Source organism: Oncorhynchus tshawytscha, unplaced genomic scaffold (assembly GCF_018296145.1).
Source record: "Oncorhynchus tshawytscha isolate Ot180627B unplaced genomic scaffold, Otsh_v2.0 Un_scaffold_7589_pilon_pilon, whole genome shotgun sequence".
Classification (NCBI taxonomy): Eukaryota; Metazoa; Chordata; class Actinopteri; order Salmoniformes; family Salmonidae; genus Oncorhynchus; species Oncorhynchus tshawytscha.
In genome coordinates, this window is record NW_024609826.1 from 476,940 (window position 1) to 762,977 (window position 286,038).

The following is a 286,038-nucleotide window of genomic DNA, read 5'->3' on the forward strand; positions in this document are numbered from 1 at the left end:
CGGACGAAAAATCCCCAAAGTTATATTACAGGTCGTAGAAACATGTCAAATAAAGTATAGAAACAATTTTTAGGATGTTTTTATCAGAAATCTTCAATAATGTTCCAACCGGAGAATTCCTTTGTCTGTAGAAAATCAACGGAACGCAAGCTAACTCTCACGTGAACGCGTCACGAGCTCGTGGCAATCTGCCAGACACCTGGCTCAATCCCCTCTAATTCGGCCCCCCTTCACAGTAGAAGCATCAAACAAAGTTCTAAAGATAGTTGGCATTTAGTGGAAGCCTTAGGAAGTGCAATATGACCGATATCCCACTGTATCTTCGATAGGCTATGAGTTGAAAACCTACAAACCTCAGATTTCCCACTTCCTGGTTGGATTTTTCTCAGGTTTTCCCCTGCCATATGAGTTCTGTTATACTCACAAATCAAATCAAATCAAATGTATTTATATAGCCCTTCGTACATCAGCTGATATCTCAAAGTGCTGTACAGAAACCCAGCCTAAAACCCCAAACAGCAAGCAATGCAGGTGTAGAAGCACGGTGGCTAGGAAAAACTCCCTAGAAAGGCCAAAACCTAGGAAGAAACCTAGAGAGGAACCAGGCTATGTGGGGTGGCCAGTCCTCTTCTGGCTGTGCCGGGTGGAGATTATAACAGAACATGGCCAAGATGTTCAAATGTTCATAAATGACCAGCATGGTTGTATAATAATAAGGCAGAACAGTTGAAACTGGAGCAGCAGCACAGTCAGATGGACTGGGGACAGCAAGGAGTCATCATGTCAGGTAGTCCTGGGGCATGGTCCTAGGGCTCAGGTCCTCCGAGAGAGAGAAAGAAAGAGAGAATTAGAGAGAGCATATGTGGGGTGGCCAGTCCTCTTCTGGCTGTGCCGGGTGGAGATTATAACAGAACATGGCCAAGATGTTCAAATGTTCATAAATGACCAGCATGTTCGGATAATAAGAAGGCAGAACAGTTGAAACTGGAGCAGCAGCACGGCCAGGTGGACTGGGGACAGCAAGGAGTCATCATGTCAGGTAGTCCTGGGGCATGGTCCTAGGGCTCAGGTCCTCCGAGAGAGAGAAAGAAAGAGAGAAGGAGAGAATTAGAGAACGCACACTTAGATTCACACAGGACACCGAATAGGACAGGAGAAGTACTCCAGATATAACAAACTGACCCTAGCCCCCCGACACATAAACTACTGCAGCATAAATACTGGAGGCTGAGACAAGAGGAGTCAGGAGACACTGTGGCCCCATCCGAGGACACCCCCGGACAGGGCCAAACAGGAAGGATATAACCCCACCCACTTTGCCAAAGCACAGCCCCCACACCACTAGAGGGATATCTTCAACCACCAACTTACCATCCTGAGACAGGGCTGAGTATAGCCCACAAAGATCTCCGCCATGGCACAACCCAAGGGGGGGGGCGCCAACCTAGACAGGATGACCACATCAGTGAATCAACCCACTCAGGTGACGCACCCCTTCCAGGGACGGCATGAGAGAACCCCAGTAAGCCAGTGACTCAGCCCCTGTAATAGGGTTAGAGGCAGAGAATCCCAGTGGAAAGAGGGGAACCGGCCAGGCAGAGACAGCAAGGGCGGTTCGTTGCTCCAGAGCCTTTCCGTTCACCTTCCCACTCCTGGGCCAGACTACACTCAATCATATGACCCACTGAAGAGATGAGTCTTCAGTAAAGACTTAAAGGTTGAGACCGAGTTTGCGTCTCTGACATGGGTAGGCAGACTGCTCCATAAAAATGGAGCTCTATAGGAGAAAGCCCTGCCTCCAGCTGTTTGCTTAGAAATTCTAGGGAGAATTAGGAGGCCTGCGTCTTGTGACCGTAGCGTACGTGTAGGTATGTACGGCAGGACCAAATCAGAGAGATAGGTAGGAGCAAGCCCATTTAATGCTTTGTAGGCTGCTATGAGTTTCAATGTGTAATTTGAGTGTGACTAAAGTATTTTAGTGATTGGACAATGCAGGACTGGTTTGTTTACTGGTTTGTTTACTGATTTGTTTACTCACAGACATCATTCAAACAGTTTTGAAACTTCAGAGTGTTTCCTATCCAAATATATCTGCATATATATTATATTATATGCATATTCTTGCTTTTATGGCTGAGTAGCAGGCAGTTTACTCTGGGCACCTTATTCATCCAAGCTACTCAATACTGCCCCCCAGTCACCAAGAAGTTAATTAACTGACTTGCCTAATTTAATAAAGGTTCAATAAAAAAATATATATATTTGAAAAAATATATATAAACTCAGCAAAAAATTAAACGTTCTCTCACTGTCAACTGTGTTTATTTTCAGCAAACTTAACATGTGTAAATATTTGTATGAACATAACCAGATTCAAAAACTGAGACATAAACTGAACAAGTTCCACAGACATGTGACTAACAGAAATGGAATAATGTGTCCCTGAACAAAGCGGGGGTCAAAATCCAAAGTAACAGTTGTTATCTGGTGTGGCCACCAGCTGCATTAAGTACTGCAGTGATTCTCCTCCTCAAGGGCTGCACCAGATTTGCCCGTTCTTGCTGTGAGATGTTACCCCACTCTTCCACCAAGGCACCAGCAATTTCCCAGACATTTCTGGGGAGAATGGCCCTAGCCCTCACCCTCCGATCCAACAGGTCCCAGATGTGCTCAATAGGATTGAGGTCCGGGCTCTTCGCTGGCCATGGCAGAACACTGACATTCCTGTCTTGCAGGAAATCACACACAAAACGAGCAGTATGGCTGGTGGCATTGTCATGCTGGAGGGTCATGTCAGGATGAGCCTGCGGGAAGGGTATCACATGAGGGAGGAGGATTTCTTCCCTGTAACGCACAGCATTGAGATTGCCTGTAATGATAACAAGCTCAGTCCGATGAAGCTGTGACAAATCGCCACAAACCATAACCGACCCTCTACCTCCAAATCGATCCCGCTCCAGAGTACAGGCCTCGGTGTAACGCTCAGTCCTTTGACGATAAACGCGAATCCGACCATCACACCCGGTGAGACAAAACCGCGACTTGTCAGTGCTGTCTGGTCCAGCGACGGTGGGTTTGTGCCCATAGGTGACATTGTTGCCGGTGATGTCTGGTGAGGACCTGCCTTACAACAGGCCTACAAGCCCTCAGTCCAGCCTCTCTCAGCCTATTGCGGACAGTCTGAGCACTGACGGAGGGATTGTGCGTTCCTGGTGCAACTCGGCAGTTGTTGTTGCCATCCTGTACCTGTCCCGCAGGTGTGATGTTCGGATGTACCGATCCTGTGCAGGTGTTGTTATGTGTGGTCTGCCACTGCGAGGATAGTCAGCTGTCCATCCTGTATCCCTGTAGCGCTGTTTTAGGCGTCTCACAGTACGGACATTGCAATTTATTGCCTTGGCCACATCTGCAGTCCTCATGCCTCCTTGCAGCATGCTTAAGGCACGTTCATGCAGATGAGCAGGGACCCTGGGCATCTTTCTTTTGGTGTTTTTCAAAGTCAGTAGAAAGGCCTCTTTAGTGTCCTAAGTTTTCATAACTGTTACCTTAATTGCCTACCGTCTGTAAGCTGTTAGTTTCTTAACAACCGTTCCACTGGTGCATGTTCATTAATTGTTTATGGTTCATTGAACAAGCATGGGAAACAGGGTTTAAACCCTTTACAAAGAAGATCTGTGAAGTTATTTGGATTTTTATGAATTATCTTTGAAAGACAGGGTCCTGAAAAGGGAAGTTTCTTTTTTCATGGGTAGACGTAACATAGTAAAGGTAAATCTGTCTCCCTCCATTAAGTATGATATGTTACATTTCGTATGGTATGTATTAATTTGTGGATGTCAATAATCGATTTTATATGATATGTTACAAATTCCAATTTATTGTGGCTAACCTAGGTGGCTGTCGTTAGCTAGTCTTGCGGTTACGGTTAAAGGGTAGGTAGCATAAACGTAACATGTGGATTTGCATTAGAATACACATTAAAAGTTCCAATGCCAAGTTACTGTTACAGTTTTCTAGGTGTGAAGGAGAGTCGGACCAAAATGCAGCGTGTAGATTGCGATCCATGTTTAATCAAACAAACGTAACACGAATACACACAAAACACTACAAAACAATAAACGTAACGAAAACCGAAACAGCCTATACTTGTGTCAACTAACACAGAGACAGGAACAAAGACACTAAGGACAATCACCCACGACAAACTCAAAGAATATGGCTGCCTAAATATGGTTCCCAATCAGAGACAACGATAAACACCTGCCTCTGATTGAGAACCACTCCAGACAGCCATAGACTTTGCTAGATAACCCCACTAGCTACAATCCCAATACATATACACCAAAACCCCAAGACAAAACACACCACAATACAAAAACCCCATGCCACACCCTGGCCTGACCCAATACATGAAGATAAACACAAAATACTTATACCAGGGCGTGACAGAACCCCCCCCCTAAGGTGCGGACTCCCGAACGCACCTCAAAACAATAGGGAGGGTCCGGGTGGGCGTCTGTCCATGGTGGCGGCTCCGGCGCGGGACGTGGAACCCACTCAGTCAATGTCTTAGTCCCCTCTCCTCGCGTCCCTGAATAGTCCACCCTCGCCGCCGACCATGGCCTAGTAGTCCTCACCCAGAAACCCACTGGACTGAGGAGCAGATCGGGACTGAAGGACAGCTCCTCGGGAGTGAGAGAAAGCTCGGGAGTGAGAGAAAGCTCGGGAGTGAGAGAAAGCTCGGGAGTGAGAGAAAGCTCAGGAGTGAGAGAAAGCTCAGGAGTGAGAGGAAGCTCAGGCAGGTAGGTAGATCTACCAGATCCTGGCTGGCTGGTGGTTTCAGCAGATCCTGGCTGACTGGCAGATCCTGGCTGACTGGCAGATCCTGGCTGACTGGCGGATCTGGCGGATCCTGGCCGACTGGCGGATCCTGGCCGACTGGCGGATCCTGGCAGATCCTGGCCGACTGGCAGATCCTGGCAGATCCTGGCCGACTGGCAGATCGTAGCAGATCCTGGCCGACTGGCAGTTCTGGCAGATCCTGGCTGACTGGCGGATCCTGGCCGACTGGCAGATCCCGAAGAGTCTGGTTGACTGGCAGATCTGGAAGAGTCTGGCTGACTGGCAGATCTGGAAGAGTCTGGCTGACTGGCAGATCTGGAAGAGTCTGGCTGACTGGCGGATCTGGAAGAGTCTGGCTGACTGGCGGATCTGGAAGAGTCTGGCTGACTGGCGGATCTGGAAGAGTCTGGCTGACTGGCGGATCTGGAAGAGTCTGGCTGACTGGCGGATCTGGAAGAGTCTGGCTGACTGGCGGATCTGGAAGAGTCTGGCTGACTGGCGGATCTGGAAGAGTCTGGCTGACTGGCTGATCTGGAAGAGTCTGGCTGACTGGCGGATCTGGAAGAGTCTAGCTGACTGGCGGCTCTGGCTGCTCCACGCTGACTGATGGCTCTGGCTGCTCCATGTAGGCTGACAGCTCTGGCGGCTTCTTACAGACTGGCAGCTCTGGCGGCTCCGTGCAGACTGGCAGCTCCTTGCAGACTGGCAGCTCCTTACAGACTGGCAGCTCCTTGCAGACTGACAGCTCCTTGCAGACTGACAGCTCCTTGCAGACTGACAGCTTCGTGCAGACTGGCAGCTCCTTACAGACTGACAGCTCCTTGCAGACTGACAGCTCCGTGCAGACTGACAGCTCCGTGCAGACTGACAGCTCCTTGCAGACTGACAGCTCCTTGCAGACTGACAGCTCCGTGCAGACTGGCAGCTAATTGCAGACTGGCAGCTCCTTGCAGACTGGCAGCTCCTTACAGACTGGCAGCTCCTTACAGACTGGCAGCTCCTTGCAGACTGACAGCTCCTTGCAGACTGACAGCTTCATGCAGACTGACAGCTCCTTGCAGACTGACAGCTCCTTGCAGACTGACAGCTCCGTGCAGACTGACAGCTCCTTGCAGACTGACAGCTCCGTGCAGACTGACAGCTCCGTGCAGACTGACAGCTCCGTGCAGACTGACAGCTCCTTGCAGACTGGCAGCTCCTTGCAGACTGACATCTCTGGCTGCTCCATGCAGACTGACAGCTCTGGCTGCTCCATGCAGACTGACAGCTCTGGCTGCTCCATGCAGGCTGGCAGCTCTGGCTGCTCCATGCAGGCTGGCAGCTCTGGCTGCTCCATGCAGACTGACAGCTCTGGCTGCTCTATGCAGACTGACAGCTCTGGCTGCTCCATGCCGGCTGGCAGCTCTGGCTTCTCCATGCAGGCTGGCAGCTCTGGCTGCGCTGAACAGGCGGGAGACTCCGGCAGTGCTGTAGAGGAGAAAGGCTCCGGCAGCGCTGAACAGACGGGAGACTCCGGCAGCGCAGGAGAGGAGAAAGGCTCCGGCAGCGCTGAACAGACGGGAGACTCCGGCAGCGCAGGAGAGGAGAAAGGCTCCGGCAGCGCTGAACAGACGGGAGACTCCGGCAGCGCAGGAGAGGAGAAAGGCTCCAGCAGCGCTGGAGAGGCGAGGCGCACTGTAGGCCTGATGCGTGGTGCTGGTACTGGTGGTACTGAACCGAGAACACGCACAGGAAGCCTGGTGCGGGGAGCTGCTACCGGAGGGCTGGAGTGTGGAGGTGGCACAGGATGGGCTAGACCGTGAAGGCGTACTGGAGATCTTGAGAGCAGTGCTGGCACAGGACGTGCAAGGCTAGGGATGTGCACAGGAGGCCTGGTGCGTGAGGCTGGCACCAACTTCACCAGCCGACTAACACGCACCTCAGGACGAGTATGGAGCGCTAACCCAGGTGCCATCAAATCCCGACACGTTCCGTCGGGCGAATTCCATGCAAAAAGCACCAACACAACAACTCCCTCATTTCTCTCTCCTCCAATTTCCCCATTAACTCCTTCACAGTCTCTGTTTCGCTCACCTCCAACACCGGCTCTGATTCTGGTCTCCTCCTTGGCTCCTCACGATCAACAGGGAGAGTTGGCTCAGGTCTGACTCCTGACTCTGCCACACTCTCCCTGAGCCCCCCCCCCCCAAGAAATTTTTGGGGCTGACTCACAGGCTTCCTTCCGAGTCGCCGTGCTGCCTCCTCATACCGGCGCCTCTCCGTTTTCGCCGCCTCCAGTTCTTCTTTGGGGCGGCGATATTCTCCAGGCTGAGCCCAGGGTCCTTCTCCGTTTAGGATTTCCTCCCATGTCCAGAACTCCTTATAGCGCATCTCCTCTTTGGGCTGCTCCTGCCTGTTGACACGCTGCTTGGTCCGTTGGTGGTGGGTGATTCTGTTACGGTTTTCTAGGTGTGAAGGAGAGTCGGACCAAAATGCAGCGTGTAGATTGCGATCCATGTTTAATCAAACAAACGTAACACAAATACACACAAAACACTACAAAACAATAAATGTAACGAAAACCGAAACAGCCTATACTTGTGTCAACTAACACAGAGACAGGAACAAAGACACTAAGGACAATCACCCACGACAAACTCAAAGAATATGGCTGCCTAAATATGGTTCCCAATCAGACACAACGATAAACACCTGCCTCTGATTGAGAACCACTCCAGACAGCCATAGACTTTGCTAGATAACCCCACTAGCTACAATCCCAATACATATACACCAAAACCCCAAGACAAAACACACCACAATACAAAAACCCCATGCCACACCCTGGCCTGACCCAATACATGAAGATAAACACAAAATACTTATACCAGGGCGTGACAGTTACGCATCACTGTAAAAACAGTTATTACATAAAACCGTTCAGAATTCCGAAAAATGCCGTAGTCATGTCGGAAATGGTTTTTCTGGGGTGTGATGTAATATGGAGGATCTAGCAAGCAGGCCTATTCCCTATAATATAAACAGAAATAACTTCAAATATACAACTTCAAATTAAACCAAATAGTTTGCACTCATGACTACTCTTTTCAATAAAATCTTCAGCCAATTCACAAGCAAATAGTTTATTAATTTATTTTGACAAATCAACTTGCAATGTTACTAGCCAACTAGCCTGCTAACGTTAGACCTACCAGCGTGCTAATGTTACGTTTACACTGAATCAACTTGCAAGGTTACTAGCCCACTAGCCTGCTAACATTTGTCCTACTAGCCTGCTAACATCAGCCCTAATAGCCTGCAAATGTTACAATAGCACTGAATGAGTCACCCAGTTGCTTTCAACACCTAGCTTGCAGCTACATTAAAGTAAACCAACGTTTTGGAAATATATAATGCCATCTAACTGTCACGCCCGGAGCTGTTTCACCTGTCCTTGTGCTTGTCTCCACTTCCCTCCACGTGTCGCCCATCTTCCAAATGATCCCCTGTGTATTTATACCTGTGTTCTCTGTCTGTTCGTTGCCAGTTCGTCTTGTTTGTCAAGCTTATCAGCGTTTTTTCTGTCTACTCCTGTTTTTCCCAGTCTCTCATTTTCTCGTCCTCCTGGTTTTTCACCCTTGTCTGTCCCTGACCCTGAGCCTACCTGTCGTCCTGTCGTTTGCCTGCCCCTGTGGTTACAATAAACATGGTTACTTCACAAAGTCTGCACTTGGGTCTTACCTTGATACCTGATACTAACCAGTTATCAAATAATATTAGCCACATGCAGTTATCTTAGCCAGAAAGCTAGCCAATGTTAGCTATGTCCATGGAGAATAAGAACGCCTCCTCCCAGCTGCCCACTGCACTGAAGATAGGAAACACTGTCACCACTGATAAATCCACCATAATTGAGAATTTCAATAAGCATTTTTCTACGGCTGGCCATGCTTTCCACCTGGCTACTCCTACCCCGGTCAACAGCACTGCACCCCCAACAGCAACTCGCCCAAGCCTTCCCCATTTCTCCTTCTCCCAAATCCATTCAGCTGATGTTCTGAAAGAGCTGCAAAATCTGGACCCCTACAAATCAGCCGGGCTAGACAATCTGGACCCTTTCTTTCTAAAATTATCTGCCGAAATTGTTGCCACTCCTATTACTAGCCTGTTCAACCTCTCTTTCGTGTCGTCTGAGATTCCCAAAGATTGGAAAGCAGCTGCGGTCATCCCCCTCTTCAAAGGGGGACACTCTTGACCCAAACTGCTACAGACCTATATCTATCCTACCGTGCCTTTCTAAGGTCTTCGAAAGCCAAGTCAACAAACAGATTACCGACCATTTCGAATCTCACCATACCTTCTCTGCTATGCAATCTGGTTTCAGAGCTGGTCATGGGTGCACCTCAGCCACGCTCAAGGTCCTAAACGATATCTTAACCGCCATCGATAAGAAACATTACTGTGCAGCCGTATTCATTGATCTGGCCAAGGCTTTCGACTCTGTCAATCACCACATCCTCATCGGCAGACTCGACAGCCTTGGTTTCTCAAATGATTGCCTCGCCTGGTTCACCAACTACTTCTCTGATAGAGTTCAGTGTGTCAAATCGGAGGGTCTGCTGTCCGGACCTCTGGCAGTCTCTATGGGGGTGCCACAGGGTTCAATTCTTGGACCGACTCTCTTCTCTGTATACATCGATGAGGTCGCTCTTGCTGCTGGTGAGTCTCTGATCCACCTCTACGCAGACGACACCATTCTGTATACTTCCGGCCCTTCTTTGGACACTGTGTTAACAACCCTCCAGGCAAGCTTCAATGCCATACAACTCTCCTTCCGTGGCCTCCAATTGCTCTTAAATACAAGTAAAACTAAATGCATGCTCTTCAACCGATCGCTACCTGCACCTAACCGCCTGTCCAACATCACTACTCTGGACGGCTCTGACTTAGAATACGTGGACAACTACAAATACTTAGGTGTCTGGTTAGACTGTAAACTCTCCTTCCAGACCCATATCAAACATCTCCAATCCAAAGTTAAATCTAGAATTGGCTTCCTATTTCGCAACAAAGCATCCTTCACTCATGCTGCCAAACATACCCTTGTAAAACTGACCATCCTACCAATCCTCGACTTTGGCGATGTCATTTACAAAATAGCCTCCAATACCCTACTCAACAAATTGGATGCAGTCTATCACAGTGCAATCCGTTTTGTCACCAAAGCCCCATATACTACCCACCATTGCGACCTGTACGCTCTCGTTGGCTGGCCCTCGCTTCATACTCGTCGCCAAACCCACTGGCTCCATGTCATCTACAAGACCCTGCTAGGTAAAGTCCCCCTTATCTCAGCTCGCTGGTCACCATAGCATCTCCCACCTGTAGCACACGCTCCAGCAGGTATATCTCTCTAGTCACCCCCAAAACCAATTCTTTCTTTGGCCGCCTCTCCTTCCAGTTCTCTGCTGCCAATGACTGGAACGAACTACAAAAATCTCTGAAACTAGAAACACTTATCTCCCTCACTAGCTTTAAGCACCAACTGTCAGAGCAGCTCACAGATTACTGCACCTGTACATAGCCCACCTATAATTTAGCCCAAACAACTACCTCTTTCCCAACTGTATTTAATTTTTATTTATTTATTTATTTTGCTCCTTTGCACCCCATTATTTTTATTTCTACTTTGCACATTCTTCCATTGCAAAACTACCATTCCAGTGTTTTACTTGCTATATTGTATTTACTTTGCCACCATGGCCTTTTTTGCCTTTACCTCCCTTCTCACCTCATTTGCTCACATTGTATATAGACTTGTTTATACTGTATTATTGACTGTATGTTTGTTTTACTCCATGTGTAACTCTGTGTCGTTGTATCTGTCGAACTGCTTTGCTTTATCTTGGCCAGGTCGCAATTGTAAATGAGAACTTGTTCTCAACTTGCCTACCTGGTTAAATAAAGGTGAAATAAATAAATAAATAAAATTTAGCCAACTTGCTATTAGCCTAGCCAGCCTAGCCAACCACCACGGTTATGGTCTGCAAGCTAGAGCCCAACTACAGTAGACCAGCTTGAACACAACTAACACAACACAACTAAAATATAATCGCAGATTAAAAGCGAAGAGAGAGCAGAGATTTACAGATTGATGGCTCAGGCCCATTCGATGGTAAAACTTTTAAAAGAGTGCAGGCTGAGTTAGATACCAAAGCGAGGGGGAGCTTGGCGCTTCACCAGGCCGAGGGAGAGTCAGGGACATCCAATAGCTATATAGAGAGAAAAATCAAAAGCAAATAGATTCTGCTAAGGTGGAAAAAGTTACAAAACTCCCGTAGCCTACTTCACAGAGAACATGTCGAAAAGTTGACAAAACAAAAAGGAGAACAGGCACGGTACTACACAATTACAGCCAGCATGTATGATTTTCTCTTTCGTTTTGAGCCCACAGCAAGATGACACCAGAGCCTGCCGTGCTAACGGGTTCCCACTAGATAAAACAGCCACAAAGTCTGTGAACAGAATGAGATGTGGGTAACGTTAGCGAGCTTGAGCTAGCTACCGCGCTAGCATACAAACTCGGTAGCACTGAGTAGATCCTCCATATGACATTGAGAAATAGTTAATTGTGGGTAGTTAAGAAGATATCCAGAAACAAATTAATAAATATGTAATAACCCAAAAACATAACTACGTTTGTATAGGTAACCAGATCATGGCTACAACTAAGTTACTAAGTCTTTGAGCACACTGTGTTGTTACATTGATGTCATTCATACTACCCTTTAAGGTTAGAATTAAGATTAGGGTAGGAGTTACGTTAAAGGGTTAAGGTTATCATTAGGGGAAGGGTTAGCTAAGTAGTTGCAAAGTAGGTAAAAATGAGTAAGTAGTTGCAAAGTTGTTAACTAGCTAAAGTTGAGATTCGAATATGCAACCTTTGGGTTGCTAGACATTCGCGTTATATGCCCAACCGTCCACCATGACCAATCTCCTTTTGTTTTTGCCTTAAGTAACCTTCTGTATTATGTTACAATACCAAACATAACATATCATACTAATTTGAGTAACTCAAATTTACATTTACTATTTTACGTTTAGTCTATGAGATCAGGCTGGTGTTACCCCCAATTAACATTAGGGTTCAGTGAATATAAATTATGAGCAAGAAAAAGGAAGATGAAGAATGTCTACAACACAAGTGCCTCTTCCTGATTCCACTCGGCTGTGAACAGTTAGTCACGGACTGTGTCTAGAAATAACAGAGGCAGAGCCGATCACGCTCCTCTCAGCAACACACACACGGTGGTCTGGTCTGTTTGTCTCAGACGGTGTCATGGCTCGGTTCAGAGCAGCCTAAGAACTTAAATTTAGCGTTCTTGGCTCAGTTCCATCATTTTCACTCAAACATGACATTTTCTTGGGGTGAAAAACAATCTGAAAAGCATGGGGGTTTATCCAACTGGTGTCTGTGATCTCCTTGTGACTGATGTTCCATGTTTTCTCAAACATGAATAGTCAGAATTGTCAAAACATTTAAGCAATCCATGCTATATAATGTAATAAAGTATTACATAGCAACAAATCTTTTTCTGGTGCTATCAACGTGTGTCCAAACCCAATATACGACTCCATCTATGTTCTGCCAGAGAGACCTCTCCTTGCCATGTAGCCATATTGACTTATACCACCTCAAAGAATACTGCAGCATATGTTGCACATTTCTCCTTTTAAATTCTACTCTAATGCTGTTTCCACACTGGTGTTCCAGTCCAACTCAAGCTGTTTCATTTTACCACACTGCATGATGGGAGTGAGACAGATGTCCTGCCAACAGGCATTCTGGGTAAAGAGCTCATGTTGTGGGAACCATGCAAAGCTGCTGCTCTCTGGGTCTGCCTTTGATTTACATATATTTGCCTTCCAGAATTGGAAGGACCACAACAAGGTGTTCTGCCTTAGGAGTGAAGAGATGCTTCATGGGAGAGCCGACATGTCACGGATCCCTCTGGAACTTTCATTGCGCACACCTTGCCCTTATTCCCACTGATTGTATTTGTAAACTCAGCAAAAAAATAAACATACCTTTTTCAGGACCTTGTTTTCCAAATAAATCCAAATAACTTCACAGATCTTCATTCTAAAGGGTTTAAACCCTGTTTCCCATGCTTGTTCAATGAATCATAAACAATTAATGAACATGCACCTATGGAACAGTCGTTAAGACACTAACAGCTTAGAGATGGTAGGCAATTAAGGTCACAGTTATGAAAACTTAGGACACTAAAGAGGCCTTTCTACTGACTCTGAAAAACAGCAAAAGAAAGATGCCCAGGGTCCCTGCTTATCTGCATGAACGTGCCTTAGGCATGCTGCAAGGAGGCATGACACCTGCGGGACAGGCACAGGATGGCAACAAGAACTGCCCGAGTTACATCAGGATCGCACAATCCCTCCATCAGTGCTCAGACTGTCCACAATAGGTTGAGAGAGGCTGTACTGAGGGCTTGTAGGCCTGTTGTAAGGCAGGTCCTCATCAGACATCACCGGCAACAACGTCGCCTATGGGCACAAACCCACCATCACTGGACCAGACAGGACTGGCAAAAAGTGCTCTTCACTGACAAGTCACGGTTTTGTCTCACCAGGGGCGATGGTCGGATTCTGGTTTTATCGTCAAAGGACTGAGCGTTACACCGAGGCCTGTACTCAGGAGCGGGATCAATTTGGAGGTGAAGGGTCCGTCATAGTCTGGGGCGGTTTGTCACAGCTTCGTTGGACTGAGCTTGTTATCATTGCAGGCAATCTCAATGCTGTGCGTTACAGGGAAGAAATCCTCCTCCCTCATGTGATACCCTCCCTGCAGGCTGATCCTGACATGACCCTCCAGCATGACAATGCCACCAGCTATACTACTCGTTCTGTGCTTGATTTCCTGCAAGACAGGAATGTCAGTGTTCTGCCATGGCTTGCTAAGAGCCCGGATCTCAATCCCATTGAGCACGTCTGGGATCTGGCGGATCGGAGGGTGAGGGCTAGGGCCATTCCCCCCAGAAATGTCCGGGATCTTGCTGGTGCCTTGGTGGAAGAGTGGGGTAACATCTCACAGCAAGAACTGGCAAATCTGGTGCAGTCCATGAAGAGGAGAATCACTGCAGTACTTAATGCAGCTGGTGGCCACACCAGATACCGACTGTTACTTTTGATTTTGACCCCCCCCCCTTTGTTCAGGGACACATTATTCAATTTCTGTTCGTCACATGTCTGTGGAACTTCAGTTCAGTTTATGTCTCAGTTGTTGAATCTTGTTATGTTCATACAAATGTTTACACATGTTAAGTTTGGTGAAAATAAACACAGTTGACAGTGAGAGGACGCTTCTTTTTTTGCTGAGTTTATATATGTCCTTTGTTTACCATGGTGCTGTCAATTATTGTTACAATGTTCTTCGGTGCGTGTGAGTACCTGTGCTGTGTGTTTGGGCTTTCGTGCCATTGTGGATTGCGCAGATGATTACAGGTCTCGTCCCGTGTGATAATCATTGTGCGCCAGTGTTATCTATTCAAGGTACTCCTCGCTCTTTTGTTTGGGTTTCAACCCTGTGTTTTTGTTACTTGTTTGTGTGGTCTTCGTCCCGTGCCTTTACACAGCACGCCGTAATTTGGTGCGTAATAAAAAAAAACTATTACGCATTCCTGTGCCTGTCTCCCAAATAATTTATATCAGCGTGACACTATATTTCTGGAATACTAGAACTGACAAAGTTTGTGAGGGTTCATACGCCATGACACCTGCAAAGAATGTTGTGCTCTAACCTGATTGCAGGACAATATGCTACTGGCCAATATTCCTGAGCTTGTCATTCATACAAGTCTGCGTCATGTAAAGAGACCAGGGGCTCTATTCAATCTGCATTGCAGAATTTCTGCTTTACAGCGTGATTCAAATTTAAAGGCAATGTTCTCGCTTTAGTGGAGACTACATTCACGGTAAAAGTTGCATATGTTGGCTCAATCTGAAACAACCTTTAGATTTCTATTGAGGAATCTGCAACACTTCAGCCATACAGACTGAATAGAGCCCCAAGTCATGAGATCATTGGGCGCTAAAGTAGGCTATCATTTATTTTTTTACATTCACTTTACATTTTGTTTTGCCTAGCTATATCCAAGCTCATTTGATTTGACTTTGCTTACATCTGATTTTGCCTTGAACTATTTGCAACTTCCCTCACCCCATCAGAAGATGATGTATTTTGTGAATGTGCTCTGTTGTGTTCAGTGGAGATTTATTTTAGCTTTGATCACCATGGAGATTTGGGTGTGATGGGGTGAGATTGTGTTGGGCTGAGCCTCCTGGTCCAGGGGGAGAGGAGAGGAGAGAATGAGAGAATGAGAGAAGGAGAGGAAGGGAGAAGACATGAGAGGAGGATAAAGGAGGAGAGGAGGAGAAATGGGAGAGGAGAGGAAGGGAGAGGAGTAGAGGGGAAAGGAGGGGAGAGGACACGCCCTCCAGCTGCTTGGCCTTTGTACCCGTCTGACTCTGCTCCTCTCTAGGGGATTCAGGATGCTAGGAGCAGTGGGAGGACACAGGCAGTGTGTGTTTGAATGTATGTATATGTATGTGTGTGTATGTATGTACGTGTGTGTGTGTGTGTGTGTATGTATGTACGTGTGTGTGTGTGTGTGTGTGTGTGTGTGTGTGTGTGTGTGTGTGTGTGTGTGTGTGTGTGTGTGTGTGTGTGTGTGTGTGTGTGTGTGTGTGTGTGTGTGTGTGTGTGTGTGTGTGTGTGTGTGTGTGTGTGTGTGTGTGTGTGTGTGTGTGTGTGTGTGTGTGTGTGTGTGTGTGTGTGTCCATGTCCGTGTGTGTTTAATTCCAGGGATGCGTTCTGCTGATACACTCCTTTTGGGAGATTCCCTTCTTTGCTGTGTCAGCAGTCTGTCAGAGTCTTAAAGACAGCCGAAGCTCCAGTGAGGCCACTGACCTCCTGTAAGTGTGCACTGACTTGCTTCTGTGTGTGGGAACAGAGAACGATTTGTTAAGAAGAAAAGAAATCACAAATCCCCCATTGACAACCATACATAATTGATGCATAAGTTAACCATGCTTAGCCATGTGTGCATATGGAAGGTAAGGCCGGCAGACAAAAAGCCCAGTGTAACTGCAGCGGCTCAGGGGGAAACCCTGCCCCCTAAAAGCTGTTTGTCCATATAAGGCATGGAGCAGCCCGAGCACTGTGATTTGCTGGCTTACAGACACAGTGAGGGAAGAGGGGAAGGTTAATGCAGGGGGTGTGTGTGTGTGTGTGTGTGTGTGTGTGTGTGTGTGTGTGTGTGTGTGTGTGTGTGTGTGTGTGTGTGTGTGTGTGTGTGTGTGTGTGTGCGTGTGTGCGTGCATGCATGCGTGCGTGCGTGTTTGTATTTGTGTTGCGATGAGGGAAGTAGCTGAGGACCAAAAACAAACATCAATAATAAATTGATGATCAATATAACAGTGTGTACGTATAGTGATAGCAGAAGTTATGTGAAATCAACTCCACCATGTACAGCAGCATGTGGATTTATGGGAATGTGTGTTAACATGCAGTAGTATATATGGCCTAAGTGTATATGGTAAGTGTCTGTGTGTGATTCCAGGCCAGAGGGGATTTATGGGGCCTGGGATAGCTATAGAATGCATGATGACAGAGTTATGTAACTGCAGTGGACAATGCCTCCATATGATCAGAGATGCTGACTGATGAAAGAGTCCATCAGCCACCTGACAAGGCCATGCTCTATACAACCTCTCTCTCCTTATCTATCTCTTTCTCTCTCTCTCGCTCTCTCTCGTTTCTCTCTCTCCCTGTTTCTGTCCTTCTCTCTGTTTCTGTCCTCTCTCTCTCTCTCTCTCTCTCTCTCTCTCTCTCTCTCTCCCTCTCTTGCCAGACAATGTTAAGTGGTGCTTCCTCCCAAACTGGACAACAATGACAGATCTAATGTCTGCGCTATTGTGTGTGGCTGTGAATTATTCAACAGCAGGCAGACAGCCTTAACCCTCATCAGCTTTCAAACAGTAGTATCGCAGTGTGGTAATGTTCTTTTCAGTAAGCATTTCTCAAAGACACAATCCATTGTCTTTCTGCTAGTGTAATGTGTTTTATGGATTATTATAGATTATAGTTTCCAAATATGCTACTATAAACTCCCCTTTCAAAAGGTGTTGGGGTGACATATTCTGATATATTCTGATATATAAAATCTATAAATTGTTGTGTATTGTGATAACATTCTGATTGAGTGTGATCTCTTGTGCATGTGATCATCACACAGTATCAACTTCAAACAGCTCCCTCAAACAGTCCACAGAGCGTCATTCATCATATCACTGAGTAATGATACCCCTGGATGCCTCCACTGAATGAAGTGGCCTCTATTGCCCTTGGAAGTGCCCCAGTGGAGCCCTAAATGGGGGCACTTGTGCCCTGGTGATCTGCCCACCCCTGCATGGCCCCAGGCAGGAAACATGGAGGCTCAGGGACAGGGGTGGTGAGGGGTACTGACTGACCCTGACATTGGCCATGCCATGGGGGGAGTCATCCTGGAGGTCACCCTGGGTCACCTTGTGGAGTCTGCTTCTCTCTGCTGTTACAGTGCCTTCCTCTGTCCAGTCCACTGATGATGCAGTGTGTCTGACGGCTAGGGAGACAGAGGGTAGGGAGGTGGTGGAGGAGGGAGGGAGGGAGGGAGGGATAGCCCAGCAGATGTTACACGCAGACTTGACAGACGCTTTTGTGACTCTGGAATGCGTTCAAAAGCGCGATGACTTATGATCCCCGGCAGGATTGGGCGCTGGGCTGGCTGAATCCCTCCGATGAGCAGGGAGAGGAAGAGACGGGTGGTATGTGATTTGGCGCAGGGCAGGCCGAGGCGGCTGGTGGGTGAGGAGGCGGTGGCTGGTTGGTGAGGAGGGAGGGGATGAGGGGGGAAATCTCTCATCTTGCTGATGAGCGGTGCTGCCCGGGGTGAGCCAGCCGTGGTGGGACATGCCACCTTTTAGTGTGGTGCCCTACTCGGATCGCTAAGCTACTCTGTCTGTCACTGCCAGCCACAGTTCACCTCAATACACTGGGCTTTGATCCCTCTGGCCTGGGTATTAGGTCCCATGACCTAGCTTTTGTTGTACTGGGGTGGATGTACAGTATTAACAGATGTTGAGACGGATCACAGAACACCACCATTATCGGACTATGGAGGGGCCAGGGATGATGATAGCAGATAGCTACACAGCATTACACAAACAGGACTAATCAGTCATATGCTTTTAACTAACGAAATCCTGCTGATTTAGTATTTAGTATTTAGAGGCAGTGGGTACTCTTCCTGGTGTTCAAACAGGAAACAACACAACAAATAATATACATAGTTTAAAGTTTTCAACTATACTACTATAAACTCCCCTTTCAAAAAGTGTTGGGGTGACATATTCTGATGTACACTGAGCGCACAAAAGATAAAGAACACCTTCCTGAAATTGAGTTGCACCCCTCCACCTTTTGCCCTCAGAACAGCCTCAATTCTTTGGGGCATGGACTCTACAAGGTGTCAAAATGTGTTCCACAAGGATGCTGGCCCATGTTGACTCCAATGCTTCCCACAGTTGTGTAAAGTTGGGTGTTCGTCCTTTGGGTGGTGGTCCATTCTAAATACACACGGGAAACTGTTGAGAGTGAAAAACCCAGCAGTGTGGCAGTTCTTCACACAAACCGGTGCGCCTGGCACCTACTACCATACCCGGTTCAAAGGCACTTCAATCTGTTGTCTTTCCCATTCATCCTCTGAATGGCACACATATACAATCCATGTCTCAATTGTCTCAATAATTAAAAATGATTCTTAACCTGCCTCATCCCCTTCATCTACACTGATTGAAGTGGATGTAACAAGTTGCATCAATAAGGGATAATAGCTTTCACCTGGATTCACCTGGTCAGTCTACGTCTGGAAGAGCAGGTGTTCTTCATGTTTTGTATACTCAGTGAATATAATATTATATACAGTACCAGTGTAGTGGAAATTTCCTGTATTTACCAAACCATGAGAGCAAACCACACACAAGTCAGAGTTATCATAAAGTCCATCTTTAATTATATGAGCTCCATCACAACCCTGTGACTCTCAGATCAATTTAGTGTCTATAAATGAATTCTCTGAGAGTGCTTACAAAACAATTCTTAGTATCATTTATAGCCAAGACACACCCCTCTCAACTCACATGACGAATAACAGATCTTAGGAACATTACAAAGGAAGACTTTACTTGAGAGAGGAGTATCCCATAGCCAGACAGGGGCGGCAGGGTAGCCTAGTGGTTAGAGCGTTGGACTAGTAACCAAAAGGTTGCAAGTTCAAACCCCCAAGCTGACAAGGTACAAATCTGTTATTCCGCCCCTGAACAGGCAGTTAACCCACTGTTCCTAAGCCGTCATTGAAAATAAGAATTTGTTCTCAACTGACTTGCCTAGTTAAATAAATAAAAACAAACAAAAATATTTGCTATAAATTATCGCTCAGTTTGCTCTCCTAAAATGAGGTTCTACCAAGACATTAGGATATATATCAATAGTCATTTTAGACACTCTCATTCTGGACAAGCTCACGGAGACACAGTGACTGGCACACAGACATTGTGGAGCCAAGAGATAATTGGTTCCCCCTCAATCACCCCTTCACATGGTTTAAAAGAGATGTTTACATATGAAGACAAGCCTGACCTCTCCCCTCTCTGCGGCGCAAGTAACTGAACCCTGACAGAGAACAGAGAACTGCATCCGGCAGTTATCCAAAAATAGACATTCTAATGACATGTCTCACAATATCTCTCATAATATCTCTCATTATTTATAAATGTTACCTAAATAATTCTGATTCTGCCACGACACCAGTCAAAAGTTTGGACACACCTACTCATTCAAGGGTTTTTCTTTATTTTTACTACTTTCTACATTGTAGAACCGTCTACAACCATCTCAATTGATTGAGGTCGGGTGATTGTGGAGGCCAGGTCATCTGAAGCAGCACTCCATCACTCTCCTTATTGGTCAAATAGCCCTTACACAGCCTTGAGGTGTGTTGGGTCATTGTCCTGTTGAAAAGCAAATGATAGTCTGACTAACTGCAAACCAGAAGGGATGGCGTATCGCTGCAGAATGCTGTAGTAGCCATGCTGGTTAAGTGTGCCTTGAACTCTAAATAAATCACAGACAGTGTCACCAGCAAAGCACCCCCACACCTCCTCTCCACCATGCTTCACAGTGGGAAACCCACATGCGGAGATCATCCATCCACCTACTTTTCGTCTCACAAAGACATGGCGGTTGGAACCAAAAATCTCAAATTTAGACTCATCAGACCAAAGGACAGATTTCCACCGGTCTAATGTCAATTGCTGGTGTTTCTTGGCCCAAGCAAGTCTCTTATCCTTTAGTAGTGGTTTCTTTGCAGTAATTCGATCATGAAGGCCTGATTCACACAGTCTCCTCTGAACAGTTGATGATCTCCGTGAAGCATTTATCTGGGCTGTAATTTCTGAGGTTGGTAACTCTAATGAACTTATACTTTGCAGCAGAGGTAACTTTGAGGTACAGGTGAACCTGTAGCCATATTACTTCAACAGTATTTTACATGAGATCCTCTCTAGGCTTTATAGGAATATGACTCTGAATATCAATAGCAAGACCTCTCTTGCCGTTCCTGTCTCTTCTGTAGATGTTATTACCATATATTGCTACCACTGTATCATCAAAGGAATTATCTAAGTGAGTTTCAGATATAGCCAGTATATGAATGCTTTCTGTTGTTAGCAAGTTGATTTCATTAACCTTGTTTCTTAGTATACATATGTTAATGTGGGACATTTTTTGCACTTTTCTGGGAATCTTGAATGTTTGCATTGCTTTACTGGGATTCTTATCAGAGGAAGACATGACAGCGATATTTATATTAGAACTGATAGCGCAGGGTTCACTGTTCAGTGGGCTTCTTGCTATGGCAAAATGTCGCAGTGCTAACAGTATAACTCAGGTTCATAGGCACATGATTACTGCTGACAATAGCTGTCGGATTGACAGAAGCATATAGAGTAACATAAATTTGGTTACTTACATTGTGACTGCCAACACCCCTGGGAAAATGTACATTTGCAGCAGCACTACGACAACTCAGCAACACAATAGTAGGGATTATCTGAGCAGGGCTTGGGTCACTGATAAGTCACTGTCAACGCAGCCTTGAAATGCGAGAGAAAGGGCCCAGGCACCAAGATGACATGGATGGCCTCTAACTTTCCTGTAGAGCATCTTCTCCCTCCAAAAGTTGTGTATAAAAGTTATGCCAACAAAGCTTTTATACTGTAATGCCAGTAGCCTGCTGAATCGTTTGCTGCCGCAGCCCAGCGATGGCACTGGTCCTGGAATAACCACACGCTTTTTGCAGTCTTTCAGAGTTGAAATGAGTTCTTTTAAAATCCAGTTTCGGCAGTTCCAAGCTAGCCCTCCTAATGTTGTTTGACCCCCCCCCATATGATTGTCTAAAACACAAAATCTGATTTTATCAAAACAAACAAATCTGTGCCGTGCAACATGAAAACAATGGAACAATCTTCCTGTGGTTTGGTAAAAAGATGACACCGGTTTCAGAATGTACTTTTTTTTACTGCTCTAATTACTTTGTTAACCAGTTTATAGTAGCAATAAGGCACCTCCACCTAACAGCCCTTAGTGGTATATTGGCCATATACCATAACTCTGGCCTTATTGCTTAAATATAACTTATGACTCATGAGCTTAGTTCAACTGTCATACCCATCAGAACCCAAAATAGCTTGTTTTTCAATGCTTATTAACAAAACTATATTAGGATATTATGGATGATCCTTAGCTTTGTATGAATTTGAGGTGTGACATTTCTCCAACCCCATCCCTCAGCTTTTTACCAAAACAAGGGGAGTGCATTGTTAGCTTCAAATGCTGATTGCTACTTAAAACGTAAAACCAAATTTAAAAAAAATGACCTGATTAAAATTACAGCTAGCTATGTTCTTTAAAAAAATATATATATTTGGGGCTTTTAGGTTTCATTCAGCACCCAAATCCAATGCAAAACATAATGAAGTGTCAGAGCTGAATGTTGCCAGGGTTGAGGTTTCTGGGCCTTCAATGTTAAACTGCAGGCTATAGCACCACCACCTGGTTCATGTCTTCAACTGGCCTCTCTTCAGAGTTCAGACCTACTGGTGGGTTACACATCCATTAGATATCGGAATAAAACTGACCCGTGACCAGAAACACTGTTATTAATCTGGAGGGTCAAAGTTAGTACTACACCCATTAAATAACTTGATGGAAAAAGTTAACAAGAATTGACAGAATTAATTTTTTTATTTAAAAACACTTCAGAAGATTAATTAACATAAATTCCAAAACATGACTTTCTCAACAGCTGAGGCCAAAAAAATAAACCAAGGTTGAGCGTCGGGGTCTGAAGCTTTACATCCTGACACGTGCTTTGTGTTTATTAAAAAAAAAAAGGACAGATATTGCATGTTAAAAAAACACAAAAAAACAAGCAAATACTACACAGAAAAGATAAAAGGTCTATTTACATAGTCATCCAAGTTAAAAAATCTTTGCACAGTAAAACCATAAAACAAAAAGGAGACAGAAAAGGTTTTTTTCTCCATTGGGATATGACAGAAGTCCAGGGTACCAAGTTGGATTCAGGACAGAAGAGACTATTAACTGTGTTCCTGCTTATCACCAGGTCCTTCTGAGAGATTGGGTCCACCTGAGCTTTAGAATGTGACTAAACTGGTCCAAAATTACCTCCATGTAGCCTGAATACGAATTACCTCCTCAAACCCACCTCTAGGGCTTCTTTGATGACGATCAGAGCTAGAGTAAGAGACCTGAAAACTACATTACCCAGAGATGTGAAAACTACATCACCCAGAGTTATCTGCAGCCCTAGCACAATACATAATTATTTTTAAAAAAAAAAATTTAAACTTACAAATCGGCGGTTTGTGGAATTAAAAGTGAATTGATGACACCGCGATCGGACAAACTTTAAAGGTATCAAATCCCAGGTCCTAAACAAAGTACTTAGGAAACAGTCAGCAATCCCTACAATACAGCGCGGGTAGGGTACATAGTGTAGGTGAACAGATAGGAGGGGCTAACGACTCACTAAGGTTCCTTTTTGCCCGGGCCACTGTTAAACAGTACTTGTTGGCCACGTGTAAACCAGTGGAGGCTGGTGGGAGGAGCTACAGGAGGATTGTAATGGCACAGAGTCAAACGTGTGGTTTCCGTATGTTTGATGTGGTTGATACCCGAGTGGCACAGAGGTCTAAGGCACTGCATCTCAGTGCTAGAGTCGTAACTACAGACCGTGGTTCAATTCCAGGCTGTATCCCAACCGACTATGGGAGTCCCATAGGGCGGTGCACAATTGGCCCAGCATTGTCCAAGTTAGGGGTTGGCCGTCATTGTAAATAAGTATTTGTTCTTAATAACCGACTTGCCTAGTTAAATAAATGTTACATTTTAAGCCATAACAATGAGCCTGTCCTCCTATAGCTCCTCCCATATAAACCTTACTATGAGCCAACCAGACAGCACATGGAGCTTTTCGCTTGACAACTAAAGTCTTGGGAGAACATGGCATAGGAGACAATCACAACCAGATGGACTTGAAATGGGCCACTACAACTTCTCACCAGAGTTAAACATCACCTTGTCTGAATGCTATAGCCCCTACCCACATGTCATGTTTCAAAACCACATTCCATTTTATAATTCCAACCCGCTTTTCTTTTTGTATGGAACATTTACAAAACAAATTAAACATTTAGATTCTACAGTAATATCTATGGTATACAAAAAAAATAATTCACAAACTATTTCCTGTTCCTGTTGTTCTAGCCTAGTTGTGATCCCATGCTCTCTTACAGGAGGGGCTAGTCATCATCTCCATCGCTGTCATCTCCCTCGTCCTCTGCATCCCTCTTCCTTTTCTCTCCCTGGACTCCTACTCCATCCTCTTCCTCCTCCTCTTCAACATAGTCATCATCATCTTCCTCATCCTAGGGCCAGAGAACATTTCAATCAACATGACTAGGATCTCTCTTTTCCTGTAGGCCTTTTAGACCCAACATACCAACGGCTAGAAAGCAGCAGGTGGCCGCGGTAATCCCCTAACCGAACGTAGCAGGTGTAGAAATATACCTGAGCAGAGTCCCTACTTCTATGTTAAGGGGAAACGGAACATAGGTTGAAAATACTCCAACCCTGAAAATCTGAAACATCCTTTCTGTCAATCAATAGCTTTCTATCAACGTGTAGAATCAGGAAATAAATGGTGTGTATCCTCTAAGAGACTTGGACTATACACTGTCTCGTGTATATCCTCTAAGAGACTTGGACTATACACTGTCTCATGTATATCCTCTAAGAGACACTCAGCTGCACAAGGGTTTGATGAATGATTACCTGAATGCCATCCTTCATCAGGTAGGACAGTCCCACCTCTTCGCCCTCGGAACCCTCATCATCCTCATCATCGTCGTCCCCATCTCTGGTGGGGCCGGCTGTGTGCTCGTCATCTGTGGGGAGGACAATATTGGGTTAATTATTTGTAGAGGTCTAGGACAAAGGCACATGTCTTAAGTTTATCCTCCCAGCCTTTCCTCAGTCCGTCCCCTCCCAGCCCTGTGTTGCTCACCATCATCAGCCTCTGAGTCTAGCCCCTCGTTGTCATCTGTGGGGAGGACAACATTGGGTTAATTCTCTGTAATGCTCTAGGACAAGGGCACACGTCTCAAGTCTTTCCTCCGTCCCTCAGCACATCCCAGCCCCGTCGTTGCTCACCATCGTCAGCCTCGGAGTCTGGCACCTCGTTGTCTTCGTGGTCATAGCCGTCCAGGAAGGTGACCTGGGGCAGCAGCTCAAAGACACTCTCCCTGTAGTCCTCCAGAGTGGTGATCTCACAGCTGTACAGGTCCAGACTCTTCAGGTTCTTCAGGTTTTTCTGCAATCACAATGTGATGCTGTTAAGATTCTGTAATAATGACTGTGATTGGAATCCATTAAATGGAATGTATTTTGTTGGGTCTACCAGGTGTGTTTATGGGGGTTCCCTTACCAGAGGCTTCACAGTGCTGAGCTCCTTGATCTTGTTGCCGCTCAGGTTGAGATACGTCAGGTTGGGACACTTCTCAGACAGCTGGTCCAGACCTCCAACGATCATGTTATCACTGATCTCCAGCTGAAGAGGACAGATATGGATTCATCTGAAAAAATACTACGATGGCAAGTATCATATAGTACATAGACAAAGAAAATTCTAATATCTTATGTGTCGTCCACTTGTCTACTATAGTATGTGGCTAGACGGATTAATACATTTTTACTTGCATTACATGTTTATTTTTTATGTGGGTGAACCATCGCGACCTCTCCATGACCAGTGGCAAAATAGGATCTTGGACCGAAGATGATGCTCACCTTGAGCAGTTTTGGCAGGGAGGGCAGCTTAGCCAGGGAGGTGAGCCCCACGTTGACCATGCTGAGGAACTCCAGCTCCTTGTAGTCATCTGACAGCCCTTCCACCTCTCCATCACTGGACCGACAGTTGTCCACAACCAGCTCAGCCACCTGTGGAACAATTTGAATTACTGGTAAATGATACAGAATCGTTGATTTTGTTTTTATGAACTTGTTGCTATATTGTGCAAGAAATAGAGAATATGAATAAATTACGTAGCATACTAGTATTCGTTTTGAACTACGCTAGAGAATGTCAACATCCTTCCTGCCTGCAACTCCCCCTCATCATACTAAAGTTAGCTCATGATCAGAGTGCCCGCGGCCACTATCCCCAGCCAGAGAAGTCATTAATTGTTACTGTCGCGGGAACTATAGCTAACTAACGTTACAAAGTAACACTAGCTACTAGCGGACGTAGTTCGCTAACCATAAACTAGCGTATCTTGGTGAGGTTTAAATTGATCATGTGCTATTCATACCCCTTACAAAGTCAACGGCTCAGCGTAGCAATTGGCCAACACTTTCATAGAACTTAAAATCAACCGATGCAACATTTGATGCACGAAGAAGTGTTAAAGAACACAAGGCTACAAAGTAATTATCCCCACGATGGGCGGCATTTTGCACAACTTTACCTTGCAAAACGCCACGCGGGCGCATAGGTTGCATGAAATGCATTCCAAAGATGGGTAGTTACAATATGTACCTATGTGATTGATAACCTTGTATTTGCGGAGAAGGTAAACTCAGTTAGCTCGCTGTTTAAAATACCAAATAAACACTACTTTCACACAAGCCACTGCTATTCAGTATGCGCAAACAACTACATTGTGTTTTTCACAACAACTCGTGGAGCTGGTCGGCTCTACGCTAGCAAATCCAAGGATAATTTATTATAGGGCATTGCTGGCTAACTAGCTAGGCTACTAAAGTCCATATAGGCTACCAATAGTGTTTGATAATTCTTAACATCGCCATTATTTGGGTTGGGAAAACTTGAACTCCATTAACTAACTAACGTTACCGGTTAGGAGTCTAGCTAGCCAGCATTGGCGCTAGCTACATGTAAGCTAGCTAGCTGATGTCCTTGGTAGCGCTAGCTCAGCCAGAGCAAGTCGCGCCACCATCCAAGGTTCTGATCCCATTTTATTCCGAATCGATTTCTATCGCATCCTCCTTGTGGTAACCACCCATATGTGATTTATTATCAGATATTTCTTTGGCACATCAGTTGTATACTATAAGTTAGCAAGCTAAAGAGTATCGAGCTTCGTCATTTCGCATCCACCATGGTTGAGTCGTCATCCTTCACAAAATGCATTGGGAAATAAATAAATAAAGACGTAATACTATACCTCGGCTGGGGTCTTGTTCCTCAACTCCAAACTGATCCTCTTCTCCATCTCCATTTTGAAGACAAACGAAAGCACAAAATCAAAGGAAAAATGAAAATAAAAAGCCGACCACTCAAGCGTTCAGTCACTCCAACCTTCTTCTGTCTATGGCTGATAGGCGATAACCAAACCACCATGTTACCTCGCACCCAGCCCCCTTTCTAAGACACGCCTTCGTCAACATGAATATTACGTTTTTCTGTTTTTAATCATGCTATTGGGCCAGCTATGCGCCATTCAACAGGGACCGCCCTAATTTACATAATATGGCTTGGTGGTAGTTGTAATTGGTCAAGATTGCGTGGTCATTTAATACAAGTTAACCAATGAGATGATTAATACCGCACTTTTAAACTTAGGATACGCCCCCTCTTTGTTCTCATTGGCGCCATTATCAAGTATCGACAGTTGATATAATGCTGTGTTCATAACCAAGTGGGGAAAGTGGTAATTTCTAGTTGAGTAGTATCAAATCAAATTGTATTTGTCACATGCGCCGAAATGCTTTACTTACAAGCCCAAATCAACAATGCAGTTAAAAATAATAATAATTACAGAAAAATATACAGAAAAAAAGAATACGAATGAAAGTTAGAAATAATTAAAGAGCAGCAGCAAAATAACAATAGCAAGGCTATATCCAGGGGTACGTACTGGTACAGAGTCAATGTGTGGGGGCACCGGTTAGTCAAGGTAATTGAGGTACTATGTACATGTAGGTAGAGTTATTAAAGTGACTATGCATAGATAATAACAGAGAGTAGCAGCAGTGTAAGGAGGGGGGGGCAATGAGTCTGAGTAGCCATTTGATTAGATGTTCAGGAGTCTTATGGCTTGGGGGTTGAAGCTGTTTAGAAGCCTCTTGGACCAAGACTTGGCGTTCCGGTACCTCTTGCCATGCGTTAGCAGAGAGAACAGTCTATGGCTAGGGTGGCTGGAGTCTTTGACCATTTTTAGGGCCTTCCTCTGACACCACCTGGTCTAGAGGTCCTGGGTGGCAGGAAGCTTGGCGCTGCGTCAACCATAAACTAAAGTACAGGTATCATGCTCGCACACAAAATATAGTGTTCAAAAACCATATTAATAGATTGCTTTTTATAAATAATATTTTTTGTTGTTGCATTAAACTGCTGATGCTGGTGATGTCAAAGATCCTTAAGTGGGAGAAGTTGGTGCTCAGGGATGATATAGGAGTTTTCACCAATTACCAGTTCGAGGGGCGTTCAAGTGTACTGAACAAAAATATAAATGTAACATGCAACAATTTCAATAATTATACTGAGTTACAGTTCCTATACGGAAATCAGTCAATTTAATTAAACAAATTAGGCACTAATCTATGGATTTCACATGACTGGGCAGGGGTGCAACCATGGGGAGCCAGGCCCAGACAATCAAAATAGTTTTTAGAAAAATTAGCATTCAATTCTCTGGCAACAGCTCTGGTGGACATTCCTGCAGTCAGCATGCCGATTGCACGCTCCCTCAAAACTTGAGACATCTGCGGCATTGTGTTGCGTTTTATTGTCCCCAGCACAAGGTGTGCCTGTGTAATGATCATGCTGTTTAATCTGCTTCTTGATATGCCACATCTGTCAGGAGGAGAAATGTCCACTACAGGGGTGTAACCAAATTTGTGCTCAAAATTTGAGAAATAAGCTTTTTGTGCATATGGAAAAATTCTGGGATCTTTTATTTCAGCTCATGAAATATGGGTTTATATTTTTGTTCACTATAGAGTTTTCCCGGTATGTGGTAAATACTACCTTCCCAATTGGTTATAAACACAGCGTTAGAGTGTTCGCTATAAAAAATGTAATGTATATAATCCACATTTTGACTCTATGAAAATGTTCAATATAAAATACATTAGCATTTTGATAAGTTACCAGAAGCTCTTATCCAGAGCGACTTTACAGTCAGAGCATTCAAGACAGGTCAGACAACCACACATCAAAGTCATTGCAAGTGAAACTTTTCTCAATAAAGCATCTATCAGCAAAGTCTGTGCTAGTAAGAAAATACAAGTATTTTATATTATTACATTTTTAAAAATGTGGTCCTCTGTGGCTCAGTTGGTAGAGCATGGTGGTTCGATTCCCAGAACCAATCATATATAAAAAATGAATGCATACTGTAAATTACTTTGGATTAAAGCGTTTGCTAAATGGCATATATTATTCGAAATGTAATTAAAAACTAAGTAATCAACCCAACTTTCAAAACAAAGTCATTGAATGCTAGGCTTGGCAAGCCAGGCTAGCCTGGTCCCAGACCTGTGTGGGCTATTGGCTATTCCATTCTTACATGCATGACAATGAGTGGCAACTGCGAGGAGTGGCATGATGGCACAAAAAGACTGAAACACAGGCTAAAACCAAGCTTATTATGCTGATTTCCCTCCAGTGTGGCAAAAGTGTCTATTGAGCTTCACTATCTTCCTTCATAGTTCCCTGTGACGCCCCCGACCATTTCAACACTAGCCTAGTTCCCAGTAGGAACCGATGCATATAAATTATAACTACACAATTTACTAGATGAGGTATGGCATCTCTTCCTTATATCAATACTGCTATTATACAATATTCATTCCATTTTACCCCATGTATCTCTATTTGATGATGTGTTGTACTGTGTTTATGTTGTAGTATCAGTGATGCTCACTAGATGTCAGGCAACACAATGTAGTGGGCTGATGGACTAAACTGTCTGATGGTCATCTAGATATCAGGCAACAGATAATATTAATGACATTTTACCCCATGAATCTCTATGTGATGATGTGTTGTACGGTGTTTATGTTGTAGTATCAGTGATGCACACTAGATGTCAGGCAACACAATGAGGTGGGCTGATGGACTAACCTGCCAGAAGGCCATCTAGATGTCAGGCAACACAATGTAGTGGGCTGATGGACTAATCTGCCAGAAGGTCATCTAGATGTCAGGCAACACAATGTAGTGGGCTGATGGACTAAACTGCCGGACGGCCACGGTCTGCTGACCTTGAGTTCAATGGCTTGCCTCTAGAGGCCTCTGCTTACTCTTTTTTCCACTCAGACAAACTTGCTGAAAGGTTCTATTAATCAGAAGAATCAGACAGAAGCTCAGACGGCCGAACATTTGATTCATCTCCCAAAAATCGGTTTGGGGCTACAGCTGTTGGTGAGTTTAGATGTCTCACTTTTCAAAATTCAAAAGGCACTCGCACATCTGAGCTATCTTTGTTGCAGGTGCCTGGTAACAGATGAATAAGATTAGAAAAAATAAGAAACCAGCACACTGCTCTTGATAGTGTCACTGCTCTTCATTAAGCTTTACGTATCGACCTCAAGGCTTTCGTCAGAGCTTAATAAAGAGCAGTGATACTAGCAAGAGCAGTGAGCAGGTTTCTTATTTTGTCTCACTTTTGACATGCTTTACGTTTTGAACTGTTCCTATACATTTACAGCCTTGTGTTTACATCACTTTAAAATATCTGACAGCTTCCGACACCATCCCCCATCTATGACTGTGCCTTAGTCCCGATTCTACACACTTTTCCGTGGGGGGGTGCAAGAACACTTTGAGAAGTGTGGAGAATCAGGGACGCACAGAGCTTGACCCCTAAAGGGTCAACGACAGGTCATGGGTATGCCTGACGATGTAATGATAGGCCCTTGAATTACATTAGAAAGGGGAATCCCACTGTCTATGGACTGGAGTGGGAGGTACTGTATGTAACATTTAGACAGCCCCGAGTCAAGCCAGTCTTGAAACACGTCAGGCACATGAAGCAAGCTTCTCATGACCTGGCTTTGCCTGGTAATACCAAGCAAGGGAGGGGTTATTTTACAGCGTAGAGCTTTTTCAACACTTTCTTTTCCTGAAGATAATGTGTCTGTCCATAAATTGCTCTGTCTTGTATCTCACACAGAGAGATGAGAGTGTCAGAGCCCTGGTTAATGCCACAGTGAATACAGTGCTGCATCCAGGTCACTTCTAGAATATACTTTATCACCCCTCCTTTGTAACACATAGCAGCCATTAGGAAATGAATAAGTAGCTGAAGTCATAACTTTGTTAAAAAACACAAAACACCATCAGAAAAATACAACAGGTACACACACGACACACACACGCTCACACACACATTTTCCTACTCAATTGATGGCTTGTTTTACTCCTCCCATAGAGACTGTTTCCCAGCACCTGGGTGTCGTTTATGCCATGACCCCTGCCCCTTTGACCCCCAGGCCATTTCCATCAGTGTGACTCCTTCCAGATGTGTGTTACAATGGCTGCGGTGGTTTTCATGGACTGTGGTTTTCATAGAGGGAGCTGAACACACTGCTCATGGTTTACTGACGGAACAAACATCTTTGTCAACAGAAAATCCCACTGATGACAGGATTCAGTGTGAACTGTGTACTTTCCTTTGGGAACATAAGGGATACCTGCGAGTGCAATATTTTTCCATCGGATAGGGTCCATGGAACAGCAAGGTTTGATGGTTAATTGTGCAAAGCATTTTTTGTTTCTGTTGCTGTGGTCCTTGCCTGAGACATGAGTGCAGACGTTAGCCATCAGTGCAAGTCGCTAGCCTTTAGCTTGACATGTTAACACTGTCTCCTTCTGAGCACATTGCACTGCTGAGCCGTGTTTGATTCCTGGTCAGTTACAGGATGAGCTTGAAGAGCACTGGGTCCAGTATGGGAGAGACATTGCATTGCAATTCCAAAGACACAAACTCCTATGTAATCCCAGAGAATATTTGTATTTTTGTACTGTGGTTTCTGAGCCAAAGATGAACATTGAACACACAGTGCATGTTTGAGCACCGTTTGTTTGCTCTTTTGCTCCAGACGCAGATTTAGAAATCTACAAATTCTGGCGTGGATTTGAGTGTTTTACCCCAAATCTTGGTCTCGGAGTCTATTAAGACCACATAGAAAGTGTTACATAGTCAAAGGCATATGTCTGTGGAATTGCAGTTAATGGGAAGATAAATACTCACGTCACTGTGCATCAACATAGACATGCATCTGAGGGGAGGCGTTCTCAGGGCTCAGATGCCGGACCAGATGTGTCAACATGTCCCACATCAACTGGTCTAGTAGGGAGTGAAGGTAACAGAACCCAGCCGTGCTTCAAGCAAGGGCAGAGGCTAAGGGGGAATGAGCCTATCTACACTGAGTGTACAAAACACATGCCTTTGAGCGGGGTATGGTAGTAGGTTCTAGCCGCACCGGTTTGAGTGTGTCAAGAACTGCAATGCTGCTGGGTTTTTCATGCTCAACAGTTTCCCGTGTGTATCAATAATGGTCCACCACCCAAAGGATATACAGCCAACTTGACACAACTGTGGGAAGCATTAGAGTCAACATGTTCCTAGTGTTTTGTACACTCAGTGTATATTGTCAAGAGCTCCCTAATCATAGACCTGTCCACAGGAGCTGCTGAAGACGGCAAATGACCCGAGCGCCACCACCCAATACCAGTGGAGGCTGAGGGGAGGACGGCTCATAATAATGGCTGGAATGGAGTGTAAGGGAGTGAATGAATGAAAACCATGTGTTTGATACCATTCCATTCACTCCATTCCGCTGTGACTGAGATAATAAACCTGTGGGATGTGGTAGTTGATGCTGTATATTTTAGTGTGACGTGTGTTCATTTATCAACGTGGAGACAGTAATAATGTACCTTATGGGTTGATCATCTCTCCCCTTCATTCTGCACAGTTTTTGATATGGTACATGTGAGTAATGTAGAAGTGTATGTAAACCACTTACATGCTAGGATATTGGAACTCAAATGGTGTCCATAGCAACATACAGTGTGTGTTCTTTGACCTCAGTAATGCTTCCCCTGTTCCCATTAGGCTGCATTGTCATTATTAATTTGCAAGATGCTGAACAGAGATGGTGAAGAGAGAGAGAGAGAGAGAGAGAGATGAAAAGCAAAGGCCCTAGGACAGAAAGATTTCCAGGACGGTGGAACAAGTCTTTCTCCAGTAAATCATACAATTAGATGTCTCATTGGGGGACTGGTGTGAATGTTTCTGCTGCAGCATTTAGTGCACTCCTTGTCCAGGGATGTGTGTGTTTAGTAGGGTGGTGATTTAGGTGGTTGGATATTAGCTGTAATGTGGGAGTATGTTGGCTCGCAGGTGTTTGAAAAGGGAAAGTCCATCATTCTCAAAAAAGTGCAAATCCAAGTAGTAAAACTGCTGTAGATTATATTTATCCTTTATTTTAGCAGGGAGTCCCATTGAGACCAAAGCCTCTTTTTCAAATGTATAAAATGCTCAACATTCAAACATACAACGTCATACAAACATACAATACAATGAGTAATTTAAGAAGCAAACAATAAAAAGATTGAAAGATGAATACGAACAGTAAGACCAATAGTCCATCATAAGGCGGTTTGGCATGGAGCAGTTTAGTACTTCCTGTTATATTTCAGATTCTATACTGGACTAAGACTAAGAGAGGTCCTGTATGGATATACAAATAATCATCAATGCACTATTGTCCCTCTGCCAAGTCAGAAAGCACTACAGACATACTTTTTCATAGGGTAGTCAATGAACAGGCTCAAGTTGGGAAAATTCCATCACATGACAGATTCTAAATGATTTAGGCTACCAAATCAGCCCTCCACCCTCTCTTAAATTCAATGCAAACAATCTATCAGTTTGTCAATAAGGTCTTTCATATTGCATGGCATGACCGATTCCTCACCATAGCCGCAGGCCTAGCTAACACCGTTTTGGCATAGATTCATCTGCCTTCAATGACTCATATTCCCCAACAACTAGCCCCGTAATGGCAGTACTGGCCCTCTTTGTAGAGAGTGATTTCAAAGACTTGTTGAGACAGAGCCCTGTTTGAATAACAAAACCATGTTGCCTGTTTGGCTGAGGCTTGTCAAATAGAGATTCAATGATAAAGCAGAGAGAACTACGGTCACTGATGGGTCTGCTAACCACCAAAGACTGAATCTGGTCAAGTGGTTACGACCCTTATCACAAAAAGCCTACCAATAATGCAGTGACACAGACCATGGCATGGAATGTTATGGGAGGGCCAGGAGGGGCAGGAGGAGCAGGAGGGGCAGGAGGGGAAGGAGGAGCAGGAAGGGCAGGAGGGGCAGGAGGGCAGGAGGGGCAGGAGGGCAGGAGGGGCAGGAGGGGCAGGAGGGCAGGAGGGGCAGGAGGAGCAGGGGCAGGAGGGGAAGGAGGGCAGGAGGAGCAGGAAGGGCAGGAGGGGCAGGAGGGGCAGGGAGCAGGAGGAGCAGGAGGGGCAGGAGGGGCAGGAGGGCAGGAGGGGCAGGAGGGGCAGGAGGGCAGGAAGGGCAGGAGGGGCAGGAGGAGCAGGAGGGGCAGGAGGAGCAGGAGGGGCAGGAGGAGCAGGAGGGGCAGGAGGAGCAGGAGGGGCAGGAGGGGCAGGAGGGCAGGAGGGCAGGAGGGGCAGGGAGGGGCAGGAGGGCAGGAGGGGCAGGAGGGGCAGGAGGAGCAGGAGGGGGCAGGAGGGGCAGGAGGAGCAGGAGGAGCAGGAGGGGCAGGAGGAGCAGGAGGGGCAGGAGGGGCAGGAGGAGCAGGAGGGCAGGAGGGCAGGAGGGCAGGAGGGGCAGGAGGGGCAGGAGGGGCAGGAGGGGCAGGAGGGGCAGGAGGCAGGCAGGAGGGGCAGGAGGAGGGGCAGGAGGAGGGGCAGGAGGGGAGGAGGAGGGGCAGGAGGGGCAGGGCAGGAGGGGCAGGAGGAGCAGGAGGGGCAGGAGGGGCAGGAGGAGCAGGAGGGGCAGGAGGAGCAGGAGGGGCAGGAGGAGCAGGAGGGGCAGGAGGAGCAGGAGGGGCAGGAGGAGCAGGAGGGGCAGGAGGAGCAGGAGGGGCACTTAAGTAGTAACATAATCCAGAGCCTTTCCACATGTGTAACAAAAGGAAAGTCATTTTTAAATGTACCCATTTGTGTTCTGTGTATCAGTATCTGTCAATTGTTTTTGAGGCAGAGAGAAAGAGGAGAGACAATGTGTCCTTAGCTTACCTGTGATGTAATTTACACCAATGATCGATTGGCCGGCTACAGAGATGAATATGCCTTCATGCCACTGTTCACGCTTCAACGATCTCATGACAGATGTTCATCACAATAGTAAGGTTGTCTTGGAGAAAAGAATAGAAAGAGAATGTGAGAAAGAGAAAAAGAAAGAGGGAGCAGAGTTCAAAAATCAACCAGCTGTTAAATGTTACTTTGACTTGATGAGCAGTTTTCCACTCAGCAAGTGAAAGACAGATGTCTGGTCATACTGTATTTCTCTCTGTTATGACAATATCTTTATTGTCTCCAACCAAACCCATGAAATACCAACTCTCAACACTATTTGAATGAGATCATACCAAATTTGCCTCAGCCTGTAAGAATACATTTTGAGCAGGTTGACATTCATTGTCATGAGTCTTGCCCTGGAAGCAGAACTGAGCAATTTCCCGCTAGATGGGGCAGCTGCAAAATTGTCTATATTGTGAAAAATGATGGAAACCAAAATTAGCTTTTAGCTCTTAATTTAAGATTAGGGTTAGAAGTGTGGTTGAGGTTAGGGTTAGTCATTAGGGTTAGAAGTGTGGTTAAGTTTAGGGTTAGTCATTAGGGTTAGAAGTGTGGTTAAGGTTAGGGTTAGTCATTAGGGTTAGAAGTGTGGTTAAGGTTAGGGTTAGTCATTAGGGTTAGAAGTGTGGTTAAGGTTAGGGTTAGTCATTAGGGTTAGTCATTAGGGTTAGAAGTGTGGTTAGGATTAGGGTTAGTCATTAGGGTTAGAAGTGTGGTTAAGGTTAGGGTTAGTCATTAGGGTTAGTCATTAGGGTTAGAAGTGTGGTTAAGGTTAGGGTTAGTCATTAGGGTTAGAAGTGTGGTTAAGGTTAGGGTTAGTCATTAGGGTTAGAAGTGTGGTTAAGGTTAGGGTTAGTCATTAGGGTTAGAAGTGTGGTTAAGGTTAGGGTTAGTCATTAGGGTTAGAAGTGTGGTTAAGGTTAGGGTTAGTCATTAGGGTTAGAAGTGTGGTTAAGGTTAGGGTTAGTCATTAGGGTTAGAAGTGTGGTTAAGGTTAGGGTTAGTCATTAGGGTTAGAAGTGTGGTTAAAGTTAGGGTTAGTCATTAGGGTTAGAAGTGTGGTTAAGGTTAGGGTTAGTCATCAGGGTTAGAAGTGTGGTTAAGGTTAGGGTTAGTCATTAGGGTTAGAAGTGTGGTTAAGGTTAGGGTTAGTCATTAGGGTTAGAAGTGTGGTTAAGGTTAGGGTTAGGTTTCAAATCAGATTTGATGACTTTGTGGCTGTGCCAGCTAGGGACCACTCTGCAGAGCTGCCTCCAGGGCAAGATTCATGACAATAAATGCTGACCTACACATTTTGAGGGTGGAATGAATGTTGTGAATAATAAGAACCATAAACCAGGGCATCAAACGGATACATTTTGTACTGTTTTCTCTTTGTTATCAATGTGCCTTGTGTTAAGAACACAACAACAACATGCAGAAAAACGCAGACAAGTTGAGACTGTAACTCTGGTGTCATCACTTCTTACTGGAAACGGTTGGCACCAGTTTTGCAACCCAGCCTTGACATCCCCGGGACACCGAATTCTCCTCAACTACTCTTTATACCTTCCACGATGGCTGCTGTGTCAACGGTACAGATAGACATAGCACCCATGAGGCTTTTCCCTCAGCAGCTACACAGATTACATTAGATACATTTAGTAGTCACAGGGAGCTGCCAAGTGGTGGCTATTCAGCGGCCTGATGGTCTGGGGGTAGAAGCTACTGGCCAGTCTGACAGTTTTTATCCATGATGCTCCTATACTGCCCACGTCTGAGTGATGGAAGCGGAGAGAAGGGTGGCTGAGGACTAAGGTCCTAGAGGATCTTTTTGCCCTTCCTGCGACACGTGGTGTTGTAGGTGTCCTGGAGGGCAGGCAGTGAGCCCCCAGTGGAGAGCTTTGCGGTCAGCGGTGAGGGAGTTGCCGTAACAGGCTGTGATGCAGCCCAGCAGTATGATGTCTATGGTGCTCCTGTCGAACACTGTGAAGGCCCTCGGGGACGGAACACATTTCTTCAGCCTCCTGAGGTTGAAGAGTGGCTGTTGTGGTTTCTTCACCACGGTGTCTGTGTGATGAAAACATCAGAACTGGCAGCGTCTTGGCTGAGGCAGCTTTATCATGGTCATTTTCCATAAGCAGAGATGACGTCTCGGAGGCTTATTGTTTTAGCTGTCAGTGGGGATTTACTTTAGGATGGAATTTCAGCCGGGCTCGTAGAGCTGTAGCATGGCCAGCCCAGGTGTCATAGAGCTGCAGGTCATGCTGGTGGTTTAAGCCTGCTGTTTAGCTATTAGCAGCAATTAGGCTGGCACAGTGAGGATTCAGGTTACCAGCCCCTCATGTCATACCACACCACTCTGCATGGTCTTTCTCCCATGATGAGGGTCCCCACTGTTTGGTTAGTACTGCTGTCGGCCGGGGGTCTTATCTGTTCATGGTCTAACTGCATGAGAAGGATTTTGTCTCCCTGGGGCCTTGGATTTACCAGTTATAAAAATATAGATTGGTACAAAAAATGTTTTATTCATCATCCTGTGCTGCAGAGGGCAGAGAGAGGAATTAAGATATAATTTCATATCAAGTGATAAACCCTAACACAACCTTCCTGTAAAGAGATAAACAATACCACCACCTCCATGAAGAGAGATAAACCATACCCCCACCTCCCTGTAGAGAGATAAACCCTAACACAACCTTCCTGTAAAGACATAAACAATACCACCACCTCCATGAAGAGAGATAAACCATACCACCACCTCCCTGTAGAGGGATAAACAATACCACCACCTACCTGTAGAGATATAAACCATACCACCACCTCCCTGTAGAGAGATAAACCATACCACCACCTCCCAGTAGAGAGATAAACCATACCACCACCTCCCAGTGGAGAGATAAACCATACCACCACCTCCCTGTAGAGAGATAAACCATACCACCACCTCCATGAAGAGAGATAAACCATACCACCACCTCCCTGTAGAGATATAAACCATACCACAACCTCCCTGTAGAGAGATAAACCATACCACCACCTCCCAGTAGAGAGATAAACCATACCACCACCTCCCTGTGGAGAGATAAACCATACCACCACCTCCCTGTAGAGATATAAACCATACCACCACCTCCCGTAGAGATATAAACCATACCACCACCTCCATGTAGATATAAACCATACCACCACCTCCCGTAGAGATATAAACCATACCACCACCTCCATGTAGAGAGATAAACCATACCACCACCTCCCTGTAGAGAGATAAACCATACCACCACCTCCATGAAGAGAGATAAACCATACCACCACCTTCCTGTAGAGATATAAACCATACCACCACCTCCATGAAGAGAGATAAACCATACCACCACCTCCCTGTAGAGATATAAACCATACCACCACCTCCCTGTGGAGAGATAAACCATACCACCACCTCCCTGTGGAGAGATAAACCATACCACCACCTCCATGAAGAGAGATAAACCATACCACCACCTTCCTGTAGAGATATAAACCATACCACCACCTCCCTGTAGAGATATAAACCATACCACCACCTCCCTGTGGAGAGATAAACCATACCACCACCTCCCTGTGGAGAGATAAACCATACCACCACCTCCATGAAGAGAGATAAACCATACCACCACCTCCCTGTAGAGATATAAACCATACCACCACCTCCCTGTAGAGAGATAAACCATACCACCACCTCCCAGTAGAGAGATAAACCATACCACCACCTCCCTGTAGAGATATAAACCATACCACCACCTCACATAGAGATATAAACCATACCACCACCTCCCTGTAGATAGATAAACCATACCACCACCTCCAGTAGAGATATAAACCATACCACCACCTCCCTGTAGATAGATAAACCATACCACCACCTCCCTGTAGAGAGATAAACCATACCACCACCTCCATGTAGAGATATAAACCATACCACCTCCCTGTAGAGATATAAACCATACCACCTCCCTGTAGAGAGATAAACCATACCACCACCTCCCTGTAGAGATATAAACCATACCACCTCCCCGTAGAGAGATAAACCATACCACCACCTCCCTGTAGAGATATAAACCATACCACCTCCCTGTAGAGATATAAACCATACCACCTCCCTGTAGAGATAAACCATACCACCACCTCCCTGTAGAGATATAAACCATACCACCACCTCCCTGTAGATAGATAAACCATACCACCACCTCCCTCTAGAGATATATAAACCATACCACCACCTCCCTCTAGAGATATATAAACCATACCACCACCTCCCTCTAGAGATATATAAACCATACCACCACCTCCCTCTAGAGATATATAAACCATACCACCACCTCCCTCTAGAGATATATAAACCATACCACCTCCCTGTGGAGAGATAAACCATACCACCACCTCCCTCTAGAGATATATAAACCATACCACCACCTCCCTCTGAAGAGATATATAAAGATACACCACTTCCCTCTAGAGACCATACTAAAGATACCACCACCTCCCTCACATGTCCTCCCTCTAGAGATATAGGAAACCATACCACCACCTCCCTCTAGAGATATATAAACCATACCACCACCTCCCTCTAAGATACCATAAACCATACCACCTCCCTGTGGAGAGAAAACCACCACCACTTCCCTGTGAACCAGGAGGACTTCCAGCCTGTCTGTACTGAAAAACACCAGGAAGGACTTCCAGTACATTTGAAAAACACCAGGAAGGACTTCCAGCCTGTCTGAGCTGTCTGACTGAAAAACTGCAGATGGGGACAGTGTACTGAAAAAAAAACACAGGAAGAGAGGGGGCCATGTAAGACACATGTCTGACTTCCAGCCTGTGTAGAGCAGAAGGACTTCCACTGGGCCAGGCAGGAAGGACTTCCAGCCTGTCTGTACTGAAAAACACCAGGAAGGACTTCCAGCCTGTCTGTACTGAAAAACACCAGGAAGGACTTCCAGCCTGTCTGTACTGAAAAACACCAGGAAGGACTTCCAGCCTGTCTGTACTGAAAAACACCAGGAAGGACTTCCAGCCGGTCTGTACTGAAAAACACCAGGAAGGACATCCAGCCTGTCTGTAGCTGAAAAACACCAGGAAGGACTTCCAGCCTGTCTGTACTGAAAAACACCAGGAAGGTTGGTATGTCAGTGACTGCATATCTTATTACGACCTATGATTGACAGAAGGGAATTAGGTCCCTTTAAAAAAAAAGGATGAAGTATTGTTTACTCCTCCAAGACATCTCTTTTGTCCCTCAATACTGGTCGGCAATAGGTATATGAACATGTCCAGGCAGGCTTAAGTGTACTGCAGGTAGGGATTAGTGTACACATTTGAAGCCTTGTCCTGTTTTCCCTTGGGTACACATGAACACCTGATTGAATAATACCAGCAGATTGAATCTGTTAAGATGGTAAATACAGGAACATGGTCACGTTGGCCACCCATGGTTTACAGTCTATGGTTATGATTGACAGGCAGCATAATGAGAAGCAGGTTTCCACCGGTAAAGGTGAAATAATGGACTGTTTATAGCTGGGAGGTAGAAGGAAGAAAACATAAGAAACCTTCTGGGAACATTGACTCTCCTGGAATGAGGGATATTCTGAATATGTGTGTGTGTGTGTGTGTGTATGTGTGTGTATGTGTGTGTGTGTGTGTGTGTGTGTGTGTGTGTATGTGTGTGTGTGTGTGTTTGTGAGGGTGTGTGTGTATGTGTATGTGGGTGTGTGTGTGTGTGTGTGTGTGTGTGTGTGTGTGTGTGTGTGTGTGTGTGTGTGTGTGTGTGTGTGTGTGTGTGTGTGTGTGTGTGTGTGTGTGTGTGTATGTGTCCAGCACATCCTCCCTGACCGTCTCCCAACACCCACGGTCCAGCTCTCACAGCCCCAGCACACAGCTGGGACTAGTTAGGATGTAGAGAGGTAAGTTAGAAGAGCTGGGGATACAGTATTGTCCCATATATCTGCCCTTGTTTATTCAGAACACTGGGAAGAGGGAGTAGAGCGGGGGAGGGATAGGGAGTAGGGAAGGGGGAGTGTTATCTGACCCCCTGGCTTTTTTCTTGACCTTTCTCTCCTCCTCCTCTCATCACTCTTTCTCTTTCTCTCCTTCTCCTCCTCTGACCATTCGTCAGCACAGAAGGGATCGTCAAAACAAGGCTGCCAGACACACACACACACACACACACACACACACACACACAGGCGATAATACATTCTAGACAAAAATGTAAGACAAAATTCTTAAGTTGTCCTTGCCTCGTTGTTCTGCAAACAATCAATCAAATGTATTTATCAAGCCCCTTTTACATCAGCAGTTGTCACGAAGTGCTATACAGAAACCCAGTCTACAACCACAAAGAGGAAGCAATGCAGATGCAGAAGCACAGTGACTAGGGAAAACTCACTAGACAGGCAGGAACCTAGGACGCAACATAGGTTCCTCTTCTGACTGTGCCTGTAACAGTGACCATACAGTATAACAAATCAGGAAACAAGATAATCAACTATCTAGTTTTCAGTTTAGTAATAGAGTAATTGTAATAATTAGTCTTATGATATGCGAGTCAAGTTGACATGTTGGGAAAATCCTGTCATTCCTTTCAGACAATGAGGGCCCCTGATAAAGATGAGAAGAGCACAAACGACACAAATCAACCGTTGCCTGTCAAGATCAAACTGTAGACTATACAACAGCCAACATTTCAGGATCTGTCGGCTGGAGTTGAGTTTCTTTGTTAGTTCCCTCTTACCTCTAAAATAAGAAGAACAAGATACTGGGAGAAAGTATCCTATATGAAGGGAGTACTTCCCTCTGGGCTTTCTTTTAGCCTGCCCTCCCTGCCACAATAGCGTGCTCAAACTCACACTCACACACACACGCATCCCTATTCACACACACTTACACACACCCCTACTCAGACACACTCACACACACCCCTACTCACACACCACATTGTCTGCGTTCGGCTCTCCCTTCCCACTCTGCCTCCATCTCCCTTCCAGGATGCACAGACGACTGCTCTCTCTCTGGGTGACCGGGGCGCTGCTGCTACCCTTGTGCTGGGGTGAGTATTCACTGATCTTTGAACTTTGTACTGGCTAGAGCACTGGCGGACCTAAGGGTAATCTCTCAATGGTGGATCAAAGAGGGCACCACTTACCCCATGCAGGGGTGTTTAAACAGGACACCAAAAGGGATTTTTGTTGTCATCTGAAGCCGGTGCCCGAAGTGAGGATGGCTGAACTGTCAGACAGAGTCAAGGTTAGGATGGGGACATTGTGCCCCGGGAATTCCTAGAAACAATATCTAGTGCACTGTGGAGCAGTTTGAAATAGCCACGTACAGTGTTGTTGTAACCCTACTGTGGAGCAGTTTTACATAGCCACGTACAGTGTTGTTGTAACCCTACTGTGGAGCAGTTTTACATAGCCACGTACAGTGTTGTTGTAACCCTACTGTGGAGCAGTTTTACATAGCCACGTACAGTGTTGTTGTAACCCTACTGTGGAGCAGTTTGAAATAGCCATGTACAGTGTTGTTGTAACCCTACTGTGGAGCAGTTTTACATAGCCACGTACAGTGTTGTTGTAACCCTACTGTGGAGCAGTTTTACATAGCCACGTACAGTGTTGTTGTAACCCTACTGTGGAGCAGTTTGAAATAGCCATGTACAGTGTTGTTGTAACCCTACTGTGGAGCAGTTTTACATAGCCACGTACAGTGTTGTTGTAACCCTACTGTGGGCAGTGATGACTTTCTCAGGCACCAGCGGAGAAGGAGCTCTGTGGATTCCCTATGGACTCGACCCGGCTGGTTGTTCTGTGGATCCCCTATGGACTCGACCCGGCTGGTTGTTCTGTGGATCCCCTATGGACTCGACCCGGCTGGTTGTTCTGTGGATCCCCTATGGACTCGACCCGGCTGGTTGTTCTGTGGATCCCCTATGGACTCGACCCGGCTGGTTGTTCTGTGGATCCCCTATGGACTCGACCCGGCTGGTTGTTCTGTGGATCCCCTATGGACTCGACCCGGCTGGTTGTTCTGTGGATCCCCTATGGACTCGACCCGGCTGGTTGTTCTGTGGATCCCCTATGGACTCGACCCGGCTGGTTGTTCTGTGGATGAACTTTTTTATCCAGCCAGAGAGTTTAGATTTACAATGCTGGGAAAGACCTCTTCACCAAACCACCTTCTGGTTGCTTTGTCTTATTATTTCTTGTTGTGTGTCTTCTTTCGCCTGCTTGTCTCTGGGAGTTTGTCAGATGCAAACATTTGTCTTCATTGGTTTGTGGAGTTTGCGACAAGAACGCGTCTAGCGCTGTGAGAGTTTCGTTCCATGCTGGTCGTTAACTGTTCTGTTGGGTGATTCCTACTGCTGTAAGAAACAGACCAGATGACAGCGCAGAGGAATTATTACATTTGCTAGCTATAGCTTACCATAGCTTTTAGCAGTGATGCATGTTTTACAGTCTGTAAATACCCCAGGAAGAGTAGTTTTATCGCTTGATATTAAAAAGCATGGTAGACAGGCCACTTGATTTTTTATTTACTTCAAAGAAAAGATCTCTACTGCAATATGATATATCAAGAGGACGTCCACCTGCTAGTCTCGCCGTTCTGTATCCTATCTGAGACACCGGTTCATGGAGCATAAAGGACCATAAACAAAGTGAACCTGAGGAGATGCAAGTCCTCAGAGAGAGAGAAAGATACTGTACATGGGCAGGGGTCATTCAAAGGTCCACCACACTCCATTCAGAATAGAGCCATAAGATGTTTTCTGGGAGTATATAAGTTTTCCCCAAGCCTTGCTATTCAAGGAGACATGGGATGGGAGCCCTGTGAAATAGGACCGAGGGGTGAAATTATTAGGTTGTGGAACCATCTTGTCAATATGCCAGAAGACTGAATAACAAAAAAGGTTTTCAATTGGGATAAAACACACAATTACCCTTGGACAAAGCATCATATTTAAGGAAGCTGATGTACAACACATATCTAGAATTAAGTAATGATGCAATGTCAACGTGATCAAACACAAGTTAACCCTTAGCTACAAAGACAAATGGTAGTAGTGAATAAAGCTCTACCTATGGGAGTAGTGAATAAAGCTCTACCTATGGTAGTAGTGAATAAAGCTCTACCTATGGGAGTAGTGAATAAAGCTCTACCTATGGGAGTAGTGAATAAAGCTCTACCTATGGGAGTAGTGAATAAAGCTTTACCTATGGGAGTAGTGAATAAAGCTCTACCTATGGGAGTAGTGAAAAAAGCTCTACCTATGGGAGTAGTGAAAAAAGCTCTACCTATGGGAGTAGTGAATAAAGCTCTACCTATGGGAGTAGTGAATAAAGCTCTACCTATGGGAGTAGTGAATAAAGCTTTACCTATGGGAGTAGTGAATAAAGCTCTACCTATGGGAGTAGTGAAAAAAGCTCTACCTATGGGAGTAGTGAAAAAAGCTCTACCTATGGGAGTAGTGAATAAAGCTCTTGAAGGTCGTCCTCATATGTAGCCAAATAAGAGAGTACAAAGGCTATTTATTGGCTATTTTCAAAGGCTATTTTGTTGTCGAGACAAGAGTATACAGGCTCTCCCTATCAAAAAAAATTGATCATCAGGGCCTCCTGAGTGGTGCAGTGGTCTAAGGCACTGCATCGCAGTGCTAGCTGTGCCACTAGAGATTCTGGGTTCGAGTCCAGGCTCTGTCGCAGCCAGCTGCGAGCGGGAGACCCATGGGGCGGCGCACAATTGGCCCAGTTTCGTTAGGGGAGGGTTTGGCCGGTGACACGGTGTTTCCTCCGACATGTTGGTGCGGCTGGCTTCCAGGTTAAGTGGGCATTGTGTCAAGAAGCAGTGCGGCTTGGTTGTGTTTCAGAGGACACATGGCTCTCGACCTTTACCTCTCCCGAGTCCGTACGGGAGTTGCAGCGATGAGACAAGACTGTAACTACCAATTGGATACCATGAAATTGGGGAGAAAAAAAAATATATATATGATGATCAGGTTCCTGGGATGAGTCAAAACCAACTTACCCACAGAGACAAAGCATTGAGATGGGCTCTTGGTAATGTCTGGAGCGGAATCAATGGAATGGATCCATACTTGCAGGACACTGGAGGAATCTATTGGACTTTTCCCAGAGACATGGTGACTGGATTAGAAGCTCATTATTATTAGATTGCTGGAACGTCCATTTTGTTTTTGTGTAGGGGCTGTCCGATTTCTGGAAAGAGCTGGTTTCCTTTAAGTTACTCACCTGGAAAGTCCAATCATTGTAAGATTATTACTTTATCCCACTAAGGTTCCATCCTACGATTGTGATTGAGACCTGTGATCAAGAGAGAGAGAGGTCAGGAATTCCCCCTCACATACTTCACATATGACTTTGTGAGAGTTCCCATCCCCAACTTTCAGCTAAACCCTCCTCTTTGCTACGTCCATATTGTGTATGTCTGGCATTGGTAACAGTAGCAGCAGCCATATCCACCTTTTTCCCCTTCAATTCCCCATCAGGACTGTCCCCACTTGACCCACCACTGGATATTTAGCTCTGAAGGGCAGACATTTCCTCTTTTACGTTCATTCAAGCTTTTTTCATGAAGGTTAGTCATACAGGCCATGTGGTTGAATGAGATGGTGGTAAAGCCCTAAAGTATGGTCAACTTCTCATTTCTTGAGCATGTTTGTCAACCAACTCTCCATGAGCATTTTATTCCTCTGCAATTATTGAGAAATTGTTTGATATATCACAAGCTAAATATGTGGCCCTAAATCAAATGACAGGAAAACGCTGTCTCTAGAACATATCCAAAAGTTAATACGGTCATTCACATGTGGCCTTGCTCAACCAAGCATTTCACAAGACATGTGACGGTTCATTTCGCTAGCTGAGGAGATTCCACCAGGGAAACCTGATGCTCATTGTTTCACACCAGTCCACTCTGCATCGTGTCCCACTGTAGTTCACTGCTCTGCAGTTTACTCTTGGCTGTCCTCTACTGGTATAGAGTCTGATGGATGGAGTTCCAGATACTCTGTGTATTGTCCTGCTGCCAGCTCCATGATGTATCCCCCTGGGGGCCAGACCAGCTCCATGATGTATCCCCCTGGGGGCCAGACCTCCCTCCTGCCTCCATACGGTTCCATTGTTCTCCTCTGTTTGTCTTTGCTCCATAACTCATAGGAGAAGTCTCTATTTGTCTCTGCTCCATAACTCATAGGAGAAGTCTCTATTTGTCTCTGCTCCATAACTCATAGGAGAAGTCTCTATTTGTCTCTGCTCCATAACTCATATGAGAAGTCTCTGTGTGTCTGTGCTCCATAACTCATAGGAGAAGTCTCTGTGTGTCTCTGCTCCATAACTCATAGGAGAAGTCTCTATTTGTCTCTGCTCCATAACTCATAGGAGAAGTCTCTATTTGTCTCTGCTCCATAACTCATAGGAGAAGTCTCTATTTGTCTCTGCTCCATAACTCATAGGAGAAGTCTCTGTTTATCTCTGCTCCATAACTCATATGAGAAGTCTCTGTGTGTCTCTGCTCCATAACTCATAGGAGAAGTCTCTGTGTTTATCTCTGCTCCATAACTCATATGAGAAGTCTCTGTGTGTCTCTGCTCCATAACTCATAGGAGAAGTCTCTGTGTTTATCTCTGCTCCATAACTCATATGAGAAGTCTCTGTGTTTATCTCTGCTCCATAACTCATAGGAGAAGTCTCTGTGTGTCTCTGCTCCACAAGTCATAGAAGTTTCTGTTTATCTCTGCTCCATAACTCATAGGATAACTCTCTATTTGTCTCTGCTCCATAACTCATAGGAGAAGTCTCTATTTGTCTCTGCTCCATAACTCATAGGAGAAGTCTCTGTTTGTCTCTGCTCCATAACTCATAGGAGAAGTCTCTGTGTTTGTCTGTGCTCCATAACTCATAGGAGAAGTCTCTGTGTGTCTCTGCTCCATAACTCATAGGAGAAGTCTCTATTTGTCTCTGCTCCATAACTCTCTGTGTTTATCTCTGCTCCATAACTCATAGGAGAAGTCTCTGCTCCATTTGTCTCTGCTCCATAACTCATAGGAGAAGATTTGTCTCTGAAGTCTCTAGGAGAAGTGTCTCTGCTCCATAACTCATAGGAGAAGTTTCTGTTTATCTCTGCTCCATAACTCATAGAGAGAAGTCTCTATTTGTCTCTGCTCCATAACTCATAGGAGAAGTCTCTATTTGTCTCTGCTCCATAACTCATAGGATAAGTCTCTGTTTATCTCTGCTCCATAACTCAAATGAGAGTTTATCTCTGCTCCATAACTCATAGGATAAGTCTCTATTTGTCTCTGCTCCATAACTCTTAGGAGAAGTCTCTGTTTATCTCTGCTCCGTAACTCATAGGAGAAGTCTATCCATACTTCATAGGAGAAGTCTCTGTGTGTCTGTGCTCCATAACTCATAGGATAAGTCTCTGTTTATCTCTGCTCCATAACTCATAGGAGAAGTCTTTCTGTTTATCTCTGCTCCATAACTCATAGGAGAAGTCTCTCCATTTGTCTCTGCTCCATAACTCATAGGAGAAGTCTCTATTTGTCTCTGCTCCATAACTCATAGGAGAAGTCTCTATTTGTCTCTGCTCCATAACTCATAGGAGAAGTCTCTGTTTATCTCTGCTCCATAACTCATAGGAGAAGTCTCTATTTGTCTCTGCTCCATAACTCATAGGAGAAGTCTCTGTTTATCTCTGCTCCATAACTCATAGGAGAAGTCTCTATTTGTCTCTGCTCCATAACTCATAGGAGAAGTCTCTATTTGTCTCTGCTCCATAACTCATAGGAGAAGTCTCTATTTATCTCTGCTCCATAACTCATAGGAGAAGTCTCTGTTTGTCTCTGCTCCATAACTCATCTGTTTATCTCTGAGAAGTCTCTGTGTTTATCTCTGCTCCATAACTCATAGGAGAAGTCTCTATTTGTCTCTGCTCCATAACTCATAGGAGAAGTCTCTGTGTTTGTCTCTGCTCCATAACTCATAGGAGAAGTCTCTCTGTGTTTATCTCTGCTCCATAACTCATAGGAGAAGTCTCTGTGTGTCTGTGCTCCATAACTCATAGGAGAAGTCTCTGTTTATCTCTGCTCCATAACTCATAGGAGAAGTCTCTTTGTCTCTGCTCCATAACTCATAGGAGAAGTCTCTGTTTATCTCTGCTCCATAACTCATAGTGAGAAGTCTCTGTTTGTCTCTGCTCCATAACTCATAGGAGAAGTCTCTGTTTGTCTCTGCTCCATAACTCATAGGAGAAGTCTCTATTTGTCTCTGCTCCATAACTCATAGGAGAAGTCTCTGTTTGTCTCTGCTCCATAACTCATAGGAGAAGTCTCTATTTGTCTCTGCTCCATAACTCATAGGATAAGTCTCTATTTGTCTCTGCTCCATAACTCATAGGAGAAGTCTCTATTTGTCTCTGCTCCATAACTCATAGGAGAAGTCTCTATTTGTCTCTGCTCCATAACTCATATGAGAAGTCTCTGTTTATCTCTGCTCCATAACTCATAGGAGAAGTCTCTATTTGTCTCTGCTCCATAACTCATAGGATAAGTCTCTGTTTATCTCTGCTCCATAACTCATAGGAGAAGTATCTATTTATGTCTGCTCCATAACTCATATGAGAAGTCTCTGTGTTTATCTCTGCTCCATAACTCATAGGAGAAGTCTCTGTGTGTCTCTGCTCCACAAGTCATAGAAGTTTCTGTTTATCTCTGCTCCATAACTCATAGGATAAGTCTCTATTTGTCTCTGCTCCATAACTCATAGGATAAGTCTCTATTTGTCTCTGCTCCATAACTCATAGGAGAAATCTCTGTGTGTCTGTGCTCCATAACTCATATGAGAAGTCTCTGTTTATCTCTGCTCCATAACTCATAGGAGAAGTCTCTATTTGTCTCTGCTCCATAACTCATATGATAAGTCTCTGTTTATCTCTGCTCCATAACTCATAGGAGAAGTCTCTATTTGTCTCTGCTCCATAACTCATAGGATAAGTCTCTGTTTATCTCTGCTCCATAACTCATAGGATAAGTCTCTATTTGTCTCTGCTCCATAACTCATAGGAGAAGTCTCTGTTTATCTCTGCTCCATAACTCATACGAGACGTCTCTGTGTGTCTCTGCTCCATAACTCTTTGGAGATGTCTCTGTTGGTCCTGGGCAGGGAAGATAAGGTTTATTTCTCCCCTGAGGCATACCAAACAAATGAGGTGGGGCTCTCCAAACCCAGAATCCACATTTAATGGAACAATGGCTTTTGTTTTCTTGCAAATAACATACTGCGTAATCCTCATGTTGGGTGTATCTGATAGGTTTGTAATAGGAGATGTTGAGGAGCACAATGACTTGGAGTGTAGTTCAGTGAAAGACATGGTGGGATATGAGGTATGATATAGATGGCTTTTAGTTTCAGGGCTGACCAGGTTTTTGGTCATAGCATTTCTTTCTCTTCCCTTTTTCCACAGCAAACAAAGAGGACTATGAGGAGGAATATGATGACTATTCTACACAAACACCAGACTATGACTACACCGCCACCTTCGATTACACCTATTTCAGTAAGCCACTTAACCAGATATGTTAGTTCAAGTGTTAGTGTGGCCTCACTTTGTGGTTCTCCTCACCAACATCGTTGATGTCTGTCATCTTTTAAGGTAACACCACCGGCCATGAGGACTATAATTCGTATGTAAAGAAGAAGAATGTGGAGGAGAAGGATCTTGAGAATAAGGTACAGTATGTTTGGCGTTATGGCTGCTTCCTATCTCAGCACACACCACTAATTGACAGCCTGGCTTCATACATCTCCCCATCAATGTATAAAATGAAGGAAAACCTGTGCAGACTGAAAGCAAATCTATTCTGTTTTTATTTGTCAGTATGTCCGGTTCTGTCTAATGTCCCTAATGCGTCTCATCTAATATGGCAGCTTCTTCATGTCATACAGTGGTGTATTACTGTATTTTAAATGTGATGATGTCATACAGTGGTGTATTACTGTATTTTAAATGTGATGATGTCATACAGTGGTGTATTACTGTATTTTAAAGGTGATGTTGTCATACAGTGGTGTATTACTGTATTTGAAATGTGATGATGTCATACAGTGGTGTATTACTGTATCTTAAATGTTATGATGTCATACAGTGGTGTATTACTGTATTTTAAATGTGATGATGTCATACAGTGGTGTATTACTGTATTTTAAATGTGATGATGTCATACAGTGGTGTATTACTGTATTTTAAAGGTGATGTTGTATAACCAAATGTAATCGTTAACGTCCATGGACTCCCTCATCCTGTGTCACACCCTATACATCCTATACACATCCTGGATCAGTTGTGGGTCTTGTCATGCCTCCACGACATGAAAAATTGTGTTTGACCAAATGCAATGCTATTTCTCTGTAAACAAATTGACAACAGACTTTCAGCATGCTTAAAGAGAAGGGCACTCAACAGGACACAAATGACTGATTGACTGGTTGAAAGAAATTGATAAGAAGAAGATTGTGGGAGCTGTACTGTTAGATTTCAGTGCAACCTTTGATATTATTGACCATAACATTTTACTAGGCAAGTCAGTTAAGAACAAATTCTTATTTTCAATGACGGCCTAGGAACAGTGGGTTAACTGCCTGTTCGTGGGCAGAACGAGAGATTTGTACCTTGTCAGCTTGAGGGTTTGAACTTGCAACCTTCCGGTTACTAGTCCAACGCTCTAAGCACTAGGCTTCCCTGCCACCCTGTGAATTAAACAAAGTCTGTATGTCCATGTATGCTGATGATTCAATATATATAAGTGGCAGCAACCACAGCTAATGAACTCACTGAAACCCTTGTCCTGAACATCTCTAAAACTAAGAGCATTGTATTTGGTACAAATCATTCCCTAAGCTCAGCTGAATCTGGTAATGAATGGTGTGGCTGTTGAACAAGTTGAGGAGACTAAATTACTTGCCGTTACCTTAGGTTGTAAACTGTCATGGTCAAAACATATAGATTCAACGGTTGTAAAGATGGGGAGAGGTCTGTCTGCAATAAAGATGTTCTGCTTTTTTGACACCACACTCCACAGGCTCTAGTTTTGTCTTATGTTGATTATTGTCCAGTCATATGGTCAAGTTCTGCAAAGAAAGATCTAGTTAAGCTGCAGCTGGCCCAGAACAGAGCAGCATGTCCTGCTCTTCATTGTAATCAGAGGGCTGATATAAATACTATGCATACCAGTTGTTACATCTGCTCCTGCCACACCCTCTACTTCTCATGCTGTGTCTCCCTAACCTGCCGCCACTCCCCCAGTGCTCTCTCCGTCTCTGTGCGTGTGTGATTGTGTGGATGGAGACAGGTGTGCTGGAGGCAGAGCAGATCCCCACCAGCTGCAAGCTGTTCCATAATCAAGACCTCTACAAATGCTGCCTGTCCTTGAGCTGTTCTTGTCTATTAATGTTCTGTATTATGTCATGTTTCATGTTCTGTGTTGGACCCCAGGAAGAGTAGCTCCGGCTAATGGGGATCCTAATAAAATGCCAAAAATACCAAGATCATTGTGATCCCTCAACGAACACAAACGTGTCTTTGTGGGCCTCCGTATTTTAGATTTGTCACGTTTGAGCAGGAAAAATGTGTTTCAGTAAACACAAGGGGTAAATAATGCTGAAGTGTCACATACTGTAGTTCCAGCATTCACAGAGACAGGAGGTCAGCGATGAAACATGCAAACACTAACCCCAGTGAAGAATGTTCTTAGAACACTTCCATTCTGCAGCTTATCATGTTCTAATGACCTTTTACCGACCCCTATTCAGGCTTTAGCGATTGGCTCCCCATGCCCAGTGCTACTCCTCGGATTGGCTGCTCACCAACTCCATCAATTACTGTGAATGAAACCGAGCACTGCAGAACATACACAGGTACATCTACTTATTGACCAAAACTTTCTTTAACATGTCTTTGTCTTTCTTTCTCCCTTCTCCTATTTCTCCTCAATACTATACAGGTTGCAGGACATAATGAATGTGGAAAAGTGCCATGCATTGATAGCACACAGTGGTACACAAGTACACACTAGGACTAGGAAGTTAACCCAGGACCTTGAGGTCAAAGGTTAAGTACCCTGACCACTTTATTTGCGACTCCCATCATTCATAGGCTCATAGCCATAAAGATATCTCTCTCTAGACGATATCTCTCTCTCATGTGAAGGCCCCAAATGGGATGAACGCCGAAGGGCACCTAAGTAACCATCATTTTTCACCCCGTCTAGAATTGAAGTTAATTGCTGACAATGTCCCGTGAAAAGGCTTTTTTAATGATTTGGAGACAGGGTCATAAACCTCTTGTTTATTTTCTCCACTAATATGTGTTTCTCAATTCTCACAGATATACAGGACCCTGAACTGAGCAGAAAGTTACCCAATATTCTGGAATTGGACTGAGGAGAAAGTTACCCAATATTCTGGAATTGGACCTTTTTAAGGATAAAATGGACACAGCATGAGATTCTCCACCACTGACTTTCTATACTATAGTTGGAAAAACTCATAGTGACTCCTGAATCCTAACTTATGAAAGAACCCCACAACTTGAATTCATAAACATCTCCCATAATAATATTTGCATTGTATGCACGTCTCAAGTTGTAAGATCAAATCAAAATCAAATTTATTTATAAAGCCCTTCTTACGTCTGCTGATATCTCAAAGTGTTGTACAGAAACCCAGCCTAAAACCCCAAACAGCAAGCAATGCAGGTGTAGAAGCACGGTAGGAAAAACTCCCTAGAAAGGCCAGAACCCAGGAAGAAACCTAGAGAGGAACCAGGCTATGAGGGGTGGCCAGTCCTCTTCTGGCTGTGATGTGTCCCTTAGAGTAATAATAACACAAAGCCAATATACCCCACATATTCCATCTTGTTTGGACTTCATACAAACTAATATGTATATTATACATGCTGTTTATCTTTTAACACATCTTTTCCAGTATGTTCTGTTTCTGTTTGATATTCTGTTGTGAAAATATAATGCTTTCTACAACCATAGTACATGTTTTCTCTTCTTTATGGTCAATGGTTAATAGTCTATGGTTTAATGACATGCAGATGTGAAATGAGGCAACCCATGTATTAGTTATAGGGTTCTAATTTCCTTCCCTGCCCTAGAAAAGCATTTAAAAGAGAATTATATGTTAACAATAAAACAGAGAAATCCCCAATGAGGAGCAAGGAGGCTTTAGAGCCATTTACAGAGGGGTAGAGGGATGCGACTGGGCCTGTACAGGGGTAGAGGGATGGGTCTTACTGAGATTAACTGTCAGGGTCCAGGTCTGGTAGAATCTGTGCAGAAGATCTAGGTGCTGCTGTAGGCCCTCCTTGGTTGGAGACAGAAGCACCAGATCATCAGCAAACAGTAGACATTTGACTTCAGATTCTAGTAGGGTGAGGCCAGGTGCTGCAGACTTTTCTAGTACCCACGCCAATTTGTTGAAATATATGTTGAAGAGGGTGGGGCTTAATTAAGCTGCATGTCTCACCCCACAGCCCTCTGGAAAGAAATGTGTGTTTTTTGCCCATTTTAACCGCAAACTTCTTGTTTGTGTACATGGATTTTATAACATTGTATGTTTTTCTCCCAACAACACTTTCCATCAATTTGTATAGCAGACCCTCATGCCAAATTGAGCCAAAGGCTTTTTTGAAATCAACAAAGCATGAGAAGACTTTGCCTTTGTTTTGGTTTGTTTGTTTCAATTAGGGAGTGCAGGGTGAATATGTGGTCTGTCGTATGGTAATTTGGTAAAAAGCCCATTTGACATTTGCTCAGTACATTGTTTTCACTGAGGTAATGTACGAGTCTGCTATTAATGATAATGCAGAGGATTTTCCCAAGGTTGCTGTTGATGCATATCCCACGGTTGTTATTGAGGTCAAATTTATCTCCACTTTTGTGGATTGGGGTGATCAGTCCTTGGTTCCAGATATTGGGGAAGATGCAAGAGCTAAGGATAATGTTAAAGAGTTTAAGTATAGCCAATTGGAATTTGTGGTCTGTATATTTTATCATTTCATTTAGGATACCATCAACACCACAGGCCTTTTTGGGTTGGAGGGTTTGTATTTTGTCCTGTAGTTCATTCAATGTAATTGGAAAACCAGTGAGTTCTGATAGTCTTTAATAGTTGATTCTAAGATTTGTATTTGATCAGCTATATGTTTTGCTGTTTGTTCTTTGTTATAGGGCCAAAAAGATTGGAGAAGTGTTTTGTCCATCTCCATTTTGGATAGATAACTCTTTGTGTTGTTGTTTGTTTAGTGCTTTCCAATTTTTCCCAAAGTGGTGTTCTATGGATTCTTCAATTACTTTGAGCTGATTTCTGACATGCTTTCCCTTCTTTTTCATTAGTGTATTTCCGTATTGTTTTAGTGATTCACCACAGTGAAAGGCTCAGCTTTTCTGGGTCTCTATTTTTTGGGTTTGATAGGTTTCTTAATTTATTTCTTAGGTTTTTGCATTCTTCATCAAACCATTTTCAGCTTCCCTATTAGATTTGATAGGGAAGCTGAGAGGTCAAATATACTATTTAGGTTTTCTACAGCCAAGTTTACACCTTCAGTTTTACAGTGAAACATTTTGTCCAGGAAGTTGTCTAAAAGGGATTTAATGTTCCTTCCATTTACAGTATTTCGACTTTATTAATGACCAAAGGCTCGTATTTCGGTGTGTTATTATGTTATAATTAAGTCTATGATTTGATATTTGATAGAGTTGTCTGACTGAGCGGTGGTAGGCAGCAGCAGGCTCGTAAGCATTCATTCAAACAGCACTTTCGTGCGTTTTGCCAGCAGCTCTTCGCAAGCATAGCGCTGTTTATGACTTCAAGCCTATCAGCCTGATGGCTGGTGTAACCGATGTGAAATGGCTAGCTAGTTAGCGGGGTGCGCGCTAATAGCGTTTCAATACTAAGTTAACTACAACCTAAAACTTCTTACCTGGGAATATTGAAGACTCATGTTAAAAGGAACCACCAACTTTCATATGTTCTCATGTTCTGAGTAAGGAACTCAAATGTTTGCTTTTTTACATGGCACATGTTGCACTTTCACTTCTCCAACACTTTGTTTTTACATTATTTAAACCAAATTGAACACGTTTCATTATTTATTTGAGGCTAAATTGATTTTTATTGATGTATTATATTAAGTTAAAATAAGTGTTCATTCAGTATTGTTGCAATTGTCATTATTACAAATACATTTAAAAAATCTGCCGATTGATCAGTATCGGATTTTTTTGGTCCTCCAAATAATCGGTTTCAGTATCTCATAATCGGTCATAATCGGTCGACCTCTAGCTTGAACTATAATATTAGTGCGGAATTTCTTACAACTTCTGAATAGAAAAAAACTTCCAGATGCATGTGGTACGATACTGTCGTGTTCCGCCCAAAGCCGTCCCTGTAGAAAATGTGTGGGTTAAATTAGTGTTCCGCGTTGCCACTGTCTAATAACGGATGTAAAAAAAGAACGATAGCAAAAATGAGTTATGTCAAAATGATTTCATACTCCACATTTAGGGGGGCCACAAGGGGGTCCAAAATTGTTGTCACAGGAGCACTGGCCCACGCCCCCCCAGAACCACTAGTGCAACACGGATATAAAATGTCCGATGTGAAGTGGTGTCGTATGTATGATATATTTCCAAGCCATGAGAGGAATAAGGCACACAGAGACTGCTACTTGAAGTGGAAGAATTTGCAACAACCTGTAATGGCAGTTGGTGGCATTGACTGTCAGTTGCAGAAGCAGATACAAACAGAACCTGAGAAAAATAGAGCTCTCTTGCAGAGAATCCTAGATGTAACACTGCACTTGGCATCAAGGAACTTACTTTTCAGGGGTAAAACCAAAGTCCCAGATGACATCCACAATGGTCATTTCCTAGGCACACTAGAGCTCATCTCATTACAATCCACTGCTGAATCAGCACTTACAAAAAATCAGGGACAAAAAAAGGAACCAGGCTGACACGTTATCTGAGCTCTGACATTCAAAATGAGTTCATTGAATTATGTGGCAGAGGAGTTTTGAAAAGAATTCTAAAGGAAAGGGAGGATGCTATTTATTATTCAGTCATATGTGATGCTACACCAGACATTTCCCCAACTGAGCAGAATGTTGTGCTCAGAAGATATGTGAGTTATAACAAAGAAACAGAAGACTGGGAGATCACTGAACGGTTTCTTGAATTCAAGGACTTTCACAAAAAGACAGGAAGTGAGATGATTGAAAATGTGCTTCATGACCAAGGGGTAGACATTGGAGATGGCAGAGGGCAGGGATATGACAACGGGGCAAAACCATGTCAGGGAAAGTCAAGGGAGTCCAAGCCCAAATATTAAAGACAAATCCTCCGGCTCCATTTTCACCTGGTGCCTCCCACACCTTAAATGTTGTAGGTGGTCAGGCTGCAGAGTCAAGCCCAGAAGTATCAAAATGTTTTGGCTGCATCAATCGCCTTTACACACCTGTTAGTGCCAGCCCAGAGCGATGGGCCATCTACAAAGAGAAAACAGGCTGCTCTTTGTATCACCTCTCCAATGCCTGCTGGAGTGCAAGGATCGATGCTGTTAAACCCTGTAGTAAAACACCTACCTTGTGTCATCAAGACCCTTGATAGCATACTCATGACATGCAGTCTCAACAGTGAGGCCAGATCAGAAGCTAGTGGTCGGAATGAACTACTTCATGTCATTCAACGCTATTGTCCTCCTCTGGCTGAAAGTACTGCAATGCATTGAGGACAGGAATGTGATTCTCCAGTCATTAAAAATCTCACTTGACACAGAGGCAGCCAATATCAGCCTTAAAGGAAGAGGTGCCGGCTCTTAGAGATGGATGGGAGTCTCTCCTGTCTGTGGAAACACTGACTGCTACGCAAATGGATGTTGCTCCTTAATTTAGCAAGGAACACAGCTGCCAGAGGAAAAGGAAGAGATTCCATGGAGAGACCTCTCAAGAGGAGACAGCTCAGGACAGTGTAGCAACGGTGTTTCGGACACAGTGTTTTTTACTAATATGGGCAACATCATAAGTGACTTGGACACTGGGTTCCACACCACTGCAAAAATTGTTATATAATTTTCTGTTGTTCTGAAAGTTGGTCAGATTAGTGAGGGTAAAGTCCCTTCTGTGTGCCATCCACTGATCATGAAGTATTCCAGAGATCTGACACCTGAGTTTCAATATGAAGTAAGACAGATGAACACTGTATATGCTGACACTTACCCCCCCTAACTTGTTCCCTCTTGGTCTTTTGACACCTGAACACTGTATATGCTGCCACTTACCCCCCCCCTAACTTGTTCCTTCTTGGTCTCCTGAATGCAATTTTTCAGATGCAGCTGCAAAGCATTTTTGGAAAAGTGTGCATTGCTTTACGTATATTTTGCACACTGCCTGTGACTGTTGCTGGTGGCGAGAGAGCTTTCAGTAAGATAAAACTGATTCAAAAAACTATTTGAGGTCCACTATGTCCCATGACAGGCTTTGCAGTCTTGCCATGCTGTCCATTTAAAGTCAGTTAGCTAGAAAGCTGGACTTCAAAGACTTGATCAGGGACTTTGCTAGCAAGAAGGCAACCCTATAGAGATTTTACCTGGAATTTTATGACGTCATGACATGGAACTCCTCGGATGGTACATGTACGAGATCCTCGCCCTCTGACGTTACCGAGGTATTTAATCCATCTAAATAAGGAAAAGATTACATCAGGGGAGTCAAGAGATTAACTGGGGTGTCTTTTTGTCATATTATGTAACAGGACTACAGCATAGGCGGACTGGCCATCTAGCATTTCGGGCAAATGCCAGATGGGCTGGTCCATTTTTAGCCCAGTGGATCTGTTTTTTGCAAAGTTATCATTATCTGGCTAATAATAGGGCCGATGTGGGAGGCTCAAGGAAAAGGATGGGCCGATGTTGGGGGCTCAAGGAAGAGAATGGGCCAGTGTGTTAGAAATTCCAGGGCAGATTTTTGGTCCCAATCTGCCCCTAGCCTGCAGCAATAATAAGGTGATATGCTATATTTAGAGAGACGAATGCAATGTCATCTCATTCACAAAATTGTGCCACTTTCCCACGGTCACAGTGGGGTTGGACCACAAAGAGCCAAAAAGTCTCTGTCAACACGTTTAAAAACATGCCTTTCAGCTCACATGTATACGTATTCGTCATTAGGAGTCTACCTTTGGGAAATCCATGCAATCCAATTAACTCAAACAACTAAGACACAGAATGAAAACAAACATGTTGTCCTCGCATCTTCCTCGTGGTATGTTTCTGTAGCCTACTAGTCTGCTATATGGGGATTAATGACATAAAGGGATGTGTGTGTGACTTCTTTATTAGATGGGTGTCTGATAAAGGAGCTAAACCAAGATGACTAAATCAACCCAGGGGTTTCTATTCAGCACCTTGGACAGCACCTTCCACTACAAGCGCAGTACATAGGTTATCTGCCTCTCTCTTGACTGAACAGTAGATTATCCGTTCCGCCTAGCCCTAGGTGGAAAACACAACAATTACAAACAGACATGGCAAAATCAGCAGCTATCTTGCTGGTGTTCATTTCCTTTTTGTACATCCTACCTCAATCAGCCCATGTGGTTGCAGGATGGACAGACGAAAGGCTACCAAAGGCTGAAGTTATAGAGGACTCTAGAGAACTGGTGAGTAACCTGCTATAGTAATAAGTATTAGTTGAGGTTACGATACAATTAAAGAATGCTATTGACACTATTTGATCATATAGGCCAAATGTACTGTACATTCATAGTGAGTCATTGCAATTAACCAATAAACATGGTCTATTGTGAGGCGACAGATTTGATGTAGGGCCTTTTCAATACAGAAGAGTTTTTCTCTGTGTGTGTTGCAGCTGGGTGTCCTTCATAACGTCCTGGAGAAACTCCAAAACAGAAGAATGGCTGTGTGGGAAAGAAGGCAAAGCCACCTTCCTAGTGTAAGCAAGCTATTTCAGACACCACAGGTGAATAGCTGATAGGTAGTTGAATAGGTGATCGATTTCCCAAATGTGTGGGTCAGACCCTCTGGTGGGTTGTGGGTGGCACCTTTTGGATTGCGGGTCAAGACTACATTCTTGCTAGAGCATGTTCTGGGGAAAATAAATAAACACTCCAAAAGCTTATGCTGTGTCCTTTTTTTGAAGATGACTGAAAGCTACTAAAGAAACAAAGTCTCAAAGGATTCTATTCAGAACTGATTTAGATTATACACAGCCTTTTGAGTAACTAATGGGTACATTTAACCCCACGAATAGATGGAGTTTTTCCCACTGAATGAATACTATTCTGTAGAAAAAACTATAAAATAAAATGAGGAATAAAACATAAATGTAATAAACAGATGGAACTTTGAGCTTTGTTTATGTTATGCAGTTCATAGAAAGAGTTGTGCGGTTGCAAAAGACAGACCATCTTGTTGGCTGCCAACAAGGATTGTGATGGGAAAAGTAGTCTTATGGCGACATCTAGTGGTCAAGGTACTTAAAAGGACTGTCAACTTTTCCTTCCTTGTGAATATCTCATTTGTAAAATTCTACCATAACATTTTTGTTCTATTTTCTTTCCAGTGTATTGTCGGTGACTACTGCACAGTGAAAAAGGGACCACGGTACGGCCAACTATGTGACTGTCCAAGAGGATCAAAGTGCAACCTCTTCTTCCTCAAGTGTTTGTGATTTATTTTTGTTATGGTATTAGTTCATTTATTTCTGTCTGAAATATAGTAGGATTTGAAATTTCGCTTCGCTAACTTCTAATATATATCCTTCTTCTGACCTGTTCCATCCATGTGTTCTTTAATTTGCCTCTCATTCTACCATTCTGGTTGTTGTGCGTTCAGCACAGATATGAAGGTAAGCTCTGTAAAAATGAAAAAGAGAGGCTCTTTTTAAATAAAAATGTTGATTAATAAACTGTCCAATTCCTTTCACAACTTAAGCAGAAAAAAAGCAGAACTATATTTACTAACAAAAAACTACATTGTGCACATACCCTAACAGTTTATTTTTATTGGTCATAAATAGAAAGTGCAATAAACTGTACAATTTGCTACACACTTACAGCAATGTAATAATTAGGAATAGTGTTAACAGTGCTGTAAATACATAAATACTGTAAGAAATCAGAAGAACCATGGTTTTACAAATAGTGTGTAACCAAAATTGAAAAGGCACTCACACATGTGAGCTATCTTTGTTGCAGGTGCCTGGTAACAGATGAATAAGATCAGAAAAATGTAGATACCAGCACACTGCTCTTGATAGTGTCACTGCTCTTTATTAAGCTAGTGTGTAACCAAAAGGAAACGCTTGTCAAACGACACCATAAATAAATAGATATGTATAGTTTAGACAGACCTGAATTTCACACAAACGTGAATAACCAATCATTGGTAAATACACCGTAAGCACATTGATCACAGACCAAAAACTGTAATCTATCGTATCGCATTAAATGTAGCTGGTAATACCCATTTTTTGGAAATCAATCTTTAAAGGAGAATAGGGTACATATTCAAAAATAACACATAGGCCTAGATATTTGTAGTATTCGTCTCTCTGGCTGGACCAACTCCGTTATTATGGTGACAATGCAGACAATGTCAGGAAGTGAGACCAAGTTGACATGTTCAAATCCCCAAAACTGACACATGGAATAGTTAAGCAGGACTATACTCTAATCACAGACACAGAAAATATCTCAACTATGACAACAACATAAAGGCTGCAATATTATTAACTATACTGCAGTAATGACTTGGAACATATTGTAAGATTAGTTCAAACCAATAACTATTGTGCAGTGTATGGGTCATACTTACACATAGACATTTCACAAATAAGGCCACAACAAAACATGGGATCAAAATGGAAATAGTTCTGCCATTCAAGTCCTTCAAACATTTGATTGGTCAAGCACTGGACAACAGCACCCAGTCTCTATATGGACAGGATCTGCCTGCGGACCTTTTCAGAAGCCAGGTGGTCCAGGGTTCTCTGACGAGCTATAACCATCAGGACCAAGACTACCGTCAGGCACATCATGATCCCCTCAAACCTCCAGAATAGGCGCTCATCAATCCAAGAGGAACGGCAGCTGAGAAAAGAGAAATATAGAATTGCAGTCGGACCTGAATTGGCGGTTGCATCAATTTAGGAAAATACTATAATAAAAATATACAAAAAAGGGGGTAGGCTACCTCTTGTATTCAACTTTGTTGTTTTTTGCACAGTTGATCTTTTCTATGAATCCAGTTCGGGCGCAAGGTGCCCATGATTTCTAGAGGAGACAGACACGTGAGGGGATGCCATAATTAAGATGTTATTGATCAGTATTACGGTGTTCAAGAAAATAGGAATTATTTTAACCCTCACCATCTGAAAGGGGTTGCACCTTGTACACTCTGTCAAAATCGAAAACTCATCCTCTTGCCAGCAATGAAGGGATGTTGTGCTTATCGCTACAAAATAAAGAGATTACAATAGCTAGAAACTTCAATTTTAGGGTCTACAGCTACCCGATCTGTATTTAAGTGTTATTTAACTAGCTAGGGTCTACCTGTAGTAGAGTACTTCTCTCCTGAAATAGCACCATGGACACTAGAAGAAAATTATAGAATGGTTTGGTTTACACATTCACAAAAGTCAGAGGTTTGACGACAGCTCAGTCAGTGACACAGCACACTCACCTAATTGACGCAGGTACTACCAGGAGCAGTGTTAAGATCGAGAACATTCGGGAATCGCTCATTGTGCTGGTAAGGGGGCACGAACTCTAGACTAACGTTAGACTGTCAGTAACTTCTAATGAGATGGCTAAATAACGTAGCTTCTGTAACGTTTGGCTTCAAGCTGGCTACATATTAGCTAAGGTTAGTTATCGGTTGAGTTCCAGAAGTATATTTACAGCAGCTAACCCACTACGGAATACTCAAGTGTCCCCGTAAGCATCTTTAAACGTTAGTTATTCCATTATAAAATGTTTTGTCTTGGCAGAATTGTAGCCATCTTGAATCCTCGAAGTTCCTCCCCATGTCACCTGACCTGAGTAACATGCTTGAAGTGCTCTCCCCAGCCCTAGCGGTGACAAGGCATTTAAGTTCGTTGGTAACTTTCTGGCTCATGTCTATGCTGTGAGTGACAATTACATTTATACTGAAGGTCAATCAATAATGAACTGCCGCCATGTTTCCAGACATGTCATGATAATGTTTATATCATTGGGTAGCAACAGCTTTAAATATTTTTATTAAAACAATGTTGAGCATATCAAAACTCTTAAGAATATTTGTAACAGTTGGACCATTCATTCTCAAAAAAAAAAAAACATTCTCTGACAGGAACTGGTTGGATAACTAGTCCTCTTACTACAAATGGTGGCAATTTCTCTCAGCTAAATAAAATCAACATTCCTATATAAATCCACAATGCAGCCAAACCTGGCTAGCTGAGGTACATACAATACAGTCTGTCACAAATAAATGACACAATAAAAAAATAAACTCAGTTTTGAAAGTAACATTGTAGCAAAAACATGACATCTATAATCTATAGTGTACATCTATAGTGTGAAGTGTCTTGGACAAACCCACAATGTACCTGAGCAAAGAGAATTGGTTGGCTTGTGATTTTACTGAACAAGTAATTATTTTCTTAGACAAGTCCTGCAGACCTTCATACTTCTTTCTTAGGCAATGTTTTAACCCACCCTGCTCAGCACGGAGCTAAGCTTATAAATGAATAAATGATGAAAAGAACATAACAGTTCAAGTATGACTCTAGAGAGCTCCAATTCAGCCACATAACACAGGCTTCTGGGCTTGTGTGTGTACCACCACATATTTGTTCACAAATAGTTCTGAGTACGCCAGAGACCCTGGTTGTCACATCCATCTGTTTCCAGTGAGGGGTAGTTCTACTAATGAATCACCCCTGGACAGCCTCAGTGCATTTGTTGATGCTGCCTACCAGTCTTCCAGCAGGGTTCTACTCCATGTAGTCGGAGCCTGCCATGGCCATGTAGGAATCCAGCTCTGCGTCTAGGTGGCTCTTGGTCATTGACATGTAGTTGTCTAGTTGGTTGTCCAGCTCCTCTTTGGTGGGGATTTTTTCAGGTTTGCCCATGCTTCGGAACCATCCCCGGCCCCGCAGGCCCAGACCAGCTCCTCTGCCTGGTAGGGATGACAAGATATGAGCGAGGGCAGTGGGAGAAGGGAGGGCAGAGTACACACAGTTAAGAGAGTACTCTCACCTCTTCCTCTCAGGCCCAGTTCATTCCTGGCTCCGCAGCTAACCAGCACTCCAGCATTGTTCAGCTGGCCACCTTGCAACCTCAAGCCCTGACAAAACCTAAGCTTAGTCACCCCTCCCCGGGCATGCATCTGATTCACACCTGAACGAGAGAGGGATACAAAGTTAAACTGGCTCCAACTGGGCTACAGTTGAAAAACAGTACACCCACCTCTGAAAGCATAGCCACCTCTGAAAAAGCCCTTTCTGTTGTTTCCACACACTCCGAAACCTCCTCGATGCATTCCTTGCAGTCCCCTTACAGCAAACCCTTGGCTTCTGGTGGCCCCCCGCATCAGGGTCCCCATGGGCCGACTTAGCCTTGCCAGGACATCGCCCTTCCCCAGGCGCTGCTTCAGGCTCTGTGGGACATTGGAACGTACCAACAGAGTTTGGGTGTATTCCATTTCAATTCAATAGATGAACTGAAAGTCAAGACATGACCAGGGGGTGGCGCCCTTGGTTTCAAAATTCAAATGAATTTTTCAATGCTTCTAATCTAGTCCACTTCTTAATTTCTCTGATGAAAAAGGAAAATAAATAGTGATGCTGGGGGTAGTTCTGATCTGGGGTGCATTCAGCTTTTAATTCAATGGAAACGACAAGTTGAAGAACAGTGTGATTATGGTGGGGCAGAGGGAGATAACTCTACAGACATGTACATATCACCTCAACTAACCGGTACCCCCCCCTGTATATAGTCTACTGTTATTTTACTGCTGCTCTTTAATTACTTGTTACTTTTATTTCTTTATTTTTTTATAATTAAACTGCATTGTTGGTTAGGAGCTCATAAGTAAGCATTTCACTGTAAGGTCTACACCGGTTGTATTCAGAGCATGTGACTTATAATCAAATCAAATTGTATGGTCAGATGGTATGGTGTATGCTGCACACGTTTTGTGATTTCAAAATGGCCACACCCATATTAATCATGCCACACCCACCAAAGTGATGCGCACCATTTTGGGGAAACGTGCCCTTCAGTACAAACTGTCATGGAATGTTACACTGAACTGAATGCAGCCCTGGACTAGTGACACTTTAACTAACTAACCTAGAGAGGTTGAAAAGTGGATGGTTAGTTCCCTCACCTTGGGCTGCAGGGCAGCCTGCACAGAGGTCCTGTTCTCCATCTGCAGAGCCAGTCTCCTGTTGCGGACACTGGCCACTTGCTGCTGCTGCATGTTGACTCGTACAGCCACTGGCTCCAGCTGCTTGTTGTTCAGCATGGTGGTGAAGCTTGGAGGAGCAGGGGTTGAGGGATAAAGGAGGACAGAATGGGGCAGGGGTGTCAAACTCATTCCATGGAGGGCCGAGTGTCAGCTGGTTTGTACCTTACCTTTGAAATAAGTCCAATTAAGACCTAGACAACCAGGTGAGGGGAGTTCCTAAATGATCAGTGACTTTACTTGATCAAGTACATGGCAGTGAACCTGCAGACACATGGCCCTCAGTCGAATAGGGTGATATAGGATAGGAGATGGGAGGGTTTAAGAACCACAGGAGGCTGGTGGCAGTGTAATTGGGGAGAGCAGGCTTATGGTAATGACTGGAGTGACATTAGTGAAATGTTACTAAATACAGCAAACACCTGGTTTCAAGGCATTTGATGCCATTCGCTCCGTTCCAGTCATTGTTATGAGCCGTCCTCCCATCAGCAGACTCCTGTGTTAATTAAGAACATACTGCTTAGCATACTACTGTATCCATGTAGTTGCGTTCCCCTGCCCTTACTGCCTATACCAGGGGTGGGCAACTCCAGTCCAGGGCCTGATTGGTGTCACACTTTCTCCATCCCTAGCAAACACAGCTGATTAAATCAAATGTCATTCTAAACTGAAGACCACGATTAGGTGATTATTGAAGTCAGGTGTGTTCGCTGGGGCAAAACTGACACCAATCAGGCCCTCCATATACAATGCACATGTGTACATGGGTGAAGTCCCCCAATTATCCAGCTGTAGCTAGTAGTCTAGCAAGCAGACCAGTTTGGCCTTGGACTCTGGATGTTGTATCAAGGGGGAAGAAAGACTGATAAGAGAAAAGACACTTAGTCATAACAGGGTTTGCAATGAGCAAGATATGGAGTACGGGAGGTGGCCTCTGCAAACTCATCACTACTGGCTAATGGTTGTCTCACCGATCGTTGAGGGAAATTGTTGATGTGCTTTTCAGCACGATTTTCTCTGTTGGTGAAGTCATTGCGTCTGTTTGCTGATACATTCCTGTGGAGACACTCAATAGGGAGACCGATATATTGCAATGGAACAAAAGCATAACTTTAGTTGGTAGTTATAGTGACAATTTAAGAATGACCTAATGTTAAGATAGGAAACTACCTTGTAACATAAGTTTCAAACAAAGCTGTTCATTCGTTTGACATGCTGGCTTGGTCGGTAAACTTTTGCTAATTTGCTGCCATGTGAGATGGTAGCAAAACCTCAAACTAGATAAACCTACTAACTAGCTTTTAATCAAGTTGACCACGCTAACGTTAGTCTTACTCACTTTAAAGAACAGCACTGGCAGATGGGGAAGATGCTAGCAAAAAAATTGGTTAGCCTCCCCCTCTTGACTGACCACACCAAAGATGCACCTGCACACCATAAAAAAAAGTTATTCTCAACTAAGGAAAGCCTCAAGTTTCATACTGTAGTTACCGCCCAAAATATAGACGCAAGAATCCAATCAAACTCGCACATTGATTCGAACACATGCGGAAAACTACAAATGCACGTTTACAAATCAAGAACGGATGAAAAGTTGCATTTTTGCAGTATATAGATCATTAATTTGACTAAGACCCCAAATACACAATCACTTTTTGAAAAGTTGGTAAAAAAAAGAAAGTTTAAAACACTGACCAAGTAAGATTTCAAAACGGTACCCATATATTTTGCTGCATGACAGTGGAATTGAGGAACAGAGGGCTAAGCAGCAATGGAGCTACCGGAGATATGTACAAACATGTGTGTGTAAAGTATCACATGTGCAGAAGGTACGGATGTATTATGCTATCGGGTAGAGGTGTCCAGAGAGTATGGTAATGAAGCGACTCCGTTCCCTATTTAGTGCACTTATTTTAACCAGAGAGCCATTTGTGACTCAAATTCAATCCATGTACTAGTGTGTGCCCGAATAGTCTAGCTGGGAGAGACGGAGGTACAATTTACAAGAAACCCCCCTTTTCCTGGTAAAGTACCTGATAAACTATCCACCTACTGCTATCTTAATATTCTAGCCTGGTGTATTTATTGTAAGTTCAACACTACCCTTCTGAGTTCCCATAAGGTAAATGCAACACATACTTGAAACAAATCATCCACTTTGTGTAGAGAGCAGATTATCTAAAACACCATTAGTCTATAAAACACAAACTGTGGATTTTTTATATATAGTAATGAGAAAAAAGTGACAATATACTCTTCTATGCAAAGCCTAACTGGCTTTTGTGTAGCCTACCAAAAATAATACATTACAGTAAAAAACTATCAGCCACTAGAGGGCAGCACAGTCTCATATTTAACAGTCATGGAAATCTACCGTTATTTGCGGTATTGTCAGATTTCTTTTGCAGAAATGTCACTGATCAATAAATGTACAAGACAATGGTCATACGATGTGTGTTAGATGCGTATGTTTGTATGCATGCTTGTTTTGGACTATAGCTAGCTATAACAAGGGCAGAATATCCAAGCCATAAATACAGCCTCATGATGATGTTGGCTGTTGTGCTTTTCTTCCTGGTTATTTTCATGAAATTTGAGGTCCATTATTGCGTTACTGTGCTCAGTATTGATGTGTTTAACTACTAATGTGTATTATTTCACATATTGCCTTGGTGAAATACACTTATTATTGCGGACCTCTTCATTGGTGTGGACCATTGTGAGATTCTTTCCAGCTAGCTACGTTTCTTTGACGTCAGAAATTAATGCGGCTGATGCCCAACCATAGAGAATGATAGAGGCCTAGAAGTGGCCGAAATGCTTTATTAGCATGGGCAGCGCCATTGAGGGCTTCCACCACTTTAATGTAGTCTACTGGGTGGGACTTCTAACTTCATGGACATGATTCCAACAGGGTCACCAGGAGGGATCAGTCAATCGTGAAGAAGAAACTGACTACTTTAAAATGGAGAGAGTCTCAATGGTGCTGCCCATGCTGTCACATACCCTACAATGGCACAGATACAAACATTAGTCTTCCATCTATCTCTATGCGCCCAACACACTTACGGCGCCGCCGCAACCGTTTCTGGGAGGAGAATGATTCGACGAGAGATGCAATTCAATCCCAGGAACGTTGCAATGCCTTGTTTCACTGATGAGGTTTGGGCATAGGCACCGTGTAAGTGTCATTGGTAATCGCAACAGAGGAGGATAAAATTAGCTAATAATAAACTTTATCGGGGGTAGAACGAAGGACATTATTTATCATCCAGTGTACTAGCTAGCTGAAGATTTCGGCTTGATGTTTACTGGAGAGAGAGTGGTAAGTCCGACCAGCCGTTGTTAGCTTGCTAGCTTGTAGCTAGGGTTAGTTAGTTATCAGTATATTTGAGGTTACGTTAGCTAAACTCACGTTAACCAACGTTCGTTCATACAATTATTTGAGGAAATTACAATTAAATCGGCGCCGCAAGATGAGTTTATCCAACGTCAAAATGTTGTTACCCAGTAATACCTAGCTAGTTAAGTAACTAACGTTTGCTAGCTACTGTTGTTAGATAGCTAACGCGTTACTCGGTGAATGAACGAGGCACTAGTACGGTAACGTAGCTAACACAGGCCTATCAAGCTGTTTCTCTGTCTCATGTGATGGAAGCTTACGCGTTAGCTAACTAGCCAACTGCTTTCATGGACTAACTAACTTAAACATTAGTTAGCCAAGTATAAGCCAAGTATCATGTTAAATAACTTTTAGCTACTTGAAATTGGCTAACTAGCTAGCTAAGTTAGTGAGCTAGCTACTGTACTGTATCTTGTCATGACAACCAGGTGTTTGACCTGATCCCATTTAGCAATTGTGTGGTAGTTAAAATAATGTTACATCACTAAATTCTTTCCTATATGTAACTAGTAGTCATGTTCCCTGTATGCATGCATTAGTAGTACAGTATTGGCTTCAATTCATAGCTACATTGTCATTGTAGCTAGCTAGGTATTTAGTCATATGTGGTGTATGTTATGGCTACATTTTCAAGAAGGAAATACTGTAGCGTCCATTGATTATGAATGATGGAACGTCTTTGACTAATAACCCACGTGGGGTTAATGGCTACATTAACTAAATCCTACCAGTTGAACCTGCAAATAAGCTCAACACAATTCTCCTGTCAGTCCAAATTCCTTGCAACTTTGAAACTCAGTGGGTCTGTAAGGCTAAACGTTACATATATTAAATCAACCCGTTTGTAAGTTAATTTGGTGTTTTTCTTCATGTATCTACGAGCTTCACTGCTAGACCCGTGGCTTTGTTTTTGTTGAACAACAGAAACTCAGGGGTGTAATCATTACTCCAAACAGTTGCAAAACGTTCTGTTTTGCAATGAAAACTAGCGTTTCTACTGGACAGATCTACTGGACAGGTAGGGCCCTAACTGTTTGCTGAACCTTCCCAATAGAAATGGTCATTTCTGTTGCAAAACAGAATGTTTGTCAACTGTTTGAAGTAATGATCACAACCCAGTACAAATCTGTGAGATGTTCCGCAATGAAGGTTTGAGTCAGGCGGTAGGCCTCATTTCCTTCAAGTCACTTTTAAGTGAAGATTTGTTCTGTTGAAATTCTGATGTAATTTTCTCTCATTGTTACTCTTAGGAAGTGGACATCATGGGCACGAAATTAACATCCAACGTGTTGAAGTAAAGTGGACCCACGAAACTGCTTAAAACCCATCCACAGCCATGGCAGGCTTCAAACGAGGGTATGATGGCAAGATTGCAGGGCTTTATGACCTGGACAAGACGCTGGGCCGGGGCCACTTCGCCGTGGTCAAACTGGCGCGCCACGTTTTCACTGGGGAGAAGGTGGCGGTCAAGGTCATCGACAAGACCAAGTTGGACACGGTTGCCACGGGTCACCTGTTCCAGGAAGTGCGTTGTATGAAGCTGGTACAGCACCCCAACATTGTCCGGCTCTACGAAGTAATCGACACGCAGACCAAGCTCTACCTGATCCTGGAGCTGGGCGACGGAGGAGACATGTTCGATTACATCATGAAGCACGAGGAGGGCCTCAGCGAGGAGCTGGCCAAGAAGTACTTTGCCCAGATCGTCCATGCCATCTCCTACTGCCACCGGCTGCATGTGGTGCACCGTGACCTCAAGCCGGAGAATGTGGTGTTCTTTGAGAAGCAGGGAGTGGTGAAGCTCACTGACTTTGGCTTCAGCAACAAGTTTCAGCCAGGGAAGAAGCTCACCACTAGCTGTGGCTCGCTGGCCTACTCTGCCCCAGAGATCCTGCTGGGAGATGAGTACGATGCTCCGGCCGTAGGTAAGACATCTAAGCTTGTAGGCCTGGATACATTAGATGGATGACATTTGACGCTGTCTGCCGTAGATTTTTTATTTTATTGAACCTTTATTTAACTAGTCAAGTCAGTTAAGAACAAATTGTTATTTACAATGACGGCCTAAGAACATTGGGTTAACTGCCTTGTTCAGGGGTACAATGACAGATTTTTACCTTGTCAACTTAGGGATTCGATCTAGCAACCTTTCGGTTACTGGCCCAACGCTTTAACCACTAGGCTATCTGTTGCCCCAGATAGTCTATCTCTTAGAGTCATAGTTTGATTGTATTGACCTGGGCTGGCTGTAATCTTTGGCACTTAGTCTAATAGGCATGTGTTGAAACCCCTTCAAGGTAATGGCCTCATATCAGCAAGCTCACAACCCTGTGTAATGGGGCCATGGTGATTCTGTGAGATTGTTGCATGGACTAAGGGCTGAGGGCTAAGGATCGCAGAGTCTAAAAAAAAATGGAGTTGTATGCTGACCTTTGACATTGCCTTACTGTAGCCTAGAAATTATTACTTATATGTATGTATGACGGTTTAGTCTGGTTTTGAACTTGCAATTTCAGAAGTGCAAGGTTATGTTGTAGCTAGGGAAGCAAGTTACTGCTATGTGTTGCTATGATACACAAGGCCAGTTCTCCTGGTGTTGGTGCCTAGAGTGTTTCATTGCACTTAATTAACTGGCTCATTGATTTCCTGTGTGGACTGACTGACTGTAGTGCATACAGCAGCAGCACTGACTTCTCCAATAACCTCCTGTGTGCCAAACCAGGCATTTACATATCCGATTATTTGTAAGTTGATTACTTATATTCTATGATACAACCTATTTCTTTAACATTTCACTGTCCCAGACATTTGAAAGGAGAGTCTGCAATACTCCAATGTTATAAACACGTACATCTCTAAATATAGGCCCTAGGCATGATAATGTCTCTCGATAAGCATTTGTGTTAGCCATTATTGCTTCCCCTATTTGACTATGCCTGTCACACTTGTAGGGTGTAACTGTAACCTGAGGAAACTGTGGTCACTCTCTCACATACACACACACACTGTTTATTTGCAAAGAATGACAGAGCATCTTACAGTAATGGGTCTGGGGCTGTGTGCAGCCTGTGTTGTGTTGTAATTGTCGTGCATCAGATGAAGGTCTCTAGAGAGGAGAAGAGAGAAGGCTGACTGCTGTTAATTGCAGACCGGTTACAATCGCCGGCTCTAGGCAGAACAGTTAATCCATCCTTTGTTTGTACTGAACATCTAGTGCTGAAGCCCTGATTTAAATATTTTACTATTGACATTGTGGGGTTGATTAAAATATATTTCTACATGATAGCCAGTGGAAGCCTCGCACACAATTTATATGGTTTCCAGCATAGCCCTGCCAAATCAATATTCCATCCTGCAGCCTCTCTGTCCAGAGCTGTGTCACAGGCCATCTCACTGGCTCTAATCCATCAATTCACCCTCTCACTGAACAAACATTGAGCCAGCAGCAGTGTTGCCTGGCCCTGGACTGGTGGGATGGATGAGCACTCCGAGTGTAAGTGTGAGATTAGAGCTTACCTATGACCCAGGGCTCTGCTCTGCTGTCTCAGGGCTCTGCTCTGCTGTCTCGGGGCTCTGCTCTGCTGTCTCGGGGCTCTGCTCTGCTGTCTGCTCTGCTCTGCTGTCTCGGGGCTCTGCTCTGCTGTCTCGGGGCTCTGCTCTGCTGTCTCGGGGCTCTGCTCTGCTGTCTCGGGGCTCTGCTCTGCTGTCTCGGGGCTCTGCTCTGCTGTCTCGGGGCTCTGCTCTGCTGTCTCGGGGCTCTGGCTCTGCTCTGCTGTCGGGGCTCTGCTCTGCTGTCTCGGGGCTCTGCTCTAGTCCGCTGTCTCGGGGCTCTGCTCTAGTCCGCTGTCTCGGGGCTCTAGGCTTGCGTACTATTACGTTTTGGTGACTCTTGTCTGGGGATAATTAGTCAGAACTCCTGGGAGAGAGCCTGGCAAAAAAAAGAAAATCATCTTTTCTCTCACCCCCTCGCCCTCCATCGCCTATGATTGGTGACGGAGGGCCAGGCAGAGTGAGCATCCTAAATGGCATCCTATTCCCTATATTGTGCACTACTTTTGATCAGAATCCCATAGGGCTCTATGCACAATCTAGGGAACAGGTTGCTATTTGAGATGCAGCCAGTGTGCAGCAGATGTTTCTGTAACTGCTCAGAGAACACCAGAGGTAGCATGAGGCCAGGAATGTGAATGAGCAAGAGTCATTGTACAAAAAGAGAGGAAACTGTTGGGCATGTGGGTGTATGTTATGATGAACACTTTTCTTGGAATGTGCCCAATGAGAGAGAGACACACTACAGTCTACTGCCAGCCCTGTGGCTGTTTGTTGTCACGCTGCCATGTTTGTTCCTATGTAACGAGAGAACAGGGTGCTGGTGGTGTCAAGGAGGATTAGGTCAGTCTGACAGAACATGGTGCTGGAGGTGTCAAGGAGGATTAGGTCAGTCTGACAGAATAGGGTGCTGGAGGTGTCAAGGAGGATTAGGTCATTCTGACAGAACAGGGTGCTGGTGGTGTCAAGGAGGATTAGGTCAGTCTGACAGAATAGGGTATTGTATGGGCTGTGGTGCTGGAGGTGTCAGGGAGGCCCAGTCTGAGGATGATGCCACATGGTAGGTGCTATAGTAGGGTGGGATTTGGCCCATACATCTGATGGAACAAGCTGGTGTTGGTGACCTTGTGCCACTCACTCATGGTTAGACAATGTTCCTCAGAAATAACCTGTTGCATAAAAATGTTGAAAGAAAAGAAAATGAAAGACATTTACTGTGACTATCAGCTGAAAGTATTTATATTCAACCTCTCTTTGAAAGGCAACACACTGCAAATATTGTCTCCTGAAAAATGCACTAAATGTTGTGAGAATGCTTACTATGCAATGAATGTGCAGAGCCCAGTTACAGTGAAGTGGAGGAACAGGCTTGTTTAATTTTATGGCTGAAGAGGGACAAATCGTGTGAGTTATAATCAGAATGTTTATGGTCCCTCCCTGATGCACACTCGGCATGTTTTCAGACTGTTCTAATCCCATTAATGCAGGTTCCACTAATGCTGTGAGGAACTTTCAGGTCTGGTGTATTCTAGCAGCTCTGCTCAGGATGATCTGGAAAGCCCAGCAGTATAGAACGAGACGAAGGTGTGTCAATAGGTTCTTGACATTGAGCTTCCCAGTTACCACTGCGTCAAGTCATACAAGTGACTTAGCCTTCATACAAGCTATTTTCAGGTCCGTGCGTCTGTACCCTCTTTGCTTTGGCCCCTTGGATCTAAGTAGAGCCTTGATTTATGTCAGTGTCTCAGGTTCAATGGTATTTCTCACTTCCTAAAACCTTAACAACACCCTTTCTCTCTGAGACCCTGAGCAGCAACCCCTCTCTCCATTCTGCCTGTCTGTGTGGCCAAGTTGGCAGGTTGTACTGTACACACGTCATGGCTTGATGGATATAGACCTAGAACTGACCAGCCACCAGACCAGCCTTCTATAAAGCTCTGTTGGTCAGAGAGCATCCATGCCAGAACTCAGAAAGAACAGAGCTCTTTGATCGCTCTCTCTCTCTTTTTGTGTGTGTGTAGTGTTACTGTTGAACGCCTGCCGCTGTGGATGTTCCCAGCTTCTCTCTCCACGTGATCCGTTCAGCAGGCAGCTCCACTTGACAGCTCAGGTTCACATTGCCTGCCGCTGTGGATGTTCCCAGCTTCTCTCTCCACGTGATCCGTTCAGCAGGCAGCTCCACTTGACAGCTCAGGTTCACATTGCCTGCCGCTGTGGATGTTCCCAGCTTCTCTCTCCCTGTGATCCGTTCAGCAGGCAGCTCCACTTGACAGCTCAGGTTCACATTGCCTGCCGCTGTGGATGTTCCCAGCTTCTCTCTCCCTGTGATCCGTTCAGTGATCCGTTTCAGGCAGCTCCACTTGACAGCTCAGGTTCACATTGCCTGCTCAGCTGACAGGTTCACATTGCCTGCCGCTGTGGATGTTCCCAGCTTCTCTCTCCCTGTGATCCGTTCAGCAGGCAGCTCCACTTGACAGCTCAGGTTCACATTGCCTGCCGCTGTGGATGTGACACTTCTGCTATTAATACAGGTGTGGGACTTTTTCCAAAAGTTCAGCCTTTCTACTTTGGGCCCTGTGTCTACTGTACCAACCACATAGCTACTCAATTAATAGCCTCATTAAATGAAGTCATCACCACTTCATCTTATAGGCTACGTATTAAAATGCAATGTATTACTACTTTGATTCAATCAGGACGAGGGCTGGGAATTGCCAGGGACATAACGGTACTGTCAAGATACTTCGGTGGCGATACGATATTTATTGCGACTCTCACAGTTCTATATGTATTGCGATTCAATACTGCTTTTAATATATATATTTATGATTTGATATTCCAGACATATTGCTCACTATTTGTCTAAGCCGAGAGCATTAGAAAAGTCATGGAAATGAAAGTGCTGAAAAGATGTTGGCTCACTTTAAAAAGATGGATTTATGATTTATATATTTTTATTTTACAAATGGATAGTTGTAAGTCAAAATATTGATATAGTATTGTCCATTTTTAATATTTCGATGTAACTGGATCCATTTCCCCATCACTAATCACAACTGACCTTACATCATGATTCCCAGCTCTTCCATATTTTCATACATTAATGATTATCACTAATGAAATTTCAGTGTATAGTGTTGAAAATGACCCTCTCTCTCGCTCTGTGTTATTAACTAAGGAAGAAGGCTGTCCTGGTGTGACCAGAAGAATACCCAGCTGACTGAGTGAACCAGTTCCACACTGTGATTGCACAGGGAGGGAGGGAGGGGAAGAGTGAGGGATGGAGGGATACAGATGATTAACAGTAATTATTATTTTCACTGACCTGAGCAAAATGACTGGGAATGACTTTAGTTGCATCCCAAATGGCACCCTATTCCCTATTTAGTGCACTCCTTTTGACCATTGCCCATAGGATTCTGGTCATAAGTAGTGCACTATTCAAGAGAATAGGGTTCCATTTGGGAAGCACACGTTGAAGCACGAAGCACACGCTGAAGAACGAAGCACACGCTGAAGAACGAAGCACACGCTGAAGAACGAAGCACACGCTGAAGAACGAAGCACGGCAGCAACCCTTTCCAATCGCCACCTGTCCGTCAGCTTCCATGGATTTTTTTTCCATCAGTGGTGAATCCCACATTTGACCTCCAGATGAACCTTCTGTTGAATCTGTGTTTAGCACTGTGTGATGTGTCATGGGCAATGTGAAATGAGCCTTACGTTGGGGGCATTCAGAATGTTATAGCCTACACTGAGTATGCTATTACTTCGGCGTTCTGTAGTGGGAAACTAATAAATGTTTTTTAGTTTGTTGTTTTTACACTGTCTCACGTTAAGACATTCCTCTGTGTCTGTAGTATTATCAGCCTGCATACCAGACCTGTTTGCTATCATTCCACTCCTTGCCACTCCTTGTCATATGCCAAACAAAAATGTCCAAACTAATTCATTGCCTACTTCAAGTAACTTGTGATGCATTAACTTTTTAAAATAAGTCCTGTAAAATGTAGGCTAATGGGGACCATTGACTGAAGTACACAATATATACAAAAGTAAGTGGACACCCCTTCAAATTTGTGGATACGGCTATTTCAGCCACACCCGTTAGTGACAGATGTATAAAACCGAGCACACAACCATGCAATCTCCATAGACAAACATTCGCAGTAAAAGGGCCTTACTGAAGAGCTCAGTGACTTTCAACATGGCATCGTCATAGGATGCTGCCTTCCCAACAAGTTAGTTCGTCAAATGTATGCCCAGCTAGAGCTGCCCTGGTCAACTGTAAGATATTATTGTGAAGTGGAAATATCTATGCATAACAGCGTCTCAGTCGTGAATTGGTAGGCCGCACAAGCTTACAGAACGGGACTGAGTGTTGGGCGTTAAAAAATCTGTCCTCGGTTGCAACACTCCGGACCAAGTTCCCAACTGCCTCTGGAAGCATCGTCAGTACAAGAAATGTTAGTTGGGGAGTTTCATGAAGTGGGTTCCTAAACCAGGCTTTATCTCCATCAGGAACAGCGTTGCTCCTTGCCATTGCAATAGCAGTGACCATAATATCAGGGTCGTTCCATGTCATTTCAGCAAGCCATGTCAACAGCTCAGATTGTTCTGAGATCATCTCTGTAGTTAGGAACATAAGATTAGCATTCCTGCAACATTATTTTGTTGAAATATCATCTTTGATCTCTGAGATTAATATTCATTAACTTCATAGCAAAGGATTTCCTTTGATTTGACGGGTGCATGTGCGCAGTTCGGTGTGAGATGACCTTTAGACCCAATAACGTGTTTCTGCACATGCGCTTAGCTAGCCAACGTCACCATGACTTCGCCTACAAGTGTTATCAGGGACCACTATGGAAAGATGACTCTCATGAACACAATGGCGTTTTCCGGTTTGCTTGACGATCCCTGTGTGCAACTGGCAAAGCAATAGATTTCTCAGGACATACCAAAAGCAGTAGGCCTAATTCTGGTATAGCAGCAGGCAGTGTGTTCTACTGACCTGTAAATCACTCAACTGAATATCTATTTTAACCAAAGATTCCTACCATAACTTGGTCAAAGCAAGGAAATTAGTTCTCCCACTACTTTCACTCCATTTTTGTCCACAGCCACATCTCCCTGTTGTACCTCTGTTCACACTGCACCTTAGCCCAGGGCTAAGAGCTTCCCTGGGCTCAGGGAGATTTTAACCTGGGGCTGAGATCACACTTGCACATTCTAAAGTGGGCTAGCACCAATCTTATCCTAGGACTAGCTGGCTCTGCTCTGGAGCAGGGTTAGCACTGACTTTTCAGGGTTCGCCCCAGAAACACGGTGCCAAAATAGCCAGTATGAAACGGGGTCAAGAACAACGCCTAGAATCCTCACTGTCCAATCACAAAGCTGCACTGTCACTTAATTGACATGCCTGTAATCTGTTCTGAATATTATTTTGATAAGTAAATTCATACAATTTCATCCTTCCATTTTTGAGGACAAAAAACAACAAATGCTTTCAACAGTGCAAAAACATTTTGTTGCTATGCCTAACAAAAATGGTTGCTATGCAGCAGACTGGCTAACATCTTCTCTAAAGCTGCAAACACTAAAGCTGCAAACTCTACAGCTGGAAGGGCAGCAAACGCTAAATTTGTCTGTTTTCAGAGCATTTTATTTACATTAAAATTGGCTATATCCATGATGCTGATTAATATTGTTGTGATTTTTGCCTGGATCAGAAAAGTTTGTCGTTCATGCACAGCATTCTCTGCACAGTGGCAAGATACAAGTTTTGGTACAGTGCTTGGAATACAAGTGTGAATCCTTAGCCCAGGGCTAAGAAAGGCTTGTGTGAACACAGGCTAAGCTAGCCCAGGACCAGTCTTGTCATAACATAGCCTGGTGCTAAGAACAATGCAGTTTGAAAAGGCCTCTTGTGAACCTGTCCAGAGAGGCTTGGATACCAAGCTAAACTCCTGGGTAGCTGCCTTTCTGCAGCAGTTTGTTAGTTCACTAATCTACCACAATATAACTCCTGATGTGCTCAACTGCACCTCAGGACCTTGTTTGGCTGAATCAGCTGTAAGGCTGTGGAAATCTCCATCAACGGCGGGGTCACCATTTATAGAGGAGTATATTTTCCAGCCATTATGTTGAATATAATAATAAACTGCATTCATCAATCTGACTCCCAATATTATGTGAATAAATGCAACATGCCCTGTATGCCTCTGGAGGAATCTAGTCAATGTAGCAAGCATTACATCACCTCTCAGTATGACTATAATCAGCATGTGTTTAACTTGCACCGTTTATACAATTAATTAATAGACTAGATACAAACAGCTAATCCTGGTGACCAATGTTCTAGTGTTATTTATTGAGGCAAGCCGATCAGAGATGTCAAGTTGGTACCCAAGCATGTGCTATGCATAGTGTATATAACTACCAATAGACCTAAATGATATAGTCAAATAATTACCCTGTAAAACGAGGAATGTGTTTGAATCAATTAAACTAATATCATTTATTAGTCACAAAATAATTAAGACTCAAATAATTGGTGTACTTGAGATACATGGCACATTACAGAATGAGACAGTCATTTACTCTATCACCAATAAGATAAGACTTCACATGGTTACAGCTGTCTTCAGTTCAGAATAATCTCTAAGAGAATCTCTGTCTGATACGCACAGGAGTTTGGTAGCAAGTTCTGAAAGTATAAACAGTCCCTGCCCAAATTCACTGCTTATACTTGCATAACTTATACTTGAATAACTTTATGAGCTGGATTTCCTGTTTTGTCATTTAGTTTCTTTTCTTTTCTGCTCATTAGCATATTTCGCTATCAGCCTCTATTGAAATTTGCTATTAGTTTATGCTAGTTTTGTTAGCATTCTTATAATAGATGACCAGTGGGATTTTTTCTGTGTTTTTAGCTCCCCTTGTGTACCAAGATGGGAATACCGTTCATCCCTGGATGAGAGAAGGACATGAAGGTTGTGAGGATTCTCGATACCATACTGTCTAGCGAAAACCATGTGGTGTGATTTGTTAACGTAGCTAGAACAAACTGTGGCTCAAAGCAGCCTCCTAAATGTTTTCAGTCAGACATTCACACTTGCCATACAGACTTCAAATATCTAGCCAATACAGTTTGAATCGAATAACATTGCTTGTGAACTTCAGAGCTGTAATGATTTGATGCTTTGGTTCTTGGCAAATACAAACGCATATTAGTAGTATTCATCGCTCCTGCTTGAGTCTATACATTCTGGGTGATGCGATATGTCTTCATTGGCTTTTTCTCTGGCAAGCTCTCATTTGGCTATTGCTGATTGTTCTAAAAACTAGTTGTTGCACATCTCACTACAAGAGCATTGTTGGTTTTTATCTGAACAAAATCTGCGTGTTTGAAAATATCGGGACGTCTGGGACTGCTCAAAGGACTTGGATCGGTAGCTCGCATTAAACGAGGGTCAGTGACGTCTGCGCACCGGAGTAGGCAACAACGTGCGGATTTTGTCTCCGATCTCAACTTGCCTGGGACAGCTAAATCAGGAAGAAAATTGTGCAGTGTGCACCCGGATTTAGGGCTGGCCGCCTCTGGCTCATATAGGAACTGTGGGGTTAGAGGTCCGTGCTCTGTCTCCTCCTGTGAAGACCTTATTTACGGTCAGATTCCCATGGCGTGGCACCATATTTCCTGTATAGTGCACTTAATAGGGAATCGGGTGCCGTTTTGGGATGCATGTGTTCTAATGGCTCAGACCTCAGGTCAAACCGACTGACGTGCCCTGACGTGGTGAGGTCTTCCTTGGCTCTCAGTCAGTCTGGGGGGTCAGTGTTTTACAAGCGTTCCATCCCGAGAATAAATTATTTATTCTCCTGATTTAACCTGGTATTTCCTGCCCAAACCAGAAGTGTTATTCAATAGCATTATAAAGTATATATATATATATATTTTGCCTTTACCTCCCTTATCTCACCTCATTTGCTCACATTGTATATAGACTTATCTTTCTACTGTATTATTGACTGTATGTTTGTTTTACTCTGTGTAACTCTGTTGTATGTGTCTAACTGCTTTGCTTTATCTTGGCCAGGTCGCAATTGTAAATGAGAACTTGTTCTCAACTTGCCTACCTGGTTAAATAAAAAATATACATAAAATATACAGGCCTATGTCTGCATTTGATTAGAGCATTGTTCGAAAATGAAATCCTGACGCTACCGGAGCCTGATGAGCCGGTGGCTACCCTGCCGGGGCGGCAGGGTAGCCTAGTGGTTAGAGCGTTGGACTAACCACTAGGCTACCCCAAATCCCCGAGCTGACTAGGTACAAATCTGTCGTTCTGCCCCTGAACAGGCAGTTAACCCACTGTTCCTAGGCCGTCATTGAAAATAAGAATTTGTTCTTAACTGACTTCCCTAGTTAAATAAAGGTAAAATTAAAATTAAAAAATAAACATTTTGAACCCTACATTAAAGACTTTTTCATGAGCCTTAGCCCAAAAAAGCCCAAATGATTGTACCGTTAGCCTATATCATATACACTGCTCAAAAAAATAAAGGGAACACTTAAACAACACAATGTAACTCCAAGTCAATCACACTTATGTGAAATCAAACTGTCCACTTAGGAAGCAACTCTGATTGACAATAAATCTCACATGCTGTTGTGCAAATGGGATAGACAACAGGTGGAAATTATAGGCAATTAGCAAGACACCCCCAATAAAGGAGTGGTTCTGCAGGTGATAATGTGATAATCACAGACCACTTCTCAGTTCCTATGCTTCCTGGCTGATGTTTTGGTCACTTGAATGCTGGCGGTGCTTTCACTCTAGTGGTAGCATGAGACGGAGTCTACAACCCACACAAGTGGCTCAGGTAGTGCAGCTCATCCAGGATGGCACATCAATGCGAGCTGTGGCAAGAATGTTTGCTGTGTCTGTCAGCGTAGTGTCCAGAGCATGGAGGCGCTACCAGGAGACAGGCCAGTACATCAGGAGACGTGGAGGAGGCCGTAGGAGGGCAACAACCCAGCAGCAGGACCGCTACCTCCGCCTTTGTGCAAGGAGGAGCACTGGCAGTGCCCTGCAAAATGACTTCCAGCAGGCCACAAATGTGCATGTGTCTGCTCAAACGGTCAGAAACAGACTCCATGAGGGTGGTATGAGGGCCCGACATCCACAGGTGGGGGTTGTGCTTACAGCCCAACACCGTGCAGAACGTTTGGCATTTGCCAGAGAACACCAAGCTTGGCAAATTCGCCACTGGCGCCCTGTGCTCTTCACAGATGAAAGCAGGTTCACACTGAGCACATGTGACAGACGTGACAGTCTGGAGACGCCGTGGAGAACGTTCTACTGCCTGCAACATCCTCCAGCATGTCCGGTTTGGCAGTGGGTCAGTCATGGTGTGGGGTGGCATTTCTTTGGGGAGCTGCACAGCCCTCCATGTGCTCGCCAGAGGTATCCTGACTGCCATTAGGTACCGAGATGAGATCCTCAGACCCCTTGTGAAACCATATGCTGGTGCGGTTGGCCCTGGGTTCCTCCTAATGCAAGACAATGCTAGACCTCATGTGGCTGGAGTGTGTCAGCAGTTCCTGCAAGAGGAAGGCATTGATGCTATGGACTGGCCCGCCCGTTTCCCAGACCTGAATCCAATTGAGCACATCTGGGACATCATGTCTCGCTCTATCCACCAACGCCACGTTGCACCACAGACTGTCCAGGAGTTGGCGGATGCTTTAGTCCAGGTCTGGGAGGAGATCCCTTAGGAGACCATCTGCCACCTCTTCAGGAGCATGCCCAGGCGTTGTAGGGAGGTCATACAGGCACGTGGAGGCCACACACACTACTGAGCCTCATTTTGACTTGTTTTAAGGACATTACATCAAAGTTGGATCAGCCTGTAGTGTGGTTTTCCACTTTAATTTTGAGTGTGACTTCAAATCCAGACCTCCATGGGTTGATAAATTTGATTTCCATTGATAATTTTTGTGATTTTTGTTGTCAGCACATTCAACTATGTAAAGAAAAAAGTATTTAATAAGAATATTTCATTCATTCAGATCTAGGATGTGTTATTTTAGTGTTCCCTTTATTTTTTTGAGCAGTGTATGTATTGGATATCTATACTGCACAACAGAAAAACATAAAAGCCTATAGATGTAGCTAGCTATATGATCTGTTAAATAATAAATGAACCTAGCTCCAGTAGGCCAATCCTTTTTTAGTGTGAACAGTTACAATAGAGTACAGTATTTTATGAACTGGAATTACGCACATCGTTCAAACCATGATAACGCAGAAAGGAACTTGCGGTTCTGTAACAGCACAATGTGGCCTACAAAGTTACAAGTATAGGCTAGTGAATTCGATTTTAATTTAGAAATATAATCGAGCCTATTTGTATAATTTGTAGGCTGACGCATAATACCTGTTATTAGCCTGTCTCTTTTTCTAGAGTTGCTTCATTCCTTCCTTGGTTTCAACAGTTCAGTTAAATACACTTTGTTGTCCTTATCTTCATCATTCTAATGACATCTGTTGTATAACACAGGACTAGTATTAGATGCAGAAGACTTTCTTATCTCTTCATGAAGATTGAGTGGTTATGGGTCTGAATAAATAACTGCTATAGCCTACCGCCATCGCGTTCGCTCTTCTTTCAAACTACCCATGAGTTCTATTTGATGCTGTGTTTAACATTCAGCAAACAAGCTTGTGTTCCTCTTCCTTCAAATTGCCTATTGGTATGAGAAATGCTAAAAAAATATGTCCAGCAAGCTATTCTAGTCTGGTTTTTCCTGCATGGCACTCCAAGAGCTGAGGAGTGTTTTTAAGGAGAGAGGCCAGGGGAGCCCAGGTACGTGAGTATTGTGCGAGCAACAGAGAAAGGCTATAAATTAGAAGCTTATTATGCATAACCCATCATTAATTAGCTAAATATAAGCCTAATACTGCATTGAATTTATTACCTGAAATAGATAAGCCAGGACATCTAGACAATCTAGCCTTCCTGTGACAAAAGAAGTTACCATGATGAGGTCTACATGCATTGTGAACTGCCCTCCATACTGAGACGGACTGTCTGTCCCCATCCGGAGCGTTGATGAGTCATCATGCGGAGGCCGCAGAGAAGACACATTTAGTCACCGCATATCATTTAACAGTTCCATTTCACACCATGCAGTTCATATACACTTCTCTTATATACACCTGTTATTTGTCCCGGGAAAAGGGAGTTGTTTTGGGCGGTAAATCTCAGTAACTGGTCAGTGTTGCCCCTAGGCTTGATTCACCAACCTCCCTGTCCATGAGCTGCAGCTCCTACTCTGGTGATGGGCCTGGTTGGTTGGTTGGACTTGCTTGACAGGGGATGAGGTGGGGAGAGAAGTTCCGTCATGGCTGCTAATAGTGGCTGTTCACGTCTTCTGTGTGCTTCTTACACTTGGGCAGTATCCAGATTGTCATACCTTCATTCCAACCTCTGCCATAATCTGATATTTGGTATCCTATTCAGTAATACCACCACTGAACACAAGGGGCGCTGTTTTCAAATCCCACTGATACTAATCTGAAGGTTAGCAATGCTAACAAGTACACGTAAAATCCCATGTAGAATACTAACTAAATGCTAACCAGCGCATTGCGAACATTTTAGTAGTTTCTGACATAAACTATACACGTAACAAAAACAAACATTAGACAGCAAGGCTCTTGATCCAGGAGGGGATTCTCTGCTGTTACCAAGCGAATGCTTGATTTTTTTTTTTTTTTTGGAAGAAGCTAACTAGCTAATAAAATAGCAAACCAAATGCACAACTGCAGAGCATTTAGCACATTTTAGACCGTTAACTTAATAGCTGTAAGATATCTATCTGGCAAACACTTTAGTGGTGGAACTCCATAATGTAATTAAATCACCTGGCGCATGCTGCACAACAGTGAGTGACTCCCAAGGCTCTCACCGCCCAAGCCTAATTCTTCTACTCACTGCCAGTGATGACTTGCCAAGTTTGTCGTCTTTTATGCCAACTCAGTTGGATGCACTTAAACACCAACCACCACGTTGTACACCAGGAACATTTGTGCTCAAGATAAGTGATCTCTCCACATCCCCTGGGGTGACTGCTCTCTCTCTCATCAAGACAAGTGATCTCCACATGTCCTGGGGTTACTGCTCTCTCTCATCAAGACAAGTGGTGAGATCTCCACATCTCCTGGGGTCTCTGCTCTCTCTCATCAAGACAAGTGATCTCCACATCTCCTGGGGTCGCTGCGCTCTCATCATACTCATCATACTGATTATCTACATGAGCTCTACTGATGCATAAGTGTGTGTGAGTGTGCGTGTGTGTATGTGTGAGAGAGAGATACGTGGCTGTCTGCATTAATCAGGTTACTCTGTTTTTTTGCCTCGCTCCTCTCAACATCTGTTACTCTTCATGTCACTCGCAGGAGGCAAACTACACACCCCAATGCCCCTATTAACATTGGCACAGAAATCCTCTCCATAATCACTGCCTGCTGCTGTTTCTGTGCCTTGTTGTGATAAATCCTTTTGAGTGCTTGTCAATCATCACGTTGAAATGGAGCCAGGAAGATGTACAGTACATTTAAGTATTCATCCCCTTTGGATTTCTTCACATTTTATTGTTACAAAGTGGAATTAAAATGGATTTAATTGTCTTTTTTTTGTAAACAATCAACATAAAATACTCTAATGTGAAAGTGGAAGACATTCTAACATATGAAAAATTAAATACTAAACTAATATAGCTTGATTAGTTAAGTATTCACCCCCCTGAGTCAATACATCTTAAAGACCTTTTGGCAGGCAGGTATTACAGCTGTGAATCTTTTGGGTTAAGTCTCTCTTAGAGCTCTGCATACCTGGATTGTACAATATTTAGACTTCAATTCTTCAAGCTCTGTCAAGTTGGTTGTTGATCGTTACTAGACAGGTATTTTCAAGTCTTGACATAGATTTTAAAGCAGATTTAAGTCAACTGTAATTGGGCCACGCATTAACATTCACTGTCTTGGTAAGAAACAGCAGTGTAAATTTGTCCTTGTGTTTTACGTTATTCTCCTGCTGGAAGGTGAATTAATCTCCCACTGTCTGGTGGAAAGCAGTCTGAATCAGGTGTTCCTCTAGGATTTTGCCTGTGGTTAGTTTCATTCTGCAGGGTTTTATTCCTGAAAAATCGAGAGTCCTTGCCAATGACAATCATACTCATAACATGATGCAGCCACCACCATGTTTGAAATATATAGAGAGTAATAATCAGGAATGTGTTGTTGGATTTGCCCCAAACAACATGTTGTATTCAAAACAAAAAGTACATTCCTTTTGGCAAATGTTTTGCATTATTACTTGTTTAGTGCCTTTTTGCAAACTGGATGCTTTTTATTCTGAACAGACTTCATCCTTTTCACTCAATCATTTTGGTTAGTATTGTGGAGTAAATACAATGTTGTTGATCTATCCTCAGTGTTCTACCATTCACAGCCATCTGTTAATGTTTTAAAATCACTACTGGCCTCATTGTGAAAACCCTAAGGGGTTTCCTTCCTCTGCTGGCTTCTCTGTTAGGAAGGACGCCTGTGTCTTTGTAGTGACTGGGTGTATTGATACACCATCTACAGTGTAATTAATAACTTCACCATGCTCAAATGGATATTCAATGTCTGCCTTTTTACCCATCTACCAATAAGTGCCCTTTGCGAGGAACTGGGGGGGGGGTGGGTGGTCTTTGGTCGAATCTGTGTTTTGAAATGCACTACTCAACTGAGGGACCTTACAGATAATTATGTGTGTGGGGTACAGATCATGTTGAACACCGATTTCCGATTGTTATGAAAACTTGAAATCGGCCCTAATTAATCGGTCATTCCGATTAATCGGTCGACCTCTAGTATCTTGTGAAGATTACTACTAGTCTGCCTCAAAGCTCTGACTCTGACGTGTTCTGACAATCCCGGTCACCATGTATGTACGGTGCTGGAGGGTTGGCAATGGGATCATTTGCTTATTTCAGAGACATGTAAGGAGAGGGGGAAACACCCCATGGAACTCAGCCTATTTCATTTCTACATTTTTAAAAGATGTCACATCACGTTTTGCAATCCTGTCTCTCTGCATGCACATATGACCCTGAGATAAACAAGTTGAGTTGTGAGCACCGAGGAGAATGTGTTGGTGTTCTACTTCAGTGGTTCCCAACCAATGTTCCCTGTAAGCTGTGAGTGTGCACGCAGCAGTCAGAGCGCGCTGAAGACATATCGGCCCACAGTGACAAGCACGAGATTGAACTTCACTCAACTCTCTAGAGTTTTCCCTGTTAATGCTATCAATGTTTCTCTTCTACTGTTAACACTGTCAACATTTCCCTTGACTGTGGCAATCAACGTTTCCCTTGACTGTGGCAATCAACGTTTCCCTTGACTGTGGCAATCAACGTTTCCCTTGACTGTGGCAATCAACATTTCCCTTGACTGTGGCAATCAACGTTTCCCTTGACTGTGGCAATCAACGTTTCCCTTGACTGTGGCAATCAACGTTTCCCTTGACTGTGGCAATCAACGTTTCCCTTTAATGTGATTTGAATCAGCCAATATTAGCCACTTTCAATGCAACAAAACAAAGTATTCAAGAGATTTTGTTGTAGGTAGGATTCTATTGGGCACAACTCCGCTTGTACTCTACACAGACCGGTGTGACATAATCACATCTGCAGTAGGCCTATATGCAAATAGACCATTGCCATATATGGATCTGTTTTTACGACTGTTGTCGTGAGTAGATGTGCTTGTTTTGAGATCAAAGCAAGAGCTGCATGTAGCCACGTGTGCACATTTTGTTCATATCTTTTGCTAGTTAGTGAGTTATTAGCCCAGTTAGAGAGAATTTGTAGTCTGCAATAGGGGAGTGATTTGCTTCCTACAAGAGCACAGAACGTGTACATTTCTAGACATCTTTAAAAACAAGTCGGATTTAAAGAGTTATTCTTTTATTTTGTCTATTTTATTTAACTAGGCAAGTCAGTTAAGAACAAATTTCTTATTTACAATGACGGCCTAACCCGGACGACGCTGTGCCAATTGTGTGCTACCCTATGGGACTCTCAATCACGGCCAGTTGTGATACAGCTGGAATCGAACCAGTGTCTGTAGTGACACATCTAGCACTGAGATGCAGTGCCTTAGACTGCTGCGCCACTCGGGGGCATAGTTGAATTTTGAGACATGCTTGAATAAGCTAAGTAACCAATAGGCAGAGGGTAGCATCATTTGTCTGATTCTCTGTAATAATGGTATGGGAATAATAATGCATTTTATTTTGTAAACTGGTTACTTGCAACAAACTACATTTTCAGTCACCTCCTTTCTCTGAAGGATAAACAGGTTAATATCAAGCCCGTCATGTTTTTTTCAAAAGCCTCATGGAATGTAGGTCTACATTGAACACCACACATTGGCTACTACTGTAGGCTGAATGATAGAACAGCTATTTCCATGTAAAAATGTAATGGGATACACTTTCTCCATGGTTTCTGATGGTAGGCCACTCTCATAGGCCTACATTATGATCACATGACCACAGCAGCCTACTTGGCCACTGTTAGAACTGTAACTTAAAGCGGAGACAGCCTCAGTGTCACAGTTAACACGTGCTGGAAGTTGCACAGAATTTTCACAATGTTCAAGTTTGCGCTCAGAAGACCTGAAATTTGCTCAGGACCGGAAAATATTTGAGGGTTATTCCCAACCCCGGTCCTCCAGTACCCCCAATAGTACACATTTGTTATTGTAGCCCCGGACAAGCACACCTGATTCAACTTGTCAACGAATCATCAGGCCCTCAATGAGTTGAATCAGGTGAGTTTGTCCAGGGCTACAATGTGTTCTGTGGGGGTACTGGAGGACCGGAGTTGGAACCACTGCTCTACTTGAATAAGCATTGATAAGGAGCTTCACAATACGGCAGCACCGTATCCTATTTCAGTGTTAAAGGACAGGTCCACATACCTTGCTGGCACACTGAATGATTGTCTGTCTGACTGGGGATATTTGCACAATTCTCAAGGTTATTGATTGACAATACTTAGGCTAAGACCAGATGCAAATACTGAAAATCCCACTGCCTCTTCAGACCGCCTACATTCAACTAGGCCTGTTCTTTAGAGTTTAATGTCAACAGTCCCCTTAGACAGGGCTGTGTTAGAATGGCTATTTTTGAGACCGAAGCCTGATATGGAAACACGCTGGAGACGACAAGGAGAGGTATTGTGGCAGGGACAGGCTAGCAGGCTGTGGTTGACTTCAAGTGTCTCAGTAAGAGACGTGGGCCAGCAACAGCTCTGGATTTGTCACCAACAGGTCCATTTCTAGCAGGGTCATTGAAGGGGTAATACTGAAACTAAAGTGTTCTTCCAGTTGACACCTTGTGTGCATGTGTAGCAGACAGACAGTAAATGCTGACTTCGGGAAGTTAATACACAACCTTCTACCTGACTCCATTCAGTTGAACCCGCATTGCAGTATTTATGCAATAGTGTGTAGCCTAAACATAGAACTAGCTTTTCCCCCCCATGGTCAAAATACATTCACAGAAGGGTTTTGGTTACTGTGGAAATACCAGGTACTCTTCCTACAGGTACTGATACCCACAGTTTTTGGTAAAATAATGTGTGCGCCTTCCTGCGGGACCCAGCTAGTTTGTAGACAGGCAGTATAAACAGTGGCACGGCAGGTTGGATTGAATCTGGCGCTCCTCCACGGTCAGAGATGGGAGAGTTGCAGGGAGTTATTTCTGGGCTCAGTCTGGGCTCAGGATGTCTGATCTGGGTCACATGGAAATATTCTCTTTTTGATGATGGGGAAAATACAGTTGACTGCATGTGTGATTGGCATGATGTGAAGTCAAGCACGGCTTTAGAACGTTGTGTTCTATTTGCTGTGATGAAGCAATGGGCCTCCTGATTGCAATGCATGGCTTTCCTGCAAATCCCATTGGAGCTCATCACTGTTGCTACTGTTCTCGCATCTCACGACTAATATATATATACATACACACACACACACACTGAGAAATAAACATTGCAGAGGCATCAATGCCCCCCAGAAGGTTCAGGGTTGTTTTTTTCTCTCTCACTATACAGTAAATGTAACCACAGGCTAGTGGGTTGCATGCAGAATGACAGATATGCTGAAGCTAGGTTAGCATATAGGCTATTGTCTGATTTTTAATCAGAAAAACAATATCCTTGGTAAAAGTTTGAGCAAAAAAAAACATTTTACTGCACTCAAACTAGCAGCCTGGTTTGCTGGGACGGGGTCTTTAAACTGGCCCGCTAGTGAGTCTTGGTGGTGACATACAGAGAGCCTGCGCTGATTCACAGAGAAGAGAAGGAGAGAACGTAGTACACCAGCCTATTAGAGGAGGGGGAGCCAACACCACCACCGTCTAGGCTCCGCCCAGTCCACAACAACTAGATGTTCTGCTGTTCAGGGGAAATAGAAAAGACAGCCAGCGACTTCCGTCCATCTGAACTCCTCCACATTTTACTAGATTGGTTGAACAGTGCAGAAGATAACCTCTCAGCAGTTACAATATATATATATATTTTTTTATTTTATTTTATTTGTCGGTACCAGTATGTAGGGGATCAGGTGTTTATTTTACGCCTGCTACATTAGGTTACCGCTGTCTAATAAAGCACACTAGCTGCCATGTAGAAAATCCTCCTCGTTGTGAGAACCCCAAAGCAGCGTTTGATTTAGGATTTGTTGACACGGGATGCCATTGAAACACTGAGTACTCATTGACACCGTGGGAACATTCCCCTTAAAACGCCATGGTAATATTTCATCAGCCAGGCTCGTGGCAGAGCTGCAAGTGGTGGGGATGGAGGTGTGATGTGCATCATGGCTACTGCAGACTGTATCCCTCATCTCCGACTGTCTGTACATACGTCGGTCTCCTCCGTCCGTCCTTCCCTCCCTCCATCCCACTGCAGACTGTATCCCTCGTCTCCGACCGTCCGTACATACGTCGGTCTCCTCCGTCCCTCCATCCCACTGCAGACTGTATCCCTCGTCTCCGACCGTCCGTCCATCCCATGCAGACGTATCGGTCTCCTCCGTCCTTCCCTCCCTCCATCCCACTGCAGACTGTATCCCTCGTCTCCAACCGTCCGTACATGCAGACGTCGGTCTCCTCCGTCTCCTCCCCCTCCCACTGCAGACTGTATCCCTCGTCTCCGACCGTCCGTACATACGTCGGTCTCCTCCGTCCTTCCCTCCCTCCATCCCACTGCAGACTGTATCCCTCGTCTCCAACCGTCCGTACATACGTCGGTCTCCTCCGTCCCTCCATCCCACTGCAGACTGTATCCCTCGTCTCCGACCGTCCGTACATACGTCGGTCTCCTCCGTCCTTCCCTCCCTCCCACTGCAGACTGTATCCCTCGTCTCCAACCGTCCGTACATACGTTGGTCTCCTCCGTCCTTCCCCTCCATCCCACTGCAGACTGTATCCCTCGTCTCCAACCGTCCGTACATACGTTGGTCTCCTCCGTCCTTCCCTCCCTCCCCTCTGCAGACTGTATCCCTCGTCTCTCCGACCGTCCGTCCATCCCACTGCAGACGTTGGTCTCCTCCGTCACGTCGGTCTCCTCCGTCCTTCCCTCCCTCCATCCCACTGCAGACTGTATCCCTCGTCTCCGACCGTCCGACCGTCCGTACATACGTTGGTCTCCTCCGTCGGTCTCCTCCGTCCTTCCCTCCCTCCATCCCACTGCAGACTGTATCCCTCGTCTCCGACCGTCCGTACATACGTTGGTCTCCAGACTGTAACCGTCGACTGTGGCCCGTCGGTCTCCTCCGTCCTCTCTCCTCCCTCCATCCCACTGCAGACTGTATCCCTCGTCTCCGACCGTCCGTACATACGTTGGTCTCCTCCGTCGGTCTCCTCCGTCCTTCCCTCCCTCCATCCCACTGCAGACTGTATCCCTCGTCTCCGACCGTCCGTACATACGTTGGTCTCCTCCGTCCTTCCCTCCCTCCATCCCACTGCAGACTGTATCCCTCGTCTCCGACCGTCCGTACATACGTCGGTCTCCTCCGTCCTTCAGTCCCTCCATCCCACTGCAGACTGTATCCCTCGTCTCCAACCGTCCGTACATACGTCGGTCTCCTCCGTCCGTCTCCTCCGTCCGTCCTTCCTCCCTCCATCCCGCTGCAGCTTGCTGAGGTGGAATAGGAGCTCCTGGATGCCCCTCTAGGGGCAGCAGTAATAATATGACCGCAGCTTTAACAGAAATAAGCAGGAGCCCTGTGGACTAGTTTCACCTTCCTCCCTGGAGCTGCTGGCATCATACATCAACAGGAGATGTGAATGATACAGCACATCACAGAAGACCCAGCAGATACACAACTACAAGCGGCCTCTGACACCTTTTATTGTTGGGCAGTCAACCCTCCTCAGTGACACATGGACCTCTGCAACATTCCTACATCCTGTGACCTAGTTAACAGTTCCATTACATGACACTTTCAAATCCTCCGATGAACAGGTTGTTGGACCCCAGGAGGATTTGAAAGTGTTTTGTGGGCTAGCTACAGTTATTTTTCTTTTTGTATCTTTAACTGGCACTGTTTGTGCAATGAGTGTTAGGCTATAAGCTGCGACTTAGTTCAGTTTTTGAGGGCATCTAGGCTTAATGAGAATTATTTAAAATCCTCACTGTAATTGTAATCTGTGTTTTAAGTGCTTTTTGCAAGTATCTGACTGACTAATTCTGAGACAAGCAGGGCATTAAAGATAGTATGTGTTTATGTAATAATGAATTCCTTATTCTGAGTCGGGCTGAATCACAGCTGCACTTAAATAACTGACTTCAGTATCAGCTATGACAGGCGGATTTCAGAAGTCCCTATGGGCCCTAGTCAAAAGTAGTGCACTATATAGGGACTAGGGCCCTGGTCAAAAGTAGCACACTATATAGGGACTAGTGTCATTTGGAAAGCCATCTCTAAGTTTACTGCTGCCTAGCAGAGCTGATGATACATCTCTACGTTTACTGCTGCCTAGCAGAGCTGACGATACATCTCTACGTTTACTGCTGCCTAGCAGAGCTGACGATACATCTCTACGTTTACTGCTGCCTAGCAGAGCTGAGTGTTTTGTGGGATACATCTCTATCGTTTACTGCTGCCTAGCAGAGCTGAGGCGATACATCTCTACGTTTTTACTGCTGCCTAGCAGAGCTGACTGTAATACATCTCAACGTTTACTGCTGCCTAGCAGAGCTGACGATACATCTCTACGTTTACTGCTGCCTAGCAGAGCTGACGATACATCTCTACGTTTACTGCTGCCTAGCAGAGCTGACGATACATCTCTACGTTTACTGCTGCCTAGCAGAGCTGACGATACATCTCTACGTTTACTGCTGCCTAGCAGAGCTGACGATACATCTCTACGTTTACTGCTGCCTAGCAGAGCTGACGATACATCTCTACGTTTACTGCTGCCTAGCAGAGCTGACGATACATCTCTACGTTTACTGCTGCCTAGCAGAGCTGACGATACATCTCTACGTTTACTGCTGCCTAGCAGAGCTGATGATACATCTCTACGTTTACTGCTGCCTAGCAGAGCTGACGGTACATCTCTACGTTTACTGCTGCCTAGCAGAGCTGACGATACATCTCTACGTTTACTGCTGCCTAGCAGAGCTGACGATACATCTCTACGTTTACTGCTGCCTAGCAGAGCTGATGATACATCTCTACGTTTACTGCTGCCTAGCAGAGCTGACGATACATCTCTACGTTTACTGCTGCCTAGCAGAGCTGACGATACATCTCTACGTTTACTGCTGCCTAGCAGAGCTGACGATACATCTCTACGTTTACTGCTGCCTAGCAGAGCTGATGATACATCTCTACGTTTACTGCTGCCTAGCAGAGCTGACGATACATCTCTACGTTTACTGCTGCCTAGCAGAGCTGATGATACATCTCTACGTTTACTGCTGCCTAGCAGAGCTGACGATACATCTCTACGTTTACTGCTGCCTAGCAGAGCTGACGGCACATCTGGAACTCTAGTTCAGGTTTATTTAGCTAGTGATCAAATATAATTTTATTAGTCATATGCGCCGAATACCATAGGTGTAGACCTTACAGTGAAATACTTACTAACGAGCCCCTAACCAACAATGCAGATTTAAAAAAAAATAAGAATAAGAGATACAAGTAATTAAAGAGCAGTGAAATAACAATAGTGAGACTATATACAGGGGTACTAGTACAGTCAATGTGTGTGTGGGCACCGGTTATTTGAGGTAGTATGTACTTGTAGGTAGTTATTAAAGTGACTATACATAGATGACAACAGAGTAGGGGTGGGGGGGTGCACTGTAAATAGTCTGGGTAGCCATTTGACTAGATGTTCAGGAGTCTTATGGCTTGGGTGTGGAAGCTGTTTAGAAGCCTCTTGGACCTAGACTTGGCGCTCCGGTACCGCTTGCCGTGCGGTAGCAGAGCGAACAGTTTTGAGGATCTGGGACCCATGCCAAATCTTTTCAGTCTCCTGAGGGTGGAATAGGTTTTTGTCGTGCCCGCTTCACGACTGTCTTGGTGTGCTTGGACCATGTTATTTTGTTGGTGATGTGGACACCAAGGAACTTGAAGCTCTCAACCCGCTCCACTGCAGCCCCGTTGATGAGAATGGGGACATGCTCTTTCCTCTTTTTCCTGTAGTTCACAATCATCTCCTTTTGTATTAATCAAGTTGAGGGAGAGGTTGTTGTACTGGCACCACACGGCCAGGTCTCTGACCTCCTTCCTATAGGCTGTGTCATCGTTGTCGGTGATCAGGCGATACATTTACTGTTGTCATCGGAAAATGGAATGATGGTGTTTGAGTCGTGCGCGGCCACGCAGTCATGAGTGAACAGGGAGTACAGGAGGGGGCTGAGCACGCACCCCTGAGAGGCCCCCGTGTTGAGGATCAGCATGGCGGATGTGTTGTTACCTACCCTTACCACCTGGGGGCGGCCAGTCAGGAAGTCCAGGATCCAGTTGCAGAGGGAGGTGTTTAGTCCCAGGGTCCTTAGCTTATTGATGAACTTTGAGGGCACTATGGTGTTGAACGCTGAGCTGTTGTCAATGAATTAGCATTCTCACATAGATGTTCCTTTTGTCCAGGTGGGGAACGGCAGTGTGGAGTGCAATAGACTTGCATCATCTGTGGATCTGTTGGGGCGGTATGAAAATTGGATTGGGTAACCACAGTGGTGTGATGTGAAGGTTGAGCTGGGGTGTTTGGGGTCTGCGTGGTTAATTCCTCCCCACACACACACTACAATTTGATTTTGAATCACCAAGGTAGTTGCAGCAGGGGGAATCCAGACTGTGTTTAGCCCAGGCCAGCAGAATCCCAGGGCTGACAGAACACAGTGCTCTGAACCTGCAGATGGTTCTACAGTACCCAGCCAGGTTATAGTGTAGCAGAATGATCCATTCACCTTCTCTCTCTCTCTCCTCTTCCTCCTGTTAGATATCTGGAGTCTTGGTGTGATCCTGTTCATGCTGGTGTGTGGACAGCCCCCCTTCCAGGAGGCCAACGACAGCGAGACCCTCACCATGATCATGGACTGTAAATACACTGTACCCACCCACGTCTCCAACGCCTGCAAAGAGTGAGTCCCGCATACACACACGCAGACATTTACATGCATCCTAATTAACAAGTGTTCTCCAGAACAGATGCTGACCTCTGTCTTTCAGCCTTGGTTATGTAACAGATGAGCTGTAAACATCTGAATAGGAGCCAGACCTCTGACTACCACATCTCTCCTTTGTGTTAAGCCTGAACGTCTGTCTGGACGCCAGTCAACACTCTGTGGTCTGGAAGGTTGCCAGTCAGATCTGTGCACATCCAATCATTGGCAGTTCACTTTTCTTCAGGCACTTCTCTGAGCATCCTGAATCAGGATGGTCCTAACAGATACATATGCCTGCTGCTATTCCCATAGCTTTGGATTGACCCCGGGGTTGATGCTTATCGCTCTAGATTGAGTTCTAGTTGAGTTCAGGGAGGGGGGTAATAAACGGAGCCAGTGTTTGACTCCAGTAAAAGGTCATGTCTCTACTAGCTACTCTCATTGTTTATCTTTCCATCTCCGTATTTTTAGACTCAGGAAATGTGCTGCTGCTATCTTTTTCATTTGAACAAATGATCTACTGTGATTTATACTGTGGGCTAAATGAGGATTGCACAGCCACATAGAATATAGGCCTGACAGCCCTAGATTTACTCTCTGAATTTGCTGTCTCTTTCTAGCAAGGCATGACAGCAGTTTATTTGTCATATACACATAACAGTGTAGGGGACAGTCCATCTGCTCCATTTGAACTAGACCGTAGTCTGTAAAGACCAGGCCTGGTTCTATGTTCCCCAGCAGAACAGACAGTCTATAAAGACCAGGCCTGGTTCTATGTTTCCCAGCAGAACAGACAGTCTGTAAAGACCAGGCCTGGTTTCTGTGTTTCCCAGCAGAACAGACAGTCTGTAAAGACCAGGCCTGGTTTCTGTGTTTCCCAGCAGAACAGACAGTCTGTAAAGACCAGGCCTGGTTCTATGTTCCCCAGCAGAACAGACAGTCTGTAAAGACCAGGCCTGGTTTCTGTGTTTCCCAGCAGAACAGACAGTGTGTAAAGACCAGGCCTGGTTCTATGTTCCCCAGCAGAACAGACAATCTGTAAAGACCAGGCCTGGTTCTATGTTCCCCAGCAGAACAGACAGTCTATAAAGACCAGGCCTGGTTTCTGTGTTCCCTAGCAGAACAGACAGTGTGTAAAGACCAGGCCTGGTTCTATGTTTCCCAGCAGAACAGACAGTCTGTAAAGACCAGGCCTGGTTTCTGTGTTCCCCAGCAGAACAGACAGTCTATAAAGACCAGGCCTGGTTTCTGTGTTTCCCAGCAGAACAGACAGTCTATAAAGACCAGGACTGGTTCTATGTTTCCCAGCAGAACAGACAGTGTGTAAAGACCAGGCCTGGTTTCTGTGTTTCCCAGCAGAACAGACTGTGTGTGTTTTGTCAAGCCGTGACTGATGATGATATTTTGGCTCCTTGAACATCCAGTTCCTTTCCTCCCGGCTCTGCTGTACTAAATGTTTATATGAGTGTCCTCCTTCCTTGATTGTTCAGATGTCTGCCTTGATTCAATCTTCACAGTCAAATGAAATGAACAGAGAGGGGGGAAATAACGCTCACAAGCCCCAAATGGAATTGAATATGGAACATGTTGTGTTACCTATCATTAGAGTTGAATATGGAACATGTTGTCTATAGAGTTGTGTTACCTATCATTAGAGTTGAATATGGAACATGTTGTGTTACCCATCATTAGAGTTGAATATGGAACATGTTGTGTTACCTATCATTAGAATTGAATATGGAACATGTTGTCTATAGAGTTGTGTTACCTATCATTAGAGTTGAATATGGAACATGTTGTCTATAGAGTTGTGTTACCTATCATTAGAGTTGAATATGGAACATGTTGTGTTACTCATCATTAGAGTTGAATATGGAAATGTTGTGTTACCCATCATTAGAGTTGAATATGGAACATGTTGTGTTACCTATCATTAGAATTGAATATGGAACATGTTGTCTATAGAGTTGTGTTACCTATCATTAGAGTTGAATATGGAACATGTTGTCTATAGAGTTGTGTTACCTATCATTAGAGTTGAATATGGAACATGTTGTGTTACTCATCATTAGAGTTGAATATGGAACATGTTGTGTTACCCATCATTAGAGTTGAATATGGAACATGTTGTGTTACCCATCATTAGAATTGAACATGGAACATGTTGTGTTACCCATCATTAGAGTTGAATATGGAACATGTTGTGTTACCCATCATTAGAATTGAATATGGAACATGTTGTGTTACCCATCATTAGAATTGAATATGGAACATGTTGTGTTACCCATCATTAGAATTGAATATGGAACATGTTGTGTTAACCATCATTTGAATTGAATATGGAACATGTTGTGTTACCTATCATTAGAGTTGAATATGGAACATGTTGTGTTACCCATCATTAGAATTGAATATGGAACATGTTGTGTTACCCATCATTAGAGTTGAATATGGAACATGTTGTGTTACCCATCATTAGAGTTGAATATGGAAAATGTTGTGTTACCCATCATTAGAATTGAATATGGAACATGTTGTGTTACTCATCATTAGAATTGAATATGGAACATGTTGTGTTACCTATCATTAGAATTGAATATGGAACATGTTGTGTTACTCATCATTAGAATTGAATATGGAACATGTTGTGTTACCCATCATTAGAATTGAATATGGAACATGTTGTCTATAAAGTTGTGCTGCCTATTGTCGTGTCTTTACTATCATTAAATTGAAGACTTATTGTTTTTATCAAAGATTCTCTGTAATTAGTATTACACGATCAACTGATTAATCATGTAACTGTAATTAACTAGGAAGTCAGGGCACCAAGGAAAAATATTCAGATTACAAGGTTATAATTTCGTAATATAACCTTTTTCAGATATTTTCATATCTGATCCATAGTCTTCTGATTTATGAATTATTTACTTTACCTCACGTTAGTCTCATTACAAACGTCGTAAATTGTTGGTTATCTGCACGAACCCAGTCTTCACTGAGTCATCCAAACATCAATCGTCTTAAATCATTTATTTATTACTTAACTAAGTAATTCACAGAAATACATAAACAAACAAACAAGGTAAATGTGGTTACGAGAAATGATAGGAGAATGTGCCCTAGTGGGCTAAACCGGCATCGTGGCTTGTTAGACAAAAGGGAAGTGGGGTTCGACTGAGAAGACAACATACAGTTGATAATTCTAACAATTGAAATGCTAATCCTTTGCACATGAACGCTCACTCATTCGGGAACAATTACAATCAATACATATATTTACGCTCAGTGTGTCGTCTTGATCGCTGGTCAAAAGTTGTTTATTTTGTAGAATTGTCCGTCTCTCTCCCTCGCTCTCTCTGTCGCGGTTATAGTGGATAGTTCAGAGTGACATTCATTAGTTTTGTTACAGAATGAATGTTTTGGCGGTTGTCGTTCTTCGCGTTCAATGATACCGAATTCCTAGCTGCAGACTAGTAATTAATATCAAAGACTTGTTCTTATTCTGTCGGTATCGATTGTCTAAGAGTTTAACCACGTGGTATGGTTAAAAGATTCAGCAATGGTCTACAACCTTTGTCCTTCTAATGGAGTAAAACATGGTCTGGTGATAATTTCCCAAAGTTGGGTTTTATTCGGAATTGCAGAAAAGGGGCTATTTTGGAAGATATTATATCGATACTTAGACTTTTTTTTGTTGCTAGGTGGCGTTAGCTAGTGCTAGTCGGCTGTACTTGCGTCAAAACTCAGGTATTTTTCAACCTATAGCTTGTTCTCCTTTTTAAACAGTGAGCCAACAAGTTTTCAATACTTTTATTTCCATGTCTGATCAAAACGTATTTTCTCAGCCTCTCATCTCTCTGCAACAGACATAGTGAGCAATATGTTTAGAATCGGATCGTAATACAATAGAATTATGAGAATCGCAATACATATCGTATCGGCCCGTAAGTATCATAATTATATTGTATCAAGAGGTCCCTGGCGGTTACCAGCCCTAATGTATCGTCTATTACATCCACATGTTTATCTAAACAAACCGTTGTTTGTTACAACTTGTCACAATTTGACTAATGTGTTTTGATATTCAGTGTCTTTGACTTTTTTACCAAGGAATGTATCTCATGTCAGAGCAGACATCTATCTAACCAGGGCCATTCATACAGCTCTCACTATGCACAGTCACACATACCACATCTGCATGTGCATTAGCCGTTCTGTGTGTCAAATCTCATTTTGTCACATGCTTCGTAAACAACAGGTATAGACTAACAGTGAAATGCTGAACTTACAGGCCCTTTCCAAATATGCAGAGAGAACATTTTAAAACATTCTAGAAAGATAATACCACAAGGAATGAATACATCCACAATGAGTTGTGTACACGTGTTACCAGTACAGTGTGTTGTCCTCATTCTACACACCAGAGAGTTTATTATGATGATGAATAGGCCTGTATTGCAGTTATCTTTGGTCTCTACAGAAAACAACTACAAGCCACACCTCATTTTAATGGACTAAAGCCAATTTAGGTAGCCTAGTGGTTAGAGTGTTGGACTAGTAACCGATAGGTTGCAAGATCGAATCCCTGAGCTGACAAGGTAAAAATCTGTCGTTCTGCTCCTGTACAAGGCAGTTAACCCACTGTTATTAGGCTGTTATTGTAAATAAGAATTTGTTCTTAACTGACTTGCCTGGTAAAATAAAATAATAATCTAGGTCTAACTTTCTGGGGTCAGGATTGTGATAACGAGGTCAAAAAAATAAGTTAGTCAGTGTTGGCTGATTTTAATGAACAGACCTGTACTGTGAGGTGAGTCAGGCTGTTAGCATTATGCGAATTAGCCGTTGGCAAGTGAACTTTCTGTGAGTTGCCGCCCCTATGGAGGATGAGAGGAGAGTGAAGAGATTGGACTGGGGAGGCTGGTTGCTTCAGGGCTTAGCACAGCAGACTACACAACATTGACCCTTCCTGACTCAGTCACAGAGGGGGAGCAGGTGTTGTCCGGGAAGAGAGACTGAAACCACCAAAACAGCCTTTAGCCCATTTAGGCTCAGCCAGTCAGTCCCCTATCTCTCTCTCTCTCACTCCTCTCTCCTTTCTCACTCTCCTCTCTCTCCTCTCTCTTGCTCTCTCTCCTCTCTCTCTTGCTCTCTCCTCTCTCTCACTCCTGTCTCCTCTCCTCTCCTCTCTCTCTCACTCCAGTCTCCTCTCCTCTCTCTCTCACTCCCATCTCTTCTCCCCTCTCTCTCTCTCTCTCTCTCACTCCCGTCTCCTCTCCCCTCTCTCTCACTCCCGTCTCCTCTCCTCTCTCTCTCACTCCCGTCTCCTCTCCCCTCTCTCTCACTCCCGTCTCCTCTCCCCTGTCTCTCACTCCCGTCTCCTCTCCCCTGTCTCTCTCTCCCGTCTCCTCTCCCCTGTCTCTCACCCCCGTCTCCTCTCCCCTGTCTCTCACCCCCGTCTCCTCTCTCTCTCTCTCTCACTCCCGACTCCTCTCCTCTCTCTCTCACTCCCGTCTCCTCTCTCTCTCTCTCTCACTCCCGTCTCTCTCTCCTCTCTCTCTCACTCCCGTCTCCTCTCCTCTCTCTCTCTCACTCCCGTCTCCCCTCTCTCTCTCTCTCACTCCCGTCTCCTCTCCCCTCTCTCTCTCTCCTCCCGTCTCCTCTCCCCTGTCTCTCACTCCCGTCTCCTCTCCCCTGTCTCTCTCTCCCGTCTCCTCCTCCCCTGTCTCTCACCCCCGTCTCCTCTCCCCTGTCTCTCACCCCCGTCTCCTCTCCCCTCCCTCTCTCTCTCTCCCGTCTCCTCTCCTCTCTCTCTCACTCCCGTCTCCTCTCTCTCTCTCTCTCACTCCCGTCTCCTCTCCTCTCTCTCTCACTCCCGTCTCCTCTCTCTCCCCCCTCTCTCTCTCACTCCTGTCTCCTCTCTCTCTCTCACTCCCATCTCTTCTCCCTCTCTCTCTCTCTCTCTCACTCCCGTCTCCTCTCTCTCTCACCCCCGTCTCCTCTCCCCCCTCTCTCTCTCACCCCGTCTCCTCTGCCCTCTCTCTCACCCCCGTCTCCTCTCCCCTCTCTCTCTCACTCCCGTCTCCTCTCACTCCCCCCTCTCTCTCTCACTCCCGTCTCCTCTCCCCTGTCTCTCTCTCCCCGTCTCTCTCTCCCTCCCCTGTCTCTCACCCCCCCTCTCTCCTCTCCCCTGTCTCTCACCCCCGTCTCCTCTCCCCTCTCTCTCTCACTCCCGTCTCCTCTCCTCTCTCTCTCACTCCCGTCTCCTCTCCTCTCTCTCTCTCACTCCCGTCTCCTCTCCTCTCTCTCTCTCACTCCCGTCTCCTCTCCCCTGTCTCTCACTCCCGTCTCCTCTCCTCTCTCTCTCACTCCCGTCTCCTCTCCTCTCTCTCTCTCCCCCCGTCTCCTCTCCCCTCTCTCTCACCCCCGTCTCCTCTCCCCTGTCTCTCACTCCCGTCTCCTCTCCTCTCCCCTGTCTCTCACTCCCGTCTCCTCTCCCCTCTCTCTCACCCCTCCCCTCTCTCCTCTCTCTCTCTCTCTCCTCCCGTCTCCTCTCCCCTGTCTCTCACTCCCGTCTCCTCTCCCCTGTCTCTCACTCCCTCTCTCTCCTCTCCCCTCTCTCTCACTCCCGTCTCTCCTCTCCCCTCTCTCTCTCTCTGTCTCCCGTCTCCTCTCCCCTCTCTCTCTCCTCCCGTCTCCTCTCTCCCTCTCTCTCTCACTCCCGTCTCCTCTCTCCCCCTCTCTCTCTCACTCCCGCCTCCTCTCCCCTGTCTCTCACCCCGTCTCTCCTCTCCCCTGTCTCTCACTCCCCCGTCTCTCACCCCCTCTCCCCTCTCTCTCTCTCTCCTCCCGTCTCCTCTCCCCTCTCTCTCTCTCCCGTCTCCCGTCTCCTCTCCTCCCTCTCTCTCTCTCTCTCCCCGTCTCCTCTCCCCTGTCTCTCACTCCCGTCTCCTCTCCCCTCTCTCTCTCACTCCCGTCTCCTCTCCCCTCTCTCTCTCTCTCCTGTCTCCTCTCCCCTCTCTCTCTCTCTCTCTCCCTCTCTCCCTCTCCCCTCTCTCTCTCACTCCCGTCTCCTCTCCCCTCTCTCTCTCACTCCCCGTCTCCTCTCCCCTCTCTATTTCTCACTCCCGTCTCCTCCTCTCCCCTGTCTCTCACTCCCGTCTCTCCCGTCTCCTCTCCTCTCTCTCTCACCCCCCGTCTCCTCTCCTCTCTCTCTCACCCCCGTCTCCTCTCCTCCCCTCTCTCTCTCACTCCCGTCTCTTCTCCCCTCTCTCTCACTCCCGTCTCCTCTCCTCTCACTCCCATCTCCTCTCCCCTCTCTCTCTCACTCCCGTCTCCTCTCCTCTCACTCCCGTCTCCTCTCCCCTCTCTCTCACTCCCGTCTCCTCTCCCCCCTCTCTCTCTCTCACTCCCGTCTCCTCTCTCTTCCCGTCTCCTGATGGAAAGAGATCAGTAAGAGGCTTTAGGTTTAGGATGGGGCCTGGGCAGTGTGTTTTTCGTCCTAGATAAGCAGGTCCACCTGGGATAGGGCTGTACTGCCAAGCTGCTAGATTCCTGTTTTTTTCTTCTTCCTCATTAGCATATTTCCTGTCTCTGTTCCATTCTTTCTCCCATGCTTTGCCAAAATGTGTTTACTTGCCACAATTGATAATTCAGGAAGTCTTTTGCATTTTATCCCCTTGAGTTGTTTGATTTTGTCATTCCTGGTTTTAATAAATATGCATTTTTTTTAGGGGATTAGATTTTAAAATGCTGAGTTTCTCAGCATGACGTGGAAATGCTCTTCATATTGAGCCAATCACAGAGGATGAAACACTGTACTTTTCAGTTGTTTTGTTCATTGATCATGTGCATTGTCTGTTTGTCTGGAATCCATTTCACTCAGTCTTTGATTGCTGTCCTCGTCAACTCCTATCACGTTGATATCTGTTGTACCTTCCTACTTCTGCAGGCCTACTCCGAAGTAGTTGACGTTGTGTCTCGGGGAGCTGAAATCATGACCATTTTCTAGAAATATGGAGTAACGTGCTTCATCTCTTTTCTATGGCAACATTATCATTTTATTCAATAGACTAGGCCTAGCCTTTGTTGTGCGTGATGTCACATTATATATGCTATAAAATGTCTTCATATGCAGAGGAATGTGCAATTAATAAAATGACATACCAGCACATTACTCCCTTCTCTCTCTTTCTCTCGGTCTCTCACTTCCTGCTTTCTTTTCTTTGCTTCTCTCTCCCTTCTCTCTCTCTTCTCTCTCTTTCTCTCGGTCTCTCACTTCCTGCTTTCTTTTCTTTGCTTCTCTCTCCCTTCTCTCTCTCTTCTCTCTCTTTCTCTCGGTCTCTCACTTCCTGCTTTCTTTTCTTTGCTTCTCTCTCCCTTCTCTCTCTCTTCTCTCGGTCTCTCACTTCCTGCTTTCTTTTCTTTGCTTCTCTCTCCCTTATCTCTCTCTTCTCTCTCTCTTCTCTCTCTCTTCTCTCTCTCTTCCTCTCTCTTCTCTCTCTTTCTCTCGGTCTCTCACTTCCTGCTTTCTTTTCTTTGCTTCTCTCTCTCTTCTCTCTCTCTCTCTCTCTCTTCTCTCTCTCTTCTCTCTCTTTCTCTCGGTCTCTCACTTCCTGCTTTCTTTTCTTTGCTTCTCTCTCCCTTCTCTCTCCCTTCTCTCTCTTTCTCTCGGTCTCTCACTTCCTGCTTTCTTTTCTTTGCTTCTCTCTCTCTTCTCTCTTGCTGTTGCTCTATCACAGGTCCTCCTCTTCCCCCCTTTCTCCTCTCTCTCCATGCCTGCCTGCTGTTAGAGTACGGTAGCCAAGCCTCCATTCTCCAGGAGAGCGGAGATACTGCATGCATGACTAGGAGGTTACTATAAATATCCCCATAGCAGTTTCCTGTCTTCTTCCCCTGAGAGAAGAGTGAGGCTGGAATGTCAAATCATATCAAATCAAATTTTATTTGTCACATACACATGGTTAGCAGATGTTAATGCGAGTGTAGCGAAATGCTTGTGCTTCTAGTTCCGACAATGCAGTAATAACCAACAAGTAATCTAACTAACAATTCCAAAACTACTGTCTTATACACAGTGTAAGGGGATAAAGAATATGTACATAAAGATATATGAATGAGTGATGGTACAGAGCAGCATAGGCAAGATACAGTAGATGGTATCGAGTACAGTATATACATATGAGATGAGTATGTAAACAAAGTGGCATAGTTAAAGTGGCTAGTGATACATGTATTACATAAGGATGCAGTAGATGATATAGAGTACAGTATATACGTATGCATATGAGATGAATAATGTAGGGTATGTAACATTATATTAGGTAGCATTGTTTAAAGTGGCTAGTGATATATTTTACATAATTTCCCATCAATTCCCATTATTAAAGTGGCTGGAGTTGAGTCAGTGTCAGTGTGTTGGCAGCAGCCACTCAATGTTAGTGGTGGCTGTTTAACAGTCTGATGGCCTTGAGATAGAAGCTGTTTTTTAGTCTCTCGGTCCCAGCTTTGATGCACCTGTACTGACCTCGCCTTCTGGATGATAGCGGGGTGAACAGGCAGTGGCTCGGGTGGTTGTTGTCCTTGATGATCTTTATGGCCTTCCTGTAACATCGGGTGGTGTAGGTGTCCTGGAGGGCAGGTAGTTTGCCCCCGGTGATGCGTTGTGCAGACCTCACTACCCTCTGGAGAGCCTTACGGTTGTGGGCGGAGCAGTTGCCGTACCAGGCGGTGATGCAGCCCGCCAGGATGCTCTCGATTGTGCATCTGTAGAAGTTTGTGAGTGCTTTTGGTGACAAGCCGAATTTCTTCAGCCTCCTGAGGTTGAAGAGGCGCTGCTGCGCCTTCTTCACGATGCTGTCTGTGTGAGTGGACCAATTCAGTTTGTCTGTGATGTGTATGCCAAGGAACTTAAAACTTGCTACCCTCTCCACTACTGTTCCATCGATGTGGATAGGGGGGTGTTCCCTCTGCTGTTTCCTGAAGTCCACAATCATCTCCTTAGTTTTGTTGACGTTGAGTGTGAGGTTATTTTCCTGACACCACACTCCGAGGGCCCTCACCTCCTCCCTGTAGGCCGTCTCATCGTTGTTGGTAATCAAGCCTACCACTGTTGTGTCGAATGTGTAGAGAACAGAGGACTGAGTGAGGCTGGAATGGGTAGAGACAGGAGGACTGAGTGAGGCTGGAATGGGTAGAGACAGGAGGACTGAGTGAGGCTGGAATGGGTAGAGACCGGAGGACTGAGTAAGGAATGAGTAGAGATCGAGAGAGACAGGAGGGGTGAGCTGGGATGGTTAGAGTCTGGAATGGTTAGAGTCTGGAGGGGTGAGTCTGGAGGGGTGAGCCTGGAATTGGTCGAGGCTGGATGGTTGAGGCTGAAGGTGTGAAGCTGGAATGGGTAGAGGCTGGAGGGGTGAGTCTGGAATGGGTAGAGGCTGGAGGGGTGAGTCTGGATGGGTGAGGCTGGAGGGTTGAGGCTGGAATGGGTAGAGGCTGGAGGGGTAGAGGCTGGAGGGGTGAGGCTGAAGGTGTGAAGCTGGAGGGGTGAGGCAGGAATGGTAGAGGCTGGAGGGGTGACTCTGGAATGGGTAGAGGCTGGAGGGGTGAGTCTGGAATGGGTAGAGGCTGGAGGGGTGAGACTGAAGGTGTGAAGCTGGAGGGGTGAGGCAGGAATGGGTAGAGGCAGGAGGGGTGAGTCTGGAATGGGTAGAGGCAGGAGGAGTGAGGCTGGAATGGGTAGAGGCAGGAGGGGTGAGTCTGGAATGGGTAGAGGCAGGAGGGGTGAGGCTGGAATGGGTAGAGGCAGGATGGGTGAGGCTGGAGGGGTGAGTCTGGAATGGGTAGAGGCTGGAGGGGTGAGACTGAAGGTGTGAAGCTGGAGGGGTGAGGCAGGAATGGGTAGAGGCAGGAGGGGTGAGGCTGGATTGGGTAGAGGCTGGAATGGGTAGAGGCTAGAGGGGTGAGTCTGGAATGGGTAGAGGCAGGAGGGGTGAGGCTGGAATGGGTAGAGGCAGGAGGGGTGAGGCTGGAATGGGTAGAGGCAGGAGGGGTGAGGCTGGAATGGGTAGAGGCAGGAGGGGTGAGGCTGGAATGGGTAGAGGCAGGAGGGGTGAGGCTGGAATGGGTAGAGGCAGGAGGGGTGAGGCTGGAATGGGTAGAGGCAGGATGGGTGAGGCTGGAGGGGTGAGTCTGGAATGGGTAGAGGCAGGAGGGGTGAGACTGGATTGGGTAGAGGCTGGAATGGGTAGAGGCTAGAGGGGTGAGTCTGGAATGGGTAGAGGCAGGAGTGGTGAGTCTGGAATGGGTAGAGGCAGGAGTGGTGAGACTGGATTGGGTAGAGGCTGGAATGGGTAGAGGCTAGAGGGGTGAGTCTGGAATGGGTAGAGGCAGGAGTGGTGAGTCTGGAATGGGTAGAGGCAGGAGTGGTGAGTCTGGAATGGGTAGAGGCAGGAGGGGTGAGGCTGGAATGGGTAGAGGCAGGAGGGGTGAGGCTGGAATGGGTAGAGGCAGGAGGGGTGAGGCTGGAATGGGTAGAGGCAGGAGGGGTGAGGCTGGAATGGGTAGAGGCAGGAGGGGTGAGGCTGGAATGGGTAGAGGCAGGAGGGGTGAGACTGAAGGTGTGAAGCTGGAGGGGTGAGGCAGGAATGGGTAGAGGCAGGAGGGTGAGGCTGGATTGGGTAGAGGCTGGAATGGGTAGAGGCTAGAGGGGTGAGTCTGGAATGGGTAGAGGCAGGAGTGGTGAGTCTGGAATGGGTAGAGGCAGGAGTGGTGAGGCTGGAATGGGTAGAGGCAGGAGGGGTGAGTCTGGAATGGGTAGAGGCAGGAGGGGTGAGGCTGGAATGGGTAGAGGCAGGAGGGGTGAGGCTGGAATGGGTAGAGGCAGGAGGGGTGAGGCTGGAATGGGTAGAGGCAGGAGGGGTGAGGCTGGAATGGGTAGAGGCAGGAGGGGTGAGGCTGGAATGGGTAGAGGCAGGATGGGTGAGGCTGGAGGGGTGAGTCTGGAATGGGTAGAGGCTGGAGGGGTGAGACTGAAGGTGTGAAGCTGGAGGGGTGAGGCAGGAATGGGTAGAGGCAGGAGGGGTGAGGCTGGAATGGGTAGAGGCAGGAGGGGTAGAGGCTAGAGGGGTGAGTCTGGAATGGGTAGAGGCAGGAGTGGTGAGTCTGGAATGGGTAGAGGCAGGAGTGGTGAGTCTGGAATGGGTAGAGGCAGGAGTGGTGAGGCTGGAATGGGTAGAGGCAGGAGGGGTGAGTCTGGAATGGGTAGAGGCAGGAGGGGTGAGGCTGGAATGGGTAGAGGCAGGAGGGGTGAGGCTGGAATGGGTAGAGGCAGGAGGGGTGAGGCTGGAATGGGTAGAGGCAGGAGGGGTGAGGCTGGAATGGGTAGAGGCAGGAGGGGTGAGGCTGGAATGGGTAGAGGCAGGATGGGTGAGGCTGGAGGGGTGAGTCTGGAATGGGTAGAGGCTGGAGGGGTGAGACTGAAGGTGTGAAGCTGGAGGGGTGAGGCAGGAATGGGTAGAGGCAGGAGGGGTGAGGCTGGAATGGGTAGAGGCAGGAGGGGTAGAGGCTAGAGGGGTGAGTCTGGAATGGGTAGAGGCAGGAGTGGTGAGTCTGGAATGGGTAGAGGCAGGAGTGGTGAGTCTGGAATGGGTAGAGGCAGGAGGGGTGAGGCTGGAATGGGTAGAGGCAGGAGGGGTGAGGCTGGAATGGGTAGAGGCAGGAGGGGTGAGGCTGGAATGGGTAGAGGCAGGAGGGGTGAGGCTGGAATGGGTAGAGGCAGGAGGGGTGAGGCTGGAATGGGTAGAGGCAGGAGGGGTGAGGCTGGAATGGGTAGAGGCAGGAGGGGTGAGGCTGGAATGGGTAGAGGCAGGAGGGGTGAGGCTGGAATGGGTAGAGGCAGGAGGGGAGGCTGGAAGGAGGCAGGGGGTGAGGCTGGAATGGGTAGAGGCAGGAGGGGTGAGGCTGGAATGGGTAGAGGCAGGAGGGGTGAGGCTGGAATGGGTAGAGGCAGGAGGGGTGAGGCTGGAATGGGTGGAGGCAGGAGGGGTGAGTCTGGAATGGGTAGAGGCAGGAGGGGTGAGTCTGGAATGGGTAGAGGCAGGAGGGGTGAGTCTGGAATGGGTAGAGGCAGGAGGGGTGAGTCTGGAATGGGTAGAGGCAGGAGGGGTGAGTCTGGAATGGGTAGAGGCAGGAGGGGTGAGGCTGGAATGGGTAGAGGCAGGAGGGGTGAGGCTGGAATGGGGAGTGAAATAATACATGTAGGTATGCATCAGACTCTTAACGTGCTCAGACAGAAGTAAAGCTTATGTTTAGATAAATATTGTACAGAAAGTTGAACCTTTGACGGATAGAATTATGATGGATAGGCCTAGTCTTGGGCCTAGTCAGAAGCTCTCCTATCATGTGTGTGTGCGTGCGTTTGCCATGCGCACGCATTTCTGTGGTTTGGTCACGCAGTCTGCGTCACAGCTGGCAGAGGGAAATGGAAGCGGACAGCGGTTATTAAAAAACGGGTTGGATTCTTTTTATCAGGGGTCTGCCTGGCCTGCCACTCTTTAGATAGGCATACTGCTCCGCTCCGGCTCTACAGGAGCCCAGAGCTGACAAATCCCTGGCCAGACAGACAGACTGCACACCGACTGGGCTGAGACACCATGCAGAAGATGGCACAGCTCACAGGAGGAGTACAGCACACAAAACTCAGCTAACCCACATCTGCTTCTCTCTGTGTAGGCTGTAGCTAGTCTGCGCGAGTGTAGGCTGTAGCTAGTCTGCGCGAGTGTAGGCTGTAGCTAGTCTGCGCGAGTGTAGGCTGTAGCTAGTCTGCGCGAGTGTAGGCTGTAGCTAGTCTGCGCGAGTGTAGGCTGTAGTCTAGTCTGCGCGAGTGTAGGCTGTAGCTAGTCTGCGCGAGTGTAGGCTGTAGCTAGTCTGCGCGAGTGTAGGCTGTAGCTAGTCTGTGCGAGTGTAGGCTGTAGCTAGTCTGCGCGAGTGTAGGCTGTAGCTAGTCTGTGCGAGTGTAGGCTGTAGCTAGTCTGTGCGAGTGTGTGTGTGTGTAGGCTGTAGCTAGTCTGTGTGTGTGGGCTGTAGCTAGTCTGTGTCTGTGCGAGTGTAGGCTGTAGCTAGTCTGCGCGAGTGTAGGCTGTAGCTAGTCTGCGCGAGTGTAGGCTGTAGCTAGTCTGCGCGAGTGTAGGCTGTAGCTAGTCTGCGCGAGTGTAGGCTGTAGCTAGTCTGTGCGAGTGTAGGCTGTAGCTAGTCTGCGTGAGTGTGTGTGTGTAGGCTGTAGCTAGTCTGTGTGTGTGGGCTGTAGCTAGTCTGTGTCTGTGTGTGTGTAGGCTGTAGCTAGTCTGTGTGTGTGGGGGGCTGTAGCTAGTCTGTGTCTGTGTGTGTAGGCTGTAGCTAGTCTGTGTCTGTGTGTGTAGGCTGTAGCTAGTCTGTGTCTGTGTGTGTGGGCTGTAGCTAGTCTGTGTCTGTGTGTGTGGGCTGTAGCTAGTCTGTGTGTGTGAGCTGTAGCTAGTCTGTGTGTGTGTGTGTGTGTGTGTGTGTGTAGGCTGTAGCTAGTGTGTGTAGGCTGTAGCTAGTGTGTGTGTGTGTGTGTAGGCTGTAGCTAGTGTGTGTAGGCTGTAGCTAGTGTGTGTGTGAATGTGTATGTGTGTAGGCTGTAGCTAGTGTGTGTGTAGGCTGTAGCTAGTGTGTGTGTGTAGGCTGTAGCTAGCATGTGTGTGTAGGCTGTAGCTAGCGTGTGTGTGTGTAGGCGGTAGCTAGTCTGTGTGTGTAGGCTGTAGCTAGTCTGTGTGTGTATGTGTAGGCTGTAGCTAGTGTGTGTGTGTAGGCTGTAGCTAGTCTGTGTGTGTAGGCTATAGCTAGTCTGTGTGTGTAGGCTGTAGCTAGTTTGTGTGTGTGTAGGCTGTAGCTAGTTTGTGTGTGTGTAGGCTGTAGCTAGTGTGTGTGTGTGTTTGTAGGCTGTAGCTAGTGTGTGTGTGTAGGCTGTAGCTAGTGTGTGTGTGTGTAGGCTGTAGCTTAAACTGCTGTTTTAGGTCTCGTTCTGACAGTCTTTTGATTTTCCAGCATCTAAGAGAAAGGAAGGGGCAGAGACAGGATGTTGTGTTGATTACTTGGTCATTGTCCACTGTACAATATGTCATTTAGCAGACGCTTTCATCAAAAGCGACCTTCAGTCATGCATACATTTATAGAGTGGGGCAAAAAAGTATTTAGTCAGCCACCAATTGTGCAAGTTCTCCCACTTAAAAAGATGAGAGGCCTGTAATTTTCATCATAGGTACACTTCAACTATGACAGACAAAATGAGAAAAAAAATTCCAGGATTTTTAATGAATTTATTTGCAAATTGTTGTGGAAAATAAGTATTTGGTCACCTACAAACAAGCAAGATTTCTGGCTCTCACAGACCTGTAACTTCTTCTTTAAGAGGCTCCTCTGTCCTCCACTCGTTACCTGTATTAACGGCACCTGTTTGAACTTGTTATCAGTATAAAAGACACCTGTCCACAACCTCAAACAGTCACACTCCAAACTCCACTATGGCCAAGACCAAAGAGCTGTAAAAGGACACCAGAAACAAAATTGTAGACCTGCACCAGGCTGGGAAGACTGAATCTGCAATAGATAAGCACCTTGGTTTGAAGAAATCAACTGTGGGAGCAATTATTAGGAAATGGAAGACATATAAGACCACTGATAATCTCCCTCGATCTGGGGCTCCATGCAAGATCTCACCCCGTGGGGTCAAAATGATCACAAGAACGGTGCGCAAAAATCCCAGAACCATACAGGGGGACCTAGTGAATAACCTGCAGAGAGCTGGGACCAAAGTAACAAAGCCCTACCATCAGTAACACACTACGCCGCCAGGGACACAAATCCTGCAGTGCCAGACGTGTCCCCCTGCTTAAGCCAGTACATGTCCAGGCCCGTCTGAAGTTTGCTAGAGAGCATTTGGATGATCCAGAAGAAGATTGGGAGAATGTCATATGGTCAGATGAAACCAAAATATAACTTTTTGGTAAAAACTCAACTCGTTGTGTTTGGAGGACAAAGAATGCTGAGTTGCATCCAAAGAACACCATACCTACTGTGAAGCATGGGGGTGGAAACATCATGCTTTGGGGCTGTTTTTCTGCAAAGGGACCAGGACGACTGATCCGTGTCAAGGAAAGAATGAATTGGGCCATGTATCGTGAGATTTTGAGTGAAAACCTCCTTCCATCAGCAAGGGCATTGAAGATGAAACGTGGCTGGGTCTTTCAGCATGACAATGATCCCAAACACACCGCCCGGGCAACGAAGGAGTGGCTTCGTAAGAAGAATTTCAAGGTCCTGGAGTGGCCTAGCCAGTCTCCAGATCTCAACCCCATAGAAAATCTTTGGAGGGAGTTGAAAGTCCATGTTGCCCAGCAACAGCCTCAAAACATCACTGCTCTAGAGGAGATCTGCATGAAGGAATGGGCCAAAATACCAGCAACAGTGTGTGAAAACCTTGTGAAGACTTACAGTAAACGTTTGACCTCTGTCATTGCCAACAAAGGGTATATAACAAAGTATTGAGAAACTTTTGTTATTGACCAAATACTTATTTTCCACCATAATTGGCAAATAAATTCATTAAAAATCCTACAATGTGATTTTCTGGATTTTTTTTCTTCTCATTTTGTCTGTCATAGTTGAAGTGTACCTATGATGAAAATTACAGGCCTCTCTCATCTTTTTAAGTGGGAGAACTTGCACAATTGGTGGCTGACTAAATACTTTTTTTGGGGGGGGTAAAACTCAATTTTAGGAAGGTGTCCTGAATGTTTTGTAAACTGTCTTCATCCATAACTGTTGGTTATATGGTAGTTGTGCCAACACAGGGGATGCTGTGGTCGTTTGCAATGTGACTAACATGGTGCCCTCTCTTTTCTGCCTCTCTTTTTGCCTCTGTTTCTCTCTCTCTCATTGCAATTCAATGAGCTTTATTGGCATGATAAAACACCTTACATTACCAGAGCAAACCTATAAGAGCAATTTCAGTCAATGATGACAAAAACAATGAGTAGTTTTTCCTCTCTCTAGTCTGGTAGGCCGGATGCTGCAGCGGGACCCAAAGGGCCGTGCGTCTCTGGAGGAGATAGAGAGCCATGCCTGGCTGCAGGGGGTGGACCCGTCCCCAGCCACCAAGTTCAACACCCCCCTGGTGTCTCATAAGAGCCTGTCTGAGGATGAGCACAACGGGATCATACAGCGCATGGTGCTGGGGGACATCGCAGACCGAGAGCCCATAGTAGAGTAAGTCAACACACATACATGGACATAAACTCAGCAAAAAAAGAACTGTCCTCACTGTCAACTGCTTTTATTGTCAGCAAACTTAATATATGTAAATATTTGTTTGAGCATAACCAGATTCAACAACTGAGATATAAACGGAATATAAATTGAATAATGTGTCCCTGAACAAAGGGGGGGTCAAAAGGGGGGGCCAGTTCTTGCTGTGAGACGTTACCCCACTCTTCCACCAAGGCACCTGCAAGTTCCCGGACATTTCTGGGGGGAATGCCCCTAGCCCTCACCCTCCGATCCAACAGGTCCCAGACGTGCTCAATGGGATTGAGATCCGGGCTCTTCGATAGCCGTGGCAGAACACTGACATTCCTGTCTTGCAGGAAATCACGCACAGAACGAACAGTATGGCTGGTGGCATTGTCATGCTGGAGGGTCATGTCAGGATGAGCCTGCAGGAAGGGTACCACATGAGGGAGGAGGATGTCTTCCCTGTAACGCACAGTGTTGAGATTGCAGGCAATGACAACAAGCTCAGTCCGATGATGCTGTGACAGACCATGCCGGACCCTCTACTTCCAAATCAATCCCGCTCCAGAGTACAGGCCTCGGTGTAATGCTCATTCCTTTGACGATAAAACCAGAATCCAACCATCACCCCTGGTGAGACAAGACCGCGACTTGTCAGTGAAGAGCACTCCTGTCTGGTCCAGCGACGGTGGGTTTGTGCCCATAGGCTACACTGTTTCTGGTGAGGACTTGCCTTACAACAAGCCTTCAAGCCCTCAGTCCAGCCTCTCTCAGCCTATCGTGGACAGTCTGAGCACTGATGGAGGGATTGTGCGTTCCTGGTGTAACTCCGGCAGTTGTTTTTGCCTTCCTGTACCTGTCCCGCAGGTATGATGTTCGGATGTACCGATCCTGTGTAGGTGTTGTGACACGTGGTCTGCCACTGCGAGGACAATCAGCTGTCCGTCCTGTCTCTCTGTAGTGTTGTTTTAGGTGTCTAACAGTACGGACATTGCAATTTATTGCCCTGGCCACATCTGCAGTCCTCATGCCTCCTTGCAGCATGCCTAAGGCACGTTCACACAGATGAGCAGGGACCCTGGGCATATTTCTTTTGGTGTTTTTCAGAGTCAGTAGAAAGGCCTCTTTAGTGTCCTACGTTTTCATAACTGTGACCTTAATTGCCTACCGTCTGTAAGCTGTTAGTGTCTTAACGACCGTTCCACAGGTGCATGTTTATTAATTGTTTATGGTTCATTGAACAAACATGGGAAACAGTGTTTAAACCCTTTACAATGAAGGTCTGTGAAGTCATTTGGATTTTTACGAATTATCTTTGAAAGACAGGGTCCTGAAAAGGGAAGTTTCTTTCTTTATGTATAGGTATACAAACATGTACCTATACTAGGGCTGTTATGGTGACCGTATTACCGCCACACCGACGGTCACAAGTCGTGACTGCAGTCAAATTCCACATGACCGTTGAGTCTCAGGAACTAGGCTTTTCTAAAACTGTGCTCTGATGCTGTTGATGGTCATTAGTAGCCTACCAAACTTGCTAATGGCCTGATACTCAGGGCTCTATGGCCCTCCATCAGGTCCTAATGGCCTGGTACTCAGGGCTCTACAGTCCCTCCATCAGGTCCTAATGGCCTGGTACTCAGGGCTCTACGGCCCCTCCAACAGGTCCTAATGGCCTGGTACTCAGGGCTCTACAGTCCCTCCATCAGGTCCTAATGGCCTGGTACTCAGGGCTCTACGGTCCCTCCAACAGGTCCTCAGGGCTCTACGGTTCCTCCAGGTCCTAATGGCCTGGTACTCAGGGCTCTACGGTCCCTCCATCAGGTCCTAATGGCCTGGTACTCAGGGCTCTACAGTCCCTCCATCAGGTCCTAATGGCCTGGTACTCAGGGCTCTACGGCCCCTCCAACGGGTCCTAATGGCCTGGTACTCAGGGCTCTACAGCCCCTGCATCAGGTCCTAATGGCCTGGTACTCAGGGCTCTACGGTCCCTCCAACAGGTCCTAATGGCCTGGTACTCAGGGCTCTACGGTCCCTCCATCAGGTCCTAATGGCCTGGTACTCAGGGCTCTATTGTCCCTCTATCCACTCTGACACCAATGCAAATGCAATGGAAAATCATGAGCTCGTGTTGCGCAACATTTCTATAGGCTATTCAAACTGAGATTTAATGGCCTCTTAAGATGATCCCATCAGCTTTCTATAGGCTTACTATATTTAATTCTCAACTTCCCTGATATTAAGCACATTGCTTCTCTTTACAACAGGAGTAGCCTATCTGGCTGGCATGAAAATGGACCGTGGGAAAAGCATCCTCCAGTCGCTATTTATGTGATGACATGTATTTTCCCCCTGTCTTCAGACAGGTGCATGATAATGGTCCATTCTAAATCTAAATGAATTTCCTACTTATATTATTTAATATATGTAAAGACAAGATTCAATTGAGAATAGTCTAATGGGTGACAATATTATCACTTGTAAATGATACCCAGTGTGTGCCGTCTAAGGCACATGATTTTTGCAACTTTTTCAAATCCCATATGTTTTGATAAAGCTTTTATCACAACTAACGTGGCCAAATAACTCTAAGCCTAGTCTATAGGCCTAGGAGCCCTGCAACATGGTTGGTGAGCACATAGCCTAGTCTATAGGCCTAGGAGCCCTGCAACACGGTTGGTGAGCACATAGCCTAGTCTATAGGCCTAGGAGCCCTGCAACACGGTTGGTGAGCACATAGCCTAGTCTATAGGCCTAGGAGCCCTGCAACACGGTTTGGCATAGAGCACATAGCCTAGTCTATAGGCCTAGGAGCCCTGCAACACGGTTGGCGAGCACATAGCCTAGTCTATAGGCCTAGGAGCCCTGCAACACGGTTGGCACATAGCACATAGCCTAGTCTATAGGCCTAGGAGCCCTGCAACACGGTTGGTGAGCACATAGCCTAGTCTATAGGCCTAGGAGCCCTGCAACACGGTTGGTGAGCACATAGCCTAGTCTATAGGCCTAGGAGCCCTGCAACACGGTTGGTGAGCACATAGCCTAGTCTATAGGCCTAGGAGCCCTGCAACACGGTTGGTGAGCACATAGCCTAGTCTATAGGCCTAGGAGCCCTGCAACACGGTTGGCGAGCACATAGCCTAGTCTATAGGCCTAGGAGCCCTGCAACACGGTTGGTGAGCACATAGCCTAGTCTATAGGCCTAGGAGCCCTGCAACACGGTTGGTGAGCACATAGCCTAGTCTATAGGCCTAGGAGCCCTGCAACACGGTTGGTGAGCACATAGCCTAGTCTATAGGCCTAGGAGCCCTGCAACACGGTTGGCGAGCACATAGCCTAGTCTATAGGCCTAGGAGCCCTGCAACACGGTTGGTGAGCACATAGCCTAGTCTATAGGCCTAGGAGCCCTGCAACACGGTTGGCGAGCACATAGCCTACAGAGCACATAGAGCACATAGCCTACAGAGCACATAGCCTACAGAGCACATAGAGCACATAGCCTACAGAGCACATAGAGCACAGAGCCTACAGAGCACATAGAGCACATAGCCTACAGAGCACACAGAGCACATAGAGCACATAGCCTACAGAGCACATAGAGCACAGAGCCTATAGAGCACAGAGCCTAGTGAAACGTGTTCTTATAAGCTCAGTTATTGCGCAATCTTGTGTGTGAAACCAGTTTTGACTGGCCACTATTTAAAAGAAGATCCCAGCTTTCTCCTGCTGCTAGGTTTATTGCTCAGTTCTTAAAATAAAGTACATTAATACTCTTTCCAACCGGTGTAGTCTACCTGGTGTACATAGGAGTGGTGTGAGTAGCACATTCATCCACTTTCCAACCGGTGTAGTCTACCTGGTGTACATAGGCGTGGTGTGAGTAGCACATTTTCACCATAAAAGTGCACCTTTATAATAAAGCATCATTGCATTTGCAGACTTATGTAAGATGCCTATTATTCATAATGTGATGAGTGGATAGTCATAGGCTAATAATATAACTCCATCACTGTTTGCAAAAAAGACAGGTTAAATGCATGGCTGAGTGCATATAGTGTAGAGTAGACCTAGGCTCTATCAGATAGGTTTCTTCTTTGTATGGGAAAAATGTGGTCTTTTATGAACACATTTTATGCAATTTTATTACACTTCATATGACTGGAGACATTAGCAGAATCTTTTTTAATGACAAATTACAGAGTAGCCTATTCTGCTGACACTGAGGAACAATCAATTAAAACGACGTTGTCCATTATCAGGGGAGACAAATAGAATATGACCTCCATCTAAACTGGAGCAGGAAACTGTTGTCCAATAACTAACTTTAAAGTAGCACTGACCCGACAATGATAAATAGTCAATCTGCACAATGTGCACTCACCGGACATATTGCTCTGTCTCTGCTGGTGCCAATAAAATAGGCTCTACTGTTGTTCGCTCAATTAAGTTGAGAATTTTGATAACTAAAGGACAAATTAGTATTTTCCTCATCTTCTCTTTACAGCAATAACAATTTGTTTTCCAATCTGTTTTCCCGCGATTGTATTTTGAATATTGCGATATGTCTGGCTTGGCCTCTCTACTTTTCAGACAGTCGCAACTCAACAATAATCTGCCCAAATTGCGCACGCTGCCTTTCCTTCCAACTGTAGGCAATGCGATTTAGAACAATCCACAATTATTATTTTTTAGCTAATGATCCTCTTTGGCCAAATCATGATTTCTTTTTTTAATTTCACCTTTATCTAACCAGGTAGGCTAGTTGAGAACAAGTTCTCATTTACAACTACGACTTGGCCAAGATGAAGCAAAGCAGTGTGACAGTAGCCTATTTTGAATGATTTTATTTATTTCTGTATAGACGAGGTAAGGCTAATTAGGCTATGTAGTTTTGGCCATTTTATTTACTTTAGAGAAAGCCTCCCCGAGCCTTATGGACGCGCTGCACGTAACCTCCATTCCACTGTTCCAGTGCAGGCTACGGATTACATTTAGGTTTTTTGTGTGCCATTCTGAATCAAAAAGAATATTAGTAGGCTGTATGTAAAGACCAGATTAAATTGAGAATAGTCTGATGGGTGAGAATATTATCAAGAGCTTGTAAAATGGTGAATGAGAGACTGATGAAGTGTGTGCAGCCTGTGGAAGAAACAGAACAGAGCTCATGCCTTTCATGCAACTTTTTTCAAATCCTTAGTCGCATCATGCAGTCTTTAAAATGTACCAACATTAGGCTCTATGTTTAGATGTTTTATATCACAGCTAAAGTCTCATAAATAACTCTAAATGAAGCATATAGCAGGACCAGTTTCTTTGTTAACCGGTCAACACAGAACAGCAGCATGACCACACACCCTTGGAAAGGTTTGGAGAAAATATCCCTTCTATTTTATTCAGCTAAACATGTTTATGTTAATTAACGGTCAGTTACCATGAGACCAACAATTATTTGCATGACAATCACCAGATGACAAAATTGAATGACCGCCACAGACCTAACCTATACACACACACATAATTGCAGATGGCCGTTAATCTTCTGCAAGTGACGAGGTATTTGACAGAATGCATTTTGCCTTGACCGACTGTGCCATTTGCTGTGGAGGCATGAATGATGTTCCTTAGTCTGCTCTTCTTTTGTCCTTTTCATATTGCGGGTTCTGCAACCCACCAAACCTGTTTCTGTGTCATGCTCACCACTGACATCAGTACTACTAACGCATATAACTGAACCTGAACATCTGAGGGGACTCAGTCAGCAGATAAGAGTGTTGAACTGTAGCATGTGAACCCAACAGCAGCCCTCCCTTAGCCTCCTACCCTGAACATGAATCATGGATGTGATTTGAAACACACATACTGGCTCCACTTTAAAGCAGCAGGCCCGCTGCCAGCCAGTCTTTCACAGACACACACTGGCCTTCTTTATTAACCCTGTCTGAAGGAAGGGCTTTACTGATGATGAGGAGAGAGCAGAGGGATATTAACCCTGTCTGAAGGAAGGGCTTTACTGATGATGAGGAGAGAGCAGAGGGATATTAACCCTGTCTGAAGGAAGGGCTTTACTGATGATGAGGAGAGAGCAGAGGGATATTAACCCTGTCTGAAGGAAGGGCTTTACTGATGATGAGGAGAGAGCAGAGGGATATTAACCCTGTCTGAAGGAAGGGCTTTACTGATGATGAGGAGAGAGCAGAGGGATATTAACCCTGTCTGAAGGAAGGGCTTTACTGATGATGAGGAGAGAGCAGAGGGATATTAACCCCCTGTCTGAAGGAAGGGCTTTACTGATGATGAGGAGAGAGCAGAGGGATATTAACCCTGTCTGAAGGAAGGGCTTTACTGATGATGAGAGAGCAGAGGGATATTAACCCTGTCTGAAGGAAGGGCTTTACTGATGATGAGGAGAGAGCAGAGGGATATTAACCCTGTCTGAAGGAAGGGCTTTACTGATGATGAGGAGAGAGCAGAGGGATACAGGGAGTCTTGAGTAAACACCAGAGGATTTATCCCCACTTCCCAGGCATTCAAGAGATTGTCCCGCTGAAGCCCCCACCTCCCACCTGACAGACAGACATTTACATTCTCACACACACACCACAGCACTTGGCTGAGGATTTCACTTGATTGTTCAATAGCACAGCGTAGCGTAATCCCAGAGGCTGTTGAGGGACGTGAACCAGCCACCTACTGTCATTGACTCCAGAAGGGTTAGAGGGCAACGAAAGGTTAGAACCTGTTATGTTGCTTTGTTTACATTTTAGATACGTCAAATGCCGACGTGATTGGGTTTGCTCTGTGGTGACTTGCCTGTTGACATACCGTACTTGTCTCTCGTGTGTGGGTGTGTAACCCTCTCTTGGCCTTCACTCCCAGCCTGTCCTAACATGTTCTGTCCATGGTGTTTGTTCTAGAGCCCTGGAGACCAACAAGTACAACCACATCACTGCCACCTACTTCCTGCTGGCTGAGAGGATCCTGAGAGAGAAACAGGAGAAGGAGGTCCAGACACGCTCCTCCAGCCCCAGCAACATCAAGGCCCAGTTCAGGTGACACACACACATGCAACACATACAGTTGAAGTCGGAGGTTTACATACACTTAGGTTGGCGTCATTAAAACTTGTTTTTCAACCACTCTACAAATTTCTTGTTTAACAAGCTATAGTTTTGGCAAGTTGGTTAGGACATCTACTTTGTGCATGACGCAAGGAATTTTTCCAATTGTTTACAGATTATTTCACTTATAATTCACTGTATCACAATTCCAGTGGGTCAGAAGTTTACATACACAAAGTTGACTGTGCCTTTAAACAGCTTGGAAAAGTCTAGAAAATGATGTTATGGCTTTAGAAGCTTCTGATAGGCTAGTTGACATCATTTGAGTCAATTGGAGGTGTACCTGTGGATGTATTTCAAGGCCTACCTTCAAACTCAGTCCCTCTTTGCTTGACATCATAGGAAAATCAAGACATCATCAAAGACCCCAGAAAAAAATTGTAGACCTCCACTAGTCTGGTTCATTCTTGGTAGCAATTTCCAAACGCCTGAAGGTACCACATTCATCTGTACAAACAATAGTATGCTAGTATAAACACCATGGGACCACGCAGCCGTCATAACGCTCAGGAAGGAGACGCGTTCTGTCTCCTAGAGATGAATGTACTTTAATGTGAAAAGTGCCAATCAATCCCAGAACAACAGCAAAGGACCTTGTGAAGATGCTGGAGGAAACAGGTACAAAAATATCCATATCCACAGTAAAACAAGTCCTATATCGACATAACCTGAAAGGCCGCTCAGCAAGGAAGAAGTCACTGCTCAAAAACCTCCATAAAAAAGCTAGACTACGGTCTGCAACTGCACATGGGGACAAAGATCGTACTTTTTGGAGAAATGTCCTCTGGTCTGATGAAACAACAATAGAACTGCTTGGCCATAATGACCATTGTTATGTTTGGAGGAAAAGGGGGGAGGCTTGCAAGCCCGAAGAACACCATCCCAACCGTGAAGCACGGGAGTGGCAGCATCATGTTGTGGGGGTGCTTTGCTGCAGGAGGGACTGGTGCACCTCACAAAATAGATGGCATCATGAAGAATGGAAAATGATGTGGATATATTGAAGCAACATATCAAGATATCAGTCAGGAAGTTAAAGCTTGCTCACAAATGGGTCTTCCAAATGGACAATGACCCCAAGCATACTTCCAAAGTTTTGGCAAAATGGCTTAAGGACAACAAAGTCAAGGTATTGGAGTGGCCATCACAAAGCCCTGACCTCAATCCTATAGACAATTTGTGGGTAGACTTGAAAAAGCGTGTGTGAGCAAGGAGGCCTACAAACCTGACTCAGTTATACCAGCTATGTCAGGAGGAATGGGCCAAAATTCACCGAACTTATTGTGGGAAGCTTGTGGAAGGATACCCGAAACGTTTGACCCAAGTTAAACAATTTAGAGGTAATGCTACCAAATACTAATTGAGTTTGTCAACTTTTGACCCACAGGAAATATATAAAAGCTGAAATAAATAATTGTCTCTACTATTATTCTGACATTTCACATTCTTAAAATAAAGTGGTGATCCTAACTGACCTAAGACAGGTAATTTTATTCAGATTAAACATCAGGAATTGTGAAAAACTGAGTTTAAATGTATTTGGCTAAGGTGTATGTAAACTTCCGAATTGAACTGTTCATACATGCAACACACACACGCGTGTGACGCATACACACAACACCAAATCTATCCCCTCCAGATGAAACCCACCAGATCCAACCACTCTAACTGCAATACCAATGCCTGTTTAATAGCCTGCTACACACACTCATCCATTTATTGGGGCCATTCAGATTGTCATAATGACGACGACTCAATAACTAGGAGGAGGAAGCAGCCAAGGCTCTGACGGTAATTGACCTCTTATGCTTCAGTAGCTATGGGTGCTGCTCTGCTTGGTGTCGTTGACCGTGCCTGGCATTAGGAGGAGAACCCATGCTGTCCTTTCCTCATGGTCTGGTTCCCATCCCGCCCCCTCTGGTCATGTGATCCCTCAACGTGGTGACATGTGTTGTTAAGGCTGACTGCAGTAAAGGCTTTGGAGTGACCTAGAAAGGGGAAGTCTGGCTTTGATATTCTGAGAGAGAAGCAGAGAGAGGGAGCCACTCCTTTTGGAGGAAGAGGAGAGATCAAACACATGCAGGCTAAAGCTGCTCCCTCCTGGCCTGCTCGCTGTAACCCATTTGGCCAGAAACCCATTGCCAAACAGGTGCTCGGAGGGAAAAGGCCCAATTTTAGCTCCTGGGTCGTGGCCCCCTGGGTGCAGGAGCAGAATGTGATGTATAGTGCAGCAGTACAGGTTTCTACATCTACTGTTTCTACTGGCCTGCGCTCCTCCATTCACCACTTAGTTTTTGAGGGTTGTTCTGTATTTTAACACAAACACTGTCAGCGTGTGGCATCAGGCAACATGGCATCATAACAGAAATAACATTCTGATAGTGGTTCAATTATTTTTAGGAATAACAACAGTCTACTGTGTATCATGCATGCCAGTTTATATATGCCCAAAACGGTGACCTGGACAAGAGGGCGAATACTAAGTGTGTTAGCATAGTGCCCCCGCGCTCTCTCACTCTCTGTGCCATCGTGGGCTGAAGCTGAGCTTCATCAGGTAGTAGGCTTCAGGGATTGTCTGTAGAGTCTGTCAGGGTCGTCTGAGGATGAGAGTGAATGGAGTCTGAGCAGTGTCACACAGCTGAGGTGTGTGTCTGAGAGATTCTACTGTAGTTACGCCTTTTGAAAGCCTGGTTGAATTAACTAGGATGGCGGCAGACAGCACTAAGGGCCCTGTGGTGACCCGACCCAGCCTCCACCGCCATGCAGCAGCGTGGAGGGTCACACATGCACCCGGCAGGCAGGACTACCATGGGATTAATTGTTAGATTGCGTGCCGCTGGGACATGCCCGGGCTCCGTGGAGAGAGATCCCCAGTGCTCTGTTCTGTTTGTTTTCTCACTCTGCCATGTCAACAAGGACCTTCTACATTAGAAGAATGTTGACTCACTGAGTTGTTCAGTCAGGTTCAGGACTGGATTACACATGAATCATCTGACCTCATTCTAAGATCATACTGTTTATTTTATCTTTGTTTATTTTCTCCTCTGACTCTATATAAAGTCATTGCAGTGTATACTAACCAGGGGAATAGTTTGGGTAACTCTGGTCTGCTCTCTGCCCTTCCAGGCAGTCCTGGCCGACGAAGATTGACATGCATCAGGACATCGAGGACAGTCTGGCAGCCTCCTCCATCTGCCACGCTGGTGGTCCCCAGTCCCCCGCCCGCAGCGCTGAGAGCCTTCTCAACGGACACCGCACCAAAGGCCTGCTGGAGCTCCGCAGGGACGAGAGCAACGCAGGGGCCTCCGGTGCCCCTGCCCCCGTTTCTGGGCCCCCTAGAGCTGGGGCCACGGCCCCCACACCCTCCACCTCCTCAGCCAAGCAGCGCAGCTGCCTGTTCAGGGTGGAGGAGGATGAAGAGGAGGAAGAGGACCAGTCCCCTCTGTCCACCCAAGTGATCCTGCGTCGCAAGGCTCCATCTATCACCAACCGGCTGACCTCCAGGAAGAGCGCCCCAGTCCTCAACCAGATCTTTGAGGAGGAGGGTGAGTCAGACGACGACTTCGACATGGACGAGGGCCTGCCACCCAAACTCAGCCGGCTAAAGATGAACATCGCTGCTGCAGCGGCCGGGTCGCCGGGCACCACTCAGAAACGCTATCACCGCCGCAAGAGCCAAGGCCGCGGCTCGTCCTGCTCCAGCTCAGAGACCAGCGACGACGACTCCGAGAGCCACCGCCGGCGTCTGGACAAAGACACAGGCTTCACCTACAGCTGGAACCGCAGGGACAGCAGTGAGGGCCCGCCTGGAAACTCAGGGGGAAATGGTGGAGGGAGCAGTGGAGGGCAGAGTAAACCCCCCGGGGAGGGGGGCAGTCCTCCTGGAGGGGGAGGTGGGGGGAGTAGTGACAATGGAGGGAATGGTAGTAGTGGGGGGGGAGGTGGTAAGGGACAGGGTTCCCCCTCAAGTTGTTCTAACGGCAGCAGTAACCACTCGTCTTCAGGCTCAGGGTCCACGCGGAGACACTGTGCCTCCCGCAGCCCCGGGGCAGCAGAGCTGGTGGAGAGCCTGAAGCTCCTGAGCCTGTGTCTCAGCTCCCAGTTACAGCACAGGGGGAGAAGTGGAGGCCCCGGCCTGGCAGGGGGGATGGGCCAGTTCATCATAGACCCTCAGAACCTGTCCAATAGTCTGTCCAGCAGCCTGTCAGCTGGGAGCGTCAAGACACAGGAGAGGTCCTCTTGGAAGATGTGCATCGGCTCCAACGGCAGCTTGGACCTGGAGTTAGACACCATCGCTCTGCCCACCACCGCTGTCAACACTCCAAGGTCATACACAGACCAAACGGCAGCAGCACTTAGCGAACTGGCCCTGGCCACCAAGGAGAATAACAAGCTGAACAACCTGAAAAAGAATGTTCTCCAGCTACCTCTGTGTGAAAAGAGCATCTCTGTGAACATCCAGCGCAGCCCTAGAGAAGGGCTCCTGTGCACCTCTCAGGCCAGCTGCTGCCAGGTCATATGACACACACTCCCTGGCGCCCTCTGACACCACTCTGCCAGTCCAATCTGTCCAACCACAGTCACCGCTGTAGCATACGTCTGACCTCAGAACACCTCCCCATCACAACCTGCCTTCTGCTGTTGTCTTAAAAGATGACTTGTTATTGTTTTTGTTTGTTCACTAGGACCTATGAGCTGCATGCTGCAGGGGGTTCTTTTGTTTTGTTTCTGCTACATCACTAGCTCCCCCTGGAATGAACCGAGGTAACAGAACTTAACTCAATTCTAAGGTGAGTTGGGGTGTTGATGTAAACATAAATATGGATGTTGGTTTGATTTTAGATGAACTATATTTTGGGGTACAAAATACCAAACTTTTAACAGTGGGTAAGTAGTAGCACCTGATAGTTAAAGGGTAAGCACTTAAATTAGATTATTGGTCTACTGTCTACTATGTAAAGGGTATGCTAGGAGAGGTAGAGGAGGACAGGACAGAGATACCATACATATGGGAGAGGTAGAGGAGGACAGGACAGAGATACCATACAGCTGGGAGAGGTAGAGGAGGACAGGACAGAGATACCAGTCACCATACAGCTGGGAGAGATGGGAGGACAGGACAGAGATACCAGTCACCATACAGCTGGGAGAGATGGGAGGACAGGACAGAGATACCAGTCACCATACAGCTGGGAGAGATGGGAGGACAGGACAGAGATACCATACAGCTGGGAGAGGTGGGAGGACAGAGATACCATACAGCTGGGAGAGATAGGAGGACAGGACAGAGATACCAGTCACCATACAGCTGGGAGAGATAGGAGGACAGGACAGAGATACCATATAGCTGGGAGAGATAGGAGGACAGGACAGAGATACCAGTCACCATACAGCTGGGAGAGATAGGAGGACAGGACAAAGATACCAGTCACCATACAGCTGGGAGAGATGGAGGAGGACAGGACAGAGATACCAGTCACCATACAACTGGGAGAGATGGGAGGACAGGACAGAGATACCATACAGCTGGGAGAGGTAGAGTAGGACAGGACAGAGATACCAGTCACCATACAACTGGGAGAGATGGGAGGACAGGACAGAGATACCAGTCACCATACAGCTGGTAGAGGAGGACAGGACAGAGATACCAGTCACCATACAGCTGGGAGAGGTAGAGGAGGACAGGACAGAGATACCAGTCACCATACAGCTGGTAGAGGTAGAGGAGGACAGGACAGAGATACCAGTCACCATACAGCTGGGAGAGGTAGAAGAGGACAGGACAGAGATACCAGTCACCATACAGCTGGGAGAGGTAGAGGAGGACAGGACAGAGATACCAGTCACCATACAGCTGGGAGAGGTAGAGGAGGACAGGACAGAGATACCAGTCACCATACAGCTGGGAGAGGTAGAGGAGAACAGGACAGAGATACCAGTCACCATACATGGTCCTGGAGGAAGGGAAGTAACCTGTAACCTTCATGTTGATATAAGCTCCTGCCATGCAGTCACATGGCAATGACCAACTGAGACAGAAACTTGGTAACCTCTAGAGATGTTTTAATTTGATTCATTGATTAACCTCATTTTACAGTGACCTACTGTCTGAAACGTTATTTCACTTTGATATTGCACACAGACAATCTGTTTTATGTTTGTATTTTTTAAGTGTATGGAATTAAAGGTGCATTTTAGATGGCTATACAGCTCACTGAATTGATTTTGAAGGCAACATGAATGATTGTTTCCAAACCGCTGTTTAACAAGTGCTACTTCAACACATGTGGTTTACTTTGGTGTTACTGAGAGCCAGTAACCTGGAAAATAAGGCTTCAGCTTCCTCTTTATTCCAAGCTCAATGCACTCGTCTTCAGGCACAATAAATTAACCTATTTGGGTCAAATACTACTATACTTACTTTTGTATAGTGAATACAGGTAGGAAAGGGTCATTCATCTGTAATTATAACTACTGCTATTCAGTAGCTACTGCTATTCATTTGCAAATTGGGCAAACTCCTGAAATGATTCAAAGTTCATGACAACGTGTCAAACTGAATGTAAAGTACACTGGTAGACGAGTAGTGTATTTTTCTCCTGTGCTGGGCCTCAAGGTAGCAGGCAAGCAGACCACACAGATGTGATGTGGTCCCGTTCACATGTTGGTCATGGCCTTGGTTGACCACCTGCCATGTTGACGTAACATCTTAGAAAATGCATTTTAAGATCAATAGAAGAGCATGAGAATTGAAAAGAAAAACGTACTAATGAATTGAAAACTGCATTGGGTCTCTGTATTCCAGTGGACCCACACACGTCTTTGCTTTGTTAGACTGTTTCACTTTCTGTTACTGTAACTGACTGGTCTTCTGACTGGCCTGGCAGGCTGGTCTTCTGACTGGCCTGGCAGGCTGGTCTTCTGACTGGCCTGGCATGCTGGTCTTCTGACTGGCCTGGCAGGCTGATCTTCTGACTGGCCTGGCAGGCTGATCTTCTGACTGGCCTGGCAGGCTGGTCTTCTGACTGGCCTGGCAGGCTGGTCTTCTGACTGGCCTGGCAGGCTGGTCTTCTGACTGGCTTGGCAGGCTGATCTTCTGACTGGTCTGGCAGGCTGGTCTTCTGACTGGCTTGGTAGGCTGGTCTTCTGACTGGTTTGGCAGGCTGGTCTTCTGACTGGTCTGGCAGGCTGGTTTTCTGACTGGTCTGGCAGGCTGATCTTCTGACTGGTCTGGCAGGCTGGTCTTCTGACTGGCTTGGCAGGCTGGTCTTCTGACTGGCTTGGCAGGCTGGTCTTCTGACTGGCTTGGCAGGCTGGTCTTCTGACTGGCTTGGCAGGCTGGTCTTCTGACTGGCCTGGCAGGCTGGTCTTCTGACTGGCCTGGCAGGCTGGTTTGTTTGTTTGTTTTTAAAGGGTATATGTTGAGTATGTATATATGTTTTAAAAAGTTATATTTTTGAATGATCTGCTGTTTTTAAAATTATTCTATGTTGAAGTGGGCGGCCCGTGAGTCTTTCATTGGGGACTAACATCGCAGTGTGTATCACACACACCCACACCTTACTGGACACTGCAGGGTGAAGGTTTTACATTCAGGATTAGTGGTTCAGTAGAGCACATGCACCTTTCAGGAGAGATTCCTGTCTGTAAGCTTTAAAGGACTGGGCTTAGTAAAGAAGGAAAGAAATGGGGTTGTAGGGAGATGTGGGGTATATTTTAAGGGCATTGGCAATAAGCTACATGTTGCAGCTATCTGTAAATCAACATATTTTTGTTTTATATTTCAACCCTGTACAGCCTTAGATTGAAAGGCACCTCGGACTAAAAACTAACAGAGAAAGATATCTTGAGTATTTTTTTTCTTTTGAAACAAATTGTCTGTAAATAGAGATGTAAATATGGTGCTCTATATTTAGAGACGGCAGAGTGAACCTCTTGGTGCAGAGCTGTAAGTATAGCCTTATTAGGAATGGGTGTCTCCAAGAAAAGAACATGACTTTATTCATGTCAGCCAGTCTGACCGTTGTCTTACCCAGATGTAAACAGCTGAATGACATGTGCATGTGTTATATGTTTAACATTATCGATTCAAGGACATCGAGAGAGGAAGAACCATCCACTGAATGTTACTGGACCAAACCATGTACTGGCTAAATGAAAATATGAAATGGCAGAATTATTCAATGTATTATTCTGTAGTTGATACCTGTTGTGAACAGTTACATATAGCTATGGTAATATCCAAAATAAAATGTTGTGGGAAATGACGTCTTATAAACGAGTCTAGTCTTTTCTGTGCTTGCGATGCATTGATGACACGCCTGTCTCCCAAGTGGATCTGTGTTCTGTCAGATGCAACTTCGATCACTTGTTGCTAAAGGAATTGACAGAAAATAATCCATTACACTGTACAGTGTCGATCCCCAATGTTGCACCATAACTTTATCTTGTCAACTATTTACCTCAGAGCTTCATCCAAGAGGTGGATCACTGTTCAGTGTGCTGGTAGTTTACCTGGTGGCCTTGCTTTTAAGATTAATCATCAGCCTAATCTCTGTTAATGTCCCAAATGGCACCCTATTCCCTATATAGTGCACTAGTTTTCATGGGCAAAAGTAATGCACAATGTAGGGAATAGGGTGCCAGTTGGGGCACATGACTTAGGAGAACTCTAATTAGAACAATCATGGTGCATCACCATGATCAGACTCCAGAGACTATTCCCTCCAGGGTAGAGACCAGTTAAATATGCAGGCCACAGAGCCCCTCTGCTGAAAGGTATTCTGCCAGGATTTACAACTCCTTATGCTGCTGCCAGAAGACACCAGTAACCCCTAAAGAGCAACTTATATAGAGCCTTCACCTCCAGTGCCTTCAGAAAGTATTCAGAACCATTTTGTGTTGCAGCCTGAATTCAAAATGTAGTCAATATTTCTTCTGTCACTCATCGACATAATAGCCCATAATTTTATTAAATGGTAGCAAATGTATTAAATGAAATGCAGAATTAGGTCTGTATCAGCTTTTTATTTTTTTATTTTACCCCCTTTTCTCCCCAATTTCGTGGTATCCAATTGTTGTAGTAGCTACTATCTTGTCTCATCGCTACAACTCCCGTACGGGCTCGGGACAGACGAAGGTTGAAATTCATGCGTCCTCCGATACACAACTCAACCAAGCCTCACTGCTTCTTAACACAGCGCGCATCCAACCTGGAAGCCAGCCGCACCAATGCGTCGGAGGAAACACCGTGCACCTGGCAACCTTGGTTAGCGCACACTGCGCCTGGCCCGCTACAGGAGTCGCTGGTGCGGATGAGACAAGGATATCCCTACCGGCCAAACCCTCCCTAACCCAGACGACGCTAGGCCAATTGTGCGTCGCCCCACGGACCTCCCGGTCGCGGACAGTTATGACAGAGAGGTCTGTATCAGCTTTGAGTTGTCTTGGCTAGGTCTGTATCAGCTTTGAGTTGTCTTGGCTAGGTCTGTATCAGCTTTGAGTTGTCTTGGCTAGGTCTGTATCAGCTTTGAGTTGTCTTGGCTAGGTCTGTATCAGCTTTGAGTTGTCTTGGCTAGGTCTGTATCAGCTTTGAGTTGTCTTGGCTAGGTCTGTATCAGCTTTGAGTTGTCTTGGCTAGGTCTGTATCAGCTTTGAGTTGTCTTGGCTAGGTCTGTATCAGCTTTGAGTTGTCTTGGCTAGGTCTGTATCAGCTTTGAGTTGTCTTGGCTAGGTCTGTATCAGCTTTGAGTTGTCTTGGCTAGGTCTGTATCAGCTTTGAGTTGTCTTGGCTAGGTCTGTATCAGCTTTGAGTTGTCTTGGCTAGGTCTGTATCAGCTTTGAGTTGTCTTGGCTAGGTCTGTATCAGCTTTGAGTTGTCTTGGCTAGGTCTGTATCAGCTTTGAGTTGTCTTGGCTAGGTCTGTATCAGCTTTGAGTTGTCTTGGCTAGGTCTGTATCAGCTTTGAGTTGTCTTGGCTAGGTCTGTATCAGCTTTGAGTTGTCTTGGCTAGGTCTGTATCAGCTTTGAGTTGTCTTGGCTAGGTCTGTATCAGCTTTGAGTTGTCTTGGCTAGGTCTGTATCAGCTTTGAGTTGTCTTGGCTAGGTCTGTATCAGCTTTGAGTTGTCTTGGCTAGGTCTGTATCAGCTTTGAGTTGTCTTGGCTAGGTCTGTATCAGCTTTGAGTTGTCTTGGCTAGGTCTGTATCAGCTTTGAGTTGAGGTCTGTATCTTGAGTTGCTAGGTCTGTATCAGCTTTGAGTTGTCTTGGCTAGGTCTGTATCAGCTTTGAGTTGTCTTGGCTAGGTCTGTATCAGCTTTGAGTTGTTTGAGTTGTCTTGGCTAGGTCTGTATCAGCTTTGAGTTGTCTTGGCTAGGTCTGTATCAGCTTTGAGTTGTCTTGGCTAGGTCTGTATCAGCTTTGAGTTGTCTTGGCTAGGTCTGTATCAGCTTTGAGTTGTCTTGGCTAGGTCTGTATCAGCTTTGAGTTGTCTTGGCTAGGTCTGTATCAGCTTTGAGTTGTCTTGGCTAGGTCTGTATCAGCTTTGAGTTGTCTTGGCTAGGTCTGTATCAGCTTTGAGTTGTCTTGGCTAGGTCTGTATCAGCTTTGAGTTGTCTTGGCTAGGTCTGTATCAGCTTTGAGTTGTCTTGGCTAGGTCTGTATCAGCTTTGCACAACTAGATTTGGGGATTTTCTCCTTTTCTTCCTTGCAGATTTTCTCAAGCTGTGTTAAGTTAGATGGAGAGCGGCGGTGAACAGCAGTCTTCAAGTCTTTCCACAGATTTTCAATGGTATTCAAGTTTGGTTGGATCACTCAGACTTTGACATTGTTCTGAAGCCATTCCAGTGTTGCTTTGGCTTTATGCTTGGGGTCGCGTTCTGATAAAGGATTTGCCTGTATTTGGCGCCATTCATTGCTCCCTCCATCCTTAACAGTCTCCCAGTCCCCTACTGCTGAAAAGCATCCCCATAGCATGATGCTGCCACCACCATGCTTCACAATGGGATGGTGTTAGACTGGTGATGAGCTGTGCCTGATTTTATCCAGACAGAGCTTTGCATTCAGGCCAAATAGTTTTTAAAAATGTACCTTTTTGAAAACTCCTGGCATGCTGTCATGTTCCTTTTTCTCAGGAGTGGTTTCCTTCTGGCCACTCTCCCATAAAGCCCAGATTGAAGTGCTGTAGAGACTTGTCCTTCTGGCAGGTTCTCCCATCTCAGCCAAGGACAACTTTGTAGTTCTGAGTGATCATTGGGTTCTTGGTCCCTTCCCTGACCAAGGTCCTTCTTGCCTGTTTGGTTGGCGGACAGCTCTTGGCAGAATCTGGGTAGTTCCATTTTTTTTATTTCCCAATGATGGAGACCACTGTGCTCTTGGAAACTTTCAACACTCTAGAACTTGTTCATGCTCTTCCCCAGATATATGCCTCATCACGGTTCTCTCTCTGAGAGTTACGGACAGTTCCTGGGACTTTATGGTATAGTTTCTGCACTGTCAACTGTGGTACCTTATATAGATGTGTGTTTCTTTCTAAATCCATTGAATTGGTCACAGGTGTCACTACAACTTGGAGTCCATCTCAAGATCAAAAGAAATTGGATGCACTGGACGTCAATTTGGAGCGTCAAAGCATAGGGGTTGGATACTCATACACATTATTGTAGATTTCTCTATTTCATTGTCAATAAATGTGCAAACATTTCTAAAAACATGTTTTAACTTTGTCATTATGGCGTGAAGGGTGAGATTTTTCATATTTTAAAATTTTGAATTCCGGTTGTAACAACAAAATATGTAATAAGGCAAGAGGTATGAATATTTTCTGAAGGCCCTGTACCTCTGTCCTTACATAGTTAGAACATGTAGACAGGACACCAGAGGGATCATCAACTAGATTCAGCCACAGGCTGAGTGGATGGTCAGGGGGCCGGAACATAATTACCAATCTGTCCTTACAGAGGTAGAACATGTAGACGGGACACCAGAGGGATCATCAACTAGATTCAGCCACAGGCTGAGTGGATGGTCAGGGGGCCGGAACATAATTACAAATCTGTCCTTACAGAGGTAGAACATGTAGACAGGACACCAGAGGGATCATCCACTAGATTCAGCCACAGGCTGAGTGGATGGTCAGGGGGCCGGAACATAATTACCAATCTGTCCTTACAGAGGTAGAACATGTAGACCGGACACCAGAGGGATCATCAACTAGATTCAGCCACAGGCTGAGTGGATGGTCAGGGGGCCGGAACATAATTACCAATCTGTCCTTACAGAGGTAGAACATGTAGACAGGACACACCAGAGGGATCATCAACTAGATTCAGCCGAGGGACAAATGTTCTGGAGTGGATGGTCAGGGGGCCGGAACATAATTACAAATCATTTGTAGACTGCAAATTTACCGCTAGAAGCCAAAACAGATATTTGACTAAACGATCATTTCAAACCTTGTTTACAGTTGATAAACGATAATGTCTCTACTGTCTAAATAACAGACTGGGGAGAAGATTTATGTTCCAACAGGACAATGACCCCAAGCATACAGCCAAAGCAATGCTGGAATGGCTTCAGAACAAGAAAGTGAACATCCTTGAGTGGCTCAGCCAAAGCTGATACAGACATACTCAAGACGATCAGGGTGTAATTGCCGCCGAAGGTGCTTCTACAATGTATTGACTCAGGAGTGTGAATACTTATAGAAATTAGGTATCTGTATTTCATTTTCAATACATTTGGAAAAACTTGTCACTTTCTCATTATGGGGTATTGTGTGTAGATGGGTGGGGAAAACCTGAACTAGAGAATGGAGACACTTGTAAGCATATATGAAAGAGTTTTGTATAGATTTATTTGAGGAAAGGGTTTGGTTTCAATAATGCTGTTCTGAACCATTTTTAAACACTTGGTGATATTGTGATGGCAAACTGTAGTGAGTGTAGGTACAGTATATAGCATATAAAACTAATCTTGACAGCATGTCATGTCAAAGGCACAAGCCCGCTCTGAGGGGGGTCTTCAAGAGCACATGGACTAATAGCATAAACTTTTAAAAAATCAATGAATTTCCACTCACATACATTCTAAGTATCACTACTATTGATTGATAGTCATTGATTAGACTGAGTAACAATGACCATGATGGTTGCAGGCTGTGAGGAGTATTTAACATTACGTAGCATACCATGCTTCAGTATGATACAGAGGAGGCTGGTAGGAGGAGCTATAGGAGGATGGGCTCATTGAAATGTATGGAATGGAATCAAACATGGTTTCCATATGTTCCATTAATTCCATTCCAGTCTTTACAACTTCTCTGTAGCATACTGAAGCATCACCATGGATAATTAGATCTTTCCTATCTCCATGTGTAGTACCACTATGGATCAGATAACACCCTGGCTGTGTGGCTCAGTTGGTAGAGCATGGCGCTTGCAACGCCAAGGATCCTGGGTTTGAGTCCTGCTGGAGCCATAAATACACCATGATGCATGACTAAGTCAATTTGGATAAAAGTGTCTGCTTAATGGCATATATTATACTCTGGCAACACTATGTAAACGTTTCAAGGATCTCAATGCTAGAGCACATAATTATGCCAGAATTCCTAAGACTTCCATTTTGAAAGCAGTTCTACTTAGATAACGTCTCTGACAGACCTAGTGATACTAGATGGAGCCCTACCCCATAACTGACTATAGTGGCTTTTAAGCAAAGCTGTTGGTCTAAAACGCTTGTCTAATGTGAATACCTATTTTTGAAAAGTAATTAATGTCATCTGTTGATGGAATACTGTCTGGATATAATTACCGTAGGCCATCTATCTCAAACTGAACCACCTCCACCAATTCTATAATGGCCACATGAACATGAAAAGCCTATGTAACACAGCATACTACCCTCAACCGCATCCATACACCTTCAATGACCTATTATCTAACACCTTAACCAGGGCCGGACATTCAGGGCTGCCCGCTGGCCCGGGGAGGTTTTGGAAACCCTCCGGGCCAGTTGAGGAAAATAAATATTGTAAAAATGCTATATTTAATCTAGGCTATATAATAAAGAATTCCTGAAGCTGCGAGTTCGTTATGTTATTTATCACACGCGCCATAAACTACACATTAAGCCTAGCTTGAGATTGTTGTGTGGAGCAGCTCACTGAAGACCGACATCGGTAGGGAACATCTTCAAAGTTCTGATAAATACCAATAAATGCTAAGGCAAATATGGGTATGCAAACCTGCAATAAAACGTTCCGTCTTCGTAGAATATTTGCTTTGCGCAATTGTCATCATAGAATAGCCTAACTTGATAATCAGAAATTTTTCGAGGCTATTTGGTCCTAGAAAAGTCATTGAGAAGGTAACCGATTTAGAAGTTGCACTGCAATATAATTATTCCTTGATTTAATTTCTGATCAGTTTTTATGAGATCGATCCGCTTTCATTTGTTTCCCGCGCAGGTCTGTTGCCATTTTTGCGGTAAAACCACGTGCAGTGATTATGAGCAAGACAACCAGTGGAATGTTGGCTTCAACTTGGTTTTCCATACACATCGTTCCGTTACAAAGGGAACCCGGTTTTTACTGTTTTAAAACATGATACAATAAACCCTCAACATTTCATGCCACAGACATCATTAGTGTGTTTGTGTTGGGAGCATCTACATACAGTCTATTAGTCAGGCAATGTCCGCTTTATTCTGACACGTTTTAGAATGTAAAATATGTTTATGTCATTGCATAATGCCATTTGGAAGGCTTAATAAAACATGCATTATTCTCTAAGTTGTTCTGCATACTTTTTGCTTACTAGTTTTGGGGGAATTTTTTCGATAGGCTACGACAATTCAATATAAAATGTAAGTCCTTGAAAATTACAATTAATTGCTTGAAAAATCATTGAATTTGACTTCGCAATGTCTGTATGAATCCTGTAGGCTACTTGCTCAGCCCAAATGAAAGATAAAATCACTAGCTGCTGAATTGATGCTCATCATTGACTTGCCTGCCAGATGTTGACTGGTGCCAGTATTTCTTTCATTTGGCCTTGTGTGCCATTGGCAAATTGACCTGAATGTCAAGCCCTGCCTTAACATTACATTTGGTACGTAGCAATGCATTTCCATCAGTGGTTTCCGGAGGACATTAACATAAAGTCTTGTTCTCTGGTCAGATCTGAATCTTTAGTTTAGAGGCTAGTCTTCATGATTGTTTTACATCACATCCAGTAGTGTTCTATAGACATCTGCAGGTAATACACTACACTCAGCCAAACAAACAGAAAGACCTGGCAACAGTGCAGAGGTTAAGAGCATAAAACCAGGTTTAACAACCAACCGTTTATATATATAAAAAGAAAATGACTTTTGGATATTTTATACATAAATAATCTTTGAGCTAATTGAGGTGTTGTAAAGAAAAGCGTCTGTGAATCTTCTCCGTTGGGAGGCATGTTCCATCTGGAGTTTAGTCCATCTTCCTCTGGTCAGTATCTGAACCATCGGCCTCTCCTCTCCTCATCACTTATCAGTCTTTGGGATCCCCGAGGCCTCCAGCATTTTCTGTAACAGTGTAAAATGTGATTAATATCTCTTATGTTCTACCTAACTGCCACATGAAATACAGGCTAGCTGTTAGGCCTATTATTGGGGATATATATAAACAGAATACACCTTCCACTGAAGGAATACATTGTTCTCTGTAGCTCAGTTGGTCGTTTTTGAAGCTGCAGTAAAAGTACAATAACTTGTCGGCTGTGGTATTTTGGATGCAGTATTTGCAAGAATAACTGCACTGTAATGCTTCGATCACACCGACAGCGTCATTACATTTTGGTAATGTTGGTACACCAGAGTTCCATTCCTTTCCAAGGAAACGTTTGCCTTGCAGTTGCAGTACGTTCGGTGTGGTGCTGATGTTGGATTTACCGACCGCATGCGTCATACTGTATGTGTAGATGGCTTGACAGGAATGGTAGCAGAAGGTGAATGTTGAACTTTGTTACATACGTATCCAGGTGACGCTGTGTTGGCAGCGTAACTGCAGTTACAATGCAAAAGTACTGCAGTAAAAAAAAGATGTGATTTTGGACACAGTATTTGCAGCATACTGCAGTTATACTGCACTCTGATTGCAATCTGTTTCCATAAGGGAGAGTATGGCGTTGTAACAAGGTAGTGGGTTCCATTTCTGGGACCACCCATACTTAAAATACATGCACGCATGATTACGTCGCTTTGGATAAACGCGTCTGCTAAATGACATATATTATAATATATAAATATTAACGCTTTTCAGTGTTGGAGCAGCTTTTTAAAATAAAACAATCAAATCAAATCAAATTTTATTTGTCACATACACATGGTTAGCAGATGTTAATGCGAGTGTAGCGAAATGCTTGTGCTTCTAGTTCCAACAATGCAGTAATAACGAGCAAGTAATCTAACTAACAATTCCAAAAAAAACTACTGTCTTATACACAGTGTAAGGGGATAAAGAATATGTACATAAGGATATATGAATGAGTGATGGTACAGAGCAGCATAGGCAAGATACAGTAGATGATATCGAGTACAGTATATACATATGAGATAAGTATGTAAACCAAGTGGCATAGTTAAAGTGGCTAGTGATACATGTATTACATAAGGATGCAAACAAACATAAGCACACTGTTAGCTTGCTTTAACAAATATACAGAGTTCTCCTCTCTCTCTCTCTCTCTCTCTCTCTCTAAATGACATTAAGCCTCCCGAGGAGAGGAAACCAGAGCTTTAAAACAGCATTACATCTCCAAATTACAGTGGTTCTGGAACCTCTTAACAAGACCTGGAGATCTTCACCAGATGGAGTTCTTATTTTAAAATAGAATACTTTTGTACAACACAGGCCTTCTCCCCAGACTCTAATCTCAGATGAGTTTAATCAATTCATTCCACTGCCTCCAGCGCACCCGAGCAAATTACATTCTGGGTTCAAATGTGTTACGTGCAATTAACGTTTCAATCCAACACACGGATCAATGGGAGAGTTTCTTTGCTGATGGAGGTCTTTTTATTCACAGTGGATTCCATAAGGGGAGAGCAGGATTACATACATAGACCTCCGGTTCCCCACAGGGAGAGAGTGTGGCGGATTGTACTCAACACCCCGCCCAGGCTAATCTACTGCAGCTACTTGTTCTGGAAAACCAAACAGACAGTCACATTAATAGCGTGTCATGGTCTGTAAATGCAGTCTACATTTATGCTGTTGTTTGCACTTGCCGGAACATTCTGAGGTTGTCCTTCTGACAGACTTGTTTGCACTTGTCGTTGTAGTTGCCATAACTACAGTGCAACGAAACACACTCGGGCCACAGAGGATATTCATCTCATTTGTAATTTCAGCAGTAACAGAAATCAAACTCCTCTTGCTCAGAGACTTGTTCAATGGCTGCCAGGATCCTGCCGGGAGCCATACAAACTCCTCTTGCTCAGAGACTTGTTCAATGGCTGCCAGGATCCTGCCGGGAGCCATACAAACTCCTCTTGCTCAGAGACTTGTTCAATGGCTGCCAGGATCCTGCCGGGAGCCATACAAAGTCCTCTTGCTCAGAGACTTGTTCAAAGGCTGCCAGGATCCTGCCGGGAGCCATACAAAGTCCTCTTGCTCAGAGACTTGTTCAATGGCTGCCAGGATCCTGCCGGGAGCCATACAAAGTCCTCTTGCTCAGAGACTTGTTCAATGGCTGCCAGGATCCTGCCGGGAGCCATACAAAGTCCTCTCTGAGGGAAGCCCATGGCAATAAATGATGCCTTCACAGCTCACACCACTTATCGAGAGAGAGAGAGAGAGAGAGAGGAGGGAGGAGAGGGGCCGGCAGCGAGGTAGAGAGGAGGGAGGGGCAGGCAGCGAGGTAGAGAGAGAGGGAGGGGCAGGCATCGAGGTAGAGAGAGAGGGAGGGGCAGGCATCGAGGTAGAGAGAGAGGGAGGGGCAGGCAGCGAGGTAGAGAGAGAGAGAGGAGAGGGGCAGGCAGTGAGGTAGAGAGAGAGAGAGAGAGGGGCAGGCAGCGAGGTAGAGAGAGAGGAGAGGGGCAGGCAGTGAGGTAGAGAGAGAGAGAGGAGGGAGGAGAGGGGCAGGTAGCGAGGTAGAGAGAGAGGCAGGCAGTGAGAGAGAGAGAGAGACAGAGACAGAGACAGAGAGAGAGAGAGAGACAGAGAGAGAGAGAGAGAGAGAGAGAGAGAGGGGCAGGCAGCGAGGTAGAGAGAGGAGGGAGGGAGGGGCAGGCAGCGAGGTAGAGAGGGAGGAGAGGGGCAGGCAGCGAGGTAGAGAGGGAGGGAGGAGAGGGGCCGGCAGCGAGGTAGAGAGAGAGGAGGGAGGGGCCGGCAGCGAGGTAGAGAGAGAGGAGGGAGGGGCCGGCAGCGAGGTAGAGAGAGAGAGAGAGAGAGAGAGAGAGAGGAGGTAGGAGGGGCAGGCAGCGAGGTAGAGAGAGTAAGGAGGGAGGAGAGGGGCAGGCAGCGAGGTAGAGAGAGGAGAGGAGGGAGGAGAGGGGCAGGCAGCGAGGTAGAGAGAGAGAGGAGGGATGAGAGGGGCCGGCAGCGAGGTAGAGAGAGAGAGGAGGGAGGAGAGGGGCCGGCAGCGAGAGAGGAGGGAGGAGAGGGGCAGGCAGCGAGGAGAGAGAGAGAGAGAGAGAGAAAGAGAGAGACAGAGAAGGAGAGAGAGAGGCCGGCAGCGAGGTAGAGAGAGAGGGAGGGGCAGGCAGCGAGGTAGAGAGAGAGGGAGGGGCAGGCAGCGAGGTAGAGAGAGAGAGGAGGGAGGAGAGGGGCAGGCAGCGAGGTAGAGAGAGAGAGAGGAGGGAGGAGAGGGGCAGGCAGCGAGGTAGAGAGGGAGGAGAGGGGCCGGCAGGGAGGTAGAGAGAGAGGAGGGAGGAGAGGGGCCGGCAGCGAGGTAGAGAGAGAGGAGGGAGGGGAGGGGCAGCGAGGTAGAGAGAGAGGAGGGAGGAGGGGCAGGCAGCGAGGTAGAGAGAGAGAGGAGGGAGGAGAGGGGCAGGCAGTGAGGTAGAGAGAGAGAGGAGGGAGGAGAGGGGCAGGCAGCGAGGTAGAGAGGGAGAGGAGGGAGGAGAGGGGCAGGCAGCGATGTAGAGAGAGAGGCAGGCAGTGAGAGAGAGAGAGAGAGAGGGGCAGGCAGCAAGGTAGAGAGAGAGAGGAGGGAGGAGAGGGGCAGGCAGCGAGGTAGAGAGGGAGGAGAGGGGCCGGCAGCGAGGTAGAGAGAGAGGAGGGAGGAGAGGGGCAGGCAGTGAGAGAGAGAGAGAGGCAGGCAGTGAGAGAGAGAGAGAGAGAGAGAGAGGGGCAGGCAGCAAGGTAGAGAGAGAGAGAGGAGGGAGGAGAGGGGCAGGCAGCGAGGTAGAGAGGGAGGAGAGGGGCCGGCAGCGAGGTAGAGAGAGAGGAGTGAGGAGAGGGGCCGGCAGCGAGGTAGAGAGAGAGGAGGGAGGGGCAGGCAGCGAGGTAGAGAGAGAGGAGGGAGGAGGGGCAGGCAGCGAGGTAGAGAGAGAGAGGAGGGAGGAGAGGGGCAGGCAGTGAGGTAGAGAGAGAGAGGAGGGAGGAGAGGGGCAGGCAGTGAGGTAGAGAGGGAGAGGAGGGAGGAGAGGGGCAGGCAGCGATGTAGAGAGAGAGGCAGGCAGTGAGAGAGAGAGAGAGAGAGAGAGAGGGGCAGGCAGCAAGGTAGAGAGAGAGAGAGGAGGGAGGAGAGGGGCAGGCAGCGAGGTAGAGAGGGAGGAGAGGGGCCGGCAGCGAGGTAGAGAGAGAGGAGGGAGGAGAGGGGCCGGCAGCGAGGTAGAGAGAGAGGAGGGAGGGGCCGGCAGCGAGGTAGAGAGAGAGGAGGGAGGAGGGGCAGGCAGCGAGGTAGAGAGAGAGAGGAGGGGAGGAGAGGGGCAGGCAGTGAGGTAGAGAGGGAGAGGAGGGAGGAGAGGGGCCAGCAAGGTAGAGAGAGAGAGAGGGAGGAGAGAGGGGCAGCGATGTAGAGAGGGAGGAGAGGGGCCGGCAGCGAGGTAGAGAGAGAGAGGAGGGATGAGAGGGGCAGGCAGTGAGAGAGAGAGAGAGAGAGAGAGGCAGGCAGCGAGGTAGAGAGAGAGAGGAGGGAGGAGAGGGGCAGGCAGCGATGTAGAGAGAGAGGCAGGCAGTGAGAGAGAGAGAGAGAGAGAGGGGCAGGCAGCAAGGTAGAGAGAGAGAGAGGAGGGAGAGGGAGAGGGGCAGGCAGCGAGGTAGAGAGGGAGGAGAGGGGCCGGCAGCGAGGTAGAGAGAGAGGAGGGAGGAGAGGGGCAGGCAGTGAGAGAGAGAGAGAGGCAGGCAGCGAGGTAGAGAGAGAGAGGAGGGAGGAGAGGGGCCAGCAGCGAGGTAGAGAGAGAGGAGGGAGGAGAGGGGCCGGAAGCGAGGTAGAGAGAGAGGAGGGAGGGGCCGGCAGCGAGGTAGAGAGAGAGGAGGGAGGAGAGGGGCAGGCAGTGAGGTAGAGAGAGAGAGAGAGAGAGGAGGGAGAGAGAGGGGCAGGTAGTGAGGTAGAGAGAGAGAGAGAGAGAGAGGAGGGAGGAGAGGGGCAGGCAGTGAGGGAGAGAGAGAGAGAGAAGGGAGGAGAGGGGCAGGCAGTGAGGGGAGAGAGGAGGGAGGAGAGGGGCAGGCAGTGAGGTAGAGAGAGAGAGAGAGGAGGGAGGAGAGGGGCAGGCAGTGAGGTAGAGAGAGAGAGAGGAGGGAGGAGAGGGGCAGGCAGTGAGGTAGAGAGAGAGAGAGGAGGGAGAAGAGGGGCAGGCAGTGAGGTAGAGAGAGAGGAAGAAGAGGGGCAGGTAGTGAGGTAGAGAGAGAGAGGAGGGAGGAGAGGGGCAGGCAGTGAGGTAGAGAGAGAGGAGGGAGGAGAGGGACAGGCAGTGAGGTAGAGAGAGAGAGGAGGGAGGAGAGGGGCAGGCAGTGAGGTAGAGAGAGAGAGGAGGGAGAAGAGGGGCAGGCAGTGAGGTAGAGAAAGAGAGGAGGGAGGAGAGGGGCAGGCAGTGAGGTAGAGAGAGAGAGGAGGGAGGAGAGGGGCAGGCAGTGAGGGAGAGAGAGAGAGAGGAGGGAGAAGAGGGGCAGGCAGTGAGGTAGAGAGAGAGAGGAGGGAGAAGAGGGGCAGGCAGTGAGGTAGAGAGAGAGAGGAGGGAGAAGAGGGGCAGGCAGTGAGGTAGAGAGAGAGAGGAGGGAGGAGAGGGGCAGGCAGTGAGGTAGAGAGAGAGAGGAGGGAGAAGAGGGGCAGGCAGTGAGGTAGAGAGAGAGAGGAGGGAGGAGAGGGGCAGGCAGTGAGGTAGAGAGAGAGAGGAGGGAGAAGAGGGGCAGGCAGTGAGGTAGAGAAAGAGAGGAGGGAGGAGAGGGGCAGGCAGTGAGGGAGAGAGAGAGGAGGGAGAAGAGGGGCAGGCAGTGAGGTAGAGAGAGAGAGGAGGGAGAAGAGGGGCAGGCAGTGAGGTAGAGAAAGAGAGAGAGAAAGAGAGAGGAAGAAGAGGGGCAGGCAGTGAGGGAGAGAGAGAGAGAGGAGGAAAGAGAGGGGCAGGCAGGGAGGAGAGAGAGAGAGAGAGAGGAGGGAGGAGAGGGGCAGGCAGTGAGGTGAGAGAGAGAGAGAGAGGAGGGAGGAGAGGGGCAGGCAGTGAGGTTGAGAGAGAGAGAGAGGAGGGAGAAGAGGGGCAGGCAGTGAGGTTGAGAGAGAGAGAGAGGAGGAAAGAGAGGGGCAGGCAGGGAGGAGAGAGAGAGAGAGAGGAGGGAGGAGAGGGGCAGGCAGTGAGGGAGAGAGAGAGGAGGGAGAAGAGGGGCAGGCAGTGAGGTAGAGAGAGAGAGAGGAAGAAGAGGGGCAGGCAGTGAGGTAGAGAGAGAGAGGAGGGAGGAGAGGGGCAGGCAGTGAGGTAGAGAGAGAGGAGGGAGGAGAGGGACAGGCAGTGAGGTAGAGAGAGAGAGGAGGGAGGAGAGGGGCAGGCAGTGAGGTAGAGAGAGAGAGGAGGGAGAAGAGGGGCAGGCAGTGAGGTAGAGAAAGAGAGGAGGGAGGAGAGGGGCAGGCAGTGAGGTAGAGAGAGAGAGGAGGGAGGAGAGGGGCAGGCAGTGAGGGGAGAGAGAGAGAGGAGGGAGAAGAGGGGCAGGCAGTGAGGTAGAGAGAGAGAGGAGGGAGAAGAGGGGCAGGCAGTGAGGTAGAGAGAGAGAGGAGGGAGAAGAGGGGCAGGCAGTGAGGTAGAGAGAGAGAGGAGGGAGGAGAGGGGCAGGCAGTGAGGTAGAGAGAGAGAGGAGGGAGAAGAGGGGCAGGCAGTGAGGTAGAGAGAGAGAGGAGGGAGGAGAGGGGCAGGCAGTGAGGTAGAGAGAGAGAGGAGGGAGAAGAGGGGCAGGCAGTGAGGTAGAGAAAGAGAGGAGGGAGGAGAGGGGCAGGCAGTGAGGGGAGAGAGAGAGGAGGGAGAAGAGGGGCAGGCAGTGAGGTAGAGAGAGAGAGGAGGGAGAAGAGGGGCAGGCAGTGAGGTAGAGAAAGAGAGAGAGAAAGAGAGAGGAAGAAGAGGGGCAGGCAGTGAGGGGAGAGAGAGAGAGAGGAGGAAAGAGAGGGGCAGGCAGGGAGGGAGAGAGAGAGAGAGGAGGGAGGAGAGGGGCAGGCAGTGAGGTTGAGAGAGAGAGAGAGGAGGGAGGAGAGGGGCAGGCAGTGAGGTTGAGAGAGAGAGAGAGGAGGGAGAAGAGGGGCAGGCAGTGAGGTTGAGAGAGAGAGAGAGAGGAGGAAAGAGAGGGGCAGGCAGGGAGGGAGAGAGAGAGAGAGAGGAGGGAGGAGAGGGGCAGGCAGTGAGGGAGAGAGAGAGGAGGGAGAAGAGGGGCAGGCAGTGAGGTAGAGAGAGAGAGAGGAAGAAGAGGGGCAGGCAGTGAGGTAGAGAGAGAGAGGAGGGAGAAGAGGGGCAGGCAGTGAGGTAGAGAGAGAGAGGAGGGAGGAGAGGGGCAGGCAGGGAGGGAGAGAGGGAGGGCCTCTCTCTCACACTGCACTGCTTAGGTTGTGGCCTATGTACTAGGATATACCTCCCACTCACTGCACTGTAGAAACAGATGCGACGCATATCCATATTCACCACTGCTCGTATGACCCATTTTCATCCCATCTTTTATTCCTCTCTGCACTGGGCCCCAACTTCCCTGGACTATCAGGCTGCAGTAACAAGCCTCTCTGCACTGGGCCCCAACTTCCCTGGACTATCAGGCTGCAGTAACAAGCCTCTCTGCACTGGGCCCCAACTTCCCTGGACTATCAGGCTGCAGTAACAAGCCTCTCTCCTGATGATGAACTTCCCTGGACTATCAGGCTGCAGTAACAAGCCTCTCTCCTGATGATGAACTTCCATGGACTATCAGACGTCAGTAACAAGCCTCTCTCCTGATGATGAACTTCCCTGGACTATCAGGCTGCAGTAACAAGCCTCTCTCCTGATGATGAACTTCCCTGGACTATCAGGCTGCAGTAACAAGCCTCTCTCCTGATGATGAACTTCCATGGACTATCAGACGTCAGTAACAAGCCTCTCTCCTGATGATGAACTTCCCTGGACTATCAGGTGTCAGTAACAAGCCTCTCTCCTGATGATGAACTTCCATGGACTATCAGGCTGCAGTAACAAGCCTCTCTCCTGATGATGAACTTCCATGGACTATCAGGTGTCAGTAACAAGCCTCTCTCCTGATGATGAACTTCCCTGGACTATCAGGCTGCAGTAACAAGCCTCTCTCCTGATGATGAACTTCCATGGACTATCAGGCTGCAGTAACAAGCCTCTCTCCTGATGATGAACTTCCATGGACTATCAGGCGTCAGTAACAAGCCTCTCTCCTGATGATGAACTTCCATGGACTATCAGGTGTCAGTAACAAGCCTCTCTCCTGATGATGAACTTCCATGGACTATCGGGTGTCAGTAACAAGCCTCTCTTCTGATGATGAACTTCAAGTCAATCCCATAGAGAGAGAAGTTTAGTTGGACTGCAGCTAGCAGCTTCTCTCTGAGCTGGCCTGTCTCTCTGAGTGTCTGAGGTGACAGAGGTCTTCGATGGCTCAGCCATCCTCCCACATAACCACTCCTGTGTCTGTGACATCATGCCTGGCCAGGCTCACACCAGACAGAGAGATGCAAGCAGGCTCAGGAACACAAGAACACACACACTCACCACTGGACTCCTCACACTCAAAATACACATACACTGACAAGGTGCTCTGCCCTGGACTAAACCTGGACTAAGGGTCTTCTGTACAGTATCTGTCTTTGTGGCCTTCTGTCTCTATAGTACAGTTTCTGTCTCTAGCTCTTTCTATAGTACAATATCTGTCTCGCTATAGTACAGTATCCGTCTCTCTAGTATTCATCCCTCTTGGCGTTTTTCCTATTTTGTTGCATTACAACCTGTAATTTAAATGGATTTTTAAATATACACAAAATAGTCCAAATTTGTTAAGTGAAATGAAAAAAATTACTTGTTTCAAAAAATGTTTTTAAAAAATGTAAAAAAGGAAAAGTGGAGCGTGTTTATGTATTCACACCCTTTATGTATTCACACCCTTTATGTATTCACACCCTTTATGTATTCACACCCTTTATGTATTCACACCCTTTATGTATTCACACCCTTTATGTATTCACACCCTTTATGTATTCACACCCTTTATGTATTCACACCCTTTATGTATTCACACCCTTTATGTATTCACACCCTTTATGTATTCACACCCTTTATGTATTCACACCCTTTATGTATTCACACCCTTTATGTATTCACACCCTTTATGTATTCACACCTTTATGTATTTATGTATTCACACCCTTTATGTATTCACACCCTTTATGTATTCACACCCTTTATGTATTCACACCCTTTATGTATTCACACCCTTTATGTATTCACACCCTTTATGTATTCACACCCTTTATGTATTCACACCCTTTATGTATTCACACCCTTTATGTATTCACACCCTTTATGTATTCACACCCTTTATGTATTCACACCCTTTATGTATTCACTTTATGTATTCACACCCTTTATGTATTCACACCCTTTATGTATTCACACCCTTTATGTATTCACACCCTTTATGTATTCACACCCTTTATGTATCACACCCTTTATGTATTCACACCCTTTATGTATTCACACCCTTTATGTATTCACACCCTTTATGTATTCACACCCCACCCTTTATGTATTCACACCCTTTATGTATTCACACCCTTTATGTATTCACACCTTTATGTATTCACACCCTTTATGTATTCACACCCTTTATGTATTCACACCCTTTATGTATTCACACCCTTTATGTATTCACACCCTTTATGTATTCACACCCTTTATGTATTCACACCCTTTATGTATTCACACCCTTTATGTATTCACACCCTTTATGTATTCACACCCTTTTGTATTCACACCCTTTATGCCCCTAAATAAGTATTCTGTATTCACACCCATGTATTCACACCTTCAGAAGCCCCTAAATAAGATCTGGTGTAACCAATTACCTTCAGAAGTCACATAAATAGTTAAGTAAAGTCCACCTGTGTGCAAACAACACACACACACACACACACACACACACACACACACACACACACACACACACACACACACACACACACACACACGACCCTATGATCACTCGGCTACACATGCCTATCCCTAATGTAAATATGCCTTGTCCACTGCTGTTTTGGTTAGTCATTTTTGTCTTAATTTACTGTAGAGCCTCCAGCCCTGCTCAATATGCCTTAGCTAGCCCTTATGTTCCACCCCCCACACATCCAGTGACCGCACCTGGCTTAAATGGTGCCTCTAGAGACAAAACCTCACTCATTGTCACACAATGCCTAGGCTTACCTCCACTGTACTCACATCCTACCATACCCTTGTCTGTAAATTATGCCTCAACTATTCTTCCACACCCAGAACCCTACTCCTTTTACTCTGTTCCAAACGCACTAGACGTCCAGTTCTTTAAGCCATACTTTATTCTACTCCTCCTTTGTTCCTCTGGTGATGTAGAGGTTAACCCAGGCCCTGCAGCCCCCAGCATCACTCCCATTCCCCAGGTGCTCTCATTTGTTGACTTCTGTAACCATATAAGCACTGGTTACATGCATGTTTAACATTAGAAGCCGCCTCCTTAAGTTTGTTTTAATCACTGCTTTAGCACACTCCGCCAACCCAGATGTCCTAGCCATGTCAGAATCCTGGCATAGGAAGGCCACCAAAAATCCTGAAATTTCCATCCCCAACTATAACATTTTCCAACAAGATAGAACTGCCAAAGGGAGCGGAGTTGCAATCTACTGCAGAGATAGCCTGCAGAGTTCCGTCATACTATCCAGGTCTGTGCCCAAACAATTCGAGCTTCTACTTTTAAAAATCCCCCTTTCCAGAAACCAGTCTCTCACCTTTGCCGCTTGTTATAGACCCCCTCAGCCCCCAGTTGTGCCATATGTGAATTGATCACCCCCATCTATTTTCAGAGTTCGTACTGTTAGGTGACCTAAACTGGGACATGCTTAACACCCCGGCCATCTTACAATCTAAGCTAGATGCCCTCAATCTCAATCAAATTATCAAGGAACCTACCAGGTACAACCCTAAATCCTTAACCATGGGCACCCTTTTAGATATCATCCTGACCAACCTGCCCTCTAAATACACCTCTGCTGTCTTCAACCAGGATCTCAGAGATCACTGCCTCATTGCCGGAGTCCGTACTGGGTTCGTGGTGAAACGACCACCCCTCATCACTGTCAAACGCTCCTTAAAACACTTCAGCAAGCAGGCCTTTCTAATCGACCTGGCCCAGGTATCCTGGAAGAATATTGACCTCATCCCGACAGTAGAGGATGCCTGGTTGCTCTTAAAAAGTGCTTTCATCTCCATCTTAAATAAGCATGCCCCATTCAAAAAATGTAGAACTAAGAACAGATATAGCCCTTGGTTCACCCCAGACTTGACTGCCCTTGACCAGCACAAAAACATCCTGTGGCATTCTGCATTAGCATCGAATAGCCCCTGCGATATGCAACTTTTCAGGGAAGTCGGGAACCAATATACTCAGTCAGTTTTTTCAAACAGAAATTTGCTGTAGCACAAATTCCCAAAAGTTTTGGGACACTGTAAAGTCCATGGAGAATAAGAGCACCTCCTCCCAGCTGCCCACTGCACTGAGGATAGGAAACACTATCACCACCGATAAATCTACGATAATCGCATTTTTCCACAGCTGGCCATGCTTTCACCTGGCTACCCCTACCCTGGCCAACATCTCAGCACCCCCTGCAGCAACTTGCCCAAACCCCCCCGCTTCTCCTTCACCCAAATCCAGACAGCCAATGATCTGAAAGAACTGAAAAATCTGGATCCCTACAAATCTGGACCCTCTCTTTCTAAAATGATTCGCCAAAATTGTTGCAACCCCCATTACTAGCCTATTCAACCTCTCGTGTCGTCTGAGATCCCCAAAGATTGAAAGCTGCCGCGGTCATCCCTCTCTTCAAAAGGGGAAGACACTCAACCCAAACTGTTATAGACCTATATCCATGCTGCCCTGCCTTTCTAAAATCTTCAAAAGCCAAGTTAATAAACAGATCACCGACCATCTCGAATCCCACCGTACCTTCTCCACTCTGCAATCTGGTTTCCGAGCTGGTCAGGGGTGCACATCAGCCACGCTCAAGGTCCTAAACGATATAACCACCATCGATAAAAGACAATACTGTGCAGCCGTCTTCATCGATCTGGCCAAGGCTTTTGACTCTGTTAATCACTGCATTCTTATCGGCAGGCTCAATAGCCTTTGCTTCTCAAATGACTGCCTCGCCTGGTTCACCAACTACTTCTCAGATAGAGTTCAGTGTGTCAAACCTGTTGTCCGGACTCTGGCAGTCTCTATGGGGGTGGCACAGGGTTCAATTCTCGGGCCGACTCTTTTCGAGGTATATATCAATGATGTCGCTCTTGCTGCTGGTGATTCTCTGATCCACCTCTACGCAGACGACACCATTCTGTATACATTTGGCCCTTCTTTGGACACTGTGCTAACAACCCCCCAAATGAGCTTCAACGCCATACAACACTCCTTCCGTGGCCTCCAATTGCTTTTAAAAAAGCTAGTAAAACTAAGTGTTTGCTCTTCAACCGATTGCTGCCCACACCCTCCCACCCGACTAGCATCACTACTCTGGACGGTTCTGACCTAGAATATGTGGACAACTACAAATACTTCGGTGTCTGGTTAGACTGCAAACTCTCTTTCCAGACTCACATTAAGCATCTCCAATCCAAAATTAAATCTAGAATCAGCTTCCTATTTCGCAACAAAGCCTCCTTCACTCATGCCGCTAAACATACCCTCATAAAACTGACTATCCTACCAATCCTTGACTTCGGCGATGTCATTTACATAATAGCTCCCAACACTCCACTCAGTAAACTGGATGTAGTCTATCACAGTGCCATCTGTTTTATCACCAAAGCCCCATATACTACCCACCACTGCAACCTGTATGCTCTCGTTGGGTGGCCCTCACTACATATCCATCGTCAAACCCACTGGCTCCAGGTCTTTGCTAGGTAAAGCCCTCACTCGCTGGTCGCCATAGAAACACCCACCCATAGCACGCGCTCCAGCAGGTATATTGCACTGGTCTCCCCCAAAGCCAACACTTCCTTTGTCCGCCTTTCCTTCCAGTTCTCTGCCTGCTGCCAATGACTGGAACAAATTGCAAACTTTTCTGAAGCTGGAGTCTTAGATCTCCCTCTAACTTTAAGCATCAGCTGTCCGAGAAGCTTACCGATTACTGTACCTGTACACAGCCAATCTGTAAATAGCACACCCGACTACGTCATCCCCATATTATTACTTACCCTCTTGCTCTTATGCATCCCAGTATCTCTACTTGCACATCATCATCTGCACATCTATCACTCCAGTATTAATGCTAAAATGTAATTATTTTCATCTCTAGGGCCCATTTATTGCCTACCGCCCTACATTTGCACACACTGTACATCGATTTTTCTATTATTTTGTGTTGACTGTACGTTTGTTTATGTGTAACTGTTGTTGTTTGTGTCGCACTGCTTTGCTTTATCTTGGCCAGGTCTCAGTTGTAAATGAGAAATTGTTCTCAATTGGCCTACCTGGTTAAATAAAAGGTGAAATAAATAAATAAGAAAGGCAACAAAGAGACCAAAGAACCCTGAAGGAGCTGCAAAGCTCCACAGCGGAGATCGGAGTATCTGTCCATAGAACCACTTTAAGGCATACACTCCACAGAGCTGGGCTTTAAGGAAGAGTGGCCAGAAAAAAAGCCATTGCTTAAAGAAAAAAATAAGCAAACACGTTTGGAGCCAAAAGGCATGTGAGAGACTCCCCAAACATATGGAAGAAGGTACTCTGGTCAGATGAGACTAAAATTGAGCTTTTTGACCATCAAGGAAAACGCTACGTTTGGCGCAACCCCAACACCTCTTATCACCCCGAGAATACCATCCCCACAGTAAAGCATGGTAGTGGCAACATCATGCTGTGGGGATGTTTTTCCATCAGCAGGGACTGGGAAACTGGTCAGAATGGAAGGAATGGCGCTAAATACAGGGAAATTCTTGAGGGAAACCTGTTTCAGTCATCTAGAGATTTGAGACTGGGACGGAGGTTCACCTTCCAGCAGGACAATGACCCTAAGCATATTTTTGCATATTCAAAGTGGTAGGCATGTTGTGTAAATCAAATGATACAACCTAGAACAAATTGATTTTGGGGTTTGTAAGGCAACAAAATAGGAAAAACGTCAAGGGGGTGAATACTTTCGCAAGCCACTGCTTATAAACTAAGCAAAAAAAGAAACACCCCTTTTTCAGGACCCTGTCTTTCAAAGATAATTTATAAAAATCCAAATAACTTCACAGATCTTCATCGTAGAGGGTTTAAACACCCATGAATGTTCAATGAACCATAAACAATTAATGAACATGCACCTGTGGAACCGTCGTTAAGACACTAACAGCTTAGTGTAGGCAATTAAGGTCACAGTTATGAAGACTTCTACTGACTCTGAAAAACAACAAAAGAAAGATGCCCAGGGTCCCTGCTCATCTGCGTGAACGTGCCTTAGGCATGCTGCAAGGAGTCATGAGGACTGCAGATGTGGCCAGGGCAACAAATTGCAATGTCCGTACTGTGAGACACCTAAGACAGCACTACAGGGATACAGGGTGGACAGCTGATCATCCTCCCAGTGGCAGACCACGTGTAACAACACCTGCACAGGATCGGTACATCCAAACAACACACCTGCGGGACAGGTACAGGATGGCAACAACAACTGCCCAAGTTACACCAGGAACGCACAATCCCTCCGTCAGTGCTGACTGTCCGCAATAGGCTGAACTGAGGGCTTGTAGGCCTGTTGTAGGCAGGTCTTCACCAGCCACACCGGCAACAACGTCACCTATGGGTACAAACCCACCGTTGCGGGACCAGACAGGACTGGCAAAAAGTGCTCTTCACTGACGAGTCGCGGTTGTGTCTCACCGGGGGTGGTGGTCGGATTTGCGTTTATAGTCGAAGGAATGAGCGTTACACCGAGGCCTGTACTCTGGAGCGGGATCGATTTGGAGGTGGAGAGTCCGTCATGGTCTGGGGTGGTGTGTCACAGCATCATCAGACTGCCTGCAATGACAACAAGCTCAATCTCAACGCTGTGCGTTACAGGGAAGACATCCTCCTCCCTCATGTCGTACCCTTCTTGCAGGCTCATCCTGACATGACCCTCCAGCATGGCAATACCACCAGCCATACTGCTCGTTCTGTGGGTGATTTCCTGCAAGACAAGAATGTCAGTGTTCTGCCATGGCCAGCGAAAAGTCCGGATCTCAATCCCATTGAGCACGTCTGGGACCTGTTGGATCGGAGGGTGAGGACTGGGGACATTCCCCCCAGAAATGTCTGGGACCTTGCAGGTGCATTGGTGGAAGAGTGGGGTAACGTCTCACAGCAAGAACTGGCAAATCTGGTGCAATCCATGAGGAGGAGATGCACTGCAGTACTTAATGCAGCTGTTGGCCACACCAGACACTGACTGTTACTTTTGACTCCCCCTTTGTTCAGGGACACATTATTCCATTTCTGTTAGTCACATGTCTGTGGAACTTGTTCAGTTTATGTCTCTGTTGTTGAATCTTATGTTCATACAAATATTTACACATGTTAAGTTTGCTGAAAATAAACGCAGTTGACAGTGAGAGGATGTTTTTTTTATGAGTTTATATCTCCTCTCTATATAGTACAGCATCTGTCTCTCCTCTGTATTAGAGGTCAACCGATTAATCGGAATGGCCAATAACAATCGGTAATCTGCATTTTTGTCACCGATTATGGCCGATTACATTGCACTACACGAGGAGACTGCGTAGCAGGCTGTCTACCTGTTACGCGAGTGCAGCAAGGAGCCAAGGTAAGTTGCTAGCTAGCATTAAACTTATCTTATGAAAAAAATTGAATCAGTCTTCACATAATCACTAGTTAACTACACATGGTTGATGATATTACTAGTTTATCTAGCTTGTCCTGCGTTGCATATATCCGCTTAACGGGTGATGATTTAACAAGCGCATTTGTGAAAAAAAGCACTGTCGTTGCACCAATGTGTACCTAACCACAAACATCAATGCCTTTCTTAAAATCAATACACAAGTACATATTTTTAAACCTGCATATTTAGTTAATATTGCGTGCTAACATTCATTTCTTTTAACTAAGGAAATTGTGTCTCTTCTCTTGCGTAACGGTTCCGTATTTCACTGAAAGAATAAACGTTTTGTTTTCGAAATGATAGTTTCCGGATTTGACCATATTAATGACCTAAGGCACGTATTTCTGTGTGTTATTATAATTAAGTCTATGATTTGATATTTGATAGAGCAGTCTGACTGAGCGATGGTAGGCAGCAGCAGGCTCGTAAACGTTCATTCAAACAGCACTTTCATGCGTTTTGCCAGCAGCTCTTTGCTGTGCTTCAAGCATTGCGCTGTTTACGACTTCAAGCCAATCAACTCCCGAGATTAGGCTGGCAATACTATAGTGCCTATAAGAACATCCAATAGTCTAAGGTTAATGAAATACAAATATTAGAGAGAAATAGTCCTATAATTCCTATTATAACTACAACCTAAAACTTCTTACCTGGGAATATTGAAGTCTCATGTTAAAAGGAACCACCAGCTTTCATATGTTCTCATGTTCTGAGCAAAGAACTTAAACGTTAGCTTTTTTACATGGCAAATATTGCACTTTCACTTTCTTCTCCAACACTTTGTTTTTGCATTATTTAAACAAAACTGAACATGTTTCATTATTTATTTGAGACTAAATTTATTTTATTTATGTATTATATTAAGTTAAAATAAGTGTTCATTCAGTATTGTTGTAAATGTCATTATTACAAATATATTACAAATAATTAAAAATAATAAATAAAATTTAAAAAAATATATATAATATAAATATATATATATATATATTTTTTCCCATCTCAAATAATTACAAATAATAAATACATAAAATATATATATACACACACACACATTGTAAAAAAAAACAAGTTATAAAAAAAAATATATATAATATTTTTAAATCGGCTGATTAATTGGTATCAACCATAAATCGGTCAACCTCTACTCTGTATAGTACAGTATCTGTCTCTGTGGCCTTCTCTCCAGTGGGTCACAGTCACCTCTGGCAGTGGTGGCTAGTGCTGGTGGACAGCCAGCGACTAAGGTGTTGATAGGGGGTTTCCACCGGTGAGGCACCTGCTCTGATCACGACTACATTCCTCCTGTGCCAAAGGAAGGAAGGGATTTTCCCCAGGACATTGGCTGCTCCCTTCAGTGATAGATACATACTGTACAACTAGCTAAGTGTATGTATCTCTATGGCTTCCCTCCCCTTGCTGAAGTAGTGGAAAATGCTGGATTTTAGCCCATGCACCTGCTCTGATCAGTTCCCCCTGTGCCAGAGGAAGGAAAGGGTTTTCCCCAGGCCACAAAGCCCATTAGCTTATTCGCCTCTGCCTGCTGAAGCGGTGGAAAACGTTGGATTGACTAGGCCAGATGCAGACAGACACAGGAAGATGGCCGTCCCTCCGTCCTCCTCTCACAACTGACCCCGGACAGAACTCCAGTGGAATAAAGGCTTTCTTTCCGTCAGCTCTACTCCTAATAAAACTCCAGTGGAATCAAGGCTTTCTTTCCGTCATCAGTAGACACTGCAGTACAAGGTGATGCATGATGACATATCCAGTGGAAGGCTGTGGTTCTGACTGATTACCTGACATGATACAACACCTTGGGCTTGACTGAAAGGTCCATCAACTCCTGTCACTCAAAGACTCAATGCCTGTCTGGCTGGCCGACTGCCCGCCCGCCCGCCCGCCCTGTCTGGCTGGCCGACTCCCTGTCTGGCCGACTGCCTGCCCGCCCGCCCTGTCTGGCTGGCCGACTGCCCGCCCTGTCTGGCTGGCCGACTGCCCGCCCGCCCGCCCTGTCTGGCTGGCCGACTTCCCGCCCGCCCGCCCTGTCTGGCTGGCCGACTGCCCGTCCTGTCTGGCTGGTCGACTGCCCGCCCTGCCGAATGCCCGGCCGAATGCCCACCTGCCTGCCGACTGCCTGCCCGACCGACTTGCTGACTCACTGCCTGCCTGGCTGGCTGGCTGGCTGGGATCATTAGTGATATAGAGAAAAGGCCAAAGGTGGAGTGAATTAATTTCATCAAGAATGTTTAACCTGATGAAGCAAAGGCCATGTCAAACTTGAGAATATCTGTAATGATTAGGAATCAAGATGGACAGCCACAAGATGATATTAATTGGGTTTTGATGGTGGGATGAGGAGAAGGACAGTGCTAGAGGGAGATTAAAATGAATGACTTAGGTAGAGGTAGAGTTATTAAGACAAACGGCAAGACGTTCAATAGCCATGGTAGCAGGGGCACTACTCATGTGCCTGGGACTGGGTTGAAAACAGTCAGTTCAACACAAGGCAGTAACCAAGTACCATCACAACACATACCATACACAAACCTCACCACAAGACCAACTTGGGCAAGACACAGACATTATTAAGTAGCTTATCCATCTCTATTCACACGATTAACATCAGGCATTAGGTATTATAGGTGAAGCTTTCAATTCAAACCATAACCAGACAAACTCACAACCTGCATAGCAGAGTTCAGTCAGACGACCCAAAGCAACTTACCGCCCATGGGCCTGGCTCTGCACAAACAAACCAAGAAATCAACCAATCCTGTTAAAATCTGCTTAAATTCAACATTCAGCTGGACAAGAATAAGAAGCATCAGAAATACCACCAATCAATGAGATGTATTTCATGGCCCGCCCTTCTTTCTGCAGTGCTGAGAGAAATGATAGCTAGCTAAGACATGCTAGCTTATTGCTGAAGCACTCAGCCTTAATCCAGTAAATGACTGCAGTGCCAAGCTGAGGCAAGCTACTGCTCAACAGCATACTCATATCAATACCATTAACCTAACTCCTGTCATTTATCTTTACCGAAGTGCTCTGGGAGATGTATTGAGGGACTGAATACATTACATGAAGCTGTTATGGAGAGAGATATGGGTCTGTATTATGGTGTTATGGAGAGATATGGGTCTGTATTATGGTGTTATGGAGAGATATGGGTCTGTATTATGGTGTTATGGAGAGATATGGGTCTGTATTATGGTGTTATGGAGAGATATGGGTCTGTATTATGGTGTTATGGAGAGATATGGGTCTGTATTATGGTGTTATGGAGAGATATGGGTCTGTATTATGGTGTTATGGAGAGATATGGGTCTGTATTATGGTGTTATGGAGAGAGATATGGGTCTGTATTATGGTGTTATGGAGAGACATGGGTCTGCATTATGGTGTTATGGGAGAGATATGGTCTGTCTGTATTATGGTGTTATGGAGAGATATGGGTCTGTATTATGGTGTTATGGAGAGATATGGGTCTGTTATTATGGTGTTATGGGTTAGAGAGATATGGGTCTGTATTATGGTGTTATGGAGAGGGTCTGTATTATGGTGTTATGGAGAGAGATATGGGTCTGCATTATGGTGTTATGGAGATATGGGTCTGATTATGGGTCTGTCTATTATGGTGTTATGGAGAGATATGGGTCTGTATTATGGTGTTATGGAGAGATATGGGTCTGCATTATGGTGTTATGGAGAGATATGGGTCTGCATTATGGTGTTATGGAGAGAGATATGGGTCTGTATTATGGTGTTATTATGGGTCTGCATTATGGTGTTATGGAGAGATATGGGTCTGCATTATGGTGTTATGGAGAGATATGGGTCTGTATTATGGTGTTATGGAGAGATATGGGTCTGCATTATGGTGTTATGGTTAGAGATATGGGTCTGCATTATGGTGTTATGGTTAGAGATATGGGTCTGCATTATTCTGTTATGGAGAGAGATATGGGTCTGTATTATGGTGTTATGGAGAGACATGGGTCTGCATTATGGTGTTATGGAGAGATATGGGTCTGCATTATGGTGTTATGGTCAGAGATATGGGTCTGCATTATTCTGTTATGGAGAGAGATATGGGTCTGCATTATTCTGTTATGGAGAGAGATATGGGTATGCATTAATGTACTATGGAGAGAGATATGGGTCTGCATTATTCTGTTATGGAGAGAAATATGGGTCTGCATTATTCTGTTATGGAGAGAGATATGGGTATGCCTTAATGTACTATGGAGAGAGATATGAGTCTGCATTATGGTGTTATGGAGAGAGATGGGTATGCCTTAATGTATTATGGAGAGAGATGGGTCTGCATTATGGTGTTATGGAGAGATATGGGTATGCCTTAATGTATTGTGGAGAGAGTTATGGGTCTGCATTTGTGTGTTATGGGGAAAGATATGGGTCTGCATTATGGTGTTATGGGGAGAGATGGGTCAGCATTCATGTGTTATGGGGAGAAATATGGGTCTGCATTATTCTGTTATGGAGAGAGATATGGGTCTGCATTATGGTGTTATGGAGAGAGATATGGGTCTGCATTATTCTGCTTTGGAGAGAGATATGGGTCTGCATTATTCTGTTATGGAGAGAGATATGGGTCTGCTGTTATGGAGAGAGATATGGGTCTGCTTAATGTATTCTGTTTATGGAGAGAGATATGGGTCTGCGTTATTCTGTTATGGAGAGAGATATGGGTATGCCTTAATGTATTATGGAGACAGATATGGGTCTGCATTATGGTGTTATGGAGAGAGATATGGGTATGCCTTAATGTATTGTGGAGAGAGATATGGGTCTGCATTATGGTGTTATGGAGAGAAATATGGGTTTGCGTTATTCTGTTATGGAGAGAAATATGGGTCTGCATTATTCTGTTATGGAGAGAGATATGGGTCTGCATTATTCTGTTATGGAGAGAAATATGGGTCTGCATTATTCTGTTATGGAGAGAGATATGGGTCTGCATTATTCTGTTATGGAGAGAGATATGGGTCTGCATTATTCTGTTATGGAGAGAGATATGGGTCTGCATTATTCTGTTATGGAGAGAGATATGGGTCTGCGTTATTCTGTTATGGAGAGAGATATGGGTATGCCTTAATGTATTGTGGAGAGAAATATGGGTCTGCATTATTCTGTTATGGAGAGAGAGATGGGTCTGCATTATTCTGTTATGGAGAGAGAGATGGGTCTGCATTATTCTGTTATGGAGAGAGATATGGGTCTGCATTATTCTGCTAAATAATCTGTTGTTTTGTCCTTAATTATACATGGTATGTAAGCCGTTTATAGACAGGTTCTTTCTGGTGCTGGGAAATCAGATGATGGTGTCCTCTGTGTGAGTGTGTGTGACCTGCTTCTGAGCTACATGCAAGGTGATAAACATCTGCCAAAATAGCAGAGCCTCATTAACGCATTACAATATTGCACACGCACACACAGTTTGTTAGTTAGCTGCAGCGTGAACAACCTTCTGCATGGATCATTAAACCATCGGACCTAGATGATAAACCTGATGGGTGTCTCAGAGAGAGTCACGTCAGCCGTACACCTCATATACCCAGCTTATCCACACAGAAGTCTGTGGCTTTCCTTCATCTAGGGTTACTTTATACATTTTATTCACCTTGAAGTCCCTTCATGTTATTTTTGGGAACTTCATAGTTTTTTGGTTTATACACACCCCAAAGAGTTTAAGGTTGAGTGATGGTACCTGCTTTTTTTCACCTTAATAGACTCAAGTTAGGTCAAACCACTCTGTATGTCATGCTAGCGTTATTCAACACACCATACAGTTGAGGGGTTCAGTCAGTCAGTCAAACTTACCCTTTTCTTCAGAGCCTCCAGGGACTCAAACTCCAGACGTGACAGTTTGATCTGGATGTGTTTGGGGACGTCTGGGATCACAAAGGCCAGGATGAACTTGGAGGCCAAGAGGAAGTGCTGCAACCACAACAGCAGACAGAGGAACAACAGGGAAGTATGGGGACACTTTAGGACATGTAACAGGAAAAGTAGACATGTATTATGATGTTATATTGGACTGAGAAACTAGATTTCTCTATTATCCTAGAATTCAGAAACAGAAATATATATATAGTTGATATAATTAATAGTTTTAGACTGATTGAACAGATGCAACGTGATACGCTGCTGAAGTGAAACATCACAACACAATCTAAACTGCTCTGGAGACAAACACCATCAACGACCGGTGTCCAATCATTGACATTGACTCGTGTTTTCACGTGAAACCTGCGTCAGGTAAAAGAACCCGTACAACCATAAACAAGCCAAACCACAGAATCATTATTTAGATTTAATTTTTTATTGATCCGTTATTTTACCGGATATAATGCTGAAAGGGTTACCATTTAAGAGATCACGCCTCTTAACTAAGGACCAGATAATCAAAGAATGTCTTGAAATACTGTAAGCAAAACAGGAGACTACAGGGTGACAAACATGCAGTAAGACCCTGCTGATTATTCTGTGAGAGAGTTAAGAAGCTGAAGACCCTTCTGGACCCTAACTCTTTAAATCAGCCCCTAAGCAGTTCACTGGAGCTCAATATTAAACTGTAATGGTAAAGACAGGCAAGAGGGCTTTGCTGAAAATACAATCCCAATCTCTCAAAAGGAAGAGAGAAGAGAGTGCTGTGAATACAGAAAGAGGCCCCCCAGTACAACACTGGCCCACCCTCCTCCCTCTGAGGTGATTGGAAGAGACAGATGAACAGCAGACAAAGGGGAAGTGGGGTGAGGAGGACGACTCGTGGCAAAGAGCACACCTGTTATCTTCACAGCCCCTCTGAGGTGAGGTAAGATAAGGTGTGAGAGAGAGCGGTAGCAACCTGACCAATATCCAACACATACATCATTTTTTTCTCAATACATTTTTTACGGCCGAGAGAAGTGTACTTCGAACTGCATGACCAGAAACCAGCTTTATTACTCTGAATCGATGCCAACACACTGCTATGCAAAGCAGGTCTGTCATTGCTGGAGAATTGCCAGCTGCCACAACACGCTGTACCTCATCAGTATGTGCCAGCCGAAATTCCATCGGATTCAGCCACCGCTTTCATCGCAGTAAAAGGCTTCATACATGTTAGGCCTGACAAATGTTGTCGACTGAAAACTTCCAAACACTGTTATTACAGGCTGTTTTCTCCTATGGAAAGTGTTCTTCAGATAGGTGGTTTGGGCTAGAAGGATGGGGAGGTGTGTGTGGCGCTCCCTCTCTCCTTCAGCCGTACACTACTTTATTACAGACAATTGTGTATCCCAATTGGCAACATAATACCTTTATAGTACACTACTTTTGACCAGGGCCTCTCAGGGGTAGTGCACAATGTAGGGAAAAGGGGGCCATTTGGGATGCAGAAAATGTGAGCTAAGTAGTAGAATTTACAGTATAGCGAATGTAAAAGGGCGAAGGGAGTCCAGTCTGTCTGGCCTCAATGCTGACTGAGGTTGTTACACTGATTGATATGCAACATTAAAAACACCACAGCCTTTTAGCTGATTGGTACTTGACAATAGGAGTTTATGGGCATTTAGAGAGATAAGGTTGGCTTGGCACACGTTGGAAAACCAAAGAACATTAACAAATGCAAATGTTAGTTGAAAAGGGTACATTTCATCTTGAGGCCCTGACTCAATATCAAACTACTTCTCTATGATGCTCTAAACAGTGCAGAAGTGTGAATTGAGACAGTACCTGTAAGTGCTAGCATGGCAATCTGTGGCCTTTTGTACCACAATCCCCTCTGCTCAGTATTCACCCCATGTAGCTGGGGCCAGAACTGCACTGCCTAGTTCATTTAGCAAATTAGCATTTCAATCCACTTTGATTCCAACTGATCGGGAGTCATTTTTTACCATTTATTCTGTGAAGCAGCACGAACAGAATTTCTTAATCTAACTTTTCAGGTCGGGGGTTTGTGAATAGATCTCGTCTGAAAGGCGGCCATTGGTGGCTTGCCATAAACACTTCGACATGTTGCGGAGACATGGTTCTACAGTAACCCTTGGGACAGCCAACTGCAGAGTGAGAATGAGCCTCATGGAGCACCGTGCATTCACACAATGTGACAGGCCAGAGTCTGGCAGCAGACTGTGTGTTCTATAAGGATATGAGACTAATGCAGAAAGAGGTGGCACGTCTCCCACATGAGAATGAATGATTACATCAAGATGATTCATACCAAGTTACTTCAGCTCGATCCAATTTCCGTTTATTGATCTCTCGAGGCAGGTACTGTTTCCTCTACTGTTCCTCGATGTACCGCAAGGTCGGTGTGAGACCTGTTCCTCTGGGCCCTGGTCAAAAGTAATGCTCTATATAGGGAACATGGTGCTATTTGGGATGCACCCAAGGCATTGATGGGCAGAGGAGACAGGAAGGGTTGTGGAGAGGTCTCCAGGCCTGCAGAGATTATTCAGTACAGCAGGCAGGTAGCTTCAATAAGACTAGACTGGAGCCATATATAGTAGAAGAATAGCATTGAACAGGACTACAAAGGGCTGTAAATAGAGTTGCCAGTCAGCAGGGGGGCACAGCTTCACACAGAGCTGATGCACACTACATTAATACACAGGTTCAGTCCCAAATGGCACCCTATTCCATATATAGTGTACTACTTTTGACCTGTGACCTATGGGCCCTGGTCAAAAGTAGTGCACTAAATAGGGAATATGGTGGGATTCAGGGCACAGTATCTGAGTCAATGCACAGATATGACTAGAGCTACCACTAGGCTGATCGTGCTCTACAGAATAGAAAAGGAGACCACAACCATGTTGACAGAATCAGACATTCAGTTACTGGGTACAAAGGGTTCTGGTCTTCAACAACACACACCACAGACTACATCACAGTGGCTTCAGAGGACAATAGCTGATTTCCCTTTGGCAAAGCAAACCGTGAGGGAGAAAGATAGACAGCGTTGTTAGGAGCCAAACAAATAAAGCCAGCTGCATTATACCAGGCAGTGTTATCATATTTCAGCATTATAAAGGACCAAGGCAAGAAGGGACGGCTAAGGAACGGTCTATTTTGTTGTTGTCATTTAGCAGATGCTCTTATCCAGAGCGACTTACAGGAGCAATTAGAGTTAAGTGCCTTGCTCAAGGGCACCGACAGATTTTTCACCTAGTTGGCTAGGAAATTCGAACCAGCAACCTTTCGGTTACCTCCCTATACATTCTGACATCTCTTGACTCTGTCATAGTACTAAACACTTCCTAATAACCATCTTTAAGGGCCGCCCTCACCTAGGACGATGACTATAACAAAAACTATCAAGATACAAATCTAAAATTATCATTCTAGTTCATGTCCTAGGTGTGGACGGCCCTTAACACTGCAGTGAATATCAAGCCCACTTTATCTACAGTGCGAGTTCAATTTCAGTTCATCCCCATGAAAATAATAGCCCCTCTCCCACTTCCCATACCTACAGTAGATACATGCCCACCGTTCATTATGACTCATGTTGTGAAATACCAACCATATGGGGTTTTGCGGCACGATTTCAGAGGCACAATTCAGATATCGTCAGCACACTAGTGTTATGGATCTGTGACACCCTCCTGCTATTCTGGCTGTTACACCAATGACACAGTAAGAGTGGTTAATAAGACCATACACAGTCTGCAGTAGAGTTGGGCTGCATACACTCCCATTATGTCCCATCTTAAGAAGTCGTCTCCACCTGCGTCCTTGATCGTCAGCAGGCTAAACGGACATCTTCACTTCACCTCTGCAGTAGCGGTGTGCCAGCCCAGCTTCTGTGTCCAGACAGAGGTACTTACTACTCCACCATACATCACAACTCCCCTTCCTCTCTCCTCTGTGTCAACCTTTATTTGAGATAAATCACCAGGACAGACAGAGCAAACCGAGTGAGTGACTGACTGACCGTCCTCTCCTCTCCTCTCCCAGACATCCTCTATGCATCCCCCAGACAGGTCATTAGTATTTCATCCTGGGTTGTGAGTTACAGGACAAACCTCTGTGAGAGTTGTCACTGGATGTTCTGTTTCTGTCCACACACACACACACACACACACACTTCCATTAGCTGGCTTTCGGGATAAAAAAAAAAGAAAAGCCAACAAATAAAATTGGAAAGGCCAATTTTACATTTTTCAGCTAAATGTTCTGGTCTGTTGCATAAGATTCATTGCTTTTTAACATTTTTTTTTATTGTCCCAAAACTGTCCCAGGGTCTGTTTGGGCTATTTTGTTTCTCGACAAGCTGACCAATAGAATAGGTCAATTATTTTTACTATGGGGGATAGTAGATTGACATAGGCGGTGAGCCCATAATGCTAGGGGAAGCTAAGCTTTCCCTAAGTAAATTGAAATAAATTGCCAAAATGATAGCCTAATTAGCCTAGAATTACAGAAATAAAATCATTCAAAATAGGCAACTAAATCATGATTTAGCCACAGAGGACCATTAGCTTCCCCTAGTCTTGTTGTTTTAAATCTCATTGACTACAAGTCGGAAGGAAAGGCAGCTCACGCAATTTAGGCTGTGCACGTTGCAAATATCAAATAGATGATTGTTGAGTTGGGACTGTCAAGGAAAAGTAGAAGACCAGCAAGCCATATCGCAATAATTATAAATTAAATTGCGGGGAAACATAGTTTGGAAAGCAAATGGCTATTGCTGTAAAAGAAGACAATGAAAATACTCAAATCTGTCTTTTAGTAACAACAGTAGGCCTATAGTCTATCTTATTGGCACCAGTACATCCCTGGTGAGTGCGCACTGCGCATATTCACTCTATCAGTGCTACTTTAAAGTTAGTTATTGGACAACAGTTTCCTGCTCCAGTTTAGATGGAGGTCATATTCTATTTGTCTCCCCTGATAGTAGGACCATTATATGGACAACGTCATTTTAATTGATTGTTTATCAGTGTTGGCAGAGTTTGTCTGATTAAAAAAGATTTTGCTTCGGTCTCCAGCAGGGCCGGTGTTGTGCCTAAAATCCCCCCCCCCCCAACACCTCTTCGCGTGAACACGCACACACTCAATTCTTCATTGCTGCGACTTGAGATTTCTGATCACATTAGGCTGTGTTTCATTTGATTTTTTATGTCAGTTTGATCGTGGGGGAGAATCTAGTAATGTCTGCAGTTTTCGGTTTGGCTATTTGTTTCAAGTGTATTAGTCTATAAATAAATATCTTTGCCAAAATTCATCATCTCTCCCACGTCTTATTCAACTAGTAGTTGCTCTGAAATGTTTGTTGCTTGACTACATTTTACTCCCTTGTCTGTAATATACTCCCTTTACTCCCTTGTCTATAATATACTCCCTTGTCTGTAATATACTCCCTTTACTCCCTTGTCTGTAATATACTCCCTTTACTCCCTTGTCTGTAATATACTCCCTTGTCTGTAATATACTCCCTTTACTCCCTTGTCTGTAATATACTCCCTTTACTCCCTTGTCTGTAATATACTCCCTTGTCTCCCTTGTCTGTAATATACTCCCTTTACTCCCTTGTCTGTAATATACTCCCTTTACTCCCTTGTCTGTAATATACTCCCTTTACTCCCTTGTCTGTAATATACTCCCTTGTCTGTAATATACTCCCTTTACTCCCTTGTCTGTAATATACTCCCTTGTCTGTAATATACTCCCTTGTCTGTAATATACTCCCTTGTCTGTAATATACTCCCTTTACTCCCTTGTCTGTAATATACTCCCTTTACTCCCTTGTCTGTAATATACTCCCTTTACTCCCTTGTCTGTAATATACTCCCTTTACTCCCTTGTCTGTAATATACTCCCTTTACTCCCTTGTCTGTAATATACTCCCTTTACTCCCTTGTCTGTAATATACTCCCTTGTCTGTAATATACTCCCTTTACTCCCTTGTCTGTAATATACTCCCTTTACTCCCTTGTCTGTAATATACTCCCTTTACTCCCCTTGTCTGTAATATACTCCCTTGTCTGTAATATACTCCCTTGTCTCCCTTGTCTGTAATATACTCCCTTGTCTGTAATATACTCCCTTTACTCCCTTGTCTGTAATATACTCCCTTTACTCCCTTGTCTGTAATATACTCCCTTTACTCCCTTGTCTGTAATATACTCCCTTTCTCCCTTGTCTGTAATATACTCCCTTGTCTGTAATATACTCCCTTTACTCCCCTTGTCTGTAATATACTCCCTTGTCTGTAATATACTCCCTTTACTCCCTTGTCTGTAATATACTCCCTTTACTCCCCTTGTCTGTTCTTCCTTGTCTGTAATATACTCCCTTTACTCCCTTGTCTGTAATATACTCCCTTGTCTGTAATATACTCCCTTTACTCCCTTGTCTGTAATATACTCCTTTACTCCCCTTGTCTGTAATATACTCCCTTTACTCCCTTGTCTGTAATATACTCCCTTTACTCCCTTGTCTGTAATATATCTCCCTTGTCACAAAATATACTCCCTTTACTCCCCTTGTCTGTAATATACTCCCTTGTCTGTAATATACTCCCTTTACTCCCTTGTCTGTAATATACTCCCTTGTCTGTAAAACTCCCTTTACTCCCTTGTCTGTAATATACTTTCCCTTGTCTGTAATATACTCCCTTGTCTGTAATATACTCCCTTGTCTGTAATATACTCCCTTTACTCCCTTGTCTGTAATATACTCCTTTACTCCCTTGTCTGTAATATACTCCTTTACTCCCTTGTCTGTAATATACTCCCTTGTCTGTAATATACTCCTTTACTCCCTTGTCTGTAATATACTCCCTTTACTCCCTTGTCTGTAATACTCCCTTTACTCCCTTGTCTGTAATATACTCCCTTGTCTCCTTGTCTGTAAGGGGTCCCTTTACTCCCCTTGTCTGTAATATACTCCCTTGTCTGTAATATACTCCCTTTACTCCCTTGTCTGTAATATACTCCCTTGTCTGTAATATACTCCCTTTCCTTGTCTGTAATATACTCCCTTTACTCCCTTGTCTGTAATATACTCCCTTTACTCCTTGTCTGTAATATACTCCCTTTACTCCCTTGTCTGTAATATACTCCCCTTGTCTGTAATATACTCCCTTTACTCCCTTGTCTGTTATATACTCCCTTGTCTGTAATATACTCCCTTTACTCCCTTGTCTGTAATATACTCCCTTTACTCCCTTGTCTGTAATATACTCCCTTGTCTGTAATATACTCCCTTTACTCCCTTGTCTGTAATATACCCCCTTGTCTGTAATATACTCCCTTTACTCCCTTGTCTGTAATATACTCCCTTGTCTGTAATATACTCCCTTTACTCCCTTGTCTGTAATATACTCCCTTTACTCCCTTGTCTGTAATATACTCCCTTGTCTCCCTTGTCTGTAATATACTCCCTTTACTCCCTTGTCTGTAATATACTCCCTTGTCTGTAATATACTCCCTTGTCTGTAATATACTCCCTTTACTCCCTTGTCTGTAATATACTCCCTTGTCTGTAATATACTCCCTTTACTCCCTTGTCTGTAATATACTCCTTTACTCCCTTGTCTGTAATATACTCCCTTTACTCCCTTGTCTGTAATATACTCCCTTGTCTGTAATATACTCCCTTTACTCCCTTGTCTGTAATATACTCCCTTTACTCCCTTGTCTGTAATATACTCCCTTTACTCCCTTGTCTGTAATATACTCCCTTGTCTGTAATATACTCCCTTGTCTGTAATATACTCCCTTTACTCCCCTTGTCTGTAATATAACACACATTAATTATTAATTTTAGTTGCCTATCCTGACGTGACGTTTGTTCTATAGAAAGTATTTGACTGTTGTGAGCCACAGAAAGTATTTGACTATAGCCACAAAATTAAGGAAATTAGAAAGGGGTGGGGAATTTCGGCCAGAAAATACACTTGAAACAAATAGCCAAACGAAAACTGCAGATAATACTAGTGCCCCCCCCCCCGGGATCAAACCGACATAAAAAATCAAATGAAACGCAGCCTAACTGATCAGAAATCTCAACTAGCAAGCAAGTCGCAGCAATGAAGAATTGAGTGTGTGCGCGTTCACGTGAAGGGGGTGTGTTCTGGCAGGGGGCAGGTTTTCGGCACAACACCGGCGCCAAAACTAATCAGTTGGATGGCCTTTGATAGACATACGCGGGCACGGGACCTCCTATGTCTGCACGCGCTTGCTCATTCACAAATATGTTGAATGTGTGTTATAGTAAAGCACACAGGCAGCTCCTGAGTTTCACGTTTGGGGAAGTTTACAATCTATCCTACCATTTCTACCGACCTGCGTGACAGTTCTGATTATTTTTATATGCACATTTTCATGGAACAGTTTCATTTCAATACTACAATTGTAATTTCTCTAAATCATTGTCACGTGGTTAATCATAGAAATCTGAAGTAAAATGTTAAATATGTAAAAAGGCAAGAGTGCCAGCCTCCGCCACATGGACACACTGTGATCCATTGGTGGCTAAAGAAGAGCGCATTGAACTCAGAGATAGGCCTACTGCTACATTTGGCCTATATCTTCCATCATCAACTAAGTACATTACATAGGTCTAAAGCTGACAAATAAAAACAGTAGAAAATATCCTGATTAAAATGTTGGTTCTTTCAATCACATTCATCTCTGCTCCGCCTGTCTGCCTCCCTTTCTGTCTGTCTTGACTTCGGCTATTGGTAGAGAAGTTGTATCAACATTGTATCAAATCATCAACTGGGTCTGGCCAAAAGCTGTTGATAGGGAACTTACAACACTGTATCAACTAGCCTATTCCAGCCCCTTGAAGTTTCTGTGCCAGTGAACTCTGGACAGACAGCTGTTGATAGGGAACTTACAACACTGTATCAACTAGCCTATTCCAGCCCCTTGAAGTTTCTGTGCCAGTGAACTCTGGACAGACAGCTGGTTTTAATGACGTTTCCACTAGCTATATGGGATCATCAGATCATGATATTTCTCTTTTTCACACCAACGCTTGGTGATTATCGAGGCTGGGAGTGTTGGAAAGATCTTTCACAATGGATGTTTAAAAACAAACAGACTTCGTTGACAATGTGAGGCGAAGAAAACATGACTGAGGAGCTCAGCTTATTATTTAACAACTTCAAACTATATACTAGTGATTTTGCTGTTGGTCAGTCGTCGTTGGCTGAGAAAAAGTTAAATGTGGACAGTTATTCTAACGTATTCAAAGTGCGCGATAAGGACGCACGTCATTGCATCCTCCACCTACATGTTCTGTTAAAATGAATTACCATCATCTAAAATGTGATTTCTGTCATTCTGAGCACTGTGGGCAGACACCCTAATCATATTGGACCAGTACATTTCTCAAATGTCCGTTAATTAAATGAAAATGCTATAGGTCAAATGTCTGGCACCACCTTTTCATAACGGAAACCCTGACACACACACACACACAGAGAGCTTAGGTAACATTTTCTAAAAATGTGTCACTGTTTGATAGCGAGAAATAAATTTTCATATTTAAATCAAACAGCAAAGTAAAAGCCACACTAGATGCAGTGTTCAGGGATTAAGTTGGTAAACAGCACACATCCCAAATGTCACCCTATTCCCTACATAGTGCACTACTTTTTGACCAGAGCACTATGGGCCCTTGCCAAACCTAGTGCACTAGCTACTGTATATAGGGATTAGATTGGTTGGTACAGGGAATGCCAACTGTCAGTGCCCAGGGTCTGGGGCATGGCAAACCTGCTGCTGGATTCTAATCTGATTATCTGAAAAACACCTTCAAATGGGATTGGCTCTCTGACTTCCTGCCTTTTTAACCCTCATGGAGAAAGTGACAACAAAGACTACTGATGTGTTTCACTAGCACAAATCGTATAGGCTATATCTGGGAATAGGATGGAAGGTCAAATATAAATATTTCCTCCCAATTTCTCCTTGTTCCGTGGAATGTTTATTTCATCTAATTTTTAAAAAGTATAGTCAGTCTGTGCTTTGGTCAATGGATAATGCATGAAAGGGTAGGTTAACATCTCACAAAATGCATGAACTATAACTCTATTACATAATCGGTGCAAATGTACAAACACATTCAACTTGACAATGACAACAGCATTTTAGTGTGTGCAAACTTGGTGTAATAATCTTTACATGTCGGCTAATCATTGCATCTAGGAATGTTCCATCAATCCAATGTCTAGTGACCGCTTATACTGGGATCAGTGCATCAGAGAGGCTGAGGTTGGAGAGAATGCCTGGCCTGGATGCCCTGACTGCCAAGGCATCATCAAGTGTTTCAATTACTCCTGATCCTTAGCCTTCTCTTCTCTCTCCCCTCCTTCCGACCGTCTCTGTGTCCGTGGCTGGGCTACGCTGTTGCCTGGTTACTGCTCTGTGAAGTATGCCATGCTGTACAGTAATTACCCAGGTATCACCTGCTCAACAATGAGCCCTGTCCCAGCCAATCACAGACAGGACAGAGGAAAAACAGCTAGCCAGGAGAGCGAGAGAGACAGAGCCGAAGGGCCCTCGTAATATTTTGCATTGACTAGACTGAGTCCATGGCCTTTAAAACACAAACTTATGCAAGATAGGCTAACTTCCATGCATGTGATATATCAATGCGCCATTATATGGTGGTGAAGAAATCAAATTCCACAATATACATTTTTATCATTTGATGCTACAGATGTTTTTTTTAAATGGGGGTGGGGGGGGGGGGGGGGGGCGTCAGTATTTTCCCCACTCTCCTCCTATATGATCCAGTGGTCTGGTCCCACAACAAGTCACTGCATTATAGTACTGTCTGCACCTCAAAGGTGAAATGAGGTATTGTACAGCAGCAACATATCACTCTGTGTCGTAGAGCTGGATTGACTCAGAAAGACCTGTTCTCTGTATCTTAGAGCTGGACTGACATCCCTGACAGAAGGCACTAGAGGCCCTAATAGCCATATCCTGCTCTGCTTCCTGTAACTGGCTTGGTTATTATGGCAGCATTCTAAATGGTACCCTATTTCCCTATAGTGCACTACATTTTACCATGGCCCATAGGGGAGTATATGGAATAGGGTGCCATTTGGGATGTAGGCTATATGTGCGCAACATTGACTGCCTCTGTAGCACTACTCATAGAATAGAATCTAGATATTCATAGAATAGAATCTAGATATTTATAGCCTCTGCCACAGTGTATCATGTGGATCAGTGATTCATGAATATTTCTCAAATCGTTTCTGGCAGATATTTTGCGGTGATTATGTATTGACAACGTTCAATGAATACATAAACAAACAATGCATCCAGAAAGGATCAGTGTGTGTGTACCCTGTCCCTGCATGCTGAATAGCAGGGCTGGTTCTGCTGCTCCAGTCTGTAATGGACTGAATCATCTGGCAGGGAGACGCCAACCCACAGATCTACAGGAAATGTGCTGCTTGGCAGCAGTGTGAAACGTGCCTGGATGTACAATAAGCTAGTGAGGTAGGTTCATCTCTCTCAGCTACTACCCTCATTTCTCCTTCTCTCACAACCTTGTGCTCTTTCCTATTTCTCTCTCTTGTTTTCTTTATCCCTCCCTCACGATCCCTCTCTCTTTTTCTTGTGCAGACAACTAGACAGTAATCCAGTGTGATAACCCCCGTGCTGTAGATGTGTGACATCACATGTTCTACAGAGTGAGGTGGATTGCAGACAGAGAAAGAGAAAGAAAATAAGCCCTGATCCACCCTGCTCTCTGCAGCAGCTCACCTCCGTGCCAACTTCAGCCTGAGCCACTGAGGTTAGAGGTCACGGCATTATATTACCACACAGCATCAAGGCCTGAGCAGCCGAGCACAGAGCCCAGGCACAGAGTATACAGGCCACACACGCTCTTCATTCTCACAGGGTGGTCAGGGCAACTCCCTGGGCGCTGGAGACATACAGTATGTGCAGGAGCAAGTGTGTTGTATTTACTGCTGCCTATCTGGATGTCCATGATTCTGTCTGTATTGCTGCTGGTCTGTATTAGCTGGTGCAAAGACAGGAAATCAATAAATGCACAAATCTGAAATGTTTGAACCGCAGCAAAGGGATTGTCATACACAGTTAGTATTAAGAGAACTGGTTTACTTGCTCTGCAGCAGTTCTGTAGACAAATACAAAAACTATTTTCAACAAAACATGCACCCATGACCTCGTTTCAAATCCATAAAAATACAATGTTGTTTAGCATATAGATAAAACACACTAGAATGGCCTCTAAAGACTAATAAAATAAGTGTATTCTATTCTAATGAACTACCTCTCCTCTGCTTCAGGCCCCCCCTCTGCTCTTTTTTGTCTTAGTTATTTGAAGCATTTTCTCTCGAGGGCTGGAGGTGCATGCGGAGGATGTTGCACAACGAGCTCCCCCAATTGTGATCCTAACAAACGTGGACTGACTGGAGTTATTCTGGGTCTGGAAGCTCTAACAGTGCATCTTCCACACATATCTCCCCCACTAACACAGGTCCTATCTATTGGCCTACCCTCTGTACTCTTACCTGCTTACAGCTGCACTCAAAGACACAGTGGAGGAGACGAGACAAGACCTACAGTACAGCCAGGACATAAACACCCTGTCATCATCATCTTTACACACGCTACCAAAGCAGCAAGGATGGAGCTCTCATTCTATGACTCTCTGGCACCATCTGCTGGCCAGCCTGCTTCAACTCTATTCTGCTGGCCAGCCTGCTTCAACTCTATTCTGCTGGCCAGCCTGCTTCAACTCTATTCTGCTGGCCAGCCTGCTTCAACTCTATTCTGCTGGCCAGCCTGCTTCAACTCTATTCTGCTGGCCAGCCTGCTTCAACTATATTCTGCTGGCCAGCCTGCTTCAACTCTATTCAAATCTATTTAGGCGCAAGAAGCACCAAAACAGACACAATCTTGCAAATAAGTTTAATTCGATTTTAAAATGAGTAGGAAATGATTGCATACATGTCTAGTCAGATTGTGTGTGAAGAGTGAGAGGTGTGAAAATGGTACAGTACCTCGAAGCCCACCACCCACATTATGAGCTGTGTCTCCGACTCTGGGAAATAGGACTTGACTTGGGGGGACATGCCAATCAAGGCACAGTTGGTCACCACGGCGATCACACTCATGGCCTCAAAGGCAAGCTGGAAGAAAAGAAAACACAGGAACTTCCCCCTCTGACTGGTCTCCCTTTCCTTCCTATCCACCACAGTTCAAAACAATCATCACAGTTCAAAACAATCATCACAGTTAGACATTAACCTTTTTATCCTTGAAAACGTATCTCCTTTAATTATCAAATAAAGTCAATCAAACCAACCAACCACACTAAATGTACTATAGACAACTAAACAGAGTAGAAAGAGCTATTAGGTCAGCCTTACCTGCCACACCCCTATATTGGCTGCAGGCTCAGAGAAGGGTCTTTTGAACACCTTGCACATCTTGAAGGCATCCGAGTAGACCTCTGTGACGTTGTTGAGCACCACCAGCACCGCGGCCAGAGGGTAGACACAGGAGAACAGACTGACATAGCCAAACAGCAGGAACAGCTCCAGGTAGTCATCAAATGTTCCCTTAATAGAACACAACAGAGTTTATACAGATTCATGAGGTTAGACTAGAGCATTACAATACCCACTTCAGCCACTGGACTCTTCATCTATGTCTGTCTAAACACTGCAGTAACATTTCACTTGATGGGGGTATTCTGTGCATAAGGCAAGCATCACAGCATAACCAATCAAGACAGTGGTTAAGAGCGTTGGGCCAGAAACCGAAAGGTTGCTGGTTCGAATCCCCAATCCGACAAGGTGAAAAATCTGTCGATGTGCCCTTGAGCAAGGAATGAACCCTAATTGCTCCTGTAAGTCGCTCTGGATGAGAGCGTCTGCTAAATGACTCAAATGTATTGTAAAGATACTGCAACGAACATGAAGGTATCATTCACATTCATCACAACCTTCCTAGTTACACATTCATTCCCCCATAACTTGAGTCCTGCAACTCACCAGGTAGGTGCTCATGTCTGCCTCCAGCTTGACCTGCTCAGAGAGGGGCAGCTCCTTGTCTTCCATGGTTTTTATCATCCTCTTATGAGCCTTCTTGTTCCTCCTCCTCTGGAGCCAGTAGGGCAGGAAGGCCTCCATGATCTGGTTCAGGATCTGAGACGTTATCAGCAGCGTGGCCAGACTCTGAAAGGAAATAAAAGAGGATATTGATAGTAGATAGTAGTAGCAGCAGTAGTATGAGTAGTAGCAGTAGTAACAGTAGTAGTAGTATGAGTGGCAGCAGTAGTATGAGTAGTAGCAGTAGTATGAGTAGCAGCGGTAGTATGAGTGGCAGCAGTAGTATGAGTAGCAGCAGTAGTATGAGTAGCAGCAGCAGTATGAGTAGCAGCAGCAGTATGAGTAGCAGCAGTAGTAGCAGCAGTAGTAGCAGTAGCAGCAGTAGTAGTAGCAGCAGTAGCATGAGTAGCAGCAGTAGTAGCAGTGAGTAGCAGTAGCAGCAGTAGTAGTAGCAGCAGCAGTATGAGTAGCAGCAGTAGTATGAGTAGCAGCAATAGTAACAGTAGTAGTAGCAGTAGTATGAGTAGCAGCAGTAGTAGCAGTAGTATGAGTAGCAGCAGTAGTAACAGTAGTAGTAGCAGTAGTAGTAGCAGTAGTATGAGTAGCAGCAGTATGAGTAGCAGCAGTATGAGTAGCAGCAGCAGTAGTAGTAGCAGTAGCAGCAGTAGTAGCAGTAGTATGAGTAGCAGCAGCAGTAGTAGTAGCAGTAGTATGAGTAGCAGCAGTATGAGTAGCAGCAGTATGAGTAGTAGTAGTAGTAGCAGCAGCTGTAGCAGCAGTAGTAGCAGTAGCAGCAGTAGTAGTAGCAGTAGTATGAGTAGCAGCAGTAGTATGAGTAGCAGCAGTAGTAGTAGCAGTAGTATGAGTAGCAGCAGTATGAGTAGCAGCAGTATCTGTAGTAGCAGCAGCATTAGTAGCAGCAGCAGTATTAGTAGCAGCAGCAGTACCAATAGTAGTAGCAGCAGGATAAGTAGTAGCAGCAGCAGTAGCATTAGTACCAATAGCAGTAGCAGGATAAGTAGTAGCAGCAGCAGTAGCATTAGTACCAATAGCAGTAGCAGCAGGATAAGTAGCAGCAACAGCAGAAATAGTAGTCTCTCTCTCTCTCTCACTCACTCACTCACTCCTTGCTGTCCCCAGTCCACCTGGCCGTGGTGCTGCTATGGAACCCTGACCTGTTCACCGGACGTGCTACCTGTCCCAGACCTGCTGTTTTCAACTCTCTAGAGACAGCAGGAGCAGTAGAGATACTCTGAGGGATCGGCTATGAAAAGCCAACTGACATTTACTCCTGGGGTGCTGACCTGTTGCACCCTCGAAAACCACTGTGATTATTATTAGTTGACCCTGCTGGTCATATATGAACATTTGAACATCTTGGCCATGTTCTGTTATAAACTCCACCCGGCACAGCCAGAAGAGGACTGGCCACCCCACATAGCCTGGTTCCTCTCTAGGTTTCTTCCTAGGTTCTGGCCTTTCTAGGGAGTTTTTCCTAGCCACTGAGCTTCTACACCTGCATTGCTTGCTGTTTGGGGTTTTAGGCTGGGTTTCTGTACAGCACTTTGTGACATCAGCTGATGTAAGAAGGGTTTTATAAATACATTTGATTAATTGATAGCAGAAGCAGCAGCAACAGAAGTAGCAGCACCAGCAACAGAAGTAGCAGCACCAGCAACAGAAGTAGCAGCAGGAGTAGCAGCAGTAAACAACTCTGGTTGCATCCCAAATGGTTGGCTCTCCCCAGTGGGAGCAGTCCTCTATAGGAATGAATGGAATTCTACAGTGTTGAAATTCAATAGGACAGAATTACATGTATTTAAGATGTTTTGTTGTTGTAGTAGTAGTGGAGACAGTAACAATAGAACTAATATATATATATATATATATATACACTCTTAAGATGTTTTTTTTTATATCTTTGTTTTGTTTTATGTTTTGCTAACATATAATATAAAATGATGCATTTGTGTCCGTAATAGAATATACATGTCAAAAACATTAACATTAACACATGCATTTCTATAGCTTCCAAAATCTTGTTTACAATGAAGGAGGGTTATCAAGATGGCTGCGCGGTGGCTTCAATACAGCACCCCTGTTAGTCATCCAGGGTATATACACATCATTGGTAGTGACCCACCTGTCTGAGAAGCACCATATCCTGCATCACAAAGGCAATGTAGAATAGGGAGGCAAAACAGTTGAAGAAGTTGAACTGGGGAGAGAAGATGACAAGTAAACTGTTAACAAAAGGATTTTCAAAATCAATGGTAACTTGAAATGATCATGGAAACAAACCAATTTCATGTATGACTCACCACCAGTACTTTAAGGACCAGGTGATTTTGAAATGTTGACTCAAGCCTGTGGTTTTCTAAAGCAAAAATAACATTGACTTCATAAACAGTGTGTCTTCTATCAAGTCAACAACTCTCCCTACAGTCAGCAAAAGAACAAGAGGAACACAGGAAACACCACTGTAGCATTAAGACAATGTATTTTTAGCCTGAATGATTTGTGTGTTCTGTTGTTTTCTGCATTGTTAAAACAACATTGTATGCATTATAAAATATGAGCTAAAATGCATTCATCCACCCACCCACCCATCCAATCCCACTCACCCCAGCCAGTGAGGAACTCTGCCGCATAGCGGTATATGAGGTTCATGATCTCTATAACCACAGCGTAGATAATACTGGGGATAAAAAGTAGCAGTCCTGTCCAGAAGGTAGGCTCCTCATCATGGATCATCAAGGCCCAGCCCTCCATGTCAAAGTAGATCATCATGACGTACAGAGACAGGTAGAGGCACAGCAGCACAAAGGGAACCGACACCAGGTAGATCCTCAGCTGACGCTTGGCGTTTGAGTAGAGTGGCTCCGCCCGCCCCGTGACGGGGTTGACGCCCAAGACGCCGTGGAAGCCCGGCCTCGGCTCCTCGAAGGCTTTCTTCCTGCTCAGGGTGCCCCATCCGTATGCTAGCGAAGCGCTGAGGCGCTTCCACAACTCCAGGATCACCGTGCACCACACCAGGTTGAAGCCGGCGAACACCGTGAACTTGTCGTAGTCCTCCCAGTCGAAGAGGTAGTATGGTATGCCTATGAGGGCCATGGGGATCAGGGCCAAGGTGAAATACTCCAGGAAACCAAAGTAGAGTGCCATACCCTCACCAAAGTAGTGCCTGATGTCATCTGGATGGACCATGGGGAATCATGGGGAGGATTTAGTCACAAACAAGCTATTAGAAGGTTCTTAGAATGTTCCATGTCTTGTCCATGGTGATAGCCTAATCATTTGATATACTCCAGTGAAGTTCATATTGAAAGAGATGAAGAACACTAAGATAATACTGTGTAGCCATAGGATTCAAAGGGCAAAATGATCAAGCCATGGCAACTGTAACTTACCAAGAGGCTGGAAGGACAACTTGATCTTTTTGAACCAGGAAAAGGAAAGCCTTTTGAGTTCCTCCTTCTCATGCAGAGGGAAAACTTGGACAAGGATCCCCTTTGATTGCATTCTGCGTACTGAGATGACATTAAAAACAGAAGAGTCAGTCCATTCACCCCCCCCCCCCAGTCTCCTGACGCTATCTGTCATGTGATTCTAGACATCTTTATTAGATAAACATAATGAAACTTGAACTAGTGGCCCATGTCAGTGTTTCCCCAACTCCAGTACCTCCAACAGAACATGTTGTTACAGCCTCAGACAAACTCACCTGGTTCAACTCATTGAGGGGTTGATGATTAGTTGACAAGTTGAATCAGGTGTGTTTGTCTGGGACTACAATAACAAATGTATACTGTTGGGGGTACTGGAGAACCGGGGTTGGGAAAAGCTGGCCTATGCAGGCCGATGCTCTTTTGGTGAGAGATAATTCCCGAGTTAAGTTGCTGAAGTGCTAAAAATGACTCTGAGAACATTGGCTACTTGAGAGCAATGAAAACAGTTGAGTTTGAACTGTTAACTTTCCTCATAATGAGAGAAAGCTTAGTTTTCTGAAACAATAACATACAGACAATGGTGGGGACCCACATATGTACTAGTATATTTGTATAAAAATAAAAAGCTTTAATTTCACGTCATTTCTTGACAAAATTATTTCCAAAACGTTGCATTATTTTTCTAAACAATTGGTTAAGCTGAATACCAGTCTATCTGCTCAGCAAGAGCATTGCCTCCTTATCTCGTATTTGAATAATCCACTGACATTTGCATATTTATTGTCCTTATTGCTGACTCTGATGGGGAGACAATGTGAGGATTATGTATGTTATGTTTCAAATATGGAATTGGCTGCAGACCTGGGTTCAAATAGTATTGGTTTTCATGTGTGCTGAACTTGACTGAGCCATACAGAAGATCTATACACCTGACTGACATCAGCATGATGGAAAAGGAACAGGGATTCATTGGGCCAGGTGATGTTTTTACACTTCTCAATTGTCCAGTATTGGTGATTGCATCCCAACTGGAGCTGCTTCTTGTCTTTAGCTGATCGGAGTGGAACCCAGTGTGGTTGTCTGCTGCAATAGCCTATCCGTGACAAGGACCGACGAGTTGTGCATTCCGAGATGACGTTCTGTGCCGTTATTTGCCTGTTTGTGGCCCGCCTGTTAGCTTGTACGATTCTTGCTATTCTCCTTCGACCTCTCATCAACGAGCCGTTTTTACCCACAGGACAGCCGCTGACTGGATGTTTTTTGTTTGTCGTACCATTCTCGGTAAACCCTTGACACTGTCATGCATGAAAATATACTGGAACCGGCACGCCGGGCACCGACGATCATACCACGCTCAGTCGCTTTGCCCATTCCAACGTTCAATCGATCAGTAACTGAATGCCTCGCTGCCTGTCTGCCTGCTTTATATAGCAAGCCACGGCCACATGACTCACTGTCTGTAGGAGTGCACTATTTTGGTGAACGGAGTGGTGTACCTAATAAACTGTCCACAGTGTTAATGGCTCTGAGCTTCCCTAGCACAATAGAACCAATGGAATAGTCACAAAAGTCCAAACCCTGCCCATCTGGCATTCCAATCCAGGCAGCAGGCTCAGAGTATTTGAAAGAAAATGTATACTATTTGAACCCAGGTTTGATGACTGTGCACCCAGTGTTTCAGTGTGGCTGAGGTCATAGGGTCAGTGGTGTACTTACTGACTGACTTCCCTGGATACAGTTTCATCTTCGGATATCCAGGCACGTGGGCCTCATCCTTGGCCCTCAGGTTGTCCAGTTCATGTTTTATGATGTATTGACACTCTGCCATGCTCAGAAAACCATCCCCATCACCTGTAGTATACAGACACAGACAATTAACAAAGTTACAGTCACTTTACAATACAATAACGTGCTCTTACACTAGTGTAGTAATGATGTTTATTTAAACACGCTGTATTTACATATCAATCTAATTATTGTGTTGTATTGTATAGTAATATAGTTGTAATAATATAATACAGAACATTTAAAATACTATTCATCATCTATAGTACATTCACAGTTTACTATGTATGCATCACTAATGGCACCTATGCGATAAGGAATAGGGCGCCATTTGTGACGTACTGTACCCTAGATTACCTTGGAACTCTTTGAAGTTGTGCTTGTTGGCATACGTGAAGCCTCTCATGGAGCCGTCGTTGAACTCCTTGAAGAGGCCCACGTCCTCAGCTCCGTATAGGAGCCTTTGCCAGGAGGCCCCCACCACATACACATTGGGGTTGTCCTTCTCCGTGCCCTGAGCCCCTGGAGTCAGCTGCTCCACCAGCAGCTCAGCCCCTAACACAGCAGAGGAATCAGGATAGGTATGAAGGCATCAATAGACTAGGTGTTCATCCCAAATTACACCCTAATCCCTTTATAGTGCACTACTTTTGACCAGGGCTCAGGTCAAAAGTAGTGCACTATGTAGGGAATAGGGTGCCATTTGGGGACGTAGCCTAGGACAACCATATTGTATCAACAGAGCCAGACTGACTGGTTAATAGATACAGTAACTAAAAGGGACTTTCACACTATTGTACCGAACCGTGCTCTTTTCAGTGAGTATTTCACGATATAAGTGATAAGGTCAGCCTGCTTTGTTTTCACATAGTTTATCGCAGGTGGCATCAGGGCCCGTATTCATAAAGGGAGTGCTGATCACTGGGAGTGCTGATCTAGGGTCAGTTTTGCTATTTAGATTATAATAATATTTTATAAACAGATCCTAGATCAGCACTCCTACTCTGAGACGCTTTGTGGAAACGGGCCCAGATATGTTATCGGATCAGTTTCGCTCACTTTCAGAGAGCACGATAGAGTGAAAGCCAAAAGAGAGGAAGCAGAGGCAATTTGAAAAGCGATGGAGAGAAGACTGTTTCAACTGTTGGGAAGCTTCAAATCTCTGTTCCCAATATACAGTAGGTAAGCTAAGCTCAATGTACTGTACCTCCATCTTGCTGCTTGTCTCTGACCCTGTTTAGTAACCATGCGATGGCTTCCTCTTTGGTTTCCGAAACCAACTCGATGACCACCAGAGGTGCAAATGTTGAGCCATCACTGTCATACACTGACAAGCTTTTTTGCATTTTCCCCTCTCCCTGTGAAGCCTGGGGAGAGACAAGATAGGAAACAAATGAATTAAACATGACTGCCTACAAGGACCAAAAGGACAAGGCCAGAATAGCATTCTTCAGTTTTGAACATCCGAGTATCGGTGTACAGTGACAATATGTTTTACATAGCCTAAATACATAAACAACATTGGCTATTTAAATCTATAAAATAAAATATCAGTTGTTGCACATACAAATGTTGCTATAGGTAACCAAATTACTTATTGCTCCTCTTGCAAATGTGAGTTGCAGCACCTTCACCTGGCCTAAAACAATCTTATATTACCTAACAAGGTGAGGTATGTTCAGGGGTTCAGCCTTGAGGCGTTTTACTAGTCTGAGTACCAGTCTCTTTAGCGAACATTCCACTCCTTGCCACTCCTTGTCATTGCCAAAAAAGCTGGCCTTTCAGCAATCTCAACGTTCAATAGAGAGAAATAGTAATGGCGTCTTTTTGTATGCACTAACTCCGCCATAGTTCGCTGGACAAAGCGAATGGGAAAACGAATGAAGTTTTGTAGGTTTTTTGGGCTAAAGAGACTGGTCTGATTCAGACGGGTTGGGTTAAATGCAGAAGACAAATTTCAGTTGACTGGATTCAGTTGCACAACTAACTAACTAGGTATCCTCCTTTACCTTTCCCAGGCTAGCTTTTTACAGTCTGAAGTCGTTAACTTCTGAAGTTGCCTTCATATTCTGAAACGCCTTCTCTTTAAGTCATTCTTATGGCTTGGGTTCAGCCCAACTGATTGATGTCATTCGACTGTTTACTTTAGACGTTGAATCCCAACGGCCTCAAAAAACAGATTTCCCATGTATTAAAGAGGTTCAAATGTAATTTGCTCCTAAATCTGATTCTGAATATCAGCTAAAGCTGGCTAGTGACAGTGACAGCTGAGTGTTTTGGTGTGAGAGAGGGCGGGGCATGAACCGCACGTTCGTTGCAGTATCGATGGGTGGCTATAAACACTGTTACAGGGTATACTCATGATTGCTTTACTCTGAAGAAATGTGTTGAGCTTTGACGTAACATTGTCACGTACAACTGGGGAAACATTTGACGCAAATCGGAAAAGTAGATACCGGTAGGCCTTTTACATCAACAAATCTCTATAAACAAGGCTACTCACCACGTGCTTCGTTCGCTGGCGCAATAAGGTCCACTTTTAAAGGTTGCCCGCGATGCCAAGTCGACAATAAATACCTATTTCGAATCTTCTATTGTCTTGAGAAATCAGAAGAGTTGCTTGACTTCTGCCTCTCCACGTCACTGGCACTGACAGGCAAGCGCCGCTGTAGACTTCAGCCCGCAGTTATCACACCCACCAACGTGCTTTGCTGTGTGTGTAGGCCTACACAGCATAGAGATAGTTAGAGGACGCAACATTGTATCTGTCCTATTATGGCGTCTGTGAGAGCATGGGCAGTGTAGTCACTTTTGTTCTTCTGCTACTTCTATGAGATAGTAAACGAACTGAAAGGGTGCATACTGCCACCTGGAGTGTGTTGTTTGAAAAGGTACAAAGCCAAGGTTGGTGATTGAATGCCACCTGCAGTTATGGAATGTTTGCTCACAAATATAATTCATTGGCTGATCCCTCCTGATGATCTGGATGGAATTATGTGTTCATTCCTTAACCCATAAGAAGTCCCACCCCAATGAATACTTCAAAATAGTGAAAGTCTTCAAATGCGCTGCCCATGCTTAGACCGGTTTTTGGGCACTAGAGTCCTGTATCTATCTCTATGGAACAGAGGCAAGTAAATCACGACAAGAACACTTTCAATGGGGCTTCCTCATTTGAATAGGATTCTAACACGTTTTTCTAGTAGGACAGGCATACGGCATATGTCTTTATTATGAAAAAAAAATACAGTAGTTATAATGTTGACAATATTATTTTAACCTTTATTTAACTAGGAATGTCAATAAAGAACAAACTCTTATTTACAGTTAACCCACTGTTCCCCGGGTTAACTGCCTTGTTCAGGGGCAGAACGACAGATGTTTACCTAGTCTGCTCAGGGATTCGACCCAGCAACCTTTCGGTTACTGGTCCAACACTCTAGTGGTTACCTGCCTTGTGGTTAGACTAAACCTCACCAGACAATCAGGTGAGGGTTATTATGATTATGGTCTTGCTCCCAGGATACAAGTATTGGTTCTTGTTAGTTTGGTTTGGCTAGTTTATTATTAATATTGAGGTTGTCATATAAAACACAGAATCCATAGCATTGTCTCTGATAAGAGCCTATCGAATACGACTACCAATTTTTGTGTAAATAATTGTATTTGACCATACCAGAGTTCATTTGTGGCGTGTGTGTGTATCTTCCGCAATATCACGTCCCAAAGCGTCAGTAAAAAAAAAAGTTGCGTTCTTCTTCAGGGGTGTATTACTGAAACCGTTTACTTCAAACGGAAAACGTTTTGCAACGAAAACGAGACTTTATTGGTCAAGTTGATCAAAACTTGGGAGTTTATGTAGGTAGGTCCCTCCCCGTCTCGTTCGCTCAGAGGAAGAGACGAAGTGAGAAGTTTTAATCGTCCCAAAATCTGGCTACGAAAATAAACCAACTAGGTAAATCATTTTTGTATGGAGGTCAGTGAGTGTCGAATTTAGTAAACAAAAATGGTAATTTCTCATTTGCTACTTGATGCTTATTTTATTTAATAGGACGTTTCGTAAATCTTAGGTGTTATGTGTGTGTGTGTATGTGTATAAAGTGGACGCTTGTGGCATTTCGGCAAAAAATGACTTTATATCTTAGTTGTGCCTGTTGTCAGAGCTTCTGTCCCCAGCGAAGGAGGGCATACAGCAACACCTAGATATTCTCCGCAGATTCTGTCAGACCTGGGCCCTGACAGTGAATCTCAGTAAGACATAAATAATGGTCCTATAAAAGGTCCTGTTTCCAGGACCATGAATATAAATTCCATCTAGACACCGTTGCCCTAGAGCACACAAACCTATACCTACCACGGCCTAAATATCAGCACCAAAGGTAACTTCCGAAAAGCTATGAACGATCTGAGAGGCAAGGCAAGAAGGGCCTACTACGCCATCAAAAGGAACATACAATTTGACATTTAGGATCTGGCAACAAAAAAAAATACTTGAATCGGTTATAGAACCAATTGGCCTTTATGGTTGAGGTCTGGGGTGCGCTCACCAACCAAGAATTCACAAAATGGGGAAAAAAGAAATTGAGACTCTGCATGCATAATTCTGAAAAAACATCCCCTGTGTACAACGTTAAACACCAAATACTGCATGCACGGCAAAATTAGGATGATACCCGCTAATTATCAAAATCCAGAAAACAGCCGTTAAATTCTACAACAACCTAAAAGGAATTGATTCCAAAACCACAATAAGACCTAACCAAATCATGAGAATACAAAAAGGTAATTTCTTGACAAATTTGGAAAGAATTAACTAAAAAATAGAGCAAACTGGAATGCTATTTGGCCCTAAACAGAGAGTACACAGAAGCAGAATACCTGGCTACCATGACTGACCCAAAATGAAGGAAAGCTTTGACTATGTACAGACTCAGTGAGCATAGCCTTGCTATTGAGAAAGGCTGCTGAAGGCAGACCTGGCTCTCAAGAGAAGACAGGCTATGTGCTCACTGCCCATTAAATGAGGTGGAAATTGAGCTGCACTTCCTAACCTCCTGCCAAATGTATGATAATGTTAGATAAACATATTTCCCTCAGATTACACAGACCCACAACGAATTTAAAAACAAATCAAATTTTGATAAACTCCCATATCTATTAGGTGAAATACCACAGTGTGCCATCACAGCAGCAAGATGTGACCTGTTGCCATAAGAAAAAGGCAAACAGTGAAGAACAAACACCATTGTAAATACAACCCATATTTATGTTTATTTATTTTCCCTTTTGTACATTAACTATCTGCACATCATTAGAACATGGTATATAGCCATAATATGTTCTCAGTGTAATGTTTACTTTTAATTTCTGATTGTTTATTTAACTTTTGTTTGTTATCTATTTTACTTGCTTTGGCAATGCAAACATGTTTCCCATGCCAATAAAGCCATTTGAATTGAAATTGATAGAGAACTCATCGTGGATATTATCCAATTTGTCATGGACATTGCCATTGAGGGCTTTCACCATTTATACATTTTCAACTGGATGGGGATTCCTATGAGTTGGTAGCAATCAGCCAATGAAGGAAAAAAATGACTACTTTAAAATGGAGATAGCTTTAATGGGACTGCCCAAACTGTCACAGACGTTATAATGGCACAGATACAAAGATGAGTCCTCCATCTCTATGGCCTGTTGTTCACACGCGTATCGGCCCTCTCATTGGCTAAGGCACTGCATCTGAGGCACTTTATCTTGGCCAGGTCGCAATTGTAAATGAGAACTTGTTCTCAACTTGCCTACCTGGTTAAATAAAGATAAAATAAATAAATAAAATCTCAGTGCTAGAGGTGTCACTACAGACCCTGGTTTGTTTCCAGGCTGTATCACAACCGGCCGCGATTGGGAGTCCCATAGGGCGGCACAGAATTGGCTCAGCATCGTCCGGCCGGGTTAGGGTTTGGCCGGGGTAGGCCGTCATTGTAAATAAGAATCTATTCTTAACGGACTTGCCTAGTTAAATAACTATTTTTTTATGGTCCCACCTGATCTCACCTCCTGCCTGCCTTCCATAGTTGAGGACATGTGTTTTGATTGTTATCTTATCAATACAATAGACACTCTTTGGTTTGCTTCCGTTTAGATCCTTAAGTATGGTAAAGGGTTTCCATTGCAAAAGTTTTGCAACGGAAACCTCCTAATGAATACACGCCAGGTGATGTCATGTTTTGTGGATCATGTGATTTTGCTGTGTGAAGAATGGCTGACCAAGCGGTGACTACTGAGAGAGGGTGAGTGTGTTTTTTTATAAACAAACTTAGAACCGCTCTTTTAAATATAACTATATTGATAAAAGCGACCCACAAAAAGTTAATCATGATACAATATGTTTCCCTTGTGTGTCTTGTTATTAGCTAGTCCTACTAGCATGTTGATTGTTCTTGTTTGTCGTCAAGCACCTGTAGACTGAAGTTAATTTTCAGTTGATTTAACACACTCGTGGCAACAATGTTGCATGTTTATAGTTTATGCCGGGTTCAGGTGCATGTCGGAGCTAGGAAACGCGGACATTTCGACTTGCTAATTAGTTGAACGCGGTAGGTGATTGACAACAACAAGTTAGAAAGTCGGACATTTCCGATGTTCCTAGTTCCGACTAGCACGTGAAAGCGGCATTGGTCCGCGTTAAAAAGTCATGAAACCGACGGAGCGGTTTAAAGCTTGAAATGAACAGCTGTGTTGGAATGCGAACAATATGGGTGTCAGTTCTGACTGTATGGTGCGGGAGGATGACGGGAATGGTCGGTAGTGGAAAGACATAGGAAGAAGAGAGATAATGATACAGAAAGCAGTGAAGCGTCTAGTGAAGAAAGCATGAAGAGGGCCAAGGTATGAAGTAAGGGTAGTGATGTGTTGGAGTGGAAAGCGGTGATAGTGTTTGATGAGACCACGGGGCCTCACTTACACCCTATCTGACTAACTCATGCCGTAGAGAAAAAGGTAGGTGAAGTGAAATTAGCTCGATTCATTGGAAATGGTAGATTGTTAATATAGTGTGGTAGCCAGGCTCAGCAAGAGACTATTCTGAAAATGGAAAAGCTTAACGTTAATGGGAAGAAGATTAAAAGCTATGTCCCTGGTTCTTATGCTAGATTGAGGGAAGTCATCACTGTGGTCCCAGTATCTATGTCCATAGATGATGTTAAAGACAATGTGACGGGAGGCAGAGTAATTGAGGCCAAAAGGTTGATTGGTAGGAAAGAGGGTCAAACAAATGACAGCTTATCAGTGGTGGTGAGGTTTGATAAAGTCTTGCTGAGAAAAGTACAGATCCGATTCCTTAGTTTCAATGTTAGAGAATTTGTCCCATATGCACTGCAATGTTTTAAACGCCAAAGAATGTAGCGGCTCAGTGTAAAGGAAAGAAACGATGTTCCAAGTGAGGAGGGACACGTGGTTACGGTGAATGTGGGAGCAATGTGAAGGTTAAGTGCTGTGATTGTGGGGGAGAACACTGCAGCATTTGGTGGATGCCAAGTACAGAGAGAGGCTCGGAGATATAGGATCAGTCGTGATGTATCGTATACAGAGAGAGGCTCGGAGATATAGGATCAGTCGTGATGTATCGTATACAGAGAGAGGCTCGGAGATATAGGATCAGTCGTGATGTATCGTATACAGAGAGAGGCTCGGAGATATAGGATCAGTCGTGATGTATCGTATACAGAGAGAGGCTCGGAGATATAGGAACAGTCGTGATGTATCGTATACAGAGAGAGGCTCGGAGATATAGGAACAGTCGTGATGTATCGTATACAGAGAGAGGCTCGGAGATATAGGAACAGTCGTGATGTATCGTATACAGAGAGAGGCTCGGAGATATAGGATCAGTCGTGATGTATCGTATACAGAGAGAGGCTCGGAGATATAGGATCAGTCGTGATGTATCGTATACAGAGAGAGGCTCGGAGATATAGGATCAGTCGTGATGTATCGTATACAGAGAGAGGCTCGGAGATATAGGATCAGTCGTGATGTATCGTATACAGAGAGAGGCTCGGAGATATAGGAACAGTCGTGATGTATCGTATACAGAGAGAGGCTCGGAGATATAGGATCAGTCGTGATGTATCGTATACAGAGAGAGGCTCGGAGATATAGGAACAGTCGTGATGTAGTATACGTCGGAGATATAGGATCAGTCGTGATGTATCGTATACAGAGAGAGGCTCGGAGATATAGGAACAGTCGTGATGTATCGTATACAGAGAGAGGCTCGGAGATATAGGAACAGTCGTGATGTATCGTATGCAGAAGCCGTGAAACTGATTGGTAGAACTACAGAGCGGACTGGTGGAGCTTACATGGATGTACTTGAGGTAAGTGGACCTACTGTCGTGGCTGGTGCTTCTGATGGTTTGGAGGCCTGTAAAGAAATCTTGTGCTCATTCGTGCGTGGTGTCAAAGGACACTTTGATAATGAATAAAGTTGACCTCATAGCTTTTATTGGTAAGGTTATTAATGCGACTCGGGTTGTGAAAAGCAGGAGGTTATTGTGGAGACGGCAAAAGAGATATTGGGGGTAACAGATGTTACTGTTGAAATGGTTGTTGACATGTTGAACAATCCTAAGGGTGGAGTGTTTCAGCATGATACAGATACATTTTAATGGTGTTAGTGAGGGTTTGGGAGGGCAGAGTGGAGGGTTTTGGGGGGGCAGAGTGGAGGGTTTGGGGGGCAGAGTGGAGGGTTTTGGGGGGGGGCAGAGTGGAGGGCAGAGTGGAGGGGGGGGTGGAGGGTTTGGGGGGCAGAGTGGAGGGTTTTGGGGGGCAGAGTGGAGGGTTTTGGGGGGCAGAGTGGAGGGTTTTGGGGGGCAGAGTGGAGGGTTTTGGGGGGCAGAGTGGAGGGTTTTGGGGGGCAGAGTGGAGGGTTTTGGGGGGCAGAGTGGAGGGTTTTGGGGGGCAGAGTGGAGGGTTTTGGGGGGGGGGAGGGGTTTGGGGGGCAGAGTGGAGGGTTTTGGGGGGCAGAGTGGAGGGTTTTGGGGGGCAGAGTGGAGGGTTTTGGGGGCAGAGTGGAGGGTTTTGGGGGGCAGAGTGGAGGGTTTGGGGGGCAGAGTGGAGGGTTTTGGGGGGGCAGAGTGGAGGGTTTGGGGGGGGCAGAGTGGAGGGTGTCTTTGACAGTGTCATATCTCAAGATGTTTCAGGTGTGTGTTTACATGTACTTAGACTACTTAGACTACTCATAGGCCCTTTTAAAGGTCCGTGTTTCTATTTTCTGATCTTAATTTAGGACAATTCTATGGTCATGGAATTTTGCCCAGACTCAGAATTTTCACTTTAAAATGTATACCAAACAAAAAAACATTGATTTCAAAGTTTAACAAACCATATAACTCTATGCAAAAGGACTTAACCATTTCCACAGAAAATATACAGTAAGAACTGTGCAGATACAAAGTTTGGTAACAGAATATCAGAATAATCGCTCTCGTTGGCTGGCCCTCGCTTCATACTCGTCGCCAAACTCACTGGCTCCATGTCATCTACAAGACCCTGCAAGGTAAAGTCCCCCTTATCTCAGCTCGCTGGTCACCATAGCATCACCCACCTGTAGCACACGCTCCAGCAGGTATATCTCTCTGGTCACCCCCAAAACCAATTCTTCCTTTGGCCGCCTCTCCTTCTAGTTCTCTGCTGCCAATGACTGGAACGAACTACAAAAATCTCTGAAACTGGAAACACTTATCTCCCTCACTAGCTGTCAGAGCAGCTCACAGATTACTGCACCTGTACATAGCCCACCTATAATTTAGCCCAAACAACTACCTCTTTCCCTACAGAATTTATTTTATATTATTTATTTATTTATTTTGCTCCTTTGCACCCCATTATTTTTATTTCTACTTTGCACATTCTTCCACTGCAAATCTACCATTCCAGTGTTTTACTTGCTATATTGTATTTACTTTGCCACCATGGCCTTTTTTTGCCTTTACCTCCCTTATCTCACCTCATTTGCTCACATCATATATAGACTAGTTTATACTGTATTATTGACTGTATGTTTGTTTTACTCCATGTGTAACTCTGTGTTGTTGTACGTGTCGAACTGCTTTGCTTTATCTTGGCCAGGTCGCAATTATAAATGAGAACTTGTTCTCAACTTGCCAACCTGGTTAAATAAAGGTGAAAAAATAATAATAATAAAAAAATAAAACCCAGGGAGATTTTACCGTAATTCTGTTACCAAATGTAGCATCTGCACAGTTTTTCCAGTAAATTGTTCAAAGTAGTCATTGTGCTTAGAGTTGGTTTGTTAAACTTCTAAATCAATATTTTTTTGATTGGCATACAGTGTAATTCAGCTACCGTGGAAATGCCATATTGACAATGCCTAAAGTAAAATGTTTTAGGAAGGCTTGAAAGCTTTGTTCAAGTGTTTTTGTAAGCCTATAGGCCAGTACACTACAACCTTCTCCACTACTGCAACCCAATTTCAAGAACCAATTATCCAATACTTTCTGTTTTATAATTTAGTATGTAACTAAGTCCAATGCAGCGAATCCCATCCCAACACTAACTGCATTTCCCCATTCAATTAACACAAGCACATGTGATTAATAAGGCTATTACATGTCGTCCCTGGCATATAACATCCCCTTTTCCACTCTGTTTTTTAGTTTGTTTTTTGGCTGCAGACTGGCTCAGCGAATACTGATGTTTCTTGGTATTCATAGTCTTTTCTACAATTTGTTGAGTGTCCTGGACAGAACGTTGAGGTAACTTACCTACCGGTGTGATTGTCAGACTAACTCCACCTCCCCGGCTGCACCCCACTCATATGCTGTTAGTGCAGCTCTAACTTCCTGCTGCATGCAGTGCTTGAGGCAGGAAGTAACATCCCTGGCAGTTCAATCAGTTAACAGACCCTGCATGTCATTTTATTTTCACCTATCCCCGAAGCATGTTTACAAGTTGTTGTTTTTTACATTTAATGTCTCGTCTCCTTTTTGCTGTGAAATATTACAACCAGCAACATGACTCCTGACTACCAATGTAATCCCAGACCGTATAGGCTATAGCCTAGGCTGGTTGATGAGTTGTGTCTGTGTCTATGCAGGTCCTGGACTTCCACGGCATGGATCACCAGCTGGCTGCCCTCCTGGTGCCCCACCTCCCAGAACCAGCTCAAGACTGCAGAGGAGAAGATGCTGCAATGTAAGGAATTCCTCTCTCCTTTACCATCAAACTGTATTTCCAGCCATGGCCAATTTGTGGATTATTATGTGTGGATCCTTCTCATCCCCAGGCATCACAGGCAAGGTGTCCCAGAAGTATGTCCCAATCTCGGATGGTAACATGCTGTGGACCCTCACATTGAATGGAAACACGAAGAACCAGACTCCCCTGGTGCTGCTGCATGGCTTCGGTGGAGGGGTGGGCCTGTGGGCCCTCAACCTAGACGCCCTGGCCCAACAGGTTAGTCTCTGAAGCACAGGCTTCTCTTGTAGCGTTGGAAAGCCTGAGGAAGTTCTCCTCAGAGAGACGATGTAAAGGGGTGTAGTATGGCAGAGTCTAGATAGAAACTAGTGCACATTGCCATATATCAAACCACTGCAGTATTTTGTATGGTTGCGGCTCTGAACATGTCGTTATAATCATATTTCTGATGTTTATGCAAGGATGAATAAGGTACGTAACTAACGGTTCATAGGCTACTACAAGGTAGGAAAAGAGACACGAAAAACAAGGAAATGCCTCTTCGGAGGGGAAACTTCATTTCTACTCACAGCCAATCACATACTGAATTTCTCCAGACTTCCAAAAGAGATTTGGAGGATGGTCACAGGAAACTACCAATAGGTCAACTGGTCAACCACACCTGCTATATATAACTAGCTCTAATTGTTGTCTGACTGCTATATATTTAGTGTATGCTTTCTTTTTAACACTGAGTTCTATTTTTAGTAAGTTTTATCATGTTGTGTAGTGCCTTTATAAATAAAATGACATTTCATTATTATTATTGTTAATAATAGAGGCCCGTCTATGCCTTTGACCTGCTGGGCTTCGGCCAGAGCAGCAGGCCCTACTTCAGCTCCGACGCCAAGGAGGCTGAGGCCCAGTTTGTGGACTCCATCGAGCAGTGGAGGGCTAAAGTCGGCCTGGAAGCCATGGTCATGCTGGGACATAACTTTGGAGGTTATTTGGCAGCTGCTTATTCGCTCAAGTATCCCACCAGGCAAGTATCACCTGACACCACCCAACACTTTCCCCAGTTCAGAACCATAGACAGGTTTCAATATGAATGGTTGTTTTATTCCTTAGTAATTAGCCACCTCCTTGGTTAAAGATAGAATACTACATGTATTTAGCCAGTCCTTGGTTCACCCTCCTATGCTTGACTAATACTGTACACCCCAGACCTCACGGGATGTTGGTATGCAGGTGCTAACCTCTGATAACAACATGAATGTCCTTAAAAAGTGTCCCCTCTGTGCTGTATCTCAACTGAATCATCTTCTCTCACTGTGTTGCTAAGATTTCAGCAGGAACCTAACTCATTATAAATGTCTCCAAAACCTCATCACACTCAGATCAGAATAGCTTAAAGCAGCCAGCCACATCCTGTCCTTCTAGTATTAAAGCAGCCAGCCACACCCTGTCCTTCTAGTATTAAAGCAGCCAGCCACATCCTGTCCTTCTAGTATTAAAGCAGCCAGCCACATCCTGTCCTTCTCTAGTATTAAAGCAGCCAGCCACATCCTGTCCTTCTAGTATTAAAGCAGCCAGCCAGCCACATCCTGTCCTTCTAGTATTCAAGCAGCCAGCCATCCTGTCCTTCTAGTATTAAAGCATCCTGTCCTTCAGTATTCACATCCTGTCCTGTCCTTCTAGTATAAAGCAGCCAGCCACATCCTGTCCTTCAGCCAGCCAGCCACATCCTGTCCTTCTCTAGTATTAAAGCAGCCAGCCACATCCTGTCCTTCTAGTATTAAAGCAGCCAGCCATCCCTGCCAGTATCCTGTCCTTCCTAGTATTTGGCTCCTGTCCTTCTAGTATTAAGGTATTCAACAAAATGCTTCTTCATCTGACTGGGGCACTTTGGCTATCCTGTTTAGTATTAAAGCAGCCAGCCATCCAGTATCCTAATTGGCTCTGAATTAAGGACAAAATTTTCATCTGACATTGCAGTCTGTTATTTTTTTGTCTTTTGACCACTGATATTTTCACATCAGATTTTTTTCAGAGCTGATCTGATTCGTCAAAAGACCAATTAGGGGGACAAAATATCAGAATTGGTCTGCCTGTCTAAATGCCGCCTTTATTTCCCCTATTCAGTTCACCGATGGACAGATCACTTAATAAACTGTGCCCTAGTGGTTTAGATTATTTCCTATCCAGATCTTTCAATACGACCTCAACTTATTTTGTTCACCACCATAGAGGCGTTTCAGTTATTTCAGATTGGTGTTGATGGTGTATGTTATTTCCTCTTCACTGTCCTGTAGGGTAAAGCACATGGTGCTGGTTGAGCCGTGGGGCTGACCTTTCCTCTTCACTGTCCTGTAGGGTAAAGCACATGGTGCTGGTTGAGCCGTGGGGCTGACCTTTCCTCTTCACTGTCCTGTAGGGTAAAGCACATGGTGCTGGTGCTGCTGACCTTTCCTCTTCACTGTCCTGTAGGGTAAAGCACATGGTGCTGGTTGAGCCGTGGGGCTGACCTTTCCTCTTCACTGTCCTGTAGGGTAAAGCACATGGTGCTGGTTGAGCCGTGGGGCTGACCTTTCCTCTTCACTGTCCTGTAGGGTAAAGCACATGGTGCTGGTTGAGCCGTGGGGCTGACCTTTCCTCTTCACTGTCCTGTAGGGTAAAGCACATGGTGCTGGTTGAGCCGTGGGGCTGACCTTTCCTCTTCACTGTCCTGTAGGGTAAAGCACATGGTGCTGGTTGAGCCGTGGGGCTGACCTTTCCTCTTCACATGGTGCTGGTTGAGCCGTGGGGCTGACCTTTCCTCTTCACTGTCCTGTAGGGTAAAGCACATGGTGGTGCTGGACCTTTCCTCTTCACTGTCCTGTAGGGTAAAGCACATGGTGCTGGTTGATGGGGCTGACCTTTCCTCTTCACTGTCCTGTAGGGTAAAGCACATGGTGCTGGTTGACCTTTCCTCTTCACTGTCCTGTAGGGTAAAGCACATGGTGCTGACCTTTCCTCTTCACTGTCCTGTAGGGTAAAGCACATGGTGCTGGTTGAGCCGTGGGGCTGACCTTTCCTCTTCACTGTCCTGTAGGGTAAAGCACATGGTGGTGCTGGACCTTTCCTCTTCACTGTCCTGAGGGTAAAGCACATGGTGCTGGTTGAGCCATGGGGCTGACCTTTCCTCTTCACTGTCCTGTAGGGTAAAGCACATGGTGCTGGGTGCTGTCCTGTAGGGTAAAGCACATGGTGCTGGTTGAGCCGTGGGGCTGACCTTTCCTCTTCACTGTCCTGTAGGGTAAAGCACATGGTGCTGGTCCTTGAGCATGGTGCTGGCCTTTCCTCTTCACTGAGCACATGGGGCTGACCTTTCCTCTTCACTGTCCTGTAGGGTAAAGCACATGGTGCTGGTTGAGCCGTGGGGCTGACCTTTCCTCTTCACTGTCCTGTAGGGTAAAGCACATGGTGCTGGTTGAGCCGTGGGGCTGACCTTTCCTGGGGCTGACCTTTCACTTCACTGTCCTGTAGGGTAAAGCACATGGTGCTGGTTGAGCCGTGGGGCTGACCTTTCCTCTTCACTGTCCTGTAGGGTAAAGCACATGGTGCTGGTTGAGCCGTGGGGCTTACCTGAGCGTCCAGACACAGAAGACCAGGACAGGCCCATCCCCGTGTGGATCAAAGCCCTGGGAGCCATGTTGAGCCCGTTCAACCCCCTGGCAGGGCTACGTCTGGTGGGGCCACTGGGTAAGACTGGCAGCCTGTCTGACTAGATGGATGACAGACATAGAAATACTACTGTAAATTACATTTCAATTACATACCTGTCTGACTGGATGACTGCATTGTTTATGGGATGGAGTTTTTACCAGCATTCAAAGCCACCTCCTTTGTTCTTCAAGGTCCCACACTTGTTTCAACTCTAAGACCAGACTTCAAGAAGAAATACTTGTCCATGTTCAACGACGACACGGTCACAGAGTATATCTATCACCTGAATGTCCAGACTCCCAGGTTAGTCCCTCTCTCTCTCTCTCTATTTAGTTCCTGTTTGAGTTCACTGGCTTTTTATCTCCACTTACTCTGGGCCTGTATTTACAGTCTCAGTCTGAGTGAGTTTCAATACAGTTCAATTCCAATGTTTTCCTCTTAGACCATAATGAAGATGTTATGATTCAATTCTGAAATGCTTTTGTAATATAGGCTGTGATTTTCATTTCTCACACCCTTATTTCAGTGATAATGTTAGTTTTACTCTGTTGTAGTGGTGAGTTCAAAGTAGCTGCTTATTAAGGATTATTCTGAGAAGATCAGATTATCGTATACCTTACTGCTGTACTTCTCCCTCTTAAGTAATAATCATGTTTGTTTACTCTGTTGCAGTGGTGAGACAGCCTTCAAGAACATGACCATCCCATACGGGTGGGCCAAGAGGCCTATGCTGCAGAGGATTGGCCTGCTCCATGCTGACATCCCTATTACTGTGATATATGGGTCACGCTCCAGCATCGACGGTAACTCGGGCAACGCTATCAAAGAAATGAGGCCAAACTCTCATGTGGAGATCATAGTACGTTTCAATTCCTTTAAGCTGAACACTTAAGATACTGTCTGTGTGTGGTTGTCTAGTAATGTGTGAGACAGCTGGCTCAGCTTTTATATTCCCATTTACACTTAAGATGCTGTCTGTGTGTGGTTGTCTAGTAATGTGTGAGACAGCTGGCTCAGCTTTTATATTCCCATTTACACTTAAGATGCTGTCTGTGTGTGGTTGTCTAGTAATGTGTGAGACAGCTGGCTCAGCTTTTATATTCCCATTTACACTTAAGATGCTGTCTGTGTGTGGTCTAGTAATGTGTGAGACATCTGGCTCAGCTTTTATATTCCCATTTACACTTAAGATGCTGTCTGTGTGTGGTTGTCTAGTAATGTGTGAGACATCTGGCTCAGCTTTTATATTCCCATTTACACTTAAGATGCTGTCTGTGTGTGGTTGTCTAGTAATGTGTGAGACATCTGGCTCAGCTTTTATATTCCCATTTACACTTAAGATGCTGTCTGTGTGTGGTTGTCTAGTAATGTGTGAGACATCTGGCTCAGCTTTTATATTCCCATTTACACTTAAGATACTGTCTGTGTGTGGTTGTCTAGTAATGTGTGAGACATCTGGCTCAGCTTTTATATTCCCATTTACACTTAAGATGCTGTCTGTGTGTGGTTGTCTAGTAATGTGTGAGACATCTGGCTCAGCTTTTATATTCCCATTTATTCAGCAGGTGGCAGGAACAAAAGTGAATTGAAGTGTTAAATCCTAGATGAATATGATTTTCCAGAATGTGTATCTGATCTCATATTTCTATTCCTCCTCTCTCCCAGGCTATCAGAGGGGCGGGCCACTACGTCTATGCTGACCAGCCAGAGGACTTCAACCACAGAGTGCTTCAGGTGTGTGACGCGCTGGGCTGAGGGGGACACTAGTTAACCTGCGGAGAGTGACGTGTTATACCTGTCATGCCCAGAGCTTGTCCTCTCAGTGAGCATGTGATCTGTGAGGATCAGAGAGGACTGGGCAGACAGCTCAATAGGGCTTTATTTTACCTCTATCATCCTCACTTTAGGTCCTCAGTAGTAGACCCACCAGCACAGCAGACCTGATAACTAGGGAAGGACCCCGTGTTGGAAAGATGATTCTCCTGGATTGTTTGGTTTGACACTTTTGTATTCATTCTACTGACTAAAGAGAATGGCTCAGTTGTTACTGCTTGTCGGGATTTTGGTCATTTTGTGATGAGTGTGTCAGCTTTTAATCTGCTGTTTTAAGAAATGTGATTCTCAGAACGATACAGACTACTACTTGTGGATTATTCTCATTCTGTCAAAGATCCTTCGTGAGATTATTTAGAAATGTTTCATTTGCGTCATAACAGCTCATGTAAATATGACCACAGACCATAGAGTTTTGATTTAAATACACATGATTGTGGAACTTCTAGACCTCTGGTTTTGCTGATGCGCTCCTGAGTGGCACAGCGGTCTAAGGCACTTAATCTCAGTGCTTCATCTCAGTTCCAGGCTGTATCACAACCGGCCGTGATTGGCAGTCCCGTAGGGCGGCACACAATTGGCCCAGCGTCGTTAGGGTTGGGCCGGGGTAGGCAGTCATTGGCAGTCCCATAGGGCGGCACACAATTGGCCCAGCGTCGTTAGGGTTGGGCCGGGGTAGGCCGTGATTGGCAGTCCCGTAGGGCGGCACACAATTGGCCCAGCGTCGTTAGGGTTGGGCCGGGGTAGGCCGTGATTGGCAGTCCCGTAGGGCGGCACACAATTGGCCCAGCGTCGTTAGGGTTGGGCCGGGGTAGGCAGTCATTGGCAGTCCCATAGGGCGGCACACAATTGGCCCAGCGTCGTTAGGGTTGGGCCGGGGTAGGCCGTCATTGGCAGTCCCATAGGGCGGCACACAATTGGCCCCCGTTAGGGTTTGGCCGGGGTAGGCAGTCATTGGCAGTCCCATAGGGCGGCACACAATTGGCCCAGCGTCGTTAGGGTTGGGCCGGGGTAGGCCGTCATTGGCAGTCCCATCGGGCGGCACACAATTGGCCCGGCGTCGTTAGGGTTGGGCCGGGGTCGTTAGGGTTTGGCCGGGGTAGGCCGTCATTGCAAATAAGAATTTCTTCCTAACTGACTTGCGTAGTTAAATCAAGGTTAAATAAATACCAAATATAAAAAGATTTCCCCATGACAACCGAAGTGCCTTTTTAATGACCTAGTATGTGACCAGGGACTACAGTCATTGCTGCTGCTTTTTGGTCTTGTCTTTTTATGGGTCCTTTTGCAAGTGGTCGTTTTCACTTCAAGATGTTCTCATTCATAGTGTTTTGGCTCTTGTTGTGGTCTAGTGTTAAAATAACCCACTTATTAATAGCTAGCGTGTGCAGGTGCAGGAAAGCAAAGCATCAGAATCTAGTAATTGAAGATAACTACTCCATTCTTCTCAGCTGCCATTGTGGGGAAAGAAGGTTCGGCCTCAATAAATCCCATTCATTCATTGCAACATTATTTGATAGTATTATTAGGCACCTGTCCAGGGTGTCTGGAAAAGCACAGGTCTAATATCAGTTAGCATAGCTATAGCAGCCTGTCCTCTTATACCATATAGGTGACAGCTAATATCTCTTGTGTGTGAAGTTGCAGATTGGGTGGGTTACTTAGACTTTTACAGCCACTTTACCCAGTGCAACCTTTAAAAACAAATCTAAAGCACCGTTTACTAGATGTGCTGAGCCCAAGGATAAGGTTTGATTAACTCCTGAACATGTGGATGCCTTTGTATTGTTGTCCTGCATATCATTGTAAGTCTCCAATCACAAGTCAATTACCGTGGTGCTTCTCTATTCATGTATTGTAAAATACCTGTAAATAATAAAGATTATATTATGATTTTGGTGGCCTTTGTTGTGACATGTATATTTAGACTTGTGAAGATCAACAATATTTCAGTCTTAAACACTACAACTCTCATAGGCATTCTGTCTGAAAACCACCTTTACAAAAAAAGATTGCAGTAAAAGTGGAGTAACTGCAGTAATTGCGGAGTAACTGAAGTGTACTGCAGTCAGAGTGCAGTATAACTGCAGTTACACTTCAAAATTACTGCAGTAAAATAACTTGTCACGGTGACTTTATCAAGCATTTTTTATCCACACTGATTTCTGTTCAAAGAGGAGAGCTAATCTCAACCACTTTCGTTCCTATGAATTGTTCCTTTGAGAGAGATGATCCCCACTGTGTGAAATGTGGTCGTCAGAGCTCCAGAAGAAGAACATGGGAGCTTTTTAGTCCCCATAAAAGTACAAAACTGCAACATGGACATCAGTATGACGTTCAGGGGTAGACTTTACATCATTCTGGGTTATTTGTTATTGTGCTCTAAAATGGAGCAAAGCAAAGGTGAACATTTATCAATATTTCCTCCAACCCCGTTGACATGTCAGAGCTGCCAACTGTCGGTTAGTAAGAGTAATGGTTCGTATCTGTGATGAGGGCAGGCCTTGTATTTCAGTACATGACCACTAGAGGGAAACCTCCCTCAGATCAGGAAGGGAATGGAGGGAGCCTGCCTTGCTGAAGTGCAGTTAGCGAATCATCAAGGTCAATGTTACATCATTCAGTTCTGCTTCTCATCCTATGACCACTTAAAATATCAATAGGCTGTGTAAAAGGCAGAATGGTATTTTTCTGCATTAGGGTCTATATATATATATATATATATATATATATGGCTGCCATAGGCTGAAGAAGAAAGGGCTGCAGCGTTGCATTTTAACTTGCTCCATTACAGTGAGCAGGTTGACGTTTATTGGGATGAGTCTTGTCCTGGAGGCCCAACTGAAAGATTTCCTCGATGGGCCAGCTGCAAAGTCAAATTGGCAATATTGTTAAAATGTATGAAAACAAAAATGAGCTATCTGGGCTTCATTTCAGGTTAGCAGTATGCTTAACGTTAGGTTTAAAATCAGATTTTATGACTGGCCGTGCCAGCTAGTGACCACTCACAGCAGAGCTGCCTCCAGAAGAAGATTCATGACGACAACGCTAACCTGCTTACAATGAGGGTGAATTAGGACAAGGGAGAGGCAGAAGCTCTGAGGGAGGGTAGAATGTGGTGCTGAAAATGTGTCTGGACAAAGACGTTTACAATGTTAACAGTGATATCTATATCAACGACATCCTATCCTTATTGGTTCAGCCCCGGATCAATTGTCCATGAATGCTGTATAAAAATGTGCAAACTCGTATGGAAATAGTACAGACTTCTAAGGAAAGAGCCGATGGTATAGGATACTGTACTTCCTTAGGTGAAAGCTAAGATGCAGAGTGGTGCAGTGTGCACTTACAGTAATGTATACAGGGTGTGTGTGGGTGTAGGGCGGCATGCCTAGCGGTTAGAGCGTTGGGTCAGTAACCGAAAGGTTGCTGGTTCGAATGCCCGCGCTTATAAGGTGAAAAATCAGTTGACGTGCCCTTGAGCAAGGCACTTAACCCTAATTTGCTCCAGGGGCATTGTACTACTATGGCTGATCCTGTTAATCAACACATTTCACTGCACCTCTGTGACAATACAATCATTCTCTTTGCTTATTTGAGCTGTTCTTGCCATAATATGGACCTGGTCTTTTACCGAATAGGGCTATCTTCTGTATACCCCCCTACCTTGTCACAGCACAACTGATTGTCTCAAACGCATTAAGAAGGGAAAAAAATTACACAAAGTAACTTTTAACAAGGTACACCTGTTTAATAGAAATGCATTCCAAGTAACTACCTCATGAAGCTGGTTGAGAGAATGCCAAGTGTGCAAAGCTGTCATCAAGGTAAAGGGTGGCTATTAGAAGAATCTCAAATATAAAAGATATTTTGATTTGTTTAACACTTTTTTTGGTTACTACCTGATTCCATATGTGTTATTTCCTAGTTGTGATGTCTTCACTATTATTCTACAATGTAGACCATAGTAAAAATAAAGAAAAAAACATTGAATGAGTAGATTGTAGGTTTGTCCAAACTTTTGGCTGGTACTGTATGGAAAGAAGGTATTTGTTGAATTTTTTTTTTTTTACCTGTTTTTGCTTTGTCATTATGGGATATTGTGTGTAGATTGATGGACATTTAAACATATATATTTTAGAATCGGGCTGTAACGTAACATTTTGAAAAGTCAGGGTCTGAATACATTCCTGAATGCAATATGTATGAACCTGGATTACAGTAAAGGGTCTAGAACTGCAGTACTATGTAGTGTAGCTACAGTGCAGTATGTATCAACCTGGTTTACAGTAAAGGGTCTAGAACTGCAGTACTATGTAGTGTAGCTACAGTGCAGTATGTATCAACCTGGTTTACAGTAAAGGGTCTAGAACTGCAGTACTATGTAGTGCAGCTACAGTGCAGTATGTATGAACCTGGTTCACAGTAAAGGGCCTAGAACTGCAGTACTATGTAGTGCAGCTACAGTGCAGTATGTATGACATGGGGCTAGAGGAGGCCACTTACAGAGCAAACAGGCCAGACGGGGTGCGGGCGCGGTTGCTAGGAAACCAGCGTGGCGCCTATATTAGATCGAATTTATTATATTCTGCCAGTCGTCATCCCCCCCCCTCTCTCTCCCCCTCCTTCCTCTCAGACTACATTGACAGACAGAGAGTGTACACTAAGGCTCTGCAGCAGCTAGCGTTTCCACTGCCACCCCCATATCTCTCACACACACACACGGTACCATGAGTCCTACCCTTAGGCAAGACCTTCTCTGACTTCCAGGGCTTAAATCTGCGCTCTGTCTAGACACCAGGTTGCATCACACGACTACCCAATCTGCACCACTAGTCTTATCGCCTGCATCTGTTAGTGCCTCATACTTTCTCTAAATGTCAAGATTTGTTTAGTCTCTAAACGAAGACAATCCATGAAGCAGTATCCATTCATCCACCAGAAGGATGTGATAGTTGTTAAATAAAAATGCTACTGACATATACCTCTGTTTGCAGAAGGACATTCTACATCAATATGTTAAGTACTGTATGAGGTGTACGGAACTTTCAATTCACTGCATACAAGCACGATATGTTTTGACAGGTGATATCACAGTATTTGGTTACAATATTCACCCTTATGTCATATCTTATCATATGTCATCTCACATTTATAAAAATGCTTTTAATGTTTGGTTTTAATTAGCTATCTTTTTTCATTATCCTTCATCTGTTTCATTATTTTATGTCCAGCACTTAGTTAGAAACAAAGTGTTATACAAATCGTTACGACTTTATGTAATTGTTGAGCCAGTACAAACACCAAAAGGAAGACGGAACGTCAGATGAATATCTAAATTGAAACATTCTCCCCCTCTGCTCTCCTCGTTCAGAATGGAGATGATGTCGCTGTACTCTTCATAGTTCAGGACAGGTCACATTCAATGAAAGCCATGGTTTGAGCATGACACATCCATTTGACGCAGAGGCTTTGAAAGCTCCCTCCTATAGGGATGTTATCTGGCAGTGTGAATACAACTACAAGGCAGCTAAGGAAGCACTGCATTCCACTGCTGAGAAGACTCGTGGACTCCTGGGAAATGCACTTGTTTGTGTCATCGAGGGAGTAGCCACGTCATCGAGGGAGTAGCCACGTCATCGAGGGAGTAGCCACGTCATCGAGGGAGTAGCCACGTCCTCGAGGGAGTAGCCACGTCATCGAGGGAGTAGCCACGTCATCGAAGGAGTAGCCACGTCATCGAGGGAGTAGCCATGACCTCAACACAATAAGCTCAGTGTCACTGTCCCTATATCTGTAAGATGACCTGATTTCAACACTGACTTCAAGAGAAGTGATGTACCGTTGGTAAAAAGCATTTGAGGGCAATGCAGGGACGTCTCTCTGTTTGTCTGTCAGGAGGTTATAGAAGCCCTCTTTTAGAGTAAGTCCTCTACTATTTGACCATGTAAGAAGATGTGACTAACCATGACTTGTCAGACGTGTGTTTCAGAGAGAGAAGTCTAGAGATCGGGGGGAGAGAATAAAGCTAAATGGGCGTCGACAGTAGAGGAGGAAGAGCAACCACCTCTTCCTCTGTCCTATCGCTCTTCTCTTCTCTCATTGTCATTCCCCTGTTAGACCTGCTGATTATCCAGAAAACTGACATCCTGATTAATGAATTGGTTCACCTGCAACACAAACTGCTTTCCAGAACTTATTTGTTTTTTTCATTGAAGGATGAATGTGAAAAGGAGATGAAAGGTATCAGTGGAAAAGTACTGTGTGTCTGTAGCCCTGCAGATGCTGCCTCTTAGCTACAGCAGGCCTGTCTTCTCTTTTCTTCCACACTGGGAGACTCCATGTCTTCCCTCTCTTTACATGTCTTGTCTTCCACACTGGGAGACTCCATCTCTTCCCTCTCTTTACCTGTCATGTCTTCCACACTGGGAGACTCCATGTCTTGTCTTCCACACTGGGAGACTCCATGTCTTCCCTCTCTTTACCTGTCTTGTCTTCCACACTGGGAGACTCCATGTCTTCCCTCTCTTTACCTGTCTTGTCTTCCACACTGGGAGACTCCATGTCTTGTCTTCCACACTGGGAGACTCCATGTCTTCCCTCTCTTTACCTGTCTTGTTTTCCACACTGGGAGACTCCATGTCTTGTCTTCCACACTGGGAGACTCAATGTCTTGTCTTCCACCCTGGGAGACTCCATGTCTTCCCTCTCTTTACCTGTCTTGTCTTCCACACTGGGAGACTCCATGTCTTGTCTTCCACACTGGGAGACTCTCTTTATGTCTTGTCTTCCACACTGGGAGACTCCATGTCTTGTCTTCCACACTGGGAGACTCCATGTCTTCCACACTGGGAGACCATGTCTCTCTTTACCTGTCTTGTCTTCCACACTGGGAGACTCCATGTCTTGTCTTCCACACTGGGAGACTCCATGTCTTCCACCTTCCACACTGGGAGACTCCATGTCTTGTCTTCCACGCTGGGAGACTCCATGTCTTCCCTCTCTTTACCTGTCTTGTCTTCCACACTGGGAGACTCCATGTCTTGTCTTCCACACTGGGAGACTCCATGTCTTCCCTCTCTTTACCTGTCTTGTCTTCCACACTGGGAGACTCCATGTCTTGTCTTCCACACTGGGAGACTCCATGTCTTCCCTCTCTTTACCTGTCTTGTCTTCCACACTGGGAGACTCCATGTCTTCCCCTCTTTACCTGTCTTGTCTTCCACCTGTCATGTCTTCCACACTGGGAGACTCCATGTCTTGTCTTCCACACTGGGAGACTCCATGTCTTGTCTTCCACGCTGGGAGACTCCATGTCTTGTCTTCCACACTGGGAGACTCCATGTCTTGTCTTCCACACTGGGAGACTCCATGTCTTGTCTTCCACACTGGGAGACTCCATGTCTTGTCTTCCACACTGGGAGACTTCCTCTCTTCCCACACAGATCACGACTCACAGCACAGCTCTGCTTCTGTTACAGGCCACATGGAGAGATGGAGGGAGACAGACAGAAATATTGAGAAATAGACAAAAATATACTGTGTACAGAGGAGGAATATAGAGAAAGATGTAGAAATAGAGAGAGATAGCAAGAGAAGGATAGATAAAGAGAAGGAGGAATATAGAGAAAGAGATGTAGAAATAGAGAGAGATAGCAAGAAGAGAACGACAGATGGAGGGAGAGAGTGAGTGAAATCAATCCGCTGTGCAGGGCCGGTTGTGTCAGATTCTTCCGGAAGCACGACTAAAAATACAAGCGACTGGAGACGATGTGTGGGGGAGCGTAAAACAAAAGAAACAGGCCTGTGAAAAATCCATAAAACATGATGGTACAGTAGATGTGTGTGTGTGTGTGCACATGCTTCACGGTGTGTGTGTCACAGTGTGTGTCACACGCGGGGCATTAAGTTGACATTTATAACACTTAAAACACACTTAGGTATCCGTGGCGACAAAGCTGGGAGTTGTGTCTCGCTGTGTCTCAGAACACCTGCTGGCAGTGTGGAAGTGTTCAGGTGAGGTGACCGCGTGCTAACGTCGTCATTATTGACAATGAAAACCCTAGACGTAAGCTGAAGTAGACAGCTTGACAGCCTGGCTGTGAAACATTATATATACAAAAGTATGTGGACACCCCTTCAAATTAGTGGATTCGGCAATTTCAGCCATACCCGTTGCTGACAGGTGTATAAAATTGAGTACACAGCCATGCAATCTCCATAGACAAACATTGGCAGTAGAATGGCCTTGCTGAAGAGCACAGTGACTTTCATCGTGGCACTGTCACAGGATTCCACCTTTGGGGGCGGCAGGTAGCCTAGTGGTTAGAGTGTTGGACTAGTAACCAAGAGGTTGCAAGATCAAATCCCCGAGCTGACATGGTAAAAACAATCTGTTGTTCTGCCCCTGAACAGGCAGTTAACCCACTGTTCTTAGGCCATCATTGACAATTCTGTGCTTCAAACTTTGTGGCAACAGTTTGGGTAAGGCCCTTTCCTGTTTCAATATGACAATGCCCCCATGCACAAAGCGAGGTCTATTCTGAAATGGTTTGTCGAGATCAACCTCATCAAACACCTTTGGGATGAATTGGAATGCCAACTGCGAGCCAGGCCTAATCATCCAACATCAGTGCCCGACCTCAAGCTCTTGTGGCTGAATGGAAGCAAGTCCCTGCAGCAATGTTTCAACATCTTGTGGGAAGCCTTCCCAGAAGAGGGGAGGCTGTTACAGCAGCAACGGGGGGACCATCTACATATTAATGCCCATGATTTTGGAATTAGTTGTTTGACAGGCCGTGTCCACATACTTTTGGCCATGTAGTGTATCTGCAGAGGGAAAGAGATAGCGAAATGAGCTCAGGTAAAAGTGTTTTTACTGACTTGAAAAACTCTATTCAACACTTCATATTGCTACTCTCTCCTCTCTTCTATAGTCTGCCATAACCCCCAGCTACCAAACGCTGACTCGGCTGCTGCACAGGAATCAGCCATTAGACTGGAGGGGCACACAGCCATAATAATAAGTGAATCTCAAGTCTACATGAAGAAGTTGAACTGATGCATCTAAACAGCTTGACCCTGTGCTTGACTCATCACACAGTCAGGCAGTTAGTCAGTCAGTCAAACACACAAACACTCGATTCCCACAACCTGTCAGGCGTGAGTTAATTGCCAGAGGCTGGCCCATCAGTTGTGCGGACGGGGGGCTGCAGTCGGCTGTTTTTCCAGTGTCGTAGCTCCCGTTAGCCCACCCTGCTGTATGTATCACCCCTGCTTGGAGTGCTGACCCCACAGCATGAGGAGGCCTTGGCCCCCACTTCTTCCTCTCACTGGGCTAGCAGACATGCTGCACACCACCACCACCACCACCCTGCAGCCGTTGCAGCCGTGGCCCATAAATATCCTGCCAGCTCTGCACTAATAGTCCTAATGGTTCCTGAGGAGCTGCCCGGAGCTGCATTAGGCCTGGATGGTCCATTGATTTAAAGCAAAGAGGCCGGCCCTGCCCTGCCGCCCGCTGCTCTATATGGGCCGGCTTCCAGTCACTGACCCACAGGGTTATCTCCCAAATGCAATTAAGACGCTTAAAAGTGCTTTTTCAGGAAGACACTGGGAGTAATGAGGGAGAGGCAGGCTGGACCGGGCCGATCCTATGCTGAGTGGGTGGGTGTAGGGCCCCAGCCCTCCCCCAGCCGCGCACTAGCCGGGAGGGACCGGCTCAAGTGAGGAAATGAAAGGAACCCTGGCTATGATTTGTAATATCACCAGGAGGTGCAGCTCTGAATGGATGTCTCAGGGAGAGGAACAGAGCAATGTTTTGTAGCCCCAGTGACCAACATAGTGTCTGTGTCCCAAATGGCAACTTTTTCCCTTTATAGTGCACTATAAGCACAGGGCTCTGGTCAATAGTAGTGCACTATAAACACAGGGCTCTGGTCAATAGTAGTGCACTATAAACACAGGGCTCTGGTCAATAGTAGTGCACTGTACAGGAAATAGGGTGCCATTTGGGACACCCCCGGGGAAAGTCATACTCAGAGGATGTGGGAACATTAGTGTTTAATGGGGTAATTATGTCAGCTGTTTTTCGTCTCGCTGTGTATGCTGGGCCTTATGCAATTCTGACTGGATGCAGACAATTGAGTTTCATCATTGGACACTCAGGGAAAATGGGTGATGGTCCCGACCTCGCTGCCCTAAGTACCTCCACAGCACATAATAACATACTGGCATTTGTCTGTAATGCAAAGTTTTATCATGGATACTTGTAATTCCATTTTTTATCTACCCAGGAATGTGAACCATATAGATTGTGTTTTGATGTTGTTGCATTAGCTATAGTACAGCAAGCTGTCCTACATTCTGTGGATGTCTGCACTAAATGTAGAGTATGATTATTGTGTATATGTGAGAGAGGGGGAGAGAGAGAGAGTGTGTGTGTATGTACGTGAGAGCTAAAGAGCGAGAGGAAGAAGGAAGGAGAGAGAGAGAGCAGTCTGATGCCCTAAGGCCCAAATTAATCATAATGGCTTTTTCATATAAAGAGACAAGAAAAAGGGAGATTTGTATAAGAGTGGTTGGGAATAAAATAGAGAGGAGAGGAGGATGGGAGGAGATGGAAGCTAACGCACTAAAATAATGAAGAGGGAGAGAGAGAGAGAGAGGGGTGGGGGAGAGATAGGGATCGAGAGATGGGATGGAGTGAGAGAGATGGGAGAGAGAGAGAGAGATGGGGAGAGAATGGGTGTATGGGGAGAGATAGAGAGAGGGATGGGGGAGAGAGGGATGGGGAGAGAATGGGTGTATGGGGGAGAGAGAGAGAGAGGGGATGGGGAGAGAGAGGGGATGGGGAGAGAGAGGGATGGGGAGATGGAGAGAGAGAGTGAGTGAGAGAGGGGATGGGGAGAGAGAGAGAGAGAGAGAGGGGATGGGGAGAGAGAGAGTGAGGGTGGATGGGGAGGGAGGGATGGGGAGAGAGAGGGGGATGGGGAGAGAGAGATGGGATGGGGAGAGAGCGATGGGATGGGGAGAGAGAGTGGAAGGAGAGAGAGAGAGGGTGGATGGGGAGGGAGGGATGGGGGAGAGAGAGAGGGATGGGGGAGAGAGAGGGAAGGAGACAGAGAGGGAAGGAGACAGAGAGGGAAGGAGACAGAGAGGGAAGGAGACAGAGAGGGAAGGAGACAGAGGGAAGGGGAGAGAGAGGGAGGGGGATGGGGAGAGAGAGGGATGGGGAGAGAGAGGGAAAGAGAGAGGGAGGGGGAGAGAGAGAGGATGGAGACAGAGAGAGGGAAGGAGACAGAGAGGGATGAGAGAGAGGGAGAGAGAGAGGGAGGAGACAGAGAGGGATGGGGGAGAGAGAGAGAGAGAGGGATGGGGAGAGAGGGAAGGAGACAGAGAGGGAAGGAGACAGAGAGGGAAGGAGACAGAGGGGGAAGGAGACAGAGGGGGAAGGAGACAGAGGGGGAAGGAGAGAGAGAGGGATGGGGAGAGAGAGGGATGGGGAGAGAGAGGGATGGGGAGAGAGAGGGAAGGAGACAGAGAGGGAAGGGGAGAGAGAGAGAGAGAGAGGGATGGGGAGAGAGAGGGAGAGAGAGGGAAGGAGACAGAGAGGGAAGGAGAGAGAGAGGAGAGGGATGGGGAGAGAGAGGGAAGGAGGGAGGGAGAGAGATGGGGAGAGAGAGGGAAGGAGACAGAGGGGGAAGGAGACAGAGGGGGAAGGAGAGAGAGAGGGATGGGGGAGAGAGGGATGGGGAGAGAGAGGGAAGGAGACAGAGAGGGAAGGGGAGAGAGAGGGATGGGGAGAGAGAGGGATGGGAGAGAGAGAGAGGGGGAAGGAGACAGAGGGGGAAGGAGACAGAGGGGGAAGGAGACAGAGGGGGAAGGAGACAGAGGGGGAAGGAGACAGAGAGGCATCACGAGGGCTGCAGACTGCTGCTGTTGTGCTCAGCTGCATCCAATACAACTCCACCGTTTCTTCATCAACAGCCTCATAACTTCACCCAAATCACTGGGCTTACCGTTGTCGTGAAATGGCAACAAATCACTGGGCTTACCGTTGTCGTGAAATGGCAACAAATCACTGGGCTTACCGTTGTCGTGAAATGGCAACAAATCACTGGGCTTACCGTTGTCGTGAAATGGCAACAAATCACTGGGCTTACCGTTGTCGTGAAATGGCAACAAACCACTGGGCTTACCGTTGTCGTGAAATGGCAACAAACCACTGGGCTTACCGTTGTCGTGAAATGGCAACAAACCACTGGGCTTACCGTTGTCGTGAAATGGCAACAAATCACTGGGCTTACCGTTGTCGTGAAATGGCAACAAATCACTGGCACCGCAGCCGACATAAAACTTGGTCTGCTAAGCTTGACGACGAGACAAATATTCAATTTATCTTTATCAAGATCAGTAATTATGAAGTGTCAATGGGATTCTGAGGGATGTAAGCTAAGAGTGCAGGAATCTGACTGAGTACACAGGAGTGCAGGAATCTGACTGAGTACACAGGAGTGCAGGAATCTGACTGAGTACACAGGAGTGCAGGAATCTGACTGAGTACACAGGAGTGCAGGAATCTGACTGAGTACACAGGAGTGCAGGAATCTGACTGAGTACACAGGAGTGCAGGAATCTGACTGAGTACACAGGAGTGCAGGCATCTGACTGAGTACACAGGACAAGGCAATGAAGCAATAGACTAACTGCTAGTAAAAATGGTCCTTAAAATAAATGAGGCTTTATTTGATGCCCACGTACTGGAGATTTGTTAGTTTGCAACAAAGGTGTCTATTTTGTGTTTGATAAAGGCCTGGGTAGTGTGTGAACAGAACATGTGTTTGTTCATCTCCAATACCCTGGTATGTTCAGAATCAAAAGCCTTATGCAGGAGTTGAAATAAAACCCCACTGTGTCACGAGCTAACATGACAAGCCTTGAAGAAGAATCCCATCAACCCAGTCTGCTATGTTGGGTTGGGAGAGAGTGGATCCATATGCATGCAGGAAAAGATTGTGTCCCAAATGACACCCTATTCCCTAGATGGTGCACTACTGGGTATGCATCAGGTGGAAATCACAACTATAAATGCCACAGTGGAATGTGTGTGTGTGTGTATTGGGCCTTTAATGGCTCTATATGGAAGAGTGCTAGAACAGAGGAGAAGTTTTTCAGAGTGTCATTACTCTCTGTGGTGGTACGGATCATATCTAAAGAGAGGAGGAGTTTTTCAGTGTCATTACTCTCTGTAGTGGTACGGTTCATATCTAAAGAGAGGAGGAGTTTTTCAGTGTCATTACTCTCTGTAGTGGTACTGTTTATATCTAATGAGAGGAGGAGTTTTTCAGAGTGTCATTACTCTCTGTAGTGGTACTGTTCATATCTAATGAGAGGAGGAGTTTTTCAGTGTCATTACTCTCTGTAGTGGTACTGTTCATATCTAAAGAGAGGAGGAGTTTTTCAGTGTCATTACTCTCTGTAGTGGTACGGTTCATATCTAAAGAGAGGAGGAGTTTTTCAGTGTCATTACTCTCTGTAGTGGTACTGTTCATATCTAAAGAGAGGAGGAGTTTTTCAGTGTCATTATCTAACAGTTCATATCTAATGAGAGGAGGAGTTTTTCAGTGTCATTACTCTCTGTAGTGGTACTGTTCATATCTAAAGAGAGGAGGAGTTTTTAAGAGTGTCATTACTCTCTGTAGTGGTACAGTTCATATCTAAAGAGAGGAGGAGTTTTTCAGTGTCATTACTCTCTGTAGTGGTACTGTTCATATCTAATGAGAGGAGGAGTTTTTCAGTGTCATTACTCTCTGTAGTGGTACTGTTCATATCTAAGAGAGGAGGAGTTTTTCAGAGTGTCATTACTCTCTGTAGTGGTACAGTTCATATCTAAAGAGAGGAGGAGTTTTTCAGTGTCATTACTCTCTGTAGTGGTACTGTTCATATCTAATGAGAGGAGGAGTTTTTCAGTGTCATTACTCTCTGTAGTGGTACTGTTCATATCTAATGAGAGGAGGAGTTTTTCAGTGTCATTACTCTCTGTAGTGGTACTGTTCATATCTAATGAGAGGAGGAGTTTTTCAGTGTCATTACTCTCTGTAGTGGTACTGTTCATATCTAAAGAGAGGAGGAGTTTTTCAGTGTCATTACTCTCTGTAGTGGTACAGTTCATATCTAATGAGAGGAGGAGTTTTTCAGTGTCATTACTCTCTGTAGTGGTACTGTTCATATCTAATGAGAGGAGGAGTTTTTCAGAGTGTCATTACTCTCTGTAGTGGTACTGTTCATATCTAAAGAGAGGAGGAGTTTTTCAGTGTCATTACTCTCTGTAGTGGTTCATATCTAAAGAGAGGAGGAGTTCTGTAGTGGTAGTGGTACTGTTCATATCTAATGAGAGGAGGAGTTTTTCAGTGTCATTACTCTCTGTAGTGGTACAGTTCATATCTAATGAGAGGAGGAGGAGTGTCATTTTCAGTCTAAAGAGAGGAGGAGTCATTATGTTCATATCTAATGAGAGGAGGAGTTTCTCTGTAGTGGTACAGTTCATATCTAAAGAGAGGAGGAGTTTTTCAGTGTCATTACTCTCTGTAGTGGTACAGTTCATATCTAAGTGGAGTTCATATCTAAAGAGAGGAGTTTTTCAGTGTCATTACTCTCTGTAGTGGTACAGTTCATATCTAAAGAGAGGAGGAGTTTTTCAGTGTCATTACTCTCTGTAGTGGTACAGTTCATATCTAAAGAGAGGAGGAGTTTTTCAGTGTCATTACTCTCTGTAGTGGTACAGTTCATATCTAAAGAGAGGAGGAGTTTTTCAGTGTCATTACTCTCTGTAGTGGTACAGTTCATATCTAAAGAGAGGAGGAGTTTTTCAGTGTCATTACTCTCTGTAGTGGTACAGTTCATATCTAAAGAGAGGAGGAGTTTTTCAGAGTGTCATTACTCTCTGTAGTGGTACAGTTCATATCTAAAGAGAGGAGGAGTTTTTCAGTGTCATTACTCTCTGTAGTGGTAGTTTTTCAGTTCATATCTAATGAGAGGAGGAGTTTTTCAGAGTGTCATTACTCTCTGTAGTGGTACAGTTCATATCTAAAGAGAGGAGGAGTTTTTCAGTGTCATTACTCTCTGTAGTGGTACTGTTCATATCTAATGAGAGGAGGAGTTTTTCAGTGTCATTACTCTCTGTAGTGGTACGGTTCATATCTAATGAGAGCTCTTCATGTTCACTGTCCTTACTTTGTCTCAGTCCTGATGTGTAAACATAGACACACACACACACACATGATAAAAAGATGGAACATACTGTATGTAAATGACAGACATACAGATGTAGCCTACTCTGTGATACAAAGTGATGTTTGTTACATACTGTCTGACAAGCTTGTGGGACTCATCTGTCACAGACTGTTCTTTTCTGAGCTGTTTGGCTTTTTCTCTGAGGAAAACCTGCAATTTTCAGACATCCAGCCTACGCACTGCACAGCCAGCCTCAATACATTGTCCCCAGACACCACAGTGATGGTGGTTATAATCTTTAATACCATCGCATTGCAGTTGACCATTATTGTGTTCTTTCAGGGGGGGGGGGGCAAATGAATATTTGCATTACCAAAGATGTCATTTGGATTTTTTTCTCTCTAATTCAACCAATTTTCTCCATGACAGAGCAGGGGTCCATTTTGATCGTTTCCAAACAACTCTGTGGAGATATTGAGGATATAAGAGCCGCCTCCCATCTCATGACTTTTTGCATTCCAAAGTAATGTACACTGGGTTAAATTACCTATTGAAATATTCATGTATTCAGCCCAGCTCTATGTGAGCGTTTACGCCTACACAGAGCTGGTGACAGCCAGACAGTTTGTTTTACAATGAGCTCTCTCCCTCAGGAGAGACGTGCTAAAGGCAGGAATTGAAATCTGAAAAAGCAACATTAAGAAGGGCTTTTTCCCCTCACGATGAGTGTGTGATTGAAGGCTGGAAGGCTGAGGCTGGGCTGTTAAGGATGGAGCCAGGGGATAATGAATACAATACAGGTGCTGGGGTTTAGCTCAGGTTATGATGAGGTGTCAAAAAAGCACATTACAATGGCAGGGGGTTCTCTCCCCTTCTTTCTCTCTGGAACACACAGATACACACAGTCATGCAGGAACATAGACACACACACAGGCACACACAGATACACACAGATACACACAGCCATGCAGGAACATAGACACACACACACACAGGTATACACACACACACACACACACACACACACACACACACACACACACACACACACACACACACACACACAGGCACACACAGATACACACAGTCATGCAGGAACATAGACACACACACACACACACAGATACACACAGATACACACAGTCATGCAGGAACATAGACACACACACACACACACACACACACACACACACACACACACACACACACACACACACACACACACACACACACACACACACACACACACACACACAGGCACACACAGATACACACAGTCATGCAGGAACATAGACACACACAGGCACACACAGATACACACAGCCATGCAGGAACATAGACACACACACACACAGGTATACACACACACACACACACACACACACACAGGCACACACAGATACACACAGTCATGCAGGAACATAGACACACACACACACACACACACAGCTAAGCATGTTGTCTTTCACACACACTCTCTCTCTCTTCTCACTCTCTCTGCTGGGTCAGCAAAGTAATGTTGAAGTGATACGGACCAGTGCATTGCGGAGGTACATGATTTGTAATAAATGAATTAATCAATTCTGTGAAATATCACAGTATGTCATTTGGCCGTCATGTACAATTAAGAATTTTCTCTTTAAAACGAGGGCTATAATATCTTAATATGTCCCAGCTACTTGCATTTCTGACAATCACTGTAGCAAAAGTAGCTCATCCATCACTACGTTTCAGATGATACAGGACAGCTATGGTGTGGTGCAAGTTATGATGTCTGCATCACTAGCCAGCATCCTCTTAGCTTGTCTTTGTTGTGTTGTGTTGAGGGTGGGGTTGTTTCACAAGCTGTTTCTGTCTTTGTTGTGTTGTGTTGAGGGTGGAGGTTGTTTCTGTCTTTGTTGTGTTGTGTTGAGGGTGGAGGTTGTTTCTGTCTTTGTTGTGTTGTGTTGAGGGTGGAGGTTGTTGGAGGTTGTTTCACAAGCTGTTTCTCTTTGTTGTGTTGAGGATGGAGGTTGTTTCTGTCTTTGTTGTGTTGAGGATGGAGGTTGTTTCTGTCTTTGTTGTGTTGAGGATGGAGGTTGTTTCTGTCTTTGTTGTGTTGAGGATGGAGGTTGTTTCTGTCTTTGTTGTGTTGAGGATGGAGGTTGTTTCTGTCTTTGTTGTGTTGAGGATGGAGGTTGTTTCTGTCTTTGTTGTGTTGAGGATGGAGGTTGTTTAACAAGCTGTTTCTGTCTTTGTTGTGTTGAGGATGGAGGTTGTTTCTGTCTTTGTTGTGTTGAGGATGGAGGTTGTTTAACATGCTGTTTCTGTCTTTGTTGTGTTGAGGATGGAGGTTGTTTCTGTCTTTGTTGTGTTGAGGATGGAGGTTGTTAACATGCTGTTTCTGTCTTTGTTGTGTTGAGGATGTTTCTGTCTTTGTTGTGTTGAGGATGGAGGTTGTTTCTGTCTTTGTTGTGTTGAGGATGGTGGTTGTTTCTGTCTTTGTTGTGTTGAGGATGGAGGTTGTTTCTGTCTTTGTTGTGTTGAGGATGGAGGTTGTTTCTGTCTTTGTTGTGTTGAGGATGGAGGTTGTTTCTGTCTTTCTTGTGTTGAGGATGGAGGTTGCTTCTGTCTTTGTTGTTTTGAGGATGGTGGTTGTTTCTGTCTTTGTTGTGTTGAGGGTGGAGGTTATTTCTGTCTTTGTTGTGTTGAGGGTGGAGGTTATTTCTGTCTTTGTTGTGTTGAGGATTGAGGTTGTTTCTGTCTTTGTTGTGTTGAGGATGGTGGTTGTTTCTGTCTTTGTTGTGTTGAGGGTGGAGGTTATTTCTGTCTTTGTTGTGTTGAGGGTGGAGGTTGTTTCTGTCTTTGTTGTGTTGAGGATGGTGGTTGTTTCTGTCTTTGTTGTGTTGAGGATTGAGGTTGTTTAACATGCTGTTTCTGTCTTTCTTGTGTTGAGGATGGGGTTGTTTCACGTGCTGTTTCTGTCTTTGTTGTGTTGAGGATGGGGTTTAACATTCTGTTTCTGTCTTTGTCTTGTTGAGGATGGGGTTGTTTAACATGCTGGGTGGTGAGGAGGGAACCTGAGGAGAGAGAGAGAGGCTCTATCTCAATTGCTTAAAATCCTCTCTCTTATCTTCTGGTCAGTTCTTTCAGAACCGAACAGAGATAGCATGCTGCGGTAAGGTGTGTGGTACTGTGTGTGGTATAGTGTGTGCAGTACAGGTGGTGCAGTACTGGGTGTGGTATAGTGTGTGGTATGGGTGGTGGATGCTTTGTTCTGTAACAGCAGCGGCCCTCTTGCTAAGGACACTGGGAGTGTCAGAGGCAGTTCCAATCTGTCAGGCTATTAATCCATCTACAGGGGCCAGGGAGGAGAAGACTAACAACATGTTGACTACCCTAACAGAAGAGACTAACAGCATGTTGACTACCCTAACAGAAGAGACTAACAGCATGTTGACTACCCTAACAGAAGAGACTAACAGCATGTTGACTACCCTAACAGAAGAGACTAACAGCATGTTGACTACCCTAACAGAAGAGACTAACAGCATGTTGACTACCTTGACAGAAGAGACTAACAGCATGTTGACTACCCTAACTGAAGAGACTAACAGCATGTTGACTACCCTAACAGAAGAGACTAACAGCATGTTAATTAACTACCCTAACAGAAGAGACTAACAGCATGTTGACTACCCTAACAGAAGAGACTAACAGAAGAGACTAACAGCATGTTGACGACACTAACAGAAGAGACTAACAGCATGTTAACTACCCTAACAGAAGAGACTAACAACATGTTGACTACCATAACAGAAGAGACTAGCAGCATGTTGACTACCCTGACAGAAGAGACTAACAGCATGTTGACTACCCTAACAGAAGAGACTAACAGCATGTTGACTACCCTAACAGAAGAGACTAATAAAACTATAACAGACTACAAAGGGAAGCACAGCCGTGAGCTGCCCAGTGACACAAGCCTACCAGACGAGCTAAATTCATTCTATGCTCGCTTCGAGGCAAGCAACACTGAAACATGCATGAGAGCATCAGCTGTTCCGGACAACTGTGTAATCACTCTCTCCGTAGCAGGGCCAGACGGATTACCAGGACGTGTACTCCGATCAAGCGCTGGCTAACTGGCATGTGTCTTCACTGACATTTTCAACCTGTCCCTGACTGAGTCTGTAATACCAACATGTTTCAAGCAGACACCATAGTCCCTGTGCCCAAGAACACTAAGGTAACCCCCTAAATTTCTACCGACCCGTAGCACTCACGTCTGTAGCCATGAAGTATTGTGAAAGGCTGGTCATGGCTCACATCAACACCATTATCCCAGAAACCCGAGACTCACCCCAATTTGCATACCGCCCCAACAGATCCACAGATGATGCAATCTCTATTGCACTCCACACTGCCCTGTCCCACCTGGACAAAAGGAGCACCTATGTGAGAATGCTGTTCATTGACTACAGCTCAGGGGTCAACATCATAGTGCCCTCAAAGCTCATCACTAAGCTAAGGACCCTGAGACTAAACATCTCCAACTGCAACTCGATCCCGGACTTTCTGACGGGCCGCCCCCAAGTGGTAAGGGTAGGTAACAACACATCTGCCACACAGATCCTCAACACGGGGGCCCCTCATTGGTGCGTGCTCAGTCCACTCCTGTACTCCCTGTTCACTCATGACTGCATGGCCAGGCACCATTCCAACACCATCATTAAGTTTGCCGATGACACAACAGTGGTAGGCCTGATCACCGACAACGATGTGACAGCCTATAGGGAGGAGGTCAGAGACCTGGCCGTGTGGTCCCAGGACAACAACCTCTCCCTCAACATGATCAAGACAAAGGAGATGATTGTGGACAACAGGAAAAGGTGGACCGTGCTTGCCCCCATTCTCATTGACGGGGCTGCTGTGGAGCAGGTTGAGAGATTCAAGTTCTTTGGTGTCATGTTAACCAAATTAGTATTGTTTTGTTTTCCATAAATCATACAGATCTGTATTAATTCCATTGTTAACTTGCTTTTTACATGAATCACAAGTAATTATCCAATTTGATTCATCTAAAATTGGGGGAAAGGGCAACATTTTGTTGGTCTCGTGTCAGCTTGAACATAGCTGATTTGGGGCGCGCTCAGCACGACACATTGATTTGGAGCGTTCAGTTAGAAATAGGTAGAACAAACATGACTCTCTGACATGTAGAATAAGGAATCATATCAACTCTATTCATGGCATTTCTATCTGCATTGTTCAATAACCTTTGGCAACTGAACATGGCCTTGTTTCTGGGTGCTGAGATTAGACATAGAGAATAAACAATAAGTATTTGTATCATTTCATAAGTGTAAATATACATGAATATAAAAAAAATATTGCGCTTGATATTCTAAAATCATCACAGTATTGCTGTTCATTTAGCTTTTCTTATTTTCTTTCATTTCATTCTAACTACTAAATCTAAACTATGAATTGTGTTTTGTTGTTGTTTCTGTCAGACATTATAGGGCCTAAATAGTATTGATAAATTCTGTATTTTTGTGACAGTGATGAGATTCATGCTTAAAATAGCTTGTCCCTCCTGGATAACTATTACAGGAAATGAAATCTCCTGCAGGAGATGAAAACTAGAGAACAGTGTATTGAAATAAATTCTAAAAACTAAACTAAAAACATATTTTGGGGGGGGGATACTCAGATTCCATTTCCATCATTGTAGCACTGTGTCCATTTAAACACACATTTGATTATCATACCCGATGTTATTTTAAAACACTTATTTTGAAAGTAACATTTGGAATAATGAAACACTACTTAAATGCAAATTCTGAGCAATTGAAAACATTAACGAATTAGAGGAAATCCACTCGTGTGTGTGTGTGTGTGTGTGTGTGTGTGTGTGTGTGTGTGTGTGTGTGTGTGTGTGTTTGTGTGCAAGCGTGCGTACATGAATCCTCATGCATGTATGCCTGTGTGTACATACGTGTGTGTGTGTGCATGCATCCTCGTGCATGTGTGTCTGCGTGTATGGTTTTTGGAATTTCTGTCTCACTGTGTTCTAGTACTAAATCAGAAAGTGTTCTGTTTCTATCTGTGTTCTAGTAAAGCTGAGTGTTCTGGTCTCTGTGTTCTAGTAAAAGTCTCTGTGTTCTAGTAAAGCTGTTCTGGTCTCTGTGTTCTAGTAAAGCTGAGTGTTCTGGTCTCTGTGTTCTAGTAAAGCTGTGTTCTAGTAAAGCTGAGTGTTCTGGTCTCTGTGTTCTAGTAAAGCTGAGTGTTCTACGTCTCTGTGTTCTAGTAAAGCTGAGTGTTCTGGTCTCTGTGTTCTAGTAAAGCTGAGTGTTCTGGTCTCTGTGTTCTAGTAAAGCTGAGTGTTCTGGTCTCTGTGTTCTAGTAAAGCTGAGTGTTCTGGTCTCTGTGTTCTAGTAAAGCTGAGTGTTCTGGTCTCTGTGTTCTAGTAAAGCTGAGTGTTCTGGTCTCTGTGTTCTAGTAAAGCTGAGTGTTCTGGTCTCTGCCAGTCAGCCACGTGCTTCCTAGGCACCGCGACAGGCTCGGGTGATTCAGTCTTTTCTCAGTGCCATCGCCACAGTGCAGCAATGTGCTCGGCTGCCCAGCTCGTTCCACACAACACAAAGACACTGGAGGCTCACAGACGTTCTGCCTTTCAGATGAAAGACAATTAGACAACACTCCTTCTGGTTACATCACCACAGCATTTTCCTGTTGTACGGTTTTCCAATATTTTAACCACGTTGTTGCAACCACATTTTTGGAATTTGTTTGTAATTCACACATTTAAATGTGTGTGTGTGTGTGTGTGTGTGTGTGTGTGTGTGTGTGTGTGTGTGTGTGTGTGTGTGTGTGTGTGTGTTTAGTGCATGGCTTCATAGGCTGATTATTCAGACAATCAGTCAAGGCATTTAATAGTACTTGCCACTGGGTAAAGCCACGATGAGTGAATGAATTGCTTGTCCAGCTTAAATATTTGCTCAACCATTACAGTAGTGTTCATCTCAGTCTGGAGTGAAACAGCTGTTTGACAATTTACCATAATCCTGGCACCTCTCTTTCTCATAGCAGACATATAATGAAAGTTCATTTTGGGGTTTTCTAATTCACATTACACATATCAGTTCCAGTGTGTTTAATTCAAGACTTAATTTACATTGTTAAGACACATAACAGTTCCAGTGTGTTTAATTCAAGACTTAATTTACATTGTTAAGACACATAACAGTTGTCACTGGGTAAAGACACATTGAAGTAATTGCTTGTCAAGATCAAATATTTGCTAAGCCTTTATAGATGATACAATAGTGCATTAGTCTGTGTTAAAGTTTGGATTGAAACAGTCATGTGCCATTTAATTGACCCTAAACCCAGAACCTGGCTTTCTCATAGCAGACACAGATTGAAATGGAAACAGTCATGTGCCATTTAATTGATCCTAAACCCAGAACCTGGCTTTCTCATAGCAGACACAGATTGAAATGGAAACAGTCATGTGCCATTTAATTGATCCTAAACCCAGAACCTGGCTTTCTCATAGCAGACACAGATTGAAATGGAAACAGTCATGTGCCATTTAATTGATCCTAAACCTAGAACCTGGCTTTCTCATAGCAGACACAGATTGAAATGGAAACAGTCATGTGCCATTTAATTGACCCTAAACCCAGAACCTGGCTTTCTCATAGCAGACACAGATTGAAATGGAAACAGTCATGTGCCATTTAATTGACCCTAAACCCAGAACCTGGCTTTCTCTAAACCCAGAATCATAGCAGACACAGATTGAAATGGAAACAGTCATGTGCCATTTAATTGATCCTAAACCTAGAACCTGGCTTTCTCATAGCAGACACAGATTGAAATGGAAACAGTCATGTGCCATTTAATTGATCCTAAACCCAGAACATGGCTTTCTCATAGCAGACACAGATTGAAATGGAAACAGTCATGTGCCATTTAATTGACCCTAAACCCAGAACCTGGCTTTCTCATAGCAGACACAGATTGAAATGGAAACAGGGCAGCAGAGATGTAGCAGTCGTGACACAGTGGCTCTTAGTCATTGATGATGTATGATATTGACTCGTGTTACCAGTAGAGGTGAGGTGACTAGTGTATAATGGTGACTAGTGTATAACGACAGGCAGCTATGTGTCAGGCTGCTGTTGCCTCATTGCACCTCTAAGGACCTGGTTTGATCTGTCTCTGTCCGGGAACGGATGAGCGTGTCTGGAGAGGGAAGGATGGAGGGAGGAGAGTCGGAGGGAAGGACAGACGGAACGGATGAGCATGTCTGGAGAGGGAAGGATGGATGGAGGGAGTAGAGTCGGAGGGATGGATAGAAGGAACGGATGAGCGTGTCTGGAGAGGGAAGGGTGGAGGGAGGAGAGTCTGAGGGATGGATAGACGGAACGGATGAGCGTGTCTGGAGAGGGAAGGATGGAGGGAGGAGAGTCGGAGGGATGGATAGACGGAATGGATGAGCGTGTCTGGAGAGGGAAGGATGGAGGAGAGTCGGAGGGATGGATAGAAGGAACGGATGAGCGTGTCTGGAGAGGGAAGGATGGAGGGAGGAGAGTCGGAGGGATGGATAGAAGGAACGGATGAGCGTGTCTGGAGAGGGAAGGATGGAGGGAGGAGAGTCGGAGGGAAGGATGGAGGAGAGAGTCGGAGGGATGGATAGAAGGAACGGATGAGCGTGTCTGGAGAGGGAAGGATGGAGGGAGGAGAGTCGGAGGGATGGATAGAAGGAACGGATGAGCGTGTCTGGAGAGGGAAGGATGGAGGGAGGAGAGTCGGAGGGATGGAGAACGGATGAGCGTGTCTGGAGAGGAAGGATGGAGGGAGAGTCGGAGGGATGGATAGAAGGAACGGATGAGCGTGTCTGGAGAGGGAAGGATGGAGGGAGGAGAGTCGGAGGGATGGATAGAAGGAACGGATGAGCGTGTCTGGAGAGGGAAGGATGGAGGGAGGAGAGTCGGAGGGAAGGATGGAGGGAGAGAGTCGGAGGGATGGATAGAGACGGAACGGAGAGGGAGCGTGTCTGGAGAGGGAAGGATGGAGGGAGGAGAGTCGGAGGGATGGATAGAAGGAACGGATGAGCGTGTCTGGAGAGGGAAGGATGGAGGGAGGAGAGTCGGAGGGATGGATAGAAGGAACGGATGAGCGTGTCTGGAGAGGGAAGGATGGAGGGAGGGAGTCGGAGGGATGGGAGGAACGGATGAGCGTGTCTGGAGAGGGAAGGATGGAGGGAGGAGAGTCGGAGGGATGGATAGAAGGAACGGATGAGCGTGTCTGGAGAGGGAAGGATGGAGGGAGGGGAGAGTCGGAGGGATGGATAGAGGAACGGATGAGCGTGTCTGGGAGGGAAGGATGGAGGGAGGAGAGTCGGAGGGATGGATAGAAGGAACGGATGAGCGTGTCTGGAGAGGGAAGGATGGAGGGAGGAGAGTCGGAGGGATGGATAGAAGGAACGGATGAGCGTGTCTGGAGAGGGAAGGATGGAGGGAGGAGAGTCGGAGGGATGGATAGAAGGAACGGATGAGCGTGTCTGGAGGGAGGGAAGGATGGAGGGAGGGAGATGGAGGGATGGATAGAAGGAACGGATGAGCGTGTCTGGAGAGGGAAGGATGGAGGGAGGAGAGTCGGAGGGATGGATAGAAGGAACGGATGAGCGTGTCTGGAGAGGGAAGGATGGAGGGAGGAGAGTCGGAGGGATGGATAGAAGGAACGGATGAGCGTGTCTGGAGAGGGAAGGATGGAGGGAGGAGAGTCGGAGGGATGGATAGAAGGAACGGATGAGCGTGTCTGGAGAGGGAAGGATGGAGGGAGGAGAGTCGGAGGGATGGATAGAAGGAACGGATGAGCGTGTCTGGAGAGGGAAGGATGGAGGGAGGAGAGTCGGAGGGATGGATAGAAGGAACGGATGAGCGTGTCTGGAGAGGGAAGGATGGAGGGAGGAGAGTCGGAGGGATGGATAGAAGGAACGGATGAGCGTGTCTGGAGAGGGAAGGATGGAGGGAGGAGAGTCGGAGGGATGGATAGAAGGAACGGATGAGGTGTCTGGAGAGGGAAGGATGGAGGGAGGAGAGTCGGAGGGATGGATAGAAGGAACGGATGAGCGTGTCTGAGAGGGAGGGGATGGAGGGAGGAGAGTCGGAGGGATGGATAGAAGGAACGGATGAGCGTGTCTGAGAGGGAAGGATGGAGGGAGGAGAGTCGGAGGGATGGATAGAAGGAACGGATGAGCGTGTCTGGAGAGGGAAGGATGGAGGGAGGAGAGTCGGAGGGATGGATAGAAGGAACGGATGAGCGTGTCTGGAGAGGGAAGGATGGAGGGAGGAGAGTCGGAGGGATGGATAGAAGGAACGGATGAGCGTGTCTGGAGAGGGAAGGATGGAGGGAGGAGAGGGAGGGAAGGATGGAGGGAGGAGAGTCGGAGGGATGGATAGAAGGAACGGATGAGCGTGTCTGGAGAGGGAAGGATGGAGGGAGGAGAGTCGGAGGGATGGATAGAAGGAACGGATGAGCGTGTCTGGAGAGGGAAGGATGGAGGGAGGAGAGTCGGAGGGATGGATAGAAGGAACGGATGAGCGTGTCTGGAGAGGGAAGGATGGAGGGAGGAGAGTCGGAGGGATGGATAGAAGGAACGGATGAGCGTGTCTGGAGAGGGAAGGATGGAGGGAGGAGAGTCGGAGGGATGGATAGAAGGAACGGATGAGCGTGTCTGGAGAGGGAAGGATGGAGGGAGGAGAGTCGGAGGGATGGATAGAAGGAACGGATGAGCGTGTCTGGAGAGGGAAGGATGGAGGGAGGAGAGTCGGAGGGATGGATAGAAGGAACGGATGAGCGTGTCTGGAGGGAGGGAAGGATGGAGGATGGAGGGAGTCGGAGGGATGGATAGAAGGAACGGATGAGCGTGTCTGGAGAGGGAAGGATGGAGGGAGGAGAGTCGGAGGGATGGATAGAAGGAACGGATGAGCGTGTCTGGAGAGGGAAGGATGGAGGGAGGAGAGTCGGAGGGATGGATAGAAGGAACGGATGAGCGTGTCTGGAGAGGGAAGGATGGAGGGAGGAGAGTCGGAGGGATGGATAGAAGGAACGGATGAGCGTGTCTGGAGAGGGAAGGATGGATGGAGGGAGGAGAGTCGGAGGGAAGGATGGAGGGAGAGAGTCGGAGGGATGGATAGAAGGAACGGATGAGCGTGTCTGGATAGGGAAGGATGGAGGGAGGAGAGTCGGAGGGATGGATAGAAGGAACGGATGAGCGTGTCTGGAGAGGGAAGGATGGAGGGAGGAGAGTCGGAGGGAAGGATGGAGGGAGGAGAGTCGGAGGGATGGATAGAAGGAACGGATGAGCGTGTCTGGAGAGGGAAGGATGGAGGGAGGAGAGTCGGAGGGATGGATAGAAGGAACGGATGAGCGTGTCTGGAGAGGGAAGGATGGAGGGAGGAGAGTCGGAGGGATGGATAGAAGGAACGGATGAGCGTGTCTGGAGAGGGAAGGATGGAGGGAGGAGAGTCGGAGGGATGGATAGAAGGAACGGATGAGCGTGTCTGGAGAGGGAAGGATGGAGGGAGGAGAGTCGGAGGGATGGATAGAAGGAACGGATGAGCGTGTCTGGAGAGGGAAGGATGGAGGGAGGAGAGTCGGAGGGAAGGATGGAGGGAGGAGAGTCGGAGGGATGGATAGAAGGAACGGATGAGCGTGTCTGGAGAGGGAAGGATGGAGGGAGGAGAGTCGGAGGGATGGATAGAAGGAACGGATGAGCGTGTCTGGAGAGGGAAGGATGGAGGGAGGAGAGTCGGAGGGATGGATAGAAGGAACGGATGAGCGTGTCTGAGAGGGAAGGATGGAGGGAGGAGAGTCGGAGGGATGGATAGAAGGAACGGATGAGCGTGTCTGGAGAGGGAAGGATGGAGGGAGGAGAGTCGGAGGGATGGATAGAAGGAACGGATGAGCGTGTCTGGAGAGGGAAGGATGGAGGGGGAGGAGAGTCGGAGGGATGGATAGAAGGAACGGATGAGCGTGTCTGGAGAGGGAAGGATGGAGGGAGGAGAGTCGGAGGGATGGATAGAAGGAACGGATGAGCGTGTCTGGAGAGGGAAGGATGGATGGAGGGAGGAGAGTCGGAGGGATGGATAGAAGGAACGGATGAGCGTGTCTGGAGAGGGAAGGATGGAGGGAGGAGAGTCGGAGGGATGGATAGAGGAACGGATGAGCGTGTCTGGAGAGGGAAGGATGGAGAGTCGGAGGATGGATGGATAGAAGGAGAGTCTGGGAGGGAAGGATGGAGGGAGGAGAGTCGGAGGGATGGATAGAAGGAACGGATGAGCGTGTCTGGAGAGGGAAGGATGGAGGGAGGAGAGTCGGAGGGATGGATAGAAGGAACGGATGAGCGTGTCTGGAGAGGGAAGGATGGAGGGAGGAGAGTCGGAGGGATGGATAGAAGGAACGGATGAGCGTGTCTGGAGAGGGAAGGATGGAGGGAGGAGAGTCGGAGGGATGGATAGAAGGAACGGATGAGCGTGTCTGGGAGGGAAGGATGGAGGGAGGAGAGTCTGGACGGATGAGCGTGTCTGGAGAGGGAAGGATGGAGGGGAGAGTCGGAGGGATGGATAGAAGGAACGGATGAGCGTGTCTGGAGAGGGAAGGATGGAGGGAGGAGAGTCGGAGGGATGGATAGAAGGAACGGATGAGCGTGTCTGGAGAGGGAAGGATGGAGGGAGGAGAGTCGGAGGGATGGATAGAAGGAACGGATGAGCGTGTCTGGAGAGGGAAGGATGGAGGGAGGAGAGTCGGAGGGATGGATAGAAGGAACGGATGAGCGTGTCTGGAGAGGGAAGGATGGATGGAGGGGAGAGTCGGAGGGATGGATAGAAGGAACGGATGAGCGTGTCTGGAGAGGGAAGGATGGAGGGAGGAGAGTCGGAGGGATGGATAGAAGGAACGGATGAGCGTGTCTGGAGAGGGAAGGATGGAGGGAGGAGAGTCGGAGAGGATGGATAGAAGGAACGGATGAGCGTGTCTGGAGAGGGAAGGATGGAGGGAGGAGAGTCGGAGGGATGGATAGAAGGAACGGATGAGCGTGTCTGGAGAGGGAAGGATGGAGGGAGGAGAGTCGGAGGGATGGATAGAAGGAACGGATGAGCGTGTCTGGAGAGGGAAGGATGGAGGGAGGAGAGTCGGAGGGATGGATAGAAGGAACGGATGAGCGTGTCTGGAGAGGGAAGGATGGAGGGAGGAGAGTCGGAGGGATGGATAGAAGGAACGGATGAGCGTGTCTGGAGAGGGAAGGATGGAGGGAGGAGAGTCGGAGGGATGGATAGAAGGAACGGATGAGCGTGTCTGGAGAGGGAAGGATGGAGGGAGGAGAGTCGGAGGGATGGATAGAAGGAACGGATGAGCGTGTCTGGAGAGGGAAGGATGGAGGGAGGAGAGTCGGAGGGATGGATAGAAGGAACGGATGAGCGTGTCTGGAGAGGGAAGGATGGAGGGAGGAGAGTCGGAGGGATGGATAGAAGGAACGGATGAGCGTGTCTGGAGAGGGAAGGATGGAGGGAGGAGAGTCGGAGGGATGGATAGAAGGAACGGATGAGCGTGTCTGGAGAGGGAAGGATGGAGGGAGGAGAGTCGGAGGGATGGATAGAAGGAGGATGAGCGTGTCTGGAGAGGGAAGGATGGAGGGAGGAGAGTCGGAGGGATGGATAGAAGGAACGGATGAGCGTGTCTGGAGAGGGAAGGATGGAGGGAGGAGAGTCGGAGGGATGGATAGAAGGAACGGATGAGCGTGTCTGGAGAGGGAAGGATGGATGGAGGAGAGTCGGAGGGAAGGATGGAGGGAGGAGAGTCGGAGGGATGGATAGAAGGAACGGATGAGCGTGTCTGGAGAGGGAAGGATGGAGGGAGGAGAGTCGGAGGGATGGATAGAAGGAACGGATGAGCGTGTCTGAGGGAGGATGGAGGGGGAGGAGAGTGGAGGGATGGATAGAAGGAACGGATGAGCGTGTCTGGAGAGGGAAGGATGGAGGGAGGAGAGTCGGAGGGATGGATAGAAGGAACGGATGAGCGTGTCTGGAGAGGGAAGGATGGAGGGAGGAGAGTCGGAGGGATGGATAGAAGGAACGGATGAGCGTGTCTGGAGAGGGAAGGATGGAGGGAGGAGAGTCGGAGGGATGGATAGAAGGAACGGATGAGCGTGTCTGGAGAGGGAAGGATGGAGGGAGGAGAGTCGGAGGGATGGATAGAAGGAACGGATGAGCGTGTCTGGAGAGGGAAGGATGGAGGGAGGAGAGTCGGAGGGATGGATAGAAGGAACGGATGAGCGTGTCTGGAGAGGGAAGGATGGAGGGAGGAGAGTCGGAGGGAAGGATGGAGGGAGGAGAGTCGGAGGGATGGATAGAAGGAACGGATGAGCGTGTCTGGAGAGGGAAGGATGGAGGGAGGAGAGTCGGAGGGAAGGATGGAGGGAGGAGAGTCGGAGGGATGGATAGACGGAACGGATGAGCGTGTCTGGAGAGGGAAGGATGGAGGGAGGAGAGTCGGAGGGATGGATAGAAGGAACGGATGAGCGTGTCTGGAGAGGGAAGGATGGAGGGAGGAGAGTCGGAGGGATGGATAGAAGGAACGGATGAGCGTGTCTGGAGAGGGAAGGATGGAGGGAGGAGAGTCGGAGGGATGGATAGAAGGAACGGATGAGCGTGTCTGGAGAGGGAAGGATGGAGGGAGGAGAGTCGGAGGGATGGATAGAAGGAACGGATGAGCGTGTCTGGAGAGGGAAGGATGGAGGGAGGAGAGTCGGAGGGATGGATAGAAGGAACGGATGAGCGTGTCTGGAGAGGGAAGGATGGAGGGAGGAGAGTCGGAGGGATGGATAGAAGGAACGGATGAGCGTGTCTGGAGAGGGAAGGATGGAGGGAGGAGAGTCGGAGGGATGGATAGAAGGAACGGATGAGCGTGTCTGGAGAGGGAAGGATGGAGGGAGGAGAGTCGGAGGGATGGATAGAAGGAACGGATGAGCGTGTCTGGAGAGGGAAGGATGGAGGGAGGAGAGTCGGAGGGATGGATAGAAGGAACGGATGAGCGTGTCTGGAGAGGGAAGGATGGAGAGGAGGAGAGTCGGAGGGATGGATAGAAGGAACGGATGAGCGTGTCTGGAGAGGGAAGGATGGAGGGAGGAGAGTCGGAGGGATGGATAGAAGGAACGGATGAGCGTGTCTGGAGAGGGAAGGATGGAGGGAGGAGAGTCGGAGGGATGGATAGAAGGAACGGATGAGCGTGTCTGGAGAGGGAAGGATGGAGGGAGGAGAGTCGGAGGGATGGATAGAAGGAACGGATGAGCGTGTCTGGAGAGGGAAGGATGGAGGGAGGAGAGTCGGAGGGATGGATAGAAGGAACGGATGAGCGTGTCTGGAGAGGGAAGGATGGAGGGAGGAGAGTCGGAGGGATGGATAGAAGGAACGGATGAGCGTGTCTGGAGAGGGAAGGATGGAGGGAGGAGAGTCGGAGGGATGGATAGAAGGAACGGATGAGCGTGTCTGGAGAGGGAAGGATGGAGGGAGGAGAGTCGGAGGGATGGATAGAAGGAACGGATGAGCGTGTCTGGAGAGGGAAGGATGGAGGGAGGAGAGTCGGAGGGATGGATAGAAGGAACGGATGAGCGTGTCTGGAGAGGGAAGGATGGAGGGAGGAGAGTCGGAGGGATGGATAGAAGGAACGGATGAGCGTGTCTGGAGAGGGAAGGATGGAGGGAGGAGAGTCGGAGGGATGGATAGAAGGAACGGATGAGCGTGTCTGGAGGGATGGAGGGAGTGAGCGTGGAGGGAAGGATGGAGGGAGGAGAGTCGGAGGGATGGATAGAAGGAACGGATGAGCGTGTCTGGAGAGGGAAGGATGGAGGGAGGAGAGTCGGAGGGATGGATAGAAGGAACGGATGAGCGTGTCTGAGAGAGGGAAGGATGGAGGGAGGAGAGTCGGAGGGATGGATAGAAGGAACGGATGAGCGTGTCTGGAGAGGGAAGGATGGAGGGAGGGAGTCGGAGGGATGGATAGAAGGAACGGATGAGCGTGTCTGGAGAGGGAAGGATGGAGGGAGGAGAGTCGGAGGGATGGATAGAAGGAACGGATGAGCGTGTCTGGAGAGGGAAGGATGGAGGGAGGAGAGTCGGAGGGATGGATAGAAGGAACGGATGAGCGTGTCTGGAGAGGGAAGGATGGAGGGAGGAGAGTCGGAGGGATGGATAGAAGGAACGGATGAGCGTGTCTGGAGAGGGAAGGATGGAGGGAGGAGAGTCGGAGGGATGGATAGAAGGAACGGATGAGCGTGTCTGGAGAGGGAAGGATGGAGGGAGGAGAGTCGGAGGGATGGATAGAAGGAACGGATGAGCGTGTCTGGAGAGGGAAGGATGGAGGGAGGAGAGTCGGAGGGATGGATAGAAGGAACGGATGAGCGTGTCTGGAGAGGGAAGGATGGAGGGAGGAGAGTCGGAGGGATGGATAGAAGGAACGGATGAGCGTGTCTGGAGAGGGAAGGATGGAGGGAGGAGAGTCGGAGGGATGGATAGAAGGAACGGATGAGCGTGTCTGGAGGGAAGGATGGAGGGAGGAGAGTCGGAGGGATGGATAGAAGGAACGGATGAGCGTGTCTGGAGAGGGAAGGATGGAGGGAGGAGAGTCGGAGGGATGGATAGAAGGAACGGATGAGCGTGTCTGGAGAAGGGAAGGATGGAGGGAGGAGAGTCGGAGGGATGGATAGAAGGAACGGATGAGCGTGTCTGGAGAGGGAAGGATGGAGGGAGGAGAGTCGGAGGGATGGATAGAAGGAACGGATGAGCGTGTCTGGAGAGGGAAGGATGGAGGGAGGAGAGTCGGAGGGATGGATAGAAGGAACGGATGAGCGTGTCTGGAGAGGGAAGGATGGAGGGAGGAGAGTCGGAGGGATGGATAGAAGGAACGGATGAGCGTGTCTGGAGAGGGAAGGATGGAGGGAGGAGAGTCGGAGGGATGGATAGAAGGAACGGATGAGCGTGTCTGGAGAGGGAAGGATGGAGGGAGGAGAGTCGGAGGGATGGATAGAAGGAACGGATGAGCGTGTCTGGAGAGGGAAGGATGGAGGGAGGAGAGTCGGAGGGAAGGATGGAGGGAGTCGGAGGGATGGATAGAAGGAAGAGTCGGAGGGATGGATAGAAGGAACGGATGAGCGTGTCTGAGAGGGAAGGATGGAGGGAGGAGAGTCGGAGGGATGGATAGAAGGAACGGATGAGCGTGTCTGGAGAGGGAAGGATGGAGGGAGAGAGTCGGAGGGATGGATAGAAGGAACGGATGAGCGTGTCTGGAGAGGGAAGGATGGAGGGAGGAGAGTCGGAGGGATGGATAGAAGGAAGTGTCTGGAGAGGGAAGGATGGAGGGAGGAGAGTCGGAGGGATGGATAGAAGGAACGGATGAGCGTGTCTGGAGAGGGAAGGATGGAGGGAGGAGAGTCGGAGGGATGGATAGAAGGAACGGATGAGCGTGTCTGGAGAGGGAAGGATGGAGGGAGGAGAGTCGGAGGGATGGATAGAAGGAACGGATGAGCGTGTCTGGAGAGGGAAGGATGGAGGATGGAGGGAGGAGAGTCGGAGGGATGGATAGAAGGAACGGATGAGTCTGGAGAGGGAAGGATGGAGGGAGGAGAGTCGGAGGGATGGATAGAAGGAACGGATGAGCGTGTCTGGAGAGGGAAGGATGGAGGGAGGAGAGTCGGAGGGATGGATAGAAGGAACGGATGAGCGTGTCTGGAGAGGGAAGGATGGAGGGAGGAGAGTCGGAGGGATGGATAGAAGGAACGGATGAGCGTGTCTGGAGAGGGAAGGATGGAGGGAGGAGAGTCGGAGGGATGGATAGAAGGAACGGATGAGCGTGTCTGGAGAGGGAAGGATGGAGGGAGGAGAGTCGGAGGGATGGATAGAAGGAACGGATGAGCGTGTCTGGAGAGGGAAGGATGGAGGGAGGAGAGTCGGAGGGATGGATAGAAGGAACGGATGAGCGTGTCTGGAGAGGGAAGGATGGAGGGAGGAGAGTCGGAGGGATGGATAGAAGGAACGGATGAGCGTGTCTGGAGAGGGAAGGATGGAGGGAGGAGAGTCGGAGGGATGGATAGAAGGAACGGATGAGCGTGTCTGGAGAGGGAAGGATGGAGTCGGAGGGATGGATAGAAGGAAGATGAGCGTGTCTGGAGAGGGAAGGATGGAGGGAGGAGAGTCGGAGGGATGGATAGAAGGAACGGATGAGCGTGTCTGGAGAGGGAAGGATGGAGGGAGGAGAGTCGGAGGGAAGGATGGAGGGAGGAGAGTCGGAGGGATGGATAGAAGGAACGGATGAGCGTGTCTGGAGAGGGAAGGATGGAGGGAAGAGTCGGAGGGATGGAGGGAAGGATGAGCGTGTCTGGAGAGGGAAGGATGGAGGGAGGAGAGTCGGAGGGATGGATAGAAGGAACGGATGAGCGTGTCTGAGGGAGAGGGAAGGATGGAGGGAGGAGAGTCGGAGGGATGGATAGAAGGAACGGATGAGCGTGTCTGGAGAGGGAAGGATGGAGGGAGGAGAGTCGGAGGGATGGATAGAAGGAACGGATGAGCGTGTCTGGAGAGGGAAGGATGGAGGGAGGAGAGTCGGAGGGATGGATAGAAGGAACGGATGAGCGTGTCTGGAGAGGGAAGGATGGAGGGAGGAGAGTCGGAGGGATGGATAGAAGGAACGGATGAGCGTGTCTGGAGAGGGAAGGATGGAGGGAGGAGAGTCGGAGGGGATGGAGGGAGAGAGTCGGAGGGATGGATAGAAGGAACGGATGAGCGTGTCTGGAGAGGGAAGGATGGAGGGAGGAGAGTCGGAGGGATGGATAGAAGGAACGGATGAGCGTGTCTGGAGAGGGAAGGATGGAGGGAGGAGAGTCGGAGGGATGGATAGAAGGAACGGATGAGCGTGTCTGGAGAGGGAAGGATGGAGGGAGGAGAGTCGGAGGGATGGATAGAAGGAACGGATGAGCGTGTCTGGAGAGGGAAGGATGGAGGGAGGAGAGTCGGAGGGATGGATAGAAGGAACGGATGAGCGTGTCTGGAGAGGGGAAGGATGGAGGGAGGAGAGTCGGAGGGATGGATAGAAGGAACGGATGAGCGTGTCTGGAGAGGGAAGGATGGAGGGAGGAGAGTCGGAGGGATGGATAGAAGGAACGGATGAGCGTGTCTGGAGAGGGAAGGATGGAGGGAGGAGAGTCGGAGGGATGGATAGAAGGAACGGAGTCTGGAGAAGGATGGAGGGAGGAGTCGGAGGGATGGATAGAAGGAACGGATGAGTCTGGAGGGAGGGAAGGATGGAGGGAGGAGAGTCGGAGGGATGGATAGAAGGAACGGATGAGCGTGTCTGGAGAGGGAAGGATGGAGGGAGGAGAGTCGGAGGGATGGATAGAAGGAACGGATGAGCGTGTCTGGAGAGGGAAGGATGGAGGGAGGAGAGTCGGAGGGATGGATAGAAGGAACGGATGAGCGTGTCTGGAGAGGGAAGGATGGAGGGAGGAGAGTCGGAGGGATGGATAGAAGGAACGGATGAGCGTGTCTGGAGAGGGAAGGATGGGGGGAGGGAGTCGGAGGGATGGATAGAAGGAACGGATGAGCGTGTCTGGAGAGGGGAGGAGGGAGGATGGAGAGAGTCGGAGGGATGGATAGAAGGAACGGATGAGCGTGTCTGGAGAGGGAAGGATGGAGGGAGGAGAGTCGGAGGGATGGATAGAAGGAACGGATGAGCGTGTCTGGAGAGGGAAGGATGGAGGGAGGAGAGTCGGAGGGATGGATAGAAGGAACGGATGAGCGTGTCTGGAGAGGGGAAGGATGGAGGGAGGAGAGTCGGAGGGATGGATAGAAGGAACGGATGAGCGTGTCTGGAGAGGGAAGGATGGATGGGGAGGAGAGTCGGAGGGATGGATAGAAGGAACGGATGAGCGTGTCTGAGAGGGAAGGATGGAGGGAGGAGAGTCGGAGGGATGGATAGAAGGAACGGATGAGCGTGTCTGGAGAGGGAAGGATGGAGGGAGGAGAGTCGGAGGGATGGATAGAAGGAACGGATGAGCGTGTCTGGAGAGGGAAGGATGGAGGGAGGAGAGTCGGAGGGATGGGAGGGAAGGATGGAGGGAGGAGAGTCGGAGGGATGGATAGAAGGAACGGATGAGCGTGTCTGGAGAGGGAAGGATGGAGGGAGGAGAGTCGGAGGGATGGATAGAAGGAACGGATGAGCGTGTCTGGAGAGGGAAGGATGGAGGGAGGAGAGTCGGAGGGATGGATAGAAGGAACGGATGAGCGTGTCTGGAGAGGGAAGGATGGAGGGAGGAGAGTCGGAGGGATGGATAGAAGGAACGGATGAGATGAGAGGGAAGGATGGAGAGGGAAGGATGGAGGGAGGAGAGTCGGAGGGATGGATAGAAGGAACGGATGAGCGTGTCTGGAGAGGGAAGGATGGAGGGAGGAGAGTCGGAGGGATGGATAGAAGGAACGGATGAGCGTGTCTGGAGAGGGAAGGATGGAGGGAGGAGAGTCGGAGGGATGGATAGAAGGAACGGATGAGCGTGTCTGGGAGGGAAGGATGGAGGGAGGAGAGTCGGAGGGATGGATAGAAGGAACGGATGAGCGTGTCTGAGAGGGAAGGATGGAGGGAGGAGAGGATGGAGGATGGAGGGAGGAGAGTCGGAGGGATGGATAGAAGGAACGGATGAGCGTGTCTGGAGAGGGAAGGATGGAGGGAGGAGAGTCGGAGGGATGGATAGAAGGAACGGATGAGCGTGTCTGGAGAGGGAAGGATGGAGGGAGGAGAGTCGGAGGGATGGATAGAAGGAACGGATGAGCGTGTCTGGAGAGGGAAGGATGGAGGGAGGAGAGTCGGAGGGATGGATAGAAGGAACGGATGAGCGTGTCTGGAGAGGGAAGGATGGAGGGAGGAGAGTCGGAGGGATGGATAGAAGGAACGGATGAGCGTGTCTGGAGAGGGAAGGATGGAGGGAGGAGAGTCGGAGGGATGGATAGAAGGAACGGATGAGCGTGTCTGGAGAGGGAAGGATGGAGGGAGGAGAGTCGGAGGGATGGATAGAAGGAACGGATGAGCGTGTCTGGAGAGGGAAGGATGGAGGGAGGAGAGTCGGAGGGATGGATAGAAGGAACGGATGAGCGTGTCTGGAGAGGGAAGGATGGAGGGAGGAGAGGATGGATAGAAGGATGGAGGGAGGAGAGTCGGAGGGATGGATAGAAGGAACGGATGAGCGTGTCTGGAGAGGGAAGGATGGAGGGAGGAGAGTCGGAGGGATGGATAGAAGGAACGGATGAGCGTGTCTGGAGAGGGAAGGATGGAGGGAGGAGAGTCGGAGGGATGGATAGAAGGAACGGATGAGCGTGTCTGGAGAGGGAAGGATGGAGGGAGGAGAGTCGGAGGGATGGATAGAAGGAACGGATGAGCGTGTCTGGAGAGGGAAGGATGGAGGGAGGAGAGTCGGAGGGATGGATAGAAGGAACGGATGAGCGTGTCTGGAGAGATCGGAGGGATGGATAGAAGGAACGGATGAGCGTGTCTGGAGAGGGAAGGATGGAGGGAGGAGAGTCGGAGGGATGGATAGAAGGAACGGATGAGCGTGTCTGGAGAGGGAAGGATGGAGGGAGGAGAGTCGGAGGGATGGATAGAAGGAACGGATGAGCGTGTCTGGAGAGGGAAGGATGGAGGGAGGAGAGTCGGAGGGATGGATAGAAGGAACGGATGAGCGTGTCTGGAGAGGGATGGAAGGAACGGATGAGCGTGTCTGGAGAGGGAAGGATGGAGGGAGGAGAGTCGGAGGGATGGATAGAAGGAACGGATGAGCGTGTCTGGAGAGGGAAGGATGGAGGGAGGAGAGTCGGAGGGATGGATAGAAGGAACGGATGAGCGTGTCTGGAGAGGGAAGGATGGAGGGAGGAGAGTCGGAGGGATGGATAGAAGGAACGGATGAGCGTGTCTGGAGAGGGAAGGATGGAGGGAGGAGAGTCGGAGGGAAGGATGGAGGGGAGAGTCGGAGGGATGGATAGAGGAACGGATGAGCGTGTCTGGAGAGGGAAGGATGGAGGGAGGAGAGTCGGAGGGATGGATAGAAGGAACGGATGAGCGTGTCTGGAGAGGGAAGGATGGAGGGAGGAGAGTCGGAGGGATGGATAGGGAAGATGAGCGTGTCTGGAGAGGGAAGGATGGAGGGAGGAGAGTCGGAGGGATGGATAGAAGGAACGGATGAGCGTGTCTGAGAGGGAAGGGGAGGATGGAGGGAGGATGGAGTCGGAGGGATGGATAGAAGGAACGGATGAGCGTGTCTGGAGAGGGAAGGATGGAGGGAGGAGAGTCGGAGGGATGGATAGAAGGAACGGATGAGCGTGTCTGGAGAGGGAAGGATGGAGGGAGGAGAGTCGGAGGGATGGAGGGAAGGATGGAGGGAAGGGAGGGAGGAGAGGAGGGATGGATAGAAGGAACGGATGAGCGTGTCTGGAGAGGGAAGGATGGAGGGAGAGAGTCGGAGGGATGGATAGAAGGAACGGATGAGCGTGTCTGGAGAGGGAAGGATGGAGGGAGGAGAGTCGGAGGGATGGATAGAAGGAACGGATGAGCGTGTCTGGAGAGGGAAGGATGGAGGGAGGAGAGTCGGAGGGATGGATAGAAGGAACGGATGAGCGTGTCTGGAGAGGGAAGGATGGAGGGAGGAGAGTCGGAGGGATGGAGGGAAGGATGGATGGAGGGAGGAGAGTCGGAGGGATGGATAGAAGGAACGGATGAGCGTGTCTGGAGAGGGAAGGATGGAGGGAGGAGGGAGATGGAGGGAGGGATGGATAGAAGGAACGGATGAGCGTGTCTGGAGAGGGAAGGATGGAGGGAGGAGAGTCGGAGGATGGATAGAGAAGGAACGGAGTGTCTGGGAGGGAAGGATGGAGGGAGGAGAGTCGGAGGGATGGATGATGAGCGTGTCTGGAGAGGGAAGGATGGAGGGAGGAGAGTCGGAGGGAGAGTCGGAGGGATGGATAGAAGGAACGGATGAGCGTGTCTGGAGAGGGAAGGATGGAGGGAGGAGAGTCGGAGGGATGGATAGAAGGAACGGATGAGCGTGTCTGGAGAGGGAAGGATGGAGGGAGGAGAAGGAACGGATGAGCGTGTCTGGAGAGGGAAGGATGGAGTCGGAGGGATGGATAGGAACGGATGAGCGTGTCTGGAGAGGGAAGGATGGAGGGAGGAGAGTCGGAGGGATGGATAGAAGGAACGGATGAGCGTGTCTGGAGAGGGAAGGATGGAGGGAGGAGAGTCGGAGGGATGGATAGAAGGAACGGATGAGCGTGTCTGGAGAGGGAAGGATGGAGGGAGGAGAGTCGGAGGGATGGATAGAAGGAACGGATGAGCGTGTCTGGAGAGGGAAGGATGGAGGGAGGAGAGTCAGAGGGATGGATAGAAGGAACGGATGAGCGTGTCTGGAGAGGGAAGGATGGAGGGAGGAGAGTCGGAGGGATGGATAGAAGGAACGGATGAGCGTGTCTGGAGAGGGAAGGATGGAGGGAGGAGAGTCGGAGGGATGGATAGAAGGAACGGATGAGCGTGTCTGGAGAGGGAAGGATGGAGGGAGGAGAGTCGGAGGGAAGGATGGAGGGAGTAGAGTCGGAGGGATGGATAGACGGAACGGATGAGCGTGTCTGGAGAGGGAAGTATGGAGGGAGGAGAGTCGGAGGGATGGATAGAAGGAACGGATGAGCGTGTCTGGAGAGGGAAGGATGGAGGGAGGAGAGTCGGAGGGAAGGATGGAGGGAGGAGAGTCGGAGGGATGGATAGAAGGAACGGATGAGCGTGTCTGGAGAGGGAAGGGTGGAGGGAGGAGAGTCGGAGGGATGGATAGACGGAACGGATGAGCGTGTCTGGAGAGGGAAGGATGGAGGGAGGAGAGTCGGAGGGATGGATAGAAGGAACGGATGAGCGTGTCTGGAGAGGGAAGGATGGAGGGAGGAGAGTCGGATGGAGGGAGGAGAGTCGGAAGGATGGATAGAAGGAACGGATGAGCGTGTCTGGAGAGTGAAGGATGGAGGGAGCAGAGTCGGAGGGATGGATAGACGGAACGGATGAGCGTGTCTGGAGAGGGAAGGATGGAGGGAGGAGAGTCGGAGGGATGGATAGAAGGAACGGATGAGCGTGTCTGGAGAGGGAAGGATGGAGGGAGGAGAGTCGGAGGGATGGATAGACGGAACGGGTGAGCGTGTCTGGAGAGGGAAGGATGGAGGGAGGAGAGTCGGAGGGATGGATAGAAGGAACGGGTGAGCGTGTCTGGAGAGGGAAGGATGGAGGGAGGAGAGTCGGAGGGATGGATAGACGGAACGGATGAGCGTGTCTGGAGAGGGAAGGATGGAGGGAGGAGAGTCGGAGGGAAGGATAGACGGAACGGATGAGCGTGTCTGGAGAGGGAAGGATGGAGGGAGGAGAGTCGGAGGGATGGATAGACAGAACGGATGGATTGATGGGGGGGGTGGACAGAGACAGGGATGTATAAGAGGGAGGGATGTAGATAGGGAGGGATTGAGGAAGGGAGAGGGAGGGATTGAGGTAGGGAAGGATTGAGGGAGGGAGGGAGCATAACTAGGGTCAGTGGAGGTGTTGGCGCATGGGGATTTGAGATGACAAGTGGACTGGCAACAGGAAGAGGACAAGGCTACAGGAAGTGGACTGGTTATATTATATTGGCTGGGGTGGTGTGGTAGCCTACAGGAAGTGGACTGGTTATATTATATTGGCTGGGGTGGTGTGGTAGCCTACTTGAATGAAATTCTACTATATCCTTTGGGGTTGTTGAGTGCAAGGCCCTCAACAACATGTTGATGAGGGTCAATAGAATGGCTATAGCTAGCATAGGACATATATAGCTAGCATAGGACATATATAGCTAGCATAGGACATATATAGCTAGCATAGGACATATATAGCTAGCATAGGACATATATAGCTAGCATAGGACATATATAGCTAGCATAGGACATATATAGCTAGCATAGGACATATATAGCTAGCATAGGACATATATAGCTAGCATAGGACATATATAGCTAGCATAGGACATATATAGCTAGCATAGGACATATATAGCCATCCAAACGTTTATGTACTATTAACTACCTCCTCTTACCGTACTCCTCATGTAACCCTCTCATCACAAGACTCAGATTGACCAGCATGGGAATATTGGTGAAAGGACAGTAAATGACCTGACAATGACTCACTCGGAGAAAAACAAGAGGCTAGGGATATTACTAAGATATATATAAAGGCTTAGATTACTGTTTACAGAATGTTCTCCCATCATGCAACAAGAATAAATGCAGTATGACTCATTGAAAATACAAACACACAGGGAAAGCAATTTGACTTGAATATATTAGTTAAACAAAAATGATCAGCTGCACTATAATCAATTACAGTGTAGAGAAGTAAAACTATAATCCTGGTCATTGCAGTGTAGAGAAGTAAAAATATAATCCTGGGTATTACAGTGTAGAGAAGTAAAACTATAATCCTGGGTATTACAGTGTAGAGAAGTAAAACTATAATCCTGGGTATTACAGTGTAGAGAAGTAAAACTATAATCCTGGGTATTACAGTGTAGAGAAGTAAAACTATAATCCTGGGTATTACAGTGTAGAGAAGTAAAACTATAATCCTGGGTATTACAGTGTAGAGAAGTAAAACTATAATCCTGGGTATTACAGTGTAGAGAAGTAAAAATATAATCCTGGGTATTACAGTGTAGAGAAGTAAAACTATAATCCTGGGTATTACAGTGTAGAGAAGTAAAATATAATCCTGGGTATTACAGTGTAGAGAAGTAAAACTATAATCCTGGGTATTACAGTGTAGAGAAGTAAAAATATAATCCTGGGTATTAGTGTAGAGAAGTAAAACTATAATCCTGGAAGTAGAGAAGTAAAAATATAATCCTGGGTATTAGTGTAGAGAAGTAAAAATATAATCCTGGGTATTACAGTGTAGAGAAGTAAAAATATAATCCTGGGTATTACAGTGTAGAGAAGTAAAAATATAATCCTGGGTATTACAGTGTAGAGAAGTACAAATATAATTTAAAAAATATATATATATTTTTTATTTCACCTTTATTTAACCAGGTAGGCTAGTTGAGAACACCTTTATTTAACCAGGTAGGCTAGTTGAGAACACCTTTATTTAACCAGGTAGGCTAGTTGAGAACACCTTTATTTAACCAGGTAGGCTAGTTGAGAACAAGTTCTCATTTGCAACTGCGACCTGGCCAAGATAAAGCATAGCAGTGTGAACAGACAACACAGAGTTACACATGGAGTAAACAATTAACAAGTCAATAACACAGTAGAGAAAAAGGAGTGTCTATATACTTTGTGTGCAAAAGGCATGAGGAGGTAGGTGAATAATTACAATTTAGCAGATTAACACTGGAGTGATAAATGATCAGATGGTCATGTACAGGTAGAGATATTGGTGTGCAAAAGAGCAGAAAAGTAAATAAATATAAACAGTATGGGGATGAGGTAGATAAAATTGGGTGGGCTATTTACCGATAGACTATGTACAGCTGCAGCGATCGGTTAGCTGCTCAGATAGCAGATGTTTGAAGTTGGTGAGGGAGATAAAAGTCTCCAACTTCAGCGATTTTTGCAATTCGTTCCAGTCACAGGCAGCAGAGAACTGGAACGAAAGGCGGCCAAATGAGGTGTTGGCTTTAGGGATGATCAGTGAGATACACCTGCTGGAGCGCGTGCTACGGGTGGGTGTTGCCATCGTGACCAGTGAACTGAGATAAGGTGGAGCTTTACCAAGCATGGACTTGTAGATGACCTGGAGCCAGTGGGTTTGGCGACGAATATGTAGCGAGGGCCAGCCGACTAGAGCATACAGGTCGCAGTGGTGGGTGGTATAAGGTGCTTTAGTAACAAAACGGACGGCACTGTGATAAACTGCATCCAGTTTGCTGAGTAGAGTGTTGGAAGCTATTTTGTAGATGACATCGCCAAAGTCGAGGATCGGTAGGATAGTCAGTTTTACTAGGGTAAGTTTGGCGGCGTGAGTGAAGGAGGCTTTGTTGCGGAATAGAAAGCCGACTCTAGATTTGATTTTAGATTGGAGATGTTTGATATGAGTCTGGAAGGAGAGTTTACAGTCTAGCCAGACACCTAGGTACTTATAGATGTCCACATATTCTAGGTCGGAACCATCCAGGGTGGTGATGCTAGTCGGGCGTGCGGGTGCAGGCAGCGAACGGTTGAAAATATAATCCTGGGTATTACATTGTACTCTTATAAAACTCACTGACACTGTTCAACTAACAAGCTTGTAAGCTAAAGTTGGCGGTCATTGGAGCTCATTGAAGGTATGACGAATGATACAGCAAAATTCATTGAAACCCAATGTTGCTCATGGAACTGGACCAAACTCCCTGAAACAATAATTCCAAATTCGATGCCTATTTTTTTATCCTTGGCAGAAAATGCCCTGCTTGAAGTCCACAGCTCACTAGGAACAGCCGTCCTCCCCAGCTCAAGATCCAACAACGCCAGGCTAACGCTTGTTGAATCGACGATGGCTAATCCTCCACACAGCAGGCGAATTCAGGTAAATTCAATAGATGTTTATTTAAAAATATATATAATTTAGCCCCTTTTTCTCCCCAATTTCGTGGTATCCAATTGGTAGTTACAGTCTTGTCTCATCGCTGCAACTCCTGTACGGACTTGGGAGACTCGAAGGTCGAGAGCTGTGTGTCCTCCGAAACACAACCCAACCAAGCCGCACTGCTTCTTGACACAATGCCCACTAAACCAATGTGTTGGAGGAAACACCGTACACCTGGTGACCGTGTCAGTGTGCACTGCACCCGGCCCACCACAGGAGTCGCTAGTGCTCGATGGGACAAGGACATCCCTGCCGGCCAAACCCTCCCCTAACCCAGACAACGCTGGGCCAATTGTGCTCCGCCCCATGGGTCAAACCCAGAATCTCTAGTGGCACAGCTAGCACTGCGATGCAGTGCCTTAGACCACTGCACCACTCAGTAGGCAGTTCAATAGGTGTTCAACTAGACTTTGGCTAGACAGGTAACAGGTAAGTAAGAATAGGCAACAGATGTAGATGCCCAACAACAGATATTGTCTCTTTTCAACCCCATGTCTCTTGAGCAGAGTGTCCTCAAAGTGTCCCTAAAAGTTCTGTGTAACAGCTAAACCAGAGTTCACGCATTTGGCCCGCACTTAACAAGATTTCTCATTCGCTAAAGCAAATCAGGCTACTGAGTCCATATCCATTTAAAATGTCTGACTAATTAAGTAGACTTCCAATAATTCAAACCAACAGTGCATCTTTGATTGACAGGTTGTTTATTTTGAAGTTTAAACTTGAAAGCAACATAATTGTTTGATGCTTTGCAACACAACATAGTAAAACGTAGTGTATCTAAAACATGGTCTCGTCTGATGTGTCAGGGCTTGCAAACCATTACAGACTACAAAGGGAAGCACAGCTGCCCAGTGACACGAGCCTACCAGATGAGCTAAACCACTTCTATGCTCGCTTCGAGGCAAATAACACTGAAACATGCATGAGAGCATCAACTAATCCAGAAGACTGTGTGATCACTCTCTCTGCAGCCGATGTGAGTAAGACCTTTAAACAGGTCAACATTCACAAGGCCGCTGGGCCAGACGGATTACCAGGATGTGTACTGTGAGCATGAGCTGACCAACTGGCAAGTGTCTTCACTGACATTTTCAACCTCTCCCTGTCTGAGTCTGTAATACCAACATGTTTTAAGCAGACCGCCATAGTGCCTGTGCCCAAGAACACTAAGGTAACCTGCCTAAATGACTACCGACCCGGAGCACTCACGTCTGTAGTCATGAAGTGCTTTGAAAGGCTGGTCATGGCTCACAACACCATTATCCCAGAAACCCTAAATCCACTCTAATTTGCATACCGCCCCAACAGATCCACAGATCAAATCTCTATTGCACTCCACACTGCCCTTTCCAACCTGGACAAAAGGAACACCTACGTGAGAATGCTGTTCATTGACTACAGCTCAGCATTCAACACCATAGTGCCCTCAAAGCTCATCAATAAGCTAAAGACCCTGGGACTAAACACCTCCCTCTGCAACTGGATCCCGGACTTCCTGACTGGCCGCCCCCAGGTGGTAAGGGTAGGTAACAACACATCCGCCACGCTGATCCTCAACACGGAGGCACCTCAGGGGTGCGTGCTCAGTTCCCTCCTGTACTCCCTGTTTACTCATGACTGCACGGCCAGGCACGACTCCAACACCATCATTAAGTTAGCCGATGACACAACAGTGGTAACAACAACGACAACGATGAGACAGCCTATAGGCTGTAGGGAGGAGGTCAGAGACCTGGCCAAGTAGTGCCAGGACAACATCCTCTCCCTCAACATGATCAAGACAAAGGAGATGATTGTGGACTACAGGAAAAAGAGGACCGACCACGTCACCATTCTCATCGATGGGGCTGTAGTGGAGCATTTTGAGAGATTCAAGTTCCTTGGTGTCCACGTCACCAACAAACTAACATGGTCCAAGCACACCAAGACAGTCGTGAAGAGGGCACGGCAAAGCCTATTCCCCCTCAGGAGACAGAAAAGATTTGGCAATGATCCTCAGATCATCAAAAGGTTCTACAGCTGCACCATCGAGAGCATCCTGACTCGTTGCATCACTGCCTGTATGGCACCTGCTCGGCCTCCGACCGCAAGGCACTACAGAGGGTAGTGCGAATGGCCCAGTACATCCCTGGGGCCAAGCTTCCTGCCACCCAGGACCTCTATACGAGGTGATAGGAAGGGGAAGGCCCTAATAATTGTCAGACTCTAGCCAACCTAGTCATAGACTGTTCTTTCTACCACACGGAAAGCAGTACCGGAGCGCCAAGTTTAGGACCCCCCCTCTTTTACACCAGTGCTACTCGCTGTTGTTATTATCTATGCGTAGTCACTTTAATAACTCTACCTACATGTACATATTACCTCAACTAACCGGTGCCCCCGCACATTGACTCTGTAACGGTACCCCCCTGTATTTAGTCTCGCTATTGTTATTTTACTGCTGCTCTTTAATGACTTGTTCCTTTATTTCTTATTCTTATCCGTATCTCTTTAACTGCATTGTTGGTTAGGGGTTCGTAAGTAAGCATTTCACTGTAAGGTCTACACCTTTTGTATTCGGCGCATGTGACTAATACAATTTTATTTTATTTGAAAAGGAATATTGTCTTTGTCCTTGGCTCTTTGTTCTTGGTTATATGGCTCTGTAACAGCTGTTGGAAGGAGAGGACCAAGGTGCAGCGTGGTATGTGTCCATAAATGAACACGGGAATGACAAAGAGAACGACCGAAACAGTTCTGGCTGGTGCAGACACACAACAGAAAACAATCACCCACAACTCAAAATGGGAAAAACAGGCTACCTAAGTATGGTTCTCAATCAGAGACAACGATCGACAGCTGCCTCTGATTGGGAACCATACCAGGCCAAACACAGAAATACAAACATAGAAATCACAACATAGAATGCCCACCCCAACTCACGCCCTGACCAAACTAAAACAGAGACATGAAAAAGGAACTAAGTTCAGGACGTGACAGGCTCATATTTAGCTGTGTACCGTAGTGCCCTGGTCTACAGCAGTACACAGTATAGGACGGGGGGGCATAGTCCAGCAGCAATACAGCATTTACACAAAAAAGAGCTTGAAAAATATGTACATAACTACAGTCAGTATATTATATAGCGTCGATCCATGATAATTGCGATGGTAGCAGGACCTCTCTCTGCTCCAGTCCCTCATTAACATTGTTGCGTTATGCTAATTGTGGCACTTGGTTGGTTACATAACCACAACAGAAGGGAGGAAGTGTTCTTCAGGCTCTAATGATTTGCTTCTTTCCTGTAAAACCCTTCCAAATAAAAAGGCAGAAGCAGCCTCACACACACCCCTGTTAAACTACTGGCTGCATACCCAGAAAAGTACATGCTTTAACTGTCATTTTTCGGTTATTTTCTAGAAATGTTTAAAAGTGGGAATGTTTGCGTCAAAGAAAGGTGGTCTTACTGTACTGTAAAAACCTGAGTACGGCCATAGCCCTGCAGTATGCATTCTACACAGGAGCCGAGGTAAAGTGGGGCTGGGACAAATGGTGAAAGTTTTTGTAATGTTAGTCTGGGAAGTGTCTGCTACTGTAGCTTTACTACACCTAATGTTCACAGTCAGATGTTGCCAGAGGGTGCCATGATACACAAACAAGAGTTCTGTCATCACATGACATCAGAACACACACACACATAGATTATTCTCACCTTTTCCAGAATCACCCTTTAACCCCCTCTCCTCCAATCCCCTCTCCTCTAATCCCCTCTCCTCCAATCCCCTCTCCTCCAATCCCCTCTCCTCTAATCCCCTCTCCTCTAATCCCCTCTCCTCTAATCCCCTCTCCCCTCTCCAATCCCCTCTCCTCTAATCCCCCTCTCCTCTAATCCCCCTCTCCTCTAATCCCCTCTCCTCCAATCCCCTCTCCTCTAATCCCCTCTCCTCTAACCTCCTCCCCTCTCCTCTAATCCCCTCTCCTCCAATCCCCTCTCCTCTAATCCCTCTCCTCTAATCCCCTCTCCTCCTAATCCCCTCTCCTCCTTTCCCTCTCCTCCTTTCCCCTCTCCCTAATCCCCTCTCCTCTAATCACCTCTCCTCTAACCTCCTCACCTCTAATCCCCTCTCCTCTAATCCCCTCTCCTCTAATCTCCTATCCTCTGACCTCCTCTCCTCTAATCCCCTCACCTCTAACCCCCTCTCCTCTAACCTCTTCTCCTCTAACCTCCTCTCTTCTAACCCCCTCTCCTCTAACCTCCTTTCCTCTAACCACCTCCCCCCTAATCCCTCTCCTCTAATCCCCTCTCCTCTAATCCCCTCTCCTCTAATCACCTCTCCTCTAACCTCCTCACCTCTAATCCCCTCTCCTCTAATCCCCTCCCTCTCCTCTCCTCTAATCTCCTATCCTCTAACCTCCTCTCCCCTAATCCCCTCTCCTCTAACCCCCTCTCCTCTAACCTCCTCTCCTCTAACCTCCTCTCTTCTAACCCCCTCTCCTCTAACCTCCTTTCCTCTAACCACCTCCTTTCCTCTAACCTCCTCTCCCCTAACCTCCTCTCCTCTAATCCCCTCACCTCTAACCTCCTCTCCTCTAACCTCCTCCCTTCTAACCCCCTCTCTTCTAACCTCCTTTCCTCTAACCACCTCTCCTCTAACCACCTCTCCTCTAACCTCCTCTCCTCTAATCCCCTCACCTCTAACCCCCTCTCCTCTAACCTCTTCTCCTCTAACCTCCTCTCTTCTAACCCCCTCTCCTCTAACCTCCTTTCCTCTAACCACCTCCCCCCTAACCCCTCTCCTCTAATCCCCTCTCCTCTAATCCCCTCTCCTCTAATCTAACCTCCTCCTCTAACCTCCTCACCTCTAACCCCTCTCCTCTAACCCCTCTCCTCCTCTCCTCTAATCTCCTATCCTCTAACCCCTCTCCTCTAATCCCCTCTCCTCTAACCCCCTCTCCTCTAACCTCCTCTCCTCTAACCTCCTCTCTTCTAACCCCCTCTCCTCTAACCTCCTTTCCTCTAACCACCTCCTTTCCTCTAACCTCCTCTCCCTAACCTCCTCTCCTCTAATCCCCTCACCTCTAACCTCCTCTCCTCTAACCTCCTCCCTTCTAACCCCCTCTCTTCTAACCTCCTTTCCTCTAACCACCTCTCCTCTAACCACCTCTCCTCTAACCTCCTCACCTCTAATCCCCTCTCCTCTAACCCCCTCTCCTCTAATCTCCTCTCCTCTAATCTCCTCTCCTCTAACCTCCTCTCCTCTAATCCCCTCACCTCTAACCCCCTCTCCTCTAACCTCCTCTCCTCTAACCACCTCCCCTCTAACCTCCTCTCTTCTAACCCCCTCTCCTCTAACCTCTTTTCTTCTAACCCCCTCTCCTCTAACCTCTTTTCCTCTAATCCCCTCTCCTCTAACCTCCTCACCTCTAATCCCCTCACCTCTAATCCCCTCACCTCTAATCCCCTCTCTTCTAACCTCCTCACCTCTAATCCCCTCTCCTCTAACCTCCTCACCTCTAATCCCCTCACCTCTAATCCCCTCTCCTCTAATCCCCTCTCCTCTAATCCCCTCTCCTCTAACCTCCTCTCCTCTAACCCCCTCTCCTCTAACCTCCTCCTCTAATCCCCTCTCCTCTAACCTCCTCTCCTCTAATCCCCTCTCCTCTAATCTCCTCTCCTCTAACCTCCTCTCCTCTAATCCCCTCTCCTCTAATCCCCTCTCCTCTAACCTCCTCTCCTCTAATCCCCTCTCCTCTAATCCCCTCTGCTCTAACCTCCTCACCTCTAATCCCCTCTCCTCTAATCCCCTGACCTCTAATCCCCTCTCCTCTAATCCCCTCTCCTCTAACCTCCTCTCCTCTAACCTCCTCTCCTCTAATCCCCTCTCCTCCTATCTCTTTGTCACGAAGTCCACCGAGGTGGGCTCCTCTCCTTATTCAGGCGTCTTTCGGCGGTCGATGTCACCGGCTTTCTAGCCATCGCCGCTCCATTTTTCATTGATCCATTTGTTTTGTCTTGTTCCCTGCACACCTGGTTTTCATTCCCCAATCACACTGCATGTATTTATTCCTCTCTTCCCCCTCATGTCTTTGTGTGAAATTGTTTGTGTTACGTGTTTATTGTTTGATGCGCCAGACTGGTTTGCTTATACCGTGTTGTTCATGAAGATGTTTATTGTTAAACATAAATTATTGTGACTGTTTTGCGCGTTTTGCACTTTTGCCTATTGGCTGGAGGTGTTGACGCAGTGGCGTCTGTCTGTTGGTTTCTCTTGCCTCAATAAAGTGTGTGCCTGTTCACAACTCTGCTCTCCTGCACCTGACTTCACTACCAGTAGAGCACAACTCTCTGCTCTCCTGCACCTGACTTCACTACCAGTAGAGCACAACTCTGCTCTCCTGCACCTGACTTCACTACCAGTAGAGCACAACTCTCTGCTCTCCTGCACCTGACTTCACTACCAGTAGAGCACAACTCTGCTCTCCTGCACCTGACTTCACTACCAGTAGAGCACAACTCTCTGCTCTCCTGCACCTGACTTCACTACCAGTAGAGCACAACTCTCTGCTCTCCTGCACCTGACTTCACTACCAGTAGAGCAAACCTCTCTGCTCTCCTGCACCTGACTTCACTACCAGTAGAGCACAACTCTCTGCTCCCCTGCACCTGACTTCACTACCAGTAGAGCACAACTCTCTGCTCTCCTGCACCTGACTTCACTACCAGTAGAGCACAACTCTCTGCTCCCCTGCACCTGACTTCACTACCAGTAGAGCACAACTCTCTGCTCTCCTGCACCTGACTTCACTACCAGTAGAGCACACCTCTCTGGTCTCCTGCACCTGACTTCACTACCAGTAGAGCACAACTCTCTGCTCTCCTGCACCTGACTTCACTACCAGTAGAGCACACCTCTCTGCTCTCCTGCACCTGACTTCACTACCAGTAGAGCACAACTCTCTGCTCTCCTGCACCTGACTTCACTACCAGTAGAGCACAACTCTCTGCTCTCCTGCACCTGACTTCACTACCAGTAGAGCACAACTCTCTGCTCTCCTGCACCTGACTTCACTACCAGTAGAGCACACCTCTCTGCTCTCCTGCACCTGACTTCACTACCAGTAGAGCACAACTCTCTGCTCTCCTGCACCTGACTTCACTACCAGTAGAGCACAACTCTCTGCTCTCCTGCACCTGACTTCACTACCAGTAGAGCACAACTCTCTGCTCTCCTGCACCTGACTTCACTACCAGTACGCCACTTTTATATGTTTACATACCCTACAATACTCATCTCATATGTATATACTGTACTCTATACCATCTACTGCATCTTGCCTATGCCGTTCTGTACCATCACTCATTCATATATCTTTATGTACATATTATTCATCCCTTTACACTTGTTAGGTTAGATTACTCGTTAGGTTATTACTGCATTGTCGGAACTAGAAGCACAAGCATTTCGCTACAGTCGCATTAACATCTACTAACCATGTGTATGTGACAAATAAAATTTGACTTGATTTGAGTATGCACACACCTGACACTCTTTCTATATTCTATCTCTTTCCTCTCCTATTCTATACTGTATTGATCTCTCTCTTCCCTTTTAAACTAACGCTTCATATGAAAATCATTTCTGTGCTCACAGCATACTGAGCGCAGCGTGGAGCCTGGATAATGGGGACCTGTGTGGTGTTTCCTCTGTCTGTAGCAGACTGTCTGATAATGGTCATCTCAGCTTCCTGTAGCAGACTGTCTGATAATGGTCATCTCAGCTTCCTGTAGCAGACTGTCTGATAATGGTCATCTCAGCTTCCTGTAGCAGACTGTCTGATAATGGTCATCTCAGCTTCCTGCTTCAAGAGGAAGTGATGCTGTACGGCCATGTTATTTCAAATGTAGCTGATGTATAATACCGTTGTTAATCATGTCAATATCCGCCTCGCACACCTACAGCGTAAAGCAGCAGACAGACAGACAGGCACTCTGCTTTGACAAGGACAGATATACAACACACACACACACACACACACACTCACATATGCGTACACACACACACACACACACACACACTCACATATGCGTACACACACACACACACACATATGCGCATATGCGTACACACACACACACACACACACATATGCGTACACACACACACACACACACACACACACACACACACACACACACACACACACACACACATATGCGTACACACACACACACACACACTCACATATGCGTACACACACACACACACACACACTCACATATGCGTACACACACACACACACACACACACACACACACATATGCGTACACACACATGCTCATCAAATACGGAGGCTGCTGGTGGATTTCTACAGTAAGTAGATGCGGACGCAGTCAGAAAGTGTTTCATCTCCTCTCAACCCACACTGACTTACTGAGACAAAGAAGGAAAAGGCAGAGAGAGGTCTGCTGAGCTGCAGCAGTGAGGGTAATACGTGCAGAGCAGCTGCAGGAGACACACACAGCTTTAGTATTGACTGACACACACTGACATCTCTCCTAATGGCTCCCTATTAGCCCTCATCAAACGTACTTAGTTTCACTCACAAATACTGTGGCATCTCTGCCTGAGTAGATCTCTCTGTTGTCAGAATCCATAGAATACCTCTCATAGCACACACACTCACACAGACCAGCATGCACCGTTCCTTTGTGTGGCTGGCTGTCAATCAAACCGCCTGTCCATATGAGACCCGAAGGCCATTGAGCTCAGCCATATGTTGTTATGAGTAGCAGAACACTGCTCAACATAGACCGTGTAGGAAGAAGGCCTATCTAGAGGAATTTAGCTCAGATGCTACGGCAGGAATGTAGGATAAATGAAGGGTTCATTATATGTGCTTTGATGCCCGGGATGGCGCCAGATCATTGTGATTGCGTACAGTGTGAAATTCCATTCTACCGCTTTGTAGTTCATGCTAAAATGATAATCAATTTACTATTTGAGAAGACTTCACAATGCAAGCCTTGAATATTGCAACTGCTTTCCTCCAAGCTGATGGAACAAGGTTGGCTCTGAAAACACACTATAAACCAGCTGGTCAGTGCACTGCTGTCAAAGTATTTACCTTCATATTTTAGTTGAAGAGGAATCAGGTGTAGTAGCCATGATGAACAACTACAGAACTCTTTACAGGCAGACTGCTGCAGTCACTAGAATGAATAACATATCTGGCAGACTGCTGCAGTCACTAGAATGAATAACATATCTGGCAGACTGCTGCAGTCACTAGAATGAATAACATATCTGGCAGACTGCTGCAGTCACTAGAATGAATAACATATCTGGCAGACTGCTGCAGTCACTAGAATGAATAACATATCTGGCAGACTGCTGCAGTCACTAGAATGAATAACATATCTGGCAGACTGCTGCAGTCACTAGAATGAATAACATATCTGGCAGACTGCTGCAGTCACTAGAATGAATAACATATCTGGCAGACTGCTGCAGTCACTAGAATGAATAACATATCTGGCAGACTGACTGCTGCAGTCACTAGAAGTCACTAGAATGAATAATGAATATCTGGCAGACTGCTGCAGTCACTAGAATGAATAACATATCTGGCAGACTGCTGCAGTCACTAGAATGAATAACATATCTGGCAGACTGCTGCAGTCACTAGAATGAATAACATATCTGGCAGACTGCTGCAGTCACTAGAATGAATAACATATCTGGCAGACTGCTGCAGTCACTAGAATGAATAACATATCTGGCAGACTGCTGCAGTCACTAGAATGAATAACATATCTGGCAGACTGCTGTAGTCACTAGAATGAATAACATATCTGGCAGACTGCTGTAGTCACTAGAATGAATAACATCAGTCTGGCATCTGGCAGAACTAGTCACTAGAATGAATAACATATCTGGCAGACTGCTGCAGTCACTAGAATGAATAACATATCTGGCAGACTGCTGTAGTCACTAGAATGAATAACATATCTGGCAGACTGCTGTAGTCACTAGAATGAATAACATATCTGGCAGACTGCTGTAGTCACTAGAATGAATAACATCTCTGGCAGACTGCTGTAGTCACTAGAATGAATAACATATCTGGCAGACTGCTGTAGTCACTAGAATGAATAACATCTGGCAGACTGCTGTAGTCACTAGAATGAATAACATCTCTGGCAGACTGCTGTAGTCACTAGAATGAATAACATCTCTGGCAGACTGCTGTAGTCACTAGAATGAATAACATCTGGCAGACTGCTGTAGAATGAATCAGACTGCTGTAGTCACTAGAATGAATAACATCTGGCAGACTGCTGTAGTCACTAGAATGAATAACATCTCTGGCAGACTGCTGTAGTCACTAGAATGAATAACATCTCTGGCAGACTGCTGTAGTCACTAGAATGAATAACATCTCTGGTTTACCTTCATTCATGGTTCGCTGCTTATTCATTAACATGAGTAACTTCACATATCCACGTTTGCATAAGCATTTCCAGGTCTTTAGAATAAGTCTATTGAACCCTAACGCTGAGGAGCAGATGATGCTGAGGACAATGCATGTATTAACAGTGGAGTGAGGAGGATATATGGTGGGCTGGCAGACAGTGTGACAGACAGTCAGACAGACAGACACCCTGGGGCATGACATGAGGAGATTCTTAGACACACACACCCGCACATGCACACACATACACACACAAACACACCATCATTTTGGTGGTTAAAGCCTGTATGCAAGAGGAGTGTGAACTAAAAAACAGTGGAATTCTGCATTAACACCCAGTCAGAGCTTTCTTGTTTCCCATGTCAAAATGAATGATGCTATTGTCTACTACGTCTTAAGCCCAGAGTCTCCACTGAATCAGTATTTAAAGCTTTAAGGCATCTATCCCTCCTATCCCTCTGTCTCTCTCTCTCTCTTTTTCTACCCCCTTCTCTCTTACCCCTCTCTCTCTCTCTCTCTCTCTTACCCCTCTCTCTCTCTTTTTCTCCCCCTCTCTCACCCCTCTCTCTCTCTTTTCTACCCCCTTCTCTCTTACCCCTCTCTCTCTCTCTTCTCTCTCTTACCTCTCTCGCTCTCTCTCTCTCTTTCTCCCCCTCTCTCTCAACTCTCCCCCGGCTCTCTCTCTCTCTCTCTCTCTCTCTCTCTTTCTTTAGTATTCTTATAATGTTATTGAGGGGGAAGCAGGACCTCCAATCAGAGCAAAGAAAAAGGAAGAGACCAATCCCAGGGCAGACAGAGGGATGAAGGGAAGGTATGGCTGGAGAGCGTTAGTCTAACCCTCCTCTCCTCCTTCTCCCCCCACCCCCTCATATTTCTCTTCTGGGTGGTACAACCTGGTAGATTACAAAACATCCCTCCCATGTGCCTCACTGCTCTCTGTACCAGGCTGGAGAGAGTGATCTGATTCTTCTGAAGCGCATGTCAGAGAGGAGGAGGAGGGAGGGAATGAACCAGGAAGAGAGAGACAGAGAGAGAGAGAGAGAGAAGGCAGCCTCCGGTTGACAGTACATGGAGGTCTGCAGGATCTCCAGGACCAGGAACCATCCCTGGCTGCTGCGCCTGGTGTGTGTTCTGCCTCCTGCTATCACAAGGGGTAAGTCTGAAGGGTGCTCACACACTCTGTCACATACTCTGTCTATATTTGTCTGTTCATTGTCCTGCTTCCCTCAGCTGTCGTAACTACCTAGCCTCATACATACATACACTCTGTGGTTTATTGCTGAGCTTGACTCACTCACAACACCTAACATGTCTTGTTTTAAACAAGGTAACAGATACACCTGGATCATTTCAAATGGACAGACCTGAGAAGAGACTGTAAAACAGGCACTCCTTTTGATTAGTTTGGCATCACCTGAGGGTCAAAGTTGGACCTTCGTCTTCTTAAGTTCTTCAGTCTCTTCCTTCCTTTGTCTTTGTTTCCACAGCTCGGTAGAACACAGAGCACCTCTTTCTTTTTGGAAAGATAGGAAGGAGCATCGCTAACAACGAAACACGGCACTGATAGAGAGAGGCGCTTTTGCTGCATGTAATCAGTTTCACACAGTGTCTGACATGTTGTCATGGAATCCTTAGTTAAAATCCCCTGGAGACAAAGAGCTGCTTGAAGAGCCCAGAGCAAAGAGGGACGTCTGTGTGTTTAATTTACATCCTGTAATGGGATCAATGCTGAGACACACAGTCGCTGGTACACAATCAGCCTTTCACATCACCCCAGCCTCCACACAGACACCTCACTGAAGGATCCGCCCATTTAGCTGCCCTGCCCAAAACCACCAAGTTATTTTTCTCCGGGGCATGCAGGCACAGCCCCATGTATGGTGGGCCAGTGGGTTTTTATTTTTCTCCAGCGAAGACCAGAGAGAAAGAGAGAGGGGGGGGTAGAGAGAGAGAGGATACAGTGTTGTGGAGGGATTGGTTGGTTGGTTAACCCTGTAGATTCAGGAGCCAGAGCGTGCTGCATTAGATGGAGTGGGAGGACATTTCGGTAGCGGGAGGACGACTCACCCCTAACGTGTCCCTATTAGAGGCGCTCCTGTGTCTGTGTGGCTCAATTGATAGAGAATGGCACTTACAATGCCAGGATCGTGGGTTCAATTCCTACTGGAAACATACAAAAATGTATGCACACCATACATGACTGTAATCCACTTTGGATAAAAGCATCAGCCATATTGGACTGGTGTGACCGGTCCTGGCCAGTGTGACTATGGCAGCCATGTTACAGAGTTGATGGGCCTTGACAGCTGACTGCTGGTGCCTCCAGTGATAGACAGTCATGGTGGAGAGGGGATGTGATGGAGAGGGGATGTGATGGAGAGGAGATGTAGTGGAGAGGGGATGTGGTGGAGAGGGGATGTGATGGAGAGGGTATGTGGTGGAGAGGGGATGTGGTGGAGAGGGGATGTGGTGGAGAGGGGATGTGGTGGAGAGGGGATGTGATGGAGAGGGGATTTGATGGAGAGGGGATGTGGTGGAGAGGGGATGTGATGGAGAGGGGATGTGATGGAGAGGGGATGTGATGGAGAGGGGATGTGGTGGAGCGGGGATGTGATGGAGAGGGGATGGGGTGGAGAGGGGATGTGATGGAGAGGAGATGTGATGGAGAGGGGATGTGGTGGAGAGGGGATGTGGTGGAGAGGGGATGTGGTGGAGAGGGGATGTGGTGGAGAGGGGATGTGGTTGAGAGGGGATGTGGTGGTGGTGATGAGAATGAATTGGAGTTGAGGATGTAACTCTAAATTGGATAGCTGTGCTATGGCATGAACCTCCCTGTCTCCTGACACTGCTTCTTGTAGGATTTGTCCTCAGCAGATTGTGTGTGTGTGTGTGTGTGTGTGTGTGTGTGTGTGTGTGTGTGTGTGTGTGTGTGTGTGTGTGTGTGTGTGTGTGTGTGTGTGTGTGTGTGTGTGTGTGTGTGTGTGTGTGTGTGTGTGTGTGTGTGTGTGTGTGTGTGTGTGTGTGTGTGTGTGTGTGTGTACTAGTGTTTCTGGATGTCTGTCACAGTCAGAGGGAGATCTCCTTAGATGGCTCAGGAGGAGCAGGTAGATGAGCCGCCATGCAGCCCCGGGAGCCCCACCCCACAGGTTGCCTAGGAGGGGTGCTATGTGTGACATTTGGAGCTCCTTCCTGCCTCCCTCTCTCTCCGATGTCTTTACACACACATCTATTTCTCCTGTTTAGCCAGCACTCACTCCCTTAGTGTTTTATATGAATTGCCCAGAGGGGATGTATAAGGATATGGTGCTATTAGATGTTTTTAGCCCAAATACATTGGGTCAGTTGAGTTTTCAGGCCCTGAAGCTTTTACTTATGCATTTTGATCAAAGGGAGTGGGAATTTGAATAGATATCAAAACCCACAGTCTACGCATTTATTTTATATCTGATTAAACAACAAATGACTAGATTATATAGCAACCCCTTACAGCTATAAACAATTACCAATACAAATGTATACACATGAATCCATATGGGTGTAAGTGTCAGGCTGGGCAATATAAGAGCCTTTATTTAGCTACCCGAAAGTTATTTATTTTATATAGAGAGACAAATCAATTAAAACCAATATATGGATTACAGAAAATGACGACTCAATTTGATCAATCTGACATTGGAATCATCTGTCAATACATCTGTCATTACTCCCTACAACAAATGATATGATGTCCCCGAACAATGTATATGCATACAGGTATGTTTGGCAAAATAATATGATACTTCTGCACTAACGAATACAGCTGGTACTTTTATAGAATGGTATGGATATTGATTCTGTAGAGAGAATGTGTAAGAGCTCTTTGACTTGTAGTATTACTGTGTACCATAGTCCCCTTGGTTCTCCATTCTGCTGTCAGAGGACGTATGCATTCTTCTGACCAGATGGATGCATCCTAACAACATCACATGCCATAACTTTGTGTTACTAGACGTGTGTATTCTAGACATAATTGTATATCTGAAAAGGGATACTAAGTATTATAAAAGAAGAAATTATTCAAACGTCACATGCAGTTATCACAATTCTGGGATCTTTACTGTAATTGGATGAAATTCAACTGCACTTAAATGCTTTGTCATCCCTCTCATCCACTCAGCCCTGCGCACTGCAACAGATATCAGCCTCATTCTGGCTATGCAGAGTTTGTCCTTGTAATGCATTTGTGTGCATAGCACTCAGTCATGCAGTCTGTGAAGTGCTTGGGCTTGCCGCTCTATGCTGTGAAATCCTTGGGTGTGGTGACATTGCTCACGTTGTCCTGAGGACGTGGGACAGTAGATTTACCACAAATAGCCAGTGGCATAACACATTGTACGTGTACTATAATACATTATCAAGTATTATAGGTATGTACTTCATAGAAAGTGGTATCACTGTAGCCGTAGCCTTTTCCATACTCTAGCAGGCCTGTCTGGGTACTGTCATGGTTTGGCCATTCATTCACCAGGGAAATACGGCGTTTCTCAAACGCTCTTCCTTTTCCTCACAATTTCTGTCTTGTTCATATGAGCTCATATATATATAGTTAGACTGTCTTGTACATATGAGCTCATATATATATAGTTAGACTGTCTTGTTCATATGAGCTCATATATATATAGTTAGACTGTCTTGTTCATATGAGCTCATATATATATAGTTAGACTGTCTTGTTCATATGAGCTCATATATATATAGTTAGACTGTCTTGTTCATATGAGCTCATATATATATAGTTAGACTGTCTTGTTACATATGAGCTCATATATATATAGTTAGACTGTCTTGTTAGACTGTCTTGTACATATGAGCTCATATATATATAGTTAGACTGTCTTGTCTTGTACATAGTTGAGTCTCATATGAGCTCATATATATAGTTAGACTGTCTTGTACATATGAGCTCATATATATATAGTTAGACTGTCTTGTTCATATGAGCTCATATATATATAGTTAGACTGTCTTGTTCATATGAGCTCATATATATATAGTTAGACTGTCTTGTACATATGAGCTCATATATATATAGTTAGACTGTCTTGTTACATATGAGCTCATATATATATAGTTAGACTGTCTTGTTCATATGAGCTCATATATATATAGTTAGACTGTCTTGTTCATATGAGCTCATATATATATAGTTAGACTGTCTTGTTCATATGAGCTCATATATATATAGTTAGACTGTCTTGTTCATATGAGCTCATATATATATAGTTAGACTGTCTTGTTCATATGAGCTCATATATATATAGTTAGACTGTCTTGTTACATATGAGCTCATATATATATAGTTAGACTGTCTTGTTCATATGAGCTCATATATATATAGTTAGACTGTCTTGTTCATATGAGCTCATATATATATAGTTAGACTGTCTTGTTCATATGAGCTCATATGAGCTCATATATATATAGTTAGACTGTCTTGTGACATATGAGCTCATATGAGCTATATATATAGTTAGACTGTCTTGTACATATGAGATAGTTAGACTGTCTTGTTCATATGAGCTCATATATATATAGTTAGACTGTCTTGTGAGCTCATATGAGCTCATATATATAGTTAGACTGTCTTGTTCATATGAGCTCATATATATATAGTTAGACTGTCTTGTTCATATGAGTTCATATATATATAGTTAGACTGTCTTGTTCATATGAGCTCATATATATATAGTTAGACTGTCTTGTACATATGAGCTCATATATATATAGTTAGACTGTCTTGTTCATATGAGCTCATATATATATAGTTAGACTGTCTTGTTCATATGAGCTCATATATATATAGTTAGACTGTCTTGTACATATGAGCTCATATATATATAGTTAGACTGTCTTGTACATATGAGCTCATATATATATAGTTAGACTGTCTTGTTCATATGAGCTCATATATATATAGTTAGACTGTCTTGTACATATGAGCTCATATATATATAGTTAGACTGTCTTGTTCATATGAGCTCATATATATATAGTTAGACTGTCTTGTTACATATGAGCTCATATATATATAGTTAGACTGTCTGTCTTGTTCATATGAGCTCATATATATATAGTTAGACTGTCTTGTTACATATGAGCTCATATATATATAGTTAGACTGTCTTGTTCATATGAGCTCATATATATATAGTTAGACTGTCTTGTTCATATGAGCTCATATATATATAGTTAGACTGTCTTGTACATATGAGCTCATATATATATAGTTAGACTGTCTTGTACATATGAGCTCATATATATATAGTTAGACTGTCTTGTTCATATGAGCTCATATATATATAGTTAGACTGTCTTGTTCATATGAGCTCATATATATATAGTTAGACTGTCTTGTTCATATGAGCTCATATATATATAGTTAGACTGTCTTGTTCATATGAGCTCATATATATATAGTTAGACTGTCTTGTTCATATGAGCTCATATATATATAGTTAGACTGTCTTGTACATATGAGCTCATATATATATAGTTAGACTGTCTTGTTCATATGAGCTCATATATATATAGTTAGACTGTCTTGTGAGCTCATATGAGCTCATATATATATAGTTAGACTGTCTTGTTCATATGAGCTCATATATATATAGTTAGACTGTCTTGTTCATATGAGCTCATATGAGCTATATATATATAGTTAGACTGTCTTGTTCATATGAGCTCATATATATATAGTTAGACTGTCTTGTTCATATGAGCTCATATATATATAGTTAGACTGTCTTGTTCATATGAGCTCATATATATATAGTTAGACTGTCTTGTTCATATGAGCTCATATATATATAGTTAGACTGTCTTGTACATATGAGCTCATATATATATAGTTAGACTGTCTTGTTCATATGAGCTCATATATATATAGTTAGACTGTCTTGTTCATATGAGCTCATATATATATAGTTAGACTGTCTTGTACATATGAGCTCATATATATATAGTTAGACTGTCTTGTTCATATGAGCTCATATATATATAGTTAGACTGTCTTGTTCATATGAGCTCATATATATATAGTTAGACTGTCTTGTACATATGAGCTCATATATATATAGTTAGACTGTCTTGTACATATGAGCTCATATATATATAGTTAGACTGTCTTGTTCATATGAGCTCATATATATATAGTTAGACTGTCTTGTTCATATGAGCTCATATATATATAGTTAGACTGTCTTGTACACATGCCATATAGGATTTGATTTACATTTAAAAAATATATATATATGAAATGTTTTGCATGCACCAATGATTATTTTATTTTTTAAACTGTGATATCAAAATGCTGGTGCAGATAGAACAATCTACATTGAAATGAGGAAGTAGACCAGGAGGTTAACTAGACCTATTGCATAGTTGTGAATATATTTGAAATAATAATGTAGGCATCCGTGTTACACTTCATTCCACTGCTAGGGATATTTCACTAACCCACGGTAATAACCAACCATATCCACTAATTATAGTTATCAGAATACAGTCTATACACTCTGTATTATATACACTCTGTATTATATACACTCTGTATTATATACACTCTGTATTATATACACTCTGTATTACATACACTCTGTATTACATACACTCTGTATTATATACACTCTGTAGTATATACACTCTGTATTATATACACTCTATACACTCTGTATTACATACACTCTGTATTACATACACTCTGTATTACATACACTCTGTATTATATACACTCTATACACTCTGTATTATATACACTCTGTATTATATACACTCTGTATTACATACACTCTGTATTACATACACTCTGTATTACATACACTCTGTATTATATACACTCTGTATTATATACACTCTGTATTATATACACTCTGTATTACATACACTCTGTATTACATACACTCTGTATTACATACACTCTGTATTATATACACTCTATACACTCTGTATTATATACACTCTGTATTACATACACTCTGTATTACATACACTCTGTATTACATACACTCTGTATTATATACACTCTGTATTACATACACTCTGTATTATATACACTCTATACACTCTGTATTATATACACTCTGTATTACATACACTCTGTATTACATACACTCTGTATTATATACACTCTGTATTATATACACTCTGTATTACATACACTCTGTATTATATACACTCTATACACTCTGTATTATATACACTCTGTATTACATACACTCTGTATTATATACACTCTGTATTACATACACTCTGTATTATATACACTCTATACACTCTGTATTATATACACTCTGTATTACATACACTCTGTATTACATACACTCTGTATTACATACACTCTGTATTATATACACTCTATACACTCTGTATTATATACACTCTGTATTACATACACTCTGTATTACATACACTCTGTATTATATACACTCTGTATTATATACACTCTGTATTACATACACTCTGTATTACATACACTCTGTATTACATACACTCTGTATTATATACACTCTATACACTCTGTATTATATACACTCTGTATTATATACACTCTGTATTACATACACTCTGTATTACATACACTCTGTATTATATACACTCTACACTCTGTATTATATACACTCTGTATTATATACACTCTGTATTACATACACTCTGTATTACATACACTCTGTATTATATACACTCTGTAGTATATACACTCTGTATTATATACACTCTGTATTATATACACTCTGTATTATATACACTCTGTATTACATACACTCTGTATTACATACACTCTGTATTATATACACTCTGTAGTATATACACTCTGTATTATATACACTCTGTAGTATATACACTCTGTAGTATATACACTCTGTATTATACTCCATTCCATGGCAAGGGATTATAAAAACCTATTTCTTTAGACATGGTAATACACTGAACCTTGAATACTAGCCCGTCCAACGTACACGCAGAAGAATGCAACAGAGATGGTTGTAAGATGTGTTAGTGAGGAACCAGTGTGGTTGGTGGGGGTTCAACTCCTTTGTTCTCTCAGAGGGCATGTGGAACAAAGGCAGTTGGGAACTAATGAATTAGATTTTTAATGAGAGAGTTTACAACACCATTTATTTTGTCATTGCCTTTCAGAAATGTCATGAACTAAAATACACACATGTTGTAAAATAGTGTATATTGAAAATGGAGAAATGACTCCTCAGAAAATAGTTGTTACTAAATCCCACGGCGTACATTTTACTAGTAGATTAGAGACAGAATGACATAGATATGATTGTTTATGTCTGTTTATTAGTACCATAATCCTCCAATAATAACATATAGAGAGAGAGACATATCAAACATGTTCAGTAACTGGGTTCTAATGGGTCCATTAATTATATGGTACAAATATAACATACAGTATACAACACATATTTATGTTTACAAAATCATACAGAGTGAAATTAGTCATTCAAAAAAAGTCTGTTAATAATTATCTATAGGAGAATTCACGTGACATTTAACGAAAAAAATATCCTTATAATCTTTCCAACATAGCAATGTACAACATCAGCGTTACTATAGTGTGTGTGTGTGTGTGTGTGTGTGTGTGTGTGTGTGTGTGTGTGTGTGTGTGTGTGTGTGTGTGTGTGTGTATGTGTATGTGGGTTTGTGCATCTTCCATCTGTACAATTCATCCCTCTACATTGCTCACTGTTAGAACATTTAGATGGACGGAAAGGTAATGAAATAAAAATGATTTTGATTGAGTACTGAAATCTGCAGCAACAATTAAAAACACAAAAGGAATATCCGTCGGTGGAGAAATATGGAGTTATTTGTTAAGTAGTAGTCTGCCTTGCTGCCACTAATAGCTGCTTAGAGATTTCTCCCCGATCTGAATGGTCTGGGTAAAAAGACTCTACGTCCCAAATGACACCCTATTCAGTCCGGCCGGCCCAGCTGTGTGGAGTCAGTGGACGGGGTGAAATCCCCCAGTCAGCAGAACGTGGTGGTGCCCAGGCTTGTCCTTCCCTTCCACGTCTCCCTCTTCTCTCCTCCATGTTAAAACAGCCACGCTCCTATTCCATATAATGGAAGCATTAACGTGTTAATAATGCAGCTGGGGTAAGTATCTGGAGTCGTGTGCTCCCCTAGGGGCTGGTAAAACAGATGTGGGCTATATCCTCTCTGCTGCCTTCTGATGGCTGTCGCCCAGGACTGGGGGACTGGGGGGCCCGGGGGGGCTGGGGTCGGGAAGGTTCCTGTTTGTTTTCGCTAGTAGCTAGCCCTCTGGTGAAACAGAAATACACACTTGTACAGTAGTAATACACACACTCACTCCATGCATGCACACACATACACATAACATGCACGCAAAAATACACACACACGCATGCATACAAGCAAACACACACACACTATATATATACTATATAGACATACTATATACTTACAAGCGCACTCACTCTCACACACATCGTATGATCATATGGGCATGTGAGGGAGAGTCTTTTGTGGAGCACATACGCTGAGAGAGAGAGAGAGAGAGAGAGAGAGAGACTGTATGCACAGAGTGGGATTCCGAGCGGTGATGGAGGGGGGGATGGTGCTGGGGGTAGACTGTTACTCCAGCATATTTCCATCCATCCAGAGAGAGAGAGAAAGAGAGAGAGTGAGAGAGAGAGAGAGAGAGAGAGAGAGAGACAGAGCAAGCTGTGTGTGTGGGAGAACAATGATGGGTTCTCTCTCGTCTGCCTGTTCATATAGTGTGTGTCTACTCTCATCTTCTGGTAAAGGTAAGACCCTTTTATCTCTCTTTGTACTGGCTGTGGCTGATACGCACAGGGTTGTCGTTCTTAGTGTTGACTGTTTATCCATCTTCTCCTTTATGGAAATATTATTATTCATTGTTCTAATATTAATGTATTTTATTGTGATATTATTCAGTAATTATGAGGTAATTATTTTTGTGAACAAATACTGTCTTTATGTCTGAAGAGAAAAATCCACAGACATTTAAAAATGTTTTTGATTGGGCAATATCAATTATATGATTCATAAGATCTCAAGACTCGTCCATAAGATATCTATTATTTTTGTTACGAGTTGATTCTCTCAGCCTTTTGTGACAACCTGTCTGGCAGGGAGTCACATAGTCCAGTGAGCCATATGAGTTCATTATCTGCATTCAAGTTATTCCATCAATGACTTTTGCAATTTGTCACATGTCAATATGACAGGCACACGGGCGGTGAGGGCTTCAACACAGGTTCAAGGAGGCATACCCTCAGTCCCAATTTGTTGAAGCATTTTAGAACAGGGTCCCCAAAGGAACCTCCATTCTTCATTGTCTTCCCACGCTTCCATAGCCCACATGTGTAGTTAGTCAAATATACACCAGCACATTTCCATATCAAAGGTGCTGTGGCACCAATGGAGCTATTACTGACCATATATTCTCCATAATAATTATTGTGCAGGCTAATAGTAGCTGCTGGCAGTGGGTTGGGTGACATCTAAAGGGACAGAACAGAGGAGATGGTATGACAGAGTCAACGTGGAGTCATTTTCACATGCTTCACTGGTCTGTGCAGACAGACACCTCACCTCGGCAGGGACAGGAAGAGTGACGAGTCTTTGGTTGACGGATACAGATGTAGGATCTTCATTTGAGACAGTTTGCTACAGCAGGAAAATAATCCTGCAGCAATAGAAAATGTTCATTATTATGTGGATTATAATGAATGGACATTTTTGTAGGGGTTGATACATTTTTCGTCAGGGAAAATTAAGTCTGAAATGTCAACGTTGAAATTACAAACTTCAGAAGCCTTTTTAAAACACAAATACACTACAAGTTTTAAATGTCTTGCACTGCAGAAAAGTTATCCTGCAACAGGGTGATCACATTAAGATCCTACATCTGTACACCAGTATTTCTCAAGTTATTTTTTACCACGAACCAGCATACTCTGGTCCCTCTTGTGTCAGGGACCGATAAACTGTGATTTTTCCTCCTTGACTAAATCAGGGATCAGCCAGCAACATCCCGCGGACTGGCACCGGCCCGTGGACCGGAGGTTGGGAAACACTGCTATACAGTATATTACCATGTGGCTCAGACTTGTGGCCGTATGTATCAAGTGTCTTAGAGTAGACGTACTGATCTAAGAGTATGTCCCACCTGTCCATCTAATCTTATTAATTGTGATTTAAAAGGTAACACTGTTCTTAAATCAGAACTCCTCTGAGACGCTTGATATACGGTCCCTGCTATCTACAATCTAGAATACACTCTTAGGAAAAAAGGTCATATCTACAACCTAAAAGCGTTCTTCGGCTGTCCCAGTAGAATAACCCTTTTTGGTTCCAGGTAGAACCCTTTTCACAAAGGGCTGTACATGGAACCCAAAAGGGTTCTCCTATGGGGAAAGCCGAAGAACCCCTTTGGAACCCTTTTTTCTAGGAGTGTACCTCATGCTGTTTCTTACAGTAGGATAGGAAGCCTTTCATCACGATCCATCTCTGCTTCGTTACCCCCAGGTAGTTACCCCCAGGTAGTTACCCCCAGGTAGTTACCCCCAGGTATTTACCCCCAGGTATTTACCCCCAGGTAGTTACCCCCAGGTATTTACCCCCAGGTAGTTACCCCCAGGTAGTTACCCCCAGGTATTTACCCCCAGGTAGTTACCCCCAGGTAGTTACCCCCAGGTAGTTAACCCCAGGTAGTTACCCCCAGGTAGTTACCCCCAGGTAGTTAACCCCAGGTAGTTAACCCCAGGTAGTTACCCCCAGGTAGTTAACCCCAGGTAGTTACCCCCAGGTAGTTACCCCCAGGTAGTTAACCCCAGGTAGTTACCTCCAGGTAGTTAACCCCAGGTAGTTAACCCCAGGTAGTTACCCCCAGGTAGTTAACCCCAGGTAGTTACCCCCAGGTAGTTAACCCCAGGTAGTTAACCCCAGGTAGTTAACCCCAGGTAGTTACCCCCAGGTAGTTAACCCCAGGTAGTTAACCCCAGGTAGTTACCCCAGGTAGTTACCCCCAGGTAGTTAACCCCAGGTAGTTACCCCAGGTAGTTAACCCCAGGTAGTTACCCCCAGGTAGTTGACCCCAGGTAGTTAACCCCAGGTAGTTAACCCCAGGTAGATAACCCCAGGTAGTTAACCCCAGGTAGTTAACCCCAGGTAGTTAACCCCAGGTTGTTAACACCAGGTAGTTAACCCCAGGTAGTTAACCCCAGGTATTTAACCCCAGGTAGTTAACCCCAGGTAGTTAACCCCAGGTATTTAACCCCAGGTAGTTAACCCCAGGTAGTTAACCCCAGGTTGTTAACACCAGGTAGTTAACCTCAGGTAGTTTACCCCAGGTAGTTTACCCCAGGTAGTTAACCCCAGGTAGTTAACCCCAGGTAGATAACCCCAGGTAATTAACCCCAGGTAGTTAACCCCAGGTAGTTAACCCCAGGTTTTCTGTCTGTGCCAGGTAGTTACCCCCAGGTAGTTAACCCCAGGTAGTTACCCCCAGGTAGTTAACCCCAGGTTTTCTGTCTGTGCCAGGTGGAGGTCAAGATCTCATTTGATTCTGCATTAAACAATCCTATCCTATAAATGTGAGATTTAACCTATATACTGACTGAGCCTTAGTACGCATCCCAAATGGTGCCCTATTCCATATATACTACATAGAGCTCTGATCAAAAGTAGTGCACTACAGTGCCTTCGGAAAGTATTCAGACCCCTTGACTTTTTCCACATTTTGTTACATTACAGCTTTATTCAAAAATGGATTAAATTGTTTTTTCCCCTCATCAATCTACACACAATACCCCATAATGACAAAGCAAAAATAGGTTTTTAGAAATGTTTGCTAATTGTTAAAAATAAAAAATGGAAATATTACATTTAAATAAGTATTCACACCCTTTACTCAGTACTTTGTTGAAGCACCTTTGGCAGCGATTACAGCCTCAAGTCTTCTTGGGTATGACTCTACAAGCTTGGCACACCTGTATTTGGGGAGTTTCTCTTATTCTTCTCTGCAGATCCTCTCAAGCTCTGTCAGGTAGGATGGGGAGTGTTTCTACACCTACATTGCTTGCTGTTTGGGGTTTTAGGCTGGGTTTCTGTACAGCACTTTGAGATATCAGCTGATGTACGAAGGGTTATATAAATAAATTTGATTTGATTTGATTTCTGCACAGCTATTTTCAGGTCTCACCAGAGATGTGCGATCAGGTCCAGGTTCTGGATGGGACACTCAAGGACATTCAGAGACTTGTTCCGATGCCACTCCTGCATTGTCTTGGCTGTGTGCGTAGGGTCTGTCACGCCCTGACCTTAGTTCCTTTTTTATGTCTCTATTTTGGTTTGGTCAGGGCGTGAGTTGGGGTGGGCATTCTATGTTGTTTTTCTATGTTTTCTTTTCTATGCGTTTGGCCTGGTATGGTTCCCAATCAGAGGCAGCTGTCTATCGCCTTTTCCCACCTGGTGTTTGTGGGTAGTTGTTTTGTGTTTTCACCTTTCAGGACTGTTTCGATTTTCATTTCTTACATTCACGTTGTTATTTTCTATTTTCGTGTTCTGGTATAATAAATAATCATGGACACTTACCACGCTGTGTTTTGGTCCAATCCTTCCTACTCCTCATCCGATGAAGATGAAGATCGTTACAGGGTCGTTGTCCTTTTGGAAAGGGAACCTTCGCCCCAGTTTGAGGTCCTGGGAGCTCTGGAGAAAGTTTTCATTAAGGATCTCTCTGTAGCCTCCCGGGTGGCGCAGTGGTTAAGGGCGCTGCACCAGCTGTGCCATCAGAGTCCCTGGGTTCTCGCCCAGGCTCTGGCGACGCACAATTGGCCTAGCGTCGTCCGGGTTAGGGAGGCCTTGGTCGGTAGGGATGTCCTTGTCTCATTGCGCACCAGCGACTCAGCGACTCCTGTGTTAAGAAGCAGTACGGCTGGTTGGGTTGTGTATCGGAGGATGCATGACTTTCAACCTTCGTCTCTCCCGAGCCCGTACGGGAGTTGTAGCGATGAGACAAGATAGTAGCTACTACAACAATTGGATACCAATTGTTGTTAATCAATTTTTTTAAATTTAAAAAAAAAAAAGGATCTCTCTGTACTTTGCTCTGTTCGTCTTTGCCTCGATCCTGACTAGTCTCCCAGTCCCTGCCGCTGAAAAACACCTCCACAGCCGGATTCTTCCACCACCGTAGGAATGGTGCAGGGATGGTGCAGGGATGGTGCTAGGTTTCCTCCAGACGTGACGCTTGGCATTCAGGCCAAAGAGTTCAATCTTGGTTTCATCAGACCAGATAATTTTGTTTCTCATGGTCTGAGAGTCTTTAGGTGCCTTTTGGCAAACTACCAGCGGGCTGTGCTGCAGACATTTTTTGGTACCCTTCCCCAGATCTGATCCTCGACACAATCCTGTCTCAGAGCTCTACAGACGACTCTTTCAATCTCATGGCTTGGTTTTTGCTCTGACATGCTCTGTCAACTGTGAGACCTTATATAGACAGGTGTGTGCCTTTCCAAATCATGTCCAATCAATTGAATTTACCACAGGTGGACTCCAATCGAGTTGTAGAAACATTTCAAGGATGATCAATGGAAACAGGATGCACCTGAGCTCAATTTTGAGTCTAATAGCAAAGGGTCTGAATACTTATGTAAATAAGGTATTTCTGTTTTTAAGTTATTTTAAATTTGCTAAAATTTCCTAACATCTGTTTTTCATTATGGGGTATTGTGTATCCATTTTAGAATAAGGCTATAATGTAACAAAATGTGGAAAAAGTCAAGGCGTCTAAATAAATCCCGAAGGCACTGTATGTAGGGAATAGGGTGTCATTTGGGAAGCACACTTAGACATCTCAGTATCAGATACTGAATATCTGGAAAAGCGTATAGGTTGAGGTCAAATAATTACTAATTTGTCACATACTTGGTAAACAACTAGTGTAGACTAACAGTGAAATGCTTACTTACAAGCCCTTCCCAACAATGCAGAGAGAACAATGTAGAAAAAATGACAACACCAGGAATAAATACACAATGAATGACGTTACCTTGGCTATATACACGTGGTACCAGTGCTGAGTGGATGTGCAGGGGTACGAGGTCATTCAGGTAGATACAGTATGTACATATGGGTAGGGGTGAAGTCACCGAAAATTGTGGAATTGGGTTGAAAGAAATAATAGTAACTCTAAACACTTCTGAAATTCTTCAAATGTCTTTCTTGGTGTTTAGCTGACAGTTTTGACAACATTGTACAGTACATACGCTGTGGAGTATCAGTGAAGCAGCTTCCTCCTCAGTGACCATGTTAATCTAGAATGGTAGTGCAGCAGTCTCCTCCTCGGTGACCATGTTAATCTAGAATGGTAGTGCAGCAGTTTCCTCCTTAGTGACCATGTTAATCTAGAATGTTAGTGCAGCAGCCTCCTTCTCAGTGACCATGTTAATCTAGAATGGTAGTGCAGCAGTCTCCTCCTCGGTGACCATGTTAATCTAGAATGGTAGTGCAGCAGTCTCCTTCTCAGTGACCATGTTAATCTAGAATGGTAGTGCAGCAGTCTCCTTCTCAGTGACCATGTTAATCTAGAATGGTAGTGCAGCAGCCTCCTCCTCGGTGACCATGTTAATCTAGAATGGTAGTGCAGCAGTCTCCTCCTCGGTGACCATGTTAATCTAGAATGGTAGTGCAGCAGTTTCCTCCTTAGTGACCATGTTAATCTAGAATGGTAGTGCAGCAGTCTCCTCCTCAGTGACCATGTTAATCTAGAATGGTAGTGCAGCAGTTTCCTCCTCAGTGGCCATGTTAATCTATAATGGTAGTGCAGCAGTCTCCTCCTCGGTGACCATGTTAATCTAGAATGGTAGTGCAGCAGTCTCCTCATCGGTGACCATGTTAATCTAGAATGGTAATGCAGCAGTTTCCTCCTCGGTGACCATGTTAATCTAGAATGGTAGTGCAGCAGTTTCCTCCTCGGTGACCATGTTAATCTAGAATGGTAGTGCAGCAGTTTCCTCCTCAGTGACCATGTTAATCTAGAATGGTAGTGCAGCAGTCTCCTCCTCGGTGACCATGTTAATCTAGAATGGTAGTGCAGCAGTCTCCTCCTCGGTGACCATGTTAATCTAGAATGGCAGTGCAGCAGCCTCCTGCTCAGAGACCATGTTAATCTAGAATGGTAATGCAGCAGCCTCCTCCTCAGTGACCATGTTAATCTAGAATGGTAGTGCAGCAGCCTCCTGCTCAGTGACCATGTTAATCTAGAATGGTAATGCAGCAGCCTCCTTCTCAGTGACCATGTTAATCTAGAATGGTAGTGCAGCAGTCTCCTCCTCAGTGACCATGTTAATCTAGAATGGTAGTGCAGCAGTTTCCTCCTCAGTGACCATGTTAATCTAGAATGGTAGTGCAGCAGTCTCCTCCTCAGTGCCATGTTCATCTAGAATGGTAATGCAGCAGCCTCCTCCTCAGTGACCATGTTAATCTAGAATGGTAATGCAGCAGTCTCCTCCTCGGTGACCATGTTAACCTAGAATGGTAATACAGCAGCCTCTTCCTCAGTGACCATGTTAATCTAGAATGGTAGTGCAGCAGTCTCCTCCTCAGTGACCATGTTAATCTAGAATGGTAGTGCAGCAGTCTCCTCCTCAGTGACCATGTTAATCTAGAATGGTAGTGCAGCAGTCTCCTCCTCGGTGACCATGTTAATCTAGAATGGTAGTGCAGCAGTCTCCTCCTCAGTGCCCATGTTAATCTAGAATGGTAGTGCAGCAGTCTCCTCCTCAGTGACCATGTTAATCTAGAATGGTAGTGCAGCAGTCTCCTCCTTAGTGACCATGTTAATCTAGAATGGTAGTGCAGCAGTCTCCTCCTCGGTGACCATGTTAATCTAGAATGGTAGTGCAGCAGTCTCCTCCTCAGTGACCATGTTAATCTAGAATGGTAGTGCAGCAGTCTCCTCCTCAGTGACCATGTTAATCTAGAATGGTAGTGCAGCAGTCTCCTCCTTAGTGACCATGTTAATCTAGAATGGTAGTGCAGCAGTTTCCTCCTTAGTGACCATGTTAATCTAGAATGGTAGTGCAGCAGTCTCCTCCTCAGTGACCATGTTAATCTAGAATGGTAGTGCAGCAGTCTCCTCCTCAGTGACCATGTTAATCTAGAATGGTAGTGCAGCAGTTTCCTTCTGGAACAGTAGAACAGTAGTAGTTCATCCTTATCTGACCTCCCACCAGTCCACTTCTCCGTGGGAACGGCTCCCACAACATAGGATACGGAAGGAGACATTAGACCCTACATCCCCCTCTCAGCTAACACTGCAGGGGAGGTGGAAGGATACGGAAGGAGAAGTTAGACCCTACGTCCCCTATGGCCTAGAGAGCATGAGCCACCTGCTGAAAGTAACTAAGCAACTGGAGGCTGCAGGGAACTAACTGCGACAGACGTGTCTGCCACATCTGCCATTCTAGGGCTTTCAGATGTAGTTTCCTATTGGAAAACGACTGGGGTTTTAACTCTGAATGGTGTAGCATGGTGTAGTCTATCAATATACACTTTGTGACTCCCCAAGCACAGTCTGTCTAGTACAGGATTGTGTTATAAAATGACTTAAAGGGTGAGTGGTGAACTACTAGGATGTAGAGGAACAAAGCTGCTCTGAGGATAATAAAATACAGCTTACCCTCTCCTGCCTGCTTCAATATGCCGTCTGTGTGATACCGTGAAACCTCATACAAACACGCTGGAAGTATGAGTAAGACTTCTAAAAGTGAACCCATTGTCATGTTTAAAGGCAAGGTCAGGAGGGGGTCTGCTGTAGAACGGCCTTAGGAGGCGTCTCAAATGGCAACCTATTCCCTACATCATCCTTGGAGCTTTAGTAGTGTACTAAAGAGGAAATAGGGTTCCATTGAGGACGTGGTCTTAGTAAAAACTGATCTGGGGCCTGCTGTACTGTCATCCTCAGGGACTTTCTCACGGAATCCTTTAACGTGCTCCTTTTCAGACATGTTCTTCTCTTTGTGATTCAGTAACCTTGGTACTGCAGTCGTGTTTGTTTGCTGCCCGAGGACATGCTTGTTTCCGCTGCCACGTATAGATAGGAAATTAAACAAGAAACAATTACCCTGGCTTGTTTTCTCTGTGTACACACACTAACTAAATAAACAGGAGATTGGCTGGGGGACTGAGGCTATAAGAATGTGATGCATTTGACACCTACAGGCCTTGTTCCATATTTTGAGAGGGGTATCTTTTCAATGAGATGACAAGCTTTCTGCCGGAATCTGTCCTAAATGGATTTCACACTCAAGTCCTCTCAACAGGGGATTTGCTGCTGCCGGGCAAGTGAGAGAAATTCTGCCACAAAATGTCAGCGATTTCCATGCCGCCATTTGAGCCGTCTCCTATGTGGTGGGGTGGTACCAGCCAGTTTATTTATATTAGACCTGTTATTTATCACACCATACTAGTATTTAAAGAAACCAAAAGACATTCATGTTTTAGTATGAAGAAAACATTTGGGTCGTGAACCCCAAATCTGTCCTTTTTTTACACCGCTAAATTATTAGCTCTAAATTTAATCCACCTGGCCTTCTGCTTAGCTTCTTCTTACTCCCCTTAGCTTACTTCTTACTCCCACACAGAGAGAGAGAGAGAGAGAGAGAGAGAGAGAGAGAGAGAGAGAGAGAGAGAGAGAGAGAGAGAGAGAGAGAGAGAGAGAGAGAGAGAGAGAGAGAGAGAAGGAGAGAGAGAAAGAGAGAGAAAGAGAGAGACAGAGAGAGAGAGAGCGAGCTTTAATTCCTCGCTGAGGATGGCAGGTATGTTAACGGGAGATAAAAAGTGACATTAATTGAGTGACAGAGCTCGCTATGGGTTTTATCTACAGGAGTTGGTGTGTGGCTGCTTTAGGAAGCTTAAGAAACACACACACTCACATACACATCCCTTTCTCTGTTCTCCTTGCTCATTTTCACCTTATTAAGTGAAGTGTATTCACTATGTAAATCTTGGCAGATAGAAGTCATATATCGTAACATACAAGATAAGCATCAACCACATTTGCAAGAAACACTTACTGTAAAAATATTTTCCGCAAATCCATAGACATGCTCACACCTGACCACTGAAATGCATATGCAATAGAGGTAGACAAAAAAATCATTTTCTTTTGCACTCATTTCAAATGTTATACTCAAACTACAACGAAGCATGTTTCATATCGAATGTCTTGTAGTTTCCCAGTATTTATCTGACAATGTAAGGATAAGACATAGCTACAACACATAGCTACTGTGTAAAACCAGACGAACCACCACAGGTGTTCAGTGTCCACACAGCTATATCCTTTCATTAGTGGGGCACACAGAGACAGAAGCCATTTTGACTGGCCCCGGGAGCTTTGTCACGTTTCTATTTCAATCCATGTTTTAGACTGCCCTAATTCTGTATCCTCCTTTAAAAAGAAAAGCTTATTATGTGTGTTCTCTCTGTTGTGTATTTTCAGGTTAGGGTGTTCTATGTAAAATCATTGTTTGTCCAGCAGCATATGGTTTGAAAGACAATGAGGGAGCGCTGAGAATAGACAGGGATTGAATTTAACTCCAACTGTCATTACTGTCACATTCAATCAGGTGAAGGGAAACAGACACTATACAGGATTTGTCTAACTGTCATTACATAGGACTGTATAAATAAGTCGCTGCTACTGAGAGTAAATGCCTGTTTTGTGTGAATCCATGTTGGGAAAGTTGTGAGAAGCGATAGCTAGCTAGCGGCAAACTATTTGTCACGATTCCAACCCACCACTCCTAGTATCCCGTGACACTATTGGCCCAAAGTGCTGAACCGGAAGTCAGACCCGCCCATATTTCAGTGAATAACGAGGTGAATACAGTTTGTGAATTGTGTCTATAATTCCTTCAATACACCTTGTTTATCTTTCCTTATTGAATCCAAGTCCAACAATTAATATTTATCTAAAACCAGTACTTTATATGTGATACATTTTATTGTACATATGTAGCAATTCCCTATCTGATTATTAACTTGTTATTAACATAATCTAGTAGAAAGGGGTAAATGACAGTAGAAAGGGGAGAATGAACCTCCCTTGTAAATTTGTGAAACATTTAAAATGATAAAACATATTACTCCTTGGGGGAGTTGAGCCATGTTGACTATACCATACTATACTATACTATACTACACCATACTATACTATACTATACCATACTATACTATAATGTACTATACTATACTATACTATACCATACTATACTATAATGTACTATACTATGCCATACTATACTATACTATACCATACCGTACTATACTATAATGCACTATAGTATACCATACCATACTATACTATACTGTACTATACTATACTATACTATAATGTCCTATACTATACCATACCATACCATACCATACCATACTATACTATACTATACTATACTATACTATACTATACTATACTATACTATACTATACTATACTATACTACAGGGTGTCCCATAATACCCTGTCCTGGAGCCCTCCCTGGGGGTGCACATTTAGTTTCCCCCCTAGCACTGCACAGCTGATTCAAATAATCCAAGCTGATGAGTTTGTTATTTGAATCAGCTGTGTAATGCCTGGGCAAAAACAAAAATGTGCACCCAAGGGGGCCCCAGTACCGAGTTTGGAAAACCATGCTATATTACACTACACTATACTAAACTATATCACACTATGCTACACTATACTAAACTATATCACACTATGCTACACTATACTAAACTATATCACACTATGCTACACTATACTAAACTATATCACACTATGCTACACTATACTAAACTATGTCACACTATGCTACACTATACTAAACTATGTCACACTATGCCCCACCCATACTATACCACACTATACTATGCCACACTATACTATGCCACACTATACTATACAATACTACACTATACTACACTGTACTGCACAATACTATACTATACTCAATATACTACTATACTATACTATATTTCCTATGGACCTACTAAACCACAGCGTCGATCATCTACTACACATATTAATGAGAGTGAAATCATTCAAACTCCATTTTGTTAGCTTTCAGGCTTTAATCAATGAGTCAACTAATAAACAATCACGCCCCAACAAGCCTGGACTAGATTGGTCCAAGCAGCAGCAGTAGCAGCAGCAGAGGACTATTTCACCCCAATCAATGGCCATAATCATAGGACTTACGTCTGATAGAGAGTAGTCTGTGAACGCATGATTAATGACCCTATTATCAGCCAGGCAGCGTAGACTGCCTGCCTGCTTGCCGCCTGCCTGCCTGCCTGCCGCCTGCCTGCCTGCCTGCCTGGGAGAGGAGAGGCATTGAGAGTCCTCACTGTGTCCTCACCTCCCTCCTTCTATAAAGAGAGGAAGGGTAGACTGCTGCTTTAGAACAATGCTACTAGATATGTTAGATCAGTATTGACTGTTTTGTAGGTCTCAGTTTTATTGATTCTGATACATAAGATGTTGAGTACAATGAATATATTCAGGTTTCAGGTTTCTGTCTGCCTGTCCGTCCGTTCGCCCGTCCATCCGCCCGTCCGTCCGTCCGTCTGTCCGTTCGTCCGTCCGTGTACTTGTACATGAGTGCATGTGTGTTTGTTAAATGGTTCTATGTACTGTATATCACAGTGAAGCTTTCACACAACAGAACCGAGATGTTTATGCACATGACAGAAATATCCGTCTTCTTCTTTTGACGGGCTGCAGGGCTTTCATCACCACTGAATGGTATGCTGTCCTGATGTCTCTCTCAAAGCCAGGAGGACTGACGTGGCGTCAGAGGTTTGTCATCTTTCTAACATCTCTGCTGTTCTCACTATAGAATTATATGTCTATGGCCATTAGGGATCTGTATGGATTTGCATTAAAAGTGAGGTGACTTCTTTCACTTACTTATGAGAACAAATGGCAAGTCAACCCTACAGTAAATTACCCTCTATGCCTTCTGCTTCATGAAATGTATGGAAGTAATTTATTGTGTCTATGGGTTTGGAATTTAAGCAAAACGTAGCGGCAAAATAAAAGGTTCCAGAATAGATCCTTTTTTCACATAAATGTATTGAAAGATATTGTTGCAGGAAGTGTGTATCATTTCGTTATGAATTTGTCATCACAATAGTAATAATTTCAATTCATGACATTTTGCTATAAAACTTGCTAAAAAGAGCTACTTCATCATACCTACATTTCACAGCAATATATATATATATATTTTTAAAGACAAACCTACTTGAATCAGTGTAATGAACCAGATTGATTGCTGCGTACCAGTGAACCAACCCTTTGGTTTTTACTGTGATGTATGTGAGAAGAAGATCAAACGTTACAATAATTTGATGCCAATCAAGTCAAGGCCATTTCCCTTCCACTGTTATGTACTGCATTTATTTCAGCCTTTCCTTTTAGAACTGGAGTCGCTTAACACGACTGATGACCGACACAACAACCTATATAAAACAATGAAATATCCTCTCTCCCAAACAACACTGTGTGCTGGTGAAGTGTACTACAGCTAAAACTAATGTGTAGTCAAATTCAAAATACTAAAATGTAGATAGATGTATCCTGTACCATTAAAATGTACATAGAATGATCCTATACCGTTAAAATGTAGATAGATGTATCCTGTACCATTAAAATGTACATAGAATGATCCTATACTGTTAAAATGTAGATAGATGTATCCTGTACCATTAAAATGTACATAGAATGATCCTATACTGTTAAAATGTAGATAGATGTATCCTGTACCATTAAAATGTACATAGAATGATCCTATACCGTTAAAATATAGATAGATGTATCCTGTACCATTAAAATGTACATAGAATGATCCTATACTGTTAAAATGTAGATAGATGTATCCTGTACCATTAAAATGTACATAGCATGATCCTATACCGTTAAAATGTAGATTGATGTATCCTGTACCATTACAATGTAGATAGATGTATCCTGTACCATTAAAATGTAGATAGATGTATCCTGTACCATTAAAATGTAGCTAGATGTATCCTGTACCATTAAAATGTAGATAGATGTATCCTGTACCATTAAAATGTAGCTAGATGTATCCTGTACCAGTAAAATGTAGATAGATGTATCCTGTACCATTAAAATGTAGATAGATGTATCCTGCACCATTAAAATGTAGATAGATGTATATTGTACCATTAAAATGTAGATAGATGTATATTGTACCATTAAAATGTAGATAGATGTACAGTGCCTTGCGAAAGTATTCGGCCCCCTTGAACTTTGCGACCTTTTGCCACATTTCAGGCTTCAAACATAAAGATATAAAACTGTATTTTTTTGTGAAGAATCAACAACAAGTGGGACACAATCATGAAGTGGAATGACATTTATTGGATATTTCAAACTTTTTTAACAAATCAAAAACTGAAAAATTGGGCGTGCAAAATTATTCAGCCCCTTTACTTTCAGTGCAGCAAACTCTCTCCAGAAGTTCAGTGAGGAGCTCTGAATGATCCAATGTTGACCTAAATGACTAATGATGATAAATACAATCCACCTGTGTGTAATCAAGTCTCCGGATAAATGCACCTGCACTGTGATAGTCTCAGAGGTCCGTTAAAAGCGCAGAGAGCATCATGAAGAACAAGGAACACACCAGGCAGGTCCGAGATACTGTTGTGAAGAAGTTTAAAGCCGGTTTTGGATACAAAAAGATTTCCCAAGCTTTTAACATCCCAAGGAGCACTGTGCAAGCGATAATATTGAAATGGAAGGAGTATCAGACCACTGCAAATCTACCAAGACCTGGCCGTCCCTCTAAACTTTCAGCTCATACAAGGAGAAGACTGATCAGAGATGCAGCCAAGAGGCCCATGATCACTCTGGATGAACTGCAGAGATCTACAGCTGAGGTGGGAGACTCTGTCCATAGGACAACAATCAGTCGTATATTGCACAAATCTGGCCTTTATGGAAGAGTGGCAAGAAGAAAGCCATTTCTTAAAGATATCCATAGATATCCAAGTGTCGTTTAAAGTTTGCCACAAGCCACCTGGGAGACACACCAAACATGTGGAAGAAGGTGCTCTGGTCAGATGAAACCACAATTGAACTTTTTGGCAACAATGCAAAATGTTATGTTTGGCGTAAAAGCAACACAGCTCATCACCCTGAACACACCATCCCCACTGTCAAACATGGTAGTTGCAGCATCATGGTTTGGGCCTGCTTTTCTTCAGCAGGGACAGGGAAGATGGTTAAAATTGATGGGAAGATGGATGGAGCCAAATACAGGACCATTCTGGAAGAAAACCTGATGGAGTCTGCAAAAGACCTGAGACTGGGACGGAGATTTGTCTTCCAACAAGACAATGATCCAAAACATAAAGCAAAATCTACAATGGAATGGTTCAAAAATAAACATATCCAGGTGTTAGAATGGCCAAGTCAAAGTCCAGACCTGAATCCAATCGAGAATCTGTGGAAAAAACTGAAAACTGCTGTTCACAAATGCTCTCCATCCAACCTCACTGAGCTCGAGCTGTTTTGCAAGGAGGAATGGGAAAAAATTTCAGTCTCTCGATGTGCAAAACTGATAGAGACATACCCCAAGCGACTTACAGCTGTAATCGCAGCAAAAGGTGGCGCTACAAAGTATTAACTTAAGGGGGCTGAATAATTTTGCACGCCCAATTTTTCAGTTTTTGATTTGTTTAAAAAGTTTGAAATATCCAATAAATGTTGTTCCACTTGATGATTGTGTCCCACTTGTTGTTGATTCTTCACAAAAAAATTCAGTTTTATATCTTTATGTTTGAAGCCTGAAATGTGGCAAAAGGTCGCAAAGTTCAAGGGGGCCAAATACTTTCGCAAGGCACTGTATATTGTACCATTAAAATGTAGATAGATGTATATTGTACCATTAAAATGTAGATAGATGTATCTTGTACCATTAAAATGTAGATAGATGTATCCATTTTGTACTTTTTCCCACAGACAAAGTATACTTCTGTCAAAGGGGAGAAACAATATTCAAGATCATATCCTACAGAAACATATTTCATTATAACAACTTCACATCATTATGAGTAGACATTAGTAGGTCTATGTTCAACATCACTATTGTGAGAAGGCTTGACCAGTATAGGGATCAATTACAAGTGGCCAATAATAGACTGCGGATGGGCTTATGAAAATGTCTTTCATCTTCAGCCCCTGCCTCCCTGTCTCTCCACTGTAGCTCGGCGGGTAATGGGGCTGGTCGTGTGTTCATTGTGTGGACTTGTTAGAGTAGAGTAGAAGGGTAGGCCTGCCAATCTGCCCATTCAGCAGCACCACTCTGCATTTCACTCTGCTTAATTCCCTCAGCGGGTTGGCAGCGCTCCTATATTCAAGTTTAACTGGTGAAATAAACCAAACAGCCCTTTATAGCCCTGGGGGAAAAGCATTGTATCATGTCCAGAATCCACATCGATATTTTTTAACTAGATCTACCAAAGGCATAATTGGTTATCAAATACAGTTAAACCCTGACATGTGTCTACATGGGACAGTGTATCTTTGTGGAGTTCATACATACACCATATAGTCATTCTTTGATTTTGTGCTGTAGTTATTCTAGATTCACATTGATTTCCCATAATACATAAGTTCTGACTGAAATAGTGAAATGTGCAATATGCTGTCCAGTTCCATTTATTCCATAGGTACCTGTACGAAATGGGATTTTATGTCATTGTGTTGCACATTCATTTATGTCATGTGAAAATGCCGAACCTTTTATGTAAAACATTGAAGATGTTCAATATAATTGACATTTGTTTATTTATTTGTTTATTTGGATCCCCGTTAGCTTTTGCAGAAGAAGTAGCTACTCTTCCTGGGGTCCACAATGATAATATTTTGTTATAATGGTCTAATTAGTAGATGTTAATTCCTCTCCCTTGTGTTGTTCTGATACTGTGGCAAATATAACAAGAGCACATCCTCACATTCCCCAATAAGGCAAAGGGCATATTCTGCTTCATTACAGATCTGATCATGATGATAATGTGACCAAGAAATGACTCTAACTACTTTCACAGTTTAGCCTGAAGGTGGTCACGTTGGATTCAATTATTTTAGAAGGGAGGAAAAAGGACCTGCTTTTCAGACAGCAGAAGGATACCAAGTTGACGTGAAAGGAATTAAGAAATGCAATGTTTTAATGGTATTAGTAATGCATTACCGCCGGCTGTCCATTTTATAAATCACCTCTCAATTTAGGACAGATGCACAGAGAGATATTTAGCACAGCTAGCTGGGGGAAGGAGGATGGTGTTGCAGGAAGAGAGAAGTCACATGTTCATTTACTCTCTCTTGATATCCTGTAATGACATTCATCCTTCCTGTTTTAGTCAAGGCACCAGGTATTAACATATACAGTATCTGTCCTAAGGTCAATAGTACAGGCTCTGATCAATGTCTTTTACTTGTTGGTTATTTGATAAGGAATTATGGTGTTTTTGAGTTCAGTGCAGACCGTAGCATTATAGTGGGAATGTGGTGTCTTTTTCTCTCTTTCTTTCTCTTGGAGGAGGACCTGAGCCCTAGGACCATGCCTCAGGACTACCTGACATGATGACTCCTTGCTGTCCCCAGTCCACCTGGCCGTGCTGCTGCTCCAGTTTCAACTGTTCTGCCTTATTATTATTTGACCATGCTGGTCATTTATGAACATTTGAACATCTTGGCCATGTTCTGTTATAATCTCTACCCGGCACAGCCAGAAGAGGACTGGCCACCCCTCATAGCCTGGTTCCTCACTAGGTTTCTTCCTAGGTTTTGGCCTTTCTAGGGAGTTTTTCCTAGCCACCGTGCTTCTACACCTGCATTGCTTGCTGTTTGGGGTTTTAGGCTGGGTTTCTGTACAGCACTTTGAGATATCCGCTGATGTACGAAGGGCTATATAAATACATTTGATTTGATTTGATTTGTGGGACACAGACATAACATTTAAGTCACATTCAACCTCCCTGAATACTATTAGCAGTGTGTCCTACTTCAATCATTGGCATGTAGTGGCCTAGTGCTTTAGTGTGTCTAGACACACTGTTGACCCTACTAGCATATGTATATTAACCACATGAACTGGCCTGTCTTCCACTGTTTACCACCACTACTACCATCTATTAACCACATGAACTGACCTGTCTTCCACTGTTTACCACTACTACCATCTATTAACCACATGAACTGACCTGTCTTCCACTGTTTACCACCACTACTACCATCTATTAACCACATGAACTGACCTGTCTTCCACTGTTTACCACTACTACCATCTATTAACCACATGAACACCTGTCTTCCACTGTTTACCACTACTACCATCTATTAACCACATGAACTGACCTGTCTTCCACTGTTTACCACTACTACCATCTATTAACCACATGAACTGGCCTGTCTTCCACTGTTTACCACTACTACCATCTATTAACCACATGAACTGCCTGTTTACCACTACTACCATCCTGTCTTCCACTGTTTACCACTACTACCATCTATTAACCACATGAACTGACTTGTCTTCCACTGTTTACCACTACTACCATCTATTAACCACATGAACTGACCTGTCTTCCACTGTTTACTATATATTAACCACATGAACTGGCCTGTCTTCCACTGTTTACCACTACTACCATCTATTAACCACATGAACTGACCTGTCTTCCACTGTTTACCACCACTACTACCATCTATTAACCACATGAACTGACCTGTCTTCCACTGTTTACCACTACTACCATCTATTAACCACAGGAACTGACCTGTCTTCCACTGTTTACCACTACTACCATCTATTAACCACATGAACTGACCTGTCTTCCACTGTTTACCACTACTACCATCTATTAACCACATGAACTGACCTGTCTTCCACTGTTTACCACTACTACCATCTATTAACCACATGAACTGACCTGTCTTCCACTGTTTACCACTACTACCATCTATTAACCACATGAACTGACCTGTCTTCCACTGTTTACCACTACTACCATCTATTAACCACATGAACTGGCCTGTCTTCCACTGTTTACCACTACTACCATCTATTAACCACATGAACTGGCCTGTCTTCCACTGTTTACCACCACAACTACCATCTATTAACCACATGAACTGACCTGTCTTCCACTGTTTACCACTACTACCATCTATTAACCACAGGAACTGACCTGTCTTCCAGACTACTACCATCTATTAACCACAGGAACTGACCTGTCTTCCACTGTTTACCACTACTACCATCTATTAACCACATGAACTGACCTGTCTTCCACTGTTTACCACTACTACCATCTATTAACCACAGGAACTGACCTGTCTTCCACTGTTTACCACTACTACCATCTATTAACCACATGAACTGACCTGTCTTTCCACTACTACCATCTATTAACCACAGGAACTGGCCTGTCTTCCACTGTTTACCACTACTACCATCTATTAACCACATGAACTGACCTACCATCTATTCCTTCCACTGTTTACCACTACTACCATCTATTAATTAACATGAACTGACCTGTCTTCCACTGTTTACCACTACTACCATCTATTAACCACATGACCTGTCTTCCACTGTTTCACACTGTATTAACCACATGAACTGACCTGTCTTCCACTGTTTACCACTACTACCATCTATTAACCACAGGATGGCCTGTCTTCCACTGTTTACCATCTATTAACCACTACCATCTATTAACCACATGAACCTGTCTTCTTCCACTGACCTTTTCCACTACTACCATCTATTAACCACATGAACTGACCTGTCTTCCATGAACCACATGAACTGACCTTTCTTCCACTGTTTACCACTACTACCATCTATTAACCACATGAACTGGCCTGTCTTCCACTGTTTACCACTACTACCATCTATTAACCACAGGAAATGACCTGTCTTCCACTGTTTACCACTACTACCATCTATTAACCACATGAACTGGCCTGTTACCTCTACTCCTACAAAGCCATGGTGGCTCAAGGGTATGTCTGTCTGTCTGTCTGTTATTCTGTATGTCTGTTATTCTGTCTGCCTGTCTGTCTGTGGAGAACAGCTGTTTCCTTCAGCAATGCTGCAATGCCACGCCTGCCAAACACTCAATGAAATACTATCACAGTCGAGTAGCAGGCAGCCGTGTACATACATCCAACACCCTCTGCAGCTGTAGCACAAAGAAGGCTCCTTTTACTGTTCAACGCTACTGCCTGTTGGGATGTTGCCTGGCATGTTACAGATGCCAATGGAGTATATTAGATATGTATAAAATCGGTCCATAATGTTATTGTGTCAGAGAGGAATGAGGGACAGGGGGGGATGGAGGACAGAGCTCCATAAAGGACTGTCTGTCACTGTTAGCCATGTGTTTTGTGGCAGTCTGGGAACCACAATATCATCAGAAGTGTGTGTGTGTGTCCCACAGAGAAACTCATGAATCCATGCAGAAAGATCCAGACCAGTGGCTCGACCATCACACACACTTCTCCCTATAGATGAATGAGCAGACTGCCTTCTCTGTTCTCACTATAGATGAATGAGCAGACTGCCTTCTCTGTTCTCACTATATATTAATGAGCAGACAGCCTTCTCTGTTCTCACTATAGATTAATGAGCATACTGCCTTCTCTGTTCTCACTATAGATTAATGAGCATACTGCCTTCTCTGTTCTCACTATAGATTAATGAGCATACTGCCTTCTCTGTTCTCACTATAGATTAATGAGCAGACAGCCTTCTCTGTTCTCACTATAGATGAATGAGCATACTGCCTTCTCTGTTCTCACTATAGATTAATGAGCATACTGCCTTCTCTGTTCTCCCTATAGCTTAATGAGCATACTGCCTTCTCTGTTCTCACTATAGATTAATGAGCATACTGCCTTCTCTGTTCTCACTATAGATTAACGAGCATACTGCCTTCTCTGTTCTCACTATAGATTAATGAGCATACTGCCTTCTCTGTTCTCACTATAGATGAATGAGCAGACTGCCTTCTCTGTTCTCACTATAGATGAATGAGCAGACTGCCTTCTCTGTTCTCACTATAGATTAATGAGCAGACTGCCTTCTCTGTTCTCACTATAGATTAATGAGCAGACTGCCTTGAGCAGACTGCCTTCTCTGTTCTCACTATAGATTAATGAGCAGACTGCCTTCTCTGTTCTCACTATAGATTAATGAGCAGACTGCCTTCTCTGTTCTCACTATAGATTAATGAGCAGACTGCCTTGAGCAGACTGCCTGTAAACACTCTCATTACATCTCCTTCTTCTTCTCTCTCTCTCTCTCTCTCTCTCTCTCTCTCTCTCTCTCTCTCTCTCATTTCACTTCCTTCAGTTTAGGAGTGAAGCATGAAAGCAAATGTTCTTCTCTCCAATGTCGAGTTGAGGAAGGAAAGAAATATACTCTCATACTGAAATAGTGTTGTTTTAAGGTAGGCTTAAAGGAAGGTTGCCGTATATACAGTAAGGGTTATGTCAATCAGTCCATTGTGCAGGATTGACAGGCTGTGGGAAGGTTGCTGTAGTGGTGTATATAAGGGATATGTCAATCAGTCCATTCTGCAGGATTGACAGGCTGCGGGAAGGCTGATGAGATGATGCCTTTCTGTCACCTGGGCTGTTCCTGACAGCTGCTGCATCCATGATAAGACCTGTCTGTCAGTCTGTCTGTCCGTCTTCTCAGAAATTGCAGTGGATATTTCCCCTTCCGTCTAGCATGCAAGTTTCTGTTGAATTTGTTTGGGCTTTTTCTCTTAGTATTTGGAAATGGAAATGCATAGGAAAGGGAAAACCATTTCAGATTGATTAGGATGATGCATTTCCCATAATACAGGTGATATTATCAGTGAGGGGAATTTCCACATTCATAGAATTCGATACTAACTGTGCAATCTTACAGATTTCCAAATATTATTAGATACAATACCATCGACATGTCCCTAATTACCTGAACACTGTATCACACATCAGCCAGTCTGTGCTAAAACAGAATTAGCCAGGGATGTCATACCCTCAGAAAGTGATCAGTTACCAAGACGGTGATGATGCCAACGTCTTGTTTCTGGGTGTACAGAATATAATTGATCTTCCGGGAGGGCTGAAGGTTCCATTAGGAAACAAATGCTTGCTTTCATCCAGTAAGCTAAGTCCCAAAGTCTCTCTCTCCATTCTGCAGGCTAAGCACAGCTGTCTGGGAGGACCGTGAGGGATGGGCTCGTCCATCAGCACAAAGTCAGGCCAGAGGGAGGGAAATGTGGCCCGGGGTGGGAGGATGGGTGGGGTAGGCTGGGCTTGTCTGGAGACACAGGGGACATACTGCACTGTCTGGTCGGGCACCAGGATCATTTAGAAGGGCGTTTTAATTACCGTGAGAAGCTATTAATGCTAACTAATGCTTGCGTTTAGGAAATAGCCCAAGCAAGACAACGAACAAGTCCTTAATTGCTTGTCAAATGGTCTTCACTCCAAGGAAGGTCTCCTATTTTTTTTTGCTTGAATTGGCATTATTTTTATTTCTCTATTTATTTATTTTTACCTCAAATGACTGGTTTAGTCGTTACACATGGACACTTGTACTGGTACTGTGCCACACTACAGTATATCATGGGTTCTGTAAGACACTTTTCTTAGCTTGTGAGTGGGATAAGCATCTTCGACTTGAGAATGTATTGATCCTGAATCTCTCCAAGGGGAATGCAGGTGCATACGACCACATTGGACCAGTGAGAGGTAGATTCTTCATTTCAAGGGTTTCTGCTAAGCAAATATTGTAATGAATGGGGGATACGCAAAATGATTCTGGAACTATCCGACGGAAATGTCAAGGAGGCATGTTGCAGTGCCGAAGGGACTCCCCCAGAATGGAATCCAATCATGGATTCCACAGAATGGAATAAAGCACAGCACTAAGGACGTGACATCACTGAATGTAGATTACATAGAGATCTGATGAAAAGGAAATAGATTTGTTCAGACAATGTGGAGGTGTCAGAAATAGTGACATAGCTTGTGTCTGGTGGCCCCTTGTGTGTGAAATGATGCTTGGCTTGGCTGTTTGGGAAATTATCATATTTTATATGAGAATAACTGGAATAAGTTCTCTTCTTTGTTCTCAGCTGGAACCTTAGCTCTGGTCCAGGGTATTAAGTGCAGCTTTCTGATGTTGAGCCTTCGAGCAAGTTGGACTTAACGCTCTGGACCAGAGCTACTAGAAACTATGGTCAATTCTGGCAACTTCCAGAACTTGAGAAAATCTAAATCGGGTCATTAAGTACCCCCCCCAAAAAAAGCTTTTTTGCAAGGATTATCTGTCTTTAACTTGTCTGTACAGAAATGGAAGTGTGTCTGTTAACAGGCCTGTTCAAAAGGACCTCTCACACTATGGTGCAGTTCAGATGTAACTGCTCTCATTGTTGCCCTGACAGAAAGTGGGAGCAGACATGCACAGTAGGGTGCAGTTCAGATGTAACTGACAGAAAGTAGTGGGAGCAGACATGCGCAGTACTGGGGCGTGTGGTGGCTGGTTTTTTTTTCGGGACAGGGGAGAGCTTTTCTGCCTATTAAGCACAGTGACATTCTTTGTCTGAAGGACACTGGCTGCCGTCCAAAAACTGGGCGCCCAAGCCGTTTAATTTTAAACCATAAAGAAGTTCTTGGCACAAAAGCCCTTATGTGGGCTTTGTCGCAATTAGATTAACCAGAAAGGGCAACAGAGCGGATAAAACAGGATTGGGCAGAAAGGTATTGCTGGGATATTATGCTGTGTGGCATGTTCAACTGTGGAGGAATTAGCTGGACTTGACCCTCCAGTGATGGAATATGTCCAGGAGAGAGGACAAACTGCAGATTAATAGAGTCGCATTACAGCTAACAGTGGTAAAGGTGTTTGGCCCCCAAACCGTGGCAGCTTCAAATGCAGCTACCTACCGGTATCTCTCTCTCTCTTTCTCTCTCTCTCTCTCTCTCTCTCTCTCTCTCTCTCTCTCTCTCTCTTCTCTCTCTCTCTCTCTCTCTCTCTCTCTCTCTCTCTCTCTCTCTCTCTCTCTCTCTCTCTCTCTCTCTTCTCCTTCTCTCTCTCTCTCTCTCTCTCTCTCTCTTCTCTCTCTCTCTCTCTCTCTCCTTCTCTGTCTCTCTCTCTCTCTCTCCTTCTCGGTCTCTCTCTCTCCTTCTCGGTCTCTCTCTCTCTCTCTCTCTCTCTTTCTCTCTCTCTCTCTGACACCGTTAATATTCTCACTTGCAACTTGAAGTGTATTTTGATGGCTTTAAGAGTGAGTTTCATATTAATATGTCAACCATGTTTTCACAAAATGGCATCCATTGAGGAGGAACATGGAATGTATCTGTTGATGGTTTGTGCCTGTCTACCAAGAAGAGATTAAGTTGTATGGTGGGATGGAATTGAAGTCAGAGCAACAGTATGTCAATCACTGTGGTCACTTTTCCCTTTTAAGATGTCCCCCTGATCTGCCCAAGCTGCATCCCAAACGGCACCCTAAGCCCTATATATCACACTACTTTTGACCAGAGCCGTATGAGAACTACTACATAGGGTGCCATTTGGGACATAGCCTCAGTCTTTATCCACAGTCACTGAGGCAGCAGCCAATAAGAGGCATTGTTTTACTGCTCTGGCTCCACCCTAGAAGTTCCAGTTAAGTATGTCCTCAGCACCTCTGTCCTCTTTCTGACCTCTGTCACACAGCGTGGTGCCAGACAGGCTGCGGAGGCTTAGCTCCTTTAACACAGTTGGCTGAGATGGTGGAGCTATGATTCACAAGATGTTTTCTCTCTCCAGTACGCTCCCATCTCTCTCTGTCTCCGTCTCTCTGTCTCTCTTTCTCTCTCTCTCTCTCTCTCTCCATCTCTGTCTCCTCATAACAACCAGGCCAGTTAGTCAGACCTTCCTCTGGGAATCATTAAATTAGCACAGACAAAAAAGTGTATCCAAATCTCTCTGTAATGGGTCTGCTGCGTTGTTGGATGATGTCTCTCACTCTCATTTCCTGTGTAGCATAACCTCCCTCATTGTTAAAGTGGCACTCCAGTCTCCTTTTGCCCTCATTTATCACCTGATTAACTTAACAAAAGGTACATCTCAATATGTGGTCCAGGTGGTCTCATCTGTTCTCTATTACTCCTCTATTGTTCCCCCACACAAAACACAAGGGGGAGGCCGATGACATCAGAGGGCACCATCAGGCTAACTCCTTGAAGTTTTCAGTTGTGTCGAAAAACATTTTGCTCTAAAAAAACATTTTGTGTGTGTGTATTACTGTATTTATATGTGGGATATTGTTTTCCAACAGGAAACGTTCCAAAATAGCAGGAGTGCCTCTTTAATTGAGTCAAATGTCTCCAGTTGGATTTGTAAACTTCACTCTAAATAAATGGACACATTATGTGAAACCTCTCCCTCTCAATCATTTTACTTGTCCACCCCATCCCAAACCCGGTGTAAACAGAGGTGGATAGAGAACTACAGCCGTGGTCCTCAGTTATTCTCTGCTCCATCTATCTCTGCCAAGACCTTAATACACTTCCAGATTCTAAAGTAGAACACTCTGCTCCACTCTGCATGTTGGTACAGTATCTGCCACATCTGAAGGATGCCTCTAATTTACCTGAACCTACTCACACCCAATACTACACTCTAGATTTGGATAAGTACTTCTTGTTTCGACATTGCATTTGTAGCCATGTTAGCAGTTTATTAAAGTGGTGATACATTCTAACCTAAACTTTATTGTCATTCTTTTGCCACTATGGCCTATTTATTGACTTACCTCCCTAATCTTACTACATTTGCACACACTGTACATAGATTTTTCTATTGTGTTATTGACTGTATGTTTGTTTATGTGTAACTCTGTGTTGTTGTTTTATCGCACTGCTTTGCTTTATCTTGGCCAGGTCGCAGTTGTAAATGAGAACTTGTTCTCAACTAGCCTACCTGGTTAAATAAAGGTGAAATAAAAAAATAAATAAACTGAATGGCACTGAATAGGAATGAGTGTTTACTGTTATAATGACTGTAATACTAATGAATGAATGAATAATGATGCTGTTGTTTATATCTGAATTCCAGATTCCCCCTGGATCAGCCCCTGAGAGCTGTAGGATCCACCCAGGAGGATGCAGGGCCTCAGGAGGGCCTCAGGAGGAACCGCTCTAGCCAGCTCTGACTTCTGGTGGGGCGGGACAGCTGGTGTTGTGAATCAGGCCGCTATAGTGCCAGACACGGCTTCTTCCCAACACCAGGGTCACACCCCACTGTCCGCAGCACCGAAGCCCCGGAGCCCAGCCCTCTCCCTCACCGGCAGCAAGGCACAGCAGCAGATCACAGGAAGACAGATCAAAATGCATGCCGAGACTAGTGGAGGATGTGTCTTTCAAAAACAGACTAGTCGAAGTTAATTAAAAATAAACTAAATATTCCACTGTGTGTCTGAGGCATAAGAGGAGCATTTGAGCATGGGCCCGAAGCATAACCACCATTGTTTAATTCTCAATTGTGATTAAAGTAGAGTTGTATTGTATTGACTTGCCTTATGACAGCTTCTGTGTGTCTGCACACTAGGACTAGGATTCAACATCAGTGAACTATCAGAGCATAAGACAGTACAACTAGAGAGAGGACAGTGCTGATGGGAATAGCATGAAATGAATAATCAATCAAAATTAAATGTGTTCCGGTTTATGTAAAAGCATGACAAATGAAAGGCTGGGTGTATTCCTTTGTCTGGGATTAAATAGAAAATGGATTTTGATGTTAGTCTCAGTCTTAGTATCAGTACGCTTTGTTGGTATCCCTCGGTGCTGCTTTTATTTCACTTTATATTATATACTTTTATTAAAACTCATCAAAGGACTCTTTATTTGTTATTCGTTACTTAACGAATTGTATGTTTTCATTGTGTGGTGGTAGTTTGTGAGTGAAAGTGTTTAGGTACAATTGTGAATTCGTTTTTGCATCATTATTCCAATAATAAAGTAGTATACATGTGAACAACTACATCTATGTATCTTGTCATTTATATGATTATCTTTGCAAATTATTTGAGTATTTTATTGTGTAAAATTATTTCCATTCAGACTGTACGGTACATTGGAAATTAATCGTATAATTCATAAACCAATTTCATCCTAAAATAAATATAGAGTTGAAGTTCCCGTGCAGTAGAATTTCCAAATTTCTCCCCCAAAGATCTGCAAGCATGTCCACTACCGGTCAAACGTTTTAGAACACCTACTCATTCAAGGGTTTTTCTTAATTTTACTATTTTCTACATTATAGAATAACAGTGAAGACATCAAAACTATGAAATAACACATATGGTATCATGTAACCAAAGAAGTGTTAAACAAATCAAAATATATTTTATATTTGAGATTCTTCAAATAGCCACTCTTTGCGTTGATGATGGCTTTGCACACTCTTGGCATTCTCTCAACCAGCAACACCTGAGGAGTTCCCACATATGCTGAGCACTTGGCTGCTTTTCCTTCCTTCTGCGGTCCGACTCATCCCAAACCATCTCAATTTGGTTGAGGTTGGGGGATTGTGTCAGGTCAGCCCTTACACAGCCTGTAGGTGTGTTGGGTCATTGTCCTGTTGAAAAACAAATTATAATCCCACTAAACCCAAACCAGATGAGATGGCGTATCGTTGCAGAATGCTTTGGTAGACATGCTGGCTAAGTGTGCCTTGAATTCTAAATAAATCACAGACAGTATCACCAGCAAAGTACCCCCACACCATAACACCTCCTCCTCCATGCTTCACGGTGGGAAATACACATCCGTTCACACACACCGCATCTCACAAAGACACGGTGGTTAGAACCAAAAATCTCAAATTTGGACTCCAGACCAAAGGACAGATTTCCACCGGTCTAATGTCCATTGCTCGTGTTTCTTTGCCCAAGCAAGTCTCTTCTTGCTATTGGTGTCCATTAGCAGGGGTTTCTTTGCAGCAATTCGACCATGAAGGCCTGATTCGCACAGTCTCCTCTGAACAGTTGATGTTGAGATGTTACTTTAACTCTGGGAAGCATTTATTTGGGCTGCAATTTCTGAGGCTAGTAACTCTAATAAACATATCTTCTGCAGCAGAGGTAACTCTGGGTCTTCCGTTCCTAAGGTGTTCCTCATGAGAGCCAGTTTCATCATAGCACTTGATGGTTTTTGCGACTGCACTTGAAGAAACTTTTAAAGTTCTTGAAATGTTCCATATTGACTGACCTTCATGATTTAAAGTAACGATGGACTGTTGTTTCTCTTTGCTTATTTGAGCTGTTCTTACCATAATATGGACTTGGTGTTTTACCAAATAAAGCTATCTTCTGTATACCCCCCTACCTTGTCACAACACAACTGATTGGCTTAAACGCATTAAGAAGGAAAGAAATTCCACAAATTATATTTTATCAAGGCACACCTGTTAATTGAAATGCATTCCAGGTGACGACCTCATGAATCTGGTTGAGAAAATGCCAAGCGTGTGGGAGCTGTCAGCAAGGCAAAGGGTGTCTCTTAGAAGAATCTCAAATCTCAAATCTATTTTGATATGTTTAACACTTTTTTGGTTGTTATTTCATAGTGTTGATGTCTTCACAATTATTCTACAATGTAGAAAATAGCAAAGATTAAGAAAAACCTTGAATGAGTAGGTGTTCTAAAACTTTTGATCGGTAGTGTATTTGTTTGGTACATGTGGAAACACCCTGTACATAGTGTGTTGTGGTGAATTACACATTACTAATGTAGGAGGTATGCATCCTATGGCCTGATTTGAGATTATTTTTTTTATCTCTATGAAGGATACACTGTATTGTCAAATGTGTAATGAGGTAGAAAACACGCTACTCTTAGAATATGTTTTATGCAATTTAATACTGTATAAAAATGTATGTTGAAATGTAAAATAGATTATATTTTGAACATTACATTTTATATTGTTGCATTTGGGTATATCAAAATATATTTTTGCTAATGTCTTAATACACTATAATACTTAGCAAACCAAATAGATTTATTTTACAAGCACTTGACCACAAATGTAATCCATTGATATTCACAGCACAGGAGGTTGGTGGCACCTTAATTGGGGAGAAAGGGCTTGTGGTAAGGACCAGTAGTGTAAAGTATTAAGTAAACATACTTTAAAGTACTACTTAAGTAGTTTTTTGGGGGTATCTGTACTTTACTTTACTATTTGTATTTTTGGCAAATTTTACCTTTACTTCACTACATTCCTAAAGAAAATAAGGTACTTTTTACTCCATCATTTTTCTTAGCACCCAAAAGTACTCATTACATTTTGACAGGAAAATGGTCCTATTCACACACTTATCAAGTGAACATCCCTGGTCATCCCTACTGCCTCTGATCTGGCAGACTCACTAAACACAAATGCTTAATTTGTAAATTATGTCTGAGTGTTGGAGTGTGCCCCTGGCTATCCGTCAATAGAAAATAAAAATAAACATCTGGTTTGCTTAATATAATTAAGTTGGAATGAGTTATACTTCTACTTTTGATACTTAAGTACATTTTAGTAATTCCATTTACTTAAGTATATTTAAAACCAAATATGTTTAGTCTTTTCTCAAGTACTATTTTACTGGGTGACTTTTACTTGAGTCATTTTCTATTTTCTATTAAGGTATGTTTACGTTTACTTAAGTATGACAATTGAGTACTTTTTCCACCATTGGTAAGGACTGGAGTGGAATCACTGGAATGGTATCAAACTCATGGTTTCCAGGTGTTCGATGCCATTCCATTTGCTCCGTTCTGGCCATTATTATGAGCTGTTCTCTCCTCAGCAGCCTCCTGTAATTCCCAGGTATGATGAAGCACAAAAAGGGTTTGCTGCAGATGGACAACCTGGACTGGAGGGAAAATGTGACGTTTGAGAAACAAGCCAAAGAAAGGCAGTAAGGAAGGTGTCTTAAAATCATTTTGTGGGTGAAGAAAATGAACATCTATGATCCATCAGAATCTGACATTGGTTAAAGATCCAATACAGCCGTTTTTATATCATTATCAAATAATGTCTGGGTATTAACCTTGATGTAATAGATTTCCATTCAAATGGTCAAAAAGAAACAAATGTTTTTTTTTAGCAAAAAACTATTTCTCAAGCAATATTTTGCTAGGACTTAGTGGTCTGAGTGGGAAGGGGAAAACCTGAAAACTAGCTGTTATTGGCAGAGGTTTGGAACTGTCTTTATTATTGGTCTATTAACTAATTTACCACCTGAAGATGTCACCATGGAAGACGAAACT

The 286,038-nt window shown here is 45.3% G+C and overlaps 6 protein-coding genes and 2 long non-coding RNA genes across 29 annotated transcripts; 3 read left to right on the top strand and 5 right to left on the bottom strand.

The window, feature by feature from the left end:
* Positions 1 to 22,221: 22,221 nt before the first annotated feature.
* Positions 22,222 to 26,973, bottom strand: LOC112242314 (acidic leucine-rich nuclear phosphoprotein 32 family member E). The gene is made up of 7 exons (XM_042319147.1): positions 26,764 to 26,973; positions 25,367 to 25,516; positions 25,005 to 25,127; positions 24,731 to 24,890; positions 24,585 to 24,620; positions 24,353 to 24,465; positions 22,222 to 23,946 (listed from the first exon to the last, which is right to left on the bottom strand). The coding sequence occupies exons 1-7, from the start codon at positions 26,815 to 26,817 to the stop codon at positions 23,821 to 23,823; spliced, it is 762 nt and encodes a 253-aa protein (XP_042175081.1). The 5' UTR covers positions 26,818 to 26,973; the 3' UTR covers positions 22,222 to 23,820.
* Positions 26,974 to 58,069: 31,096 nt separating this feature from the next.
* On the top strand, positions 58,070 to 59,908 carry LOC112239641. Its single transcript, XR_002951874.2, has 3 exons — positions 58,070 to 58,649; positions 58,859 to 58,942; positions 59,573 to 59,908. It is a non-coding gene; the product is annotated as an uncharacterized LOC112239641 (long non-coding RNA).
* An 85-nt stretch (positions 59,909 to 59,993) lies between these two features.
* LOC121846125 (protein JTB-like) lies at positions 59,994 to 62,142 on the bottom strand. The gene is made up of 5 exons (XM_042319107.1): positions 61,693 to 62,142; positions 61,563 to 61,603; positions 61,379 to 61,464; positions 61,204 to 61,283; positions 59,994 to 61,100 (listed from the first exon to the last, which is right to left on the bottom strand). Exons 1-5 carry the CDS (start codon positions 61,752 to 61,754, stop codon positions 60,944 to 60,946), a joined length of 426 nt encoding a protein of 141 aa, XP_042175041.1. The 5' UTR covers positions 61,755 to 62,142; the 3' UTR covers positions 59,994 to 60,943.
* Positions 62,143 to 62,228: 86 nt separating this feature from the next.
* On the bottom strand, positions 62,229 to 66,353 carry LOC112239640 (chromatin target of PRMT1 protein). Of its 6 annotated transcripts, none has more exons than XM_042319106.1 (7): positions 66,160 to 66,353; positions 65,804 to 65,891; positions 65,436 to 65,531; positions 64,387 to 64,534; positions 63,465 to 63,654; positions 63,255 to 63,395; positions 62,229 to 63,174 (listed from the first exon to the last, which is right to left on the bottom strand). In XM_042319106.1, the coding sequence occupies exons 3-7, from the start codon at positions 65,516 to 65,518 to the stop codon at positions 62,990 to 62,992; spliced, it is 747 nt and encodes a 248-aa protein (XP_042175040.1). In that variant the 5' UTR covers positions 65,519 to 65,531; positions 65,804 to 65,891; positions 66,160 to 66,353; the 3' UTR covers positions 62,229 to 62,989. The 6 variants fall into 6 exon arrangements, with proteins under 6 accessions (XP_042175040.1, XP_042175039.1, XP_024263847.1 ...); XM_042319105.1 differs by having other exon boundaries at positions 65,436 to 65,520; positions 66,160 to 66,351; XM_024408079.2 differs by lacking the exon at positions 66,160 to 66,353 and having other exon boundaries at positions 65,436 to 65,520; positions 65,804 to 65,947.
* A 996-nt stretch (positions 66,354 to 67,349) lies between these two features.
* On the top strand, positions 67,350 to 126,861 carry snrka (SNF related kinase a). Of its 9 annotated transcripts, none has more exons than XM_042319100.1 (8): positions 67,356 to 67,789; positions 69,118 to 69,792; positions 94,001 to 94,142; positions 111,240 to 111,452; positions 118,391 to 118,525; positions 121,721 to 123,652; positions 123,866 to 124,361; positions 124,506 to 126,861. In XM_042319100.1, the coding sequence occupies exons 2-6, from the start codon at positions 69,204 to 69,206 to the stop codon at positions 123,114 to 123,116; spliced, it is 2,475 nt and encodes an 824-aa protein (XP_042175034.1). In that variant the 5' UTR covers positions 67,356 to 67,789; positions 69,118 to 69,203; the 3' UTR covers positions 123,117 to 123,652; positions 123,866 to 124,361; positions 124,506 to 126,861. The 9 variants fall into 9 exon arrangements, with proteins under 9 accessions (XP_042175032.1, XP_042175034.1, XP_042175035.1 ...); XM_042319101.1 differs by lacking the exon at positions 124,506 to 126,861 and having other exon boundaries at positions 123,866 to 124,129; positions 124,178 to 124,425; XM_042319103.1 differs by lacking the exon at positions 124,506 to 126,861 and adding an exon at positions 124,362 to 124,425 and having other exon boundaries at positions 123,866 to 124,129.
* Positions 126,862 to 131,425: 4,564 nt separating this feature from the next.
* Positions 131,426 to 178,209, bottom strand: ano10a (anoctamin 10a). 3 transcript variants are annotated; one of them, XM_042319139.1, is made up of 14 exons: positions 177,962 to 178,209; positions 176,666 to 176,825; positions 175,816 to 176,013; positions 175,390 to 175,524; positions 173,635 to 173,754; positions 172,849 to 173,418; positions 172,546 to 172,601; positions 172,368 to 172,442; positions 170,168 to 170,350; positions 169,541 to 169,732; positions 169,172 to 169,300; positions 156,001 to 156,117; positions 152,882 to 152,898; positions 131,426 to 134,161 (listed from the first exon to the last, which is right to left on the bottom strand). In XM_042319139.1, the coding sequence occupies exons 2-14, from the start codon at positions 176,802 to 176,804 to the stop codon at positions 134,086 to 134,088; spliced, it is 2,007 nt and encodes a 668-aa protein (XP_042175073.1). In that variant the 5' UTR covers positions 176,805 to 176,825; positions 177,962 to 178,209; the 3' UTR covers positions 131,426 to 134,085. The 3 variants fall into 3 exon arrangements, with proteins under 3 accessions (XP_042175073.1, XP_042175074.1, XP_042175075.1); XM_042319140.1 differs by lacking the exon at positions 177,962 to 178,209 and adding an exon at positions 177,468 to 177,692; XM_042319141.1 differs by lacking the exon at positions 152,882 to 152,898 and having other exon boundaries at positions 177,962 to 178,207.
* abhd5a (abhydrolase domain containing 5a) lies at positions 176,564 to 192,831 on the top strand. 5 transcript variants are annotated; one of them, XM_042319142.1, is made up of 10 exons: positions 181,644 to 181,751; positions 186,141 to 186,239; positions 186,581 to 186,678; positions 186,770 to 186,939; positions 187,500 to 187,702; positions 190,247 to 190,401; positions 190,557 to 190,668; positions 191,038 to 191,224; positions 192,031 to 192,099; positions 192,273 to 192,831. In XM_042319142.1, exons 1-10 carry the CDS (start codon positions 181,720 to 181,722, stop codon positions 192,363 to 192,365), a joined length of 1,218 nt encoding a protein of 405 aa, XP_042175076.1. In that variant the 5' UTR covers positions 181,644 to 181,719; the 3' UTR covers positions 192,366 to 192,831. The 5 variants fall into 5 exon arrangements, with proteins under 5 accessions (XP_042175078.1, XP_042175079.1, XP_042175076.1 ...); XM_042319143.1 differs by lacking the exon at positions 181,644 to 181,751 and adding an exon at positions 183,657 to 183,839; XM_042319144.1 differs by lacking the exons at positions 181,644 to 181,751; positions 186,141 to 186,239 and adding an exon at positions 176,564 to 176,640.
* On the bottom strand, positions 188,958 to 189,622 carry LOC121846126. Of its 3 annotated transcripts, none has more exons than XR_006083050.1 (3): positions 189,576 to 189,622; positions 189,125 to 189,429; positions 188,958 to 189,071 (listed from the first exon to the last, which is right to left on the bottom strand). It is a non-coding gene; the product is annotated as an uncharacterized LOC121846126 (long non-coding RNA). The 3 variants fall into 3 exon arrangements; XR_006083049.1 differs by lacking the exon at positions 189,576 to 189,622 and adding an exon at positions 189,519 to 189,565; XR_006083048.1 differs by lacking the exon at positions 189,576 to 189,622 and adding an exon at positions 189,471 to 189,509.
* Positions 192,832 to 286,038: the final 93,207 nt, after the last annotated feature.

What these genes read in the sequence shown, in the direction of transcription:
- LOC121846125 (XM_042319107.1), bottom strand. Translation starts at nt 61,754, where the DNA reads ATGAGCGATTCCCGAATGTTCTCGATCTTAACACTGCTCCTGGTAGTA. An exon ending in GGTGCAACCCCTTTCAGATG is followed by an intron (nt 61,284 to 61,378) that starts GTGAGGGTTAAA and finishes TGTCTCCTCTAG; the next exon opens with AAATCATGGGCACCTTGCGC. An exon ending in AACAAAGTTGAATACAAGAG is followed by an intron (nt 61,101 to 61,203) that starts GTAGCCTACCCC and finishes CTCTTTTCTCAG; the next exon opens with CTGCCGTTCCTCTTGGATTG.
- LOC112242314 (XM_042319147.1), bottom strand. Translation starts at nt 26,817, where the DNA reads ATGGAGATGGAGAAGAGGATCAGTTTGGAGTTGAGGAACAAGACCCCA. An exon ending in GGAACAAGACCCCAGCCGAG is followed by an intron (nt 25,517 to 26,763) that starts GTATAGTATTAC and finishes ATTGTTCCACAG; the next exon opens with GTGGCTGAGCTGGTTGTGGA. An exon ending in AGACTCCGAGGCTGACGATG is followed by an intron (nt 24,621 to 24,730) that starts GTGAGCAACGAC and finishes TCCTCCCCACAG; the next exon opens with ATGACAACGAGGGGCTAGAC.
- LOC112239640 (XM_024408078.2), bottom strand. An exon ending in AGGCTGCCCTGCAGCCCAAG is followed by an intron (nt 63,655 to 64,386) that starts GTGAGGGAACTA and finishes AATGTCCCACAG; the next exon opens with AGCCTGAAGCAGCGCCTGGG. An exon ending in AGGTGGCTATGCTTTCAGAG is followed by an intron (nt 63,396 to 63,464) that starts GTGGGTGTACTG and finishes TCTCTCGTTCAG; the next exon opens with GTGTGAATCAGATGCATGCC.
- snrka (XM_042319098.1), top strand. Translation starts at nt 69,204, where the DNA reads ATGGCAGGCTTCAAACGAGGGTATGATGGCAAGATTGCAGGGCTTTAT. An exon ending in GTACGATGCTCCGGCCGTAG is followed by an intron (nt 69,793 to 94,000) that starts GTAAGACATCTA and finishes TCCTCCTGTTAG; the next exon opens with ATATCTGGAGTCTTGGTGTG. An exon ending in GTCTCCAACGCCTGCAAAGA is followed by an intron (nt 94,143 to 111,239) that starts GTGAGTCCCGCA and finishes TCCTCTCTCTAG; the next exon opens with TCTGGTAGGCCGGATGCTGC.
- ano10a (XM_042319139.1), bottom strand. Translation starts at nt 176,804, where the DNA reads ATGCAAAAAAGCTTGTCAGTGTATGACAGTGATGGCTCAACATTTGCA. An exon ending in CAACTTCAAAGAGTTCCAAG is followed by an intron (nt 175,525 to 175,815) that starts GTAATCTAGGGT and finishes TGTATACTACAG; the next exon opens with GTGATGGGGATGGTTTTCTG. An exon ending in CCAATATAGGGGTGTGGCAG is followed by an intron (nt 169,301 to 169,540) that starts GTAAGGCTGACC and finishes CTTTTCTTCCAG; the next exon opens with CTTGCCTTTGAGGCCATGAG.
- abhd5a (XM_042319142.1), top strand. Translation starts at nt 181,720, where the DNA reads ATGGCTGACCAAGCGGTGACTACTGAGAGAGG. An exon ending in CTGAATGTCCAGACTCCCAG is followed by an intron (nt 190,669 to 191,037) that starts GTTAGTCCCTCT and finishes ACTCTGTTGCAG; the next exon opens with TGGTGAGACAGCCTTCAAGA. An exon ending in TCAACCACAGAGTGCTTCAG is followed by an intron (nt 192,100 to 192,272) that starts GTGTGTGACGCG and finishes TCCTCACTTTAG; the next exon opens with GTCCTCAGTAGTAGACCCAC.